Genomic DNA, 288,358 nt, shown 5'->3' with positions numbered 1-288,358 from the left:
TGGTAAATATTTAGATATATTTTGACACCTGATTAAGTTAAGGAAACTCAAAAATGATTCCGAACACAATAGTCCTCAGTCCAATAAGTAATGAAATTAATTTCCAAGTAGCAAAAAAATAAAAAAATAAAAATGAATCCATTCTCAGTGTTAGTTCAAACAGTCGACTGCTCCATGTAGGGCCTACGAAGGACAAACAGTGTCTGTGCGCACAGCCTACCTCTTCGCACACCTCCGCTCCAGGTGATGCAGTTATTTCTTTTGCTTATGGGCTTCAATGAACTATGACACATCCCTCAGTATAATAATAAGATTATGAACTTTGCACCGTAAGAATCTGCCTATTTTGCACAAACATTGGATAAATTACCTATAACAAAATTTTGGTGAATATTTCCTTTTCTCCGGACATTAATTTGCTACACTTTTTTTGATCAGATACACTGTTGGATTAATTTTTCTTTTTTGATGTGTTTTTCTACTTAGGAATTAATATTAAATACTTATGGATCTGAGGACTATCGGGTGTTTGGAATCATTGTTAAGTTTAGTCATTGATTTACTTAATCATGTCAAAATGTATCTAAATATTTATTCTATCAAGTATAAAGGAAATAGGAACTGGACCACAGAGCAATGGAAGGAGGTGCTGATCTGAAGAATCACATTTTCTTTTACATCACATGGATGTAGAACACCTGGCACCAGGATGCATCCATGGAAGCCGCACCTCGCAACTTACAGGACTTAAATGATCTGCTGCTAACGTCTTGGTGCAGATACCACAGCGCACCTTCAGAGGTCTAGTGGAGTCCATGCCTCGATGGGTCAGGGCTGTTTTGGTGGCAAAAAGGGGACCTACACAATATTAGGCAGGTGGTCATAAAGTTATGGCTGATCAGTGTATAATTAAATACTCCAATTCTGTGCACCCCTTCAATTACACACAGTACCTACACTAATTTACGGTTAGAGTAAACATTCCTACAAAGAGGATGTGTTATTAGGTCTATGATCGCCCCTCTACTCATAAGCAGTTTGTAGAAATAGGAAAATGTTTTCTTACGCTGCATTTTTTCTCAGTCCGTGTTAGGATATTCAAGCTTTTTGCCCTGTGTGAAACATGCATTCCTTCTACATCAGCTTCACATAATTTAGGAAAAGACAGCAAAACCTGAAGACCAACATTCTTAATGAATTCCATCAGCCACATACTGTAAGGTGATTAATGTCCACTTGTGTAAATGGTCTTGTCTGGCATTCATTCACATTCTGCCACTTCACTTTGCTTTTCCAGAACATTTGTTTAACTTACCAAGCTTTGACCAGACACTGGTAAGTTCGATAATAAATAAAGAGCTACTCTTATCTGTAACATAAAAATGTCTAACTAAACAGAGATGCATTTTAAATGTTAACAGTTCTGATTACAAAACTACTTTTTAATTATTATTCCACTACTGTGATATTCTGTCTCTTGTGACACTGCAGAGAGCATTGTGGACGAATGTGATGGCCATGTTTCTAGATTAAAACCTAACATAGAGGTAATACTCTTAGAGCTTAACTCTTTCAGCTAGAATAATAATAGTAATACACTTCGATAGATGTACTTTAAAGTATAACCATGTTTATCCGTGCTTAGTAAAAGCCATAATTTTTATTATTTACATGCATATTTAAGCTGAAATGAGCCGAGCACCACAATTGTTGACATCGGTGAAGATTTAGTAGGTTTGTGCTATGTGTAAAAGTGTGCACATGCTTGCTTGGGTTGTCATTCTTTTCTATATCAGTCTATTAGCATGCAACCTCAAATTCGGGCTTATATCACAACATAAGAATGCGTTTGAGGACCACATAGAGCAGTGGTTCTCAACTCATTGGTTGTGACCCAAAAGTGGGTCGTAACCCTGTCTTCAGTGGGTCGTGGAGGGTCAGGGCCGGACTGGAGGCATACCAGAAAAATTTCACTTTCTTGGGGCTGCCTTACACATTCTAGCGGCAATCCGCAAGCAGCAGGCTGTCAGGGCCACGGCTGCAACAATCAGGGCCATCAGGCAGCCTCCAGTCCGACATGTACTTTAGTATTACTCTCCGACCGCAAAGCAAGTTGCTTGATTGGTTTGCGGTCGCTGTCTGTTCCTAGTGGGAGGTGAATAAAGTTTTTCTCTGATTGCTCCTCCCCTCTTCCTGCTGCAGCCCACGGACAGCCTTTCCACTCCCTCATCTTTTCTGAGGTTATTTTTGGGTCGCGACTTAATGACCAAAGACAAATGTGGGTCCTGAGGATACACGGGTTGAGAACCACTGACATAGAGGACCCTTTAGGGGAAATCTTTACCCCATGAGCAGAACATGTGACAAGAAGCTACTCATTAAGATCTGAGGAGCCATAGATCCACAAAGCACTATATACTCTAGAAATCTCTCTTGCAGAGGTGGTAGCTCCACTGCAATCACTGTGGATTACTTTTCAGTTTATTCAGGGTTACAAATGATAATTGAAAGCTGACAAATAAATCGGCTAGTAATACATTTTAACACTGATCTAAAATAAAAGCCATGCTTACGGTATCCAGTGCCATCACAAAACCAAAGTATGGTATTCTTATTATAAAAATGCATTCCATTTAACTTTCGTGTATACCGTATAGCAGTTTTTATATATATAAAAAATATATATAAAACAATGTATTTTGTTATTTCATGTAATATGTAATAGTAAATAACATAACTTTCCTGCTCCATTGTTATTAAGAATCCTAGATTTTATTCCTGCTACAATTATTAGAAGCCTTTGATATTACATTATATTAAATAACACAAATGCAATATTTTGTAACCATTACGGGATTGCCCAGGTAGCATAAATAGAATCCACTGACACTTTTATGAACTGGATATGAATATAATGCTAATCTCTAGAGCAGTAATGGGCTCAGCTACTACTAAGATATAGTTTTGATGTATGTTGTTTTAGTGAATAACACTACAACTGCTTCCTGAGCAAAAAACAAACTCAAGTATCGCAAAGACGAAACTCTGAATTTAGTGCACAGATTGAAACACTTAATAAGATCATCACGGGGTTATGATTAGTAGACTCTGGAGTTCTGACATAAATCGGATACTGGTAGTAAAATTATTTTGCAATAAATGTAGCCTATATTGCACAGGTGACTCATTACCTTAGGTTTTGTGTATTAAATCCATCAGTTCCTATGACCTTAGGTCAAGGCTCTCAGAGCCTTAATATAAAGTATCCTTGTTTATTTTGTGAATGGAGCCATCTGTATAGCTATATCATATTAATGTAATTGATTTTCCAGAGAAGGTTAAACCTCCATAATCCAACTAATATTATATCTCTAACTTCTACACTAAAGGTAATTATTGACAAATTTGCTTATCGATGAGACAGCTTTCTATTTTTTTTTGTTCAATGTATGTTTCAGATACGTTTTCTTTGGTGGAACATGAGGGTTAGATGGTTGTATATACATTTTTAGTATGTTTTAATTTTGTGGCAGGGAACTTTACCCATCTATATTTTAATTTTGTTTTGTAGAATTCCAATTAACTGTACAAGAATTTCACAACATACTGATGGACTGACAAATATCTACTAATGTACTGCAATTAAAAAAACTGATTTAAACTTCATTACTTCCCCATTAAGTGACAAATCTACCTTAATATTGGGGTAACCCTTGACCCTCCAGATGTTATGGTACAACAACCCCCATTTGTCCACACTAGCATCAAACTTGAATGATAGATGTTGTAGGCAGACGGCAGCTGGCTGTCCAGTGGTTTGCCTGGGACATTCCTGCACCCTGTCTGGCTCACCTGTTTCTGGACAGATTGTTAATAAATGTTACCTTTAACTGATCCATTGTATCTACTAATTGGTTGACATTTCTTGCAATCTAAGCCTAACCCCCCCCCCCCCCCCATATGAAGCTGTTATAGTGTTTAATAAATTAAAACATCTGATTTACATTTTGTGATGTTGCCAGCTCAATATACATTCAGAGGATAAGATGCAATAAAAAGATTTCTGCTCCAAACTCCTGCCTGAAGGCTGGAGTGCATCACTAAAATATAAGCAATAAAAAATAAACTCATATGACCCGATCACAAATAAAGTTTGGGCCAGATTCATCTATTTTGTCTCTTCAAGGGAAGACACCTGGCAGTGTTTTGCTATTGTTTACAGAAGGTCTGTACATAGAGTAATCTTGCTTGCAGACATTATAAATGGGATACAAATCCTGGAAGAAGAAAAAGATATATCGTCCCGGGCATACTTTATTATCATTTTTCAGCCTTTATGTTTTCTTGTTCTGAGGCACAAATCATGTTTTATTACTTTTTATTCTGTTCTTATTCTTTCTTAAGTATATTACCATTTGGAAGTGTAGATCTTTAGGAATGAGTAGTGTCCGTGGCTTCCAGAACTAATTTAAAAGGATCACTCAGAGCTGAAAGTCTTCTTTTAATGGAGATGACAAATATTTGGCAGTAACAAACTCCCTGGAAATACATACTAGGTGATATTAACTATTATACATGATTTGGGTAGAGAAAGAAAACTTACAAAAGCCAACACACTCTCTTGATTTGCAAGCATTGAAAATGCCAGCTGGCTGGATAAACTCATTGGTTCCTATCTGTGAAGAGATCACTCATGAATATCACTTTAATTAAACCCAGACAGTGTCAGACATCTAAATCAAGTACGATTTTTAACCATGTGTAGACCTGTAAATAGTAAAGTTTGGAAACCCAGCTATTTTCTAATTTTTTTTCTTTTAAACTCTAGAGGAGCTAGAAGTAGCTCTACCATCTGTTCTCAAGTCAGCCAGCAGCATACTCTTTCCTTCCTCCAGGACACTATTCACTCCTGCACTAACATTATTGACTTGGCTTTTTATAAAACAGTGCGTTGCATTCCCAGTTCTCCTGCACTCATCCCCACCTGATCTCTGATATCCCAGCATATACTTACATGCCCTCCACGCCCCATCAATAGCGGGCATCTCTCCGTTACTTAAACAGCTAATGCTCCATCGCATCTAAACACTTTCTCCCTTGCTCCATATCTCTGAATTCCCTGCCACCAGTGACCTTTAACTGTCCATGACTGGCACTGTGAATTTATCCATCGCACACTTAAGGGCAACACTTTATATGTGTCAGTCAGCAACATGTCTGATTTGTATGTGTCCTGCAGAGTGACAGCCTCCTGTCTGATCCTGATGCCCTCTCTATCCTACTACTGCACTGCCGCCCCACACACTAAAAATATTTTTAGCTTACTACATAGAATGTTAGCTGGACATTTTTGCCAGTTTTTCAATAATTGGCCATCTGCAGCCCCAGTTTTAGATGGGACCCCAATATTTAATTGGTTAAGGGAAACTTTTTTTTCCTCTTCTGAGGTTCACCAACATCAGACTTAAGGAGCTCTATTGATTGCTAATTAAGTTTAATCTTATGCAGTTTTTATTGTTCTGACAAACAGAAGACTTCATTTTAGTTGCAGATTCTCATACGACAAGTTCACAAAACCCAGAATACTTGTGCCTTGCACCGAAATTCATTAAGTATTACTAAACTGCTGTCATGAGGCAACTGTCTGACACTGTGCAGGCAAGATTTGTCTTTTATTCACAGTAACCACAAAATACGTTCCATGGAACATTTATGGTTCTTTAACACATTTAGATAATATTGTTCTTCAATAATTATGGTTCATGTGTTACACTACGAAACATTTCTCTAATCCTTTTTAAATGTCCATTTATTTTGCTATTTGTTCAAAACTTTTGAATACAAATGTTATTCAGAATGCTTTACAAACAATTTCCTGTTGCATGCAACAGTGTATTGGTGATTTGCTCTTATTTTAGGGCCATGGTAGATACAGCCAATTATTTAGAACGTTATCATAGTGCTATTGAATGACTATAGCAGGGGTGTCCAAGTTTTTTCTGCAGTGGGCCACTTCATCAGAATTGTATACGTGCGCGGGCCGCACTAATTTTTCACTGTGAGAAAATATGGCCTTTAATAAAATATGCAGATTAAAATAAAGTAAATGGCACAAAACCTTTACTTTTCCTCTCACTGATTTCTGGGCCAAGAAAGTGTTGTGACTACAAATTCAGGATAATTAAAAATGAAATTTGTCTATTTATTCTAGGGATGCACCAAAATGAAACTTCTGGACCAAAACATTCACTTAGCCAAAACCGAAAATGACCCCCCACCTTTAAAAATAATAATAAAAACTCACATTTTTAATAAAAGTAGGTAACACAGCACAATTGGACAAAAAAAATTAGCAAATGACTTGGCATGATAGGAGTTGTTAACAGCAATCACACTCCTATCATACCCAGGCAACGAGTAAATGCTGGTACCTAAGCATGATGGGACTGTGCTTGCTGTTAGCAATCACACTCCTATCATGCGAAGTCAACCAGTACATGCTGGTACAGGGTGGCTGTAAGTGATGTGCAGACCCCATATTGCTGGCAGCATCAATACACAAGGGGGACAGCTAGCTAGGTTTCAGCATGTACTGGCTGACTTGGCATGATACGAGTGTGATTGCTAACAGCAATCCCAGTCCCATCATGCCTAGGTTCCAGCACTTACACATCCATGCTATCACACACACAATCATTCATATACTCATTCATTCACAGATTAATTCCCTCAATCACGCATACTCATTCAAACACCCTCCCCAAACCCTTACCTGCACTGCAGCTCCTCGATGCCGCTCACAGACTTCAACAGGGGGCGTGGCCTCCCTCTGCGTTCTCTGGTACTGCACAGAGGAAGCAGGACTGGAGCAGAGTCATGTGATGTCACGTGAACTCTGCTGGGTTCCGCTTCCTCTTTGCAGTAGAAAAGACCCTCCCACTGGTAAGTAGCAGGGCTCTTATTGTAGCAGGGCTCGAGGTACGGCCCGCGTAAGATCGGTTGCCCTGGCTGCCGATCTTATGCGGGCCGCACCTCGAGGTGTCGCGGGCCGCATTTTGGACGCCCCTGGACTATAGTGTAAGTGTTGTAGCAGATTCATTTTAATTAAACTAGCCAATAAGTTGCTCACCAGTTCTAACCCAGTTGACCACATTACGTTTCGCATAGGTTCAAAGCTGAATATTCTCATGGAGGGCCACTTCTACAATATAGACACTGAGAGGGTGGCAAAATGAGAGAGTTGCAAATGCTCTAGGTAAATAAGAAATATATATGTGGTGAAAGTCAAAATGGATTCATTTGTTCATTGTTAATTTTGAGTTTTGGGAAGTTTGTAAATAATGGTGATAATCGTGACTGCTGATAAGGAGCACAGAGAGAAACAATAAGCTGTATTGGTCCATGATTAACCTCAACTTTATTATGAGTGACAAGCAAACCATAATGACGTATCCCTGACTCTGTCAACCTAAAGAAAACTAGTGTCCCTCATTTCCCTGAGTTGTGCTCTTGAGTAGTACCTATAATGAGACCAACAGAGAGTCAGCTCAGTGAAGCATGATGCGTACTACATGAGGATCCAAAAGGGTTCTGCTCTGCGAATCATAATCAGCCTTGTTGACAAACAGGCAGGTATTTAAAAAATGTCTCTTATCCTACAGTACAAAATGATGTCTAGTACCGATACCCAAGGCTTTCTATTTTTTGTCATTATGGGAGCCAACTTTCCAGACCAGAGTTAGACTGTAGAAAACTGACATGAATATCATACTTTATGTTGCTTTCTGAAAGCAATTCCTGCTTTTTATTCTAGCTTTCATATTATGCATGAAACAAAAGTAAAACTAAAGTAGTGTTGACATGAAGATGTTCGAAGATGTAATGTTCTTTTATTTAGATAGCTGCCCATGAACGCTGGAAGATGACTACATGATTTACAGTAAGTTTCCTGCAGACTATTTTTTTATATAGAAAATATGCATTATACATGTAAGTTACTAATGCTGGAAGAATGTTTCCAAGTGATGAGGACAAATTGCTCCAAGTTGTGCTATGGACAATTATCTACAACATCTTCCAATAATGTGCACAATCCATAATATGATTCCCTGTAATCAATCCTTCGCATAAAGCTTTAAATTTGGGCCAGGAGGATGGAAATATGTATGATCTGGAGAGGGTTAAGTTAAAGGCTGCACGATTTAGGTCTTTCTGTTCCTAAATAAATATGTCTACTGTGTTATTACAAGACCCAACTTAAACCACTCAAACTCTGACACTTTGTGAAGTATATGAATGATTGTGTCCAATTTGTTTCTTCGATTGCCTTTGTATCTATTGTTTGAAAACACTTACTGACCATAGTATGGCATGCATCCAAAAAAACACAGAATTAAAATAGACCTCTTTTGTGTAATGAGAGCTACAGAAGTGATCTTGAAGTGTCTGTGGTATAGACCATGCCTGAAGTTTAATCCAGAGGTTTCCTTATGTTTGTTATCACTGTGTAGAAATTTAAACTAACTAGGACCATCTGCTAAATGCTTTAATTTTCAGTTATTTGTTGGGTAATTTGTCTGGTTGGCAAGAAGTCTGTATCATCTGAGTAGCCGAAGAGCTGTGTCGGAAACTACAGGGGTAAGGATGCCTTCCATCTGGGGTAAAGTTAAATAACATTTTAACCAATCTCTTACCTAAGACAATAAGTTATTTTGTTACAAAAAAAATGTAAGTGCTTTGAAACGTAAAAAAACACAGCTCATATGGTTTTCTGGGGGCTTTCAGATAATTATATATCAGATTCGTTAAACCTGTAACTTTAGCCCCCCTTCCCTGTTTTCCATCCCCTTTTCTTTTGTTTTATTCAGACTATGCTGTTAAATTCAAGTATGCTTTTGTATTTACTCATTTGTTATGTTACAAAAAAGTTTTTTGGAAAAAAACCTGTAACTTTGTAAAGAGGAAATCTGGATGAAGTCACAAAATGGGGATATTAAAATTGGAGATGACCACATAGTGGGCGATAGAACACTGTTATACCCTCTTAAATGCCAAAGAGGGACAGGCATGTGGGTCTAAAAAATGCACTATCCTTCCTAAATGTGGACACTTAATGATTTGTGGATATGAAATACATAAAGCACAAATAAACCATACCTGGTTAAAAATAAGATACATGTTACAGACATGGGTGGAATTCCATGTTAGAATAGAAAGGATTAAATGTGGTACAGCTCATGATACATTGGTGTCTTTAAAAATATGCTCTTCCTTAAAAAAAATACATATGCCTACCAAACCTGCAAAAGGTTAATTACCAAGATAAAACATTTAATACACTGTAAATATATAAAGTAAATAATTATGGTTGTAAATCTAGCTACAGCCTTGGCAAAAATTGTTTCCATTCATAACTAAAGCCTTAAATTTCTCTTTTTATTGAAAAGCAAAATCATGTGGGACTCATTTAAACTCTTCAGGCAGCACTGGTCTTAATAAGTCAATTTATCAAACTGTTTCTTATGGAAAGTCTCAGACATGCTGCATTTGGCGGAATGTAATTATCACACTGTGAAAAAAAAAGATAATGTTTGACATATGTAAATGATGAGATGCATCACTAAAAATCTTTTTTCTAAATTTCAGTACGCCGCTAAACCCTCAGACTACTTAATACTATACCTCGACTTCCAAAGTGATTATAAACTGAGCATGGATTGATTTAAGGCAAGTGTGACGCAATAGGTTTAAGATAATAAGTAGACGTGCAAACAGGACTAAACTATTCGGACACATTTTTTGGTTCTTTTGGCTCATTTGTTTCCGGCAACGAATCACGTTCCCTGCCCTTTCAGTTCAGATAAAAATCAGAGGCATTTTTTGTTTGGAAACGAAATTTGTCACCCTGTGCCCCCATTCACTCTTATTCGCTCTCTCACATTATTTCTTGGACATAACCTGGCGCCAACTTCTGCAAAAATGGCATCACCCTAAGATGAATTATACAAAATCTTGGCACTTTTGGTGATGTCCTCTTCCCTGATTGGAGGATTAGGGGAGACGATTTCACCAGAAGTGCCATCATTTTGCTTTAAGACAAACTTCCACCAATATTATGGGACTTTCACTGGCATCCTTCCCCTCGATTGGAGGATAGGGCAAGAGGACGTTACCAGAAGCGCTGCCATTTTGGTGGAACTTCCCGCCAGGTTATTTCCACAGAGATTTGGACGAAGATAGACGAGAGAAGGTAAGAGTAAAGATGTTGCAGAAGTGGTCAACAGAGGAGGTAGGGAAACATTAAGAGAGCTTGAGAGAGAGAGTGAACAAGAATGAGAGTGTGAGTATGAGTGAAAGGGCCTGCCGTATGGAAGTGCTGAGCTTTTTGCTTTTTTTTCTTCCGATTCATGGGGGGCCTGGCCTATTTTTCGCAGTTTCGTACAAATCACCGAATTTGCCAAATTTCTGTAAAATTGGATAGCCTATGAATCCAGATGCACAAGTCGAATAATTTGTACTGATGCATTAATTACAGAAATTCTAGAACACTTAAAAGATTTTCATCTTTGAGCCCCAACATTGGTGCCTGATTCATCTGATCTTAAAGAGACTAGGGGACAACACACAGAGACACACACATCTACAGACATAGCTGCATTGAAAATGACAAGTCTACCCATCCACACCTCATTTCAACTAATTCTCATTAAATGTGTCCATGTTAATGTCTTTTATTTAAGTTTCTTCCTAACGGTGGCCTGTGATTGTACATTCAGGATTTCCTCCAGTCTTCATTTTCTGCAGAGCAAGACACCATGCACAGTCATGGTGGAACAGGAAAGGGCCTTCTCTAAACTGTTGCCACAAAGTTGAAAGCATACATTTGTCTAAAATGTCATTGTATGCTGTAGCAATAATTACCATTTATTGGAACTGAAGAAATGCCTCGGAAAATGATCCCTCCTACAAAAAAACCTTACACTATAGGATTCCACTCTCCTGTCATTCCCTAAGCCCAGGTTCGTCCATGCAACTTCCATAAATTGAAGCGTGATTCGTTAGTCCAGAGAACACATTTGCACTGCGCAAGTGGCAGTGTGCATTACACCACTCAACCGGACACTTGGCATTGAGCATAGGTATCTTTGGCTGGTGTGCAGATGCTCACCATGGAATCCCGTTTCATGAAGCTCCCGACGCACTGTTGTGCTGATGTTGCTTCCAGAGATCGTTTGGAACTCTGTAGAGAGTGAGGCTAGAGACAGAAGATTTTTACGTGCTACGCGCACTTGGCAGCCTGCAATTTCTCCATAAGGTACAAGCTTTTTTTTCATTTTTGAAGAATGCAAATTAAAGTACTCAAGAAGTTCTTTAATATGTATCCTTTTTCCCTGTCTGGGATGCTATGCTATCACTTTTAGAGGGAAAAACATAAATTACTGCAATATAGAGCATAGTCTAATTTCTAAAATACTCACTAAAAAATGTACTAGTTAATTTTCATACTAGGTCACCCTTCAGCCAGTAAAGTACCAAGAATGTCTGTGGCAAGTGCCCTTTCACTATGTTAAACTTCTATGAGAGTAGGACCAACATTTGTTAATCAGGCATTCTGTATAAAGCAATTACCCGTTCTAAGTGTGGATGCAGGACCAGCTCCACCATGTAGAGACAGCTCTCTAGGACTCTCCACTAGCTGTCTTTCTATAATATGATGCAAGTGCATCTAGGAAAAGTGAGGTTACATGTATAATTCATCTAGGCTACTAGAAAGCACATGGCAAACCATTTGTGTATGTGATGCTTTAGACCTCAAATCATGTTTTAGACCTTTGTAGAGCGTAATACCAATAGCTAAAAGCAAATGTTTACAGCATTATTCTATAAGGCTTATACACAGGCAATATTAAACAACACCTTCAAATCACGACTTCCAAGTTTTCAAACAGAGAGGAAGGCTGCCAAATGTGGCAGGGTTGGTATTGTCCCCGGGTTACTCTGATTTACAAAATTTGGCCCACTACACGTGTAGCTTTTTCATTTCTTTTCCTTGAAATGCCACATATAGCCAACAAGGCTAACATACCATTTGCTTACTGAGTAAGTAAGTTATTTGCAAAAAAACATCAGTATTAAAACTGATAGCACATTTCGGAGGTCATATTCTCATGGAATGTATGAGACATCAAACAAACTGAGTTTGAGAAATATTTGAATGTTTCTGGTCCCTCAAGCTATACTGTGTTTCATATTGGATGATAAGACTTTTGCACACAATTGAAATCTTAAACGTGAAGAATGTTATAACACTCATGGAATTCATTATTACTATAACAAGGATATGAACAACACCAGTAAAGGTTATGTCTAGGGGACAGAGAAGCAGATTGTTGAATTTAAAAATAATCCAGCCTTTGATCGTTTTGATTTATACCTAAATTTCAGTAATCACACATTGCCAATAAACTCAGATACAGCAGAGAATACTATGAACATACTATAAGTCCATGTGTATTCGTGACCAAGGTGTAAAACTATTTATGACTGGGATGCAATAACTTTCTCCAGAATGTTAGTTCTTGAACTGAGCTTGCCTTACCTCAAATTATCTTTAATGGTATCTAAAAGAACAGTTTGTTTTTTTATGCTGGTGCTAATGGTATTGCCACAGATATAGCAAAAATAGCACATGGTAGTAAGTAGAGATCAGCCATGTTATCAGAGGAGTACTATGGTCTTGGACAGCTAGGTCCAGGAGCAGCAGTCTGTCTGTCATAAGACTAGGGCAGATTGTCCTGATGGGGTATCAGGCCCTCCAGTGTGCTGAGGCATTATTGAGGACTGTGCTGCCACCCATCTTTAAAAATTAGAGTGCCAGGATATGACATCATTTCAGCACTTAGCAGTGAGGACAGCGGCTGCAGAAGCAGGTGGCTGGGGGCACTGCTCTGGGCCAACCCTGGAGTAGCAACAGCGTAAATATGTCACCCTCCAGAATCAAATTCCATCTTCTGACCTTGACCTACTGAGCCATTAAAAACTCTGCACCCCGTAAATCTCTACCCTCGCATACAAATAGAGCCCTAACCGCCCTTTTCGTTCCATTAACGACCTGCGTCTCTCTTCTACCATCATTACCTCTTCTGCCTTATTCAGGATACAAAGTATCAGGAAAGCCTAAGGGCTCTCAATGTATAGATTGGAGACAAAAAGTCAGAGAGAGAGGGAGGATGTGGTATAAACATTTAAATGCAGAAAGAGATTTAAGAACATACAGGAGGGAAGTTTATTTCACGCCAACAGACAGAAATATTCAAAAAGTAAACCATTTAGTATCTACTTAAAATTTTAGACAAAATCTAATTTCCCATGAGAATGATGAGGCACTGAAGCAAAAATAAAAAATGTACCCAGTCATGTTGAGGGTTTTATGTATCTCTGGTGCATTCCGTGTGTGAATTATTTACTGCAGGGGTCAAGATATACTAACTTACAGTCATGTAATTCAACATTAGTTATACCCAGAAGATTATTTTTACAACACCACTTTTTCAAGAATATGTTACTTTATTACTGCCTTATTTATGCCAGCAGCTTCTCTACAGGGACAGCAAACCTTTAACGTCTGGATGATAAAAATATGAAACCTCTAAGAGACATGACCTACTTTCCCTCCAAAATATACCTTCAGCATGTTATTTGCAAAAATACCAAACAATGATTATAAAATTGAAAGAAACAAAGACAGTAAGAGATAAAATCCATTTTATGTTTTCATATGGAATGATACTATAATGTTTTAGAGTTTTCTAGTAAGTGATCTGACAAGGATAATTTTACAAAAAGTCTGTAAGCATATGCATAATATACCATAGCATATGGCTATTAATATATTTAGCACAAGGCAAATGAGACCGTTACACGAGACTGGCACACCGGTTCCTTTTAGAGACCACTGGGCAAAGGGGGCCATTGCTGGACATCAGAGTGTTTCTTTCACTACAACCAGCTGGAGATACTCTGAGTGTACCTCAGACAGGGATACAGGGAAATCTCGCTCCGTGGGCCCGCCGGCAGCAGACCAACCTTCAATGAAGTTAAAGGGGCCGGTGTGCACACACCGCGCCGTCCCCAATGGCAGTGCCTCAGCTCTTCATCCCACCCCTTTTAAGACGTGGGACGAAGAGCTGAGGCACAACCATTGGGCGATGCGTGAACACCGGCCCCTTTAATTTCATGAATGCCGGCCTCCACCCGCTGCCCACACCAGACACCAGAAGCAGTGGTAAGTCGGGGAGGGGAGTGTTATATGGGGGGCTTAAGGCTTTTCTGAAAAGAAATGCCTTTTAACCCCCTATATGCCACTCTGTCCCATGATATGCCTTTTAACCCCTAAATGCCAGAGTGGCATATAGGGGTCAAAAGGCATTTCCGGAGGCAGGGTGGCATAAAGGGGGTAAAAAGGCATATCATGGGGCAGAGTGGCATATAGGGGGTATAAGGCATTTCTGGGAGCAGAGTGGCAAGCCTGGGGGCAGATGAGCATAACTGGGGGGGCAGGTTGGCAAATGAAAGGAAATAAAAACAAAAAAAATATTTTTCTCAATCACAGTGTTTATTAAATATGAAAAAATAGTTTACATGAATTAATAAAGAAATAAGTTTCTTACAAGAATATCGTGACGAATAATGTGATCACTGTTTTGTTCCACTGAATAAAATGGAACTTTTTCATCTAAAAATGTTTGCAGTAGCAAATGTTTTGATTCCATTATTTCATTATGTGTAATGAATTTCATTTATTAGGGCCACTTTTGCTTTCTGGTATTTTAATACAAATAATGTGATAAAAAAAATGTCTTATAGTTATTTGTATGGCAAATAGTGTGACTCGGGTATGTATAAGGGGTGCGTGTGAGCAGGGGCGTAACTAGACGCCTCAGGGCCCGGGTGCGAGAGTCTGTTAAGGGCCCCCCCACCCCCTCACCCCCCCCCCAAAAAACATGATTTTTACCCAACAATTTTTTTTCAACAAATTCAATTTACATATTGAATCATATCTGTAAAAAAATCAAAGAAAAAGGGGCGCATGTACAAAGGGCATAATCCAGGGGTGTCCAAGTTTTTTCTGCAGTGGGCCACTTCATCAGAATTGTATATGTGCGCGGGCCGCACTCATTTTTCACTGTGACAAAAAATATGGCCTTTAATAAAATATGCAGATTAAAATAAAGTAAAATGACACAAAACCTTTACTCTTCCTCTCACTGATTTCTGGGCTTTGAAAGTTTTGCGACTACAAATTCAGGATTCCCTAGATTTATTCTAGGGATGAACTAAAATGAAAATTCTGGACCAAAACATTCAGGGTTCACTTAGCCAAAACCGAAAATGACCCCCACCTTTAAAAATAATAATAAAAACTCACATGTTTAATAAAAGTAGGTAACACACAATTGGACAAAATTAGCAATATGACTTGGCATGATAGGAGTGTGATTGCTAACAGCAATCACACTCCTATCATACCCAGGCAATCAGTAAATGCTGGTACCTAGGCATGATGGGACTGTGCTCGCTGTGATTGCTGTTAGCAATCACACTCCTATCATGCCAAGTCAGCCAGTACATGCTGGTACAGGGTGGCTGTAAGTGCAGACCCCATACTGCTGACAGCATCACTACACAAGGGGGGCAGCTGGCCAGGTTTCAGCATGTACTGGCTGACTTGGCATGATAGGAGTGTGATTGCTAACAGCAATCACAGTCCCATCATGCCTAGGTTCCAGCACTTACACATCCATGCTATCACACACACATCACACACACACACACACACTCATAATCATTCATTCACAGATTCATTCCCTCAATCACACACACTCATTCAAACACCCTCCCCACCCCCTTACCTGCACTGCAGCTCCTCGATGCCGCTCACAGACTTCAGCAGGGGGCGCGGCCTCCCTCTGCCTTCTCTGCTAAAGCACAGAGGAAGTAGGATGTCATGTGAACTCCGCTTCCTCTGTGCAGTCCAGAAGACCCTCCCACAAGTAAGTAGCAGGGCTTGAGGTGCGGCTCGCGTAAGATCGGTTGCCCTGGCTGCTGATCTTACGCGGGCCGCACCTCGAGGTCTCGCGGGCCGCATTTGGCCCGCGGGCCACATGTTGGACGACCCTGCCTTATTTAAAAAAAAAACGGAAAAAAGATTTCGGGCGGCCCCTTGGCTTGGGCCCCCCTGCCGCCGGGGCCCGGTCGCAGTCGCCACCCCTGCGACCCCGGTCGCAGTCGCGACCCCTGCGACCCCGGTAGTTCCGCCACTGCGTGTGAGTATAAGAGCTCGACCGCGAGATAAACTATATGGGGCTGGTCTCCAAATGTTTCCGGGCTGCTTTTCAGTCCCAGTCCGGCCCTGACCTCAGAATTTATCAGACCTTAGACTAGGTGAGATACCAATAAGTGAGCAGCAAATGAGCCTAAAGAATACTGAGTGACTGCACAATATTGGGTCACCCATCAATTGAGTAAGCAAGTTGTACATCACCACATGGGGCTGCAAGAGTTTGAAAATAAAGGAAAAATTAGGGGACTAGTAAGGCCAGGGGAATGTTTTTAAAAAAATGTGGCTGTGAATACGTGAATATACAGTATATATATATATGTCTCTATATATATATATATACACGTTGGGAACATGTGAGTTGTATAATGTGTACATTTCATACAGGTCAGTTAAGTTAAAAGGAAATAGATTAATGGCAACCCTTCTGCTCCCTGCAATACATTCCCTCTGTCAATGACCTCTACATCAGGTTCAGTTGCAGATGTATTTTGGAAAAGCCAGAACAGATCGTGGATGTCACGTACGTGTGATAGCTTCTGAAATTAAAAGCAGTTAAGCATAGGGGGGGGGACTTTTGTTGCTAGGTACCATTTTATTGGATAAATAAAGGTTGCAAATCATTTGTTCTGGCAATGTCTGCATAAGTCATCAGAGGGATAATTGCTAGGATAGATCTCTGCAAGGCTGGATATGCCACAGGCTCTCTACGTGAGCCACGAATTAAAGTCATTGCTGCCAAGGCTACTGTCAGATTACAAGATAGCTTCACGGATATTAGCATTACATCTGGTATACCATTAATAAGGGGCTTTCGATGTAGAAAACACATGTTGCTGCAGCAGTAATGTCTTGGCCTTGAATTTTCTTGAATAGAATTGCTGAATCCAACAAATATAGAAGTCTTTAAGATATTCACAGAACTATATTTTTATCAGTCTAGTAGTTATGACAGGTGAAATGTTTTGTACCTAGTAACTGGCATTTACTGAGCACACTGAATAATATTAGTACTAGACTTGCGCATTCGTCTTCGGGCAAACATGTAAACGAGCACGAAGAGGCCATTTTTTTGTTCGTGCCGAAGACACGCCGAAGAGAATACAGTGCTGGCAAAATGTAGGAGAAGACGAAGACTCACAACCACGAAGAATCGAAGATCGTCTTAGTTTTTGCCGCGCAGCCGCCAAAATTTCAAACAGGAGTGAGCTGATCCTCGTCTCTCCAATCAGCTCACTCTTGTGACGTCACGCTAAGGGTCTCGTCCAATGCCTGTGCTGCAATTTTTTTAATTCTGAAAGCGCCTTTATAAGACCAGAGCTTGCCTGAGAGATCCATTCATTTTTTGCTGTGACTGCTTTGGCAACACTGCTGTGCTGCATCCGAGCTTTACAGAGAGATTGTTCTGTTCTGTGTGAGACTGGTAAGCCTCAGCCTGCCATTTCTCACAGTGTACTCTTCCTCATTCAGTTCTACTGAATTAACAATATTTAATAATAATAATTTTATTAATTTAATATTTTTTTAATTTAATTTGTCATCAACTGTGTAGTGCTGTTGAGTTGACAGTGCACTCAGTGCCTCACTGGCACTGGGGTGCCCTTGCCCTGGGCTGGCACTAGTGCCTACTGCCTGTCCTGCTTAAATAAATTAAATAATAGAATTTATAAATTGTGAAGAATTTAATAGAATATATTATTAATAATTGAATACATATAAAATTATATATATATTTGTCAGTTATATATACTTTAGTTAGTATAGTATTAGTAATAGTATACTAGTGTAGAGTGTACTGTAGACATTCAAGACATCTACTAGTGTCTAATCTAAAATCAGTAATATTAATAATTAATAATGAATACATTATAAAATTATATATATATTTGTCAGTTATATATACTATAGTTAGTAATAGTATACTAGTGTAGAGTGTACTGTAGACATTCAAGACATCTACTAGTGTCTAATCTAAAATCATTAATATCAATAATTCTGTAATTCTTTATCTTAATAGTTAATTAAATTAGCTATAAATATAATTAATAATTACTACTAGCGTATAGTTCAGCTAATCTTATTAGTACTGGTGCTGCAGCTGTATAGTTTGTGCTTTGTTTTAGCAACAGCAAGAGACCAAGTCAATTTTTCTTAATTAATAATCTTTCATTTTATTTCATTTGTTTTGCTCACCTCAGTCCATCAGTGAAGTGAACTTGTTGGGCTAGTGAGTGCAGCCGCATAAGTGCTGTGTTCTTTTTTGATCAGCAAGCAGTGACGTTAACTGTTTTGCAAAGATTTTCTCATTTATTTAACATTTTATTTTAATTTTATTAAAAGTACCCTTAGTGTTTTGCTCACCTCAGTCCATCAGTGAAGTGAACTTGTTGGGCTAGTGAGTGCAGCCGCATAAGTGCTGTGTGTTTCAGCAAGCAGTGAAGCTAACTTTTCAAGAAAAATTGACTGTGTGACGACAACTGTACTAAGCAAAGCTTCAAGCTACTAGCTGTAGTACTAAAATCTAATCTTTAATCTTCTCAATCTATAATATATTATATAATATAATATAAATTCTAATTCATAATCTATAATATATATAAGTAATTCTTTCTAATTCATAATCTATATTCTATCTATAATCCATAATATAATTAATTCTAATCTATTAATAATAAAATATTATATATAACTTAACCTCACTTTAGTTTAGTGGGCTTGAGAGCGTCTGCCTAGAGTTAGACTAGAATACTAATATAGCTGTAGGTTTAGCATAGTAGTAGGATAGGCTCTTAGGCCCGTGTAAATTCAAAGTCTTTACTTTTTTTATCCCCCTTTTTTTTTTATTTTTTTTTTAAGTTTTTTTAAACACTACACTACACACACAACACAAAATTTGAAATGGATCCTCCTTTTGGGACTAAGGAGGGACAAGCTCCATCTACCACCACCACCACCAGCAGCACCACCACCTGTTCTAAGATGCAGCCTTTGCGTCAGTCTAGTCGGCCAAGTAGGCCAAGCTCTCGCTTATCATTTGGGGAAGCATTGCTTGAAGGATCATCAAGTAAAGGAAAGGCACCAAAAGCAGGCAGTAGTAGTGAGGCTAGGCCTACAAGCTCTATGGTTTTTTACGGAAAGCCTAAAGCACCAGAAGCACGTTCAAAGTTAAACGGTAGCACAACTAGTACTTCTACTAGCCCAGTGACTAAAAAGAAGTGCCTTTTGCCCCAAGCAGCATCTTCCCCATCCACAAGCAGCATGCAAGGTACCAAGCAGAGCCAAATTAGCAGCAAGACTCAGAGGGGTCCCAAACCAAAGCAATCTCATTCCTTTGTAGGGAAAATCACCACCACCACCACCACCCCCACCTCTACCGCCTCTACCACCACTAGTGCTGCGCCTACTGTTCCCACCGGTACCGCCACGCCATGTCCTCCTAGTACCTCTAGCAAGCCACCAAGTCCTTACAATATTTTTGTAAAGACAGTTAGAGAGAGGGCTATACATAGTGGAACTCCACCTAGCGAGGTAGCAGAGGAGCCTGAGACTGAGAGGCCAAGTGCAGAGTCTGTTCTTCCTGCTCGCATTACTACTAGTCACGAGTCTCACGATATTAGTCTTAGCTCCAGCCTAGCAGGAGTTCCATTCAATCTGGCTAATGAAGAACTAGACTATGAGCCAGAGGAAGTAGAGGAGATGAGTGGTCAGCAATCAGATTCCTCAGGGAGCAGTGTCCAAATGACTAGTGCACAATTTTCCCCTGAGCCTCCACCTTCTCCGTTACGATCATCACCATCACCACCAGCAGCAGCAAATCTAAAGTTAAAGCAATTAGCAGTCCCACTATGGCCAGTACTGTTACCACCGGTCCCATCACCACTAGTTCTGCCTCTGTTCATCCACCCCGAGCAATAGGAGCAGCACCCAAGGCACACTCCAAGGCTATGCGCGCCCCAATTTGGGAGCACTTTGAAAATGTTGAAGAAGGGCGCTATGGAAAGTGCAAACATTGTGGGAAGCTAATAAGCAGAGGGAAAGTGTCTGGCCATCTTACCAGTGCTAGCATGAAGCATCACCTCAGCACTCAACACAACGCTGTGCTATTGGGGAAAGATGCAGAAGTAAAACTTAGTCAGCATAGCTGGTGGCCGTGGAAAAACCCCAACAGCTGCTTCTGAGCCAATAGCAGCAGCAGCTAGAGCTGGCAGCCAGAGACCAAGGCAGGTTGGAGCACTGCATGTCCAGCCCACCCTGGGACAATTTGTGGCATTCCAATCCAAAAGGTCAATGCCCAATAAAGTAACGCGACTTATTGGTCAGTTCATTGCTGTTGGAGGGGCATCCTTCTCTATGATCGAAGGGGAGCCTTTCAAACAATTGATGGTGGCTGTGGCTCCACAATATACAGTTCCGTCACGTTCCACTTTCAGCAAGAACATTGTCCCCTCATTGTATCGGTCCTGTGTTGCAGCAGTGAAAGAGGAGCTTTTCAAGGCTGCTGGTCAGTCTGTTAATTTCACAACAGATTTGTGGAGTGCACCTAGTGGGCAGCATGCCTTTCTTTCTTTGACAGCACACTGGTGGCAGCCCAGTGTGCCCAAGGAAGCTGCTGCAGCAGGCTACCGATCATTCCTTCTCCATGCACTTCCCAAAATGTTCTGCATGCGAGGAGGAAAATGTTTAGCCTTTGGGTGGGAGCAGAGGCAGGCACCAATGTTGAAGTTGGTTTTGTGGTAACTGACGGAGGTGCCAATATGGTGAAAGCGCTGCGAGATGGTCATATTGTTGGTGTGTGCTGTGCAGCCCACATCATCCATCTTGTAGTGAAGGCAGCAATGTCAGAAGGAACTAATATGGCAGCAGTAGTTCTGTCCCGCTGCAGAAAGATCACTGGGCACTTTCACCATAGTGTTAAGGCTAGCCAACTTTTGAGGGAAGAGCAAGAGAGGTCAGGTCTTCCCGTACACGTCAGGATGTCAGTACACGGTGGAACTCCACGTTAGACATGCTGGAGAGGATTTTGGAGCAGCAGAGGGCAATCCATAATCTTACCTCAGAGCACAATATTGGGATTACATCTCCATTGAATAGGGAGGATTGGACAGTGATCGCCCAGCTAGTGGCAGTCCTTAAACCATTCAGGGATGCCACTGAAAATTTAAGCTCAAACACTGCCAGTCTGGCCCAGGTAATCCTAGTGTTCTCCCATCTAGGCAGCAAGATGGATGTGTTCCTTGAAAACCGTGAGGCTGTTCAAGGTGGGACTTTACATCCTGACGTAGCAGCCATAGTCAGGAAGCTGAAGGATCTGCTAAAAGTACACCTTCGCAAACGCATGGAAGAGAGTCCTGAAATGAGGCTAGCGTGCCTTTGCGATCCAAGAATTAAGGGAAAGCTAGCTTTGAAATTCAATGTTCTCAGTAGCTACCGGGAGCAATTGGTCAACAAGGTGCGTGACTGGCAGCGTAAAATGGGAATGCTGTCCAAGGAGGGAGAGGTGCAGGAGGAGGAAGAGATTATGTGGTCTGCTACTCATAGCAGCAGCATAGCAGCAGTGCCACAAGCATCACAACAACACAGCTGAGTGGAGCAGCTGCATTTTGGGAAGAGGCACTTGGGAGTATAGTTGGACCATCTGACAGAGCTAGCAGCAGAAAGGAGAGTAGTGCTGCTGAAATGGTCAAACTTTACCTCTGTGAAGTTCCTTCTGCACCTAATGTTGATCCTCTTAGCTACTGGGATGAAAAGAAGAGTGTGTGGCCTGCACTCTCATGGGTTGCGCAGCAGCTTCTATCATGTCCGCCAACCACTGTTCAAAAACATACTGAGTCCACAGCCAGGGCCGGCCCGACAATGGAGCCGAGTGGGGCAGCCGCTCCAGGCGGCACTTTTGAAGGGGAGGAAGGGTAGATAATATGGGGGGGGGGTAGATAATGGGGGGGGGCGGCAGGGACGGAGGGAGAGGAAGGGTAAAACGGGGGGGGCGGCATTTTAAAATTCGCCCCAGGCGGCATTTTGCCTTGGGCCGGCCCTGTCCACAGCGCTCACGCCTTGGCACCTAAAATGTCCAAATGCCCAAAATGTCCCTAATGGTAAGGGTAGTTTCTCCCCCTTGGCTGCGTCTGTTTGCGGTGTGGCAACGCCTGCTACCTCCGCCGGAGTAGCCAACTTACGCTAGGGCCTAGTGTCTGAGCTCTGGAAGTCCCCTGCCAAACGTCTTGGACTGACAGTTGTTTGGAAACAGGTAAGTGGGTTTTCCATTTCCTTTTTTTCCGTCTGATACACAACCTTCCAAACATAACACACACAATAACACATATAACACAGTGACATAACACATAACACACATAACACATATAACACAGTGACATAACACCTAACACACATAACACACACATGTACAATTCACAAATCACAAGGACCTTTCCTCCTGTTATTTGCCCTGGCCTTCACTTCTACACTCACTAGCATTAACGCTATAACTCACACTTCACCCTATAACATGTTTCCATCCACATAGCTGCCAACAGACCCAACTTTTTCAGGGACAGTCCTGCTTTTTTCCTGTCCCATCAAATTTAGCTAAACTAGGTATGCTAGTGCACATAGGTATAGCTGGGTAGGGTAGCACTACAACATTTAAATAAATATAGTAAAGTAAATAATAATAAATATAACTTTAAAATAAAATTCAATAAACCCATTAAAATTAAAATTAAATTATTATTTAGACATAATACATCTTTAACCAAAACAGTGCACTGCTAATAATCCTAAAAATAACCGTACATTAACCCTAAGCTATTTTTTAGTTCTTGTCCAACATTTTTCCATTCGCATACCTGCCAACACGCCCAACATTTTTGTGGACAGTCCTGCTTTTTTCCAGTCCTGTCCAGTAAAAGTTGGGTTGTTGCAAAGTATGCCATTATAAATAGGTAGCAAATGTTAGGCATGTATTACAAGTGGTCCAAAATCAATTTAAAAATGTAAAATAATCCCTATTCTTTTATTAAACATCTATGGATGTGTGACTGTGTATGATAAAAAGGAGGCCAAGTTCCTTGGAGCATTTGTCTAGGTCATTTTGTGTACAGTACACCTCGGTACGTGTGTGCAACTCTATTGGTCGTTTCGGCAGGGGGCTCGCCTGCCATCAACGAATGACGTGCATTCTGCAGTTCTGCAATTCATTTGTTGATGCCAGACCAGCCCCCTTCCGGCGACCAATAGAATCGCACACACGTACCTTCATGGCGCGAACGCATCTGCTGCTGCTGCTGCTGCTCCGATGTGTTCTTAACCCCGTATTAACCCCTGCTACGCAGCCGGGAGAAAACAAAGAAGAAACGAGCATGAAGAATGGCCACGAATATTCGCCCGAAAAGAAGACAGGAACGGGCGAATATTCGCGGAATACGAAGGTTTTTTTTTCTCCGAAGACGAGTACGAAGACGAACACGAAGAGCCCCCTGGTGCCCAAGTCTAATTAGTACAGTGGTTATTGTAATGGAAATGTTCAACTGGGTTTATTCTATACTTTGCATTAGTGCTATGAATTCAACTCACAGACTTCCCTATACGTTAAGAAGGGCCAATCCTGGTGATCTTCTGATGAAAGAGGAGCTTGGCTGGCCCTGTATAATGTATAATTAAATCAGTGAGAGTTTTTGAGAGCAAAGCTCCCTGGGGTCCATATCATGAATAATTTATTCATTTAGTTGAAACCGCAACCCTCTTAAAAATTCCCAGTTTAGTGAATTAACCTCCAGTGGATTAAACTGTATAATGTATAAAGTTGTCGGTGGCCATTTTTCTTATATATTAAACACTACACTTGGGCATTTGGATTTGTACACATTTTTGCCAACTTTGTTAATTCACATGAATGTCAGAATACTGGGAGGGACCCTTAACAAAACAAACAAAAATGAAGCAGAGAGCTCTGAATTTTGCATTTGGTTGCTCTTTCACGTTCCCTCTTACTTGGAGAAGCGGGGAAAAGGCTGTCCCCACGGTTCCAAGAGGCCAGGATAATGCAGACCCATGTAAATTATTCTGGCCTCTCCATTTTGCAGAAGCGCTCCGGGATGCCTGGTTAACGGAGCTGATACCGTGAAGAAGCAGACAAAGAAAGAACCATGAGAGAGTGTGAGTGACAGCAAATTTATTTTCCGAATGGGAAAATCCCTCCGAATTTCATCCGATTCAAAAGCAGAAAACAAAATTTGTTGCCGAAAAACAAACAGACCAAAAATGTAATAAAAAATGTGTTTGGATGGCTTTTGTCCACTTTCACAAATCTATTAAACCCCATTAAATATGTTTTATTGAGTGTACTGAATAGTTAAATAAATGATTTTGAAAATGGGCAACCACATTTTAAAGGAACCTAACAGAAAGGTCAATAGTAGCAAATTGAGTTTTTTCGCCCTGAATATTGTTTAATCACTGTTGTGTCGGATCATTTGCTCGGTAAAAATGCCAACAATAATCTTAACATTGAATACACCAATTTTTACCTGTTATTATAATCCATTGCTGCAGCTATACTGTGTACCATAAAGGGTTGATATAATAGGCACTTATGTATGAATTGCAAGCTTAATTTAGAATTCAGTTTTCATATATTTCTTCCCGTAATGGGCATGGTTTTTTATACTTGTGTGTGTAATATGCACATATTTGTAACCTTGCCCATTCCATACATGTCCATCCATTGTATCTACTCTCTGTCCATTCTTTTTGTTCCTTAATGCCTATTCTCCAGGGCAGGTTGCTACTGATCTTTGTAACTAGAGGCAGTGATGTATGTACCTAGGCCTAACCCAGGACAGCACCCTCCTCACTGCTGAGTATGATGTCATATCCCAACACTCCGTATTGAAGGCATTCGGTGCCAGGTACCACATACCATGAAGGGCTGTACCGATTAGGCTTAGTGGTCCATAGTGTAAATGGACCAGCTGGGAAGATCAGAGATCTCTTTTGTAACCAGGCTATTATGGTAATCTGCCCACTAGTTGGTGTCAGAAGGGCTGTCAACCACTATGGACCTGCCGTTCTAGGCTTAACCCTTAATACTCCACTACCTAGAGGTAGCCAGCCACTGGTTACATCTACTGAATAAAAAAGTTAGTAATTATTTATCTTCAGTTTAGTATTTTGCAAATATACTACAGTCTCCAGTGTCACCAAAATATTCACAGTCAAAGACTAAAGAATTCCTCATTTGACTTGGGAATGCGATAAAATGTATGAATGTTGGACAGGTTCTACTTCAGAGGTCTGCGTTGGCAGTAATCTGTGAACAGCTGTAAAATCCATACATTTCTGAGTCATCCACTATCATGAAATTTACTAACTTTTTTCTTGTGCGTAACTTAAATATGTTTAGAACAAATATTTGCTCTCCAGACTAAGATGTTATTCTATGTCACAGCAGGATGTAGCACATCATAATTTTGGATTAAATAGTAAGAATGTTCATGGTCTTGCAAAACAGCAGTTCTGGAATGCTGGCCGTTTGTACTGTTGTTAAGATTAACACTTGATTTTTCCATTAGCCGGAGTGCTCCAAAATGGGTTTCATTCATTTCACAGTGATGTAAACAAATTTTTAGGTCATGGGTCCTTAAATGACCTTGTTCAACAAATGAGGTTGATAAAAATATTACTACTCATGGTAGGTGACAATAACATACCTAATTAGAACAATGTCAGTAACTGTTTTTTAAAACAACAATAACCATATGTTGATCTATAGAACAACAAACCAGCCAACCATATATATTTGTACATATGTATTTTCAAACATACTTTCTAAATGCATTGCCATATCAAAAACCATCTCTACAGTCTACAAATAGATTAAAATACAGTGACAGGGTCTTTCCTTAGGTAGAGGTATAAAAACTTGACATAGTGGCGGTCTAAGCATTATATAGCCATGTAGTGTGACGTAATCCCCAATATTTATGCTTCAGAATGGTGCCATACGGGTGGCTTTAAAATAAAAGGCAGTCCAGTTTTGCTGATTCAGCCCCATTGTAAGGATTATATAGAACTGAACAATGTTGGGGTATAACAGACATAGTGGTGGAATAAGAAACATATGGCCAAACGGTGTGCCCAATATTTATGCTGTTAATCAAGCAGGACCCAAAACCTTTTATGGTGTGCTTTTTGTAATTTTTGTGTGTAATATCTTTTTACAAATCAAATAGGAAACAGTGGTAGAGTCTGTTCAATTTACGTTGCTTATATTATATTCTAGTGAGGTACAACTAGAAATTGTCATCCTAAATTTGATGTTAATTTTAAGTGGAAGGTTAATCAATATAAAATGTTGTCATCAAAACACCCTAATCAATCCTGTGTACAGTCTCATATATGGGTTCCACATGTTGAAGCAAACAGAATGAAAGCAGATAAGGATAAATTCACTATTTTTTTTCTGATCACCTATTGAGGGATAAGTAAAATAAGTGATACTGGTGCGGTTTGTAAAGTGCTCGTAGCTCTTCAGTATAAGGGGCTTATCCTACTAAGTGGACGATACTGCTGGCTGGTAATGAAAAACACAAAGTTTCATAGTGTTTGCAGCTGCATTGTGGACTTATCCAACTAGTTTCCATCTGATATGATCTAGGTTTTTTATGCAGAAATGTACCGTATTTGCTCGATTATAAGACGACCTGATTATAAGACCACCCCCCAAATCTGAATATTAATTTAGGAAAAAAGAAAAAGCCTTAATATAAGACGACCCTATAGGAAAAAAGATTTACCAGTAAATGTTAATTCATATAAACTATTTTTTTTAATAAAAGCTATGATTGAGAAAAATATTTTGGTTTTATTTCCTTCTATTTTCCAACCTGCCCCCCCAGTTATGCACATCTGCCCCAGAAATGCCTTATACCCCCTATATGCCACTGTGCCCCATGATATGCCTTTTGACCCCCTATGTGCCACTCTGGCATTAAGGGGGTTAAAAGGCATATTATGGGGCAGAGTAGCATATAGGGAGGTTTAAGGCATTTCAGGAGGCAGAGTGGCGTATAGAGCGTTAAAAAGGCATTGCTGGAGGCAGAGTGGCATTAAGGGGGTTAAAAGGCATTTCACAGAGCACTAGAAATGCCTTATGCCCCCCATTTAACACTCCCCTGCCCCCCCCCAAACTTACCGGTGCTTCTGACTCCCCTGTCATGCAGCCGGGGCAGCGTGTAGATGTCTACGGGATTCGCGTAGACAATTTACGCTGCAGCCGGAAGGAGGTGTGGCTAGCAGCGGGGGTTGTCTGCGTCCATCGCGCAGACCTTCCCCGGCTGTCAGAGAGAATTCCCTCTCTGATCTCTGACAGCCGGGAAGGTCTGCGTGATGGACGCAGACAACCCCCGCTGCTAGCCACACCTCCTTCCAGCTGCAGCGTAAGTTGTCTACGCGAATCGCGTAGACATCTACACACGGCCCCGGCTGCACACCGGGGACTCAGAAGCACCGGTAAGTGGGGCGGGGGGAGGGGGGAGACAGGAGGCTCCAGGTCCCCTGCAGCTGCAGGGCATCTGGATCTTAGTCGTCTCATAGTCAGACCTATTTTAGGTCTGATTATAAGACGACCCCGATTATAAGACGACCCCGATTATAAGACGCTCTGAAAAAAACCTTGTCTTATAATCGAGCAAATACGGTAATTGTTTTTGGTGTATATCCGTCACTCGGTTTGCATTTGAGTTGAGTGCTCGCCTGCGTGTTTCTTCTGCATTTTTGTTTTATGCTTGCCTGCATTCCTGTCCTTCACAAAAGATCATAGAGGTGAACTCGTAACTAGGTTTTAAAATATGAAAGTTCAGTAAAAGACATTTTAACGAGAGTTGTTCAACACAGGGACTGAGCAAATCACAAGAGGCTAGCACCTTATATTGGAAGAACAACGGTTCCATCTTGTAGAAATATAGAATTTGGCAGCATTTAAGAACCATTGATCCATCTAGTCTGTCCAGTTTTCTTGATGCAAAGACTCAGACAATAATCAGTCCTTGGTCTTGCCTTAGATTCAGGGTAGCTATATGCATATCTTATGTATGGTTAAATTCCCTCATTGTATTAGCCCCGACAACATCTGATGGAAGGTTGTTCCATTTATCTGACCCGCTAGTTTTAGATCATGCCCTGTTCTTCTAAAATGTCTTCTTTGAAATACTCATGTGCTTTGTTAAATCTCTCTAAGTATTCACATTTTCCTCATCTCCCCTTTTTCTTCTTCCCTCCAAGCCATACATATTGGCTCACTTAGTTTTCCTGATAGTTTTTATCCTGCAAACCACTTACCATTTTTGTAGTTCTCTCTCCAAATATGTCTATATCCTTCTAGAGATGGGGTTTCCACAACTGTACACAATACTCTAGGTGAGGTCTGACCAGAAACGAAGAACCACCTCTTTCTTTCTGCCACTAATTCCTCTCGCTCAGTGGCGACTCTAGAAACAATATATAGGGGGGGCACACAAGATACAACAGTCAAACTGGGGGGGCATTCATAATTTCCACCATTAAATCATACCACTGAAAAAACTATATATATATATATATATATATATATATATATATATATTGCCAAAAGTAATGTGCTATGGAATTATACTTTTGTTATTGGACTAAAATAATACTTGAGTGCGACTAATCCTTGAAATAAATATTATAACACAATAAATAACTTTTCCACTAAATGATTTCAGAACCTTGAACGTTTTGTCCCCTGAAGTCACTACATACGAGCCCCCTGCTGGTGAGCAATAGAGTCGCTCGTACAGACTTTAAAAAGTCTAATGAGGGAGCTTGCCCGGCAGAGACCACTGGTCTCCCTGTTCTATCAGTTAAATGTCCGTACAAGCGACTTTATTGGTCGTTCGTACGGACATTTAACTGTTGCAGCAGGGAGACCAGTGGTCTCTCCCGGCCAAGTTACGGCACCAGAAGTTTAAAAGTCTGTACGAGCGACTCTATTGGTCACCAGCAGGGGGCTCGTCTGCCATCAACCATTGGTTGCTCATACGGACATTTAAACTCCTGGCGCCAGAGCTGCTGCGGTACGCGTTAACCCCGTATTAACCCCTTATACAACCGGAAAAAACGAACACGAAGAATGTCCACAAATATTCGCCCGAAGAGAAGACGGGAACGTGCGAATATTCGCGGCATACAAAGATTTTTTTTTTGCTGAAGATGAGCACAAAGATGAACACGAAGACCCCCTGGTGCCCAAGTCTAGTTGAAATTACCTTGTTTTTTACTGCCTGAATCCAGTAATTTGGATCAACATAGATAGGGATGTCTTGGAAAGGTTGAAGTTGATGGATTTATTAACTATGTAGCTATGTTGTCCATCACCTGACGCCAGTACGTCTGTCTAATTTCTTTCTTTTTTTTGTGAGTGTACATATTCAGCCATTTCAATGCTAGTGTGTATGTGTGTTAAAAAGTAATACATTTCAGGAAAACAAAAAAAAAAGAATTGGATAGTTGCTGGCATATTTGGCAGTAGAAAAGTAGAACATCTTCTTTCTGCCCTCCAGCATTTCAAACAAATTCCAGGCCGGTTCAACTATACAAGCATGTGCTTCGCTTGGAAGTAAATGTACTCTGTAATGTGTGTTTTGTGTTTGTTGCTATTGAATTCAAACAATGAGATAGTTTAAATCTACAATAAAAAAGAGCAATGTTTATAGATTCATGGAAGAAGTGACAGTACTTGTGTTAGTGTTAGGTCTTCTGTGTGGCTCATTTGAATTCATTAACTTTGAGTGACTTAACAGCAGAGCTGGCGCCACATGGAGTCCAGAATTTTTCCTCATTTACTGAAGTATAGCAGCTCAATATGACACCATTACATTATTAACTGCTTGTGCTTGTGTGTTGGTAATTTCTGTATTCCAGGTAGGTATTGGATATATTGTACTTGCAAACAATAATCTCGATCATATAGATTTTACACTGCCTTAACCCTTTTCGGTGGGTTTACAATTTTTGTAGTATACAGATAACAATATGGCAAAAATCTGTATATGTGTTACACATTAAATGAATCATAAAATGCATAACAATCAACATAAATTGTTAGCTGTAACTTAAACATAAAACATTTTTCTTCATTACATCAAATGTTTTGGCACTGATAAGGGACGTGTTGATTACTGATAATTTCCCTTCCAGCAGAATGTGTAATGTAAGGCAGTGTCTGCAAAAGTCATAAATGTATTGGACATAAAGCCTATTAGTAATTATTCTTCTTTTATGGCATTAATGCTTCAAAGTCTTTCTTTTTCATTATACTAAAACCACTTTGCACACAGATTACATTCCCTTTTTTCCAGATGCAATTGAAGGACACATTTAGAATGCCTTTGTTTTGGAGTTCATAAATTAGTAGTGTTTACAGAGCAGACGTTTGGGTGGCTTAAACATTTTAGGGGTCCTTCTCTAATCCATTTAGTTGCCTATAACATATATGTTTAGTCTGTTAAAAATCCATTTTGGTTTTGGTACATTATAATGAATCAGTGTCATTCTTGTTAGTCCTTCCCCTCAATTATCATATGGGAGATGAATAGATAAATAGGGGCATAAGGAACTGGAATTATTGTGTAAAGGTCGTAAAAGGACCCCGTAGAACATCTTTGCATTCATAGAGGTCCAGCAAATACCATTAGCTCAACACAAAGCAACATAAGCACTTACAGACATTTACCTTATGTGGAACCTGTCTTCAGAGCTGCTTCAATGAGACCCAAGCTGCCGCACAATTACTGCAGGGTCACTTAACCTTTCGTTACATGACTGCACTGAGCTCTCAGCAGCCAGGTCCAAGTGGTTAGAATTGTTTGAAGACTTCAGACTGGCCCAGGGGGGACATTGTCCTCCTGGTCCTTGGGGCAGCCCGCTCCTTAAAAAGACATGTTACGGTCAGGTTTGAAATGTTTGGGCCATTAAACAATGTATTAGCTAAATAAAATCTCTATAATTAATATTTTTGTCTAGGCAAATATTTGAGTTTGGTGGTGATGTTAAATATTTATTTAAGATGGTATCTTCAGAATGTATAGCTCTCTGAACATACAGATCAGTGACATTTCAAGATGAATCAAGTTTTACACTGATTCGACTTTCTAATACCCGTTTCTCATAGTGGCCATGATCATTCCAACCTAGATGGTTGATATACTATAAAATTAGCCAGAATCCCAGAAGGTTTGCTGTTTGAGCTGAACCATTCACTATATTGAATATATTGGACTGCTGTATCTACAACGTCCGCTGTACACATTGGTGCTTTCTTTGGTTTACTAGCTTCAGATAAAGTGCATACTTTGCATTACTGTGGTAATACAGTTCACTGTGCTCTGATTCCACTTTGGGGTTTTCGAAACAATTTCTAAAATTCACCAAGCAAGAATGATTGAACTGAGACAAAAACAGACTCTGATTAGCACAGCCAGACTACTTACCACAAAGAGATGAATATAGAAGATAAGGCTAGCTAATAAATGCATTTTTTCTGTTACTTCTCTTTAAACTGTGTCCTTAATGCTTCTAACAACATTTTTTCTATTTTTGTAAAATTCACTATTTTATAAAGCACTGTAACAAGGATATGTTACAAAAAAATCAATTTCATATACTATTTATTTTATACTGATGCTTGAGCCACTCAACTTTTTTAATTCTCATAAAAAATATGGTGCTTTAAACTTTATAATGACATAACATATGGATAGGAAACTTTAACAGAAGCAGCTCTTTTAGTAGTTAGGCTGTGTGAAAAAAAACAGGTTCAGATAAATCGCTTATAACAAGAATGTGTAATAAAATAGGATATATTCTTGTGTGTATAGGTGACTATATGAATGAATGTATGATCTGTGTAAAAGAATGAATGAATTTTGAAAATGGCAGATGGTTTTCACATCTGTAACTAATATGTTAAATGCAAACCTAAGCTCTGCTCCTTATAAAATCTAATCATACTTTCTAAAATGCTATTCATATGCATGCCTCTGTATGAAGCTAAAGAGTGTTTTCCACCAAGCTCTTTATTATAGATCCTTCAGGTTTTTATTGTTGGCCCAGATAGTAACACATAGAAACAAAACAATAACAGACATGTCTGTGGCTGCCACTGGACCAAGATGATTTTAATCAAAGTATTAGCAGTCAGGTTTACTAACGCTAAAATCATTTATAACATGTCTTTATTATTAAGTAGGTGCATATAGGGTTCTGTAGAAATGAGATCCAATCTTTGTTTAATTAGAGGAGACGGACAGTGGAGGCCAGCAATACTTCCTGTTGAATGCTGTCATTAGAGTTTTTTTCTTCCGCAGAAATAAGCAGTGCATCCAAAAAATAAAAAGATGACATGGAGATGAAAAAAAGAAAATATAAATATATGAGTTTGATCATCTCGAGTTATGTCCTTTTTTTAAACTCTCTTAGTAATTTAATGAGCCTTCATCTATTTCAAGCAAGTTTGTTTTATTAAACCCCACTGCCAGAAAATCAACAGCTTAAACTAAAACCCTGTAAGAGAGAAGTGAACATGTGAGGAGGTGAGCTATCTCCAGCTATTATCTCATTTTATGAATGTGCACATACTGGATTAAGCCATGGAGAGTCCCGTTGCAAAAGTCCGGGTCATTAGTTACCCAACAAAACTATTGTATTGGTACAACGGAAGATAATTCTATTCATGTTTGTCATACTCTTTGGCTATCATACTCATTAAAATATGCTTTTGAAATCTTTGGGTGAGGTCTATGAGGGTCTATGAAAGTAGCGTAACAGCCCACTGCTGACCCATACTATGGTAGCCATTTGTTGCCATTATTTAACAGGACCACACATAAAATACATTTTCTATCAATTGTCATGATAGTTTCCTTGCATTTGAAAAAGCTTTGACATAATTAATGTATGATTTTTGGGAGAGGTTTTGGCATTCAGAAGTAATAAGAAATGTATTCCTAATTCTAGTTTTACTACCATAATTTACCATATCAATAGAATATCATATGTAACCACTTCATGAGAGTTTGGGAAGGCATTATTCATGTACATACGGTAAAACGTGTTCTAAGATATAAGCAAACAGGGCTCCACTGGTAATATAAACCAGCCCTGGAAATAACGGAAAACCAGCCCAACATTTCATGGGACAAACCATGCATTTATAAAGAAGATCTGAAGAGCAAATTTAGTTATAAATAAGATGTATATAAAAAAGCAGTTGATAATATCACTCTGGTCCATGGCATCATTCAAGGGGTTAGAACCATCTTTCTAGGAGAGCACTTGTAGAATTCCAAATAATGCTAAATAGTATTAACCATCTTCAAGTTTACTTAAATAGATTACTGAAAAAAGTTCTTTCCACAGAAATAACTTTTGCTGTAGATTGCAAACTGGCAAATAAACTTGTAGCTCCAATAACAAAAAATAGAGCTAAAATGTGCATTCCACATTCCAAAACAGTGGAAATTGTTCTTTAGAGGTCAACATGTGCAAAAAAATTCTTAATCAATACTTGATTTTATAACAGTCCTAATAACCCTTCAATGTTCATAATAATTGTCTAAGCTTATTTCAGCAGTCTAAAAACATTTATAGGTCAAAGTATATAAATATCTTTGGCATGTCATAATGTAGGACTCCCTAGTATCATGCAAACCATTCATTGTGTGTATACATTAAATAAGAACCACAAAGGAAAAATTTTGTGCATAGATCAAATGGGAACCACATGGAAGCATAGAGATCAACTGAATATTACAATTAAACCCTGCATTGTGTACATAGATCAAGTGAGAACCACATTATATAGATCAAATGAGAACCGCATAGAAACATAGAGATTAACTGAATATTACATGCATGTGTTTGCAACTGGTTGATACCAATGAAAGTATGAGAGTGTTCCCTAGATTTGGAGATAGTCATATGTACATATATATATATTTTATATGTACCATATAATTTGTTAGATTTTTCACAGGTGACATAGGACCATCTAATAGAGGTTTCTGTTTATCAAGAGGAATTATGACCTTTGTTCAACAGAATTTCCTTGAAAAAGGCCCAAAGATTCAGCAACAATGCGTTTTTCCGGATTATACGCAGTGACCAGAGCTAAGTGGGTTGTTGTCTTGGCTTGGTTATCTGTTTGCAATACTGTGCATGCATGTATATTTGTATTAAGTACTAACATATTACGTACACCTTTACAGTATAATAAAAGGCAGAATAAATACAATAGTTAGACATTATGAATGGGATGCTATAGGTATGAATACATTAGGAAAGGATGTCCTTGCCTTGAAGAGCTTATAGTTTAATTAATAGTCTCTCTTTTGAATGTATTCATGAAGCTTGACCCATAAGAAAAGTAGACTAACCCCATTATTTTGGAGATCACTGACATTCAGCACAATTTTAGTTTCTGAAATTCTCTTTTTCAATGCTAACTTGACATATATAAGGTCTTATATATGATATATCTATGTATATATGCCACTGCTCAAAAGTTTGGGATCACTTAGAAATGTCCTTGTTTTTGAAAAAGCAAAAAAAGCTAATTTTGTCCATTAAAATAACATCAAGTGGATCGTAAATAGGGTGTAGATGGTGTTATTGTTGTAAATCAGTATTGTTCCTGGAAAGGCTGATTTTTAATGAATTATCTTAATAGGTGTACAGAGGCCCTTTATCAGCAACCATCACTATTGTGTTGCAATGGCACGTTGCGTTCGCTAATCCAAGTTTAAGTTTAAAAGGCTAATTGATCACTAGAAAACCCTTTTGCAAATGATGTTACAGCTAGAAATGTCCTTGTTTTCCATGAAAACGGCTAAGTGACAGGTAGTATATATATATATATAAATATATATATATGTATAGGGTAGTAGAAGTATTATTAAACACTCATCTACAGACACCAGACAAGCCAGAAGGCTTGCTTTTCCCTCAGAAATCTCATGGTGCTTTCACAACCACAAGGGATTCTGGGTAAGCACATGCAAATAAGGTTAACAATTATCACCTTTGCCTCTATATCCACTTTATACATGGATCCCTTGAAAGTAATTGCCTGCTGTACAAGACAGCCTTTAGACAAAACTCAGGAAGAGGTACAATAGCCAGATCACCACTCATGGACAGCTGTTTCATCCTTCATGGGACTCGTCAGCATGAGGTTGTGATACTGGCTTAATAGTTGAGGCTTGGGGTAGCTAAGAAATATCATTACATAAGTTATGGTGGGTAAAAGGTGATGGAAACCCTTCCACTTAAATTTAAGGGGTAGTAGAACTTAAACACTCATCTACAGACACCAGACAAGCCAGAAGGCTTGCTTTTCCCTCAGAAATCTCATGGTGCTTTCACAACCACAAGGGATTCTGGGTAGGCACATGCAAATAAGGTTAACAATTATCACCTTTGCCTCTATATCCACTTATATATATATATATATATATACACACAGTGGATATAAAAAGTCTACAAACCCCTGCTAAAATGCCAGGTTCTTGTCATGTTAAAGAATAAGACATGTCAGAACTTTTCCCACCTTTAATGTGACCTATAATGTGAACAATTCAATTGCAAAACAAGCTGAAATCTTTGAGGGTAAAAAAAAAAACTGGATCTGAACATCACCTATCAAAAATGGTCCAAGGAAGGAAAGTGAACCGGCAATAGGGCCATGGGCGACCAAGGCTCATTGATGCATGTGGGGGGGCAGACCAGTCAGGGTACCCATGCTGACCCCTGTCCACTGCCAATAACTTGTAAGCATAAAAACTGGACCACGGAGGAATGATAGAAGGAGGCCAGGTCTAATGATTCATGTTTTCTTTTACATCAGGTGGATGGCCGGGGTGTGTTTGCGTCCCTTACCTGGAGAACACATGGCACCAGGATGCATCCATGGAGATCCCACCTCGCAAGGATCTGCTGCTAACATCTTGGTTCCAGATACTACAGCACACCGTCAGAGGTCTAGTGGAGTCCATGCCTTGACCATTCAGGGCTGGTTTGGCGGCAAAATGGGCAAAAAGGGGACCTACACAATATCAAGTACAATATTAGGCACCCATATTAGGCAGGTGGTCATATGATTTGTTTATGTTCTGCATGACAGATGCACTTCAAAATATCAAGCTGCAAAAGCCATCATAAGAATATTTAATCTCAAATATCTTAAATGATAATTCACTGTATTTTAAGTGGTTCCAAGCTGTGTTTTGAAATGTTTAGGAAAGCAGCCATTATATTATTGCATTACTGTAAGCGTAAAATGGTAATAGCTTTGAGAATAGTATGATTAGATTACATACTCATTGCACACACTAAATTGTCTTCCATTATAATCATTCAGTTAAGCAAAATCTGTTATTCTTAACTACCTTTATAGCTCAAATATTCATAAATAATTCTGCTTTCCTGCGCATAGAATTACTTGAAACATTAACATGGATTTTTGGTCATCAGTTATATACCTCTTTGGAAACAAGCTATAGATATCCTTAAGATACATTTTATTTATAGTGTCATCAGAATCTGTAGCACTTACAGGAGGGAGAATATAAACTAACAATAATGTCAAAATCCCCGTATATATTAAATTTATAATACCATCAACACACATTAAGATGTACTGGTACAGATGCAGAAGAGGGCCCTCCTCTTATGAGCTTACAATCTATTAGTTTGTGGGAGGATGAGACAGAATGTGAGAAACTGCTTGTGTGAGAATGACTGATGTGGAGAAGTCAATGGGGTTAAGACAGGGGCAACATCAGGGGGTATGCCCAGTATCGGGGGGCCCAACCTACCTGCTCTCACATCTGCATTACATGACCCCGTGCTAGACACTGATGTAAAGAAGGGCTCCAATTCCAGCTCCACAACCCCCCTCCCTGGACATACCGCTAGGCTGGCGCTATATGATGTCATTTCCTGTATGTATGTTAGTGTGTGTAAGTATTTTTTACTGCGTGTGTAAGTACGTATGTGTGTGTGTAGGAGACAGAGCTGTGTCCGTATGTCAGAGTGTTTGTATGTTAGTATGTTAGTGTGTGTAAGTACAAATGTTAGTTTGTGTGTTAAAGTATGTTAGTGTGTGTAAGTATTTGTGTCAAAATACCGTACATATGTGTATGTTACTGTGTGTGTAAGTAAACATAGAAACATAGAAAGTGACGGCAGATAAGAACCAGTAGGCCCATCCAGTCTGCCCAACCTCTGAGTACTTTCCTTTAGTACTTGCCCTTATCCTATATCTAGCTTGGCCTTATGCCTATCCCATGCTTGCTTAAATGACTTTACTGTATTAACATCTACCACTTCTGCTGGAAGGCTATTCCATGGGTCCACTACCCTTTCCGTAATATTTTCTGATGTTACCATTAAACCTTTGCCCCTCTAGTTTATGGTTGTGTCCTCTTGTTGTGGTAGTATTTCTCCTTTTAAATAAACTATCTTCCTTTACCTTGTTGATTCCCTTTAAGTATTTAAATGTTTCTATCATATCCCCCCTGTCACGTCTTTTTTCCAGGCTATATACGTTAAGATCCTTTAACCTGTCCTGGTAAGGTTTATCTTGTAATCCATAAACCATTTTAGTAGCCCTTCTCTGCACTTTCTCCAACATTTCTATATCCTTCCGGAGATACGGTCTCCAGTACTGTACACAATACTCCAAGTGAGGTCTCACCAGTGATCTGTACAACGGCATGAGCTCTTCTCTCTTTGTACTGCTAATACCTCTCACTATACAACCAAGCATTCTGCTAGCATTACCTGCTGCTCTACAAATGTTAGTTTATAAGGCTAAGTATGTTAGTTTGTGTAAGTATGGTACTGTGTGTAGTATTCCCAACCATGTCTCGCAGGGGGTGCACAGCGTTTTTGGTTAGTCCAATGAGCAGAGAGGCAGCGGCACCTTGCACAGATTGTACGAGGTGCATGGAAGACAGGCCTCAGAGAGCCTAACACTAACACTATATATACACACACAGACACACTCTAACACTCTATATAGTGTTAGAGTGAGTGTGTGTTAGTGTATGTTGTTAGATAGTGTATGAATGTATTGCCCCCAGGGCCGGCCCAAGGCAAAATGCCGCCTGGGGCGGATTTTAAAATGCCGCCCCCCCCTTATCTACCCTTCCTCTCCCTCCGTCCCTGCCGCCCCCACCATTATCTACCCTACCTCTCCCTCCCTCCCTATTATCTACCCTTACCCCCCCCCTTGTACTTACCTTTCAGCAGTCCTGCGGCGAGTCTCCCTGTTCGGTCTCGGTGCCGGCTTGTAATGCTGAGCGCCGGAAATGAGGTAATCTTCCGGCACTCAGCATTACAAGCCGGCACCGAGACCGAACAGGGAGACTCGCCGCAGAGGAGAGAGAGAGGGGCGCCGAGCGGGTACTGACAGCTTGGTAAGCGAAAACCACTTGGCGCCCCTTTCTCTCTCTTTCGCTTTAAAAAAAAAAAAAAAGGGGGGCTTGGGGCGGCAAAGTGCCGCCCCTTCAAAAGTGCCGCCTGGAGCGGTTGCCCCACTCGGCTCCATTGTTGGGCCGGCCCTGATTGCCCCTGTTCCCATAAGGTGTGCTTATAGGTGGAGCAATGGGTGGGGCAGTGGGATGGACATGGGGCTGGCTAAAGGAAGGGGCATATGGGCATATACTGGGCATCGAGATTTCTGATGGTGGCCCTGTGTGGAGACCATAATTGGGTGGTTTCTGTGGCTATTGGCAAGATTGAGTATATGCTTCTCAGAATAAATAGATTTTAGTAAGCTGCACCCCACTTGAAAAAAAACTGAAAAACATCTCTTCGACAAAATATATAGTATTTCTGAACAAAAATAGATAATTTTCACCAATGAATCTAAAACATGTTTGCAATACATACTGAAAACCAAAAATTTGCAATATTTGTTCTGACCAACATTTGCATAATATATACTTTTAAAGTGAATGTGTTTCTTAGCTTTTGTTAATATATATATATATATATATATATATATATATATATTTACACACACATATACATAAAGAGGCTCGATTATTTTGTGATTGTCAACTGATGGATGGTGAAGGACCTTTATCTGTAGGCATTTGCAAATGTATGAGTGAGTACTGATGGTGCAGAAAAGCATATGTACAGTAAAGCACCAAACAAACAAATAAAGCTCCATCCAGGATGGAAAATGGCAGATGGCCAACCCTACTCACAAAAGTCATAGCCACAGGAGAATGAAGATCCCCAGGTAGGAGCAGTGCTATAAAAAGATGACTTTTTATTTAGAATAAGTTTAGCCGTATTTATTTAGGTTTTTTTGTGTGTGCTAAGCTTCATCCTGGATATCAAGAGTGTATATGAGGCTTTTCTTTATTGTGCTCAGTATGTTTATACTTAGGACAACCTAAGATTTAGCACAATGTATCCCTTTAATCTCATATGCTTCGGTTATCAGGTATCAGAAGAAATGGAAGATAAAACTAGTGATATTTTACAGTTATCAGACAGTAATACAGCCCTAAATTGGAAATAAAGTTAAGTACAAATCTTGGATATTAAGAGTAATATGTTCCAATATTTGCGCACAACAGTACTTTCATAGACTTGGCATTTTTACTATGTCATGATAAATGGCGGAACTATTCTATTTTGAAAATTGGAACAAGTGTGTTGTTTCTCTTTATTTTGCCCTGGTAATCCTTGTTCCATATTTATAACTCTTTATTAGCTTTATCAATTATTTTCTTGGCATAACTTTGTTGCTAGACATAAAAATTTAATATTTCTTTTGTAAGAGAACTTAAATTATTTAACGATGGAATACTGTGTACCAGTTCCCAAAATAGTACTTAGCAAAACAGCAATGGGAACATTTAAAGATATAGGCTGTAGTTAAACTCGTAATAGAATATATATGTATGAAACTTTAAATGTTGTGTACATTTTCAGTTTTATTTTTTAAATAATATTAGTCACTTTCATATATGTTGACTTCTTTATGGCAAGTCTTTACATGTGTGAAATAATTCATTTATGATTCATTAATGATTCATTGAAAGAACACTGCAGTGCTGGAGCATAGTCTTCCATCCCTTGGGAAATGCTCTAGAGATGGGAGACTAGTTGTGTTCCCTTAGTACATAAATCATTAGCCAGAAGAAAAGTCCACATGGTAAATTATCCTACTTAGGCTAGGTTTCCACTTGGGTTTTTTTTGCTAAAAACGCCCATAATAACGCCAATTCCGCCACATGGTGTTTTATTAGTGAAAAAACGCTGCGGCCAGATGTTAGCTGTTCTTCAATAGGAAATCGCACAATGCCATATCCACTTGGCGTTTTTCTGTTTGGCGTTTTTTCAGTCCTCTTTGGCATTTTACTGCTTTTTTGGGCTCTGTGGCAGTTTTTCAAAATCGCAGCATGTTGACACTCCGGCGTTTTTTGCAAGGAAATCTTGGCGTTTTTCTCCAACAGAAGTCTATGGGAGAGAAAACACGCCATGAAAAAGCCATGTGGGTTTTGCCTTGGCGTTTTTTTTTCCACAGTTACAATGCAGAGGATGGACCCAGTATCTGTGTGTCCTACGAGAAATAGGCTGGAAACAAACAGTTTCACACAAAACAAAGTTCATATTGAATTTTACACCATTTGGAACAAACATACCATTACAAACAAACATACCCAACTGGATCCTGCGTGCCAAAAGCAACAGCAAACAATTTGCACCATCATTTGGGGACAATCTTCCTAGAGGAGCAGACATTCGGAATAAAGCACGCCTAACAAACCACAGAAAAGAGACAAAAGGGTCCGCCGGGGCGTTTAAGTAGAACTCTACCAAGGAAATGACATCAGGAGGGGGCAGATACTTGCCATTTATCCCAATCCCTTTTAGCTGGGTGAAAATTCCAACGTGTAAAGGCTGGAAAAACTGCCTAAGGTCAAAAAAGCAATTTCCACAGAAAGGCTAAAACGCCAGAAAAAACGCCAAAAAGCAAAAATGAAATAAGAGCCCCGATTATAAATCCAAGCTTACAGAAAAATGACATATTGTGCCATCAAAAGTTCTATCGTGACATGCAAGTGTAAAATTGGATCACTTCTCCTTTTCATCTCAGTGAAAGAGATCTGTGAAGCCCTCATCTGCAACCTTAATCCTTAGAGTGCCAACCCTGTATGGGATACGTGGTTGGCCAAGTGGACCCATATTTGGTAACACTCTATAACATTTCTGTACCTTATCCCTGCTCGATTCCTGTGTCTTTTAATGAATATGCAAGATTCCAGTACAGATAGAAGCCTTGCCTTTACATTTAAACAAGGTGGCTCTGATCAAGGAAGAGAGAAGCTTATCGATCCGCTGCTTCCCTTTAATGTGTAACAGAAGTGGCCAATTTATTGTTGGAGAAGCCTACCAACAGGCAGATACAATTATGTTTGTAACATAACAACTGTACAAAAGTAGATTTTTAAAACAATAAAAATGGGCAAATAAAGACTTATGAAATTAGTCATGGGAGTTTTAGTCTTCAAGAGTACAAAAGAAAATCACACCTGTGGATATGTGTATTCTATCCCTAGATTATGTTCCTTTAGTATAATTATTACATGCAATATGTTGTTAAATTTAAACAAGCTTCATGTGCAATATACGTAAATATACGTAAATCGGACTTTTAAGAAAAACATTTAATTGTTACTTTTATTATTTATTTTGAAATATAAAGAGAAAAAACATGCACCTTTATACCAAAAGAAGGCATTTCTATGGCTGGGCCATGTATTCATTAAGTTCATTAATAAGCCTAACCCACAGCCTGGCATTAGGGGCTTTCCATATAATATCCTCGATTACATTACAATCATTTATAGAGTGCCATCAGATTATGTAGCACTATTACAATAGGGGAAACAGAAATCTGTAGCACTGTTAGTAGGTATAGTGGAAATTAACAACCGCATTCAAAATGACAATACAAATTGACAATAAGGCTAACACACAATAAGATACACTTTTACGGAAGTAAAAGGCCTTACTCGTGCGAGTTCACAGACTGAAATACCAAATAGTAAATTCTCATGTTCTGGTCCCCTATCTGTTTCCATGTAATTAAAGTGAACATATACATTAGATCATTTTCCTATAGTCTAAAAAAACAAAAAAATATATAACAAACACATACTAGAGAATTCTTATAATGCACCAAAAAAAGGAAACCGCATTAAAACAGCTGTATAGCTATAAGGGGTAGAACTTTATAAGGTTACAGAAGCAATTGTGGATAGGCTTAAGACAATCTAGATTATCATTAATGTTAATATAAAAAACATCAGTATATATGACTTGTTTTGATTAACACTCAACTATAATCCAGTAGACATATTCTAGTGTGGTGAAGCATGGAACACCAATAAACGGCATGTCAGCCAGAGGAACCCCCCCGAACTTTCAGTAATTGTTATGTACTTATAAGGAACGATTAGGCTAATCATAGTTTTGTCTATAAAATCTAACCACTGACCAACTATGGAAGAAAAATTAAACATTTTGCTGTTGTTAAACCTTTGTCTACAATGTTAAACTACAGAAGCCAGAAGGTCTCTTGGAATATGTATATATGTTTGATAATTGCATTCCTGAAAGCAAACTAACCATTTAACCCATTGAATACTAGAATGGTGATCAATGCCTTGCGAGATGCTCTTGCTTCCTGTAGTGGCCAAAAGGGTTAATTGATGGGAGAAACTCCCTAGAAATACATAAACAGTGACATTTTTGGCTGAAACAGCAGTGGAAATCCAACAGTATAACACATAACTACGATGAAATACAGTCTACAAACTCATGGAAGTACGTGGTAAAAGGTTTCTTGCTTCCATGTTGCCAAAGGTTTTTTCTACATAAAATTTATTACAGAACAAATCAGACTGCATTTTTCATTCTGCTCTGTTAAATGATTTGCTGCAGCAGCAATACCAAGGCACTAAAAAAAAGACACACACAGTACAATAACTCACAATAGTGAAAGTATTGTTACCGAATATGGATGAAATAAGATAATTCAGAGTATGTTGCTTAGTAAAGGGTCGGACTCTTTAAAAGTTTTAAAAATCTGTTCTATAAAGTATTATTTAAAAAATAAAATCAATGAAATGAATCACTGAATTGAGTATTGTTTATATAAACTACCGTGTTCTTTTTTTTTTTTCAAAGTATGTATCTTTAGGTATTTTACATATATTTTTTTATGTAGTCATACATATATTTTCACTGATATTTGTCCAAAAAGGCTACCCTAAGTAGAGAAGAGACTGCATCATGTTGGTGCCAATTTTTAAACAATTTCATAAAAGGACACTAGAAAATATAAAGCAATGAAACCTTTGCAAAGACTGTGTCCAAATACTTCACATGCAGTAATAACAGATGGAGTACAACAAATAGGTCAAAAAGGTAATGGTCATACTTGGGAACTCTGTGCTTGACCCGGAGTCTCAGGTTAAAATGCTGCTTTCCCAAGGCTTTGGGTCAGTTTCTCTTTTCTCCAGACAGAGGATCGACATATAGCAACACCCATATCTTATCTACTAATCAGCCTCCCCAACAAGTGGCTAGCACCATTCATGTGTGGCTAACCCTGCCTTATGCGTAATTAACATCACCCCTACGTGACGACACCTGTCCCCAGAGGCAGCGTTAAGGTAGCTCACCCTGGGAAGTTCCCAGGTATAGTGATAGTGTGTGCTCAGGACTGGCCCCAGACATGCCTCTTTGCAGCTTTTCCTCATGTTGCTCGCAGCCACTGGATTCTGGGTGTTGGGTGACATCATCTCTTGCAAATTCTGTAAGTAAGGATAAGCACAGCGTAATGCAGCATTTAACACAGAAGTCATGTTTTCACAGGGACTAGTTAGCAGGGATCTTTGATCTCCCCAACTGGTCCTAATGCACCCAGGCATCCAGCTGTGGCCCCTGCATAAGTCACCTATATGGTGGGGCTGATTCTGTAAATGCATATAATCTGTACTTTTTCTACCTTAGATGGCAGTAAAGGAGGTTGATACTTACTGTTTGAGTGCAGCCTGTCAGTTCATAGTTGTGTAGTGGATGCAGGGAAGAGAGGAAACGGAAGGGGTGGTCCAGCAAGGTTACTGAAAATAGGAGAATGGCCCTCTGGACGCCCCTCTTTTATAGAAGACTGCAGTGCAGCTTTGTAGACAACTTTTACAGACCTTTTGGTGACATATTTGGGTCATCTTTTGTAAGGGACAGCCTTACTGATATGACAGATGAAGGGCTAAAGAGTCTGCACTCCCAGATCAGGGCCTCAGCTCTGGAGCATGGCACCCCATGGCTCAGTGATCAATTGGGGCAACTAACAGCTGGAGGCCCCAATTGAGCCCCAAAGTGGTAACGGGTGTGACCCTGAGGACTAGGTCTGGTGGACAGAGTGGGAGCGGAAGAGCGTACCGTGGTCAATGAGGCGTCTCATTGGTAGATGGGCGCGCTGTGCGGCCTAGTGAGTCTGCTCCAAATGTGATGCTTCTTTAGCTGGCCCTAGTGGGACGCAGACTGTGGCGGCACCAGTTGCAGCCAGCACAGGTGTGGGGATAGTACTGGAAATTAATAAAGATGGCCAAGGACAGGTAGTGGGTGGTGCAGGTAAACAGGCAGAAGGGCCCCTGGGAGCACAATATGAAGCAGGAAATAAATGACAAAATATAGAAAGGCGAGTACACTGAAATCTATTCCTTACTCCCTTAGAGCATTTTAATCTGAATAATATCTTAAAATATAGTAGTAAGAAGGAAAAAGGGGGGTACTGGCTGATACCCCACACTTTTCCCAATTGGCTGCAGGCATTTACTATTTTGGCAATCATTATTATTTTGTTACATATATAATATAAATGAAGTACAGTATATGGAGGGCAAGCATGGCTGCACTATGATGAGCAATTCTGTCATCATAAGGACAGTGCTCTGTGGTTAAAGGTTACGGCCTCGGTTAGAGCAGCAGGGCATCGCTTTCAGGGGGAGCCTGCGGTTCAAGTTGGGTGTCTTTGGCTACACTTAAAAAAGGATATTACTGGCAATATAATGAGGGATCGTGCAAATGGGAATCCTCCTGCAGATACAAGCATGGGTGCTCATGGTGCTCAGGATTCCACTCCAGTCACATTGCCTTAAAAACTGGTAAGGACGAGACCGGTAAGGGACAGGGAGCTTCTGGGAAAAGGGAAATGCTCCAGTAAAGATACGCACAATGGAGCCGTGGCTTAGACTTTAAAGCTTAAAGGAAATGGGCTTGTTACTTAAGCGTGGTTTTAAGGAATCTCTAATCTGCACTCCTTTATCACAATGTAGTATCCACAAAGCTGGCCAAGGAGTTTATATTGGGCAGCATGGTGGGCCTGTTCACCTCTCTGCACATGGATAATCTGAGGATATCTCCACTGGGGGTAATCCACAAGAAATAGAAGTGGAAGTTCTTTCTGATCCATCATTTGTCCTACCCAAAAGGGGGTTCTGTCAAAAATGGGGAGCACTTAACCGGGTGAGGTGTTATGGCAAAAGAGCACTGTTAGCCAAGGCCGATGTGGAGGCTGCTTTTCAGACGCTGGTGGTACATCCCGTGTGCTTTCATTTGCTGGGTTGCTTTTTTTCACGGATAAATGTTTGTCCATGGGTAGCACTATATCTTGTGCATACTTTCAGGCTTTCAGTTCCTTCCTTCATTGGGTGGTTAAAAAGGAGGCTAGGGTGCAGTCAGTTATCCATTATTTGGATCACTTTTTGTGCATAGGGCCAGCCACTTCTGAAGCGTGTGGGGTGTCGGTGACCAAGTTGAAGCATGTTTTTGCTTGATTTGTGGTTCCTCTAACAGAAAAAAGGAGGGTCCATGCACCAAGTTGAAAGAGTATTGAGACTGACACTACCAATTTAGTTTTTAGCTCCCCTTTGATAAAGTGAAATACTTGAGGCACTGGGTGGGCCTATTATGGTCTACTAAAAAGGTGACCCTGAAACAGATGCAGTATGAAAGTGAAATTTTGCCTGCCAAATTATCCTCATGGGGCGTATATTAAGCAGGCTATCATTCATTGCATGTACCTGAGAACCTGCCACACTTTTCATCTGGAATCCAAGAGGTTGCATTAATAGACATATATTTACATTTAGTTAAAATCTAAACAATGCATTGCGCATGATTGTTTGTATTCTAATAGGTATGACAAAAAAATTGGTAAAGTCTATGATGATTTTAGCTAGAATTCTCCAAAAACTTAAAATTATTTGAGCTTTGCAAAGCTTAAATTAAATGTTTTAGAGTGAAGGACAAATATATAATATTTTGCACTTGTAGAACTCTAGCTCCGCACCTGCATCTGAGAGCAAAACCACATCGGAAAGGGAAAGTATACCATATTCAGTCTACAGAACAACATTTTCTCAAAAGGAAAGGGCATAATGCTATTCTGCAGATTATTGTAGAATTGTAATTTGTAGCATACATAGAAGTATCTGTTTAGATGGTGAGATCTTTGCCTAAAAAAATAAGTAAAAATAATAAAAACTGAAAAACACAAAACAGTCAACTTCTAAGGTAAACAACGTCTGACAAATGCTAATCTAAACCCAGACAAGGAAAAGGCTTAATGACTTATGTTCAAGGTGTTGAATGACAGTTCTGAGTAAAATAAATATTAAACATTTAGTTAATGTTGATGTCTTATGGATTGATGTTGTTGGTAAAAGACCCAAACTGTCTAATTATCTTCCGTACAATATAGGATGGATATCATCTCGCTTTTAACAATACCCTATAAAGGGCCATCACAAACTTGGAGAAAATACTCGCAATATATTATTGGGAGACACTTGAGAAACAAACCAAGAAATAGAACATCTATGAAATTGACCATAACCTAATATGCAAAAGCAGGGACGTAGGAAGGGTGAGGCGAGAGAGGCACTCACCTCAGGCGCAGCTGCGAGGGGGCGCACAGCCACGCGATCAGCAGCAGCCTCCAGGACTGGTTAGGGAGATCACGACGTTCTGCATCAATAGCCGGCGCATAGTGATGAGGGAGCCCTAAAGCAGAGGCCTGGAGTGACAGACCACAGGATGGAAGATGATGGATGATAATAAAAGTAAGAGATGGGGAGAAAGGGGTGCAAAGACTGTGTATATGTGTGTGTTTGTAAGCTGGTGTGTGTGTGTTTGGGCGGTGTATGTGTATGGGCAGTGTGTGTATGGGCAGTTTATGGGTATGGGTAGTGTGTTTGTATGGGCAGTGTATGTGTATGGGTAGTGTGTGTGTGTATGGGCAGTGTACGTATTTGTGTGTTTGTAAGCTGGTGTGTGTATATGTGTGTGTAAAGGCAGGGGAGTGTGAGGGCAGTATATGTGTATACACGTGAGTATGGACAGGCTTGTATAAGGGCAGTGTATGTGTATATGTGTGTTAATGGGCAGGTGTGTGTAAAGGCAGTGTATAGGGGGTAGTCGTGTGTAAGGGCAGTGTATGTGTATATATGTGTGTGTTTGTAAGCTGGTGTGTGTATGGGCAGTGTGTGTGTAAGAGCAGTGTAGGTATTTGTATGTTTGTTAGCTGGTGTGTGTGTGTATGTGTGTAAAGGCAGTCATGTGTAAGGGCAGTGTATACGTATATGCGTGTTAATGGGCATGTGTGGGAAAGGCAGTGTGTAAGGGCAGTTTAATTAAAGTGACCTCTGTAAAAAAATAGCTAGAGGCCACAATTTTCCATTCTTGCCTCAGGCGCAAAAGGAGATAGCTACGGCTCTGTGCAAGAGACCAAAGGAAGTCACTCCTCTAGGAATAACTAACTTAAAAAGTAATTGTCAGCCCAGTTCTAATATGCATGGTTCATTCCTAAATGTCCAGCGCTTTGCTAATGCTTAACATCGATACACTTTTAGGTTTTATAATTAACATATCAAGAAAATATTATTAAAATGAATAATGAATAAATGAAAAATGAAATTTTTTTTTTCTAATGCTGTAGGTATAATGTACTCCCTACCAATACTTTTTACCGTGGTCACTCACAGAAGAAGCATTAGAAGGTTTATGGTCTTGCCCATATTTGATGTGGAAATAACTACATTTGTTGCATTTCTTACAGAACCCTGAAGCTTTAATATCTCCTAAAATGTAAATAAATCAGGAGGGACAATCACACACAATAAACTATGAATATATCAATTTTGAGGATTTTATAATGACGCATTTTTAAGACCGTTAAAAAGCAATGAGTCATTAAACCTAGCTCATTTTTCTAGCCTCTGTGTCAAAACAAAGATAATGGTTTCTGTGAAACACAAAACATATAGCTTGTTGCTAGCAGAAAATATATAGCTTGTATTATTCTTTAAACACAGCAAAAATGAATATGTACATTCCTGCCGCATAGCTTAACACAGCACGTGACTGACGGGCAAACTGTTAAACTTAGCTTTAGACAAGCACTTTTCCAGATTCAGTCAGCCTTGCAACGCATGTTTCAATTGGCTTCCAATTCTGAATAGTGGAAAGGAAATGTCAAAAGCTGGTATGTGTATATTGGAAAATAAATATGTGTGCAGAATTGCCTCCCATGAGTGTTTGCTGGCACTAAGGCAGATTGAGGCCGAATCCTAGACAAATTATAGCAACAGTAAACACATTTACACATTCCTGTACAAAACGCAAAAAGAAGGATTTACTGCGGTGTTAGCAATGTACAAACTAGGAATGAGCAAATGCATTCATCGTTTTATCTAGAGTTTTACAACCAAAGTAGTAAATAAATTATATTATAATATTTTTCTGGATATTGCCTTAAATATTCAGAGCAGGTCAAGAATCAAAAAGTAACATACTTTGTGACTTTGCATTTGTCTGAAACATGCCCATATTCACATACGTATATTTAATTTCGTTTGCTGTATAGAAGAGGTGTTGTCACTTTTGACCCAGGATTAGCATACAGAATTGTTGGGTAGATGCTGTGCATAAGTTCCCATCTTAGACATTAAAACTGTCAAAATTTTTAGTAAGATAAGATGAATTTTGGTCAAGGCCACATAGGACAGCATACCTCACATGTACAAAAAAACCAAACAAACCCGTAAGCAAATGTTTCCCTGCCTTTTGGGGAAAGCTTGGTATTTGAGGTCCCCTGGCTTGGTCCACCTGGGTGCCCATTACAGTGCTGGATACCATGTGCACTCACCATTTCATGGTACTAGTAAGCGCACTCAATCACATTTTAGACCTTTCATGCTCATTTTTTTAATTTGAATTTACCATAGTTGGTATGGTGAAGGGAAAATATCAAGACAAGGTTATGGGCAAAAATCCCCATAGAAACACTTCTTCCTTCTACCAACCCACTTAAGGCTCCCTGGGGACGGCCCTGCCCAGATGCACAGCTAGCCCCGCCTCCACTCCACTGGCTGGCCTTGTCCCCTCATGAAGCCAAGGCCACAGAATAGAGGGAGTTCAGTAGCCAGCTCTGGGAAGTTCCCATGTATGCATGCAGTTAAGGGCAGTACTTATTGATAACTCCTGATGAGACCAGCCACACAGGCCCAGTTGCCAGTGCCCATGGAGGGAAGCTGAGAGTGTCTTTATTCTCAGTCACCCCCTGCACCGTAAAGCTATTTCTTCTACCAATGTCCAGCACTGCCTGCTCCATGAAGTAACCTTCACAAGAGCACAGGATGCTCCTTAAATAATACAAATAGAGGGGCGGTTAAATAAAAGATAGTAACTGTGTTACAATTACAAAGCTCCATTGACCTTTCTTACAAGGACAGAGTTTTTCTTGTGTTTTATTACATGAAACGCCAAAGTATAGCTTTACAGTTAAGGATGGCGCATGGTTAAGATACAGAAACATCAGTTCGTTTAGGATCTATTTAATAGCAAACATGTGAAACTATTAAATGGTTGAATGTTATTAGCACTTTAGTGCCTGGGGCCAGCAACGCACAGCTGATTAAAGGGCCGCTTTTTCCTCTGATACTCGCTGAATGTTACATTTTAATACTCTGAGAAAAATGAAGAAAGTGTTCATGAGAGCAATAAAGGTCTTTTGGAAGATTGCCCCATACTGTGCTATTGATGTTTGCGTGTTTAGGATGTTTTAACACTCCTGCCAACACTATTATTCCTGGAGATGAGAGTTGCTTCCAACCAACTACCTTTCAAATAAATGTTCATTTATTCATTCTCCCATGAAAAACCTTAATGGGTGACATTTCTCAATGCGTAAGGGGATATGAATGTGATAGAAACCCTTACCTGCTGGTTTTACTGTAATAAATATGGTTTAGCTAAATAAAGATTTATAAACCGCACCCAGAAAATGATTTAAAGCCTTCCTTGTAGTCATAGGCTGGCTGAAAATCGAATGCGGCTGATAGATGGTAGACACTACCACTGCTGGATGAAGGGAAAAAATATGAAATCATAGGAGTACAAGGGAAATAAGAGAAATAAATATTAGAAAAGAAACAACATTTGCGGGAAGGAAAATTAAAGTAAATGGAATTAAATGTATGGGAAAAACAAGGAAATAGGGTAAGGAAAGGCAAGGTAGTTAAAGACTAGGAGAAAGGGAAACAGAAATGGTATTCTGCAAGAGTAAGCGATTATGTTAAAGGGACACTTTAGCTATCATATGCACTTAAATCTATATATGATGGCTTCATGGTCTCCATTTTCTCCATTTTGAAAGTTCATTGTTCAAAGTCCCTTTCCCTTTCCACACCTCAACATAAATGCTGTCAAGTATTATTATTATTATTATTATTATTATTTAAGAATTCATTAATTTCTGATGAGGATACACAGAATTCCTTGGGTAAGCCATTACACCAATACAATGTGGAAAAGGTAGCGTTGGTGGTGGGTAGTTATGGGAAGGAAAGAAAGCCAAGATTTAAAAAAGTCATTACCCAAATTGCAACATACCTTCAATGAATGTGGACTTTTCTCTTCTAGCAGGATACCTGTAAAGTTCTTAAGTACAGGAGAAACCTCACCAATACAGACAACAACATGAAGTGTAATTATGATGGTAGCCTTCCAACAACTAATGATTTCTACTATTTTAGGCATGTTTTACAATCTAAGCTTGAATAAACAATAATGTGTTAACATAAAAATATAGAAAACAAACTGAAACTGTAGACTGAAACTGTGTTATCTGCTAGATACCTTAATTGGTAAAATGTCCAAGAGTAAATACTACGGTAAGATTTTTCACGTATTGCTAAGGAAGGCCAATGAAGCAGAAGCCTCATGTTTATTATGAAAGAACTTGGTCTACTAGACCGGTGTTTAACATCAGGCAATGTTTATGGGGTATTAGATTTGTTTGAAAAAGGATTTAATTATGACTGGCATGTCTGTGTTTAGTGTATATGTACATGTATACAGTGTGTGGCAGTAAGGATTTGCTGAAGATTCCTTGAAAGAATAGCATGGACTCACGGCAGCAGGTAGCAGGTATGATAGAATCTCATTCCTTGCCATTCTCTAAAGCTGAACATTTAAGAAGCTGAATCTGTGAACATTGAACACACTGTGATTTATTTCAGTGTAATGGCACAACAAAACAGAACAAGACTATACAAAAAAACCACAAGCACCTCATTAAAATCTTTGGCCAGAAACATTTTTAGAATACGGCAGGTATTAAAATATTGCAAGTTGCTCCAGAGTTTGCCATATTGATATTAAGTTTCTTTTAATGGGTATTTTTTTTTCATAAATGCCAGTTAAAGTATACTTAGGAGAATCTTTTAGCCTTGATTTTTGTTCTAGTAAACCAGTGGTTAATGATTAAGATTTCTGATTTTATATGAAAAAAAGTAAGTGGTGTATATTGTAACGATACAAAATGCTATTTCTCCCTGCTGTGAGAAGCATTCGTTTGGAGTTTCTAACACCTGAAAGGAATGTATATTACCGACAGTATCCCATGATCACACAGGGTCAGCCAATTCCAATTAAATCCTCCCTTTTATGCTCAGTCAAAAGAGGTCACAATAATAAAATAAAAATGAGGTCATCTGCAACATTTCTGTGTTATATAATTAGTATTTTCTTCTTTTTTTCTGTTTTAACACTAACTAATCACTAACTTCTGCTGTTAATGGAGAAACATTTCCAGTGGTTTTCATGCTCCTTCTGGGACAATGCCATGTGAAAAAAGTACTTGTGTCATTTATATTATACTATTACTACTTTACGTTTGTCTGTTAACCTAGATTGTAAATTCCTGCGGGAATAGGGCCCTTCATTCTGTCAGCACTTTACAAATAAAGTATAATAATAATAGTAATAATCACCTGTCCAGTGATCCATCCTGTTAGAAGCAACAGTTAATCAGGGGCATGACGAGAAACCACAGGGACCCCCAACTTCTCCAAGCAGCATGTCCCACAGTGCCATGTTTGAATATGCCAAATTAACCTGTTAAAATGTAACAATATTAAATATTGCAGATTAAAATAAGCAATATTCTATTCTGGGACAATCTATTAGTTTAACTTCCTATCAATGAATTTAGTGACGCTCACAGTTACTGACCTTCTACCGCCTACCATATGTCCGTAATATATGCATTTTATTTGCTACAAAAGAGCAATTTATACTTGGGACAATATGTTACACTTACATTTGTAAAATTGTCATTCAGCAGGAACTTACTTTTTACAATCCATGTTTCACTATGTAAGAGACTTCATCGGCTCCCACCAAATTCAAGTTCTCATTCATTTAATTTACTTAATGGGTTGGATTAAAAAATGATAATAATTTCCCAGTCTTTGCCTTATCATAGCAGAAAATTTGTAGGATTTACTTTTTAATGCAGTCAATTTTATGAAATTCTTCTTGATAAAATGCTACTGTCCTATCAGTTTGCTTCTGAATATTTAAGCAAAAGTAATGGCCTCGTTATCTGATCGGCCACATACACATGTTTGTGGTATAAACAAGATATCACCTCACTATTATGCAGAAATTCTTAGAAAAAAATGACAGCAGAATTATTAAAACACATGTATAAACAACCTGATAACCATCAAAATATTTGAAATCTACGGTAATTATAAGACTGATTTGTAAATATGGCAGCAAAACCACTTGCAAATTAGACAAGGTTGATGGTTACATTTCCATAGTTCATAAACGCCCACAGTTCAAACATCTAAATTCACCAAGTTAGAATGGTGGACCTGAGACTCTGATTAGCACAGCCAGACCACTTACCACAAAGAGATGGATTTAGAAGATAAGGCAAGCTAATAAATGCATTTTTCTGTTACTTCGCTCTTTAAACTGTATCTTTAATGCTTCCAAAACAAAATTTCATGTATTTTTGTCAAGCCTCCAATTATACTTATAACGGTTAACAGGGATAAAACATTGGTACATTTTAAACATTGTTTCCTTTTGAACAACTAGTATAGTATACTGGCCATCAACCAACACAACATTTCTACTTCTCATAACATATACAGCTTTAAATTTTATAATGACATAACATATAGAAACATTAACATAATGGAAGCTGGGCCACGATCCCCCCAAAAGGCCCCCCTGCCAAATTGTATGAGTGGTGCATAAGTGTCCACTAGTGATTCCTCCATGGTTAGTGCGCTTCTTCTCGCCAGAATATGACATCATATACTGGCAGGGGTGCCCAGGACTCGAGGGAGGAGATGTTAAGTGTGGTCTGTGCACCCCCCCGGACTATGACAGATCTTAAGTGGGCCCAATGGACAGCTGCCCTAAACCCCTGAGATAAGCTTGGGCCTTTGATAAATTTTATATCACAACCCCATACTTAAATGTTAACTATCTAATAGCATGTTAGTATTATTTTTGTGTTATATAGCACTTTCATATTCAGTGGCGCTGTACAATGGGTAGACAGGACATAACAAGTAGTATATAACATAACAATTTGACTTACAGAAAAGACAGGTGAGGAGGGCCCTGTTCAAAAGAGTTTACAATCCACAGTGAGTTAGGGAATATTATACAAGCGGTAAAAGTGCCGTTATTAGGGATGGACAAGCCACACTAGAATACGTTTTTGAGGAGAGAGTCTAGGAAAGGTGAGCTAAAGAAAAATGTAAGGAAGGGTGTTAGGGTGTAAGTTTGTAAGTCTCTAATTCATATATATCAGATGCAGAGACTGCTGGTACCATTTCAAAATGGTGGCTTATCATGCCGACTTTGAATACAACCTTAAATGAAAAGTTGGATGACATTATTTTACAGCAGAGATTGGCACTAGTAAATAATACCAAAAATATTTTGCTGGGATACAATTTAACCAGGCAATTGTAAAATGTTTTTCCATATTGCTATCATTATAGACTTTTAACATTCCTTGAATTCTAGTTTAAATCCCTTTTTTGGAACCAACACTTGTTCCCTGAATGCCTCATTAACAATATATTTGCGAGTGAACACAGCATAAACTCTGCAAGTGACTGGTTTATGTTTCTTCTTGAGTCTGGTGTGCAGAGGATACAGCAGAAAAAATATCCTTCAGGGGAAGTTCTGTATTTAAACCAAAAGTTTAGTCACACCACAGGCAAAGCCAAACACTTATTCCTGTCCGAGCAAATATTTATGTAATGCTCGAGGTCAATTTTTGTAAGTGGATGTACAGTACTGGCTTTGGGGGGGGGGCATAGAAAAGCAATGATAATGTGCTCCTTATCATATTGCACGCCATGGTCTATTCACTAAGCCGTGCCTTGTAGGCGAAGTCTGGTGAGATAAAGAAACGTATGTCACAGCACAAAAGTTCATGGGTTGAGATGGAATTTTTATTCTCACTACAAAACACCTTTTACTGATTAATTAACACCCAGCAATGGAAACCGGGTTGCTTTTAAAAAGCATATACACAGTTCTAGAACCTGTAAAATTGTTACAGTCCAAAAACGAGAAAGACTTCAGCTGAAGATGATACCTTATATTGGGCCAATATCGAAAAAGATGTCCCATGAGCTTTTGGGAATTCAGAGGTCTTGTCTTCATTCCATTTGAAATGTAGACCTGCGATCCTAAAAGTTTAATTTACCCAATTAAAGATAACAAGTTTGGTTAAATACTTCATCTAGATCCTTAAGCTAAAGGTGTTATGTGTGAAAACAAAATGCTGATCTTTCTGTATCCAGTATTAGAAACATAGAATTTGGCGGAAGATAAGAACCTTTCGGCCCATCTAGTCTGCCCATTTTTCCTGATGTAACGACTCAGAGCTTAATCAGTCCTTGATCTTGTCTTATATTCATGATGGAGTGACCAGACATCTGTTTTCATGGGGAAGGTTTCTGCAGCTGGTTCCTGTATGTCCCCATAAATGTCTCCTTCATTTTTCTTGATCCTCAAGGGAAAGCAACTAGTTCTTAAAAACCACACATGGCAATTACACCATAGTCATTGTCTTTGTGATTGTCAGATGTGCCCTTTATAAAAACATCAGCAGCCAACTTATTACTTGATGACAGTGATGTTGAATCTTAAAAAATACCATTGAAGCATAGTCTTCAACTGTCCTGTTATGCGGCTGTCCTAAAATGTGTCCTCATATGCCACATTCTCTGCCATATGTCTTGTCGTCATGCTGGATTTTATTTAAAAATCTGCTCATTTTAGCCAGAATCCTTTTTGGACAATTGAGATGTGTACAACCTACGTCATTTGTCTTAATCAAATCACATAATATGCTTTTGGTTTGTGTTAATCAGATGCTATCTGGTATAAAACTAGAAATACAATTAAGAAACATATTTTAGTTGTTTGCAAAGAACACCTTTTTTTTAATGCCATAATCCAGGTTATACTGTAATCCAGAAAGAAGTCACCATCATGAAAATATTATTTATTACTGGTTCTATCTGCAGTTAGAGTTTACCTTCTTTATCCAAGCGACTCAATTAATAGGTTTGGTTCTGCACTAACCATGTGGCACACTCAACATGTGCTTTAATTGAACTGCCCTAAATTGTAATCTTAATGTGTCAAATAACCACTAAAGGAATGTATTTTATGAGCCATTGAAAGCTTGTATCAATGTTGTAAAATCAATCTGTCCGTTCATAGTTCTTACAATATACGACGTTGTTTCCTAGATTCTCCAACAATTAGAGGACAAGGACAGTTATATACTAGCCAGTGACCGGTCTACCACACATCAAAGCCTTTTACTTCATAGATCCAGATGTTTACAAGGGATTAAACATGACATTGTCCTAGTATTGCTCAATTTTAATATATAACAGGCTTGGCTCAAAGAGACACTTTACACAGTAAGGATTGCATGCGCAGGAACTGTTTCACTGCATACAAAGGAGTGGTGCCTCCTGATGAAGTCCATTAGTGGTAGTAGAGTACTGCATGGACAGTGCCTGACATGGATGTGCAGCATGTCATGTTTGGGATAGGTATAATTTGTATTTTGTAGCCATTCTATAATTCACGTAATTGAAGTGAAAAGTGTGACTGTCACAGCTTTTAGCAAAACTATTCATTTATTAAAACCATTTGGGATTTTTATCAATTAATGGCGTTGTTTTGGAGATGTTTTTCATTTATGGTTGACAGCGGTCTGTGGCACTTCTCCTCCCTCCATTCTTCCAAAGGCTTCCTGACCTTACCAACCACGATCAGCAATAGGAGAGAGATCCCCATAGTATACACAATTAGGTGATGTTTAACGTGTAAACCGCCACACATTTAGTGTTTAGAACTATAAAATGTATGATTTGGGTGAAGCAACCGATCAGCTTTAAGATGCAGGCTGATACAGGTACAGATTTTTAATGAGAATACATTGGTTTCTCCCATTTGTTGTATAGTTCTGTAGTTAGTTAGTAATGTGCACTTTGTAGGTATGTGTTCATTGAAGAGGTTTGCTGAAGTTTGTATATGTATTACTTATCATAATGTTTTATTAAAAATATAGATTTGTCACAGTGGTTGGAAGTCCCCTTGTGATAAAAAAAGCCAATATACTTTTCCAATGGCATCTTAACCTATGTATACCATATAATATGCTGAGTTTGACCACAATTATAAAAACTAGAAAGAAAATTAAAATTCATAAAAGCTCCTGTTTTATTTTGCAGATACCTAGGTTTTTTTTCTTAAAAATGGTGCCTGGTGGTGAAATGTAACTTGCAATCCTTTACAATATTTTCTCTCAAACATAATGAACGGAGAACAGGTGTTAGGAAACAATGTAATAAATTAGAATATAATTTACAAAAAAAAAAGTAAAAACATTTTAGTAACAGTGTACCAAATTAATACTGAATACAAAATAATAAGCGACTAGTCACAATAATACATGGGTAATTTCATTCTGTAATGTTAGTGATATCTATATGACATTCACTCGATTAATAAAAATTCGTAAAAAGAAACCGACTGTTTGAAGATCTTATGCACCAATAGTAATAATAATAATAACAAATAAGAAATAAAACAATGGCCTTAATAAGTGTTACAGATCTTTCAGCACCATAAATTTCCGACATTTCACACAAAATGATTTCTGGCCCATTAAACCATCAAAATTAGCCACATCATCTAAATTGCAAATATAAAACAAAATAACCATATTGCAGTATCACGCTGTCCTCTCCGTAGCAGCAGCAAAGTATTTTTATCACAAACAAATCTTCAGCCATGTTATAAAAAAAAGAGGCAATTCCTTATCTCCTTTGTTTTTTTCGCATATCTCAGTTCTAGATGGTTTACTTAAGAAATCCAAAGGTTTTCTGTGCTTTGTTACCAGTTAACAATTCCGTTTTATGTTGCTCTAAGGAGTTCCTTAAATTCCAACCTCTGCGTTGTTTTATTTATAACTGAAACATCTGACTCCCTATTTTCTTAACGCCAAGGAGGAAGCAGAAATATGTTTGTGAAAACAGACTTTACAATGTTACTATTCAGTTCTTTTGAGGTAAAATGATTGTTTTCACTTGAAACAGGTTAACCGGGGAAAAAAAAAAAAAGGAACGGAAAGAAGGCAGGCAATGCAAGCATTTTAACTTTGTGACATATTCTAAGAAGCAAAACGAATTAGTAGTACTTGCTGCTGTGGAGATTGGGTGCATCTACAGTAAACGGCAATAAAACCCAATTATCATAAGGATCCTAGCTCAGAGAGGTAGCATCATATTTATTTAGATTGTCACAAATTGTAGATGGAATATTTCCCGTTGTTTTCCTATGTACTTTCTGCAGAGCTGGGTTTAGATTCTAGACCTTGTGAAGCACCAAGATCAGGAGGGCCTAGAAAGCGCTCTCAAAAAGTAGAAAACTTTAAAATGCTATAGAGTCACCGTATAGATAGAATGGGTAAAATAAGCAATAAGAACAGACAGTGGCATATGTGGGGTAGGCCTTTGGCCTTTGTGACACCCCTTGGCACGTACAAGTCCACCCGCTGAAAAATCCAGCACTGCTCATCTGTCATCTTAATTTTCCTAGAGAATGTTCCTAGAAAAATGAACAATCCATCTATTTCACACGTTCATGGTTGGCGTGCAGTTTAAAACATTGGTCAATAGTGAAACCCAGAACCATTGCTTTCAGCCACTGGCCTCTTTCATAAAACCATACTCCTTTTTGTTAATGTCATATATTGTGCAAAGGAAGGCAGCTCATACATTAGATGTTACACAATGTTATCCAACAGATAGGAAGCTCTATATGGCTCTGTAAAGCTCCAGAAAAACAGGCTTTCCACATAGAATTGTTAGTCTGGAGCTTAAATTGAGAAGATGACATTGTATAATGAGTACACAAGCGAGACATTCTACACGTGTACAGTACGTAGAAAGGAATCAAGTATCTGATGGAGAATTTTTTTACTTTCAAATGAACTATAAAGTAAATGTATATATTTGCCATTCACCACTATTGGTATTCCAGTCAATCAGCCAAAAGAAACTGAATTTTCAGCATGGTCAGTGAAGGAATATGATGCTTGTTGTCCTAAGAGGACTAATTTGGGACCACGTATACAGGGTATGGCACATTGCTGTGGAAAATATCAGCATTCTCAATTTCCATTATCTAACTTTGAATCTATTTCCATGTAAATACCAAAGAAGTTTAACTTGATATGAAAGAATTATTAGCACATGGGCAGATGCTTAAAATCTTAAAATTGAAAGCCTGTATATATAATGCATGCTTATCTCCTAATTATCTTACAAAATAGGGGAACATTTTCTGTAGTTAACTGCAAAAATGCTACAAACTCCCAAAACTCAAAGGCAGTGCTTGATGTACTCCTTTGATGCATCATATTGACCCTGGCACGTATGTTACAAGCATGATTTATAATTTGCAGGATATTCACATGATCAAATGAATTATATATAAACTGTGATCGAGACTTACATACAAATCACAAATTCAAAGAGAATAAGAATTAGCCATTTGCATATCTAGTTACTAATATATATATATATATATATATATATACATATACATACATACATACAAAAAACTTCCTCCTGATAGGGTCTTTGAATTGATGCTTAAAATTGTAATGGGGGTTAGAGGGCCCCGGTACCATATTATAGTGCTTTGCATATTCTACTTGAATGGCATATTTGAATGGTTGTGGAACTTGACGTTGACAATAACTGTCCACAGTGCCCAGTGTTTTTAGCAATTATTTCATTTTCATTATGCAAAACAACAATGCGTGTATGGTGTATGTGGGTTTTTCTTTTGTCAGAGGTGCAGCAAGGAAGATCCAAGTTCAAAATGCATTCTTTGCAGACGGCAACAGGAGGATGTTTTTGCATTTTTAAATGGGATTTCATTGTACAGAAACTTAAAAAGACGTGCAAGTCCATTGAGAAAAATAGGCATCTGAACAGGTGCACTATATAAATTTTTTTCCCAATCACAACAGACCACAAAGGAAATAAAGTGCTTTTGGGCAAAGACAATTTTTGTCCCCATCACAACACATTTGAACTTCTATTTACTTTAATTACAGCCCATAGTCCGCCCATAATACTTCTTTCTGGTTTTGTGGCTAGTAAAGACGAGCGTTTTAATGTCTACCCTGCCCACATTTATATAGGCACCACCGAATTTTAAACAAGCCCCTGCCCATGATTAATCATGCACTGTCCCTTTTTGCCTATGGCCCACTTATTTCACCGACAGTGGGGGGGAAGCATCAAATTGCTGCATGTTCAGTCATTTTTGGGAATGTATTCACAAACATACTTTATGGGATGCTTGTAACTCACAAGTTTTCCAGTAGCTGGAATGCTTAGTGATTTTCTATGGGGTCAGCCAAAGTCGGAGTTAGAAGGGAAGTTTTCTTGCAAGAAGGCAGCGTAGACTATTTAAAAAAGCCTAGGGGCCCCTGGCATGTTATCCAGGCTCTGGGAATGTATGGTAGAAGATTTACTTTCATATATATGGATCCATCCCTACTAAAAACCAGTCAAGCCAATGTTCTAATGTCTGAGAACACTAACATGAATATTTCAAATTCAATTTGCCCAAATTAGGTTAACAGCAAAGGCATGAGCTTTTTTTTTAGGTATATGAATAATTAGATAATTCTAATGTCTATCACCATTTAGTAAAATTTAACTACATTTACAGACTCAATCATGAACAACTTTTAAGAACCGAATGCACCAATTGCCCTTGAAAAAAAAAATCTAATAACGGTTTTACAAAACTTTGACATTCAAGAAGGAAATATGAAACTTCTAAATGCAAATAAAAAATACTATTTGTAATTGTTAAATATCAAATTTGGTAATATTGAGAGAACAAATAAGAAGAATAAAAAATGTATGTTTCCCAAATATTTTAAATACAATACCTAATGAAAAAAGTTAGCACCAATGACAACAGTTTTTCTTTTTTTAATAATTTCACATTAGCAATATGACTAATCGCAGGCATTGTGGTTTAGGACTTTTTGTATCGATATCTGTGAAATGTCAAAGTGACGCTTGACCACCTGCATGGTCATTGTGTATAAACATACAAAGATGTGTATGTGTGTGTCTATATACCTATATGTGTACACACACATATATATTGCATATATGTATATATTTATATATATATACATACACACATATATACACACACACAATCACACACAAAAATATATCTATATATATATACACACACACACACACATATATACATACATACACACACACACACATGTTTCACAGCAGTGTTAAAGATAATCGCTGAAGAACTCAGAGGAAATAAAGCAGTATGCATTACAAATACAATAATTTTAGTTTTGATTTATATTTGCTTCTTAAATTACATTTCAAAAGCCTATTTTTTATAATTTAAATTGTGGTGCTGTAAATAGAGATAAAATAGCTATTATAGGTTTTAGCTAAGGCTAAAAAAATTTTTTTTCTCTTTTGTTGACCACGTTATAACAGCTACAACTGGAAAAAAAAGTCTTAAATAGATCGTATTCAGTGTCATTTCATGAGTCCATCATAAAAATGGTTGAAGGAGGTAAGCAAGGTGATCGGTGGACTGTGAAGAACACAAGCATAGTCCTCTTTTGTCGATGGCCTGTTTTAAAGTTTTCCAATTTGTCTTTCCTCCTTTCTGGTGTCCAGCACTTTGGATAATAAATTCACTTCACAGAAGTTAAATAATAAAGAAATCTTGTCAGCTGAAGCTGACGAGTGGTTATGTTCTACACAGGCTTTTCTTTTCAAGGACATCAGTCACACACTTCGGTATCATGCTCTTCAATAGACAAATTCCCGATGCAGTAATAATGTTCTCTCTTCCCCTGTTGGCGTGGGTCAATGCCCTTGGCAGGTCTTACAACACATCTGTCTGAAGTAGGCTCGACTGCAGAACTTGAACTTCAACACCAGTGGGCAATAAGCTACTTTGTTCACATCTTTGCACTCTAAAAACGGGAGAAAAAAATCCAAAAGAGAGAAATTGATATAGACACTCAAAAAAAAGTAGTGATAAAGTAGATTTGAACCCAAATTCCACATCACAAAATTTGTTTATATTTATATGCAAATGTATTTACTATAACTGGAAAGCTGGTTTTAGTGACATTTCTTACTAACAAAAATGGAAATTTGCTTATCATGCTACACTTGGGAGCAAGTCTATAGTTTGATTTTCATGTCATGCTGAAAGGGGCAACAAGATTAATGTGATTTGGTTCTGTTCTCAAGATAAAAACCATTCATGAGTAGAAATACCAACTATCTCCAACCACTCTATGAAATTGTTTCCCATGGTGCTGATGTTTAGTAAAGTACACTTAATTAATTGGACATTTTATGGCGAAGACCAGTAATTCTGACAAAGAAAGGTTTTTTTTCCATGACATGTTGTACAGTTTATAATTACAATCCCAAAGGAAGGTGCGCTGCATTGGACACATGAAATATTGGGGGAATCCCTTCTTTCAGGAGAAGCTCTCTGGTGTTTGAACCTTCGTTATCTAAAACAAACCTTATACCCAGCCGTTGAGTTAGAAAATGGTAGTTGTAGCAGTTCATGAAGTTTCTAAATATGATGAGCTTATAGATAAAGGGGAAAGCCTGTTTTAACCTTCCTACTTCAGCAAGTGTACCCATGTGTCTCTTAAAACAGAAGATGAGGTTCCTAGAATAGCAGGGTCATGAGCAATAAGTATAAGAAAAGGCACAGGCACTAGGAAATGTTACTGAGACCGCTGGGACCAAGAAGTTAATGGCTCGACCCATTTTGTTCTGATGAGAAGAAAGACTAACACACAGGTAGCTGGTTACCCTTCAAGTTTGCTTAACAGAAGTGGACAGATTGACTGTATGTGGCTCCAGTGTTAATGGCAAGGCTTGTGGAAGCAATTGATCCTTATGAGCCATTAAGTAAAATTTCTGGTACCAGATCAAATCCTACCTATTTCTCAAAATAAAACAGATGCTACAAAGTGAGGGTGCTGCGTAAGCCAGGCATAATGTACAATTAGGAGTGAAAGAGGAAAAGCCTAGCTGTGTGAAAGTTTTATTCTATGTGAGGAATGAGGCTGAGCTCGATGTTTTGAAATGTTAATGCCCACCCTTACAGAAAACTCCACAGAGCTTTAACATACAAATGCTTCTAAGATTATAGCTAGAAGAATAAACTTTTTAATCAAGAACAAATGTAACACTTGTGCGGGTAGTTTAAAAAAAAGGAATTTGGGGGGTTATGTGTAGAGAGCAATTCTTGTGGTAGACATGATCTCTATCTTTTACATGAATTTATAGAGCACTAGCGGATTCCTTGTGCTATTACAATGGTGTGAGGGCTTTTGTTAAACATTAACAATTACATTAATACGGATAATATGGAATATGGCGACAAGATGACCACATGTTAAGGCGCACTTTTAAAAGAGGAGAAGTGGGTCCTTTTGTGAGCTTCCTGCAAATGTTTTTCCTGCAAGAAATCAGTCAAAATCCTGCTATGATGTCCTATGTTGAACTGGTTCTATGCATGACACAGCAGGCTTCTATTTAACTAAGTTTGCTTTGAGGTTTGTCTTCATTAAATTAAAGATGAGGCTTCTTCCCACCATGCTAACATCTTGTAAACGTATTTCTTGCGGCTGCTGTAATATTCAAACTATTTGATGATGAATTGCAGTCACCATGAAATAGTTTAGTCTAATCCAGACCCCTCTTGACTCACCATTTTGAAGGGAATAGAAACCAGTGATCTCTGTGGTTTTAGTCATGTTTGAGTCTGTTTTATTAACCATTTACCCTCCCCTGCCTTCCCTTCTAGAAAACAACTTAAGAAAATTCAGGAAATTATTTTATTCTACGGGCCCAATTTACAAAGATCAATTCTGGTGCAAATTGCTAAAAGTAGCTCAAAGCCTTCTACTTGGTGCCACAGAGGTTGCTCCAGATTTCCCTGGAATAGCTCATTATAAATATGTCCCAAGGTCTTTGGAACAGACAGACTGAGTCTTTCTTTTTGTTCTAGGTGCCAGCATATGAGACACATCACACACTTACCCTCTGTGTTTGAAATGGGTGTGCTGTCACATTTACTTTCACACTGCTGCATTGATGCAGGACGAACGTTCTCCGGACAGTCACTCGATGCTTGCCCCGTATAGGAAAGACACTGTACTGTTCGCATCTGCTGTCCCAGACCACAGTGTGCAGAGCACTAATGAACAGGTTTGAAAGAAAGAAGCTTTTGTTAAAAAAAAAAAAAAGGGAAATAAATCTCCAAATTATCATTGACTTAAATCAGACTGTCAAGCCTTTGAAACTAAAAACAACTGAAGCTTACAAAAACAAGAATTCGAATCTGTGCTTCAAAATTTGGCTCAGATGAAGCTACCAATACAGATCTCTGATCCATCTAAAAGGAGTAGTAGCCGTTTTAACTCACATGGGGAAGGTGGGTCCTATGGAGCATGACGCTACTCTGAATTAGCCCACCCAACCAGGCTCCAGTGAGACTTTCTCAATTTCATGGTATCTGGTCTGCATTTACAGACCTTGGCATTAAATAATTGCCTCGTCTTCATACCAAGGTGTGCCACAAAGTTATGTTTTGTGCCAGCATGCAACCATGCACAGACTACAGATGGCTTCACAACGCACTCCATCTACAGTGCATGCTGCTTCTTCATATTGCATTGAATGTGTCTCAAAGGCAGGACACACAAAGTAATTGGCTTTTCATTACCCCTGATTATACCAATCAATTAGAGCGTAATGGCAAAATAGAACACAACATGAACATCCAATAAACTGAATTGCGGTCAGATAATATATATATATATATATATCCTTAACAATTTGTACTTTGCACCATATTTAATCATGTATGCTTTAATAAATATATTTACTAAATTGCGATTGCATCTTGAAAGAAAAAAAAACCATGGAAAAAAACTGGACAACGGTAGATTACCTGGCATAGGGTTACATTTTTAATTCCATTTTTGGCATTTTGAGATCAGTCTGTGTTCATATTGAACATATTGAACATGCCTGATTGCTGTAGCAAGGAATGAACCTTCCATTATGGAATACATTTACCGCTTTCAAAGACTTAGGCAAAAGGGTCCCGGGGAATGTAGACAGTTTTACTAGCTATTAGTAGCTTTATTGCAACCGGGATATACTTTTTACCTTCCCAGACATCTGTCAGCATTGTTACATTAATGATACAAGTACTATTCACATATATTGTTACCTATTAGTAGACCACATAGGTTTTCATAGACTACACCCAGTAAAGGGTTTTTAACCCTTTACTGGGTGTAGTCCGTGAAAACCTACGTGTGAAAGACCAATATTGCTGGCTCCAAGGGCCTTCTAACTCTATGCGAATTAGTACTGGGAAACCACTTTGTGGATACGTTGGCTGTACGTTTCCAAGCTAACTTTAAAGGCCAGTGTGATGAGTGGTGTTATAGAACAAAATATTTTTCAGATCACTAGAGCCTAAAAGTGTTACATTTTAATTTATATTTATGTATGGAAAAATTGAAATTCTGTTACATTTATAAAACTAAGTTATTCTAAATATCAGAATTAAGAATAATATTACTAGCAATACACATTTGGTCAGTAGAGCCATAGCGTTGGGTAAGGCACCGGTAATCTCATCTCTTGGGACTTAATAACAGAGCTTTTCTTGTAGCCACACAGAAATTACGTTCTTCTAGAGTTCAGCACCAGCACCAGCACCAGTACCAGCCAGTGCCAATGGTACAGAATGATTCACACACAAAAAGTTTGTAGAGCAAGGTGCTCTGTGGGGTTTTAACTGCTTTAAGGATAATTCTGGGCTCATACAGGAGACCATTTTGCATTGACTCCAATATATTTTCCTGCACACAGATCAGTGTATGAGTTCTTTTCATTGGAACTAGAAATTGAAAGTTCTATGTGATTTTCCTTCTTTCCTGCTTAAAGCATATTGCAAAATCATTTAATGGCAGGCAGGGGATGCTTAAGTTGCACTTTAATGATATAGATGTATTAGAATCATAAATGGGAACTTCCTGGCTTGGGTTACTCAGAGTGGCTTAGTGAGTTGCAAGACTACCCCCACATTTCTTAAAAATGTACAGGGGTAAAAGATGAATAGGTCAAGCAGTGGGGGGGGGGGGGTGCCTAAACGGCACTTCTGCAATCCAGAGACAGACCACAGTTACCAGGAGAACGGTTGATTTACCGGGAGTGTTCCCAGATATGATTAAAATAAAGTATTAAAAACAAGTGTAACAAGATGTGTCTGATGTTGTCCAACTTCTGCCTTAATAACACATAATACATGGCGTTTTATAAATAATTTGATAATTATGGCATTCATTTGCCACCTACCTGGCTCCATTCTCCAGTAACCCAGCGGGGAGGTGGACACCGTCCCAAACTGCACCGCATGCGGACCGGAGGTTTGTTTTCTTCTGCACAATTTGCGGGAGGAAATGTTTTGGAGAGATCACTGCTCTTGCATAGAACAATACGATGTTTAAATCCAGGACCACATTTTGGTGTACACTAAAAATAATTCCAAAAACAAACATTATTCCCCTTCCCCTAAAGATGCAGAAAAAGGTTTTCAAAATATGTATATATAAATCCTATTTTTCCCAACAAAAAAAATATTTCTATTCAACTCTTAAAATAAAGACAATTGTAATTTGGGCATAACAAGAATTTCACGCACACAATGTACATGCTATGATGTCAATGTATTTCAAAGACACTAAAAGAATGATTACATTCTAGGAAAAAAATATTTGGAAGGGGTGGACCGGCCTAGGCCAGGGCGGGGCAATTTCCACTTGGCTTCACTTGCCCCTGGGGCTAAAAGGTGCCAGGCCTCTTTGTTATTTAAGCTTTTTTGTTGATTCTATTAACATTTCTCATTACTTTTCCAACTTGTTGATGCAAAATTATGTGAAAAAAATGTGGTTTATTGGCAGAATTAGAAAAGTGTTTATATTATAACCATTTATTATAACAATTCAGTTTCTGTATCTGTTTTCTTCGTATTATCTGAAAAGTTTTTTGATATATTTTTTTTCTATGGAACTTTAATTTTATTATCTTTAATGCAAAGTGTAAATTTCCGAAAGGACAGCCATGACCACCTGTGTTTGGACAAAGCGAGAGTGTAAACTTGGCTAGAAACTAGGGCAAGACCGCAAAGAAACAAACCAATGCAGAAGGGGCAAAGACAGAATAGAAGAAAACAATAAGGGGTAGGATGGAAAAAAACAGAGATAGACTAAGACAAGAACTGGGGCAGAGAAGAGGAAACCTATATAATAAGGGGCCAGGATGGAGGAAAGGAGAAGAGAGGATGCCCAGAGGGAGACAAGTCAGGGTAGAGAAAGACAACCAAAGCCAGAATGGCACAGAGCAGAAACCAAGGCTGGCAGAGACCGTCAAATAAAAGTAGAGGAGAGAGAGAAAAGACAGACATGGATAGGTCAGAGTAAAGATATGTGAACAGAAAATGTCAGAGACAAACAAGTAACAATGGTGAAGAATTCTTAAGAGGTTGAATGAAAAAGGAAGGGCTAATATAAGCCTACGATAGATATAGGTCTTCTATACATCTTAAGTTGCCATCAAAATAGAATTCTAGTTCTTTACTAAAGCATGTTCCTCGACAGTCAAATTCACCTTTCTGGCAGTAACACACTCATATGTATTTATTTAAAGTAGAAAAGCAAGTGGGATTCTTTTTTTTATAATCCTGGAATGCCTGGATGTTTTTATTAAACATTGCCAACATGCTGGCATTTTTAATGCCTCTTTCAAGTGGCACCCACTTACCACATTTCTTAGATAACATTGTTTTATTTGAAATTGCTTTTGGCGTAAAATGACTTTCCAGTTTTTATAGCACGCATTTTGAAGAAGGAATTTTAAAACAAATTATATTCTTTTTAAGCTTGTGCAAAATGGAACCAAATAGTCAACAGCATACTGTATTTATGCTTAGTATTGCTTTGTTATTTTCATTTTTAGGAATATTTTAAGCTTGTTGTACTGAAGCAGTTAACAGGTATCTTTGGTTCCAGTTTGTTGCATTTCTAAGAAAGGCAAACCTACAGTAGCTTCTAAGAAACATGGTGAATTCTGTCCTACTGATTTCATAACCCAAGAACTGCTATACTGTGAAAATTTGCAGAGTAGTCAAGAAAGAACTTGATGATTTAAAACCATATTGTAATGATTACAATTCTGTATAGCATGGGGTCTATCCTCTGTGGTTGTTCTTATGAGAAATCTGAGGAAAATACAGTTACTGTATCTGAGATAGTCTTTTGATCATGGTGGGGTACAGCTCCAAGTCCTGACCAGTTCCACCACGCCTTGTGCCCACCTATCTCAATATGCCACTATTGGCTCATATATGAAAGATTAACATTTTAACTCTCATTATACTTTACCCTCCATGAAAAAAGGTACAAACAAATCAGCATTAGGATATGTAATAACGAATGGCAACATGTTTCCTATGTGTCATGGGACTTTCCTAGCCAAGGGCATTCTTACATTAATTCTCTGGAATTTAAGCATTGATATATTCTTAACACCTTGGGGAAGAATTAAAAGTTACATGTACAACGTTTAATTCTAAACATAAACTACAAGGGCGGCAAAAATACTCTTCCAATGTGGGATGCTGAAACTTGTTGCTATCATATAGGTTACATGATGTCAATAGTCACCATTAAGGGGGAGTTAGAGGAAAGAATAGCTGGCTGCTAAGAAAGTAAGAGCAAATTCAGATTTTAGTAATAATGCATCTTAAAACACGTGTCCTTACTTCTGACCAATCCAACGCAACCCATTGAGGCGGACAAGACTGGTTGTTACAGGCTTCCTTTTCAATAGGCCGATGTGTCAGACAGCTAACGTCATCAAGTGTCTCTTCTTCAGAAGGGCCTATCCTCCGAATGCAAAGAACTGTCCGTGTTCGCATCCCCCCGTCACAAGTCTTACTGCATTCCGACCAGTCACCTATGAACCATCTGCCAAAAAATGGAGATCCCTATAAGTCCTACATATATGCATACATTAACATACTTTCTATGTTTGCTTCGGTAATGCATGATAAAATCATTTAAAGAAATGTTCATGAACAAAATGGGTAAGAGGGCTGAAGTTTGATTTGTTTTATAAAAAAAAAGACAAAAAAAATTAATTATTATTCATTATAATAAGAGTTATCTCTCACTTTCCTTTTACAATTTACAGATATATAATTAAATCTAATGCACTTTTTTTTATCTACCATTTATTTTTTGACAAAAAAAATGTAAAATGAAAAAATAACTCCTTGCCCTAATTATTCCTATTAAATTTTGCTAGACAATAGGAACGCACATGTTACCTGAGTTGAGTGAGTAATATCCTGTATGCTCATAACAAGAACATTTTCTTGAGGAACTATTTTTCTCTAGTATATTTAATTTAATTTAATGCTGTTTTGAATACTCATAAATATGACATCATTCCAGTGTTCCCATTGCAGCACCTTAAAGGAACAGTCTAGTTCACAAAACATTTTTTTTTATTTTTTAATCCATATCAACGTCCATGGACTCCATTGCATGTTATTGGAAGCAAATCATTGTGTGCAAATTAAGTATGATTCCAGCTTACAATTCAAGATCTTAGAAGAGGAAGCTGGAGAAACCAATGATCTGTTATCTATTATTAATCTCATTCACCATACACACATCGAAATGGACTGGCAACATTCATCCAGTCTAGTGTCCTTATAGTAAATCAGCCCAAGATGCATTTGATTGACACCACAGTCACTGTCCTGTCTGACACAACTTCCGATCAAGAGCTTCATAGAAAACAGAGAAACAGAAAAGACCCAGTCGGTGTCTACCTGTAGTCATCGATACACTAGACACCCCGGGGCCACATGTGGTTTTGGACGTAAAGCACACAGAAAAGTTTCATGCAGTGTGCCATATCTTCAAATCAGAGCAACCCAGGGATTTTCCCCCTGCCAGCTCTTCTCTTAACACTTGGATTTTCATTGAGGTACCATCCTAAGAATGGTGGTATCAGCCTTCTGTATCTATCATACTGTAACACTGTCACAGAGATGGCCAACTGACCCAAGGCCAACTCTGATCATGTATCAGTGCGCAGACTTTCATTGTCAAAGACTGATATGTTTACCATACTAAATGAAAGGAATGAGTTATTGGCGTGTCTTGAACAGCATCTTCTATATCAGACTACAAAAGCATGCAAATGCAGACAGTAACAACGGTCACCAATCTGACTGCAGGCAATGAAACCCAACTATAGTCTTGCTGAGTTTTAAAAACCACCCAGTTGACATCTATTTGTTGGTTCCCAGAATACATGCCTTTTGGCTTTAGGAATCTTTTGAGTGTTGCATTTACTGTAACTGTTTAACTTCCCCTGGCACAGGGGATGGGGGTTTTAAATTAAGGAAACAACCCGTGTGTAGTAATAGGACCTGATACAAAATGGGGTCACTGAGGCACTGTCTGCTTCTGAATTGCCCAGGTTAACACTGCATGTTGGAAATATTTCAGCTTTGCAGAAGTTCAAGAGAGAGCAGAGCTCCACTAAGGTTGAAGGAAGACTGCTTCCAATAAACTCATTCCAAATGTTTCCTGAGCCACTTCATCCTTCACATATGCAAAAGGAGAAATACTGTTTAGTTGGATAGATTTATCATGTTCACGGACTGTCAAAATCCTCAGCTGTACAAATGGTAAACAGCCTTCAGCTTCAGACAGAAGCACTCCAGCAGAGACCACAATAAATCCCTACATTAACAGCAGAAACTTTCTCTGAGTCTAAAGTCAATTCCTTCTTACTAAAAAACATATTTTATCCTCAGACCCCAGGGATATCTGCCTATGCTTTGGGCATTCCCTCCCATCATACACACATACATACCGTAACATTCAGTTCCACTTCACAATCATTCACTTCAGGCATGCATATTCCTGACTAGCATCCAAGAAGCCGCCATTGTACAATACCTGGCACTTTGTTAATAAAAATGGATTTATTGCGTTCTATTAGCTATAAAGTGCCAGCATATTAAACAGTTCTGTACTATTGGGTAGTAAGCTTGTGATACATCATAAAGATAAAAAAAATAGATATTATTAAGCGCAAGAGAATAACATATTCATTGAGTATTTGAACCCGTTATCCAATGAGCGCTCTAAAGCTGGTTCCAGGACTATTGGTGCATAGTCAAACTACCCTGTTCAACCCTCCACCATCAAAATGCCACAATTAAAATGTGTGTTATGTGATATACCCGCTCCCTGCTGCTCAGTGACTAAGGCAGACACTCAGTGTAGGTTGACAAGCATTTCTCCGGGTCCTATGAAAAACCCTACATACCTCCAATGGCAGTCATTTAGGGCCATGAGCCTGAATGCCATCTGTACCTGACAGCATAGAAACTAAGACTAAAATCTTTTTGGGTATGGTATCTTCTTGCCTAAATATTCGTTGGGTTAAGAAAGATTATGTGCACTAAACAGCAACATAAATGTTTTCAGTTACAGGCACAAAATAAGTAAGCTTTTGTCCTTCTTATATATTTATATATATATAATATATCACTAAATATCTATGTGATTGGGGAGGCACTATTAAAATGTGTCTAAGGACCATTACTTAAAAGTGGTATCCTGAATTCCACTGCATTATTGTCTTTGTTCACTGTCCAGTGATTGCTATATCATATCTTATTACATATATACATAAAACAGCAGGATAAGGAAGAATATTGTCACTGTTTACCGCCTGCAATGTCTTACAGAAGCCTCCTTCTCATGAAGTGCTGAAGATGTTCTGCTATTATTTCTGCTATATAACATATAAAAAAATGCATGAAAAAGCTTTCATGCAGTTGCGATTAGAATACAATAGTAGAGCAATGCCTGCAATGCCAAACTGGAAAGACTAGATGGCTATGTTTCATTCTTCAAACCCTGCTAAAGATATTGATGTATTGATGAAATGATTTGTCTGTTCCTGGGCATGTTCTCCATACAATAACATGTGAAAGCTTGGTTTGCCAGCACTACAGGCTGGCTACACTGGAATAGTATTAACATGGGTAGCACTTACTCTGGTGGGCACAGCTCGGTGTTACAAGCCCTTTGGTTTTCCGGTGGCTTGCTATCCAGATCACAGTAATTATTTTGCACAACAGAATTGTCGTCAAGTCTTTTACACACCACTTCTTGTTTCTGGATACCTGGAAATAAATAATGATTCAATCAGTAATCAAGTGTGATGCTTTACCAGAGAGGTAGATAACCTCATCCAAAATACACACACAGGGCACCTGGGAAGCAAAATGTCTGGCTTCCGATGTAACCAACACCAGCTCTCTAGTTATGTTTTAGCAAACTTTCCTCCAATTTATAAATGTGTAATTTAGGTCTAACATTTCACTGAGCTGCAACCTTTTAAATTGTTCTAATTCACAAAATATCTTTATATATCATGCCACAACATTTGTGGTAATCTCCAGCCTTCCAAGTGTGAACAAAAATGAGAGTGTGAGAGAGTGAGTGAGTGAGAGTGTGAATGAGTGTGAGAGAGTGAGTAAGAGTAAATGAAGAACAGCAAATTTCCATTTCCGAATCTAAAAGGCCCCCTGATTTTCATCTGGAAAGAACAGGCAGAAATCAGAATTCACGGTCTGTAAAAAAATGTGCCCATGTCTAATACATTTGTACAAGGCTGGACATTTCCACTATGTCATTCACTTGTAAAAAAAACAAGAAAACTTAAAGTCCAAGTTCTGAATTTAGAGCAATATGAAGGAATAACTTATTGGACAATTATTGTATTTGGTCCTCATTATACCCCAGGATTGTTCGAATGAACCCCTTTATAAATATGGCCCTAATTCATTAGCAATCCTTATAAGGTGGAAATCAGGCTCCTGTCCTGAAGAGCTTAGACCGTAAGCCTTTCCTAATGTATTCATAATGTCTGTTTGACTACTGTAGATATTATATGACTGTTACCTCCCCTTTATCATACTGCAAACTGAAAAGCGCCAAGTACATTTCTCAGTTATCCTATGGGGAGAAGGCTCTGTCATAGACTGTAAATTAACAGTCTGTGCCATGAAGAGGAAGAAAGGTTTGCTTGTGTTCACATCACTCGTTTTCTAAGCAGCTCCACTTGTCTGGGAGCCTAACGTGCTCCCATATAATCTCAAATATCTGAAGAAAGGACTCACGTGGTCCCAAAAACATATGTAACTTTACATGTCTTTCTATGTTGGCCCAATAAAACGTATCAATTTCAACTAAAGATTCTTGGATAATCTGAAAAGTATTGCTACATAAATTGACTCAAACTCTAAGGAGAAATAATTACAAGGAGCCACACGGAAACATAGAGCTTTTAAATTGAATAGATTTACAATTTACAATAAAATACATAAACGTGGAGCGGTTTAAGGGACCATATCTCACATGGATGTGCAGATGTTCCTCAGTCCATTTGCATGACTCTTCAATTTATTTAAATGCAAAATATGGGACATATCTAAAATTGCAAACATGTTAATGCCCAACTCGCTTTAGAGGGCAACCACAAAAAAAAATTTTGGTATAAGATTACAGTACTTTATAATAACAATGCTAAAACACGGTGAATTCTGCATCAATAAAACCATAACTAGCTAACCCAGACATTCCTTCTTGCAGCCTCATCAGATCATGGGACGTTCATCACCATGCCAATGTCGCCTTAGTGGAAAAATGGATTTTCATTAAAGTATTTTTTTCCAAGTTACTAATTGCTAAACAATAAAAGCCTACGAGGGAAAATTATAAAACTAATTTTTATTATATTGGTTTTCATGCATTTTAAATTATTGTGCCAAGTGCTAACTTTAGAACAATTGAGAACATTCCAATGTTCATAACATAACTGAGCTTTGCATACAGCGCTGTGAAAAAGTACTTGCCCCTTCCTGATTTCTTCTATTTTGTCACACTTAAATGTTTCAGATCATTAAACTAAATAAATGATTTTGTGTATAGAAGGGGGAAAAAAGTTATTCAACCCTACCTGGCCTTGTGTGAAAAAGTAATTGCCCCCTTAGTTACTAAATCCACCAATTAACTAAACTGTATGTTTATAATTTGGTTCAATTTCACTAGACCCAGCTAGGCATGATTACTGCCAACCCGGCTGAATTTAAGCATCAAATAGAACCTGTCTTGCAAAGTGGAGCAGGCTAAAGGGTGCAAAAAGCAGCACATGATGCCGCGATCTAAAGAAATTCAAGAACAGATGAGAAACAAAGTCATTGACATCTATCAGTCTGAAAAGGGTTAAAAAGCCATTTCTAAGGCTCTAGGACCCCAGTGAACCTCAGTGAGGGCCATTATCTACAAATAGAAAAAAAACGCTCTGAACCTACCCAGGAGTGGCCAGCCCAGGGGTGTACCTAGAGTATATGGCACCCAGGGCAGATCCTATATTATGCCCTCCACACACACACACTATAAAATGTGAAAATATCCACGCTCACGCTCTCTCACCTCTCGCTTTTATGCTCCCTCTCATTGACTCTTACTTGCTCGTTCTCTAACATTGTAATATATAACACCCAATGTATGACGCAGCACCTGACATCAAATATGTGTTAGTTTCCTATCGTATGGTCAGTAATTCAAGTAAAATTAATGAAGTGCCATGTTCCCCATGTAATATGTATAAATCATATATACATATACGTATATGTATTATCTCCATGATTAATGCTTACGCAATGAGTATAAGCAGAGCAGATTGTAAATATTCAATGGTGAACATGAGACGACTAGCTTGTATGTGCAATCATATGTAAATTGGATAAACGGGCTGGTTTGGCTTTCATCTGATGAACATACATCACTCCGGGAGTACTATCAGATGGGATGAATATGCTTCATATAATTAATGCCAGCAGATAAGCCACAGCTGGATCCTATAGCACACGGAGGCCATAGAAAATATCAAGGAGTAAAGAGCAGTATCCTCTCACCTCATTTTTTACAGATTTGCACAATTTTTGTGTTTCAATATTGAAACTATTATTTTTTCAGTAAAAACAGATTTAGGAATATCACCACTTTCAACATTTCCAAGGGCCAAAGAAGGACACTTTTGTTTTAGAGAGTGCGGCTAGAGGAATGGGTAAGGAGAAGAGCTTTACTTGTTCCGGCGCCCCCCCTCACTACCCCCCTCTGCCCCTTCAAACTACCCCCCCCTCTGCCCCTTCAAACTACCCCCCCTCTGCCCCTTCAAACTACCCCCCACTCTGCCCCTTCAAACTACCCCCCCTCTGCCCCTTCAAACTACCCCCCCTCTACCCCTTCAAACTACCCCCCCTCTGCCACTTCAAACTACCCCCCCCTCTGCCCCTTCAAACTACCCCCCCTGCACCTTCAAACTACCCCCCTCTGCCCCTTCAAACTACCCCCCCTCTGCCCCTTCAAACTACCCCCCCTCTGCCCCTTCAAACTACCCCCCCTGCACCTTCAAACTACCCCCCCCTGCACCTTCAAACTACCCCCCTCTGCCCCTTCCTTCAAACTACCCCCCTCGGCCCCTTCCTTCAAACTAACCCCCCCTCTCCCTACTTCTCCTTATCCTAACTTACCTTGAGAAGTCCTGCCGGCATTTCATGAGATGCCGGCACCGCGACGGAGTCACGGAGAGTAAGGGGCGTAGAGCAGTTGCTGAGAACTTCACGAGCAACCGCTCGGCGCCCTTGCCCGGCACATAAGTGAAAACATTGTTGGTTTTTTTGTTGGTTTTTTTTAACTTTATTTAACATCCTCCATGTTAAATAAAGTTAAAAAAACCAACAACAAAAAACAACAACAATGTTTTAATTTAGGTGCCGGGCAGGGGCAGCAGCGGACCCCGCGGCGGCGCCCCCTGGAGTGTGGCGCCCTGTGCGGTCGCACAGGTCGCACACCCCAAAGGCCGGCCCTGACTATTATTTAGGTGATTTAACTTGTTTGCGGTCTTATATCCTCACCAATGTGACTTTTATGGTTGGAAACTCATTCCCAGCAAACATTTTGGGATACGACTAAAAGGGGGACATTGGGAGATGGAAGATGGGCTCCCACAGAAGTACATTGGGAATAGTTTTAGCATTCATGGTAAAATTATTTTGTCGCTGATTTTTTTGTATTATTCTATATTAAAACAATTGTACTTTTCAAACAATATAGTGTATCAGACAGCTGCAAATATGCATTGCCATCAAGAATCATCTGAGTGTGGAACTTGAGTGGGAAAGTCACAAAAAGTTCTGTGTCTGCTTTAGAGGGAGTATCTGGGAACTGCAGTCATAGTTATTGATGTAGTTGCAAAGGCAATATTGTTAGTCTGGTTCCTACAGAGCATCAGGGTGATCTTGTGATCAACCACATATTCTGAGATCTTAGAAAAGTGGGGCAGAAGAATGTGGCTCTCAAACCAGGATGGTAACAACAGAAATCAAGAACGTTTGGGTGGTTTGTTCTCATCTGGGGGTTTAATGAATTTGCCATGTCAACATTCATCTATACTGGAGTGTGCATGCGTCTTGATGTGAGAGAACGTCATGTTTCTGATCACGATTCCTTGACATGAAAGAAAAGAAGGTTCCATGCAATTTGCATACCGGGGACATCCAGGTATATTGGTATCTCCAATGTGGTATCACTTTGTATGCAACAGAAAGTCTGATCATTAATGTGGTAGATTGTAATCTATGCGTATATACACACATCCAAACGAGAAAAATTGCACAGTGCTGTGGAATATGATGGCGCTATATGAATCAATTAATACAAATGATGATTCCATGGGCATTTGTTGAAATGCGACATCTGGCAACCAGACGGCACTATTGCATTGGGGCCAACTATTCCTTGAGGAAAATCTATTCTTCTATTCAGAGCAAAGGGGTCTGTAGCTGATTGTGAAATTACATTGACGTATAGGTAAACTGCAGGTGAAATGTACATTTAATAGTGAATTAGATGAAAAACTCTATGCATTCAGACCAGGTGCACGAAAAAAGGCATTTTTGGCAAGTTGAGTGTGTTCTTAGGAGATAACTACCTTGAAAACTAATAACACAGATAAGAATGGGGATTAGCCAATAAGGAATTTCAACTAATAAATATGCATTTTTTATAGCACAGGGTGTAGCCCCTTATGTATATCACAGTATGCAACTACACAAAGTAATGCAGTGGTTACAATGGGGAATTCAACGTACATACAGTACCAGTGCTTCACACACTTATTATTTATTATTTATATTTATATATACTTATTACAATTATACCAGTAGAGAGATCATTTGTATTATTTCATGATTTGTATACTGCCATCAAATTCGAAGCATTGGCAGCATACTCAAGTGTACGCATGCGTCAGTAGAAGTAGATGGAGGAGAGAAATCTAATTCAACTCCAATTCAAAAAATCCTCCATGTGTTTATTTGTACGACATTGGGCATTGTACTTTTATTTACTTGTGTACTACTTTTTAACAGGTATTTACATTTGCTTATTAGATTCACTGGGGGATTTAAGAGAGTACTTTTCCTGGGGTAAAACTTGCCGAAAACCAGATGGATTGTGTACCATACCAAACACACTAAAAACAGAGACTTGTTTTTAATCCGTTCCAAGTCTCAGGTAGATAAGAAATACAGCTTCCACTAGTCTTACGCTCCAAGCATTAATAGGCTGACCTTTGTTGACCTTTCCAAGTGAAAAACCTAAGTCAGATGTCTTTTTGCCTTGCAAAAATAAACAAAGTAATGTAAAGAAACAGTAACCATTTCAGGAAAGTGGATGGATTTCAGCATCCGACGAATTATTGTTCAAAACAATTTCTAAGAGCTTCCCTGCTGCAGCTGTCCGATCGTCATAACATACGGAATGAAAACAAACCCTGCTTGGATTGTATATAGAAATGCACTAATCTGCAAAACCCCAAAGAGCCAACTCGTCTTCAGGGAAAGCATTATTCCGTCTCGGTATTTTGCCAAAGGTCATACTTACTAAACAAATAAAGAATTCCAACAAGCTGGAGTGCTTTTAAACATCTCTTGAATAAGGTTAAGGTCTGAGTGCTGGCTAGTGCCAACACTGCATGGACACATTCCATTATCTATCTCCATGGACTGAATATTATACAGAAAACCAAAGAGTGCCCAGAAAGCTAATGGACAAACGGAGAACCTAATCACACCTAGAACACATATACAGTATACAAAACTAAGAGATGGCACAGAAATCAGAGATTTCTCATTACATAACCACATAGTATAAGCAAGTCCATTGTATCCACCAACAGTGGTTCGTATTGAGTAAAAGTTTGGCAAGAATCTTACCATGACACAGATATTGTTGAGTAATGGATATGCTGGATGTCAAAGGAGTTAAGCAATACAGCCTTTCAAATCCTTCGAGAAGAAACCATGAAAGCCTGTGGCTGGACCACTGGCCTTATGAACCATTTACAGGTTCTCATTGCCAACCTTCTAGAGTGAATGTTCTAGACTGGATGTTTTATTCTTCTCGTGGGTACTTAAATATGCCTCTGTCTTTAATTGTACAGTCCTGCCATTTACGGCAATTTTATAATAAAGGTCTTGGAACAGGTACCTTCACACTCATTGTCTAAAGTATCAAGCATACTACGAATGGTTGAACATAACATGGCATATTTCAGTACTTACACTATGTTTTTAGATACTATTGATATTACTAAAAGATATTTGGACTCCTACAAAGACATCGATTAACTAAGTGGAGAGTTTGTGGGAAGTTGTGTTTCAGTTTCTTCACTTCATTATACAATATATGAAGAATCGCTGCAGGAAGAGCTTTCCTGGCCCTCTATAAAATATACTTAGATCAGGGACACTTCTTCAGTTTCCTTAAACATTAAACTATGAGTTATATATAGGGCCAACTCAACCCTTCTTGCTGGAAACTGAATTTATCCAAAATTATTCAATTTATGAAAAAAAACTAAATTTAAACCTTTCACAAAGCAGGTTCATAGGCAGATTAAAGTTTCACAGAGCCTTAAACAGGGTTTAGTTTGCATGAACTCTGTACATCTATATTGAATTCAAAGCAAGTTTGGTTCAAAAAGTAAAGGGTCAAAGTAAATATGTATGGGATGATATGACCCACCAGAGTGGCCAGATAGCTTCTGTATAATCCATGTATTTAAATCACTGTTTTAAAGCCCTTTAAATGTCCCTTTTTGAGCACTTAATTATGTTTTGTTAGGTCATATAAGACAAGAGCGTGCTGACTAAGTGTCAGGGAATAAGTTTTCATTGAATGCCTTACCTCCAGCGCATGTTGCTGAGCATTCTGACCATGGAAAGTGAAACCAAGAGAACCCGACTTCATTGTCTCCACTGCCTGTGCGTGTAATGGGGACATTAAATTTATATCGAATGCCCAAGTTCTGTTCCTGAAGAAGAATCTGTTGGATAAATCATAAAACGATTGAAAAAGATTGGGTCATAAAAACAGACATCAAAAAAATGCTTTAGATTTCTGATCCTTTAAGAAAAAAAAAAGACCAACAGACAGATACGTTTCTATAAAAAAGGTAATCTAGTTAACTATGAACACATTTTACAACTGTATTATTCAATTAGTCCCTACTCTACAATTGCTTCATCCATGAAAATTAAATTACCAAGTTAAGTCATTATTTGAAAAAAAAAAATGATTACAACTGTGCCTGCAAAGCCAAAATATCTCAGTCTTTCAGTTCGCTGAAATCTCCAGCAAGACAGAAGTTACGGCTAGCATTCACTGACCATATAAGGTCAATTGTACTACAAACTACGAACATTGGCCTAAAATATTTGTAATGTTTGCTAAGGCAACAGGGATGATTACTGGGGAAAAAAATTAGAATTGTGATGTAGTAATACCTGTAATAAGCCAATATCAGCCTAGGCTGCTGTGATCTATTCTTACAGCAATCACTTGATTCCCTTCCATGACAGTTTCTACCCTCCCCTCCAAACATCCTCATGAAAATTGAAGATCCTCACAAAGAAACTGAGGTCCTTCTTAAAAATACTGAAAGGAAGCCTTTTATTGTGTTAGCTATTTCTTTCTAGAGAATTATTATTTTGTTTTACTGAAGGGATATCATTCTATTTAGATCTTTCGCTGGCCAAAAATTACTTGGCACCCTGGTACTCTCATGCAGCTAATTGTAGGTTCTTTTTCTTAGGTACTTACCACCTTGAACTAAATAACTACAAAGTCCAAGAATGCAAGTAACATATATTGCCTTTCTATCAAATAGCTTCAATAATTAGATTTTTTAAGGAATATTAAAAAAAAAAAAAAAGCAAAAAAAAAAAAACATTTAATCTGGGTTTAAGTCACTAAACCAGTGATAAATTATCCATTAGGCTCACTGGGCATGAGTGGATAGTCTGCCAGTGCTCTGCTACTGGTCGCATACCAGCAACTGTACTGTGCAGGCTACCGTAGCTGGAAGGCGAGCATGCAGCAGGGTCACGTTATGTAAGCACGTCTGACAGGTGCGACAATGTGTGTCCGCGCAGGTCTCCCTAGGGGCCTTGGAGGGTCTTAGTCTGTTACAGCACTAAATGATATGGTATAAATCCGAATAATATCATGTAACTGTGATGTATGGCCTTCCCTACACTTGGAAGAAAAGCATGATTATTTCCTCAACCTTTAGGTTTTCCTCTTACATCGGTTAGTGGATCGTTTATCTTAATTTGCTACATTGCTTTACCATCACTATTAGACTTTCTGTGGTTGGCCCCAACGCTTCCAGAGACTCAGGCTCGTCAGTCGGACGCTTATAGTGAAATGCTGTCCCAACTACATCAAACTTCCTTGGCCAATCTATTGTCCAAGCACCATTGATAAAGTAGTCATCGCCTTCCGATTTCAAAGCTATAGAAGAGAAAAGCAAATAGTGTTACATTGTAGAAGAAAAATGCTTAAGTAATAATCGGTGCAATAAGGGCAAAAGAACAAATGGAAATAATATAACAATATTATATGAGACAAGAAAAAATCCAAAAATCTTGTAGAAGTGATGGAAAAGCCAGGCCATGGTTATATCACAGTAAGCTGACACGGAAATCAAAACCACAGGTCATACTTAAGATCTTTATAGAACAAATTCTATTAAGAAAGGTATCCATCAAGGGGATAAAATATGAATTCTCATGTATAACTGTCTCCCAAGAAATAAACAATGAAGGAATTGCACCACCATATCCATTTTTTCACTTGGGTACCTGAACGAATGTAATAACACAGCACTGAATCTAGCCATTACAAAGCCAATGTTTATGTCTGTCTAAACACAGCCATGTTTGCTTTTTAGCGTCCCCCCCCATTCTTGTCATGCCAGCAAAACACATTCCCAAAACCATTTTTAAAGCTTACCTATATAGTTCTTAGAGAGAGCAACTTCTTTAATTTCAATGTGAACTGAACCGCGTGGAATTTGAACAACTTCCATGTAGCCTAGAAGGCAAAGGTTAGCCTGTTATTACCGGCATCTGGAGCTAAAGACAGGAAACCGGTCTTCAATAAATTATTCAATATTGACACACTTTAAAGTCTGCAGAATCCAAAAGGGGTTGCCTGAACCACTGTGTTAAAATCAAACTTCAGAGCTTGAAAAAAAGAGCCCAGGCTTAATGTCAGAAGAAACTATTTTATAACCAAGACTATAGCAGTTGATATTTTACGAGGGATCATAATCACTGGACAGTCATAACGCAGCATTTGTAAAACTGTGAAGAAATCTCTTAGGGATCGGTTCTAGTGCAATCTGGATTATGTGACTAAAATACTACTTACAAAAAGGGGATAGTTAAGCCACGTTTAACTTGTGGGTAAGTGGAATCTTTCTCTTCCTAATTTCATTGTGATCTCATTCATCTATTCTTTCATTCAAGGTCACCTAATTTATTAGACTTCATAAACGGCTTACAGTTGTAAGTGCTTAGATTTCTACTTTTCCTTGTAGACCATTTAAGCATAACTTTTAAGGGAATGGGTGAACACGGGCTGTGCATAAACCCCATCTTGCCCCTTCTGATGGATGCCCACAACTATGTACTGTAGAGTCAAACGTCTCACTTTTATAGATGAGATTAGTGTATGGATTTAGAACTACATTGTAATAAAAAATTATTCCAGGGAAAGAGAGCTATGTAGTGTATGTTGTCAGAACAAAGCATTGGGCTACCTTCTGTCCCCAAATACAGACTGTTACCCTTCTTTGTTGCACGGTCTGCAGAATGCCCTATTCCGGCCCTTTAGTTTTGGCATCTCATTTAATATTTTTTTTAATTTAACACAATTTAAAGCCTTCTGCAGCTGATGGGATGACACTGATACAGTACAGATTGTACAACTATTAAAATGATGTATGGGTGTTACAGCAAAAGATCATCAAAATACAGTTTTCTAAATTTTAATGTGCCTGCAGATTCAATCTTCCAAATGAAGAACAAACGTAATGAAGCGGTATAAATTATGAAAGCAATAAATGTGTGTGTATGATTATGTGACAAAGATTCTCATGGTTCAGAAGTTGAGTGCGACCAAACAGAAAAAAATTCTCTTTACTCGTTTATCACTCAACTTGATAGATTCCCTGCCTCATAATAATTCCACAGTTACTAAATATCCCTGCTAACATCATCCTTCAAATTAGTTAATGAGCAGGGGAGTACGGTTCATTCCAGAAAACACTGACCTTAAAGAATCCTCCCTAACAAAAGGCCAACTGTAATGCTTCTAATCTAAGGCTGATGCCCAGGGTTTACAAATGTGTTCCTGGTAATGGAAGAGTGGCCATCTGATTGGAGAAGGGTATTTGTCAAATAGAATACTTTGATTCCAAGAAACTACGCCATCAGCTTTTCCTTGTATGGAATTCCACATTTGGTAACATGGGTAATTTTCTGCCAGGTCCCGAGGCGGAATTTCTATCCTGACTATATCTAGTGTATGATCGATCAATGATCTTTCTATGTAAGCCTTGTTTGTTGAGCGCTGGTATGTTCAGACCAAGGCTGACCACAAAATATTGACCTTGTTGACATAGGTGCATATTTTCCAACATTTCCAATGGCCAAAAGGGACACTTATTTTAGGGGTGTGTTGGAAACCTTTACGTAACTTTCTTCCTTTTAAGTCAGGCTCTTAGGTTTACTGAATAAAGAAACGTGAAAGGCATATAGGTTGGGTGGCACATTTTAATTCTTAGTAGTGAAGGTATTGTAGTCACAGAAGTGTCAGACTTACATGATGCCAACCTGTCAATGTACTTACCTCCTCTGGGCAACGAATCGTTGAAGAATCCCTCAATCGCTTCGCAAGTGCTTCCATCTCCTCCGCACACTCGACACCTATCTTCTTTGGCATCTGAGCCCAAAATGTTATCACAGCCTACATGCTAACCGGGACAAAATAAATGTAACAGTAAAATGAGCATTAGTGAATGGAACTTTGTAACATAAGTAACTCTTTATGTATCCCGCGTGTCCCTTTTGGTTACATTACCCCTAAAAGTATAAAACTAAAATGCAAAAAAAGGTATAAAAATAAACTCACTGTCTACATGCACAGCAATAGAATTAAAAGTAAAATCTACATTCAAAGCAAATTGCCTTGTGTTTTATCACATTTTTTCCATCATTTTTCTTATATTTAAAGTGTTTAACCAAAATGAATAGTGACAGCCAAATAACTTTTCTAATAGAACATGAGCTTCTGGAACATTTACATAAAGCCAATTACATATATTTGTGTGTGTGTACACAATTACTTTTTCCAAATTGCCCTATGATGATGCTATATGGGCATATATGTAAATATGTTTATGTAATGTTATAAATAATACTTAGTTTTAATTTGGTAAAGTTTGTTTTGTCAATAAATGTCATGCAGCATTGTAGAGCATTGACCACTTTCCTTTATTTATACCTAAAAAAAGACATAACCAAAAACCCATAATAAGCAAAGCATAAAAGGTTTCAAAAACCTCTCTTTTTACAGTGTGATTACTAGAAATATATAATTAGGCAAAACCATCAGAAAACAGAATGCAGAGCGTTTTTCCAATAAGGTACATCTGTTTCTAATGCCTAGACTTGGGTTAATTTATTTGGTGGTGGCTAGTTGCAAAATATACACTGCTGGTTAACATATGCTCATATCCGTGAATTAAATTAAATATGTTGTCAGTAACCTTGCATTCTCCATTAATGCAGATGTCCAGGGAGTCAGCGTTGCATCGAGTTCCATCAATAACAGCGGGGGCTCGCTCAGTGTAAAAATTATAGCCTTCAGCCAAACAGTTTAACGCACATGTTTTAACACCACCTATGATTACAACACAGACACAGACATTAATATTTTATAGACTGCCTGTTGCATCTCAACCCCATGAACGAAGCAAATAGAAGTCATGTATCTTTTAACTCTTTCAGAGACAAGAATGGAACAGTGTGCTTTCATATAAAATGAAGTAGGCGCTTGGCGCCCAATTAGTAAATATGACTTTCAAAGCCTCTGATTGGCTGTTCTTTGGGTTAACTACTTTTCGAAACATATTTGTCAGTCAGACAAATCCCGATGGTGATGGTTAGCTATTTTTCGAACACATCTATTCGCCACACTCATCTACAGTTCTTATATTGTCAGGTTGGCCCTCATGTAGGTTATTGCCCACATCAACAAAAGTACCCATCCACTTCCACTTCACACATTGTTTCGCTTTGCTTACACATTATTACACGCAGGTCTGGAACACTACCCATGCAGAAAAAAGTTACCCATCAAGAGAGAACATTTCACCTGTCTATGGGTCTACATTACCCATCAGGAGATAACATTTTATCTGTTTATGGTTCTACGGGTCTACGTTACCCATCAGGAGATAACATTTTATCTGTTTATGGGTCTATGGGTCTATGTTACTCATCAGGAGAGAACATTTTACTTGTCTACGGGTCTACGTTACTCATCAGGAGAGAACATTTTACTTGTCTACGGGTCTACGTTACTCATCAGGAGAGAACATTTTACTTGTCTACGGGTCTACGTTACTCATCAGGAGAGAACATTTTACTTGTCTACGGGTCTACGTTACTCATCAGGAGAGAACATTTTACCTGTTTATGAGTCTATGGGTCTACGTTACTCATCAGGAGAGAACATTTTACCTGTTTATGAGTCTATGGGTCTACGTTACTCATCAGGAGAGAACATTTTACCTTTCATGGATTTAGGTTACCCATCAGGAAAGAACATTTTACCTGTCTATGGAAAACATTTTCACCCTTGTTGCTGCAAGGGCTAACTTAGATTTCTGTATATGCAGAGAGACTCTTTCATTTATTGGACTAAAAACTGCTTGTTTGGAGTAACCAATGACATGGCTGTTTTTGTTGATAGCCAAAGAGGGGGAGACCGGAGCCGATCCATAGGACTGAGCAAATACTGTTTATTCAAGTGTATATAACATTATAAACCATATCGACCCATGCAATTCTTACGCGAGATTGACATTCTATTAAAAACACGCTACATAAATACATGAAATGTCCTCCATATTTTTATATATATATATATAATATAAATATATAATATTCTACAAAAACAGCAAATACAAGTTTATGTCCTGTCGCTTAATTAAAACTGTTTATTTTTCTTTTGATTATTTCTAATAAGGAACACAAGATATGTGTAAGTAGCTAAAATAGGGTCCCAACAAAAGGTTCCAGAATGTCTGCCCTTCTAATGAATACTAAAGAATGTCTCTGTACCAGCAGCATACCTCCTCCTGACTGTCCACCAATCCTATGGTGTACTCCCTTGTTTTTTGCAAAAAGTGAATAGTAGCATCATTATATATCTGAGGATAATATAGTCTGAAAATGTACCAACTTCTTGTAAAAAAAACCCCAAAAACCAACAACCCAAAAATAGTCCCAATTCACAGATTCCCTGCTTAATTGTGACCTGATCTGTCCCTTTTGAGCCATCTGTTCCACCTCATGTCGCCTCATCTTTAACAGGCAACAGAGACACTAAATCAATCAGTGAGTTTTTATAAAGACAATATGTCTAACCTCAGTCTAGTAGACTAAGAATGTCGCTTATGTAAACTTTACAGCTATCATGTCAAGGCTTAAAACATTTTTAACAGTACAGGCACAGCCGCCTGGTAGCCTTCTAACTCTTACTGTACGACAACTGCCATAGTGTTCAACAAGCAGTTTACACTTCCTCCCAACAATATACAGTAAATTCAATGACAACATTTAACAAATATTAGTTCGGAAAAAAAAGATATGCAGGGTTGGGTTAGACAGGTGGTGGGCAGGTGACTAATAGCCCCTTGGCAGCTTACCAAAGGCTCTAGAAAATATGCCAAAAAAATCTTTATGGGTTATCTGAATTACTTTCAAGTTCTCGGTTGCAAGACCGCTTCAGTGTTTTCTTTAGACATGCTATTATTTTAACCACAAGCACTATATTATCTTTACATGGCGTTCCATATATAATACTGAGGGCATCTGGAATAAGATACGGGGGGGGGTGGGATTCTGCCCATTGCAGGTTGATGGCAACTAGGTCTGTGTAGTGTGCCAGTGGCATATATACAGGGCCGGCGCCACCTATAGGCAAAGTAGGCGCCCGACCTATGGCGCCTTATTGGAGGGGGCACCGCGGTCACTTCATGAGAGTCTCGCGGTCACTATGGGGAGGAGTGGGAGCGAGTGGGGTACAAGTGGGTGTGGCAAACAGGGAGGGACTTGTGGGGGTGGAGCCAGGGGCGACAAAATTATGTTTTGCCTAGGATGGCAAAAATCCTTGCACCAGCAATATAGGTTGCAGGACTGAGGAGAAAGCACTGGAACTATGCAAACAATCACCCTCATAGCAAATGTGTCAGACAAGTAAAGGAGCAGCATTTCTAAATGACACATTCCTGGATAGGTTTCCTTGAAGGGCTGTCCTGTGGGGAATAATCTTGTTGAGTTCTAGTATAACTTGGTTGTATTAGGAGGCCATTTTAATTTCATTTTACATCCGTGTTGACCTTTACTAGCCTGCGCCATGGTTCTCTTGCCCTGCTATGCTGCTATCTAACAATTGTAGAGCACTTCCTCCCTCTTTAAAATTTGTAATTATAAAGAAAATATTGCAGTATTCACATCTCGACATTTTCTGATACAACTTGTCTACATGCATCGTCTTGATTAACTATATTCTCCTATTCACATATACGGCAGTATACCTCCAGTGTAGGGTTTCCAGTTGTAATATTTCCCGCGGAAAGGCATATTATCAAAGTCCGCACATTGCTTTTCTCTGAAGTCTCGGGATCCGGAGGGACAAGGCTAAAACAAAGCAAAACAAGGTTAGATTCTTCTAGCAGTATATTAATTCATCCTGTAAATGACATGTTTTGGGTACAAAAAACACACAATTCTGTGCAAGAATTAATCAAAGAACCATACTTAGCAACTCAAACTGAAGCCTGAATTATCTGCTGATGGCTTGCCAACTTATGTTCTCTTTTGCCGTATGTAAAGCATACTCGAGAGTACAATACATATAACATGTTAATTAATACTATCTCAGAAAGAGCGAGATATGAAACTCACAAAGCTTATCAAGCACTTTTTTTTTGAGGCTGGGAATATCAGAACTATAGTGAACGATTCATTCTGTTAGGACCAAAATAAAAATGAAAAGAAATGTTAAACGTTATTATATGGGAAGAGTTTTTAAACTGGTATCCAGACTAAATTGTATCCTTTGTAATATGGGGCAAGTATTATATAATAGAAGTTATATAAACAGTGCTAAGTGTTACACCAGTTCTTAACAGGTTTAATCTCCAATGCATGTCATGGATCACTTTGCAATTAATCCATCAGGTATCTCCTTATAAACACATAAAAAATAGATGAAGAATCCAGAATATAAACAGAGCTATGAAAGCGCAGTTATAGTCCTGCAGAACCAGCTGTTTTGAACGCTGAACTGAAAAATGCCATTAGCCTCCTGCTAAGGGAATCATTGGATGGCTGTGCAATATAATGAAGCCCATCTGACGAGAGCTAATATACCCATTTATATTCTTTTAACTACCAGCATAAACAATTTTATGAGGAGTGTAAAAGAAAAGAGAATGTTTCATGTCCCACGTTCCCTGCAGAGTCATATGCTCTTTTACCCTCTCCTGGAGGGATATGCCTTCATGGTAATAAAAGGCTTGATTACTTAATTCTTACATAGAATTTCTGGGTGAAAAAATGCCAGAGATAGTCAATAGGTAGTTTTCTTGGTACCTAGAAACTATACCTTCTAAGTAGACATAGGGCCATACTCACTAAGTTGATCAGAGAATACCCCTGAGGTGAAAATATTACACAAAGGGTATTCACTAAAATGTGTGAAGGACCAGCTTGGACCTTCTCTAGTTCCCAATGAAACCTGTTAAATGTTTCAGCAAGTTCTGCAATTACAAGGAAATGCAGGAACATTTACACACTGACAAATTTTGTATTCGCCAAGACCTCTCCCCTGTAGCTTCAACTAAACTCAAGGAATCCTGAAAAAATACACCACAGTCACATTTCTGTTCTTTTGGAATTCTAGCTAGGAATAATGTTTCATAACAGCCATAGAGCTACATATAAGCTATGTCACCTTGACCAAGCATCATGGAATTTGTAGAGCCACGACCATTGACATTTATAAACCTCTTGACTATCTGTTGCTATTACTTATCTGCATTTAAGAATGCTTTATACCTTATTTCTGTGTCCCTCTTTTGATAGATTCCTTAGTTCCAAGAGACGGCACACCTTCCTATTATTATGACGCTAGCTGATACTGTTATCTGCATAGTTAGCATATGATACAGTTTTCATGGAAATGATGACTGTCCAGGAATAAGGTTACCCCAATGTTCTGCTAAACATCTAGGGAACCATAGTTCAGTAGCTGGAAAGCCAAAGACTGGCCACCACTGGTTCTGCTACATGGTCCCATATCCTAACAATTGATAAGGTTAGAGTGTAGACATGTTATTCATAAATGTGGAGGCCACTCAAATGTTCTACTTCCCATCACAAGCTTAAGCTCCAGTATAACCAGCAAGTATACATCTCGATATATAATGGAAACATTTACAACAAGCTCAAAAAATGCCACAACGAGGCACATAATATCTCGGAAAGTCACATTTTAGATGTGTAGCACTAGAAATGTGTTACTGTATGTTGAAGGGTTAAGCCCTGTGGTTTTTTATTTCAGTATAGTCAAACGTCTTATAGGAGGACATGCATGAAAAATCAAACCAGGTTATGCAATCTGTTCTCGTTATCAAACATCCTGCGATAACTTAGATAGCTATGATTTAGTTATTTGAGTTTCAAAGAAACAAGTGCACATGTGTGTTAAATCAGCTTGGCACACCATACACAACAACTCACTTGTTCGTGTAATTAATGGTATTATTATTTTAAACAAGGTTTTAAGTCAACAGGGTGTTGGTAGTGATTAACATCTACTGTATACATGTTTAAAACATTAAAGTTAGTACTTTGAAAATGAAGTACTAACATTGCGTGTTTGATTGTAACACGAAGAACGTCACAGCTGAAGTATGTGTTCCGAATGCCATCTTTTTTTCCCCCTCTATTCTCTGATGGAGATATCGAGTTACAGCAATTACAGTCAGACAGACAATCGCTGAATCAGCAAACTGTGTTTTTCTTTTATTTAATGGATTCTCTTTACTTCTCTTGCTCTGCACAGTTTTACAAAGCTTTATTTAAATCAGCAATCAAAACATTTGTTTAGACGTAACAGGCATTGGTCAAGAGAGCAACATATTGATTCCATTGGCTTGATTTTAACCAGGCTGTAATATCTTAAAAATTATCAAAACCAGCCTACAAATTGTACACAGCTGTGGAACCATAGGTTTTCAAAAGTTCACGTACCATTTTTTTCTACCCTACGTAATTATTGTATATCCAATGAGATCTAAGTTACCCCGTTCACTAAACTACCACCGTGGAGCTGTCTCTGCAACGTGTCATTGGAGCTTGAACCGTGATTCACACCTCTTGTAGACAGACCCCTTGGAAACATTAATTTCCTATAAACTAAATACCCCCACATATAAACAAGCCACAAATAACATGTATGGGTTTATTCACTTAACAGTGAGCTGAAGCAAGATAAAAAACACTTATCAAATCTACTGTTTAGCGAATAAACCTCTTGTATTATTTTTGCTGGTGTTGGTTTAATTTTGTTTTAATAAGTATGATCCCAGTCTTTTTACTTTATTTTTTTACATTTAATTAGTATTTGATGACATACTTCAACAGGGGTACATGTTCCACCTAATTAATCCCCTTATGAAATATGGGGGTGTGTTATATTAGTGCAGAAGCCGAGTTACACTGTAACATTGTGTCTAGCTTTGCACTTTCATTACATGGGTAACTCGTATGCCTCACAGCTTTTAATAACTTCTCTAGATGTATCTGAATGGAACAAGACTGATAAAACAAAGCAACTCCCATGTGTGATGAGTGATCATTTTAAGGCTTCCATGTATATGAGTGTCAAACCGATCTCTATCAGGGACAAGTCTATCAAGACTAGGGTGAACCTTAATTAATCCAGCATTTTCTATTTGGATCTCCTTTAACCAGGACCACTATAATTAAATGCTACGCTGTTTACAGCAGCCACATTGGTACAGTTAAAAGAGCCATCTGGCCACCCTGAAGTATTTAAATATTTCTATAACATCCCTGCTCTTTCATTATGTCTTCAGATCTTTTAGTTTAATCCGATCATGTCATCCTGAAAACCATCCACCATTTTCCTAGCGCTTCGTTAGACTTGCTATAGGTGTCTGCTGTACTGAAGGTGAAGTGTCATACAGTTATCTATAAAATCGCACTCGTACCTCTTACTAACCAACCTAGCATTCTTCTTTCATTTGTCATCATTTTGTGATGTTGTCTACCTACCCCCAAGTGTCCTGGTTTTCAGGCTCACTATTCTGCAGAGCTGCCCTATTGTCCTGCTTTTGTGGGCAGCGATGATCACAGGCTGGTTAGGTAGATCCACTAAACTTCCCTGAGCACCAAGGGATCTGTAAAATCAAAGGAGGTCTGGGCTGTTGCTGGGCTCCATAAGGTAAGCCCTGCACACTTCTGCTCTTAACTCCACTCCATCCCTAAACACAAGTGTCCCGAATTGTTGGAGGTATGCTCATCAGAAATTACTACTCTTAGGTCCCATTCGCCAATTGTCTCTAGCAGTAGAGTTAAAAAAAATCTTGCGTCTTTCATAGACAAACACGAGAACTCCTGAAGACTGGGTTCATCCACCATATGAACACTACAACCTTTAACTTGACTTTCAGGTTAGCAGTTCCCACTGTAGCCTCACAAATAAACTAACAATTTAGAAAAAATGTATATATTATATTATAATACACTATATTTTAGAATGTCATCTATGCTCAGCTTCTCGTGAAAATGAATAGTAGTTGATGCTTAGTAAAAGAAATCAGGGCAATCGCAATAAAAAAAAAAAATCAGATTAGAGAGGATCCTACAGCATTTACAGAGACGTGGCATGCTACTTCAGTAGGCCAATGCAAAGCTTTGCTCTATACCAACATGTGACTTAAAAGAGGGGAATGTAATTTCCATTCTGCCTAACAAAGGGTTAAGAACCCAAGATCTTGCTATATAAGTTGTAATTGCCCATTCCATCTCCTGCTTTATTATTCTAGCCCTGTGTATTGGAATAACATGCCATAATAATGGTGGAAAATAACCGTACCATTCTCACTGATGGGGTAGATTTAATATCCCATATAATATCGCTATAAAGATGATTTACCAAGGCAAACAATGTTATTTATTAAAGAATGTCAACAGCATTACAAGGCCATTGTTTGCTTTTTGGTCTCCAAACTGTAATGATACGTTACTATATTCCTATCGCTATTGTAATATATGACAAATACAATATCCATTCAAATGTTTTCATAATTACAGCGTATTCTCCTTCAGTTTCCTACCACAGCACGTCAAGGCTGTAGGATTTGGAAGGTGAAGCTATTGCAAATTTTGAAAATATGCTAAATACACCAAAGTGCCAAGTCAAGCTTGAATATTTGTGAATTACACCACACGACTTGTAAAAACATTGTGTTCTCTGGGCAGTACGGTGCTGCTTTTGGTATGCGTGACTTTTTTCTTTTGTTAAACTGCTGTAGAGAAAAATGACCACAAAAAAAAATACATTGACCCTTTTGTAATTTCCATTAAATTTCAAAAGTAATTTTAAATCACAAACAGATAACTTCACGTTTCCATGACTTCCATTATATGTTTGTCTTTTATTAATGAAATGTTAAATACTCAATAGGAAAAATAGTAAATGTTGGGTAGCTCATAAAGAAAAAATGCATGACTCTAATGAACATATAAAATATAAAGTATAGAATGTAAGCATACCTATAAATTAATAAAATCTCTGTAAATTTAACCGTAAGAAGTATGGGAGGAAGGGTGTTAAGGCGTATGTTTGTAGGCATCCTTAATAAAATGAGTCTTAAGGGATTTTTTGAAGGGCCGCAGGCAGGGAAAAGATGGCTAGGCCTCATGTACAATAAGGCCTGACACATGCAGAGAGGCACAAGTGAAACCATGTCTCCCTTCAAAATATCTGTACAACCCCGCTTTAAAAAATGGCAATCCTTCATCTACATTTGGTAAGGGTATCAATAAGCATGGTGCCAGAGCCTCTTAAATCAATGATGTGGATGTGATAAAATAATAGCTAATGTATTTTTTTTTGGCAGCCATGAACAAAACAAACCAAAAAAAATGTCATGGATCTCTGGCCAGCACGTTAACTTGCATTTCTTACAAAGTGCTTATTAAAAATGAAACATATGTCAGGTGCTAATTCTGATCCTTAAACCGAGTCCTAGTAGTGGTGAATTCTAGCCATCATTGGTTGTAGGTAATGTTAAGATTCGGCAGGTTTGGCCGAGTTGCTGGAGATGGCTAGGTTACTAAACTAAAAAGAGTTTTTGGGAGAAACTCTGTAGGGCTTGTTGAGAATGATGTCCAAAAACAGCTGCGCCATGTCTAAGCTTGACCTGTATAGACAGAGAAACATCACATAGGGGAGGGGGGCACTCTTTGCCATATGGTTCATGTCAGCAAAACTTTTTCAACTATCATCTGTAGGTCCATACGATAGTAAAAAAAAAAAATAATAATAAAATTCATCAAACTAGGCTAGTGCTTCAAAGTGGTTAGAAGTGTATCAAGTGCTAAAATACTTACATGGGAGACTACAGATAGTAGGCCTGGGTGTTAAATGAAAAGTTAAGAAAGCAGCGGTTAATATCATTTTTCATTTACTTCCAAGACTGCGTTACAGGCTTTCGAAATTAATGAGGATTGCTTCACAAGAATGCATTGTGTTGCACTATTGAACGAGGGAGTGTGGTCTGTAGGAGTGGCACTAAGACAGTTTTCAAAGAAAATGAAGATATTTCAAAGAAGAAACAGGCAAAAGGAAGGTTTATCCTTGCAAGATAAATGAAGTCTGGTAGATATGTTTTTTTTTCATCTACTTTGTTTATGAAAAGCAGAATCAGCAAAGAAAAATACCCTTTAAATTATTAGGGCTGTGATGAATGCTGACAGTGCACAAGAACTCTTCCAAGAAAACAACATGTTAAAGCAACACATTTTTCAAGCACAGGCTGTCAAATTCTCAGCTGGTTAAGGCTAACATTAATCAAGCAGCGTCCTCTGAAACCCCATCTGGTTCTTCGGCCTGTCACAAGCCCTGAGTGCCTCTGCATCAACTACCTCACTCTGCGATACAAGCAGCAACATTTATGGCCATCTGACTTTGGTTCCACAGATTTAAACCATGTGCTCTAATGAGTACTGAGCAGTAAGACCAACTTGAGTGTGAAGGCACACCTTGCAGTGAATTCAGTGATGATTCCATGAAGGACTACAAAACATTCTAACTAGAGAACATGGCTTGCATAGACTGTACGTGGTTGAACTGGTAACCAATCATCGTTTAACAGACGGAATAATCTTCAGAGATATCGCAAATTTTCACAGACTTCATAAAGATAAGGCATTTTACACATTACACATTTGTTTTGACAAAGAACTTTCTCTGCCTGTCCATCTATGACTTTTTTAGGAAGTGGGAGCCCTCCAGTAGTCTAGGAAGTAAATTCAACCATGGTTAAAGGAGCCTGTGGAGGAGCCACCAATAGCGTTAAGGATAACCGAGCTGGTGTGGATTTAAACAGAATGCCTGGCTTGCCAAGAAAGGAGGGGCCAACTCAAATTCTTCCTTTAAATTAGAATTGGTATTTTGGTCCTTGAGCACATCCATATGGTTGTGAGGACTATCTTTATTCAGTGGGTGACTGACGGCTGAGCCTCATATCAGACTATGCCGTGTCTCTGGCCGCACCATCCACCTCTCATATTGCACATCCACAAATGTTAAGGTTTGAGAGAGTTACTGCACCCAAACTGTCTGCGCTAACAGAAATACACAATAACGTGTTTTGTAAAAGGCTAAACCCCAGAACCCCCCCGTGAATCCTGAAAATGCTCCAGTGTGTTCCCATATGTATTGAGGCTAAAAACAATCCAAGAAATTAAAGACCAGACCTCAAGGTCAAAATCAGCTTTGAAAAATCTCAGGAGGAGACTAAGTTTAGGTTGGTGCATCCAAGAAAGCCACTATGCTAACCAGACCGAAACTAGAGTTATGCAAATTATAACAGAATAATAAGCATTTTTAAAGGCTCGCTGAAGTATTGGCATTGATTTTGGAATAAAAATCACAAGTTGTCTATTGAAACTGGTGGAGGGCAGAGCTATTTATTAAAGAGACAGCCTTTGCAAATTTCTGGGATCCATGAAACAAACCATGTCTTACTGCCTGAGAATCCTACTTAACGGCTTATGACAGAGTACCTACAATTGTTATAGGACAGGGGTAGGCAAACTTCGGCACTCCTGATGTTGTGGACTATATCTCCCATAATGCTCTTACCGCCATAATGCTGGCAAAGCATCAAGGGAAATGTAGTTCACAACATCTGGAGTGCCGAAGTTTGCCTACACCTGTAATAGGATGCTGAGAGGGTGGTAGATAAGGGGAACAGCCTCTCCGTAGAAGTAGTAGAGAGTAGTAGTAAGAGAATTTAAGCACGCAGTGGATATAGCATGAACCTATCCTAAATCTAAGATGAGAAATCTGATTAAGGTTTAAGTTTTCACAACAGGGAAAAAGGGCAGAGTAGATGGGCTGAATGGTTTTTATCTGCCAAAACTAATTGGGGATCTCCAAACGATGGCATCTGTGTTTCTACCTGTACCCTGTCACTGAAATAAGAAAATTAAATCTGCCATTCTCCTCTAAACGGAGTGAATTAATCACATATGCCCAATGACGTATGAATTGCTTAATTAAAAAAAAAAGTTGGCATGTATCCTTAAAGGAACAGTAATCTTATTTTCATACAATGTACTTATTAAAAAACAGAACATTTTCGACACCACCAGGAGAAACGGGGATGACACACGTATTACAGCCTAAAAGAGAAAATTTAAACCAGCAAGTGATAGAGGTTATGAAGCATAATGTAAGGTCATGTGCTCCATACTATTCTAGCACTCAGAGGGTTAACCATGAAGATATCTGATGCGGATATCACAGGCCCTGTAATAAGTATAAAACGTTGCAGTTCGGTACAAGCAATGTAGCATTTCACAATTTCTACTTACATCCGTGTTGCATGAGCGGTACCGCTTCCGTTCCCCGAGGCAATACTTTCCTCCACCTGAAGGTCTGTAAAAAGGCACTGTCCTTTATTCTTGTAAACCAATTATTGTAAGGACATGTAAAACAATACCAAAATACCCACTAAAACATACTTATACTTAATTTTCTAACAATATTAGTGTTTTTATATATATTTTATGCTCAAAGTTGGGTTGTGACTTCTATACTAAAACATTTTCACTAAATGGTCTAGAATTCAACTTGTGATATTTTGTGGACATACCTGTTTCTATGTTTCTATATGAAGCATTTATGCATGCATTAAAACTGTACATTTACAAATACATATTCATGCATGCATACATTACTACTGTATTCTTATTTTATCCTCTGCTCCCGAGTTATTGTGAATTGTTTTCACCAATGGCTGGATATTTGGATACAAGTATCAGGATGTCTGCCCTGGTGTTTTCACTACTTTTTTTAAGCTACTTTTCAATAGATGATTAATATAGGTTAAATATTTTCATTTATTTTTTGTCCATAATTCCTTTGCATAAGCTTCTAGCTTCTTATGAGAATATCTGGCTACCGATTCGAGATTAGTACTTTATTTTAGCCATCTTAAAGGAATAAAAAATAAAAAAAACACAGGCCCATCCTAATTAACGATGCACGTATGCATTAACTATTCGTTCACCATTTTTTAAACATAGGAAGAACTGTCCTTAATCAGGGCAGCAAACAGAACATAGGAGCTGCGCCCTGTTACGTAAAGCAGTCTATTCTTTCTAAAATCTGCTTTGGTACACATTGTATTTATCATAATCATAGTCTGCATGAAAACAACAGTCCAATGGATGTGTTGTCCAAAAACAAAATATGTTATCAATTACAAACCCTGGATTTTCTTTTAAAAAGTACAAATCTATCAGATGTCTTTTGAAAACAGATAAGTGTACCCCTTTTATAAAAACTCATAGTATGCATATGGTTACATGTGGAATATCATGGACAGATGAGCTTGCAGCAAACATTAACATTTTGAAACCCACGATTGACCATATTCAAGTGACTACCTAGTTTAGAATCAGTGGCGACTCTAGAAACAATATATAGGGGGGGCACACAAGATATCACATTCAAACTGGGGGGGCATTCATAATTTCCAAAAATAATGTGCTATGGAATTATACTTTTGTTATTGGGCTAAAATAATACTTGATCATTCAACATGGGAAGCCTGAAGCCACAATTGAGTGCAACTAATCCTTGAAATAAATATTATAACACAATAAATAACTTTTCCACTAAATTATTTCAGGGCCTTGAACGTTTTGTCCCCTGAAGTCACTACAACTTCAGGAGGGCATTTTATCTCTGGATAAATATAAATTAAATAATTCCTACTGTAAGTTAAGTGCCAGGAACAGATGACCAAACACACACACCAACACAGGCTCTGTCACACCAACACCCAGACACACACACCAGGACAGGCTCTGTCACACCAACACCCAGACACACACACCAGGACAGGCTCTGCCACACCGACAACCAAAAACACACACACACACACACACACACACATCAGGACAGGCTCTGCCACACCCACATCCAAACACACACACACACCAGGACAGGCTCTGACACACTGACACCCAGACACACACACCAACACAGGCTCTGTCACACCAACACTCAGACACACACACCAACACAGGCTCTGTCACACCAACACTCAGACACACACATACCAGGACAGGCTCTGCGACACCGACAACCAAACATACACACACACACACACACCAGGACAGGCTCTGCCACACAGACACCCACACACATCAGGACAGGCTCTGCCACACCCACATCCAAAAACACACACACACCAGGACAGGCTCTGCCACACAGACACCCACACACATCAGGACAGGCTTTGCCACATCCAAACACACACACACACACACCAGGACAGGCTCTGCCACACAGACACCCACACACACCAGGACAGGCTCTGCCACACTGACAACTGAACACACACATCAGGGCAGGCTCTTCCACACCCACATCCAAACACACACACACACAGACAGGCTCTGACACACTGACACCCAAACACACACCCTAGGACAGGCTCTGCCACACTGACAACTAAACACACACCAGGACAGGCTCTGCCACACCAACACCTACACACACACACCCGAGGACAGGCTCTGCTACACTGATAACCAAAAACACACAAACAGCAGGACACAATCCACGTCACAGACGTCTGCATCAGGATGGATTTTTCACACTGCATTGTCGTTTATACCCCCCTTAGTGTTTTTGCCCCTGCTGCCCATATATATTAATATTAGCCCCAGTTGCCGATAGCAGGTATAGATCAACACATTAACACACAAACCAAGCTTTGCATGGATAGATCAAATGAAATTCACCTGTGATCTCAGCACTGAAGGTATATATCAAATAAACAGAATCAGACATACAAATCCTGTATTTGCAGGTATACAGTAGTATATAAAACGTAGCATTGCAGGTATAGATCAAATAAATACATGGAAACAGCATTGCAGGTATTAATCAACCGAATAAGACATACAAACACTGTATTTGCAGGTATACATAAATAATGTATGGAAATATATAGATATGGATCTACAGAATAACGCAAAAACCCACCTTTGCAGGTAAAGATCAATTGGAATTCACATAAAAACACGGCATTAAAAGGTATATTTAAAACCCCCTAAATTACATGCATAGATCACAGGTTGCGCACCCCAAAGCCGGCCCTGCCGTCCACACTGCCCACACAGCAATCACACTCCTATCATACCCAGGCAACCAGTAAATGCTGGTACCTAGGCATGATGGGACTGTGCTTGCTGTGATTGCTGTTAGCAATCACACTCCTATCATGCCAGGTCAGCCAGTACATGCTGGTACAGGGTGGCTGTAAGTGATGTGCAGACCCCATACTGCTGGCAGCATCAATACACAAGGGGGGCAGCTAGCTAGGTTTTAGCATGTACTGGCTGACTTGGCATGATAGGAGTGTGATTGCTAACAGCAATCAAAGTCCCATCATGCCTAGGTTCCAGCACTTACACATCCAACCAGTAAATGCTGAAACCTGGGCATGATGGGACTGTGATTGCTGTTAGCAATCACACTCCTATCATGCCAAGTCAGCCAGTACATGCTGGTACAGGATGGCTGTAAGTGATGTGCAGACCCCATACTGCTGGCAGCATCCATAGACAAGGGGGGCAGCTAGCTAGGTTTCAGCATGTACTGGCTGACTTGGCATGATAGGAGTTTGATTGCTAACAGCAATCAAAGTCCCATCATGCCTAGGTTCCAGCACTTACACATCCAACCAGTAAATGCTGAAACCTAGGGATGATGGGACTGTGATTGCTGTTAACAATCACACTCCTATCATGCCAAGTCAGCCAGTACATGCTGGTACAGGATGGCTGTAAGTGATGTGCAGACCCCATACTGCTGGCAGCATCCATAGACAAGGGGGGCAGCTAGCTAGGTTTCAGCATGTACTGGCTGACTTGGCATTATAGGAGTGTGATTGCTAACAGCAATCACAGTCCCATCATGCCTAGGTTCCAGCACTTACACATCCATGCTATCACACACTTCATTCACAGATTCATTCCCTCAATCATACATTCTCATTCAAACTCCCTCCCCACCCCCTTACCTGCACTGCAGCTCCTTGATGCCGCTCACAGACTTCAGCAGAGGGCGCGGCCTCCCTCTGCGTTCTCTGGTAAAGCACAGAGGAAGCGGGACTGGAGCAGAGTCATGTGATGTCACGTGAACTCTGCTAGGTTCCGCTTCCTCTTTGCAGTACAGAAGACCCTCCCACAGGTAAGTAGCCGGGCTCGAGGTGCGGCCCGCGTAAGATCGGTTGCCTTGGCTGCCGATCTTACTCGGGCCGCACCCGCTCTCTCCTCGGCGTTTAAAAATAAATTAAAAAAAAGAAAGAAAGACGGGATCCAAATTTAGCAGGGGGGCAACAGGGGGGGCAAAGATTAACCTAGGGGGGGCAATTGCCCCCCCCTTGCCCCCCTGTAGCAACGCCACTGTTTAGAATCCATATTGTGGAATTATTGGGAAACAAAGATAATTAAGATGTGTGTGGTTTGCTATATATATATATATTATATATATATATATATATAGCCTTTATTCCAAGGAAACTCTGAAATAATGCTAAACGTGGGAATGCTTAATGTGTGTTTGCGTTACCCTGAAATCTGGATGCTTAACTTGGTTAAGCTCATTTTCTAGACAGATCTGCCAAATGGTACTAGTCACTAACAAGACTTTGGTTTGATTCTGAGGATTTCTGTAAAGCTGCTCTTGGAAAATGCCACATACTGATACTTATATCACAGAATGTAAACTATTGTTAATGTTTCATGTTATGGATAAATCAATATTACTTTAGTAAAACACTTGTGCTTCAGTTACTGAGGAAAAGGCAATCACTCTGGAATACCATTGTACAATAAGATGGCGCTACACAGATCCAAAAAATATACTAATTATAGTGGGGGTTATATGTAAGTGTAACCAACGGAAAGGTTGTGTTCTCGCTGACTGAACTACAAAAGTAATAAAAAATGTTAAACTTTGTTTCAGCTTTACATTTTATACATAATGCTGAGAGTTTCATATTTTTACATATCGGCTAGTAAGTGATCTGCGGTTAATTAGTAGTATCAAGTACACAGTTCTATAAAACTAGGGGAAAAAATAATAATAATAATAAAAAGAAACAATTCTAAATAGCATCCAAATGGTTCTATTTGTTGGCGCTGGCTTACTTTAGTTACTTACGCTGGACTGTCACAATGTCTAACAGAAGACGAGACTCCCCCGCCGCAGGTCCTTGTGCATTCACCCCAAACTGACCACGGCCCCCAGTCCCCATCTATGCTCTTCGGCCACGTGCCAAAGGGTACGCATTCCCCCTGATAGCACCACTAAAAAAAAGAAGCAGACAGAACACGGGATTAGCTGAACATCAGAGAAAACAATGAACATTATGGGAGTAGCAGACATAATTCATGAAAAAGCTTGTTTCATAATGACGAACCCCCATCCGTTTCCCCCAAAATTTACAGAAAATCTCAAATTTTTTTTTTTACCATTAATCAAGGTTGTCACGGAAGCCTCCGTGCCATGGGCTCCTGGAGAGGACTGAGTGCCAGCCTCCTTCTTACAGACTATGGGCCCTGGTAAAGAGTGTCATGTTATCCTTTTGTGTGTTATTAATAAAAATGTATTTTATTGCCTTATTTCGTAACCGTTTACACACAGCACACTAAGGTCTGGGAGATAATCTAATCAAGACAATGTGTATTCCTTATTTTAGTGGCGTCTGTATCCTTTTGTATTGTTAATGCCCTGTTGTCTCTGGGAGGCAGATTAAGGAGGGCGGTTTGTACCCTAATATCTTGTTTTATGTTAATGTGTGTTTTGCTGGATATATCCAGCCGTCTGTGTCTAAAATAAATCAGTTCTCCTCTTGTACCGAAAGACTAGTCTTGCCTGGTTATTTGGGTACCGGATAGTGACATCCCTTTCCTTTGCTTGGGGATATTGCCGACGGATTGCGGGGAATTATTGTCCTGAAGGGAGAAGTCGCTCTTGGCGGAGAGGGACAACCTGAGGTCCCTGGTTGGTCCGTCACAAAGGTTTACTTTAGAATTATTTAATTAATATATAAATGAAAGCAAAGCGTTTTTAGGATGGCAGTAAGACAGGTAAGGGATTACATCTCATTTAATGTATATCGTAAAACATTCATCTATATAGATTGGAAGTCGATTGTATAATGTATGTCGAATTCACAAAAGACTGCACTGCCTGCATGCATTTTGGGAGATTACAACTTTACGATGATGACATAAAGGTGAAAAATAATAATTAAAATGTTTTTACCTATAAAATAGCTAGAAAAAGGGCAAAGACACAGTGTAGTTTAAAATCACAGCTCTCACGCAAATAAAGCATATAGAAATCTACTAAGACTACAACTTTATTACTGTGTCTATTAATTATAGAGACGGACGGTATTTTGAGATTTTAATAGGCTCTTGACTTCTATGGAAAAGCTCACTGAAGCAAAGCCATAACATCAATAACTATGCAGCAGTTCTTTTTTTACAATCTCGCAATTTGGCAAAACACACAAGCAGAAAAGAGGACAATATAAAAAAAAATAAAAAATAGTAAAACAAATATTTAAAAAAACTATTAAACTAATAAATTGCTTGTCATCAAGTATATAAATATGCAAAAGAAAACAATTGTTTCCATTTTCATGGTTGTGCCTATAAAAGGTTGTGTTTTCCATGAGAGATTTGCTAGATGTGTTTAGCATTATACTTTGAGACAAATAATCCTAATTCTTAAAGACTCTTTAGTTCACCGTCTGTTTGTTTAACCCTTGTGCCGATACGCAAGGTGTCTCCTCTTATCTCAATCTGCCAGAATTACTGCCGGCGCTCCATAATCAGAGCTGTTACAATCCATCATTGGTTTGTTTGTGAAGCCATTCTTTCGAAAAAGATAAATATATTAGATAAAGTCGTATGTCCATTAAGTGCATCTGAAAATACTCTACAAATCCCCTATTTAAAAGGCTAATGTAAAACTCTGCATTTAAGCCAATACATTTGCAGCTAGTTGTAAGCATGGAGTAATCTAACATAATCCCAAACACATGCTGACTTTGCTTAAACATAAAGCAACAGCAGCAAACAGACAACCGTCTACCCCAGTCAAGAATGTTTTACTTTAAAAGTGATTTTACTCCAAAAAACGTCACTTGCATAACAAAGCACAAGATCAGAATTGAGGCAATCGTATTAAGAGATGTCCCAAAAGCATCTTCTCGGGGCCGCTCAGAGAAACTGCCCCCCGTTTATACTTTAAATACAAATATGTGCTGGGATGCCATGGAGAAGGCAGCCTAATTAACAGGTTCTAGGTAAAATCTAATTGCTAGCTTTTCATGGACATAACATGTAAATTATATGTCTAACTTCTACCTAATATATACTACAGCATACAGTATACATCATATGTTTGCAATATATCTCATGGCACATACAGGGGGCGTTTGCAGTTTACACAGAGAAGCCCGTGCCATTGTGGCAGAGGACCGGTAATGTGAGATACATGTTCTGGCCCTAGGATGACCGCATCGGCCATGTTTTCCTGGACACGTATTTTTACATATGGCTGACCAGCCCAAATAAAGTGCTGGACTGGCACACCGGGCATTTGCCCGGTGAGCCGGGCTGGGGCAGGGCCGCGGCCGGGCCAGCCCAGGCCGCAGCAGGGCCGGATTGATTTAGGGGCTAATGGAGCTGCAGCTCTAGGCACCTACCTTAAAATAGGCCCAGTCAGGACCGGACTGACTGGGCCTATGCAGCCATCCTTAATGCAGGGCAAAAGGGGCACCTGCCCCTTAAGCCCGCAGCAACTGCGACCGGGCCCGCAACTCTAGCAGCGGGCCCGCTACTTACCTGGCAGACGCGCGTGAGCAGCGTCTCTTCTACCGCCAGGGGGGCGCAGGAATCCAACGGAACCATGTGACGTCTGCTTCCCCTGTGCAGATCTGCAGATGTCTGCGAGCGGCGCGTACATCATTAGTTCAGGTAAGGGGGTTAGTGATGGGAAGTTCGGATCACTCGTTCACTGAAATGATCCGATTCATGATCCGAATCTTCGGATCACTCAGTGTGACTCACAGGAGTTACTGTTTTCCAGTTTGGCTGGAATTGGCCCCGCCCCTTTCATTAATCAATGAATCCTCCCCTACTGCCTACTCCAGTGATGTCAATGAAAGCAAAGAGTCGTTCAAAGATTCGGATCTTACAGGTATCCGAATCTTACAGTGATCCGGATCACTGTAAGATCCGGATCTTTGAACGACTCTCTGCCTTCATTGGGATTCGAATCAGTCAGATAATATCACCATACTGTTATAAATAAATACATTAATAATCACTGCCCCCAGGATTTACATCCCCCTTTACCTGCAACTGCACCTTAAGCTAACTTTATTAAATTAATTAAATTAACCCTCACCATTAAATTAACCCTTAACACCCCATCAACCATGACTGCCCCTAAAATTAACCCTTAACACCCCATCAACCATGACTGCCCCTAAAATTAACCCTTAACACCCCATTAAGCATAACTGCCCCCAAATTAACCCTAAACACCTCATTAAGCATAACTGCTCCTAAATTAACACTAACGACCCCATTAACCACAACTGCCCCTAAATTAACCCTAAACACCCCATTAACCATAACTGCCCCTAAATTAACACTAAAGACCCCATCAACCATACCAATTTATTAGGTAATTTATCTGGAGTACATGCAATTAATTTAGGGGCAGTTATGGTTAATGGAGTATTTAGGGTTACTTTCAGGGGCCGTTATGGTTAATGGGGTCTTTAGGGTTAATTTCAGGGGCCGTTATGGTTAATGGGATCTTTACGGTTAATTTCAGGGGCAGTTATGGTTGATGGGGTATAAGGGTTCATTTTATGGTGATGACTGAGGGTTAATTTAATTAATTTAATAAAGTTAACTGTAGGTGCAGTTACAGGTAAAGGGGGGCAAACTCAGGGGAATCTAAATCCTGGGGGCAGTGTGAACATTATTAATGTATTTATTTATAAAAGTACGGTATCAGTAATATTCTCTGAATGATTCGAATCTCTGTAAGATTCGGATTCTTGTAAGATCCGGATCCCTGTAAGATTCGAATCATTTGAATCATTCGAATCTTCGGATCATTCGAATCTTTGAACGACTCTCTGACTCTATGAGTCATCGTTCCTCTGTGAATTAATGAGCTGTAACCTGACCCCAGAGTCTGTGTCTGAGTGCTCTGCAGATGACTCACAGCTCTAGGATCAGGTTACTGCTGCATGATTCACAGACTGAACCGTTACAAATTAATCGTTCAGTCTACTGAACCGATTCATGCGGATCACTAAAAAGAATCGGATCAAATGAACGATTCGTTCATGATCCGGACATCACTAAAGGGGGTGAGGGAGGCTGTATGGAGTATGTGAGATTGAATGAAAGAATGAATTAATGAGTATATGTGAAGGAGTGAGTGAATGAATGTTTGTGAATGAGTATATGTAAATAAGTATCTGAATGAGGGAATTAATGAGTATCAATGTATGAATGAATATCTGAATGAGTGAATGATTATCTGTGAATTAGTGAATAAATATTTGTGAAAGAGTGAATGAATATGTGTGTGTGATAGCATGGATGTGTAAGAGGGGGGCAAAGATGCAACAGGCAGGCTGTTTTGGTGGCAAAGTTGCCACAGGCAGGCTGTTTTGGGGGCAAAGATGCCACAGGCAGGCTGAGTGAAACCGTCAGTGGAAACCCTCCGGATGCGGGTGTCAGTGTGGCAAAGCCTGTCCAGGTGTTTGTGATTGGGTGTCAGTGTGGCAGAGCCTGTCCTGTTGTGTGTGTTTGGGTGTCGGTGTGGCAGAGCCTGTCCTGGTGTGTGTGTGGGTGTCAGTGTAGCAGAGCCTGTCCTGGTGTGTGTTTGTGTATGGGTGTTGGTGTGAAAGAGCCTGCCCGGGTGTGTGTGTTTGGGTGTCGGTGTGGCAGAGCCTGTCCTGGTGTGTGTGTGGCTGTCAGTGTAGCAGAGCCTGTCCTGGTGTGTGTTTGTGTATGGGTGTTGGTGTGACAGAGCCTGCCCTGGTGTGTGTTTGGGTGTCGGTGTGACAGAGCCTGTCCTGGTGTGTTTGAACACAGAAAAGAACCCCAGCACTCCAATCAGCTTCCAATCCTTAGGTTACTTTATTCAAAGAAAGCAAAACAAAAAAGCAACGTTTCGGCCAAACGTTGCTATTTTTGTTATGCTTTCTGTTTTTGTTTTGCCCTTTTTTCCTGCTAGCTCCCAGCTTCCTGGGAGTTGAGTGCTGAACCATTTCTTCTTTTTTTAACTGGTGTGTGTGTGTTTGGATGTCAGTGTGGCAGAGCCTGTCCTGGTGTGTGTGTGTGTGTTTTGATGTCAGTGTGGCAGAGCCTGTCCTGGTGTGTGTTTGGGTGTCGGTGTGGCAGAGCCTGTCCTGGTGTGTGTGTCTGGGTGTCGGTGTGACAGAGCCTGTGTTGGTGTGTGTGTTTGGTCATCTGTTTCCTTAATTTACAGTGGGAACTATTTCATTTTTACTTATCCAGAGATAAAATGCCCTCCTGAATTTGTGTGTTATTTACTCTAATATTTTTTTAAAGGATCAGTTGTACTAAATTGTGGCTTCAGGCTTCCCATGTTGAATGACCAAGTATTATGTATATGTATGTAGATATATGTTTTTTCATAAAAATGGGCTGCTCAGTCTGAAATGCCCGGGCCTATTTTTTGTCCCAGTCCGGGCCTGCCCTGCGGTATGGAGGATGTATAAGTAATTGGTTCCCTTCCATAAGTGTATACATCCCATATACTGCAGAGAGCATTTTATCTGGGCTGGTCAGCAATATGCAAAAATTAGAAAACTTGGCTGATGTGGCGACCCTATCTGGCCCTGCGTTCTTAGAATCTATAAAAATTATTAATCTTCTAGTAAGGCAGTCCGATGTATTTGTTCTGTAGGTGACGGGTCTTTTAAATGAACATCCTCACTTAATTTAAAAAAGAATACTATTTTTCTTCTAATAAAACAGAAATATGTTAATTGCGCTTTGATGTATTTTATAAGAGAAAATAGTCATCTCAGATCTTATCTGGGGTAGCTGTATATCTATTTAACAACTCAATAACTCATGTAATGAAAATACCACACTTGCGTCTGATCAAACCCTTTGCTCAGGTGGGTTTTTGGGTAATTTTGTGCAATTTGCATGAAAGCCAAGTGCATCAGTATTTATGAATATGCAAATTAATTTGATAATGGCATCATATAATCAAAGTGCTGTTTCTCTGTCTATTGCAAAATACTTTATACAAGCTACCCTTTCATGCTGTCCCCGGCACTTTCCACTTAAAAATGTAAAAAAGGAGCAATTCAAAAAATGCAAATCCAAAAATCGCCTTTTTTAAGGACAAATTAAGACAAATTCTGCTCAATTCTAGATGAATAAACACCTCCTGGGTGTCCTTCGAGTTTTCCGCAATTTAATACGGAATGATTAAAGAAAGGAAAGCACTTTTCATTTCTTTACAACAATCCAGCTCATAGGGTAACTCTAATTTGGGGGAAAATGGATGTCCATGGCCAGGGTTAGACTGATCCACATAATAGCCTTCGCAGGTCACATACAGTAGCACGGCTTCCATGCAAATGGTTCTGCTGGAATGAAATGAAGCCAGTCTAAAATGCACAGAGAAGGAATAGCTAGAAGACAAGTGGAGAGAGAGGGTGAAAGCCGGTCAGTGGGACCACAGCCAGATTCCCAGATGAAGCAGCTAAAAAATGCCAAGGATATAATAGCTGCTATTCACATAAGAAAGAGCTAAGTAAAGAATAGAGGAGATATACACTGGGCTAATTCAAGAGAGAGAAAACCCATTTCTACAAGCCACAGATAACTCTAAGCACATATGGCATAGTGATTTCTTTATTTTTATTTTCCTCGGATTTGAGGCATCACTAATAAAGACCAATTAGAGTACCGTGGGCAATAAGAGGAACTCTGTGTGCTGTGCGATTACAATGCCCAGTATAATGATGCAGCCCTTGGATGATGGAGTTTAAACAGAACACTGAGTATTTAATTGCTTGTCCAGTATATGGTGTTCTGTAGCTGAAGAACCATGCAAGTATTAGCTCCATTTGCTAAAAAACATACTAAAAGAGCAGGTAATAACCATCCAATAAACCACATATATGTTACTATGATTTTTTCCCCAATACCCATACAGAATCAGACAAGTTGGACTGTGTGTCCCATTGAGATACCATTCCCCTTGACATGGAGAGATTCAATAAGTGAGTTTCATTTTTTTTTCTGGGGCAAACCCAGATATGCCATTAAGCAAAGAGTTAAATTTTGAGTCCTTACAGCTCTGTAGTTAATGGACCACAGTCTGGTCTGGGTGCGCATACAGAAGCCAACTGCTTGCTGCACATATCTCAATAAAGAGGATAGCAGCATCACATCATTTGTTTACCGTTAGATACCTGTTAATTGCAAGTTTTTGGGGGCTTCTAGTGTCGGAGTACACATGTGGTATGCCACACTTAGGCTTTACAAGTCTGGTGTGCTGTCCAAGGTGCTGAGTGATGGAATAAACATGGCTGACCCCATTCTTCCCAGGGCTAATTAGATTGGTTTTTTTTTTATGTGTCATTTAGGATGTATGCAGGTTTCTGTACCAGATATCCACTTAGTGTCCACCAGTACCAGCAGAAAGTGATGTAGATGGCTTAGTATCCATTCATCACTGCTCACGCTGCCCCTATTACTTACTAATCCGTGAACAAATGCACCCCCATCCTGATATTAAGCTGCCTAGTGGGTTAGAATACCCTACGACCCAGGGCAGTATGCTACAGGACTCCCCAGATCTTCTGACCTTGCACAGGGTCGTACACTCAGTCCAGGACCGTTCTGCACCCAAACTCACTGCCTGTCTCAAATGGAAGAAAAAAAACCCTTGTATTAATAGAACCTGCCTAAGAAAAATAATATAAATTAGGTTGCATTTATGTGTGTGACAGCTGCAATTAACTTGTAACCAAACCAAACCAAATTATGTCCCCCTTGCAGAATAGCCCACTTTACAAAATAATTATGTATTTATTTTACCCCATTAAAAGGTATCACCAAATAAAAAAGTAATATCTCTCTATTATTTTACCAAATTAATCAGGTAAATTAATAATCCAGGTTACTAATAGTCTGAAAATGCCCTTTTAAGTGCAGAATGCGCACGCTCACTTAAATGGAATATTGAATCACAGAGATTATTCATCCGCACCAGCTGCAAATCTCTGAACAAACATTAAAAAAATATACATATTTCCAAAAAGCAGTAACTGAAGTTACTTTGTTATATGCGGTAGGGAAAGCGGTACCTATTATTTTCCAGTACCTGAACGTGAAAGCCTTTTCATCACCTAATTTAGAATGTAAACTGTCACGGGGAATACAAACCTGGATTACTGTCTTCCAATACTGCCAACAGTCCTTTCTTCACATAAACTGTAAATGACCCGCCGTTACCAGCAGAAACCAAAGACTGGGCTTTTCTAACTGGGCAATTCATCATCATGGTTCACGGTTCAGAACGTTTATTTGAAGCAAATCAAATGTATAACTGAATATGCTGCTTATAAAGGTCATGTCTGCTTCTGTTTACAATGCATAACTAGGGTTAGCATCGCTTCAGCCTGTGATTAGATACAACTAACATGAGAAACCCAGCCTACCTGTCAATGGATGCCAACAGCGGCTTCTTTTGGTCCAAGCCTAGGGTAGGATGGCTCTACCATATATGCAGCTGTCTAGTGCACCAAGCGAGTAGGGTGCTCTCCTACTCACAGGCTGGAAGTGTCAGGGTTGGCTGCTCCATAATGGACGATAAATTCAAACCAGATCAATTGATGCTAGTGTAAGCTCTGGCAGCATGGTGCCTTACTAATAATTCCTCCCGCAAGCTGTATAGGTTAATGTCAAGCATGAGCCTGGCTGATCCCAAAAGCCATACATCTGCCCACTCCACTTCTAGTTCCCCACTAATTGGCACTGAATTAACACCGAGTACATATTCCAGGATATTCTCCTAAATGGCTTCAACAAATCCTTCCCAACATGCCGGTGGACGTGGCAAACGGTGGTACTGGCTATCCTGATACTTGCGAGGAAAGTTGTGTTTTAGTTTGGAATTTGGAAACTTTAATTTAAAATATTATTCAATTTGTTGGCTCACGTGGCACAAAATATTTCCAATTTAGAGAGATGATATTATACAGAATAAAACAACTGAAGAAATATATAGACTGCTACCGCAAAGGTCACCTCTATCATTCTTGGTGACCGAAACATGGGGTACAGACAACACAAAAGGGGGAATGGGGATATATGTAACAGCATAACACAAGTTAATTATTGATTAACTTTGATTACACAATGAGGCACTAAGGACGATCGTGTTTCCTTTTGACTGTCTAGTTATGGAACAGTTGGATTCATGACTAAAAGTGGACAATAGTAACAATTAGGTTCTCATTACCTCCCTAATATGATTATCCAAAGACAGATGTTACTTTCTGTTTAACGGTCACCAAGGTTCATTGTTTAATGGCCAATCAATTAATTTAGCACGGTTTGCTAACATTCCCCAAGTCAGCATGAAAAAGCCATTTAAGTGGCACTAGGTCAGAGTTTCTGAATGAAGCCGTCAGCGAGGATTAATAAACAGTGACAGCTGCCCAAAAGCTTTCATTCTCTTTATTTAAACATCAGATTGCAAGTCAAAGTGCGCTGCGATCTTTGTTGAAACTAGCCCAGCTGATATAGCAGGAGTCCACACTAAGAGGAGATGACAGTAGCCATTGTTAACATAAATCCAGTCTGAACTGCTGCTTTTAACCCTTTGCGTGGCGGACGACAAGCAACTGAGTGCCCTGCAATATGTGCACATCAGCCTTTAAGAACCCCAAGCGGTTAAAGGCAAAAATAAACTGAGCGCATGTAGAGTTTGTGATAGATATGTGAAAGACTAAGGAAATTACTCATGGGAATAAGAGAAAGTTACTTCTCTGGCCAGGCTCTACCCTTTCCTGACACTTAAGCTGTGTCCACTCCTGGTTTGCACAATGCCAGATTCCCCATTAGAGAGAATACAAGTGCAAGAACACTGAGATTATTATAAAAATGTATACTTCACATGCACAAAACCACCTCTCCTTTGTTTCTGTATGTCCGAATTGTTGTGTCTTGTTTGTCTATTGTACAGTGCTGTGGTATATGATGGTGCTATGCATATCAATATAATAATAATACTAATAATAATTATTGAAGCGTGATCATCGTTCTAAGAAACCTGGAATAATGTATTCATACAGCAGTCCTAACACTAACATAGGTCCACGTGGAAATGTACTTTAAATTATTGGTCATTTGTATGGGCCACGCACACATTCCATATGCTTTTATCCAATAAAGAATTACAATAAGAAGAATAAAAGAATTCTGGTAATTAATTACAAGCAGGGTTTTCATATTAATGATTATTATGACATGTCTCACTTGATTCATTTGTAGGCCTAAGGCAGGGGCGTCCAAGTTTTTTCTGCAGTGGGCCACTTCATCAGAATTGTATACGTGCGAGGGCCGCACTAATTTTTCACTCAGAGAAAATATGGCCTTTAATAAAATATGCAGATTAAAATAAAGTAAATGAAACAAAACCTTTATTTTTCCTCTCACTGATTTCTGGGCCTAGAAAGTTTTGTCCTCTGAAGTGACTACAGATTCAGGATTCTCGATAAGTAAAAATTAATGGGTTCTATTTATTCTAGGGATGCACCAAAAAGAGAATCCTGGACCGAAACCGAAAATCTTTAGCAATCACACTCCTATCATGCCAAGTCAGCCAGTACATGCTGAAACCTGGCTGGGGCCATTGATTCATATACCAATTCATTCACAGATTCATTCCCTCAATCACGCTTACTCATTTATACACCCTCCCCACCCCATTAACTGCACGGCAGCTCCCTCGGTGTCGCGCGCAGACTTCCGCAGGGGCCGCTGCTTCCTTCTGCGTTGTTTGCATTCTGTGCGAGCAACTTCTCTTGTGCCGCACAGAGGAAGCAGGAATGAAGCAGAGTCATGTGATATGATGTAAATTCATGTGACTCTGCTGGATTCTGCTTCCCCTGTGCGGTACAAAAGACACTGTGCGCGCAACCCACAGGAAAGCAACAGGGCCCTTGCGATCCTGCAATCCCAGTTGCCTTGGCTGCAGATCTCACACGGGTCACACCTCTAGGTCCAGCGGGCCGCATTTGGCCCACGGGCTGCATGTTGAACGCCCCTGGCCTAAGGGAACCACAAGGCTGTTATCACAATGACTTGTAGCTTTCCATACACTATAGTTTGCATGCATACATACGAAGGGATAATAATGTGCTGTATGTACATAAAGTCTTTATTGTGTTATCCTATACATAACCTGTGTATGTGAGCTCAACGTATTAAAGGGGGACTCTCACCATTTTTTTTACTATTATTATATTAAAACTGAGTCTTCAAAAATATTGTGCTATTTTTAACAGTTCCAGTTTTTTTAACGGAATGTAATATTTTCAGGGAGCCGCATTTTAGTAATTTGTATATGTTTTGGCTCTGTTAACTTAGCCCATTGTACTAGACTGCCTTACTTGACACAAAAGTGGCAGCTCTGCAGCAGCAACTGCCCCTTTCCACAATAGTCTGACATATTTTACATTGAAATCATTTGAAGTGCTTCCCACACATGCGCACAGGGGTGTCAACAGACCCTGCACACAGCATTTGCCAAATCAGCCCTGGAAATGACTGAAGGCGAGTATATCACATGCAGGGAGGTGTATTTGGCTGAACGCATCGCTTTCACAACATCTAGCTGAGAGATGGGAAAAGGGCCGATGTATATGGAGAGATTCTGCTGAATCCCCCCATGAATTTGCAAAACAAAGAACAAAAATGCACCGCACATATATTAAAGTACATACGATGGCTGTAGTGTCCCTTTAAACTGCACTACTGTATACAACACCGTATTGAATGCTTAAAGGTGGCATATCTGCTCTTCTTTACAGATTTACACTTCTAAACAAAAAAAACCAATATGAACTTGCCCCTTTCTCAATGCTTCCAGTCTGGCACAGGGTTCCTTCGGCGGCAGGAATACTGTTGGTAACACAGCGGTTACTTTTACTGAGGCACCAGAGCTCTCTACACACTTCCTAGGAAAGAAGGCAGAAGCAAGTTGATCAGAATTACACATTCAAACATTCTGTTCCACACGAAACAAAGTATGGACATTCCGTTTACATTTTCTGTTTAAGCGGCTACAGAAGTAAACCACAGCTTAAAATGCTGGCACATATATCTGTTCCAACACCCAATATTAGAATGTTTTAAAAGAACGCGTTACAATGTATATTGATGATATACATCACCGCTACATATAGCAAGAACTACCTTTGTTAAATTTAAAGTACATATAGAGTACCTATTATTAGACTTAGATGTTAATAAAAGAAAAAAAGTGACATTGCAAGACTATGATGGAGTTTGCTTTTGGTGTGCTGGATGAGGTACCATTTGTGCTATGTCTACTACACTAACATAGGGGTTTAATCACTTTAGAGAGAGCTGACAGGAGGGTTTGCAGGAGAGTTGCAGTTTCATCTTCTTGACATCACTATACATTATGAAGACTCAACGCCAGTGAGCTTGACTGGCCCCGTATAATGTATACTTAAATCAGAGAGATTTCTTTAAAGTCTCTTCCCCAAAAGAATTCATGTAAGAGAAACTTGCTGGAATTGACCCTTCATAATAAATAGTGAAGTGAGAGGTAAAACCACAACTATTCTGCAAATGATCCTACCAACTCTACCTTTAGTGAATAAACCCCATCCCTACAGGACAGCAGGAGCACCATTGCTTAACGTACCATACATATTAGTAGTGGTCTTGGAGGCATCTGGGTTGATGATTCATTACAACAGCTAAAGAATATATATTTCCAATCATCGTTTTGGTTTTTGTCCCATGGCATCATCATCATGTTGCGCAATACGCACGTTAAATACCACAATGAAGAATGATCAATTAGCGTTTAGTGCCCCAAACTGGACAGAGCTACTGCAGTTATAACTTTTTCTAACTTAATTTCTAATTTGCCAGGTATTTTGCTGACAAAAAGTACAGATCATTTATCACACCCTACATTAACATTATAGAAAGGCTTTTTCAACAAAGACTGAGTAACCTACACTTTAGATTCGGTATTCATTTCTTTCTTTTCAAAACAAACATTTATTTTTTTGCCGTTCGGTTAGTTTAATAAAAGGTGTGAATAATAACTGACATTAAAACATATATGATATATTATTGTACGCAATAAATCAAGTCCCTTCCTGAAATTTACACGTTGTCTCTTTCAACTACCAGGCATGAAACTAAAACCACTTTGAACACAAATGTCTACCAGGTGTTTAAAATCGCCTTGACAAGACTAAAAGTAATTACCTACAAATAACGCAACGCGGATGAGATGGCCAATTCTACGTAATTATACATTCCACTAAAAAGGAAAATTCATGAAAAAAAAATGATTTGCAGTCTGAAAATCCTAACATTACATGAAAGTGACAATTAAGTGATGCATAAGACCGTAATCTAAGCATTTGTCAATTACAAACAAATGAAAAAGAAAGTCTACAATGACTTAATTATAATGCCTCGTATTTCTGCGCCCCGAAGCAAACACTAAACTTGCGCAGCCTTTGTTCTAAAATAGAAGATGTTTCAAGCTGGCCATATTCTAAAATACCCGATAGGTAATATCTCGTAACAGCTGTTTTCAATAAAGCCGCTTGAAGCCATCGTGCAAAGTCAACCCAACAAGAGCCAATTTTTTTTAATGTTTTATTTAGTAGTGTTTCACTTTTTTTTTTTTTTTTTTTAAATTACTAACACTAACATTTTAATCTAGTAAATGATTTTCGAACACAACACTATAATTTCTCTGCTTGTGTAACGAACATAGTTTTGCTATTACATTTTATTAATTTGCTATTTATTAATTTGAAGAAACAATAGCGATAATTATTATTATTATGAACGAACAATCTATTGGTTGCTAACATGATAAGACTACTTAACACAATTAAAAGATTAGAATATCTATTGCTGTTTAAGAAAGTGTTACTGTGAGTACATTTTTTTTTTTAAATCATTTTTAAACAAAAACTACGTATAATTAGAAAATTGGTGTATAGACATAAATGAATAATAATAATAGCATACACATAAACATGCATGTGTGCATGTATGTTTGACCTGTTAGCCGTGAAGAATTGAAGGACCCTAAGAGTAACCCATCGTGGGTACTCGCACTTTATATGTCTGCCACTGTAAAGTTAATTTTCCAATATAAATTGCCTGTGACGTGTTCAGCAAGATAAGAATGTAACTGTAATCAATAATAAATCATAATAGGTTTCCTAGAAAGCTGAATGTTGCAAAAATATTGTGGAGTGGCAACAGAGACATAAACGAGACATAATGTCAATTTTATTTCTTCTATAGAGGAAATGACTTGTGGAAACGATGACAGAGTAAACAAACCAGCCCGTAAGAAGGGTTTAAACATTACGCTGTCAGTACAGAATCACTCATCGCCCAGAGGAAGTCATGAATACACTTCACATTGCCTGGAACAAACCGGCAAATTTCACATACTCCAAAAAAATATTCTTTCTTATTTCAGTATTCTGATATTAGGAAATAATACTGCTAGGAAAATATTTTCTTTTATGATGTAATACAGGACTTACATATATGAACTCCGTAGAAAAAGTATTTTTACTCTAATGTTATGCATATGCTACTCGCAAAAGGTAGAATACACTGAGTAGTGATTACCCTGGGAGATTTCCAGACGAGATGGCCTTCCCAATTAAATGGGCCAATAAAGGGGTCTCTCCAGCCATCATATGAACTTTAATACATATCATAGCTGAGTGGTCCCTTTAAAATTGTGTGGTGACCCACTTGGGAATGCTGCAGAATTCCCCCGTATACATTTACCCCTTTCCCCCAGCCGGTATAATTACCGTCAGTGAGCTCTTGTGCTAGTTTGCCAAACGTTCCAGGGATTCTAACAAGACCCCCCCATGGGTATGCTCAGAAAGCAATCACATTACCTAAACATGCATTCTTCTTTGGTGAGGCTACCTGGCGCGTTAAACTGTCCCTGTTATCGCTTCCTGTGTTGAGTTGACCCTGTATACTTCGTTTAAGAACTTTAAGAAATGTCCCCATATTATCTATGCATAATTGGGGGGGGGGGTGACTGTTCTTGTAGTAGAAGCTGAGGTTGACCATTATACAGCAGCTATGGATTTCTCTTTTTTTTTTCCATTTAAAAAAAAATAATAATTTGCATTGATGCCAAACTTTCCACAACTTTTACACATCCACCTAAAGTATCCAGTTAAACCAACACAAGAACCATCTATATGTTTGGATGACTTCAAAATAATGTATACATATATATAAATAAAATATAATGTATATAGAAGCTTTGCACTGCTATTTACACAATCACATGACATTTAATACAATTAGGTTATGCCAAGGAGATATCCCAGGATTGAATCTAAGTTCATACGTTTCCTCAGCCATTTGTCATATAATTACATTTCTAGACACACACTGTCATAGTTTCCTTTAACCATTCAAAGCCATCTTTACATGATGTTGGGAAATCTCGTCGATTTTACAGGAAACACTTAATAAAAAGAAAATATCCTGCCTTACTTAACCACATTTGATAGGAAAGTCCAATCCTAACCCCTTCCATTATTCCAGATCAGTTTCAAATCATATTACCAATTAAGAAGCAAACCTTATCTAAACATTATGGAAACATCTGTGTAATATAAAGAGGAGGGATAGGATGCTGTTTTTTTATGGATATAGTTATCCACCCAGGGCATTGGTCATTAGGATCACTTTTTCCTTAATCCTCCCATAATTAAACTGATGGAAAGTGTTTAGATTACTCTATTACAAGATATAATCATAAAAAAAAAAAAAAAAATTGCTAGTTTTTATGGTTACTTATTGAGGTTATAAGGAATAGGGGCAAAAGTAGAGAAAAGCTAAAGAAGCTTTAAAGCGTATTTCCATTAATGGACTCAATGCTGTTGTTTCAATGGCTAGATCCAGGGCTCTTTTAAGGACAGGGCAAATGGGGCAATTACAGTAGAAGGTGACCTGATGGTAGTAGACAAAAAGGGGTGCTAAATAAGAGGAGTGCTGATGTTGGTAGGAGATCCTGTGGGGGATCCTGCAGAGGCTTGCCCAAGACCTTATTATTCATTAAAACACCCCTAATGTAGTGTTTTATTGGGATTTTTGGGTCACGTATTTCTCAGTTTCAGTTACAAACATTTCTGTGCGCTTTTTATTTATATGTATGCATTGTGAAGGAAATCAAGGAGATTATTAATTCAAAATAAAATCTGATTTTCATTGATAAAATTGGTATTACCAGTGAGTGACATGCCTGGACATTCAGAGGATCAAGTTGTATATAATTTTTTATTAAACCCCCTTTTCATTTCTACTTGGTATAGCACCAGAACAAGGAGAAAAGAAGAAAAAAAGACAAACTTTTAAGCTCCAATATTAGGCATAAATATTTTAGTTCCAATCTCATAAAAAAATCATTATGTTTGATATTAATAAATGTCAACATTAATTATGCATTGAGGTGCATTAAAAAACAGTGGGGGGTTAATGAAGATAATACTTCCTGCACCATCAGAATAATTAGCGTACCATGATCATAAGGAAAAAGAGGACAATTCATTTCCACGGCTAACAGGTCAAGGGCAAGGCAGCATTATTTCTTCAGCTGTTCATAAAATTAGAATCCCGCTGGTGAATGGTCACCAAGAGCATTAACACCACGAGTGATACATGCTGGATACCCCTTCTCATTATTTATGTTACTGTCCTAACGTTTAGTTTTGTATTTTGGTTTTCTTGCTAAGAAGCATTGTCCTTGTATTTATCTACACTAAGAAAAGACCTAAATTATTGAGGACAAACTGGTACAGATGGAAGTGCAGATGCTGGTACAACCGTGAGTATGCTTGTATAATGAGCTATACACTAGAAGGAGGGCATTTCTAGAAATTTCATACCGTATGTTGGAAGAAGTTTTGACTTGCTTTAAATAATCATGTCCTAGCAAAGCTTATCTTTAGAATGTGAGTCATTGTTGTGTTTGTTTTTAGGGATTTCACAGATCTGATGGTGTCCCTGTTGCTGTATATTCAATAATGCAGACTAGGTATGTGTCTAGAGTGGAGTTTTATCTTTTTGGTGCCAGAGGTAAAGAAGAGTCCCACCACCTCCATGCATGCCTATGGTTGCTCATTTTCAAGTTCCACCCATGCCCAGTTATCTACCGTTGCTCATTCCCCAGACATTCTGCTTCAGTCTTCCCTCGATGGCTTGGCGGACCTGGAATGCAATCTGTGGACTGGCACACACATGCACAAAAAGTACAACTTCTGAAGCCACTGGGGTTTGTGACTGACAATGGACAGTATGTTCATTGTATGTCCTTGAATGTTATTGTTACTGTCATATTCAAAGTAAAGATGACAACTTCTTACCCCATATTTACATTGGCGTGATGTCGCTCCATACTGGAAACGGCATTGCTCGTCTGCATCATACACCTGGCCTGGAGCCACAGCCGGGTAAATGAAGTCACGCTTTGGAGGTTCATTATCGAGGCACGTACCACGTCCTGAACTGGTAAACATAAAGAAAAAAGATATCTCGTGGATTAGGAATAACTCAACAGAAGAGAAATACGTATATCTCAAGGGAACAACATGGGTCTTTATGCAAGGAGGAATATAAGAAAGGAGCACAAGGTATTAACAGCAGATATTGGTGTCAGACCTTTACTTGTTTCTTTAAACAAATAGACAACGTCTACAGAAATATATTGTATTTCCATCCCTAAAACTGTGTGGTTATATGATCTTAGCTCACATGCTCTTTTCTAATATGTTCTCTGAAAAAAGAGAGTAAGACCAAACTTACATTCAATGCATCCTGAGGGGCAACCGGTGGTGAAAACCCTTCTAAAGATATCACCATTCTACAATTTATATTGATATTTTCCCTCAATCATGCAATTATTCTAAGGGGAACCCATGAACATCACAGATGCGCCTATATGTGATAATAAAGATTGTAATGCTAAGTGTTTTCATTTTTTTATTATTATTCATGAATGGACCTTGATATCCCTCAAAAAGTCTAGATCTTGAGTGACCACTGAGTGAGTAAATATTGAATGGGCATTAGTAAAGTTATATAATACCAAGATACGACCGGCCATTAGACTCTAGAAGCATAAAGAACCCAGACTCAGTGTCTAGAACCATAAAGGCAGATTCTAGAGCATTTTGATATAATCTGATACATGCTTTTACATATCGGTGTTCATAAAAATATACAGATAAAAATGTGCTTAATTGTTAAAACTAATATGAATAACAAAGTGTTAGATGTCAGAACAGTAATAATGCTCTTAGTTTTCACAATAGTTTCTCTTAAGGGTTAGCCTGTGTTCAGCCGTCTTTTTTTTTTTTTTCTTCCTTTTTTTTTGCAGGGGAGAACGAGAGCCAGACAGTGACTGTTTGTTTTGGAAGTCAGATGTAATTGTTCATTTTTATATAGTTAGCGTGCAGACCTCATGATTTTCATTTCAACTCTATGAAGTATAACAAATGGCCAAATGCTACAATAGAACAATATAGCTTATGCAACACCAAGGGAATAAACTAAAATACAATAAACCTCAAACACATGAATATTACGCACAGTGATATTTTGGAGCAAATATTAATATCTTATATATATATTTACTTGTTGGGTCTTAAAAGGCGACCCTCAATTTTCTATTACTAGTATCAAATAAAAGTATTTTTTTTAACTACGTCTATATTTCCCATAATAAAATGCTATCAGACAATTGGATTTTAGTGAATTTATGTGTTCTCGCTCTGTTATTTAAGCCCAGTCTACTAGACAAAAACCCTTAACATACTAACTATACTTATACTACATAACAGCGAAAACGCATGGCCAACAAAAATTGCAGCGGGTATTTGAAATGAAATAAAATATTTTTCTTTTCAATACACTTCTTTATACAGCACTGTATTTTATGCTTAAGGAGATTTTATTTTAGTGACTCCTGTAGTCATCATAGACTAAAAGTGCATTTAGGCAGGTAGTACCTTGGGTGATGAAGAGCAACTTCTCCCTACCTTCTGTTGTTTTGTATCTCCAGTATTGGAAGCAAAATAGAGAGAGTGTGTTCATACTGTATGATCTAATTGTAGTGTAAAAATATTAGAATTATAATAAGGAGGGTAAACTGAAAGATAAGGTCGATGATATTATAAGGAGGCAACTGAAAGGTGAAAAAAGGAAAGTGAAAAGGTAGTTAACAGTGGTTAATTTAAGATGGTTAAGAGGAAAAACAATTTAAAATGTTGGATTGTATAATGCGCTCTATTACCTATATCCACTGTACCATCCGATTGTTTATAATGGTAATGGCAACAGTAAAGGGGTGGTGTTTACATTTAGTTACAACCTACACAACTAAGTAACTAGATGGAAAGGGATGCAATATTTTTTTGTGCCCACGTTACAATGCTAACGACGATGGACAGCCCAGTGAAACACTAATCTCAACACATAATAAATCACAGACCTTTAGTACACGTCATGCAAAAATAAAATAAGTTTCCAAAAATGTTTCCACATAAATTCACGATTTCTTTGTTGTACTTGAACACATTTGCCAAAAAAATGTTACAGAACAAGCTACTTTCTACGTCTCTGGATCATCTTCCAGCATATTAATCAGGCTATGCCCTTTACAAAACTATGCTTTTTGGCAAAATAATAATTTTTCACAAAAGGCAGAAAGGTTTACCGAACCGCGTAAGTAGTTTTGTTCAGGCAGTGAACGGAACTAATGTGTGCAGTTCTGTTTGGGTGACTTAGCAAGCTGGAAATATGTATAAAGTTAAACACAGAAGCTTCTTGAAGATGAAGTTATATGGTCTAGGGATGGCATTGATTTAATGGTTGCCTTAAGCTCTATTACTGTTAAAGGAACGCTGGCGTGCTCCACCACTCAGGGACCCATAACGTACCAACAGTAACCAAGTATGATTCACGGAGCACGGAGCGGGTATGACATGTATGTTTTCATTACCTCATTAATAATACAATTTACATTATCAATTCTAGAAACCAGGGCACCTTCTGGATTAGTATATTGAAACAGTTTGTATAACCTCTTGGTATAGTGCTATGGGATAATAACTAATAAATGATGATGACATTAATATTTAATAATAATAATATAGGCTCGACTATACAGTGAGAAAACACTAGAGAAAACATAACCACTCGAAACTATGTAATTCAAGCTATGGTAATGTTATGATGTGAGGACACCTTCCAGGTATCAGGTCTTGGTTAAGTAGTTTGTTCCATTCCTTCACCCACCTTACCCAAAACTAAAGAGTACACTCAAAGTGTCGTTGTTTTAAAGACCCTTACAGAAGGTAGGAAACATCACGGTAACCCTAAACTGTAGGTGTTGCAGAGTTTTGGATTATTGTGACCTACTGACTTAAAAACTACTTACACAGGTGGCTCATATTTTCTTATTTGGGATAAATGCAAAGTCAGAGTCTTATTGTTCTTAACACAAATATTTAATGCTACTTGGCACCAGAAACCCCATAAAAATGAAATACATTAAACATATAAACAATAAAATGTAGACCATCAGAATAAGGCTCACCATGAGTACTTACTCAAGAAAGCTGGTGATGTAGTCCCGGCTACAGGCGGACCAGGAGAAGGGATTTGTGTTTGATGTAATGTGCGCTGCCATTAACTTGGCTACTTCATGACCTTTGGTGCCACAGGCATTTCCAATTCCATCATGGTTCATACCAAAGCTGGTAGAAAAAGAAAGAAGAAGAGAAAAGGGATACATTTTACACAGAAATAATATTAAGCAATAAGAAATGTGTATATAGTTCTAAGAATGCTAACAGCTTCACAAAATCTCAATCCCATTGGAATAAAAGGTACGGGAGGAATATCACTATTGGGCCTGGGGACAAGTCAAGCTACGTGGCTCAGGAATAAACATGAACATGTTTCACAGACAATACACTCAGTCCTGTCCAAGGAAGGGAATGCAAAAGCCCATAAAAAGAGCACAGAAATGATCCAATTGGGATGTAAATGTTGCCCAAAGACCTTGCTACCCTAGACATCCTTGTGGCTATGTTTGGTACTACAATTAAAACGCACAATAATGTTTCAGGTAGTGTCCCTGATAATCAGCCCATGGGACAACTGACCCTGCATGAAACAATCAAATGGAATCCCAGCGTGCACGCATGTATTAGACACAAGAATGAGATTGAGTGGGATGATTTACAAGCCTTGCGTTATAGTTATCTGTTAACAGGGTTAATTATTTTTTAAAACATTTGTCTTCTATCCTTGAATAAAGATTCTGTTTAGATGCAGAATTTCTTATAACTTTACACTGTGTACCAATTTACCAAATAAATACCATCAAGGAATCATATCCATCCATGTATTAATGCTGCACCAAAAGAGCGCTTTAACTTTTCACTATTTATACGACTTTTCACCAAAACGTACATATATTAAAAATAAGAAACCTGCCTTTGTCCCCCACTTCTGTAGATTGCCCTGGTCTTGTTAAGGTAGGCAGATGCCAACAATGCCAACAGTACCAGTAAAGTTTGGTGAATTTATATTTATGTAACAAGAGAAGATTTAGAGTCTCTTTCAGGGAATTTTAAGGAGTCTACCGTTGCGGAAGAAATATGGTTAATTTTACTGAATGCGGACTGTTCCCCATTAGATGCTGGATTGTGTGGAATGTGTCTGGGGCACCTGCAATTGGTGCGTGCCATACAGCAAACATCATGCATGTAGATAAACACGTAACTATTCCCAATCCAGAATCCACAGTGATTTGATAGTCTGGGCCTCACGAGAGGATGTGGTATACCTCTTGATAATTATATGTTTACTGTGTGAATCACTGATGTGGGTATGTAGATATAATCTGTACCACTTTTGAAACATCTATACTTTGCCTGTGTTCTTGGTGTAGCAAAGTGGTAGGATGTTATGTCTGCAGTGCTGATGTTTTGTCTGGAACTAGCGAATAATCAACCTCTTAGGTTTTAATCCCTGAAGGAGAGAAAGTCTTGGCAATCTTCTAAATTTTTTTAAGATCCTTTTTCATTTGTCACTTTTTTGGGCTATACTTGGTATATAAACTATTAATTCAAATATAGCCAAAAAGCAAACTTTTGCATTTCCAGAGACTTATTTTCCAAAAGACATAGATGTTACTATCTATGAGCGAAATGAGACATGATGAAGGCTGGACTGGCATAGAGGGAAATGCCTGGTATCATATGAACACTTGAGCACTGGTGTATACAAGGAATAAATGACACTTGTTATAATGATACCACTCAGATCAAACTATGAACATATGGATCTGGACCAACCAAGACAATAATTAAGCAGTGCTGAGTGTCTTTCTATCACAGTCCAACATAGACCAGGATAACATTCTTTCTTACTTCTGTGTATATATAAAATGGAATATGGCGGCTTTTTTATTAATGCATTTAAGTTTTTAATATCACAATGTTCTAAATTACAAGACCGCATTCTAAATACATAGACATAATATCTTGTTGCCACCCCTTCTGCATCTATAACCGCTTCCATTCTTCTGGAATGATTTTCCACAAGATTTTAGAGCCTTTCTATGAGAATTTTGCCCATTCACCCAGTAGAGCATTTGTGAGATCAGAAACTGATATTGGACAAGAAGTCCTGGCTCACAATCTCTGTTCCAGTTCATCCCAAAGGTATTCGATGGGGTTGAGGTCAGGACTATGTGCGGCCAGTCAAGTCCTTCCACATCAAACTCCCTATCTTTTTGGACCTTGCTTTGTGTTCTGGGGCAAAGTCATGCTGGAATATAAAAGGGTCTTCCCCAAACTTTTCCCACAAAATTGGAAGCAGGCATTTGTCCCCTTGAGCACACTTTGTAAAAGTTTGTCCTACAAGCAGTAGAAATGCAACAAAATAACTGGAATTGTTAATAATGTTCCACTTTTTCATGTTTATTTTTTAATCATTGTTAATGGTTGTGCTTATACACTCTGATGTAAGTTTTCTAAGTTTTCTCAGCAAACTGAGAAAACAAAGGACTGAGCAGCAAAAGCAGTAACAGCTGTAAACTGTCATGAATCCAAAACTAAAAACATGCAACATGATGCTTGTACTTTATACTAGTGGATTGTGCTATATTAATTGATTCTAGACTTATCTCTAATCAACTGGGTTTGAGAACAAGATATAAACAAAGCCAGTTGAAGGACATGAAGATTATTTTCTAGTTGAGGATCATTACTCTCAATCTTGCCCAGAGGGTCTTGTATCTGGTTGATGTAGACCAAGGAGGTCCAGCAGCAGACGTTGTGGTCAGTAGACACCAACTTTCATTAACAAAACATAACACACAAATCAGAGATGAATGAAATGCATTGGATTGGAGAGCACTGTACACTATTTGAATATGGACAAGTCTCACCAGGTTTGGCTCCCTGATTGGGCTAATGTTTCCCTAAGCAAAAGCACATGTGGTCCTCCAAAATGTATACAGTAAAATGTAGAACACGCAGTTTAGAATAAATTATTAAAGCCATAAACCATTGAGCGGTGAACTCATGGTTCATGATTATGATCTTGCTCTGGTTTTAAACAGGATATTTTTATTATTATTACTTATTGTTTTATATAGCACCATCATATTCCACAGATCTGTACAATTGAAATAAATGATGTGTGTGTGGCCCCATGCTAGGAGGCACCATTGGGCACCTTGCATGGTGTACCCAATGGCCAGTCCTGGCCTACCATCTACTAATCTCTAAAGAATGATTTCTTATAAAGAAGCTAAATTTTGAATCAATTAAAACCCTTTCACTCATAAAAAAAAACTACCACACAGTCACCCAACTGATTAGCCTGCGATGCGAAAAACATCACCCAAAGAATAAATAAGCGCACCAAATTACTTTCTCTCTCTACCCCACGTTTCCGACGATACACAGACAGTAGCTTCTGGTAACTGGAAGCAACTTGGAAAACACAAACTACAATCTCAAAATTCGAATTGTGTCTTTTTAAAGTTTATGTAACCAGATAAAACTTTAGCGCTACCAAGATGGAATATAATGCCAATTCACTATTACCAGGTTGTCAAACTCAGCTCCCACTGACTGTAGAGATTCAAGTTTTAAGGTCATCAGACGCACATCAGTGAACTCAGTCATGTCATAGTCATCACACATTTCACTAAACTGCACAATCTAAGCTGCTGTGTGGTACAACTATTGTAGTTCAGACCCGCATTGATACAAATTCACTTTAGTGACCATCTGAGTATTTACGTCAGTCAATGATCAGCAAATAGACCCCAGCAGCTGGACTTACATACCGCCTGTCACTGGCACATCTCTATCACAGTATAAACAAAATTACCTGGCCAGAGAAGAAATTAGTTGAGTCCTAACTGCTGATGAGATTAAAAACAGATGTCGTTCACTATACACTGTTAATTAGTTTTATTACACCAAGAATATGGAGAGCAATAAACATCTTGGTCAGAAGAAGACACATATTGATCCTTCCTCCACCAATAGGGTGTTTTAGCACAATGATTTAGGGTCTTGTAAACGGAGCCTTGAGAAATACATTTTCCATGCCATGCAAGGCACCGTTCTCATTTAACGCAAACTGAACCACATTACAGAAACCGACAATGTTTTTCTAAGCCTTGCATTTATGACATTTCAGCCTACAGAGCTAATAAATCATAATGGCTGAAACCCCCAAAGAAGTATTTGGTTCACATTTACAGATCTAGTATGTTTTTATAACAGAAACAGACACGAGACATAATAATCAAATTCACCACGTAAGTAGATATACAGGCAGGTTGTAATTACCCGCACAAGCAAGAAAATGAATGACTGGCCTTTTGTAAGGTGAAAATAGGACACACGTTACACATGTACCGAAATGTAAACCGGATGTTTTCACGTGGTAATTGTATATTCCTGGAGCATAAGAAATAACGGTCATGAATGTGACCACTAGTAACACTGTAATGATAGCTTCCCCAAAAAATGCTTTCTGTGGATAGATCATCCTGCTATACACATCAAACGGAAAACATTAAAAATAAACTTGGATTTAGCTATAATTCTATATTAGGACTATAATGTCTTGTAATTTAGACCTGTATTAGCCAGACTTATTATAGCTGGATAAATATTTTAAAAAATATTTTTGAAAAATGTGCTTAGTGATCCTGAATGACTCAAAGAGAGAGCCAGATACAGAGGGAAAAGAAAACATATATATATATATATATATATATATATATATATATATATATATACACACACACAGTCTGTAAAATGAATCCAGGACTGAATTCAACGTACGGATTCTAGGAAGGATGTTACATGCTCTGTTACAAGCTCTTTGTATATGCCTACTTTACCCATAGCATATGGTAAGAGTTTTCACCTACATACCGCTGCTTCAATCTTTTCAGAATAAAAAGTGACTTATATGACCATGGCCATAACAGGGATCGACTAAGCGGGCCTGTCCCTTTAAGGCCAGCAGCCTCCAAATGGTGTAGGTGTGGCCACCAGCTGTATATGCCCAGCTGCTTGTTAGGATTTATATACTTTTAGACATGTAGTTGTGATGATCCAAACTCTATCAGACATTTGCCTGTTGTGCCAGATTGCCAGACCGGACCTGAATCTCACCTTAACTGACTTTTAAAGACAAACTATTATACAAAAACATGTTTCTATTGTGGAACTGTATAAAATGCTATAATTCCAGGCCTGATGATAAGACGTAAAAACAACTGTCTACATGTTGGTTGACCTGCTCAGGCATTCCCTCGCCTGCCTTTCTATAAAACCTGCAGAAGAGCCCACATGAGAAATCTCATCTCTGTGAATATGCTTGGAATCTAAACAGGGACTGGGTACGGTTCTTTACTTGTTGGTGCACAGAATTATCAGCTGTGTCTAAATGTTGTATGCTGGTGAGATTTTTGTCTTTCTTCACTAATCTAAATTGGCTGCATATATAATATACCGTGCTTTCGGAATAGTAAGGAGAAAGAGTTTGGCTTTGTACTCATCATTTCCTGATGTACCCAACGCAACATCAAACTATGAGAGAAGAAACCATCACTTCCTCCATCCCATTCTTTCAAGATATACGTTCATTTACAGCAGAATCCAACGGAAAACTTAAGTATAAAATCCAGTAGCGTTGAAGTAATGTATCCTCAAATTGATAAAAAAAGTTCTATTTCATTTTTTTTTTTCAATAAACATGCTGTACCTGTGGACCCGAAAGGCTGCTGCCATTGCCAGTCACGTAATATTTTTGGGTGACTTTACCTCCTCAATCACCACACTGAGCTGATTCTTTATGGCAGTGGTAATGAAGTTCCCGGGGTATAAAATCTTTTCCTCCATTAGTCTGCGTCTCCGGATATTGTTTATTGTTTACAAAAATGTAGTATGGCAAGTGTTTGTCTTGTAAATTATGCTAAAATAACTAAGCTAGAACATATAGAAATGGCTAATATGCAGCTACATGGGGGGGGGGGACGATATTCCGCAAGAACTAGAATCTTTAATGTGATCCTTGTGATATAATATTTGGTGGGAGTTCTTCTTTAAGGTTTCCATAATATAATCAACTAATATGCAATAAGTATAGGGATTAATTGTGCAATTTAAGCAGTTTTCCAGGCATGTTGAATAGCTGATGTAGCAAATAAGACCTCTTATAACGCAATGGTTGGATGGGGCTTATTTGGAAAGAAGAAATAATTTTTTGCTGGAATTAACTCTTTAGCTGGATTCAACTTACTTAATAAACCAAGGTAACGGTTTATATATTTAATTTAAACATAAATATACCCTATCTTTTTATATTGAATACCTGAAAAATAAAGCTATAGGTATTTGATCTTCACTTTCTGAATGATGCATCTTTAATATATTAGAATAAAACTCATATTTTACAGGTTGATACAGCATACATAATAGTAATTAAAAAACGCATACAGCCCAGTATTTGGGAACTGCATTCAGGGGGGAAAAAAAAGGCATACATATTGTTTCTTAAAACCAAAACCCTGTAGCGTCTCGGTATTAGAATATCTGGTAATCCTACATGCACGCAGCTATTTTAATATAAATGTATTGTACCAAGGATTCTATAGAAAGTATATGACTTGAAGCGGCTTAGGAAAATATTACACCCTGCTGTGTGCCTGCGCGCTCCAGTTTTCACTGGACACCCTGTGGACCGTATAACATTAAGCACTCTCACCTTTCAGTAAACTCCTTTCTAATTGTTCTGTCTCTGCCATATGATCCCATTTAGTAACTTCTTGACAGCTTCCTGTGTGGTACTCCGCTCAGACTTCTATATAAACGTTCACAAACGGGTTTCATAATGTCCTTTTGCTCTCTCTCTCTCCCTCTTTCCTCTTTTTTTTTTTTCTTTCTAATTTTCCTATTAAGAGAGGTGTTCTCCGGGCCATTTTTTTGACACGGATTTGTTGACGTTTCTGCAGTTGTGCCAAACTAATCACAAGAACAATATCTACAACTCTTTAACGGAAGACAGCAAAATAAGAAGGAACTTGCATGTTACAGCCTGTACATCACTTGCACGTTCGGGCTCTAAACCGCCTTTTAAACATAGAACCAGATACCAGGAATCATACCGCGTGTGATCAGCAGGTCACACAAACACACACAGATATATATATTTATTATTATTATTATTATTATTATATTATTTTTTATTATTTAATTTTTTTGTTTGTTTCCTGACAAATCTATAAGCCTTTTTTTATTTACTATTAATCTGGTAATATCTAAATTGCAAGCTTGCCATCCAGATTGTAAGCAAGGCCGTTACTTAATTTATCGGTTCTTCTGTCAATTCTAGTTTTGTCTTACACTTTGAATGTACGTATTAAAAGAAGCGATGTATATACATAAAGATAATAAGAATTAAAGTCTCTGCATATACAATGTGTCCTTTTTTTTTTTTTTTTTAACACAATGATCTTTTTTAAAATAGTTAAAACTTGATTTTTTTTACAAAATTCTTTCCTTGAACAAAATGACAAGACCTCTAATCTCTCTGGAGGCAGGTAAAAGAGATGATATGGCAGACACCTCAAGGGTATGTTGCAGAAGGGAAGCATTTTCCAGGATAAAATAAATTCTTGAACAAGAGGTCATGCTCTAAAGCTGTAGGGGGTAAATGAGGAGAAATGTGAGAAAGAGCCGTCTAACAAAGAGAGTGCTCTTTTTAGGCAGTGGAATTTAGTGATGTTAAGTGCCCTGTCTACTAGTTACAATATAAAAAAACAACCTTGAAATGCGTAGTATTTTACAGTCATATCGTCACGCACACAGGAAGGAATGCGGTAGCGATGGAGGTAGGGGTTCATTTATCTTGCCTGACTTTGGGAGATAAATCGTGCTGCTATGAAGACCTGGAATCTAAAATGAAAAGAAAAATCCATTTTTGGGGACTTTTGTGAATGTTAACACAACTTTACAGGGACAACGTGGTCATTTCCAGGAACCTGATGTTTTAAATCTAAGAAGGGTTTACCATCAGCGGCCTCCTCACACCAGTAGGCAGGAGCTCGCCATTTCTGCACACAAGATCCGAGCAATACCTGCAAAGGGTGTCATCGCGGGCAAAGAGGAGGACAGAGACAGAGAGAGGTGGTGGAAAATGCTCCTACAACCAGGGCCGGCCTTAGGGGTGTGCGACCTGTGCGGCCGCACAGGGCGCCATGGCAGCAGGTGCGCCTGCCCGGGACATAAATTAAAACATTTTTTTTTTAAACTTTATTTAACATCCTTCATGTTAAATAAAGTGAAAACAAAAATAAATAAATGATCTTTTAATTTAAGTCGTAGGCAGTTGCTCGGCAAGTTTTCAGCAACCGCTATTTAAGTGACTATATATATATATATATATACATATATATATATATATATATACATATATATACACACACACACACACACACACACACACACACACACACACATTTTCTCCCGCATAAAGATATCCTAAATCTAAGAAGAATTATTAAGGTCTGAGTCCTTACATCAGGACAATTGGTCAGAAAAGATGGGCCATGTTTTATGTTTCTATATAGACTTGCTTTAAATTCAATGTACAAAGTACATCAGGGTCGAATGGACAATCACAATCCTTTTTTTTTTCTTTTTTTTAGCTTCCCCCGTTCTCAATTTCTGACGGATGTACAGAGGTTCATGGCTGTAACTACTTGTAGTTGTTAGAATGTTACTAGGATATAGGGACTAGTAACAGCCTACTCTTGTACGTCCTATTTAAAGCCGATCTGTAATTTTTACTCCTTTGTTGCCATCGAGACATTATTTGCACTCTTCTCTCTATTGGCATAAGACTACACAATAATATTTATTTTATTAATATTAATTTCAATATATTTTAGTGTAGTATAGAAAAAAAAAAAAAAACATCAAGGGACAAGTGCCACTTGTTGGGTATGAAGTTGACATTCATGGCACCGGCCGTATTAAAGCAGAAAAAGGCTTTATCGCTAAGCCAATCCATGATGGAAGGAGGACTGCTTCTGACAACAAACAGGATATTCTGAAATTTCCCAAGCTTCATATAACTACAATAGCTGTGTCTCAAATCCTAAAGTTGACTCTATTTAAATGTCACTCACGCAGGTGCGCTGGAAGCGCAGGTGATATTATGAGACTAGTACATAAACTTTGTGGCTGGAGAAACAGATCGGTGCAGCTGTAAAAACAGTGAAATAAAGTGAATATTATTTTATCAAACGTCTTGCTTGTCACTAATAATTAAAAATGAAGGAAGGAAATTGTGAGTAACAGTTCTCCTTTCATAGGCAGGTAGGGTCAGCCCAGCGACAGATAGGTAAAGGAAATGCTTTAGACATTTGTAATCCAGACATTGCATTTAAAAAGCAAAAATAATAATTAGGCAGCTTGTGATTGATCCCATCTATGTAATCACTGCTACTTAAAATGAGCTCTGTATTACGTATGAGCAGTCTCTCTGATTTACAGTAGTCGTAGTAATGAAACCTTAACTTCTTGACTGCTGGACAGTGACTAATACATTGCAATTACTTCCTCAGCAGTTTGGCAAAAAAAATGTAAATGCTCCGGCTCTTACAGGTTTTTGCATTTACTTATCCCGGGCAGATTGTTGTTTGAGAAAATAATGTTTCTTATTAACCCCAGTGGAGATCGAATAATGCGAGTACTTGAATATGCATTCTTCAAAACCTAAAATAAAAACTAACACTTGTAGAAGCTGCAGCCCATGGTCCAACTATTCTTGTTACTGATTGGCTGTTTGCCGCAGCCAATCGGTGGCAAGATATCGCCCCCGTTAAAATCAATGGAAGTGTTCAGAGAGCCAGTGCTGGAGCTGACGGGCGGTAAATATATTACGTGCAAGGAGATCTATTCAGCAAAACACATCTCCTGCACGGAAAATAGCAAGAGCAAAGAGCAAACGCACATGGGGGGATTCTGCAGAATTCTGCATGCATTTCTAAAAAGACACAATAGAAATGTAAAGGGACCTTACAGCTATCACATGCATTTAAGAACATATGATGGCTGGAACGTCTCCTTAGACTAGGAAGTGCTCATTTGTGATTCTGCGACTGGTCAAAATATTTCCAAAGCTAAAAAGGAACACAGACATCTTAATACAAAATGGTTGATTTGCTTTAAATACACCAAGTATTTATTGTCATCATCTGTGAGTACATATAGGAAGTTTGGACACTTGTCACTAAAGCTTGACCAATTTAGGGACTGAAGAGGTGCTTTGTCATTCTTATGTAGAATACATCAGCTGAAACAAGATACTTAAACACGAGAACAAGCCCCTTGAAACCTACTATTGCCACTTTCTCTATGAAACCTACAATTGCCACAAGGTTTTGCCAGCAGTCATAGTTAGCATACACACCAAGGGCTGGGGTTTAAAGGGAGTTTCACGTAACTCTGCCCACTCCCTTTATGCCACCCATTTTTGACCATTCCAAACATTTTCTACTTTTTTTTGTATTGGTTCACCCATGTACTACCTAATCCCAGCTTAAAAAGCTTTTATTTCTTTATAATGAACCTAATTTTTGTATGCATTAACATAATTTTTATAATAAGCCTGTAGCAATTTAAGTAAAATTATGATGGTGTAACATTCCAGTATCCAAACAATTACAAGTGTCTAGTGTGAAAATAAAAGCCAGTAGAAATTTTTCCAAAATATTAGACAAAAAAAAAATAAATCACAGAAAATACATACTTTCAAAAATAGAACAACAAAATTGTTTAAATATCTAAATAACAGAAATACATATTTTACACCAGTATAATTATAAATATAATACGATACGAACAAAGCTATAACAAAAACAAATGCACGTCCACGACTGGATAATGTTATGATACCGAAAGAAGCGGACAGTGAAATACAGAGAGATGAGTGTGCTGGAAATGGATGTAATTCACGGGAACAATGTAAAACAGATTGCATAATAACATATTTTGATTTTTTTTTTCCCAACTCACTTGTGACCAATCTCATGTGCAATAGTAAATGCTGAGCCTAAGCCAATGTCTTCATTAATACTGCAGCTCCTCTCTGGTTCACACATTCCAGCCACCGAGGCCAAGCCTAAATAAACAGAAGGAGACACAAAGGGTCAAGCCAAGGTGTTTCAGTCTTATAAATGCTTGGATTCTTTTTAATAACCTCTACATATAGAAGGAGCAGTTGGCAAAAGGTTAACTTTCGAGTCATTTACAAAATCACTGGGGGGAATTTGCAGGCTAGACATTAATATTTTTTGAACTGCAGTCAGTGCTGGAAAATGTCTAGACGAGGGGTTAGATTTATAAATTTTACTTCTGGTAACTTGGGACCACCAAGAAACATGAGCCAGGAGAGGGAATTCAACAAAGTATTTTTACTTTCACATTCTTGAGGCAGCAGTAAGCAAAAAAAAAAAAAAGTGTCCACGTTATTTTTCTAGAGTGCTGTTTAAGTTTAGTGGGTTCAGGAAGAAAAAAAAAAAACACATAAGCAAGTTTTTATTTGTCTAAAAAAAATCTGAATCGTTAAAAAATTCAGTTTTTTCCCCCCAACATAACAAAAGCTCCATGAACGCTTTGGTGGAAGCGGTTATATTTAAATGAAAATGTAATATCTGTCAAACTGGTAAGGTATATTTAAACCATAGCAAAACATAGTGGTGGTGTTGCTCTTGGCCAATTACCTCTACCATCCATTATTTTGTAGTGTAGCCCCCAGCAAGGCCTTGAGTTTTCTCATTTCTAGCACAGTTCTGTACTTCGCAGAACCTTGTGCTATATCCATATTCCCAGGAGATCCCTTTGCAGGCTCCTTCCCTCTCTCCCCAGAAATTTGCGTTCCTCGTTCCCCATCGGCAAGCAGAGATTTGTCCTTCCTCCCTACCACCAGGACAGCCTTGTGCTCTCAAAGCTTCTACCAAACACATTAGTAACATAGCGAAGGGATTGTTCTTAGAACTGACTGCACAATGCCACAAGCTAGAATGACATTGCGTTGGCTTTCTGATAGGTCGCAAAAGATGTCAAGAACCATCAAGCAGGGCCCTTTTGTAATAACCGATTAAGCTTGATAGCCACCGTATCTCAGAATATTGCCATTTATATTTGTATATAGGTGTGAAATACAGAAAAGCCCACTACATAATAAAAATACAGAGCTAGGAAAGCCATGGAGAGGTGTGAGCTTTGGCCAAGCTCGCAGACCTATTTGTAGTTGTTAGTTAATGATGGACTTCATTAAGGGATACTCGCCTTTGAGGTAGTTTTTTTGGGGGGGGGCATCAATAATCCCCCCCCCAATGTAGGTTGGAACTTATTAATTCATAATACTACTCAGAAAGGCCGAAGTGATGAGACAAAAAATGTCAGGCCCTAATGACCCAAGTCACGTGTGGTGGACTACTTTCATCATTGGTCATTGATTCCCAATTAATTACCAGCAAATGGACTTTGATTTTACCATAGTTTCTCAGATGACTGTGGTGACTGTTGAGTGGCCAATAGTGGCTCCATAATAATTTCCTGACATGTGCTTCCAGAGTGCTGAATATTTATATATATATATGGTACCATGGTATATAACAAGGACACAGCAAATAGTAGGGGTTAGATGAATGCCCACTATTCCCAAACCATAACCAGCTCCATAACACTTGGAAAGTTCACACTAGGGGTATTTTATTGAGAAAAGGGTTGTGCTGAAAGGACTCCGCTGAAAAAAGACCTGACAGAAGTGGAAAATGATGCTAAAAGGTGTACTTAATTGGAAAAAATCTACTAGGAATAGGTGTAGAGCAAGGTTGGGAAAAAGTCTTGCATTCTTTACAGTATGTCCACCCCAGGGAAAGAAGAAAAGAAATACTACATTGTGTATGTGTACCCCAGGGAGGAGAAAAGAAGTGATGCATAGTGCAAAGAGTGTTTTGCATTTAACAAACAGACACAGGTTAAAAACCCAATTTACAAAACTGTCGGAAAATCTCAGGCATGAAAACATTCAAGAAGACCTGGAGAGCACATACTGTGAAGGATTCAAGATGTCCATTCTACCATTTAAAGTAAACATACTACAGACAACGTCTTATGTTGATTATTGGAACAGTGAACGCATTGTTTACAGTAGATACGTAATGATACTGTAAAAAAGTACAACACAGTTCTTTAGAGCAAGATCTAGTTTTTTGCAACCTAGTTCTAAATTAAGCGTATTACATAAAAGTATGTATCATGCCCAAGATTCTACAGTATGCTCCCTTTCGGAGTACAGTATGTGCAGCTTACTGTAATTATTGATGGTACTATAATGTGTATTGATATTGACACTATTGACACTATGTACTTTATTTATATACTCTGTATATGTATGATTTGTACATATGTATGTTTATTATAGATTATATATACTTGTATTATACTACGTAAAATAATTCTTTGTATGTGAACACATATTACATTTTAACAATTAATGTCCAGTAGAAACAATAGTGAGAACTGCAGTATTAAGCCCATTGAATGCGGCCATTTTACCACAAATAACACTACTTTATGCACAATAAGATCCTAATGACAGACAGATGGACATCAGGACACTAAAACTGCCTAGTGCAATATATGGCCATGCCTCTTCCATACACACCCTATAAAGTAAACTAATATTTAAAACAGACAGAATCGTTTTTATGGCAAAATTACAAACATAAAGGACAAGGTTCTAGGAGCATGGGTGTCTTTTCAGAGCCTTTCAAGAGTAACCTAATAGCCATAGCCAGAAGTCCATAGTCACCAGAAAAGTATTGCTGATCACAATGTGTTGATGAAAGGTTAGAGAAATTCAAGTGGAGTTTGAAATGGAGCTCCAGAACAGAGAAGGTTCTGAATGGTTATTCATGTGTTATTGACCTGCTCTTCCACTTAAGCAGCCTGCAGCGACTCAATGAGTACCTGGGGCCGTCTGATTCTATGTTAGCCTTCAGTAAAGTGATTTGGCATGGTCAAGGCATATCAGACTTACTAGGGGTTACGCAGAGAGCGATTCTGAAGGAAAATGGTAAACATGGTGCAATTACCACAGCAACCAATGGCACGTTCCTGGCGGTTCTGCCACTTTGGAAGATAATTGGTATTTATATACTGCTGTTATTTTTGAAATAGTTCATCCCTGCTAATAACATAAGGTACTATATCAGCGTGAAGACTAAATCACTGTATTTCACTTTCCAAACAAAGCCCTTTTTAACGGCAGCAGTTGGATATGGGGTATTGCTTTTCAGTTTTGGGGGAAATTCTGTGTTTTCCTTCAGAGTCTGCAAGAAAATCAATTTACATGGAACTTCTACTGTATGGATGCAAATAAAAGAAATATGCAGACAACTTATCCACCCTCAATCACGTTAGTAAAAACAAGTCCCAATTCAACCGATTAACAGGCTGATTTTATACAATAAATAGAACAACTGTATTTTACTGGAAAAAAAAAATGAAAAGACCATACATTACCATTTATTGCTTCATACTTCTTGGAAAAATACACACTTGGAAGAGAGTGTACCCAAAGGAGAAGGGGGCTCCTTCATCGCAGTGAATACCCCAATACAGAATAAACCAATGCCATGTTTGTTCAGGATGCGAACGGCTTTTAAGATGTCAGGACATGATCAGATTGGCATGCATTATGTTTCCTGTTATAGGAGCCTGTGATTTGTTACAAACTGGCAGATGAACCCAAGACCATTGGAAAGCCTCGACATCCTGAAAAGGATATTTTTTTTATTTTTTTTAAATCCAAAGGCGCCTAAGATATAGCACTTTTAGTTATTGCACTGTTAGCCACTCAACTGAATCGCGTTTAATTCATTGGATTGAAATAAACTATTCTGCAAACGCACAGAAAAAAAAACAGTGTTGACAACAATAGTCATTATCTCATCGTTTTACAGTCCCGTCAACTGGACTCAAATCTCTCTGCTCCTTTTTCCGTAAAACCACGACTGATGCCATTTGGACCATTGCCTTCGTCCCCAAGAAAGCCATTGGAAAGAGGGTAGGAAAAGTTAGGAAGAGTGTCAGCCAAAGTGGGGTGGCCTTGAATTTCCCATTTATGTGGTCAATTCCTTAATTATACTACAGAGAAAATACCGATACAACCCCCTCTAGAGCAGAAAGGGGTAGAATGTTCAGCAACTCTGAAGGTTGGCTAAGTGTCTGAAGGAAGAAGGTGAGTGGAATAATGTAACTGTAGCACAATGATATGTGAGCAGCAGACAATAAAATGCAAAGTGAGGTGGGGCGGTAGAATTTGTGATTGATGGGATGAGGTCCTAGTCTAACGATAGTAAGGTCAATGAAGATGGGACTTTAAGAGTTTGGTTAAATTAATGCCTGAGGAAGAGACCTAACAACTTGGTCTCGAAAGCTCGCAATTAAACTCTCAGTTAGCCAATAAATGGTATCATTTTAACTATACTTTTCTCCTGTTTTCTCAACGGCTAACACGGTACAAAACCTTTTTATCAGTTAAATCTTTTGAGCAGAAGGGGTTCATTTTAGATGTTCCTTATCTGATAATGTGTCTGCGTTATCAACTCTTTCCTAGATTTAGGTGGTTGGCTTCTGATAGAGGGATCGTTTGATTGAGAATATATAAGCTAGAGCTTATTATATTAAGGTTGGATGTACAGGCAGAGATCCACAGGTCAAATACTCTGCACTTCTGAGCATTGAAAAGGAAGAAGAAAACTTAAGAATGAAAGAGAGGTAAGAATGCAGCCATTCGTGGTAACACTGGTGCCAAAGAAGTCAGTTTTGAGGGCTTGAGTTAAAAAGATAATTTGGTACATTGGCCACAATTAAGTAATAAACAATGGGAAACTCAAGAATTATAATATTTGCACGTGTTTTGATATCAGTTATAATGTATAGGCTAGATTTATTTTCAGAGGATGCACATGGCCCTCGAGGTAGATCCTCCACTTCACTTGCTTTCAACCAGCAAAACACAGGGATTCCACCAATACTCAACTGGAGGACCCCACGTGTTCACACCAGTTGCTGTGCTAAGTATTGTAACTGCCCTTACGTCAAATGTAACAAAACTTACTCAAATTATATACTGTAGAACAAACACTTCATAACTAGAATACGAATATTTGTCTTAAATGCAAAACTAAACAAATGCAATATAACTATTTCAAAATAGAAATTGCAGACAAATAATAAGAATGTCAACTAAGGTTGTTTATTGAGAAAAGTACATGCTGTTAATATCAAGAAGTACATGCTAGAAGTTTGCATCCCATCCCACATAAAATAACCCATTATTTGTTGGAAGCACCAATTACTTATTTTAGCTAATTTTGGTCCATTTTATTTATGCCCTGACACAAAGCGTGAGCTAACACTATATTTTTGTTCTTGGGAATGGGACTTAATCAGAATGTACAGATTAATTCACTTATTTTCATGTTCTGCTCTAGTTATGTCATCACTCAGTAAACCAGAAAGATTTTTACTTGTCTTGTACTCCAGACAAAGGTAACGTATTCAGTCCACATATGTTTCCAAACAGCCTACAGAGATCAGGAAGGTCAGAGCCTTGAAGGTGGGCCTGTCATCTAAAAAAATAACAGCTGATTTTAATTTTATTGAACCGTTTTCCTAAATAGTTCAGTACGTAACCTAAAACTTTCAATAATAACAGAGTCTATGGACACTTGTTGTGTGTCATTGGGAAATACACTTATTTATTATATATATATATATATATATAATGATTAGGACACAGCAGCAATCCTAACTTTCGACATCATTAACCTTCACTACATATTGCCTATGGCATCGCACACCTCTCTATTGCATGTTTTTTAAATATCATTCATTGGTTTCCTTAATTTGTAACATATATTTGACCCAATGTAATAATTGTGTATCTTACAGGTACCAAAAAAATTAGTTTTTTTTGTGTTTTTCTTGCTGTGTTGATGATATCTGGAAGTTATATTACCATTTATTGTTGGCTTTCTGAGTGGGATTCTGAAAGCAGGGCTCATTACAGCACCGAGCCTAAGACAATTATAATGTGATTAACAAAGGAAACAAAATAAATGGTGAGTTTTGGTGCGCAGCTTATTGTTTCAACTAACGAGCTAATAATCTTATTTGAACTAATGAGCTACTTCAACTAGTTAGGATCAGACAAGTAAAAGTCAAAAGAGTGCAACCATCCCACTGCAAAACTGCAAAGTTACTTTTAAAGTTAATTACATTTTTAAAACATTATAGATAAATAAATATATATATACATATATATACACACACACACACACAAGGCATGCATTATATATATAAATATATATATATATATATATATATGAGATCAATATTAGTAAGATCAATTTCTACATAGCGCTTATAAACTCTTGAAATGATAAAGTTCATTTAAATGAAATCCTCTTAGTTCCATATGCCTATTAAATGCTAGTATTGGAAAACAGTTGAAATTAAACGAGTATAATTGGGAAGGGTGAAACAAAGAAAAACACTAGAAAAATAACCCTTCCCACCAGGAACTCCTACTGTGTGAACAATAATCAGATGGAAAAATCACTTACAAAGGCAGCAATTTAATGCTCAGCTCTTGAGTACAAATGCAAAAATTCCCCAAAGAGGAATTGGGAGTTTTTATCCATCACTACGCCTTTTTATACAAACTACAGTCCTGGTTCATTTAAACATAAGGCTACTGAGCCTGGTGAAAGATTCCAAAGAGGAAACTTAGCTAAAAACACATTTATTTAAGGCAAACCACATGAGCCGGTTAGATAGCATAAACTGCTAGCCAGGGAGCAGTCTAACTAATAGCGCATATCAATGATTCAATACCATGCTTGCAGTTCACAAGATAATTTGTTTCAACTGACGTAACTATTAGAATTTTAACAACCAAGACCTCTTTTATACAGTAAGGTTATTTTTCCGGACACTATCGTGGACCTGAACTGGGTGGAAATAAATCAGTTTCCTACTTGCTTGGTAAATTGGAATCATCTCAGGAACATTTTTTTATCACTGATTACAGCTGTCGGAGGAGGAACGCCCTACATTAATCTACAAAATTTTCAGCGTTTAATGACTTACAAGATTGTGTTCGCCTCAAAAGATTTGTTAACCCATTGAGAGACCCAAAACTGGACAATGGTATTAGCATACTTTATTTGACATCATTAGGGAAGAATGAAATAAGTAATAAAATATTTTCTTTTTTAAACTTTGTTTTTCAATGTTTTAGTAATTTTTCAAGGGGACGGCAGACATGGCTATAAATAATGTAGTATTTTTAAAGGAAATGTCATGGAAGACCAGAGAAAAATTGTTCATGTTGCTTTCAGAATTTGTATATGGGGAAGACTAGAACCTAGTCATGCTGTCAATCCAGATCGGACCAGCACCAGTAAGAACAAAAATGTGACATTAGACCCAACTTGAGTGTTTCAGATTCAAAGGGTTTTAGCCACACACAAGGAAAAATTATTGGAGGGGCACATACATTAACTTAAAAAACAAACATTGGTTTCAGCTCAGTCCAATCGAGGGTAAAACTAAGGAAGGTATCCATGCACACTTCAGTAAGTGAAAAAAATAAAGTTTTATTTAGATGATAGCACATGCCGATATTTTGACCTCAACGAGGTCTTCTTCAGGGGAAAACAAAAGCAGGCCAACTGAGGAGGAAGAGCTGGTACATTACACACTGTGAATGGAATAACATTTTAAAGATAAATTGTAACAATTTCTGTACACTTACCCAAAGTCCCACATGGCTTATTTTTGTATGTACAGATGTCATACCTATTGAACAGATAAAGGGAAAGGGTAATTACTTAAATGGTACATGGTTGGTAACTTATCGCACAACAATAAATATAGCAGAATTTCACATTGATTCAATAATTCATACAAGAACCAATAGGACATTCCATTTTCTCCCATCACCCATGGTCGAGTAGCATCAACAAACAACATACACAAACCAAAGGAAAGCTTTTTCTGGAATTATTCTAAGGTCTCAAAGAAAAAGCAGCATAGTAGTTGTAATCTTTTGGGAAATGGTCAGCTTCGCAACTCAAGTTAATTAACATGGTGACTTTAAATGTTTCATATCGACAGAAACTGCCCATTAGTATATTCAATCCAGTGCAATGAAGTCAACGAAATCAGTGGACTACAAATTAATACGAAGAGCATAATTATTCAGAACACCAATTATAGATTTTATCTGGACATAAACATTCTCTGCAAGAATTGTACCCCAGTGTAAAACACAGTTATATGGGGACTAGTTGAGAAAATCTCATCTGGTTCATATTATACATCAGCCGTTCCAATACAAGTCTAATGGTTTCTTTTCCACTATGTCAACAAGGTACAACTCATGCAAAAGTTGTACATTATCTCGAAATTTTGATGCTTGAGGACTGCTGGATAATACATTACTCATTGTTATTCAAGGTAAACTCAAGGCTTTACTGCTCCTAGTTTTCACGATGAGAGCACTACTGTTCAATACAAAGCACCATGAATGCTTTTTCTCAACTTATCTCACCTTTTTAATTCCATCCAACCCAGAGGGATCTGTACGTTTTTTTGGCATTTGCAGGCTTTTTTAGGACACCTGAATCAGCATATCTGATCTGGCATACTGGTAAGTGGGACACTAGCGTTTGGAACCTACAAAGACAATCTGCAATCCGTTTCCTTTGCTCTCCGCACGCGAGTCTTTCGGAAACGATAGGAAAATTTTAAATATATTTAGTCTTTGTCTTTTATCTCTGCTCCAATAGTTAAACCACAAATCAGTCTAACTATCCGCCAGCAAGTAGAGTGTCGGGAACTTCAGCATAGCCAGTGTAACCACAAGCAACATAATCACAGGCTCTGGCAACAAGCCAACTGGACAATGGCCAGTTGCAGGAAAAAAGGTAAAACTGGAATCTTGGGGGATCACCTGCTTCTTAACCCTTTAGGCTCACAAGTGGAGTACAGCACAAACCTCAAGCAAATTATAAAATACATGGCTGCAGAAAAAGATGCTCTCCCTGTTTAGAAATCAGTGTATGGAAGCTGCTGCTAAGCGTAGCTGCCGGTCTCCACAATAATCTCTCAAGTGCATAGTATCCTTGAACAAGTTTAAAAGACAGATAAAGCATTGCTTATACTTTCAGTGATTTATCCTGGCTTAGGCTGACTAGGCCTGTGGTGGCAGGTCCAGGGGGTGATCCTCTTGGGTGACCAGGCCCGCTGGTGTGCTGCTGCTCAATAGGCCGTTATAGCTCTGAGGTCTGATCTTAAAGCCTGTGCACCTTTAGGAGAGGGAGCGCAGGGATATGACATCATCACTGCAGAATATTATGATGCTTTATGAAATAATAAATACATAATATAATGCTCTTGCTTGTGAAAGAAAAAAGCTAGAATATCTCTCTGCCCAGTGATCAGGGTCCCATAATACACCCACAACTTCCCCTGACCGCAGTTTTGGACTCTTCTTGGAAGACAGGGTAAATCCAATGCAGTAGTTCTGAGCAACTCCATAAGGATAAAGGAACTTTACAAACAAAGCACTTAAGAGCACCAACAATTCCCTTTGCGTCATACACATTGAAATAAGAACCTAAAATCTGTATTTTTCTACACATTTTTTGTTCACGTTAGGTCTAAGCCTGCTGTAATGGAAAGCTATTTATATTTTAATTGTTTCCACTACTAGAGGCATTGTTTTATTTGTGGCTTCACTCTCTCTCCGAGCATAGTTTGTAGCGAATCCTGTTCTCTTCCAGGGGCAAAGGCGTTAAACATACCGTATTTGCTCGATTATAAGACGACCCTGATTATAAGACGACCCCCCAAAATCTGAATATTAACTTAGGAAAAAAAGAAAAAGCCTGAATATAAGACGACCCTAAAGGAAAAAAGTTTTACCAGTAAATGTTAATTCATGTAAACTATTTTTTTTAATAAAAGCTATGATTGAGAAAAATATTTTTTTTGTTTTTATTTCTTGTATTTTCCAACCTGTCCCCCAGTTACGCACATCTGCCCCCAGGCTTGCCACTCCAATATGGCACTGTGGCCCATGATATGCCTTTTAACCCTCTATATGCCACTGTGCCCCATGGTATGCCTTTTGACCCCCTATGTGCCACTCTGCCTCCAGAAATGCCTTATACCCCTATATGCCACTCTGCCTCCAGAAATGCCTTATACCCCTATATCCCATTCTGGCATTTAGGGGGTTAAAATGCATATTATGGGGCAGAGTGGCATATAGGTGTATAAGGCATTTCAGGAGGCAGAGTGCTCTATTAAATGCCCCCTTAACGCCACTCCAGAAATGCCCTATGCCCCCATTTAACACACACACACACACACACACACACACCCTATACCCCCATTTAACTAACACACACACACACACACACTCTCCCCTCCCCTCCCCTCTCAGCCCTCTCTTACCGGTGCTTCCAGCCGGGGCAGCGGGTTGACGTCGCCTTCTGCTGCAGCCGGAAGGAGGTGGAGTTGGCAGCGGGGGTTTGTATCCGTCCGTCGCGTATACTTTCCCCGGCTGTCAGAGATCAGAGTTCCCCGCACCGGTGCGGGGAACTCTGATCTCTGACAGTCGGGGAAGGTTTGCGCGACGGACGCAGACAACCCCCGCTGCTAGCCACACCTCCTTCCGGCTGCAGCGGACGTTGTCTACGCGGATTGCGTAGACGTCAACCCGCTGACCCGGCAATACAGCAGGAAGCACCGGTAAGTAAGTGTGGGGGGGGGGAGACAGGAGGATCCAGGTCCCCTGCAGCGGTGCGGGGGATCTGGATCTTAGTCTCCTAATCAGACTCTATTTGAGGTCTGATTAGAAGACGACCCCGATTAGAAGACGAGGGGTATTTTTCAGAGCATTTGCTCTGAAAAAAACCTCGTCTTATAATCGAGCAAATACGGTATTTAACATTCTGTCAGCGGCAATATGGTGGTCATCACCACCACAACCCCTTCTTTTAATAACATACTAGGTTTTACATGCAACACAATACTTTCAACAACAAAGAAAGCAACCCCACTTTCTATACCCTGCCCAAAAATCCACTGTCTACTTGGTTTAACATAAAGTGGTATTCCACCACAGCACTCCGACCCCAAACTAAAATAATAATTCTGTTTTTATTTGCTGACCTTAAAATAGAAATTTGAAATAAAAAATGAGCAATTTTAACCAAGGGGAGGAAACGTATAATATAATGTATGTTAAAGCAAAAATAACTTTTCTATTATTAGTATTGTTTGACTTTAAAAGACTGCCACAGCTATCCAAACGTCTGGGGTGTAAATGGGATTTCAGACTGTGGCTAAAGTTAAATTGTTAGTTTCAGGAGATATACTTGCACATGCATTTGAACAAATAAAAAGCAGGTCATAAGACAGATGAACATATCATTACTATCCAGTGTAATGTGTAAATATTTGGGCAATCAATCGATTATTTTTATCTTTACTGAAATGCATAACATACTTGGCTAAAAATTATTTTAGAAAAACTTGAATCTAAAAAATTAAGTTTAATAAAGTGAAATAGGGGATTAATTTATATATACCAGTTTAATAAAGTATAGTGTTAAATTGTTAGCATTAAATTGATAACAATAACAATACATATGAACACGTAATTTACATACATGTTACCCTTTAACATACATTATTAAAGGGTAACATAGAAGGAAAGGAAAGGGTAATCTTTATTTTTAAAGCGTATTTTGGGCGAGAAGAAAATGATATCAAAGAAATGAACAAGTGCTTAGGTCGTAAAAAATGGAATATAATTGTATTTTCTTTTAATATTTCTTAACAATAGAAATAGTAAGTTGTTTAAATAAATGAAAATACATTTCAACATTGTCTGGCACTATTTTTCTATTTTCTTGTGCATTTTTGTGTCTTCTGCAATATTTTGGATCATTGTTATATATATATATATATATATATATATAACAATGCTATTGTTTTATTTTAGGTGTTTGACTTTGACATGATTCCATTTTGTGCGGTTTGTATTGTTTCATTCCATAAACAATAACTAAAAGAATAATCAAATAATCAGTAAATAAAGTAAAGATACTAAAATGCACCTCAGGAAATTAACATATGTATGAATAAAATAGTGTATTCCACATTAGTACTTGAATGCCAACAAAAAATAAAAGTAGCGTGCAACTACAAGAACACATTTACTAATCTATCCACTGGATCTGCATTACTAACTTTATGGCACAAGGCTAGTTTTCCATTAGGATTGACTAAATGTGTCTAATGCATTTCAAAAAGAATTTTCATAAAGAACACGTTAAGTGCCACAGCCTCCAAAATTTAAATTTTGGTCAATACTAGCTTTCCTGAGCCAACTTCAGCTTTAGAAACTCTGCTATATCCAATAAACCTGAATGGGCCAAAAGGTAGTCAATAGGGTCTTTTAACTAAAATGCGAGTGTATGGTTGTTGGCTAAAAATGTGAATTTGTAGCAGTAAACTCGCACAAATTGGAAAAATTGGACTTGCGCTTAGACCTCCCAAAGGATTATTTTATTACCCCACCCTAGCACACAAGGGTTCGAGGAAGAAGTGGCTGATCATGAGCTTCCCCTTGATAAATAGGGGTTTTGGGGGCTCGTTTTTTCAGATTTGTTTTTTCAATCATGTCTTAGTTTTTTAATCTTTCTTGACAAACTATTTATACTGGAGGGTGTTTTTTTACTATTTTTTTCTCCAAATTTCAGCTAAGGGCATTCGTTCAACTTGCATGCTCTCGTCCGAAATGTGCAAAATTCAAACACATTTGCAATTGTTTTGCAAGTATTACCATTCAAACCATGCAAGTTTGGTCAGTCCGTGTAACCCTTAAGTTGACTGAAAACTCAACTTACATAGAATAGTATTGACTTCACAGAAAATGTTCACTGTCCATCATGTCTTTCATGCTTGTTAAAAAAAAAAAAAAAAAAAAAAGGAATACAACTAAAAGAAGGGTATTCTTAAGACCTCTAGTCAAAAGGATTCTGTTTGACCTTTCTATTATTTCAAATATGCAGCTCCATTAACAGAGACAAGCACAAGGAAAAGAGTTAGGTGTTAAGTCCAAAAATGCGTTGAGTCCTGTTAAAGCATTCTCTGATGCTCCCATAGTCATCATCCATCTACTCAACCGTGAAATACCCTTAAATTATGGAAAAAGCCATATTGGCCTGGTAAATATACAGTTTAAGGTCCTATATTTATTTCAAAAGTAACCATTACATAGAGTAGCATCTGGTGGCTTTTCATGGAGATCTAAAAAACCACAGTTGCTCAAACTGCATACTCCATGTTACGTAATCATTGTACTTTGATGTCACTCAAAACTATATTTTGTGCATATATTGGTTAATATATCTTATTTTCTCCAGTGTCCAGAGATCTCCAGAACTTAAGATGGCACTATGACGCTGGGGTATTAAGAAACCACAATGACTACAGGTTATACCAGCTGTTATCTAATTACAGATATATTGATAAAACGAGGATTATCAATTATACACAATTTAGTGGCTCTAGCTCAAGCAGATATATAGATTTCAAGATTGTTTCATTTTACTGCTCAGTCTCCTAGCAAATTCTTACCACATCTTGACTAGCCTCATTTATTACATTTAAAAAGTCCCTGTATTTCAGTAATGGAAACACTGAAAACTTCATGTAAAAAAAACCTTAACATTTGCTTGATTTCCCAATCAAAATAGAATACTAAGGTGACTGCAATATATTCCGGCACTTACCAATACAGAAAGGCTATTGAGAACCGGGAAGTTTATTCTTGCTAAATAACTGTCCAGAAAGGTATCCCAAAAGACTCTTAGCTATAACAATGCCTCAAAATATCTAAGCAAACCCCCCCCCCCCATTAATATCCATCCTGCAGCGGACAACAAGCTGTTTTCACTGGAACTCACAAAACATTTCAGCTTCCACATTTCCGTCTCATAAATGACTCTTAGTCTTCAAAGGGCTCTGCATAATGAAATCTGATTTTTGACCTTTTACCATTATCTCATTAGTGGAATGCATGATCTCTGTCAAAAAAATAAATAATTAGCATTCCACAGGAAAAAAATTAAAATGCATGGGGTCAATGTTCTGTCTAAAATGAACTCTGGTCAAACTAGAATGCATTACTTGCTTGATCATAAAACAACTGCTAGAAATCATTGCCTTAGAAGCTGTATTAATCACTAATTAAAGCCTGTTTTTTTCTGCTCATCTCCTTTAATGCATTTTAGCCATTTAACCACTATGCGGAATAGTCGATGAGCTCCAATGATTTGTTTCAACAGGGCACTTCTCAACTTTTGTTTCCAAACTGTTCTGTGATGCAATCCATGTTGTAGAGTGCCGTGTAATATTATTATTAGCGCTTCTTACAATACATATATTCAAAGAGAATGACAAAACTAGAATTGAGACAAAGACAAGCCGATTCATTCTGTTAGCATGCTTACACTCTAGAGATGGCGCTATATAGACTGTAAGCTCGTTTGAGCAGGGCCCTCCTCACCTGTTGTCTCTGTTAGTCAATTTCTTATGTTACATACTACTTGTTATGTCCTGTCTACCCATTGTACAGCGCTACGGAATTTGATGGTGCTATATAAAACAATAAATAATAATAATAATAATAATATAAATTAATAAAAATACTATTTGGGAATGAACCAATAGAATGGAAAAAACAAATAAAATAATGCTTGTAAGTGATTAAGTATATACACTTGTCAATTTAATAAGTAGCTTTCAACTTCCTTAAATTGCAAAGGATATTTAGACAGATAGTCTTGTTGGTTTCTTACTTAGGTGAAGGGTTGCCAGCTGCAATAAGTAATATTTGTGATTACATCCGTGTTAGTTGAAGGCTGACTTATTACATTTTAACAAGCCATGTATGTGGTTTAGTAGTAAACCTGAGAGTGCCATACACAGAATACGCTGGCAGAAAAGAACCTTTCGCTCCATCTAGTCTGCTTGTGTTTCCTGCTGTAAAAGACTCACACCCTAATAAGTCCTTGGTCTTGTCTTAGATTCAAGATATCCATAGGGGCCCTAGCTTGCGTTTTCCGAACTAAGCCGAGATCTGGATGCTTTTGCACCCAGGATTTAATTTACTGCGAAAAACATGGATTATTGTTAAAACTATGTAATGATTTTCACAATTAAAATCCTGATAACTCTGAATACTAATGCGTTCTTAGACCTGCATTATCAACTTTAATGAGCTGTCAACATCCACACTTGCATTCAAGGGAAAACATAAGCAAGAAGAGATATTGTATGGTGTTTCCATTATTCCATATAGAGTTCCTTTTAGCATTTCCATGGGGATTGTACCATTAAACACAACATTTATTAATTATAATAATAATTCTACAGATTCCTACTACGGTCACAGACCCAAAGGACAATGAGTCCTGTTAACGATATCTTTTTCCTTATCAGCATTTCAACAAGCAGATAAGCAAAAAAAAAAAAAGATACTGGTAACTTTGCCACTTTCACTAGCATTCCTTTTTATATATCCCAAGCTGCTGAAACAATATTCCTACAGTTATCGAGAAGGTCAACATAACCCACGCTGACAATGAGGGTTTTTTTCTATTATTATATGAAGATCCATATCTGGCATGTATGGCTGTTGGCAATGAAACATTGTTTTCTTTTCTCTACTTGAATGCCTCTTGCTCCCTTGCACTACATGCAATTTTCGATGATCAGTTCTGATACAAAAAATGAAACGTGGTCTTATCACCCACCAACAGAATGTTGCAATGAGCAGTGATATTCCTCTGGTTGGTATGGTGATAAGACCACTTTTAAAATATTATTCAAGAGTTGATTGGTATAAATATGCTTCAGTAGATAAGTGGTGCTGCCTCCCAGCAAAAGAGTTGGATATGCATTGGACGGGCATATGGTTAACTTGAAGACGAGACCAAGGAAATAGGCATACTAGATGTCCCGAACGGTTCTTATGTGCTATCAGGTTCTATGTTCTAGTTCAGTATGAAGGTATAATAGGGCTGTACAATCTGATGTAGGAGATGAACGTATATGTAAATAATTTGGGTTCCCTTCATTTGGTATACTGTTCGCAGTGTTGTGATCACCCTGATTCTTTAAAATATTTAATGCATCCGTCAATATTCTGCTAATGAATTACACAATAGGATGGTTTTTTTTTTCTTCTCTATCTTTGTAACTGAGTAAACTAGTAGTTTAATGAACAGTGCATTCAAATCAATCCAATGGAAATTTAACCCCTTAATGACAAAGCCCGTACATGTACAGGCTCAAAATGCATTGTTTTCAATGGGTTTAGGGACCGCCCATTGTCCTTAAGGGGTTAAAGAAGAAGCAGTTTCAGAATATCAAAGCAACAACAAAATGTTTAGGAGCCTGCAGTACCTTTTAGTGAGTCGACATACATGTGGGATAAACATATACTTTCAAAACCTCAGAGCTCACATCTTCAGTAGTAAACAGCAATTAGGAAGAGTGGGAGAAAACAGGGGCATTTAGAGAATCTTTGAGAATACTTAAAGGTAAAAAGCATATTGAATATTAGACATAAACAATGGAAGAAATCCAGATTAGCTCCCAGTACTTGTTTCAAACCCAAGACAATCCATTTACTGCCTGCAAAATCTAGGCATGAAACTGCCAACGTGAATGCATTTGTTTTTTTGTTTTGCTCCACTGCATTTGTTCTGTCTTATTTTAACAACTTTCCAGTGAACCTCATAATCCATATCCTGCAGTTAATGGGCTGCTAACGTTTTCAAGCTTCTGTAGGCATACTGTAAATCCCAGATATTTTCTGGAGCATTGAAAAGTCCCAACAAAAAATGTTACCCAGGTGATGGAACATGAAACCTCACACCTTACTCATAAACCAGATGCAGCCCGAGCACAAAAAACACGTCAGTGATCTTCATGAACGCCATGTATACAATAAAGAATTGATACACAATGCTAAGGGGCTGCAAACAGACATGCATAAGTAAAGGGTTTAGAAATGGTCTCTTGGTCTTCATGGTCAGAAAGCGGTAGCAGTCTCCTAAAGTTTGTAGATGTTAAGAAACGAAGAGAAAAAAAAACCATCAAAGCATCAAAGTGATACAGACAGCCCCTGATATGCTTAACGCCCTGCTATCCATATATTCAGAACTACAAGTAGAAATAAAGTTCAGGCAGTGGGTCAAAATCTTGTAGTTGGAGACATCCAGAAGGCAATTGCCCCACCTTGCCAGCTCTCCGCTGTTCCCTAAAGCATCTTGTGGCCCAAGCCAGCTCCCCCTTGCCACGGGTTATACTGGACACATTAAGAAGATCCTCAGGAACAACACATAGTTAATGAATGTTTCTGTTACCAGCAGACAGAGCCAGCCACATGCCTGTCTGAATGTACCAAAGTCAGAAGTTCAGAGAAGGTGAAACTCCTTCAGTCAAGAGGTTAAAGCAATAGCCTCATATTAGTCACTTTCCTGAATAGTTCTCTATTTTAATTAAAAAATCACAAGTTGTCTCTTCAGAAAATATTTTCTCTTTCTCCAAACTGGATTTATTAAACATAAAATAGGTTATTTAAATACTCGGGCCGGGGGGTGAAGAACAGGTAGCTTTCCCTATGTTGGTCCACAGCCAGAGTCTGACCTAGAATTACGGGAACAGTCAAGAACTACCTTTGGGCTACTTCCGAATTAAAACAAAAGTGGGTGTCTAGTTAAAGTAACTAGTTAATACAATGCCACTAGTTATTAACAGCATGAAAAAATAGGGCATCATCAGGCAAAATGATGTAAGATGAGTTAACCACAGATGTTTGGGGAGACCTCAAAGCCAGGAGGAGACCCCCAGATAGTGCCTCATGGGGACTGTTCAGAGAAACAACAAAGCCTAAATAACAATTATTAAAAGTCCACAATTTTTAAAGGTATTTTCTTCAGAACCCCCATGAGTTCAACGTTGGCAAGAACAGCAGTTACATCAGTCGAAAATTACTCAGCCATATGACTGGAAGCTAGACTTGGCTTGAGAGTTTTATTTTTTGAGAAAATATTTGCAGATGACATTTAAAACGATTGCATGCTCCAGGGTCTGTTCTTTAACCCCTTCAGCACCGGAGTGCCAGGAAGCACACGTAAATAGTTAAGGGTGCTAGTAAAGTGCAAGGATGCTTTTGGTGGTAATTGCTCCCATGCATTTTTATTTTTTGTTTTTAAAAAAATATTAAAATAAATTAAAAAAGTATAAATAATTTCCTTTTTATTATTGCTCTTAACTATTTCAATACAGGAATGCTCAACTTAAAGGGAACACTGTCTCCTACAAGCATCCTAATGCTTCATAAACATTCAGCTTCCATGCAGCGCACTGGAAAATGTCTAAGATGAAATATCTAGCGATCCAATATATGCAGAAGAAAGGAAGAGGGACAAGAATGAAAAAGGCTTCTCATTGTCTATTATACTCCTTTCCTCGAAAACCGCTCCACCGCTCAGCACAACAGGTCACAACTGAAGTTTTCTGTCAGTTGTAATTGAGTTTCCTAAAATAAGGAAACAAGTGTTGAGTGTATTTCACTTGAGATAAGAGGATGCCAACACTCTTTTAGGATAAACCAATGAGTATGAAGATAAACAGTATTGGAACACTGAGAGGACTGTTACTTACAATGAACAATGTTTCAGGTCCTCTGAGCCAATGGCGATCGTTTCCGAGATAATGTGGGGCCAGCATCAGACTGATTTAAAGGGACAATTTCCCTCCATTCAACACGATCTGTGTCAAAATCTATTCTAATCTATTATATGTTTTGCATAGAAATGTCACAAAACATACATAAAAGGTAATACACTATGAACGATAGAATTAGAATATATTGATGATAATAAATAATAATAAATTCTTCTACTAATAAAATATAATTAGACCCAAATCTCCAATAATATTAATTAATATAACGTGACTTGTTCTTTATGAAATCTTGTTGACTACTATAAATATTATTTTGGTGTTAAATATGTATCCTTAAATATCAGCCCTAAACCGAAATCCAAATATTTCCCTGGCAGATGTCAGGCTTACAATACCCAAACTCAGATCTCTATCCATTTTGCACAGTAAATGTACTGTACCAATATTTTGGCACCATGCTAGAAAAGACAGAATCTTTCAAAATGAAAGAATTTGATTAAATTAAATTGCCAAAGCACCCATGTCTAGGTCCATAGCACTAAATTCTATTTAGAATTGTTATTTATAATGACCACATGTTAAAGGAGAGCAATGAGTAAATTATCAGAAAGTTATTTATACATTCATAGACGACAAAGGAAGGGATTCTTTACAGTGAGGACAATAAAGGTATGGAATTCACTTCCAAGGGAAGTGGTGTTATCCAATACATTAGATACCTTCAAAAGGGGCCTCGATATTTTCTTAGAAAGGCATGACATACAGGGATATAAATAGAATAACATTAATATTTAAGAGCTTCTTGATCCAAGGAGAAATCCGATTGCCTCTTCGAGTCAAGAAGGAATTTTTCCCCCTGATGGCAGAATTCGAAGTAGCTTAATTAGGGGGTTTTTTTTTGCCTTCTTTTGGATCAAGAATAGGAAGGTTAGGTAGAAGGGTTGAACTTGATGGACTTAGGTCTTTTTTCAACCTTACACACTATGTAACTATGTAACATACAGTACTGACAACTAAAATGTTCACAAATAAATATGAGAACAATGGGGTAGTTTGCTGGTAAGGTAGGGGAATCCTACTTTTTTATCCCTCCACATTTAAAAGGAGGATACAAATGGTTCTTTATTTGCTGAACAAACATACTGCTTGAAGCATAAAGAAAAGTTCTAAATTATTGTTGTGAACAAAAAAAGCAAAGGCTCTTTATTGTATACTGCTATACATTAATAAATATAAAATTCAGTCTCGAGGATCTACACGTATTCTTCATTCACTGAAGATCTTGTGAACCAGTCAGGATTGTAAGAGAAGTCCTCAGACAGCAGCATCCGCCAGTGAGCACAAACCATTAGTATCCCCAAATGCCCCTGTGAATCCAGATTAACCACGACTGTTGACTATATGTGGGTGTTAATTTTAAGAACTGATGCATAACTGAACTGAATCATTCAATTATTCCAGTAAATTGGGAAAGCATGATAAATCAGCTGAGCTCACTATTAAATTATTTAACTAGTGGTTAAAACACACATAAAACAATAAACATCATGGTTTCAGGTGAAATGCACATAACCGTATGGACCTACCAGACAAACATATTATTCCAGAAAAGGGCACTTGTTTACATAGAATCCCCACATTCAAAAAATACAGTGAAATAACCCAATACCTGCCAGACCTCCCATGAAACGGGTGAAAACAAAGCTAAAAGCTCTGAATATTTTTATCTGAAATCCTTGAGCGCTTTCACTCACACTCTCTCTGACTTTCTGATTGTCTCTCTACCTTCTCCATTTTGCCCTAAAATAATCTCATTTGAACTTCTACCAAAATGGCAGTGACTTCTGGTGACGTCCTCTCCCCTGATTGCAGTGTCAGGATAGAGGACGCCACCAGAATCTCTGGCATTTTGTCCTAAGATAACCCTATGTGAACTTTGGCCAAAATGGGGGAGCTTCCGGTAATGTTGGAATTTTACCAGAAGGTTATGTCCACAGAGATGTGGAGGACGAAAAATGAGAGAACAAGATAATGCAGAGCAGGAGAACTGGGCAGCAGAGAAAGTAGGGAGAGAGAGCATTCAGAGAGCATGAGAGAGATTGTGAGAGAGTGAGCGAAAGAGTGAGTAAGAGTAAACATGGGACAACGTATTTTGTTTCCAAATCTAAAAGGCCCCCTGATTTTCATGTGAAAATGGAAATCATTGTCTGAAAACGAATGGGCCAAAAAGTAACAAAAAAATTGTCCTTTTTTGTCCATTTTTGGCCCAATTGCATGTCAAATGATTAGTAATGACATGTTATCTGTGCGTTACAATAGACAAACCCTGCCATGTTTCTCTCCCATGCAGGACCAGATTATGCCTTGAGATAAAATGTTTCAACTCAAAGCAGCCAATCTGTTAGTGACCATCATTCCCTTAAAGTTACCACCAGCTGTCGCGGACAATGTCAATGGTCATTCAGAGCTCAGCTCTTCACATTAAGAAAAATGTTGTTGTCTCTATTCAACAATCATGACATAAACCAAGGTTACACATTTGTTACTTAAGCACCAATGGCAGGGAAATAATCATGTGCAAAGACCCCAACATATATATACAGTATTTATCAGTTTAAAAGTTTGGGGCTTGGAAAAGCAAATTCTATCCATTAAAATAACATCAAATGGATCGGACTTACAGTGTAGCCATTGTTAATGTTGTAAATGACTATTGTAGATGGAAACTGATTTTTTATGAAATACAGGCATACCACCATTAATGTACACAATGGGTCCAAAGCATGCATGTAAAATGAAAATGTACTTATCAACACATATGACATGCGTTGATAAGTAAATTTTCATTGCAACCGTCAGGTCATTTCCACCACAAAACGTGTAAACGCTCGAAAGCCGCACAAAAGACGCTGAAAAGACAATGATCGCCCTATCTCGCTAATAGACCTGGCTTCATACCAAACTTACAAAACTTCTACCATAATTACACGGAAACACAACACACTACAAAATAAAAGTTGGTCTCTCTTTTAAACTGTCTTTGTTGACCTTAATGATACATCTATCAAAAATGATTAATGTGGTATCAGTAAATATACCATGCTTTCCACATATATTTCAGTATATTCATCAAAACTACAGTAAGTTAGCTAATAAATGTGTTAATATAAACTGTTGATGAGAAATAAAATTAGAGTCGTGTGTCAAATCAGTACGGGCAGATTTACTGTTTTTTAATTACTGTCATTTTTATCTTGAAACATTTGCATTTAATGCCTTATTTTAAGCCAATATATACATTTCCCCACATTTTTGAATGCATGTTGCTAGATGCAATTGCAGCATGTTACTGCAGGGCAGTAAACATGTAATAACATCATTCTGGATCAATAGATCAGGGAGGAATTCATTAACGGCTTCATTGCCTTGTTAAAGGGCTTTACGACATGTCAGTAAATAACAGCTATTCAACAAGACTTTCATCTGCCATAAAAACCTGAGTCATCCAAGTCAGTGAATTAAGAAGGAGAATATGGTAGAAGAAAGGGGGCATTTAAAATATAAGAGCCTGCTTGACAAGTGCTTCACATTTGGGTCATCAAGCTATTTTATGTCGGCTTTCTTTTTACTAAAGCATCAGGTGGCCCAATTATTATTATTCATTCACATAGCACCATCATATTCTGAAGCGCTGTACAAGGGGTGAACAGGACATAACAAACCAGCATATACTGAAATCAACGGCAGGAAAGCTCATCCAGTGGTGTTCTGATGGGTCAAATGCATAGTCATGCATGCGAATATTCTGCTATTCATGGTGTTTTAGGCCAAATAAATAATCGTCTAGTAATTCACACTCATTTTATATTGACAGGATATTATATTCACAGGATCCAGAGGGGATCCTTACTCACCGAAATAAGCACAGATGTTCTGGAGCTAAATGAAATAAAAGGTGTAGTATGTAAAAGTTGCTGGACCCCCACAGTGGCATAATTAAAGAACTGACTTAACTTTCAAATATTCTTCTTCGTCAAGTCTAATCTAGAATGAATTTTACAGATTTCCTTTTGTTTGCATCCCTCTAACCATTGATGGGGACATGTTGGCTACATAAAGGGTAGATGTACACCATGTTGCTATTTCCAGAAATAGTATGATCCTCTACTTCATTCTGTATGTTTACAGGTTCTGAAAAAGCTGGATGATACTGTATATTACTTTAAACTTTTAATTAGTTAAGGTAATGAAGACCAAGCTTCACAGCTTTTAGCAAACAATTTAAACCAAAAGTACATGTTTTTCTAAGGAACCCAATTCACAATTCTGAACAATATCTTAAAGCTTATAAAACGTTTTTGTTATCATCCCTGCTCTGTGAATATTCCGGCAAAATCCTTAGCAAAGAAAGAAATCAAATTGCAGAAAATTGTAATTGCATTTCACTTTTACGATTTTTTTTACAGGAAATGTGCCAATCAACAAAATTTTGAACTTTTTTATAAGCAGTTAAACATTTATGGGGAAAAAAGTTAAAGGAAAACAGTTATGGATAAAGTCAGATTCAACAGTCCTCTGGCACTGTAAGAGTTAAGATAAGTAAACAGTAACAAAATAGCATTTTTTCCTAAACCCCCCCCATTAAAATAATGCAGCTTCGTTGAAACAAGCTATTGAGTCCATTAGTATATGCGGCTAGGAGGGAGGCACAGGAACTGACATTTAGGAATTCAGATACCCCGTTATCACAATCCTGAGATACATAAAAAAGGAAATATAAAGTAACGTGAAAGAAAGATAAAGACAGAATTCAGTTTTCTGTCTGCCACTTAACGAGTGGGCCTACTATACAACCACAGGGGTCTTTGGCAAACAAAAAGACTTGACCTCTGATTTTTTTTTCTCTCTTTCTTCTTTTGTTTCCCTGTTTCTCATCCCAAAATTAAATAGAGCATGAGTCTGATGTTTTTATGTGATTTACACGGCAGCTGAAAATTCTTGAAGACCTGTCTATGTTACCATGAAAGGCAAGAATGGGAATATCTGAAAAGCATTGCATGATACAATTCTGATAGCTTACAGAATAACCAGGCCTTCCTCCAGCTCCTGGAAGTAAGAGTTCAGTAAGTGCCTCCATGTGTTTAGGTTGCTAAGACTGTGCCAGAATATAGTAAGACACAACACTTGGATCGCGGTCGCATTTAGACTAAGCTTGCAGGCTGAAGGCCAAGTCAACCTGAGGAACACACATAACCTAGACAATCAATCACTAGAATATGTTTATTATGTGTCCATGAATTAAAAGGGCAGCAGGTATAACAGATACATAACATTGTAAGGTTTTTCAAAATATAAAGATGTTTATTTTCTTAATGTTTTCACCATGCATGAAGTGAGGAACCTCGGGAACATTTTGCACAATTGAGGGACAATTCCATCTAATTTGCAGTGAGTATAGGTGAACTTCTAAGAAGTTAGAACTCAAGACTTTTGTGCCTAACTGGCATCCTGCTTTCTTATGCTTTTAGTGCAATTACAGATTGTGAGTTTGTCCAATCCTTTAAGCAAGTTGCGTACTACATTGTTAATATAGTCACTGCCTTTTTAATGTGTGCGCTATAGAAATGTGAATATCCTCACATTATAAAAAATAAACAAGTTTTATTATGTTGCTGTTACATTTCTTGTCTGTCTAATTTGTTTTTGTACTAATTAAGACAGGCTTCTCATGTAATTTTTAAAGTTATATCTACACTTAAGTGTAGACATATATGTTTCAAACTGATTCCATGAGCTCATTAGAAAAAAGCGATATTATTTTTCGAGTCTGGCAGAAATATCTGATCACAATCACTTCTTTGAAATTATAATTGTTTTGAGTCCATTTATATAGAAGTGCTATATACATTTCAAAACTGGTTACCCCAGAAGGTTTTCATACTGGCAAGGAAGAGAGTGAAGAATTAAGGGTCTTTAGGCATGGTTAAGAGTTAACCGGCATCCTATAAGCAAAAACATCAAAACAAGCTGGTTTCTAGGGCTATAAAATTAAAACTTCAGAAATCAAATATTATAACAATTATTTATTTTAACATTTAAAATAATTACCATCATAAGAAAAAGGCTAAAAATAAGGGGAACATGATGGATGTCCATCAGCTCACCTAAAGCTGTCTGTTTTAACTCAGGCCACATTTAGGCATGAGCGTCATTCAGCTCTTCGGTGTGAGATGAAGCATGTGATGTACTTTGAACACTAACAAAAAGAAATGTCATCAATTTTATAGCATTGTAAAAAATAAATGTGCCTAATATAGTAAAATTACAACTAGCCTAAAAATACTATTCTGTTACTCAACATATTTCAAATAATTGTTGTCGGCTTAGTGGAAGACTAGGGTCTTACGTCTGTCTGAATACCTGTTCTACACTACAGGTGTATTTGTGTCAGGACCAGGAACAATATAGCTCTGTGGCAGGATGGCTATGTATCCCCTGCAGACCTTCAAATAAGACATCATTGCACTGCATTCTAAACTTTGAACCAAAGACAGGTCCTTTGATTTGACATATTTTTTGCTCATCAAGGACAACAAAAAGTCAACACATCCACAGTTTCCACTCTACATGTGCTCTGACAATCAGAAGCCGTGAAATTTAATGGAAACAAAGGTGGGATAGGTATGTACAACAAAAATGAAAATATCACTATTCCGTCTGACTGTTAATGTCATTATTTTAGGGTTTTAAGTATTTAAGTACTCGGGTGAAATTACACTTTTAGTAGGATAGGAAGTGATGTTTTTGCAATGAATGATACAGGCTTGTTGGAAAAGAAAATATTCTAACCTAAGCCTATTGTTTGCAACAATAACCCACAGATCCCTACCAAGTTGACCTAAAACAATTCCTTCTCTTTATCCATAAGCCATGGATGAGAAAACGTAGCATTCCAAGGTGTGGTTGGACTTTCAGAATCGGAAGAGGAAATATTCAAGGAACAACACAATAAAAATGCGCACTGGCTGCAAAAGATAAATACCGATATATCTGTCACACTTTTGCACTGAATAGCTGGAGTCAGGTGGGGGATCTACTTGTAGAGGACAGCACCGGGATCCAATGTGTCACAATACACTTTATTGTAGGCATCCTACAGACATTTGTCTTTGCACATGGACAAAGCTCTTCATATACTCTACAGGGTACTTGGCTTTAGAAGTGTCTCCGAAGACACCAGCATGGTCGCTCCAGCCTAACAAATCAGTTCCTTTTAGGAAAAGGCTTGCAAGGGATCCTGCCCCTTCCTTACTCGACAAAACCATATGCCCGGTTTACTGCCTAGATGCTTTACTTTCTGTTTATTGTTTGCCATCCAATATAGTCTATTTGCAGGGAATTAATTAAAATTGCTATAGTTATTCAACCTTCAACTCAAGTACTCAAACTGTACTTATGAGCTATACGTTTGCGTGTTTTCACAAGACACCATTGGCTTAGTCATAAGGCTTTTAAATCTTCTTATATTTTTGATGATAAACTATTTCTTATGGCTAATAATAGGACATATAAATAACCCAGTCTGCACACTGCAAGAGTAGTCACTATTAACAGTACGTACCAGGCGTGCTACTTTAGGCCATAGCCTAGGGGACCCAGAGCTCGTTCCAAAGAGGGTATATGCCTCTGATCAGAAAAGGGGCTGCCGCCAATAAAGGGGGCTGCCTCTCCTAGAACTGAAACCCTAAGCCTAAAGCCTAGTCAGTCCAGAACAGAATATACTTGTAATGGTCAAAATACATTTATAGGACCTTTAAGTAATATCTATTCATGTGTGTGTGTATATATATACACACCGTATTGGCTCGAATATAGACCGCACTTTTTCCCCCCACTCTAAGTCTTTAAAGTGGGGGTGCGGCCTATATTCGGGGTCTAGCGCCCGACGCCCGGGACATGCAGTTCCGGGCGCTGGGCAGGCAGCAGGGTTAGGATATAGATCCCCCGCAGCGGTGCAGGGGACCTGCATCCTACTCTCTGATACGCTCAGACAGCCTCCCCTGCCAGCACTTTCCACGGGGGGGGTGCCGGCACGGGAGGTTGTCTAAGTGCATCGTGCAGACATTCACCGGCAGCGGTGACCGTCCGCACGATGCGTTTTACCTCTGCCCCCAAGACTTACCAGAGCAGACTCCCGGGTGTCTTGCGGGGCCGGCGGGGGACACCTACGCAATACGCGTATACAACTTCCGGTGCCGGGACTCAGCGGATGTGCCCCGCAAGACACCCGAGAGTCTGCTCTGGTAAGTCGGGGGGGGGGGCAGAGTGGCAGCATATCTCGGGGGGGAGGAGGAGGAGGATAGTGGCAGCATATCTCGGGGGGGGACAGAGGGGCAGCATGTCTATTAAAAAAAAAATTTCTTTAAAAAAGCACCAAACTTTTAGGGTGCGGCCTATACACGGGGGCAGCCTATATCCGAGCCAATATGGTGTGTGTATATATATATATATATATATATATTAGGGCTGCAACAACTAATCGATAAAATCGATAATAATCGATAATGAAAATCGTTGCCAACGAATTTCATTATCGATTAGTTGAATCGATTTTTATCGATTATAAAATGAGGGTTTTTTCAGAGCAAACGCTCTGAAAAATACCCCTCATTATATAATGCGTTTCAGTGACTCGCAGCAGCTCCTACTTACCAGTCCCTCCCTGTAATCACTGTGACAACTGGCCCCGCCCCTCCCTTCTCCAGAACCACATGGCTGTGACACTCATCTAACAGTAAGTATAAAATTAATATTTGGGCTACTGAAAGTTAGGGGAGGTGGGGGTTAATTTAGGGGCAGTTATGGTTAATGGGGTGTTTAGGGGCAGCTATGGTTAATGGGGTGCTTAGGGGCAGCTATGGTTAATAGGGTGTTTAGGGTTAATTTAGGAGCAGCTGTGGTTAATGGGGTGTTTGGGGTTAATTTGAGGCAGTTGTGGTTAATGGTGTGTTTAGGGTTAATTTAGGGGCTGTTGTGGTTGACGGGGTCTTTAGGGTTAATTTAGGGGATGCTGTGGTTGATGGGGTCTTTGGGGTAATTTAGGGGATGCTGTGGTTAATGGGGTGTTTAGGGTTAATTTAGGGGCAGTTATGGTTAATGGGGTGTTTAGGGTTAATTTAGGGTAGTTGTTTTGATGGGGTATTTAGAGTTAATTTAGGGGTAGTTATGGTTAATGGGGTGTTTAGGGTTAATTTAATGATGAGGACTGAGAGTTAATTTGATTAAATTTAATAAAGTTAACTTAAGGTGCAGTTAGAGATAAAGGGGGGCAAACTAAGGGGAATCTAAATCCTGGGGGCAGTGAAGATTAACCCAGTACTTATTTATAAAAGTATGGTGTCGGTGTGCTGTGAACGGGTCTGTGACTCTATGAGGGCACTATGAGATATCGGGGGGGTATAAGGCATATCTGGGGAGGACGGAGTGACATATCTGGGGGTATAAGGCATATACAGTATATAAGGCATATGTGGGGAGGGCAATGTGGCATGTCTGGGGAGGACGGAGCGGTGTATCAGGGTGTATAAGGCATATCTGGGGCCACAGTGGTATATCTGGGGGTAGAGTGGAGTGGCATATGTAGGGAGGGCAGCGTGGCATGTCTGGGAGGCAGTGTGGCATGTCTGGGAGGCAGTGTGGCATGTCTGGGAGGCAGTGTGGCATGTCTGGGGGGGATGGAGTGGTGTATCAGGGGGTATAAGGCGTATCAGGCACAGTGGCATATGTGGGAGGCAGCATGGTATATGTGGGAGGCAGCGTGGAGTGGTATGTGTGGGAGGCAACGTGGCAAGCCTGGGCTCAAATGTGCATAAATTGGAGGGGCTGGTTGGGAAATAAAGACAAGTTTTTTTTATTCTGCTGTTTGTATTTAACATCATTTGTTTATTAAATTATTTTAAATAAATGAAAAATTGACATTAATTTTTTTATCCGATTAACCGATTAATCGACAAAATAATCGGCCAACTAATCAATTATGAAAATAATCGTTAGTTGCAGCCCTATATATATATATATATATATATATATATATATATATATATATATATATATATACATACATACATACACATACACACACACACGTGTCTCTCCATTTATAAAGTGTAAATTTAAGGCATTCAGCCCCAATGTATAAAATGCTTAAAATGTGTTAATATCAAGCCCAACTGCACCCCCCCCCAAAGGACTGCCACTACATATTTTTTAAATTAAAAATTTACTTGTTTTTATATCTTCGCATTTTACTATAAAAACACTCTGAAACAATATTAATCCAAAAGCTAGACTTCCATCTGAACTGGAGATTTATTCAAGTTACGCATGTTTTGCTCCTATAAAAATTTCAATAAAAAATAGCAAGCATTTTTTGAATGCACAAAAAGCAGACTGCTCAGCTGGCCTTTCTCCATCATTTGGGAAATAAATTAGTGAATGTTATAACAGACATCCTACCTTAATGCTACAAAACACATTTCCACTGCAAAATGTTTGAATGTTATGATTATATGAGTCATTCTGAGCTATAGTTTGCAGAAAGATGAGTGACAAAAACTCTGCAGACATATAATTCATTCATATTAGCCCTACAGAAGGCATCCTGCTGAACGTCAATAAAAATATAGCTAAATAATTCCATGCCAGGGTACTGTATATGGCTAAAAGTGACTGCACATTCCCTGGAGCTTAAAGGCTTCTTGTTGGATAGAACATCATATCTGATCTCATTCATAAATATATATCCAATTAAAGTTACTGTTTTGCTTTGTTTGACTCAGTAGTCATTCTGTGGCTTTAGACGTAATAAATCCCTTTTAGTGTCCATGTGATATTTATAATAAAGAAATGTGCTCCTGCTGCACTTAGGGCACGTGTATTTTAAAGTGTATGTGCCTGATCTATATTAAAATAGAATGGAATAAAGTTAAAATGTGTGGCAGGAAAATTAGAAGAGATGCAATTTTTCTGTGGTTTTTGTCTATAGAAGAACTGGCATTCAATAATCAGTTATAAATGAATCTCCAGTAACAGAATCCAGCCCTTGGAGCAGGGCTGCCATCAGAAATCTTGGGGTTCAGTACATGCTTAACGCCTGGGTGCTCATGCCCTTCCCATAATAACTACACATACAACATTCACTCACTATACCACTGTACACTCACACACATTCTTTCTCCTGCTCTCCACTCCCCCTCCCAGGCACCTAACCCTTGGCTCAATCCTGTTGGGACTGAAGAAAGCAGGGCATGCAGCCTGGGGGGAGTTGGGGAGATGGTGCTAGGGGATCCACTGTGGCCTCACTTCTTTTAGTTCCCAGCCTAGCTAGGCCTAGTACAACAGCACCGGTTGCCCCCCTCTGATGGCGGCCCTGCCTCGGAGCACCAACTTAAATCAAATAACCAAGGAGAAAGTTTTCTAAAGGGCCACCCTGTCATCACCAGCCCGGTTCCGATGCAGGTTACATTAAAGCACGGTATGACTCTTCTGCTGGAATTCTCCCCTTCACCTGTTACAGTGACAAGTTAATATTCACTGTTTGTAGTAGGCAACCCGTGAACATATAGAATTTGGATACATTGCTAATTGCACAATCAAACAAGCGAAAGCCAGAGCCGAGATGTATTCCTCATATAATGACCTGACCGCTGTTACAAATAAACTGTAACCAAATATATAATGCAGAGTTACAATCTAGCTTCCAAATGCCTTGACACATGGCAGACTTTGAGGATTGTGCCATAAATCAAATCCAAATTACAATAATTTATTATACAAAAAGAGAATTTGTAATAGACTGTTTGGGCTCTTAAGAAATACCTAGACAGTAAATTCTTGACAATTAAAGGGAAAAGAAACTGTCTGTTAATTATTCTGTCTGCGTTTTTTCAACTGAAATCTATCATAATAAAAACTGTGTACACATAATTGCCTTAAACACAGTTCTAGGTATTATGATGTCATTTTCTCCATTGCATAAATGTCAGTTTACATAAAGCTCTATGAATTCGGCTTTTATACGATTGCAATAAAGTTTTCATTGTTGCAAAGTCGACAACTTGTTTAGCGGTGCAGACACCCTTTTTTCATGGATCACTGATTTATAAATTGCTCATTTACTTTGCCAGTTGATGGTTTAAGTGTGTGCTTTTTACTTGATCCTAATGCAGTCTCCCTTAGCATCTGGGTTCGGGATTAAATCCAGCTGAGACCCATCTATACCACCGGCACTGGCAGCCTGGTAAACAGGAGTTCCAGATTCTGGATGGAAGAAGTCCCAAGAAATATTCACGTAGACACAAGATGACCTCAACTACCAGAAATGCTCATTTTTGTAGCTCAACAAATTTCTTTAGATTGGCTTCATTCTTGATATAACTAATAAGCCTCTCCTTACAATATTTCATTTGTAGCCTGTAATAATATTTTAAAACATAGTACTAAAGTAAAAATGCAAGGAATGCCAATTTTGTGACTCTCACGCATATATGTATGCAGAGGAAGAATCTACGAGGATTGCAGATGGTATTGTAGATGGAACTGAACAGGGTGAGGTGAGAAGGATGTAAGGCAGACGGGATGCAGCAAACGGGACGTGGAATCTCTGCCCTGTGATGCATTCACCCTTAGAATGTTGGAATGCAAGTTAAGACCCAATACAATCATTCATGTATAGATAGACCATAAGAGTCTGTATCTGTTTTACATCTGATTCAAATACCTTTTCACATTTTAAAATACCAATGATTAGGGGTATCAAACTCAGTCTTGAGGGCTGAAGTAGTGCCCGAGTACTACGATTACTCTAATGAGCACGTAATCAAACAATTACCATTGCGTAATAAATGAAAACACTAAAAAAAGTGCATGTGTGTGTATGTGTAGTGCTGTTAACCTGCTCTGGATGATTTCACCTGAATGCATGATAACCGCGCATGAAAACCTGTACAGACAAGGGACGTCTTGACTCATAGTCTATCGTTATGAGGCGCTTTCTAAAACACAACAGGATTAACCTATTAATACATACAGCATTAAAAATGTACATGGGTTTCGTTGTCATCATAGTTCTTCAGTTTTTTATTATATTTTTGATAAAACATTTGCGCCATTAGAGCATTGCAATTACCAGCATGTTCCTGACCTCCATTCTTGACCGGCTGTTAAGTTTGTGTCTTTTGACATTATGGCTGTTAAGTGGCACTCTACATAAAAACACCCTTTTGGGCTCTTTCTGGTTGTGCAGTTTTAATTAAAACAAAGCATTAAAACACATACATAAAAAAGCATTAGTTTGAGATTATTTACCGTTATAAGATGCTAGCGTGATGCTTCACCCAATGGATGACTGCAAATATCCCAGCATGGAATCCGTCCATCTAATCACCATTATTCGGCAAACAAAAAATACAGTACTGTGCAAAAGGTTTAGGCAGGTGTGAAAAATGCTGTAAAGGAGGAATTTTTAAAAAAATAGACATGTTAATAGTTTATTTTTACCATTTAACAAAATGAAAAGTGAGTAAGCAGAACAAATATCTAAATGTAATCAATATTTGGTGTGTCTGTCCTTTGCCTTCAACACAGCATGAATTCTTCTAGGTACACTTGCACAAAGTCAGGGGGTTTTGTGGCAACATAGTTAGTTGTATGATTTAATAATTATACAAAACATGGGCTAATGGTCACCAATTTAATATGTATGTTAAAAACACAATCATTGAAAACAGAAGCAGCTGTGTAGGAGAAATAAAACTGGGTGAGGAACAGCTAGACTCGCTAACAAGGTGAGGCTGCTGAAGACAGTTTAATGTCAAGCGGCACACGCCATGGCAAGACTGAGCACAGCAACAAGCAAGGTCTCTCACAGGCAGAAACTTCAAGGCAGACAGGGGTTTCCAGATATTATCCCCAAGTTCTTTTGAAGAAGCACAAAGAAACGAGCAATGTCAAGGCCCATAGAAGAAGCAGTCGGCCAAGGAAACTTAGTACAGCAGATGAACGGCACACCATGCGTACTCCCTTTGCAATCGGAAGATGTCCAATGCTGCCATCAGCGCAGCATTGGCAAAAAACGGTGGTACCCTGGTACACCCATCTAGGGTGCAGAAAATGGCAGCAAGTGTTCAGGACTGATCAGTACAAATTTTTACTTCAAATCTCCGTTTATTCAGGAAACACATATTAAGAAAAACATCACATATCTGACATGCATGTAAATAGGCAGAGTCACCCCTGATAATACAATAATACAGAAGGTTATCAGACACAACCTTATACAATAAGCATACCAAGGTCCGCGAGACTCCAACAGAAAGAAGAAACATTGTGTAGTAACCGAGACGGAGAGTATGCCCGTACAATGCCGTCGAGCAGAAAGCACCGCACGGCAGGCGACACCAGAAAACAACAACTCAAGAACATAAACAAGAGATACTCCAAGATGTTCACGCTAGAGGAATGTGAAAGACATGCTGACCGATGCCGTTAGCAAAAGCACATATGCAGATAAGTAAATAACCCTAGGAAACGTCAGGGAGGACAAGGAGAGGCCCCATAACTGTACCAACGACCCCCCCCGTCCTACGGACATACGGCAATAAAGCCTGATGAGGCAACCCACAAATTCCATGGGAGCCATTTAAGGGTGTTTTGGTATTCCTGACCTGTGGAGGAGGCCACCATATCCTCCAATTGTGCAACACAATTGACCCGAGACACCCACGCACCGATAGGAGGGGGACCCGCCATCTTCCAGAACCGAGGGATAACTGCCTTCGCCGCCTGGACGAGATGGATCGTCAACGACTTCCTGTAAACCCCAGGAGAGGGTTGAACCTGATGCAATAATAGGGCACCCGGAGAAGCCACGAAGCCAGGGTCCGACACCTCCCTTATCACCCGGACCACCATGTGCCAAAAACTGCGGATATCAGCACAATCCCACCATAAATGAACGTAGGAGCCCTCCGCCAGCCCACACCTCCAACACAGTGGGGAAACCTGCGGTAAGAAAATATGTAGTTCAGCAGGTACTTTATACCACCGAGAGAGCAGTTTATAAGAGCATTCCTGTAGTCTGGTGGAGACCGAACCTTTATGAACCAGGCCTATCATTGTGTCCCAATCCGACTCAGCAATAGAGGATCGGAGATCTCTCTCCCATAAGCTAAGAAAGAACGGTTTCGTAGACCCCTGGACATTCAATAAGAGTGTATAAAGTCTAGAGAGTAGGTGCGGAGGCTCGGTATCCACTATACAGAGTCGCTCAAACTCAGTCAGATCCCGACTGAGTTGTGGGTTCGGCAACAACGTCTGCACATAATGTTTTAATCGGTGATAAAGGAAAGTCAAACGAAAGGGGTGCGAGTCCTGAGGGACTAGATTACCCAGGGGTCGAAAGGAATCACCCTGTAGGATCTGACATACCCGAAGACATTTCAAGCGTTTGGGCACTAGCGAAAGTAAGAGATCCTGGCTGACGTGGAGAGATAGGGCGGGATTATGCGTAAGGGGGAACAAAGGGCCCGGGATCGAGGTCAGCACCTGCTTGGCGGCTACTCGTCGAAGGACCTTGAGGGTCGGGGATATTGTGGGGTGGCATCGCGACAGAGGTGTACCATAATTGGCCGGGAGCCAAGGCGCAGCCGAAACATGGCACCCCAGGAAGAAGCTCTCCAGCGGGATCCACTGCTTAGGTGCCCCTAAGGACCACTCAACTACCCTACGCAGGTGGGAAGCCAACCAGTAGCTCTCCAAACAGGGTAGTCCCAAACCGCCCCTGGACTTATGTCTAATGAGATGCTGGTAGGCGATTCTCGGAGCCCGTGAACCCCAAACATACCTCAAGAAAAGCCTACGACAGGAGGCGAAGTAAGACCGCGGCAAAAAGATCGGCAGGGATTGAAATAGGTACAGAAATCTCGGGAGGACGTTCATCTTCAAAACACCTATACGGCCAAACCAAGAGATATGGGGGACTGACCAACGGCGCAGATCGCCAGTCACAGACTGCAACAACGAGCCATAGTTAAGGGGAGCAAGTTTGGAGAGATCCGCGGGAATCCACAGACCGAGGTACTTGATCGCCGAAACTTGCCAACGAAACGGAAAGGCCCTAGTTATCGCAGCCCTCATACTGTCCGATATATTAACCCCCAGGATCTCCGACTTCTGCAGATTAATTTTAAAATTGGACAACGCCCCGAATGCAGACAGTTCCGCCGTAAGATACTTAAGGGAATGAAGAGGGTTGCGGGTTATGCATAATAAATCATCCGCATAAATGGCCAATTTATGAGTGACTGTAGACACTTCACACCCGACAATGTCCTTATTAGAGCGAATCGCATGCGCCAGGGGCTCCATCGCCAGAATAAATAGGAGGGGGGACAGTGGGCACCCCTGTCTGGTGCCGTTTTCAAGCCGGAATTGACGCGAGAGTACCCCATTAACCCTAATTTGGGCAGAAGGGGTGGCGTACAAGGCTTTCACCTGATTCAGGAAATGGCCTGAAATACCAACAGTCTCCAGGACCCTAAACAGAAAAGGCCAAGCCACTCTGTCGAACGCCTTTTCGGCGTCCATGGAGACGAGAGCCAAAGGGAGCTTGCGCCCTTGTGCGTACGCTAATAAATTAAGCAGCCGAATTGTGTTGTCCCTAGCCTCCCTCCCCGGAACAAAGCCCACCTGATCTTTGTGTATCAACAAGGGGATGTAAGTTTGCAGGCGCATGGCCATGACCTTAGCTAACAATTTGATGTCCGTGTTGATCAATGAAATAGGCCGGTAGCTCGGGCATTGCGCTGGATCTTTACCCGGTTTGGGGATGACAGAGATGTACGCCAAGTTAGTTTGCGGGTCCAAAGCAGCATTGGAAGCCAAGGAATTAAACAGGTTCGCCAATTGGGGGCCCAATAGGGAAGCAAAGCGTTTATAATAGCACACGGTGAAACCATCAGGGCCCGGGGATTTGCCATTAGGAGTCAACTTTAAGGCTGCCGCTACCTCCTCCTCTAATACCGGGGCATTAAGAGACTCCGTGGCCGCCGCCGGGAGACGGCATGGCAAATTCTTGGCTAGGTACGCATCAATGGAGTCAAGATAAGTGGGATCCGAACTCGCCAACGAAGACAAACTATAGAGGGACTTATAATAAGAATGGAAACACTCAGCTATCTTATTCGATTCAAAATGAGTAGCCCCCTTCTGGTCCTTGATTTTAGAAATAAAAGTGGAAGCTCTTTTAGCCCTAAGTGCCCGCGCCAGAAGTTTTCCGGGTTTGTCACCCAATTCATAAAATAGCGACCTGGTCCGCAGAAAATTACGTTTGGTCGTGGTATCTAAAAGGGAGGCGAGTTGCTCCCGAAGGGCTTGCAATTGCAGGAGCGCATTGGGGTCCAAAGTGGACTTGTGGGATTGTTCCAAACTATAAATCTGAGTCGTCAAAGAGAGGGCATGCGCCCTTTTCAAGCGTTTAAGGTGGGCACCGATTGTGATTAGATGTCCCCTAAGGACCGCCTTATGTGCTTCCCATACCACCGGGAAGGACAAGGAGTCTGAGGAATTCTCCAAAAAGTAATTACGAATATGTGAAGAGAGGTCCGACAAGAAGGTAGGGTCATTAAGAATATTCTCGTTAAGCCTCCAAGACCACGGCCGCGAAGGGAAGGAGGTAAGTTTCAAGGTAAAATGCACGGGGGCATGGTCACTTAGCGACTGGATTCCAATCGAGGACGCGTGGAGCTGAAGCAAATGCTGGTGGGAGAGGAACAGAGCGTCAATTCTAGTATACCTGTCATGCGGGTGAGAGTAGAAAGTATAATCACGGGATGTGGGGTGTTGGGACCGCCAAACATCTACCAGCTGGTTGAGCTGCAACCACTTCTTAACTTTCCGAATTTTGGAGAAAGGTATGTGAGAATTACGTGCTGAGGAGTCCCTAACCGGATCAAGCATCATGTTAAGATCCCCCCCAAAGATAGTAACGCCGTCACGGAAATCACTCAGTTTCGACAACATAGAACTGAGGAAGGAAGGCTGGTTTATATTAGGAGTATACACGTTACCAAGGGTGACCTTATGGTTGCCTATCCAACCCTTCAAAAAAATTGCTCTGCCCTCTGAGTCCCTCCAGATGTCCAGAAGCCGGAAAGGTAAGGATTTATGAAGGAGAATGGCGACTCCCTTGGTCTTAGAAACCGCGGAACTAGAAAGGTACGCAAGCGTGAAGTGCTTGTCTGTGAGTTTGAATTCTTTGGCCAACTTAAAATGTGTTTCTTGTAAAAACGCTATATGTGTTTTAGAAGACTTCAGTACGTGTAATAATTTGGACCGTTGTTGAGGTTTGTTTAAGCCCCTGACGTTCAGGGAAGTGACACGAATCAGATCAGGCGCCATTTAGTGGACATCTGGGGAAACCCATAGCTGAAGGAACAATCTCGGGGCATCTGAGTATAAAACAAAATAACAAAACCAAAGAACCATGAATAGAGTCTTAAACATAAAAACAAAACTAAAGTAAAGACTCTGGATGCTATGGCATCAAATAATGAGCCAAAGACCTCAGGAGAGGTCGAAAACTGCTGCAGCACTCCATTAGGAGCGGAGCAGAAGGGCCCTGGGGGGAACAACAGTCCCAACATACTATGCAGGAATGAGTATGGTGTAGACAATCAACCTGGAGAGCGAGCGAGGACGGCCTCCGCACCCTACCCAGGCACAATAAAGCAGGGACGGCGCCCCACACCGCACAACACAGATCCCAAACGGCTTGCAGAGAGCAAAACAGAAAAAATGAAAAGAGTAGACCATACAATAAAAAAAGAAAATTATAAAAATAAAAATATACAGAACATACAGAGATCTGCGCCATCTAAACGGGAAGCGGCCGTAGGACAATGAATCCGCAGGTAAGCAGACGATACAGGGACCACCTGTAAAAATAAGTCCAGGCACGAGATAGAAATGACCGATGGCAGAAACTCCGCGAAGCGGCAAAACCATCAAGACGCCCCAACCCCATCGTGATGCGTCTCCGATGAAAGCAGATCTAACTGTCCAGCCCCGGCGAAAAGTCCGACAACAAAAATAAAATCGTCGGACGGAAACGAACAAAAGTAAATCAAAACGTCGCAGATAAGGATACGTACGGAGGCAAAACAAAAACGAACGCGTCGAAATCAGAAGGCTGACGGACTGTTCCCGAGGACCGGACAAGTTCAAGTGCGAGTGTCATCCACCGGACGAAGTCTCTTCCTCCGTCGCGTCTTCGACGACCAGTCATCCGAGGATTCAGCCGCTGAAGGAGGTACCAGGAAAGATGGTTCCCAATCATCCACCTCGCAGGAAGGGAGGCCCAAGGCATCAACAAAGGGCTGCACATCTCCGGGGTGTCGGATCACAAAAGAGTCCGGGCCCCGTCGCACTATGAGCGCGAACGGAAAGCCCCATTGATAAGGGATGTTGGCGTCGCGGAGTGCCTGTGTAACCGGCCGTAAAAAGCGCCGAGCCCGCAAGGTCGCAGGGGAGAGATCCTGGTATATAGCGAGGGTATGGGTTTCCCACCGGATCGCCGAAGCAGCCCTGGCGCGCCTGATGATCTCCTCCTTCAAGGGGTAGTTCCGCAGACAGCACACAACATCCCGTGGCGGAGCAGTACCCGACGGCTTCTGACGTAGGGCCCTATGGGCCCTGTCAAATTCGACAGCAGAGTCCACCGGCCGCTGTAGAAGTGTGTTAAAAATCTCTCGCAGAACCGGCACAAGATCCGCATGGGAAACGGACTCTGGAAGGCCTCGGATCCGTAAGTTGTTCCGTCTGCCCCTATTATCGAGATCTTCCAGTTTTCGTGAGAGATGGGTGATAATAGTCGAGTGGTCACGCAGTTGAGCCGTGAGAGCATCCACAGATTGGCAGATTTTCGGTTGCTCGTCCTCCAGGGCAGCCACGCGGTCGCCAATATGGCGGATGTCCACCTGAATAGCCGAGAGGGTCGAACGAATTCCGTGTGTAGCACGCTCGATAATAGCAGAAATGTCTTCCTTTGTAGGTAAGGACTCCAATTTCGTCTGCCACACTCGACTCAAAGGAACCGGGTCAGAGTCAGTCGAGACCAAAGGGAGTTCTCCCGTCACATCACTACCCGGGCTGGCCGGAGCAGAGGCAGGCCTAGGAAAGGAGTCGCGGGAGTCCTGGTCCGAAGATGGCTGAAAGAACGCGCGGACCGAGGTAAGGGTCTTTTCTTTCGAACCCGCAGCTTTAGGGGTAGCAGGAACCTTATTGTGTTTGCCCATGTTGGCGGTTTGCAGCAGTACCGAAGCTTATTTTCGGGCAGGGTGCTCAGGAGCTCAACACTCACACGTCCATGCTGGTTGGAGTCCGGCCACGCCCCCCGATCAGTACAAATTTTTAAATATTTGGATGAAGCAGAAGCCAATTTATTTGCTGGAAGGCTGGAGAGTGATACAAGAATTAGTTTTTGCAGGCAACAGTGAAGTATGGTGGAGGTTCCTTGAAACTTTGGGGCTGCATTTCTGTAAATGGAGTTGGGGATTTGGCCAAAATTAATGGTCTCCTCAATGCTGAGAAGTACAGGCAGATGCCTATCTATCATACAATATTTTCAGGAAGGCCTCTGAATGGACCCAACTTTATTACGGAGCATGACCACGACCCAAAGGAGTCCTGGAAGTGATGGTATGGCCCCACAGAGGCCTGATCTCAACATCATCAATCTGGCATTACATGAATAGAGAGAAGCAACTGAGGCTGCCCAAATCCACAGAAGAACTGTGGTTTGTTCTCCTTAGTAGGTTTGGAACAACCTACCTGCAGAATTCCTTAACCTGTGTGCAAGTATACCTAGAAGAATTGATGCAGTTTTAAAAACAAAAGGGTGGTCACACCAAGTATGAATTTGATTTGGATCTTTGTTCTGTTTACTCATTTTGCACTTTGTTAAATGGTAAAAATAAACTATTCACATGTCTATTTTTTAAAGCAATTTTACTTTACAGCATTTTCTCATACCTGCTAAAACCTTTGCACGGCATTGTATATTTATATATATATATATATATATATAAATCGTCATTTCAAGGGGAAGCTACCCTCTTAGGTTACAGGAATTGCATTTTACTTTCACTAATACAAGAACAGAGAGCTTCATACCTGGTAAAGAGCACAGCGTTGTCGTGGTGTGCAATGCCATTCTCTGGAATTGTGTTCCCGTCACTCTGGTGGGAAAGGATGGACTTCTGCCACTTACAGAAGCTGTCAAGGGACTTGTCGGCGTGGTGGTTTATCTCCAAGTTTGGCTGCAATACAACACACATACCAGAAACGTTCCAAACAAATTACTAAGGTCAGTTGTTAAGCCGTTTGAAGACTAAAATGGAACTATAATTAGAAGCAGTGGTTTCTAGGAATAAGCTCTTCTTGCCAATATTTATCTCTATAAAATCTGACCCAGAGTTCAGCCAACATATTACTGAACAGACGTATATTGTGTTCCAAATGCAATAATGATTATGTCAATATAACAATTTCACATCATCAGCAAAATAAGTCATTTTCACAAATCCATAGTCCTACAAGTGTGCTACTGGAGCCTTCAGCTTTCTTTATGCTGCATTTAAAACAGCACCAACCTGTGTGATCTTAATTTAAGTTTATCTGGTTAACATTTTTTATTCTACTTCGTTTTAGTGTAAGTGAAGACCAATACTTCATCCTTCCTCAAATATCACATTCCTTGCCATTCTGACATTAACAAGGTTAAATGTATAGTGTCCACAAATGTGGAGTATTTCATATATAGTCATTTTATGGAGATTTCAGCTAAAAGTGGAGAATCTGTTGGGTCCCAATGCAAGTGCACATGTGTCGCGATGGACAAACATTCACATATACCCCCGGTTTTCGGGCTGATGTGTCAGGAAGCACCAAACAGGCAAGTGAATAAGGTGCAATTCTTTGGGAAACACTGGTCAGAATTTTCTAAAGCAGGGACCACTGAAAGAAACCCAGCGGCGTACAAATAAATTCCTCACTTATTGGAGATGGACCCCTGGAAGCAATGTTATTAAAATGGTAATGAAAGAGAAAGACAGCAATAGGTAGAAATGTTGAGATTTTCTTAATTTAATATTTTGCTGAATTCCAAGGGTTCTACTTTTTGATTTATGTTATATTTCATTAAGTTATGCCCCCGGGTCCAAATGATTTATTTTATAAAAAGTGTGCAAGGTCCCTTGTTTATATATATATATATATATATATATATACACACACATATATACACATATCATGACACTACCTTGTAACAAATGCATACACAAGGGAAGGGAGTGGCAGGACACATAATTCCAAAACATGATTAAGTACTGCTTATACTTTTAATATAATTTCCCTTTAAGTGCAACTAATTTGGATCAAAGCATGCCTCTGCAATCACCGAGTTAGGTTAAATGGTTGAATACAGGTTAACTAGACAGAGCTCTAAAGTACAACCCATTAGAGGCTATTGTGGAATATGCCAAGAAAGAGAAGGGTTAAACTCAAACATGCATGATGGGTGATTTACCTGATCTTCCGTGAGGACTATTAAACGTGTCACTATGATATTCACAACGTTTCCTAGGCTGGAATCACGGTAAAGTTTGGCAACCTGACCTCCAGAAAAGAAGAAAAGACACAAAGTCAGACAATGAAACAACCAAGTGACATGCTCAAAATATATATATAAAAAAAAAAGCATTGTGTTTTGCAAATTAATAACACTTGTCAGTGAATATGAATTGTAAAAATAAAAATGTGGGTGCCGATGCAAATCAAGTTCAAGGATTTCAATGGATTTCTGATGTCCATATGTCGATAAGTCATGTCTTGCTGTCATAATTACTATCGCTCTTACTATTATTTACCGATTAATATAGCATCATCATAACCCATCAATGGATAAACAGGACATGTGCACTTTGGGCTAAGCGTTGCGCAGGGCTCTGGCATTCGGAGAGTTCCAATGCAATGTAGAATCTGTTTTTTACATTAGGGTAGATCTATGTTAAATTATTTGCCGATTAAACGCGCGTGTGCTCCCCATGGTTTACAGTAGGTTAACTAACAGTGTGTTAGAAAAATCCCAGACAAGTAAAAGAAAAGCTGGAGGTTCAAGTGATAATATCACAGAATGCCAACCTTTGTAGATTATATCACAATCACATTCCGATTTAATGGAACATTTCTTCCGTGGTCTCTTTGGACGTTCTATGAGATAGGCATCTTAAAATCTGCATTGTTTTCTAACAGTTATCCGGTGACTTGAATGTAAAATTTTACCTTGATTTGACAGGTAAATTAAGTACAGCCTCTAGTGAAGTGGAAGGAACAGACCTCAAAAGAAACTTCAAAAGAGGGATCCAGGAACTACATCTCCTACTGAAGTCTGGATTTAGTTCTTATATAACATTTTCAAAGGGGTGCGCTGGGATGAAGATTAACCCTTAATAATGTCTAAAGTTATAGCTTTCACAATGGACATTGACTGAGTTGGAAAAGAAGTCAAAACATAAGTCACCGGCACCTTCTTCTTCTCAGAGAAACTGTCACCGGATGAATGGAGATATAGGATGCTCTGTCTAACCGAGTATCATGTAACTGGCTTTAGAGGGAAAGGTTTTCTCTCATTCCACAAGACGTGATCAATTAAACAGACGGAGAGTTATCTTTTGAAAAGGAGAAATGCATTTTCTGTATTTTGAATTGAATGAGGATGGTTACAAATGCCTTAAAATGACTACGGACGTTCATTAAAATCCAAGTCCTCTGCCGTGATGGTGCATAGTATATCAGCCTCACTGACCATGATGCTATTCAACATGGGGGAAAAGCTCGACATCACATCAATCCACCCTGACACATATGTTTTGGTTGTGTAAAATACAGGAGGAAAGAAGCGACAAAAACAGTTTTTGGTTGCGTTCCTACAGGGTGAGATGTGTTTCTCATCCCGTGTTCTTCCCTCCTTCATAGACATGTAGGGTTTTTAATTTTACAAACAGAAATGCCACAGTGGATTGTTGTAAGGTCTATCATAGAGTGTTGGCTTTTCCACCATGTTGAATTTGATTGGGTTACAGACAGAATAGAAAGATCATATACAGAAGTACTTGTTCAAAACGATGAAGGGGTCAAACTTACAATATTCATGACGCTCAGTATGTAGTGTTCGATATCTCTCCGGCCATGGTATCCAACCATCATTTTATCAGCTACAACCAATGTCTCCACAAATCGCTCCACACTGACTGATCTCCTCTGCCTGCGAGGACCATTATCTGTATCGTTGTCTGATGAGACAGTTGGCATGAAGGATGTGTGGTTCAACCACCAGGGCTTGCTGTTTCCAGTGAAGTCTTCTAGGCAAAAAAGGATGATAATTCACAGCAGATTTAGCTACTCAGAATGGCGTGAGTAGTGCTTAACACTATTAAGTACTACGAATGCATCCGCCCTCACAGACTGCAAGATGATATGATTCACGCGAATAAGAAACTTCTCATCCGTTATAATCTGAATGACCCTTCTGCAGGAATTTTGATACAATGTAATAGCAACAAGTGAATCTAATCAAAGCAGGTATAACAAAGCTGGGACAGGCGACGTGGTCTGAATCATTCCAACGACCGGTTTTGTTGACTAAACATACGCGAGGTAACAAAGGTCCATACAGTCCTGCACTATAAGTACCTACAAGCCACGATAACCTGCTCTTATAAATGGAAGACATTGCAAACGTGACGTATGGAGGTAAAAAGTTAGCAGGGAAAAAAATATACGGCAATGTAAATCAGACCTTTTTTTATTATCTGTTTAAGTGACTGATAAAATATGTTTTTCTTTTTTCATTAAATAGATTACATTTTATCTGTTTGCACTGGTCTTTTAGTTACTTTATTTTGCCTGTTTGCACTGGTCTTTTAGTTACTTTATTTTGCCTGTTTGCACTGGACTTTTAGTTACTTTATTTTGTCTGTTTGCACTGGACTTTTAGTTACTTTATTTTATCTGTTTGCACTAGACTGCACGTTTAACTTACCTTTCACACCACAATGCCCCTGTTCACTCGAATGCCGATTGTTGATGGCAGATTTTCTATAAATTACATGAGGGTGACCCCTTTCATAGTTAAAGTGGTCGGAATTATCAGTTGTGTTTTCTAAAGGTTCAATAAAATATTCTTCATCTTCTGTAGCGATGACGCCATGCTTGGAGGAGAGAGAATGAAAAGGATTTAGCAAAGAAATCAGTATAGCACTCTATAAGTTTGAATATACACATTTAATTACATTTTGCTAAGTGTGTTAAATATGAATTCATCAACCTACTTTTTAGAACTCAAATAGATACTATCATAATATCAATTATCATACTAAATACTACTTTAGTTAAAGGAGCACTCAAACCCACCCCGAAAAAATGTATTAAGATAATTACTGCACCGTTACTGCTTGCGTTTTTTTTGTAAAAGCAGGTAAAGAGAGACTCAGAAAGACACAGATTCAAAATGTATTAAAAAGCACTCTTCATGCTGACAAGCTAGCTTGACAAGCCAGTTGGAGCACAGTTTACTTCACTGATCCCTGAAACAATATATTTCTGGCATGGCTGATCATTATAACAGGAACTTTTCCCCCAAAATGATCAAGCATTTTATAAATAAAAAGAAAGCATGGCATTTGGGCACAAAAACTAATAACACCCAGGGTGAAAATCAATGTCAAAAGCCATGTCTGTTACCCCTAACAGTCACCTGCCTTCCAAAATGTTGGCAAGGCCGACATTAACGGAGCAGTATACATTTTTGCTATAAGGGCCAAGAGTCCTTAATTTTTAATCTATCAAAGCACACAGCCATGCTGTACCATTACAATCAGGAGTGCTCCAGGAAATTCCCAGACAGGCCCGAAGTAGCCACCTGGCACGCAGAACTAATCTGGCCAACATCGCTCCATACACACCCAATCTGCCGCTCCAGCTGCATAAGCGGCATAAACACAGCGTGCCGCCTTTCTATCTAGCCGTCAGCCACACTTACACCATTTGCGGCCATTGGCCTTAAACTGCCAGGGCCGCTTTGTTGACCGATTCGGCCATGTTTCATTATGTTGGGAGTGTATGGCTTATATTAATGCACATACAAATACCTGCTACTATTAACATACACTCTCACGTTACTACATGAATATTTAGCTATTTAGAATGCACACAGAGGTTCAAAAACTATTTTCATTGTTTGTTGCGTCATCTATGACTGATTTTCTTCAACTTACATATTCAGAAACCTGGCTGTAATTGTGGAAAGACGGATTAATAGGAGTTTATTCACTAAAGTGTAAGTTGGGAGGAAAGTTGTGGTTTCCCACTATACATTATAAATCTCTGTGCAAGAAGGGCAAATTTCTCAGCAAGAATGCTGCGTAGTATCGTAAGTGAAATTAATTTTAAGAAATCTCACTAAATATACATTATTGCAAGCCAATCCAAATTAGTCTTGGAGCAGAACCTCACTGAGGTTGGCTCTTCAAAACGTACAGTGAAATTAAGATGAAACAGCAACTCCCTGCAGACTTTGTCAATAATGAGATAGGGATGCCATAAAGTACATTTGTGAAGAAACGCGATAAAAAGGCACATTCTATGTATATTTTTGTCTGTTTTTTGTGACCAAAGAAACAAAACTAACCTCATATCCAATGCTGCAGCATTACAACCACAGGTGTATAAAGAATGGTAATTCCATTTATACAGGCCTGGACGGGCCACCTGGTAACCGCACTACACACTCACCGAATCTGCCGCTCCAGCAGCAGATCAGTTGCTGCAGTGTGAAGCCAGCGCCTGTATCTGCCAGGCCGCGAGCCGCGTGAGCACAAAAACGTAGCATGCGGCTCCACATATCCTGCCATCGGCTATACCATCATCATCAGGCGGCTGCTAGATATAAAGTGCCAGGGCCCGCTCAACATTGCCTGTCCGGCCCTGCATTTATACATGCTATTATGCACAAGTGCAGTTTTATGTATTGCATATATCATGAGCTGGCAGTGATTTTACACGTAAACCCCTATTAAAGTTTCTAAGAGAAAACTGATTCCGCTGTTTTTTTGTCTTTACTGAGTTAATTTGTAATATTAGAATTCATTGACCTCTTCCCCGTTAGGTGAACTGTGGGATTAATTCACAGAAATCATCAAATCATCTAACTTAATTATTTTTGATTATTCAGATTATGTTGTATGATAATTGCAACTTTTAAAAAGGATAAAGGTTGAGCGTTACTTTAGTAACCCAACCTGGGCAACTATACACAGCATTATTATTGTTTTAAGTATTAGTAGTTAACAGATCTCCCGCTCTCATCTTGTTTGTAGGAGCATTCCATGTGAGGTGTTCTGTCAACAGGGATTTAGCAAAGATCAACCAACTCGCTGTTAGCACATCAATTTACAATGTTATCACAAACAATAATAAGTGATTTACGTCTCACTTGAGATAATATTTTCCTCCTCTGAACACTGCTGAAAAGGGGGAACCCGATGCTTCTTGTAGAGCACTACAGCGAAATAATAAATATGGTAGCAGCAGGACTCTGTTATAAAATGTCATGGTTTTGCGCTTAAAGTTGCTGTTCCTCTTAGGCAAAACATTAATTGCATTCTTTAGTATGTTAAGCAAATAAACCGTAGCAGAGCTGTCATTGTATTCTTTCCTCTAAAGGTTTAATCCAGTGGCGTAACAACCGGGGTCGCAACTGCGACGGGGCCCAACTTTCCATGGGCCCCTTGCAACCACTTGTCCGTCAGTTCCTCCAGCAGCCTCGCTTTTGCCGGTTAACAGAGGGCTGGTCTGGTCAGACAGTGTGCGAGCACCAGAGAAAAAGAAGAGGGTGAATTAAGGGGATGTGAGTGGCAGGAAGGGAGTATGTATGATTGTATGTATGTATGTAAGAATGAGAATGTATGTATAAGTGTGTGTTAACTGGAACGTGTATGTATAACGTTTGTGTGAGCATGAATGCGTAAGTGTTTGTGTGTTAGCATGGATGTGTATGTTTAAGTGTTTGTGTGGGAGCATAGATATGTATGCATTTGTGTGTGAGCATAGATATGCTTGGGTAGGAGCACAGGCAAGCTGTTTGGGGGCACTGACAAGTGGTTTGGGGGCAAAGATGGCACTGATAAGCTGCTTGGAGGCAAAGCTGGCTTTTGGGGGGAAAATATGACAGTATGGGACATGTTGTTTGGTGAATTCGGGGGCCTCAGGGCAACTATTTCATACCAGGGCCCTGTTGTTTCTAGTCACATATAGACGACACAGAAGCTATTTCGGCTTCTATGGTGGCAGCCACCTGCCTTTGTGTCACATGACAAGTGTTTCCAGCAGAAATTATGAATGAGAACTATTTCTTGAAGTGTTTGGGCATTTAACAGTACTAGAAATGGTGTTCTATACATAAGTCAATGCAAAATATTAATAATAATAATAATAGTAATACTGCATTTAGTTATGAAAAGTGAGAGCAGAGTAGGTGGAACAGCACCTTGTCCCATCACACCTTCCTCCATAATCAAATTAATTCATAAAAACTACCTATAGCTTGTGATCTTTGATTGTCAATCCAGTATAAAACTTTACATCATGGAAGGGATCTATAAATTATTACATTATCTGATCTAGTTCCTGTCCTGAGGATATCACCTTCCTGGACAACAACAACATCAACAGGTATAAAATAACATAACAGGAAGGAATAATGATGCATATCCTAGGAAAAAAGTTAAAGATAACGTTCACCATGGTCTACAAATTAGGTTGGGATTTGAAACACACACAAATTGCTGTTGATCCAACGGGGAGAAGGGATCTCATCTGGGAGCCCCAAAAGTGTATGTAACTTTACATTTTTTGTCTGTGTTCTCTGCACTAACAATAAGTCATTTGTTCTGAACTCAACTTTTTACTTAAAGGAGGACCATCACAACTTTTATCATACAAAACTGATTTTGCCACAAGTGCCTATAGCTTATAAGTGGTATATTGTCCCAGGGCACTTACGTCCATAGCTGCCATGCATTTTACTGAGAGGCAAGATATGATTTTATATATATATATATATACACACACACACACACAAACACACACACAAACACCATATCCTGGCCTCAGAAGAACACAAACAGAGTACTGCGTGCTTTGGAGCTTTGGAAGCTGTGCCTGAACCAACCAAAGACAATCGGCAACTGTACAAGTGGGAAGAGATAACTTAATAGGCAGGACCAATAATTTATATCCTATGAAAAGTTAAAACGGCTGCTCCCAAGGTAGACATATGCAGGGAATATGCTAATATAGGGAATATAATACATATAAACCCTTATTATACACTATTACACTAGTTTATTTTCAGTAAAATGTAGGATATTGGATAAGTCTGCAAGAACCAATTAGCTTCAAACCCAACTGGGTTATAATAGACAAATTAAACACAATTCCATGAATTTAATACTTATTGTGAATTGTAAAATGTAGGACTGGTTCAAGTGACAGGTCCACTTTTATTTTACACAAACCCGTGAATCAGGAAGTTCTTAAAAGATAATCTTGTGTTAAAGTACAAACCGAAATTTAAAACATTAAATAAAAATACGGGTCCATTCAAGGTTGGCTGTGTGTTCTTTTTACAAATGTGAAATAACCATGTATTAACTCAATACCACAATCCCTTATATGAAAAATATACATACTGAGAAAGACTGTGTGATTCCTGAAAAAGTTAATCTGCTCACAAATCCATGTTAAGAAACTCAGGAACAATGAAACAATGAACTTCAATGTTTCCGCACTATTCACTGTCTGTAGGGACCCACTTATCCCCAATCCAAAGATTAAAACAGCGATTATGAGATGTATAAAGAATAATTACGTCAATCTAAACATTTCATCTATAATGAAGAAAAAAAAAATATGAAAAGTCACCCATGAAAGAGAAAGGATGCAAAAAATATGTGCTAAATAGGATTAGCAATGCACCAGTAAGCAATTTTAATTCAGTGCCCTATTTAATTAACTCTAAAAACACCAGATGGTGGCCCAACCGGTTACAGAAATGTGGGTATATCTAGCTCTAAAATGTGCATTCTACTAAAGTATTGGCAGTTTTCATTCAACTTACAGCGGTTTATACTTTATGTCTAAATTTTAAACCTGATCTCAAGTTACATCTAAGCAGACTCACACTTGAATCATATTTCCTTCTCATAATGATGGTTTTGGACAAGTAAATGTATTGTTGCCATATCATTCCCTTGTATTTAAACAGCCTTACTTTATTACCGATGTGCTCAGTAAAATATTCAGTTACACCATGTTTAACTATCTAATGTAAAGCAGTGTCCCTGGGTATACTATCTGTAATATTGTTCAGTGCACTGTACATTGTTTACACGGTTGACTAAACATTTGTCTGGACAATTGACTTAAACGTCGTTTATATCATGTATTTCTATTTAAAGCTCAGACTTTCCATATTTCCAGTAATGGATAAGCAAGCTAATGGCATCTATAAAAGAAGTAAAGCTTCTAACTAGATTGTAACACTATTGGTTTATTGACTAAATTGAGAGATTGCAAAAAAAAGTTAAACTCTCATCTCCCTGACATCACTTTGCATTGTGAAAGGCCAATCCCAATAATCTTCTCCTGCAAGACGGACCAAGATGGCCCCATGTATTGCATAGTTCATGAAGGAAGGTTTCTTGAAAGACCTCTCACTTATTTCATTATACATTATGCAGGAAAGCCTCACTGGGTTTGATCTTTCACAATATAGAGTGAGACATGAGACATTCAAATTTTGTAATAATTAAATACCCAAGCGTGTCTTTTTCTATACCAAACACCATTTGCACGTGCACAGCGTCTCGTGCTGTCCCTTGTGGCATCACTGCCAGGTATGCACATTCAACACACTACACCTTCTCACAATCCCAAAGTATTCCCCCTTGGACACCTTGGGAATTAACCCTACCAGCTCACGCCTTCCATGCCAATGACACGCTAGCCTGCTGAACATGCTACAAAGCCATCATCCTAAAAGGAGCTGGTCCTAGCTGGTCGGCACAATGGTCCACATAGAAAACTCTGCAGAACACAGGAAGACTGGTGGGAATTAAATACAAATATATTATAGGATGCGTGGATTGCATAAAAAGCATGCTATGGAATTGGCTGGTGAGTCATGCAATAATAATAATAATAATAATACCTAGAATATGTTTTATAGTATTTAACCCCTTAATGACAAAGCCCATACATGTACGCGCTCAAAATGCTTTGTTTTCAATGGGTTTAGGGACCGCCCATTGTCCTTAAGGGGTTAAGATAATAATCAGCAGTGTCTTCAGCAAAAAAAAAAAAACATATGCCAGCTAATGTATTCATTCCTTCTACCTTTAAGCCCGCTGAGCATTGAGTAACAATACACTAAACGTTACAGAGGATATAACCGCAAGGCTTGAATACGTCTAATACATTCCCGAGCAACAGTACAAAGGTTCAGACTTTGCAATACATGCCTTGAATCCTTGCTTCCTTGTGAAGATTCCAGTAGTGTTGCTCTAGCCTCAAGCCACCAAAAACGTGATACACGATACCCATTGTGCATGTCGTGCTCTGACAGCAGGGAAAGGGCAGTGTGTTCCTATTCATCACAGCAAGTGATTTGTTTAGAGAACGAGTGAATCATTTCAAGTCTCGAACAATGTATATCTGGAAAACACTAGCCTCAAATGTGTCTCACCAATCTGTTTGGCATGGTTTGGTAAACGTACACACCTTGCTGTGAAATAAAGATAAGATTTTCTATCGCCGTGTGAATGGTGCCAAAAGGACCAAACTAGCTGTATATAATCTTTTGTAGTACAGAGGACCAAACTGGTCAGGGTGTCCAACATTCACTCATGGGTCAATGAAACTGATGTGTCTAGCAGCCTCAGAGCCCTGTCCATCCTGCTGTTTAGATAATAAACCAAAATGTTTTAAAGGTTATTAATATACAGAGGAGGTCCTTACCAGCAGCAGCAATTTGTACCCCAATATAAGAGCCAACCACTTAACCTTTTCTCTTCTGTGTGAAATGGGAGAAGTGACCTACTAATAAAACATGACTCTTATTTCTTAAATACTAAAGAATGAGAAATTATCCCCTACTATTTAGAAACCAACCGATACTTAAACTCAGGGAAGTAGCTGTAATAAAAGTGTGGCATTAAATATCCAAAGTACTATTGGATGTACTTTGCAACTTTCTAAGAGTTACCAGCACTGCTCTGCCTTGACAAAGGGCACAGACACATGTGTATCGTCTATCCAACTCAAAGTTGAGAAGTTCTAACAAGTCAACATTTTCTCTCCTTTTTACTCTACAAAGTCACACTTGTAAAAAAAAAAAAATACTCACCAACCCATTGCAGTTACTTAGAGCCACTTTAGTTGTGGTATTTTGGTCCTGTAAATATCCCGTGTAGTGACAGTTCTCAATGTAATCATGTTTCCACTCGGGCCCATTCTTCCCCCAGTATTCTACCGTAAACTGTTTGGAGACTAAATCCGTGTTCAGGGTCAGGTTCAGATGAAAGTGCTTGCCGTAGGCAGAAATTTTAAAAAATAATTTAGAAGCTTCGTGTTCTTGGTCTTTAGGGTCCGTACTCCTCCGCCTCCTCCGCGAATGCTTTTCATTCTTCACAATAAAACCGATGAAGGCTCCACTGTGGTCAACCCTTATAGGAACCGTCAGCTGGTAGTGTTCAAGGTAAGACAGGAATTCCCCTTTGTAATCGCAAGCCAGGCCAGTCCAGAAAGGTAGCATGCAAAGGAAAAGGAGAGTAACAGGAAGTAGTACATACTAGTGCACTAAATACAGCGAACACAAGGATAGGATTACAGCTAACTATCTTGTGTCAAAAGTGGACCAGTCACCAACGCAACCCATAGCCTCATTAAATGGGTTTTTTTATTTTTTTAATCAGTGCAACTATATTTGATTTCAAAGGTAACAACTACCGTTCGTCAGCAGAGCTGAGTTTGGTATTTTTTTTTTTTATACAATAACTAACAGATTCCAGTACCAGCCTTGTCTTTCTCCTCCTCATCCCTGTTCTAAGGAACCATCTAGCTCCACAAAAGTGGGCGAAGTTACAGATGGAGTTATGTTCAATGACTATGTTACGTATGGTGCCAAATACCTTTACTTATAGCCGTTACCGCTATAGTTTGGCAGGTAGTCAATATTGTCTGCTTGTACTTCCTGCATCAGAGAGGTATCAGAGATTGTAATCATCTTATTCTGACAGCAGGGCCTCAAGCTTCTTATTAAAAAGGAAGTAGATGCACTAATTATGGTTTTTCTGCTAAATTCTGGCACTGAGCTCCCTCAGACAAATAACTTTCTTTCAACTTTAAGCTACAAAACCACCTATAAAGTGAATAAGTCTATTGCCACATTTCTTAAAAAGGTAAACAAATGTGAATGGCACAACAATCTTTGTATGTACAATCTAAAATACTATTGCATTGCCTATTTCAGGTGTGATTGTGGAACCCTACCTTGAGAACTATAGGAAAGTCTGTTGTCCCTGTGAAATTCCGATGAAGCCATGGCAAGGCCCAAAATCCAGGTCAACGTCTTCCACAAAATTTCCATAATTTGGGGGGAAAAATATTGTTTTTTTGCTGTGAAGTTCCTGATTTTACAGTTTTGGGATTAGCTTCGTGCTATAATAGTTGTTCTGTCCCAGACCTGAACCATACCAAGTCCATGAATAATGCCTATTATTCCGCACAACCCAAATGCTTGTTTTCTTATGCTTTACTTTTTTTGAGTCTTTTCTATTTGTGTTTTTTTTCTTATTATACAATATTATTTTTAACATATGATCTTCTCTTGAAGTTTGTAACTTCTTGCTTGTTCACTTTCATTTTCTCAACTTGGAGATAAAAAATATTCCCTAGCAGACGCAAAATAATCTTTTATGTAAGTGTCAAGCTTCAGACTGGAAAGCTAATAAGCGAGGGCCACTTTTGTACCTGTAAGACACAAAACAAAAACATAATAAGATAAGGAACAGACATATACTTCAACTCCTTGATTTCCAAAATCTTTTCAGGCACAATGGGTTAAATCCTAAATGGTAGGTAAAAACACTTTCAGCTGTATGACAGAACAGCCTCAGTGGTCATAGCTTAAGTTACAAAATATGAAGTAATTCAATTAAACCGGTGTTGTTATTCATAGCCTAAATAAACATTTAAAAGACTAAACATATAAGGCTAACCTAAATAATGTGTCAAAAATAGACAGCTCATTTTTCATTGGCTGCAAAGGGAAAATTAGAAAATTAATTTTCAATTCCCTTGTTCCTTCTTTTACCTCATATTTTGTAAAAAAACAACGGAATTTGGTTACATGATTAAAAAAGTAGAGTGAAATCAAAGAAAAAATGTAAAGAGCAATAAAAATGTAAAATGCTATTGCATTTGTCTGTGTAGTAGATACAGGAACCATTATTATTATTATTACTATTATTGGTATGTATTATGATAAAGCATTTCCACACGCTGAATTAAACTTGGTACACAGATGGTTAATTTTATTTAATTAATAATAGAACATAGTATAAGGAAAAACACAAACAGTCAAGCCTTTATATTACAGTAAATGCTGCCCCCCCCACCCAAGCCCTCAGCTATTCTAAGGACCCTGGGGACCCTTATCTGTTCTTTAAAATGTTGAAATAAATTATAATTGAACATTTAGATTGTAAGCTTCATAGAACAAGATGCTCCGACAGTATGTCTGTATGCTGTGCCTGTAAAAATGCATGTATTTTCAGCCAATGTGTATGTTTGGGTGATAATATATGCCAACGTTTCGACCTGAGCAAGGTCTTCATCAGAGCAAATCCAAAACAACAGGTATGCAACTCCCTCATTTTAGTTTTTGTATTTCCAGCAAGTACCGTACCTCCCGTTCAATGTAATGTAAGTGGAACATCATAAGTGCAATGGCTTTAAAGCAATGAACATATGGCTTGCTGGGGAATGCAAGATGGCTTTCAGTTTGAATTTTTAGTCATCTCTGATTCAAAGGTGGGTTTCCAATGTGAAATTTAGAATCTTGGGAATCTTTAGAATCTCATAAATCTGTAGCCCTATAGATTAGTAGATTAGCCTAAGGCCAGCACGAAAAAAAAAAAAAGAAATCTTGAATTTTAAATGCAACTCTGGGTCACATACAAATGTAATGTTTTAAGTTAAGCTTTTCATAGAAATTGTGGTTTCAACATTGAAAAAAAGACTTTTTAATAGCACTGCGCAGAAGATAATAGGTACAGGGCACAGACCACCTCCCTATTTAATAGCATTGCTTTTATTGTAACACTCCAAATGATGTGCTGATAAAAGCCAGTTGGCATAATGTAACTAAAATATTTACAGACATGTATATAGTGTTGTTGTCTACCATTGTGCTGTATGGATCCCGTTAATGTTGACACACGAAAACATTACAGATTCTATCACCCCAGTTATATTACATCTCGGCCCTTACCGGTACCTCTCGTGTTATACGGTAAACAGTATCATATTGTCCATGCCATCAAAAGTCTATTGTAATACAGACACTGTGTAAAATAGCATAAATATACTGTTCAGGGCTATACACCAGGCGAGATCCCAAAAAAGCCATAGTAATCATTTCACACTCATTCTGCTAGACTAGACCCTTTGTACAGGCAGATCCTGAATGGGACTCTCAAGCATTTCACAGCTGACCGGGCCTCCTCTATCCTTCCATCGGCTGGATGACATCATAACCTTTTAATGTAGCCTGAAGCCTTTTTGAACACCGTCTCACGACGGTAGCTTGTTTATGTGCCAGCAACACTGCAACTTTCATCCACATTTTGAAATGACTCCAGATTCCAATTAACTTACTCCCTTTATACATTTCCTTCTCCAAAAAAAAAAAAAAAATGACCAGGAATACCGTCCCTGCCGTATAGTACTCACTCCATTCATCTGATACGAGAGTGGGTCATTTCACCCATGTGTTTAAAGGTTCCTCAGTACAGATTTTACAATGGTCAGGAGATGTGTCAAGATCTGCATGAAAGGCCAATAAAGTCTAGACGGCTAAACTCTGGAATCCATACAGTTTTTCTTACTCCGCACACATCTGCAGTGGTAAATTACCTTTTAGTGCCCTCTTGTTGAGGCAAGTTTTAGTGACATCATAAGTGCATTCATTTCGGCAACTGAGAAAAAAAATACTTTCTTCTTGGAGATTCCCTGCATAGTTTACCCAGCTATTCAGTGTTTCTCAAATGTTCTAGTCCATAAACGAAATACCCATTCTACTGATTGGAACCCACTCGAGTAACATGCGCCTATATGTCAAATAGTAAGTGTAAGGGACTGACATGTGACTTTTAACTCTTAATGAACAGAGGTCACTAGATATTTATGGGTTTTTATTAATTTAAATGTGTTTGTGTGAATACAGTATATGTAACCGGTGCAATACTAGCTAGTAGCTAGGGTAGTTCTTTCTATATTCAGTATCTTTTGTTTTGTTGTGTGTACACGTTGGTCATTTCAGCAACACCCGGAATCTGAATGTGTATACTTTCTATGATTTTTATGTTGTATTAAATAATACATTTAAATAAGTATGCTTTATGTAAAGTGAAGTCAGTGAGTCTCCTGCTAAGGCCCTTTCAAGCGAATAAACCCCCATTTCTGATTGGGGTATGCTTATGAAATAATGCCTTTCCACAACAAGCTGGATACCAAGAGAGACATATACGTTCAGTTACATGCACCGGTTATGCCCAATAGCCCTGCTATACACAGCTACAAACCGCAGCTAGAACTCCGACATCCAAGGAGAAGAAGACACAGATGCCACGGCTCCGATTTATGGACACTTAGAACACAGTAGTCTGCAAAGCTAAAATGTATCATTATTACACTATTTTCCACTATAGTGTAGTTGACATATAGACACTTCAGCTGTGGTTGTACGCTCCCACGTGTAGGATAAAGTGTTCAAAAATATCATTTACAATATAAGACCAGAGTATTTTTGCATTATACCATTTCCTAAGCTTTTTAGTTTGCAGAAAATCCGTTTTTCGTTTACTGTACTTTTTCCAATGACCCCATCCACAAGATTTGTTCCAAGGGCTCGAGCCAAACTCTTGAGCTAAAATACACTGAAATTAATACAGTGTAGTAAAAATAGTGAGGTGACTATTGGAAGGAGACTTATAAAGCAGTTACATAAAGCACATCAACACACCAAACCACCAGAAATGCACTATATAACCTCATCCATTTCAAACTTCCAATACTAAACAGCACCTGACTGCACGGTATATTCAGACTGGGGCGTTTAGTTACATGGCATACACGATATGGGAGACGTGGCCATGCAATCCCCCGTTGAGTTATTGGGTTGCCAGTTATTGAAAAGTCTTTTAAGATTCTTCGTGTAAAATAGAACCGCTCCTTTTTCGTGTGTACTTGTCTGTACTTCCCTTTAAGTCTTGTACGTCTACGAGGGAAAGGGATTATCTTTGACTTTTAATTGCATGTCATCCTTTTATTTACATCTGTTGAAGAAAACCCTGAGGTTTTAAAAGTTTATGTGACTCTACATTTAATTCTATGAATACGTTCATCACCTTCCTAGAACTCTTTAGGAGAACCACATTTTTCGCAGACTGATGATGGGCAGTGCCATATAACTAAGATGTCAACTACTGATCCCAAACTTTCCACTGGATATCATGACTGTATAACCACCGATCAGGTTGGCTTTTGTATAAATTAGATGATCCCAACATCAACTGCTTATATGGCGGCAATACAACTTCTCTCCAATTAGGGCAGAGATAGCTGCGGATTATGGCATGTCATGGTGACATTGCTTGGAGTCCATCAATCTTTATTACAATATTATTATGATTGCTATATATATATATATGGGAGTTACAATGTATCCAGTGCCTTACATAATCAAGACCTTCTTTAATGTAGGGCAAAAGCTGCATTTGTTCTGTGCATTGTCCTGCATGAAAGTCCCGCGCCGACATGTTCCATAAACTTGTGCATAGAGCGGCAAGATGACAGACAATGCAGAAGTGAAGGCAAAGCGCAGCTGGGTCTGTGGGACCAGGGTCCCTCTCTGTGTTTATGTCTGGAGAACCGAGATGTTGGTGAGCCCAGGGAGGTAGGAATCAAAGCTGGGAGGAGTGGGCTTTGTGCGAGTATGAGGATTAGATGCCATCATTATTGTTGGCACTTCAAAGACCAGGTCTAGCTCACTAGGGCGATTGCCAGGAGCCCTATTATCATTAAAATCAGCCCTGTACATAATTTTACGGGATATGGCATGGTCAAATCGACAGAGACAAACAGACACATGAGATAGAGAGGTCTTTGATGAATGATTCTAGGCATAGGACCACGAGTGAAAGGGGGGATGGATGCACTAGTTCAACATTAGTTAAATAAATTGTAGGTTTGAGGTTGGGGGGGGTCTGGAAGACATTAATGAATTTGAGAGATACAAGGCTTCATAAGAGATGTTGTTTATGTGTAAAAAAAAATAGGTGATAAGAGGGGAGGAAATTAAACTGTAAATGCATGAAAGAATATTTTGTGGTGAAAGGAGAAAAGTATTGGATGCAGAGTCACGAAGGGCTATACTTCAGGACCAGCATTTTAAATGTGATTCTTTATGCCATGGGTAGCCATTGATTCTCTTCACAATGAAAAGCAGCAGATGTGGTGTGACATGTGAAAAAAATGAGATTAGCTGCAAAATGGTGGACTTTAGTCTAGTCCAACATAAGCAATAATGTCCTGTGGCATTTCTATTGTTTCCCATAGGCATCTGGCCATAACACGAAGGGTGTTTTACGTATACGCATATCATCTTTAGCTCATCATATGATGCTATATTCAAGCAGAGGCATAAGAACCCACTACATTTGATCAGTGACAAGTTAACTCTGCCAAGGAACTTTTTTTTATATATCAAAGTAATACTCGATTTTTTATTAAAGAGGTGCATTTTTATAAGGAATTCTGGGGCAGGGTTGCTAAATAAGGTGCAATCCGCAGGAACATTCAATTAGCATTAGAAGTCTGAATTGTTCCAGTTGCTTCCTATGACTACAGGACTTTTAAACTTTCCTTATACTCCTTGTCCTCAATGAAGCCTAGCATCTAAAACCATTGGTAGAAATATTTAAAAAAATAATTAACAGATAATCGCGTTACAGTGGAATCAAACCGAAATCCATAAAATACTTATACGTTTATATATTTATATAATATATTTTCTAGTCTTCTTTAAGTTTAAGTGGAAAATGTAAAGCTAATTTTAATTATGTTTTTTTTTGGGGGGGGGGTAAAACACTGTCCTTTATTTTGAAAAGAAATGTTTCAAGTATTTACAATTTCACCGTGATATGATAGAGTTATGCTCGCTTTCTAGCTCACTGTGCGGCTATAGGCAATTCTAAAAAAGCATTGTCGACTTGAGTTTTTGTGAAGCGCCTAACTAAAGTAATTAGTGGTTTTCCAAGTGAGGGAGAGAAAACCATGAAATGGAATTTGTCAGGGGTGCTGGTAGAAATTTTCTTTTGTTTGTAAAGTGAAAGGCAACTCTTATTTGCAAATGGAGACCAAACCGTGCGTTTAACAAACACCAGCGTTTGCATTTTTTAAATAGCAGCTAAGTTGTATAGGTACCGCAGGAAGGCTCAAGGTGCGTTAATAATAACCACAAAATCAGGGCATTGATACATTTGTTATTCGCTATTAGATGTGTATTTTGTTTATTATATATTATTACAATAATAACAGAGGTTAGTACCGGCAGAAGCAAAATGGATTTTATTCAGTCTCCCAAGTCCCAACTTGACAATTCAGGAGAATTTAACAGTAAAATTTAGGGCTCTCGCACTCAAAAGTGAGAACGGGTTAATGAGAATTAATGATTTATTGCCAAGACATCGTTTGCCAGGTATTCATCTCTGTTGACAATCAAGTGGAATATGTGCAGAGGTGAACAGGGGTCATGTTTGAGTCTCCCAAAAAAAAAAGAAAAGAAAAAAGTAGGATTACCTTTTAAAAAGAATGCAAGAAAGACACCACCTGTTCTCATAAAGGTTACTGTCCACATCTGTATGCATTTAGCATTTTGCCTCTAAGGTAAATATGGCTTAAGGAGCTCCACTGTATACATTCTGTACAGTATTCCCTATTGATTTGAATACCTTTTTTTTTAATCTGAGCATTCATACAGTGCCGTCCTTACTCTCCAGACACATGTCTGCTGCAAATGCTTCTGTTTTGATAAAAAGAAAAAAAAAAAAGAGAGAGAGAGAGGAGAAAATCTAAACCCAACGCACATTTTTTTTCTCTTCTCTCTTGCATAGTAAATATTGGAAACAGATTCTTGAACCAAGCTCCCCTTCCATAACTCCTGCCAAAAGGATGTCTGGGGAAGCACTCAACTAGAATGGATATTTAGAAGAAGAACACTGTTCTGGAATAGGACAGAAGCTAGAAACTTGAGTGGGCAAAGTCTACAAAATAACTGCAAAGGATAACAGTGTAACAAAAATGTGAATTTATAAACACAGTGAGCTGTTCCATAATTATTTAAAGGCATGCAGACAATAGCAAAAAAATAAATTGTATTTTCCCATTAATTATGTTTTCCAGATTATATTCCCATATGATCGCATTTATTTATATAGCGCCAGCAGATTCCAATAGGGGACAGTGAAAACATTTAACAAAGACAATTTAAAATAACAATAATAACAACACACAGTAAGACATACTGGCGCAGAATGAGAAGAGGGATCCTAAAGTCTACCGTTATTTGGTTTGATTTTTTTTAGTACTTTCTCATGCTAAATCTGGGAATCCATGGACACAAATGATACATGGCTTAGGGACAAGGGGGGGGGGCAAATAAACTGGTCTGGCACAGCTGAATCCATAGGATAGTATGAGTATAATGTCACCCAGAAAAGCAGCATTTAGAATTGGAGATCCCCGCAGAGCAAAAACAAAAAAAGCAAATAAAAAGCCATTGGTTAGATGCCAAAGCCAGTAGACAGAATCAGCGCTGACCCATATATAATATAGAATTAATGATGAGAAACCCAATATGAACTTGCAGATTTTTCTGCTGGAAACATAAAACTCAGCTATGATTGTTTTTCATCGTGCATGCCAGATAATTTATTTAAAGGTATATTCACTCTCAAACATATGCTAAAAATTACCTTTTATTACCCAGTCCCAACGTAAGTAAATGTATTTAAGTCAGGCTTTTTAACATGTCGTAAAATAAACCCTGAAGTCTCTTTTGCAAGGTTGATTCAGATGCTGTTTTGATATACGTTTGGACCCCCTTCCAACCATCAAACCAATTATACTGACAATTACAGGGAGGAAGCAAACGGGGTAGGAGGAAGCAAACGGGGTAGCCATATCGAGGTCTGAATAAATATAAAATAATTATATATTATTATTAGGATTTATTGTTTTATATGAGCCATTTTGTCTTCTGCACCTCCTTTTGCCACCAAAAAGATTAATAAGTAATAAATCTAACCAATCAATGGAATGGAATGGACTAAATATGTGTTTTAAGACATATAGAATACAAGGACTGAATGGGAGAGAGATTTGTCATATATATCATGATATCAGCAGTGATTTAGACCTGTAGTGAGCAAACTATGGGTCTCCAACAGCTCAGGACTACAACTCCCAGCATGCATGTGGCTGTCTTAGCACAACACAGGTTGAAGTCAGCAAGCAATATCAGATCTTGCCAATCGATGTTTTAGTCTTGATCCTATATCCCTTCACATAGCCAAACGTATTCGGATACTTTGCTTATTCCAATGCTTTGTTTTAATATTGTATATCACTTACAGGTATTGTCATTGTATTGAAAATTAATCTCGGCAGATTTCATTATATATATATATATATATATATATATATATAAAATCTTTAAAAAGGTGATCATCCATGATCACTTACGCATCTATGGGGGTCAACTAATAAAATAAAGCCAAGTTCAGTTTCGCATTTTATAATAGCCGACTAGTTGCAATTTATGAAAAGGTCAAGGATTTTGTCTTAATTCACCTTAACAGCTACCAAAAATCTAGAAGATGGTATCTGAATGTTCAAGGATCCTGCCCTGTCTGCTTACATATAGCCCCCTGACCTCACATCTGGTTTTGTTAATGGGAAGCAGTCGGTAATGTAAATGACATTTCCTGGCAGCGCAAATAAAAGTTAAGACATGACGTTGCACAAAGATAGGGGATGGTGATTTAAATTCCATGACAGGGTCAGGCAGGTAATTTTCAAGCCCTTCCAAATACCGTATTTGCTCGATTATAAGACAAGGTTTTTTTCAGAGCAAATGCTCTGAAAAATACCCTTCGTCTTATAATCGGGGTCGTCTTATAATCAGACCTCAAATAGGTCTGACTATGAGACGACTAAGATCCAGATCCCCCGCAGCTGCAGGGGACCTGGATCCTCCTGTCTCCCCCCCCGCCCCACTTACCGGTACTTCTGAGTCCCCGGTGTGTAGCTGGGGCAGCGTGTAGATGTCTACGCGATTCGCGTAGACAACTTCTGCTGCAGCAGGAAGGAGGTGTGGCTAGCAGCGGGGGTTGTCTGCGTCCATCGCGCAGACCTTCCCTGGCTGTCAGAGATCAGAGTTCCCCGCACTGGAACTCTGATCTCTGACAGTCGGGGAAGGTCTGCGCGATGGACGCAGACAACCCCCGCTGCTAGCCACGCCTCCTTCCGGCTGCAGCGTAAGTGCGTGGGATCTACACACTGCCCCGGCTACATGACAGGGAAGTCAGAAGCACCGGTAAGTTTGGGGGGCGGGGGAGTGTTAAATGGGGGGCATAAGGCATTTCTGGAGGCAGAGTGCTCTGTGAAATGCCTTTTAACCCCCTGAATGCCACTCTGCCTCCAGAAATGCCTTTTTAACCCTCTATACGCCACTCTGCCTCCTGAATGCCTTAAACCTCCCTATATGCCACTCTAGCCCATAATATGCCTTTTAACCCTCTAAATGCCAGAGTGGCATATAGGGGTATAAGGCATTTCTGGAGGCAGAGTGGCACATAGGGGGTCAAAAGGCATATCATGGGGCACAGTGGCATATAGGGTTAAAAGGCATATCATGGGGCACAGTGGCATTTAGAGGGTTAAAAGGCATATCATGGGGCACAGTGGCATATAGGGGGTATAAGGCATTTCTGGGGCAGATGTGCATAACTGGGGGGCAGGTTGGAAAATAGAAGGAAATAAAACCAAAATATTTTTCTCAATCATAGCTTTTATTAAAAAAAATAGTTTACATGAATTAACATTTACTGGTAAAACTTTTTTCCTATAGGGTCGTCTTATATTAAGGCTTTTTCTTTTTTCCTAAATTAATATTCAGATTTGGGGGGGTCGTCTTATAATCAGGGTCCTCTTATAATCGAGCAAATACGGTACATTTCTGCATAAAAAACTTAGATCATATCAGATGGAAACTAGTTTCCTATAGGGTCGTCTTATATTCAGGCTTTTTCTTTTTTTCCTAAATTAATATTCAGATTTGGGGGGTCATCTTATAATCAGGGTCGTCTTATAATCGAGCAAATACGGTAATAGTGAAAGTAGCATTTTGGCCCAAAACAGCATGGGAAATAATGACTAGTCCTAAAAGAAGATTAAATATCCTGTCCAGCACATTATTGCTCACCAAAAGGACTGGCCAAGTTGCAAGCCTGGCTGCAGGAACCCCTGAGAACGTGCAAAATAATTAAAGTTGCCGCTAGTGGCCCAAGTTGTTTGAACCTCAAGAACTCCATACCTACCAATTGTCCTGTTGTAAGAATGTTTCCAGCACTGTCTCACCGAGGCATTTTGTTGTTGGTAGTGGAGATCATGGACCACTGGGGAGACTAGAGGATCTCATAAGACTGTCCCATTATGAAAATAATACCCTTGGAACACAGACCTCAACCAATGCTCTCACATAACAACTTCACCTTATGATGCCACATCCTAGCGCTCTACTTAATTAGACCACAGGAAGCCAAGACCAAAGCCATACCTCTAACGATGCCCCGAGCGAACGCACCTCACATTCATCAATTGAAACGTTAAGAGGTACAGAGCTCCAGGTATTTATGATTACTAGTGCGCCCCCTATTTGGGTTTGAATTCCTACGTCCTAAATAAAATTACATCAGCTGTAACACAGAACGGTGGGAAAATGGTATAATAATAATAATATTAATCATTTTTGGGTAAACAGGGATTTCAGTTTCATGAAGGCACATACTACCTGGAACGTTGAGTGTGCCTAAGTTTTAAAAGAAATGGTCATTTTCACAACATTCTAAATATTTTTTCCTTCAATTTTATTTTGCTTGAAAGCAGTACAAATGTGGACAAATCTCAAAAGCCTAAGAACAATGGATACTAAAAATATGATCACCAATCGCTAATTTTGGGTTTCTTTTCATGTATGCTTAAGATTTACCAGATTTCCAGCTCAATACTTGATCATCTCATATTCTCTAGAGGTACAAGCAATACAAGCCTCCAAATGTATCAGCTGATCACTCTACATGACCATAAGTGATAAATAGGGGGCTTCTATTAGGGTTTCCACTGGTGGTCTCATATAATTGGTTAGACTGCTTTAGTGTTAATACTTTCTCAGTTTTCAGATTATTTAGAAGGTTGCTAAATATGCTGAAGTCCAACCCAAACTGGGAACACTGGGAAGGCCCAAAGCTATCAATGAATCAATGGAATTAGTGAGTACGGTATATTTAATAAACAAACATATGGAATTCTGTTTACATCTTGAGCAACTTATAAATAAGTGACGTCTCCTCTTTAAAGGAAACTGATTGGCTCAGACAGCAAGGTGAGTTTAGGACAGGGAATAACTTAGCTATGGAGGTTTTTATCTACATAAAACAGACAAAACTCAGCTGTTTCACATAGGTGATTATCCTCAACTTTTTCAGATGTTTATATTATGATGTTCTCCTATGGTATGCATCTTAAAGAAGTAAAACATTTCCAGTCTTCACTGCTCAGCCTGCCCATCTCTGACATAGTGAAGGTGAAGTGTTATGTTTAAGATCTTATTGTTTAAACGGACCTCATTCTCATCACATACCACTCCCATCACACCTATCACACATCACTTCCCACACACCTATCACACATCACGCCCATCACACAAAACACAATGACTGGACTCTAGTTTCTAGGCAATTGTAGTTTCGAGCACAGAGATTTAGGAGAAAAACAAAATGACAGATAGGTTTCTTTTACTTCCCTCTACATGATGCAGAACGTATCTGTCCCCTTAGGTGGAACAGCACCTTAAAATATTTTTTTTTTTCAGGGAGGGGTGAGTATTCATACATCAAAATACACTGCAGATCTATGGTGCCCCCAGCATGTACTATGGAAAAGAAAACATTTTGATCACAAGAAATTGTCTTAAAAAGGTGTAGTGAATGGTCTTTCTTATAAAACGACCCCTCCAACCTTTGGATGAATTGTCATTTATTGTGATCACTATCATTTATTTTCACAACGATCACTAGACTTGTGCATTCGGATTCGAACAAATTTCAGTTTTAACAAAATTTGAATGAAGAAAGGAGAACAAGAAGAGGCAAGAGCTGTGGAAAATTAGACAGGGACAAGTGGTTGGAGAAGAAGTTAGGGAGACATTAAGAGAGAGCATTAGACAGTGTGAGAGAGTATGTGGGAGAGTGTGAGAGGTCTCAATAAAAGATGACCTTAAATATAAGACTAGGTCATTTCTGCAGATGATTTGTTCTGGGGGAAAAAAACGTTGTCTTATAATTGAGAAAATACAGTATTATTATCACTACTTTTTCTTATAAAGTGGCAACAACTTACGCAGCACTTCTTACAGTACATACATTCAAACAGTATCACAAAACTGGAACTGACTAAGACAAACCGAGACATTAGGTAAAGGGGGCCGTGCTTGCAAGGTTCACCTTTTACGAAGACTACAAAAAAAGTGAAATACTGATAAAGTACACCATTCAACTATAAACAGACTACAACTCTCATCATCCAGCCTCCAACAGTCATGAAGACTTATAGACTGGACCATCTTGAACTAGCTCTCTATACAGAGTACCTTTTGGGGGGGGGGGTTGGTTTGCATTATCAAGGCAGGGAAATGCTAATTAAATTCCCGTGCCTTGTTCTCACCTCATTGAAGTGAGCATTTCATCTCGGTCACATGTTACAAGGCAGAAGCAATGAACAAGTGGAACGAGCGGTTACCAAGGCGACGGGAAGAGAGGCTAACATAGGGGGTACAAATAAATCAAAGCTGATCAAACCTACAGGTAGCAGGCGGGATATGGAAAGCCCATTGCCATGGATTATAAAATCCTCACCAGGATTAATAAAAAATGTAAAAAAAAACAAACCTGCGCAGGCACACTATACGGTGCAATAGCAGACACTTCCTAGGAGTGCGTAGACACATAATAGCGATACACACTCGCCATTCTCAGGGGTGTTTTTAACGGAATCTGTGAGGTCTGGAAAAGTCTTGTAAAACTTACAGGAAGTCTATTGACTGTCCCACTGGAGGCATCTCCACACATAATGAATCCGCTAGTCTCAAGAAAAAAAAGGTTTTAGCTAGAAATTGTGTACCTTGTTTATTAACCCTTTAAACCCACTTGCAGAAGGAAGGGATGGGGGTCTGCTGCCTTCCAAATAGTGCTGTAAAGGTTTAAATTAAGACAATGTGGGCAGGGATTGGGGTCTTGTCACATCCAAGTCACTTTAGCCATTGATAAAGAGCAGAAGGCGATGTAAGAGGGTCTCTCCTGCACTCAGATGCCCCTCTGGCTTCCAATGTCAAGTAATAGACACAAATTAAATATTTTAAATAACTCTTTTATAACATACGTACTGAGTACACATTCTAGGTGTACCTCCAGGTATCCCTACTACATTTGGCAATGAGGGGGTTAAAACAAATGATACATTTAAATTGTTTAAACACATTTGATTTTAGGCAGATTCTGAGAGTAAATGGCTACTTTGTTCCTCTGGCGCTGACCAGAGGCTCCTTATGATAAATCGACATTGTGTGTTCTGTGGTGATTGTGTGTATTGTGCGGCTCCCACTGTGCAGCCTTCACTTAAAATATGTCTGGATTTAAGTGCTGCTGCCAGGTGCTGTCCCTGCTTCCCCTGAGAAAGTGCTTGTTCCTATGCCCAAGTAGCAGGTAGGAGCTGCCTCTGGCACTGCAGCAGCTGTGCACTGGAACTCTCATCACACATCCAGTGTAACGCACAACAAGCAACCTTTAGAACTCAAACAACTGTGCACTCCAACTCCCATCACACTTTCAGTGTACTGCACAAGCAACCTTTAGAACTCAAACTGTGCACTGCAACTCCCATCACACTTTCAGTGTAATGCACAAGCAACCCCTAGAACTTAAATAAGTGTGCACTGCAACTCTCATCACACGTTTAGTGTAATGCACAACAAGCAACTTTTAGAACTCAAATTACTGTGCACTGCAACTCCCATCACAATTTCAGTGTAATGCACAACAAGCAGCCTTTAGAACTCAAATTACTGTGCACTGCAACACCCATCACGCTATTCTAATCTTTCACTCAGTATGCTCAAGCAGGAAGGATAGGCTACTTATAAGACAGAAGCTAGTGTTGATTACCACTCTCATCCAACCAGCCAGTAGGAGAACCTAACCACAACTCCAGCTGCTGAGAACTACAACTCCCTTTGTGCCCTGGCCCTTGTAGCTCACAGCAGCTGAGTAACCAGGGGCTGTATGTCTCTGATTGCTCAGGATGATAGGAGTTGGAATCCATGGCAGCATACAGTGGAGGAGGTCGGCTGTGCCTTGCAGCATGTGTCAGGAGTGTGTATCTTCCATCCAGCTGATCATCCCCCACACCATCCATCAGCAGCGCTAAATCTATTTGGACAGAACGCGTGTGACCCAGACAGCTGGCACCGACCCAACCTGCCTTACACCCAGCCAGCACCGTGCACACCAACGGGCAAATCAGCATTCACACTGGCATAGGGTTAATGAGCCACTTACCACTAAGCAGGGGAAGGGGTGGGGGCAGAATACTCACAAAACTCAAATTCTCAGCTCCGTAACTCTTAAAACTTAAGAATCCGAACCCGAATAAAGGTTCTCCGGCACGGATCCGAAGCTCCCCGGGTCAGGAGGTGCTCCGGCAGCCAGAGGGAGAGGGAAAGGGAAGGGGGGGGGTCCACCTCACATAACCTTTCCCTATACATTCTGCTGAACACTGCCAACAAGCCAGATCTCTCGGAAAAGTGGGGACTTTTAATAAATCGCTCTAAATACAGCGATCTGGGGAGATCAGTTGTCCAAAAGGAAACGAAGCCCACACGCTCCCATCTCTTTGATTAGCCTATTAAGAGCTTAACATATCGTACAGCATCAGACCGCGGGGACTCACTAACGCTGCCCCTCCGAGTCCAGACACAAACTATGCACTTGTCTGACTTCTTAAGCAGACTTTTTTTTTTTGCATGGAGCATAAATGCTTCTCTTCTCCGACTTGAGATTTGCTCCTGAAATGCAGGTACAGATCTCCCTTTAAACACTCGCTTGATTCACAAGCTCTGCATTTCTCTCACCTACCATTAATCAGCACTTAACACCCGGCTCATCCATTCTCAGCATTTACACAACACTATTTGGGGAGGAAAAAAAACATACACTTACACGGAACATTGGCATGAGACAGAACGCTGACATTAAAATGACAAGTGTAAAATAGAATAGATTTTTTTTTTTTTTAAATGCAAAAAATTTGGGATTTCTAAAAGTTCCAAAATCCATATACTCTGATTTATATTCAAGAAGAGCATCAGCAAGAGTCTGCAAAAAAAGGACAAAAAAGAATAGAGTGTCAGAAATGATCTCTTACCTTTCTCATCTTCACTTTGTGCTCTCAGACAATGGACTCAGACCCTGCAGACCCCCTTGCCCATTTACCCTTAATCTCCAACAGCATCCAGCCCTGTCCTGATGCCACCACCATCCCATTGGGCAGAGGAGATGTGAACTGGGATCACTGGGAGGGTGATAACACTGGCATTTTAATTCTTCATTCGTTTAGTCTGTGTGGCTTGCAGCTGCTGCTCAGTCTTTGCCTCCTATGAGCAGCTTTTCCAGTGCAAGTGCATGTGGCTGTGCAAGCAGAGTCTTTAGCTAGATCGGCCAGTCATTGCTCACTTATCGGCCCGCAGCCAAGTTTAGTCCAGAGATCTCAGTTCTTGGCACCTCCGCAAGAAGAGGTAGGGCAGGCTGACGTCACCAGGCCCCTGGCTGCGCATGCGCGCTCCGTCACGTGGAGGGGGGATGGGGATGTTGGGGTACAGGCAGGGGCATCGCTTACGTGCAGCCGCCTTCATGTATGGGTGCAGCGGGTTCGGAGTCGCTGCCTCTCCGGGCTGGGGACGCAGCGTGTGCCGGGCGTTTAAAGGGCAGCTGAGGGATTCATTCCTAGTGAGGGATCCGGTGCTGCGTCTGGTTAATGGGTGGCCGAGGTTAGAGAGCGGTACCGGAGGGATGGGTAACGCTGTTTGCCGCCCTGTACATGGGGAATCCTGCAAGGCAAAACAGCCGGTAAACTGCACACTGTCACTTACTCTTCTCGCCGCCTCTCCGGGAGGGAAGTATTGAACGTGTGTGTTTAGGCTATAGTATAATAGATCTAAATATATATATATCATAATTATGCATACATATGTATGTATATATATATATATATATATATATCTGTGTGTGTATACCGGTATACATGTGTGTGTGTGTGTATATATATATGTATGTATATATATATATACATATATATGTGTGTGAAAATGCATGGATGTATATATAAAGTATATATATCCATGCATACACACACACACACACACACACACACACACACACACACACACACACACACACACACACACACACACACACACACATGTCAAATAGCTGTTAATATAGAATGACCTATGATGGTAATGTTGGTGCAGATAGGTATATATATAGGTATTATGGTTATATGGGTCAGAAGGTGTACGTTACAGGCAGATGTGGACTGTCCAGAAGGAGTCCTGGCGACATGATTTGGAGCTGCCCTTTTATACTGACCCTGTGGGCTTTCTGGTGCAGATAAGACAGCCATGTTTGGCATCTATATTTCTATATCCACGGCCATTATGTTTAACAGTTCCCTGTGTTACAAATTGGGGAACTTTGTAACCATCATGTGTCAAAACGCATTATTAGGAGCAGAGAGGGATGTTAAATATTTGGCTGTGTTTTGTTTCCAATATCAGTAAACCCTACAAGGATCCCTGTAAGTCGGGTCATTTGCCAAATTTCATTCTGTCCACAAGACAACAGGCTACAAAAAAGCAACATCTAGAAACCACATCTTTGCTGTAATACAGGGAGCAAACATTTTGACCATTTCTGGGGAGGGCTTCAGGACAAAATGTATTCATATACTAGTTCTGCCACTGGTTCAAATCTCTAAAAGAAAAAAATAATCCTTTTACGTTTAAACCACAAATGTTAAAAAAAAATAATGATAATATTCACATATGAAAACTAACAGCACACAATATAGGTAGCTCTGTTAAATGAATTTAGTTTTGCTAAAATTTCAGCGAGTTCTATCTAATCCCAACTTGTAAAGCTGTATCGTTTACCACGGAGCTGAATCAGTGGGACTGCACTAGCTTTCAACCCACCGAGACTCTTCTGCAATTTAAAGCCCTCTCTTTAATTCCATGGGCAACGGTGGTCTCTCAAACTTAAATATCCTTTAAGCGATGTTATTGCAGGGTAGGTATATAATCCTTACCGGCCAGCGGCAAAATGTGTTCTATTCCAAGCGTGCCAATACGATGTACGTTACGTGTTCTGGAATGTATTTCTAGAAGCCGTTACGGTGCAGTTAAAAGTCCAATTTAAGCATTTGGGATAGAAGATGTATATTAGGTTAATTGGAACATTTTAAAGAATGGCAGAGGTTATCCCATTAAAGTGTCGTATCAGACTCCTACTGCTCATTACATTTTTATCATACAGCTGGTGGCTGTATATTTTCTCAAACCTCTGGCTGCTCTTTATTAACCCACGTGAGGCTTTGAGAGTCTATATATTGGGTTTCATTATATAAGACCACATGTGATCTGGCTTCTCAGTATTATATGAGATGGCAGCAGAGAGAGAGACGGTCCTGGCACTTTAAGGCTGGCAGCCGCCTAATGACATCGGTGCGACTGGATGTGACGTTACACACGTTAGGTTTTTATGCTTATGTAGGGTACAGCAGGGTGCATCAAGCCAGTGCAGGAGCGGCAGGTCGGGTGAGTATGTGGCACTGTTGGCCAGTGGCCAGCTGGGCATTTTCCGTTGTGCTGGCTAGCAGGTAACTGTATCGGGGTACAGCATGTTACATTAGAACCCATCTAAAATTGATATTTAGTCTCTGAAGGAGGTTTGATTTGCAGCTGAACATTGTAGGGTCTTCCACTTGTCGTTCTTGATGCCAAGCGGCTATTGAGTTCAGCTAAAAACAAATTCCATTTGGAATCACCAGCAACTACTTTTCTATCAGCCGAGCCCTGCCGGAGGTAGACTTTTTGTAATTCAGTAGCTAAAGCATTAGCCTGAGTGAATAAACCCTTATGACTGACTGAATTCCTTTTAAATACTTGCATTAAGGTTGACCCCTGTAATTGTAGGCCACCCTGTCAGATATATGGTTATAAAGTTGGACAACTGTCACCAGACTTCCCTTGTGGTTTTGTTTTTCTGTATTTGCTTTAGACAAACAGAACCTTTGCCAGAATAGTATACCCCTCAATAAGTGGCCTTATCCCATATTGTTTAGGCAGGGGGATAGCATCGGGGGGAGGCCAAACAGAGCTGTCCCGAGCTTCCTTTCATTCCAAGAGATAACTGAGATTTTAGATATGCAGCTTTTGTGCAAAAAAAGAGGCTTAAAATATCTCTGGCTGCTAACAACAACCAAAATTGGAAGAAGATTGATCCAGACGTGTCTTCCTTTAGTGTCGGAGTCCTGAGAATGAACAGGAACAGATGTTTAAACAACTTGTATCTGCTGTGTAGCTGGATAGTGATACAACTTATATGTCCCTCTTTCCGTATATATTTAATTTATTTATAGTTTTCATCTAAAGACTAACAATGAAGTATAATCGCGATCAATAAAAATGGCTCTTTCTAATGATGTGTCAGATTTCTATTGGCTGTGAAGAAGACTCTTGTGTGATGTTGGGTGTTACAGGAACTTTTGGAACTTAGGAGGTCTTTTGTCCGACCAAAGAAAAGTCCTTTTTTAGGTTGACCCGATAAACGTTATCGCTATGTCTCATGGCATTTTTTATATCATATATATGATGAAATATAGTGTTGCCAATATGGAGCAATCTCTGATTTTGCTTATATTTATTTATTTAAGTTACTTTACCCAGTTCCTGAGCCCCGGTTATTAGTTGGAAGTCTCAAGTCTTAGGGTCGGTGTTTGGTTAATATTTTATTGATGCTCTGTGAAGGCAAAAGGTTGTGAACATAACTTATCAAGACTGCTTTTATTTCGTTCTGAAATGGAAACGATTTTACATTTTCAGGAGTAGAATGGTGTTGTGGAATAATGAGTTTCTTGAACAATTAAAATCAAAATCTGCTATTTTGCAAAAAAAGCATAAATACATTCAGGATAATAGTTTTTATTAAATACTAAGTCTGGCTGGCAGATTTACTCTGGCTGGCCAACAACCCATCGGTGGCTTCTGTGAAACGCGTAAAACTTACATATTGTAAAAATATTGCATAAGCTTCACACAGTACCACAGAATACAGCGGAAGACAAAGCAAATCTACAGAACCTTGAGGGAAGTTGAAATAAAGCCGCTGTTTTGAACACTAAGCTTGAGTGCCATGTTTTCTCCTCTTCGACTGATGCTATTTGTGTCTGCACAAGCTAATTAGTCTCAAAGAGCACCTTTTCTGTGGGTGTTGTGACGCCATAAACCCCATGTTGTGTCTTCATTCATAAATCCAACAAACAATTAAATTAACATCGTAGTTTTGGAGTTTCCAGCTTCAGGTAGAGGTCCACGTTTTGCTCACTACAGAAGTTCCATCTTCATCATAACGATTTGCCACACATACTTTTTTTAGTGTACTCACTTCTTGGTGGGGGGCCATATTGGGGTTTTTCCCCCTCTATGAATGACAAATTGGTTGTATTCATGATAAGGGACAACCTACAGCCTCTACAGATTATCCGGACCCTATGCACTCATCCCCATCCAAGCGGTCCTCTCCTACTGTTTCGCTCCCCCCAACCACCGATTAGATTAGCAAGAGCAAATTATTCCACTAATTGTAACAGCGCTACAGAATCTGCTGGCGCTATATAAATAAATGTAATGTAAGGAAAGTCTATTCTCTCTCCCCCCGAAAGCCGGTCTTTTCCCTCTTCGTGCACTTGTACCATTTTGAAGATCCCTATTTTACTTATTATCAGGAGATTATAGCCTGAAAATACTTTCCTATCTACTCCGGGCATGTTCCCCTAGACAGCACACATGAGCTTTGTTCTTGTGAATGAATAGTGTCTATCAACATGGTGGTGGAAGGAAGGAGGGGGAAGCAGGTATTTCAAGAGGAAAATTAAAGCAGGGCTTTTTTTTCTGCAAGCAAAAGGTGATTGCTTTCACCTGGCCTTAGCTCATTCTACGGGGTTTCTGCATAGCTTGATAACTCCATTACCCTATATCAATGGAAGACCATGTTGTTGATGTGTTGGTATTATGCAAAAAAGAGTTCCTAGCCTTGAGTTTCTTTTAATGTCCCTCACTGATAAAATACAGTATCCAAAATAATCAGTATGCCCTAGGTGAAGAGGATTTAAATGTAATTCATACATGCAGAACGTGCAGAAGATGTTAAATACAAATGTAAATTAGGTGTCCCTTAATATTGGAGTGTGGGGTTGTAGCCAAGGTTGGTATTTTTCCAAAATGCCAAATAGAAGGGTTCTCATTACCACATAATTGGGCCAAACCTTATCTTCTGCTGAAAATCATTTATATATTTATAGAGCAAGAGCTAAGACTTATTCTGAGCAGTTGGTATAGGCGATATAGACTAGGATCCTGTAATACTATGATATGCGCTCCATGCGTTCGTCCATTAGTACCTATCAATTTCTTGTGATACGCCAAAACCAGTCCACTGTCTACCAAAAGGTTACTAGTATCTCATAGAACTGCAATATTATCAACCATGATGGCTTAATCTAGTGATGTTTTCACAGCAGGCATTAAAACTCGTAATCATTTGGCGACTCTAAATATAAGAGTGCAGTAGTAAAGACAAGCACATTTATGGCTGGGAGCAGGTGGCTTCTCCTTGCAAACAATACAGGCCATTAGCAGATCCCTTTACTCTGTGTCAGTCTTCTGGGCTTTGTAATCTCTGTAGAAGATGACCTATTGATAGCAGGTCTACTTCCTTTTGTGAATCACCATTATTTTGTTCTTCAACTGCCCTTATCTTCAGTGCATTGGTTCTTGTAAACAAGGCAGCCTGCTTCTTGAGAGTAAGGGGTAGCCAACAGGTAGCTTTCTAGCTATTATTGAACTATAGCGAAACCTCCATAATGCACAACTAGCCTCCTTTAATAAAAGTGAGTGTACCAATGGGTTAACATCATGGGATTTTTAATTTCACAGAAGAAAGACAACTAGTGGACCTTGGCATTTAAACATGCATGGGTGTCTATAGAGCCTAAAGTGCTAAACATACAGAAAGGGCAAGAATCCAACACAAGATTCCCAAAGGGATAGACTCGATGTATCAATCAGTTCTTATCCTCCATCCATTTTTTTTTTTAAAGAATTGGAACTATTGGAGATATTGTCTGCTAATGAATTTTACGAGAACAAAAAGTGAACACTTTAATTTAAACCTTCTTTAACCACCACCCCCATACCCTAGGGTGAGGACCTATGGAGGTATAAAGGAATGTTATTTTTGAAAATTAATTCATTCTAAATAGGACATAAACATGAAAAGATTAGCAATAGCAAATGTTGACTTGTTTGCTTTCTCTTCTTGGCTTGAATTGAATTGTATAGTAAACAATGCACGCACATATGTTTAAAGTTCATAACAAAGGGTTTGCAAGCAGATGTATGTTAGAATTTTGTGTAGTACTAATGTTGGTGAATTAAACACAGAGTTGTTTAATTGTTAAGTAATTGTTTAAATAGTATTGAAAGCATCCCGATATCTTCTTTTCTTTTAGTTCAAACACGTATATATGTGTGTGTGGATCTATATATTGTATGTATATAATATATGTATATATAGTATATGTGTATATATTATATATATATATATATTATATGTGTATTATATATATATATACATTATGTATATTATATGTGTATATAATATATATATTATATACACATATAATATATATATGTATATATATATATATATTATATGTGTATATAATATATGTATATCTATATATTATATGTATATCATATATATATATATATATATGTGTGTGTGTGTGTGTGTTATATGTATATAATACATGTGTGTATATTATATATGTATATTTATGCTATATATTTATGTGTGTGTAGGTAAATATGTATATATGTATATATAGTATATTATATGTGTATATATAATATATGTATATATATATATATATATATATTATATGTGTATATAATATATATATATATATATATTATATACACATATAATATATATATGTATATATATATATTATATGTGTATATAATATATGTATATATATATGTGTGTGTGTGTGTGTGTGTGTGTGTGTGTTATATGTATATAATACATGTGTGTATATTATATATGTATATTTATGCTATATATTTATGTGTGTGTAGGTAAATATGTATATATGTATATATAGTATATTATATGTGTATATATAATATATGTATATATATATATTATATGTGTATATAATATATATATATATTATATACACATATAATATATATATGTATATATATTATATGTGTATATAATATATGTATATATATATATGTGTGTGTGTGTGTTATATGTATATAATACATGTGTGTATATTATATATGTATATTTATGCTATATACTTATGTGTGTGTGGGTAAATTGTAAACTTTTCCTCTGTTGGTCAAAGCAATAGACTCCAATTTCTATCACTGCCAAGTCAGCCCTATTGGAGCTTACAATCAAATAACATGGTAAAGTTTGCCAGATGGGCAGTCCAGCTTTGGCACTTCACTCCTGGCATTACTCAGGACATCATGTACCTCGCCTTGGCTGGTCTGACATACTGTAAACACACTCAGTCTAGTACTTGGTTTATTTTCTTCAATTAAAGCCATTCTTTGCCATTCTTTGTCTGAAACACATACCTTTCAGTTTAACCCATTTGGATCATGATTAATTTGCTCTTTCAGCTAATTGCTAGTCTTGGAGGGCTGACTTCATCAAAGCAAGACACAGTGTTCGTTGGCAAAGACGTGTCAACATATGTAGAACTTGAAAGTTCTGAGTAATAATTTATAGTTACATAGGCTGGAATCATTTGATCTAATCAGGTTAAACTTGATATAGAATAACTGTTTTCATTACTTTTATTCTGTTATTTAATCTATCTTTAATAGCTTGTAATAGCTTTCTATTTATAACAATTTAAAGGCACAGAAACCATGAAAAGGTTTGTGGACCTTAATGTTACATTATTGAAAAAAAGTATGTTTTTGTTTATAGTGTTTTGTTCTTTTCTCCTTCCTTTCCAGCTGCTATGAAATGTAGCCACTTTTACGAAATGCAGCATGTTTTTGCTTTATGTCAAAGGCTCCCAAAAATGACAATCGTGGTAACTGGGGTATTTTCGCAGAAACACCAAGGGATGGATGGCATGCAGCATGGAGATGGGGGAAAGGCCATGGTTCTTCTGGTTCAGTTGAATGCCTATAAATCTGCATGCTAAGTCCTCTGGGGTGCTTGCTTTCCCCCCCTAGCCCATGATGTGGGTTGGTGCACAATAAAAAGGTTTATTTGGACAGAACCATTTAGTAGTCCCTGGTGATGCCGAGCTGCCCTACATAGAAATGTAAAGGTGGTCACAAATACAGGTTTATTCTATGTTGTAGTCATCACTAGGGACTTTATTTCATTTATAAAAGTAATTGGATGATGTCATATGTGTGATCACTAAGTTACATTATGATCCTGGGTTGTTGGCGCAACCTACTTTGGCAATTTAAAATATGGTAAGTGGTCCCTGAATGCAGTTTTGCTTTGGCACCCCCAGGCTCTTGCACCCAACACGGTACAGACTAAAATAAAAACACATTCTAACACATACACGAAAACACATTCACTCCAACACATACTCGCTCACTCTCACATCTCTTTCTCATTTGTTGTGTGTGCTTCACATATTGCTCTAAGCCTCAAGCAGTAAGCCAGTATCCACCCTCATGAGTCCCATTAAGGATGAAACAGCTGTCCATGAGCGGTCATCTTGGCTTTTGCACGTCTGCTTAAAGGCTGTCTAGTAAAGAGCACATTTGCTCCAAGGGATCCATGTATAAAGTGGATATAGAGACTAAGGTGATTGTTGTTAACCTAATTTGCATCCGCCTACCCAGAATCCCTTGCATTGGTGGCAGCAAGTAACTGGGCTTCTCTGATTGGTGTAGACCAGTGTTTATTAACGCCTGCTACCTCATTCATTTTAAGAAGATGGGCTTTCACCTTTACCCCACCACAACGTATATTGTGTGTGCTTTATTTACCTCTCGCAAAGCCATGTCTTCAGAGAAGCTTGCACTCTCTTACAGACAGCCGTAATACTACCACAAAGTCACCTAATGTGACCCGGCTGTGGACAGTTAATAGGACATCTGGGAGCTGTCCACCCGCTTTAGCTCAACCCTATGGTTACATCCTACCATTTATAATATTTTATGTATTTTTTATATACATATATAAATAGATATATATATACATATGTCACAAGTTAAAGGGACTCATTTAGATTTTTTTTTATTATTTTTAAATCATTTATGTGATTCTTGACGCATATATTTTACTGATTGGTTCTCAAAGTAGTTTTACAAGCTTACACGTTGTCATTGTGTGAGATGCCTGCTGACGTCAATGCCTTAACTCCAGCTTTAAGCCATTGGGCGCATGCACAGAGGGCAGTCTGGTTTTCACAGAATATAAAGAATTGAATAAAACATAAAATATTTGAAACTGAAGCTTTATAGTTTGCTTCATTTATCCACAGCTGTGTGAAGAGTAAGATAAGTGACTGTGAATTATTACTTTGTATTTTCTAGTTATTTTGTGTCATAGCTGCTAAAGTATTCCATTCTTAATACTTTTTTTGAGTTGTAGATTAAACTGCATGGATATTTTTTGTTCTTAATAGTACTATTTCTTTTGTGGATTTGACTCCAATTAATGGGCGAAATTTGGAGAAATACTCCTGCAAGATTAACTGCAGAAACCTCACGTCGTCTGCTTCCATGGTAACTCTTGATTTAAGGCACTGGGCAGAGTTTCCTGAACAGTGTATGATGAAGTCACAAGTACAATGTGACATCATCCGGACAATAGTAGAAACAAGGTTCTTCCACTGGAGTTTCCCTCAAACAGAGAGATGTGTGAGACCTCTTACCCTCCTCTATCCATGAGCAATGATAGACATTGAAACATTGATAGCGATCCCTAGAAAATTTGGTCTTGCGCAGTAATCCAGTGTTTGGAGTTCCAAACTTACATATGAGCTGAAAACTACGAAATATCACAGATCTTTTCTGAAGATATGTAACGTGAGAAACACTATCGACAAAGGGTTTAGAAGTACGTCATATAGGAGCCGGAATACTCCTACCTCTCAGAGAGATTCCACTTCAAGTATTTTCTGCATGAAACTAGAACCAGATTGGCCACTGAGTCAGACCATTTCTGAGTCTCTTTTCATCAGAACATATATAAATGCTTCTGTCGTAGAAATTTATCATTTGGGCCCATCGGGCCCATCTACTCACACAGCAGACTTTATTCAGTCATTGGTCATGACTTATAGTAAGGATCTCCTTACCGGAGCCCTGATTTATATCCTACTCTTGCCGTAAATCAGGTCACTGGTAAGACAGGGTTATATTTGGGTTGCATGTGACCACGTATGAAAGGGAGGGAGGTGGTATTTGGATAAGAAACAATTGTCAATTAAATATACATATATACACTACCATTCAAAAGTTTGGGGTCACTTAGAAATTTCCTTGTTTTTGAAAGAAAATCAAATCTTGTCCATTAAAATAACCTGAAATGGATATTGCAAATGACTATTGTATCTGGAAACGGATGATTTTTAATTGCAACATGCAACGCAGTGCAGGGACTGTCTGACGAATAAACTAATATTTTGGGGATTTCAAGGGTGAGGCACAAGCCATATGCCTAGGGGCCCCAGAGGGCCTTAATCCAGTGCTGAGCCCTTCTCTTTTCCAAGACATAACTATTAAAGGCTCAAGCCTCGATATGCACTGAAGGGCCTATATTGAATTTTCTTTACTGAATTACTTTCTGCTAAAAGTAGCTCACATGAGGTCTTACAAGGGATTGCAATATTCCTACAGTCCCTTTTCCCTATGCACTCAATTATGTGCTTAAGGCAGCCTCCCTCCACCCTTTGTCTCACCGCTTTGTTAATATATTTTTAATAAAAAAACTTTTTTTATGTATTTGGTCATTTTATGCTGATACTCAGAATATTAAAGACATGTTACAGCTTGTTCTGAGGAAAGACAGAAATACACACTGTGAAAGGCAAGCATGTACAGCTCTATCTGTGTTTAATATTATATCATAGTACAGTGGTGGAAATGGTTTAGACCAGTTGCCAGTATATTGTAAACACAAAAAATACTTTTGCTGTGTGCGGAGTTTAACAATTCTGACTATTCAAGCATTTAATGTGAATGGATGTCAACATATGCTGACTCTGCTAGAGAGGGCAATGTCTATGTAAAGGAATCACACAAAATAACTTGCTCCTAGAGCGCCACCTAGTGTCGAAGTTTTTAAATCCATCAGTACAACTCTATCCTTAATTTGATTTAAAGGGACATTCAGGTTCCTATAAATTGGTAGTTATCTTCATCTTAAACATACCTGCAAATCCCCAAATTAATAAGTAAACCACCAAGGGGAGAAAGCTTATTTAATACCTTATTGCCTCAACTGTTTGCTCTGTACTTTGCATATTCATAGCTCACTGACCCCTTATTTTGAAGGGTCTGTTTTAAAAAAACTTCCAGCCTGAACCAATTGGGACTTTAATCTGGCTTATTAACTACCAACCTACACATCTCTGTACTTACTAATGAAGGGCCATAATAACTCTTGTGAATTAGTCAAATGAGGTGTGGAAGATATAATGAGAATTGTAAAATGTATATATTTAATATTGCTTTCTTTAAGATATATATTTATTATTTTTATTTTAAAGTATCAACCTTACTTTATCAAGTGTAAAGCAATACTGAACATTCTGTCCTGTGTCTGATCTTAGAGGCAGTTTATGGGTCAAAAAAGGACCGATAAGGTACAGATGACATCAATGTAAGATGGTTGTAAATTAATTAGGCCAGCGTGAGAAAAAAAATTTGAGGTGTAAGGAGAAAGGGAAAGATAAATGGCATCGCTAAGCAATGGACGTATGCGTTGGAAAAAAGGAAACCTGGAAAAAATTGTGTCCTGTTACAAGGAACTGGAATAAAACGTATGAAATGTTATCCACGGTTTTGGTAATTTCACGGGAATCCGAGGTCTGTATCATGATCAATGTCTTTGGTACTGAAATGGTTAATCGAATTACTGTACCCCTGATGGTCATCAGAGAGACCACCAGACCTGACTAGTGCTATAATTTAAAAATGATCTCAAACAGTAGCCGTGCTTGCAGCCTAGTTTGCCTCGGATTATAAGTATAGTTCATCTGTTACTTATAATAATCTTTATGTCATCCCATCATATTTTTAGACAAGTCACATTATGAATTCAAGACTCAAATTAATGCGGGCCTCGCTCTATCAAGAAAGGTCAGACAGAGCTCACCAGACTTGTCTGTTAAAGGGACTGAAAAGTTGTCATGTTTCTCCTCCAGTTCAGTGTAATTTTAAGGCCATTAATGGTGCTTTTCCACTGAATATATTTACAATACTATTAAAAATGCTATTCTCAGCCCTGTTTTATGTCATGCCCTCATCCAGGAACAATTCATTAAATATGAATCAAAATGCCCCATTTATATTTTCTTAGGGGACAAATTGTAGTCATGTGACACCAAAAGTTGGCACCGATAGGTTATTTTTGTTGTCCTAGGAATTGAAGAGGCATGTTCAAATTTTCTGTAGTGCCTACATATGACTGGATACAGGCCCGGTTACATATTGCACATATGTGATTTTTAACCCTCCTACATGCATACAGCTGACCTCAGCATGAACATTGTTGGATGGCTTCCAAAAACCTTCATCTGGAGCACACCCTTTCCAACTTGAATCACGTCTCCAACTATGGCCACAGGATTAATTCCCCAAGTAATGACATAGGAGCCAACTTTTTGGTAGGTTGGGACAACTTAAAGTGAGCAACGGGAAACAAGATTTTGTCTTCAACCTTGTAAACTGGTGCAGGGTTCTATAGTATTTTGCTATTATGTTGGGCCTTGTGTAAGTTGTTCTCGAGTACCCTTGTAGAATGCGAGTGGAGACACCATGAACATCGATGTATCGGGCAAATCAGGAACAAAACATCCACAGTTGTCCTTAAAAGGGAAAGATTGAATGGAATAATGAGTATAGCTGCAACCGATCACCTAGTAGAGGGGAAATAGAACTCCGTTATGTATTATTCAAGGGTTTTGGTGCATTTTGTGTATCTGTTGGTGTATGGATGGAATATTAGTTTCCGGATGCCAAATTCCAGGCAGTAACCTTTCCAGAAACAAAGTATGAACTATACTCCATGGTCAGACAAAATAGCGCTTCCCACAAGGGGACGATCTTCTTGATCTTGTTTTTTTCTGGCAGAGGGTGGTAGGCAGAAAAACATGCTGTTGGAGCTCCAACCAGTGTCAAAGTTTTCAAATCATCTAGTACAATTCTGTGTTTATGGGTGTCCCTTTATTTGATGTAAAGGGACTTTGACGTTTCTATATATTGGTGCTTATCTGCATCTACAAACTCGCCTTCAAACTCACATACACCAAGGAGAGGAAGCTTAATTAAGCTTAGGCTGTGATGGATTGAATCATTTTGGAGAAGTCCTTGATAAACCAGAAGAAATCCAGGAAACTGGAAAAGTGTTGGGTACCCTTTATATAGTTTGGAGACCATTCACGAATAACAGCAACCTTTTTAGATTATATAGTAAAGCTTCCTGCAGATATTATAAAACTCAGCAGAGAAATTCTTCATGAAAACACATTTCTCTTATCTATCAGTTAGTGGTTAAAGACTTGCTTAATGTTTTTTACCGTTGTAATAAGGTTCAGTAAATCAGAAAGTTGTCTAAGTACAATGCCGTGAAGGTATCAAAGAGCCTCTAAACACATCACCTAGGAAGTACTGAAAGGTGGCTGCAGCACCGTAATAAAGGCATTTTAGAGCCAACAAGGAAGGAGGGTAGATTGCTAGTACTAATGCTAGATTTAGGATTTACAAATGGAGACTTAATTTTGGATGTCACTGTAGGAGATTGTTTGGGCTCCAGTGATCAACAAAGGTTTCAGATTTCACAAAAGCAGATTTTCCTAAGTTAGAAAGAAATGTAGACAAGTCTTTGTTGGCCTGGGCATCTTTAAATGGGAGTCCAGGACAGTGGCATACCTCGAATATTTGGCACCTGGGCCCAATCCAATATTTGCTGCCCAAATCGTCCTCTTGTCCCTGGTAACTCACAGGTGCACTGGCACACACTTTTTTTTACACACACTTTCACATTTTGTGCGGACATACACATCCACACTCATATACTCATTAACACATACTTACACCCTCATGTTAACAGTTAAATGTCCGTACAAGCGACTTTATTGGTTGTTCGTACGGACATTTAACTGATAGAACAGGGAGACCAGTGGGATCTGCAGGACGAGTTACAGCACCAGGAGCCAAAAAGTCTTTACGAGCGACCAACAGAGTCGCTCGTACAGACTTTTAAAACTCCAATGCAGCAACTTACCCGGCAGATCCCACTGGTCTCCCTGTTCTATCAGTTAATAAATGATAGAACAGGGAGACCAATGGTATCTGCCGGGTAAGTTGCTTCATTAGGGGTTAAGCGACAGAGTTGCTCGTACAGACTTTTAGGCTCCTGGTGCACTTGTTGCACCTTAAGGGGTTAAGGGGCCATGCGAGTGAGCCTATTGGTCGCTTGCACGGCCCTTTAACCTATGGATTCCCATTATCTAACGCAGCATCGAAGGGGTTAACGGGAGTGGAAATCCATAGGTTCGCTGTCAGGGGTTACAAAGGGCGTGCGAGTGAGCCTATTGGTCACCTGCAGGGTCTTCCTCTGGCATCAACCAATTGGTTGATGCCAGAGGAGGTCCCTGTAGGCGACCAATAGGCCCATTCGCACTGCCCTGTAACCCGTGACGGGGAACCTGTGGATTTCCACTTCCGTGAACTGCCGCGATGCCAAGGTAAGTTAGAAGGGGAAGGGACCGGGGAGAGTGGTAGACGAAGACGATCACGAAGATCTACGTGGTGTGTGTCTTCGTCTTCGCCTACGTTTTACTTTAAAAAGTCTGTATTGTAGGTATAGAGTTTAAGGGAACAAAGAAGCTGTCAGACAATAATGAAAGACCATTATTACCTGCCATCAGCACCGGACCTTTCATGTAGTAGAATTTGTGATTCTGTTTGAGTAGATAGATAGTTCACTGGTAGAAGCTCCTGAACTGAGGAAAATGTAGGGACAACTCATGGAGAAGAAACAGAAGCAGTAGGAGGAGGAGAAGCAGTTGGTTCTCTAGTTGCTTCAGTTCCAGGCCAGTCTATATAATAATTCTAGGTAGAAAGAAGGGTCTCTTGATACCTAAGCATCCTAAATTTAAATTTTGTCCCAAAATTACTTTTCCCTTCAGTGCAAATCTGCTTTCCTTGGCATTTAAATATTGCTCCACCTCCTGTGACCCTGTTAGGCCAGAAACATATTTGTGCTCCCACTTCTATACTGGCCACTGAAGATTAGATTGGTCATTAGTTGCTCTTGTCTTACTTCTCTACAAAAAAAACTTGATAAATACGTGGCTCCCATTTAGCAATTCACCTTCTGTACATATTCTTAAAAGAATAAATGAAAAAAATATATTAAGCATACATAAAGGATGTCATTATTCTAACAAGCTACAAGTATTTAACATTTGTTGGCTATAATGTGGATTTGGATTTATTTTATCTCTTTGTCACTTTATGCTTTAGGAATGGCAGGCCAGATGGCCTCCATACTGGGGACCTACTCTGGGTGAAGCCTAGGTCAACCCCTAAGCAAAATATTATGATGGCAATAGGGAAAATATAGGAAGGAGGAAAAATTGCAGAGAAAACAAAAGGTGAAAGAGTTGAAGGGGAAAAACAACAAGATATGCTATCTGTCATTGTAAACAATATTATACAAATAATACTGTTTTACACTTCTAATTTGTTGGGTATGTTGCTGATTAAGTAAAATCAATATGTAGGTTGGAATACTCTTTCCCTATTACTCATTATGACCTTAAAGGAAAACATAGATTCATCTGCTATTCCTAGAAACATTTAACATCTGCCTTTGAAGAGCAGTGCAGGGGAGATCTTAAGAAATAATATACGCCTTAGATCTGACATGAGCTTGGTGACATATGATTTGAGGTCATACATGTAGATAGAATATTGAGATTAACGTGGCTTGCTTTGGTGAAGTATATCAAACTGAAAGTTACGCAAGAATTCAGGAACATTCTTGCAACATTTTGTGACTACCTTCATTTACAGCACTAAACCTAATAACTGGTTGTGCCACCCTTGTCAACAGTAGCTGCAATCAAGCGTTTGTGGTAGCTGTGGAGGAATTTTGACCCATTCTTCATTGGAGGAATGGAGGGTTTTGAAACATGAACTATCTTTTTTAGGTCCTGCCACAGTATCTCAATCAGATTCAAGTCAAGACTTTGACTAGGCCACTCCATAGGTAGGGTTGGGTAGCTTTTTCCTTCTATACATGAAATCATTATTTAAAAACTGCACTTTGTGTTTACTCAGTTTATCTTTATCTACTATTAAATAAGACAAATATGCAAAAATAGAAGAAATTCCATAAGCCAGTTCTTTTGGCCTCATCCAAATGTTAGTAGAAATAAACTCTGACTGTGCCCAACTAATGCCCAAGTGACATGAATTTCTATCCCCCTATATATGTATGGATTTATCTATCATTCTCATGTAAGAAGAGGACATGTAAAAAATTATTATTTTGTGATGCATTATTATTACTTATTTTTAAATATAGTGCCATCATACTCCGCAGTGATGTACAATGAGTAATAATGACATAACAAGTAGTAAATAACATGACAATTGGACTTACAGAAACACGAGGTAAGGAGGGTCCTGCTCAAACAAACTTAGATCCATCAGCAGATTGGGGGGGGGGGGCCTTAAAGTCCCAGGACTGCTTTGTCTCCCCTGTCCAGATCTGCCTTCCATTTATCTAAATAAAGTCATTTTTGTGAAACTTTTGTGGGCGGATTAAGTGGGCCAAGTAATTCTTACCAACAATCGAATTCTGTGTTTCAGTAGTTAAAACATATTGAATGTTAGCTGTTTTTCCCTATTCTCCCCCTAATACACAACTAATGACATTTCCAAGGATTTGGGGGTTGGCCAAGAAATAAAAAAAGACAAGTGTAATTAAGTAGAATATTCCAGGCTTTGGCCTCTATAGTTCCAACTACACAGGTGTGATGAGTCATTTGCAGTAGGACTGGGACCACACAATGAGTTTCTCCAAATAGCTCTCCACACAGTTCCTAAATCTGTTCTAATGTTTGTGGTTATTGAATACAAGGTCTTTCCAGAGGTAAGGAAAAGGTGCACACAAACCTTTACAAAAAATATGTAATATAAATGTACTCTCAGATAATTGTGTTATGGGCGAGAGCCTAGCGAGGATGAGTGTTAGGCATATTAACCATTTAGCTACCAGTTGTTCAGCAATAATGTTGAAAAGGCAGTGAAAAACTAGATATTAGTACTAATTTCACTGAACACAGAGGTAAAACTCTGGGACGGCTAGCTGGTACTGTAATTTTGTGTTTTTGGCTATTTCAGTAATTTCATGGTCCATTTACTCTATTCAGACCTTCCTTCATAGTCCACCTATCATCATAGGAATATGATAAGTGGAATATTGTTTTTATTAAAGTAGACATGTGTTACGATTGTTATAAAGCTTCTGATCTTTTTACTTACACCAGAACTTTTTTCAGTTAAAAATTAATTAAACTTTCATGCAGAAGTAAAACAGACCGTTTGACACTTACATAGGAATATATATATATATATATATATATATATATATATATTGTCTGTGAGCTTATATGTACTACTATAGGAATATATATATATATATATATATATATATATATATATTCCTATAGTAGTACATATAAGCTCACAGACAAAATAGTCAACAGGGTAGAGAAGGAGAAAAACATATTGTCATAAATAGGACCAAAACAAACAAAAAAAACAATCATAATGCACAAATACACTGAACTCACGCTACAATGAGAGGTTCTCCCAAAACACTATTCTCAAAAACGTCACTGTGGAGGGCCACAACAAATGATATAAAATACAAATGCCCAATCCTTCTAAGCAGGAAAGAAGACTCCATAAAAAATAGTTTTCCCAAGGCTACCTGATCTTGGTGTGACATTGAAGGTAATCTTCAGCACGTATAGCCAAGTATATGTAGTTCCAAAACTGTTCCCACAAAGTTGGAAACATAGCATTGCCCAAAATGTACCAAGACATTTTGGACAATGCTATGCTTGAATCTTTGTGGGAATGGCCATCTTTGGGGAAGGCCATTTTCTATTCCAACATGAATGTGCCCCAGAGCACAAAGCAAGGTCCATGAAGACATGGTTGGATGAAGAGGAACTTGACTGGCTGCACAGAGCCCTGACCTCGACCCCATTGAACACCTTTAGGATGAACTGAAATGGAGGTTGCGAGCCAGACCTTCTCGTCCATCATCAGTGCCTGACCTTACACATACTCTACTGGATGAATGGGCAAATCCCGCAGGAACACTCTTTCTTGTAGAAAGCCTTCTCAGAAGAGTGGAAGCTGTTATAGCTATAAGAGGGGGCAACTACATATGAATGTCTATGTATTCAGAATACAATGTCCTAAAAGTACCTGTTGGTGGAATGGTCAAGTGTCCCAATAATTTTGCCCATATAGTGTATATATATGGTAGGAGCACACCAAGGATTTCTGCTGGAAACCCATACATATCATGATTGTAGGGGGACTTACATTGTGATGTGACATTCCAACCACTCATTGTTCACCATCATTGTTGTGACACTGGACAGGCTTTTGACCTAGTGTATTATGGTGGGGAACTCATTAAGCCCCGTTGAGTAGCCACACCAATGACTGATCACTTTGCAAATCCTAGATTTTAGTCTACTGAATTATAAGCATGTCAGAAAAACCACTTCAAAAAAATGAAGGCATATTTTCCCCCTAAATGTGGTTAAAAAGACAATTGCATGTTTTGTACAACATCTCCAAACTTTAAACATGCAGAGACTCAAAATATCTTTCATTTGTAATACAGGAGACTTTTAATTTTCTGCATTTTTATATTATCATAAATAAACAGCTTACTCTGCTATCATCAAACATCTGGAATTGTTTAGTTGGGTGTCTGGAAGCAACATCTGTTTATGATATGCTGGGTTTATTAGTAACCAAATAATTTTCCACTTTTTAGAGGTTATGCTAAAAATTAAAAATAAAGTACTACCTTAAATGGAATTTTACTTACAAAGGGAAAACTACAGTAGTTAAAACAGGCCATCCTCATTTTATATATCGGCGTAACAATGATTCATACAGCATACCCCAATTTCAAACCAGATCTCGAGTTACGCCATGGAAGACTTACATCGTATGGATTTGGTATGGTTTTTAACCACTAAAAGTTGTGCTGCCCCATGTTCTCTTATTTTTAATCTACCTTTTCACACTTTGTTATAAATGTATTCTGTAAAATATACGGTAATGCCATGTTTGTCCCTTAGTTAGGCTTAAGAGGCCAACCACTTATCTTATATCTAGTGGCACACTCTCCACCAAGACATTATGTTTGTGTAGACTCAGCAGCACCTTCCTCTTCCTCCATCTGTGGTTTAAATGTACATATAAAACTTATATTATACAGAGAAGCCTTGCCTTACATGCTCAGACTAAGAGAAAATGGTTCTGATCATCTGTGACAAGAAAAGAAAGAGATGAAGAGAAAAAAACAATGTCTGTGAGCTACATTAAACTAATCGTTCTCATACTAACAGGCCTGGCCTCTCCATCTAGAACACCAGAAAAATGCCTGATGGGCAGCCGCACAAAATCGCTCCTGCGGCAGATCGAGTGCTGCAATGTGCGGCCACTGGCTGGAGCTGGCCTTAAAGCGCCAAGGCCACCTTTTTATCCTTGGTCTGGCCCTGTGAACTAACTTTTATAAAAAGGGTGGCTGCATGCTGCCAGCTAATGTCCAATTGTTTGGTTCCTTAAAAGGCAGACTTTTAAGAAATGATTAATAACTGCTGGACTAGCAGCAAAACATACAGTTTTGATACAATAGAAATTGTCATATGTTTTACATTTCCACACCACAATTAGAGTCCAATACATTTTTCACTTTATGGTACAATGCAAACAAGGTTTGTTTTTCTTTTGAAGATGTTGAAATGAAGTGGGGTAATCAATGGTGTTGAAGGCAGCAGATAGATCAAGAAAACAGTATAGAAAAACCATCCTAAGATTGAGCAGTGAAGACGTAATCTGTCACATTCATTAGTGCTGTTTTAGTCAAGTGTTGGGGCAAAACTTGTACTATCAAACATGAGCAGAGAGGGATCAGTGGATGTTTGTGTGATGTCTAATCATGCTTATTTTAGTCTTCAAGAGGATGGTCAAGTTCTATGATGATAATTGTTTGGATGATGAGATGGAAAGGTAGGAGATAAATAAAACTTTGGTGTGAACGCACAGGTAGACCTAGGGTCTTGGAAAGAAAGGCGATTAGGTTATAGCCAGAAAATGAAATAATTAGTGAAGAAGTCTTGTGGAAGCAGCGGATGAGAGATAACTAATAGAAATGTCAAAGTCAACAAGTATGAGAGCAAGTTATGAGTGAAGAGGAAAAGCTGAGGATGCTAGTCAGCAAACATAATTTGTATCAGGACAAGAAGACACTTAAATGACAACAACATGAAGGATAGAAACAGAAGGCATGAAAAGTATAATATTCCATTAAAATACTCTTCTCATATGTCTTTAAATTATGTCACTGCAGATCATTGGCAGTGGAACTGAGCCCTATATTTGGGAATGCGGAAGCAGTTCCTAGTAAAAAAAAAAACAACATGTATAGAAAAAAAAAAAGTATAGATTTTCATGGTCAAGTTTTGACCATAAAATATACACACTGCTTTTTCTCGATGTTGCTGATTTTATAGGAATGTTGGTGGAACACTGCCATTCAGCGCAAACCTATAAAAAACATGTCTATGGTCTAGACATGTTTATTGGGCACATGTAGCCTTTATATATATGTCAGATCAATTTTATTTGCAGCAAGAAAAGATCATCTGGCACATTTGTGAGTGCTTAGCAGAGATCAGTATCAGCTGAACCAAAAACAGGCCAGACTGTGTACTGTACTTTTAAGAATGTATTATAAAATATTCCCTTGTTCTCAATATGCAGGTCTGCGATAAGAATGTGTTTCTTGAGTCATAACCACCAGTGACACCCAGCGCAAACTACATGTCCTCTATGTCCACTTTGCTCACCTAGCCACATGTAACCCTTTTAGGCCAAAATTCTTACCAGATTCTTCTGATTTTGTTTTCTGGAGCAACATTGCTAAATACCTGCATGGACCAAAAAAATGACCTTATGTGTCACACACACACACACACTACAAATTTTCAGCAACAATAGAAGGATGAGGTACACAATGGAAACAATGTAATAAACAAGCACAGAGCAGTTTTACAGAAAGCCACAGAAGAAAAGCCACATTTTCTGACTCTACTTTTTCTGCTATTCTTTTATAGAATGGCTTTCACTTCAGCCACACACCCTTGATCTGGAGACAGATGTCTTTCTTTCTTTCTTTCTTTCTTTCTTTCTTTCTTTCTTTCTTTCTTTCTTTCTTTCTGTTGACCACTCTCTTCTCCAGCAAACCTTTCATTCTTATGGCATCCATTCTTATAAGGTTCAATAAATATTGGGGTAGTTATTTGCCATTTTAGTCACTGCACCTATTGTGTGCTTCCAAGACATTCATACATAATCCTCTGAACTATTTATTCTATATAACCGTTTCACACAAACACGTGTGCAGTGACTTGGAAAGTGGGGCACGCATGGAGATCCACAATTTTACCTTTTGCAATGGAATATTTATTTATGTTACACCATAGATAATATTGACAATAAAGCTGCATTACATTTTTCTGAACTCCAGGATACAGGAACTAAGGATCAACTAACCAACAGTGGATCAGCTGCGCATGTCAGAATTATATTTTTAATGGAAGTAATCTGCCCTTTATAGAATATATGACATATTCATACAAAGTATCTAAGACAAGTAAGGGGAGGTAATGAGAGGCTTACAACTGTGCTTGTGAAAGCTTTATTTTCACTACTTATTATTGTGCTTTATTCTGATTTACACTCCTGTAAACAATTATATTTGAAACATTTTTTAAAAGGCATTCAATGCTGGAGATAAAACTATCAGAAGTAATTGAATTACAATCCTCACCCAAACTGCAATAAAAGAAAATGAGATTCAATGAATTTTATCTTACTGATTTAGAGCTATATATGTCTATTTTTATCTCATATTTTTTCTTTCCAATATGTAAAGCTTACTACTACAATTACTTGTGACTGATTTAATCTTTGACATTGAAACCAGTCCTATATATATACAAATGGGGTAAGACAATTCCCTATGATTCCCAGAATTTTTATGGAATTCCTCTAATGTAATCAAAGGATGACAAGGGATTTGTTAAGACTGATGAACAGTTTTGCTGCATCTTAACCTAGGGTTCATCCAACCATTTCTGTATCTAGATTTTGTGTAGCTTATGTTATTATTGAAAGTGTTAAAGTTACTATGGAAAGCAAGGGAAAGCTAGCATATTTTGGCCCAAAGGACAAGCAATGCTATATGGGTTCCAGTAAATGTATACACAAACGCGCATGTTGTACTATACTTCTGGCTGTCATATTGGTTGAACAATCCCTGATTGGAAGTGTAAAAGTTATCTGTATCTAGATTTTAACCAGTATTGGTAAAAAAAATCAATAAAATAGACAAAATTGGATTTTATTAGACATTTTATTGTAGTCCATGACTACTTATGCCCAAAGTAAGCCAAAAGTGACTTCAGCACACAGAAGAGGGTAATAAGACCCATGTGGAGGAAACCACTAGGAATCTATGGCTTAAAGAACCTCCCTTTCCTCTGAGCATTAAGGGCAAGTGCTGCATCCACACATCTCTGCCCCCCCCCCCTTATAACACAAGTGTGCATTTTAGATGGAGCTCTCAATATTGCAACATTGGAGTTCTCAAATGCACAGAAGCATTGGTTTGTGTATCTAAATACCCTGCAGTATGTGTTTGGTGGTGTCATTTATAACTTTCTTAATTCTTTTTGCTGAATACCACATTAAACAGTGTATTAGGGACTGAGGTTTGGATGCATTGGGATGCTACTTGTCAAAGTTTCAAAGTAAGCATATTTATAGTTCTTACCACTAGATAAAATAACATCAAAAGATGAGTTTTGAGGCAACAGGCAAGTACATTATATGGACAAAAGTATTGGGGCACCGGACCATTACATCAACTTTCATGATATTGCATTTCGGAGAGTTTCCGTGAGAATTTTTGCCCAACATCCAGTAGAGTATTTGTAAGGTCAGGCACTGATGTTGATCAAATCAAATATTGATTTAATATGGTACATGTATATGCAAACACCATATTTTACCTGTTTTGAATGGCACTATCTAGGAATATATTTTTTAAACATGGGGATTATGGGTGAAATATTATAGTTACACAGACGTGGCTCATAATCTCCATTCCAGTTCATCCCAAAGGTGTTCTTCCACATCAAACTCATTCATATGGACCTTGGGGCACAGTCATGCTGGAATAGAAAAGGGCCTTCCCCAAACTGTTCCCACAAAGTTGTAAGCATAGCATTGTCCAAAATGTTTTGGTATGCTGAAGCATTAAGATTTCCCTTCACTGCTACTAGGGGATCCAACTCATGAAAAACAGCACCATACCATTATTCCTCCTCCACCATACTGTAAAGTTGGTACAGTGCAGTCCGGCAGGTAAAGTTCTCCTGGCATCTACCAAATCCAGACAGAGAAGTGTGATTTGTCACTCCGCAGAACTCATTTCCACTACTCCAGAGTCCAGTGGCGGCTCGCTTTACACAACTCAATTAAACGTTTGGCATTGTACTTCGTGATGTGGGGCTTTCATACAGCTGCTAGGCCATGGAAACCCGTTTCATGAAGCTCCTCTGTTGTTTTTGTGCTGATATTAATTCCAGCAGAAGTTTGGAATGCTTCATTTATGGAATCAGCAGAGATTGGGGGCCGTATTTATTTCATGGGCTTACCTGGCTACCCAGCTTCATGAAGGGGTGTGGCTAGCCCCACATAAAGGTGGGGCTAGCTCCAGCAGCCATTAATGAGTGGGGAGTAGGTGTGGCCCAATAACGCTCCCTTGTCCAGGGCTTCATCCACACACTTCGGGTCAAACCTGGGGAGTTCTCAAGTATGAACACGGGTAGAGTATTCATAAGAGCAGCTCCCTGGGGTCCTGAAAGTTTATGTAACTTTGTATACTATGTATCTTTTTTCCAAACAAAATGTATCAACTTCAACTAAATTCATAATTTGTCTAGGGCTCTCTGCAGACCGGCCACCTCCTCATTTTCCACACCATCACCACCCAAAATATTAGAGAAGGAGGGATTAAAAGACAGAAAGGCGCTAATAAGCGTGTTAATAATTGTGAAAGGTTTTAGATGCGTAGACTTTATCTAAAGGAGATTGTTGGAACCTTTTTATTTGATAGTCTCATCTTTACACTGTTACAGAGATAACTGCAAAAAGAACCGGAAAATAAAATGTGAGTGAAGGAGAGAAGAGGGGGAGCTCTCTGTTCAGGTGCTTTCCGGTCTCAGCAAATCCATGAGTTTAGTCCCAAGATTCTACTGACAACAGCACCTGACCAAGAGTAATGATTCCAAGCCACATACTTGAGAATGCTTCAGGGTCCAACAGCATTTGGGAGAACAGTGAGCTTGTGAAAGTTTAAGGCTTTTTGTCCAAAAAAGGGAGGTTTTACAGATACCATATGTTACATTTGCAGCTGGCATCCCAAGGGTCGATTTTAACCCAAACAAGATCAGCTGCAGGTTAGCATATCCCTTAAATCCAATGATAAAGGGAAATGTCTAAAGCTTAATATTGGAACATCGTGTATCTGCAATTACAGTACATTGTAGTACGGAGTTCAGTCCAGCATCTTGGCAGAAAAAAGAAATAGGAATCCAAAGCAGGATACTTATTTAGGATAATTTTATGAATAATTTCGGAAGTAGCCATAAAAACTAATGCATATATGTTTTGGGTGGTCTAAATGGAATACCAACTGGCCTGCAGGGTAATCAGCTAAGCCCTCAACCCGTGCTGGCTCTGGCACCCTTGTCTGCTTAGCAAGACATCCATGTCAGTGATACAAATGTAGCAACACAAGAGTTAACTGATATACAAAAAAATGGAAGGCTTGTGTATGTGTGCAGCTGCATCTGGCGTATTTGCAGATACCCAGATCTCCTGTCTTAGTGATGTCAAGTAACCAAGCATCATTTTTCTTCCAATGATGCTCTTATTGATGGGAGACAAGGACAGTAAAGCAAACATTAGATTTCACTGATCCATGAAAAAATGGGACTGTCACTTTTTAAAACACACATAGAAAAACAAAAGAAATAAACTTAAAGGGGAGTTCCTCCTGTTTTTTTCTTTATTGGTGGTATAGCTAAATAGTAGGCTACCTAGTATTGTGTGCTTAGCAGGCAGGTGTTAGGTAAGACAATGATAATGCAGCGAATCCTGTTTTCACAGTTCTCTAGGATCACCTTTCCTTGCCAGATTCCTCCGCTTATGACAGACACCACATGTGTGAAGCATTTTGCTAAAAGTAAGGGTGCATTTTGTGTCTTGCTCAGCCTATGGGACATTGGACAGCATTTGCAGCATTCATATATATACTCAATTAGATTGCATGCTATTCTATGTATGACATAACCACCGTGATCTCCTTGAATCACCCCAATCACTAATGTAAGCATTTCTGGATGTTAAACGCAAAACACATTATGTTCTTATTTGTGGGTGTCTATTAATTAAACGATAATATTTATGGTACTCACAGAAGGACCTTCTCTACTGTCTGAAAGACATGCATGGCTGTCTTTACTGGGTGGAATGGACAGTTGCTTTGGGTCCATGGCATATGGCCACCAAAAGCTCCCTCAACAGACACCATAATCTGGAAGTGGAAGTCTGTGAAGTTACCGGCACAAACCTCTTCTAATTTCCTTCTTCGTGGCTGGTGTGTCACCTTTTTGCTGAGGAAAGACATGATATCCCGGTGCCCAGGTGGTACTTGGGTCACAAGGAGGCATTGATGGAATGGTCTGTGCTGGCCGATGCACATATGTTCACCTTGTATTAATATGTGAATGGGCTGGGGCCACGGAGGCAAACTTATCCTGGGAGAAATTAAGTATAATAACAGTACTGGAGAAATAGTGCAAGCACGTTAGTGTGATTGATGGTTTCAGACTGAAGTATTCATTAGTACAGCACGCTGGCTGTCCAAGATAGGGGATTCACTGAAACAACAGCTGCACAGGGAACTTTTTTTTTCGTCCAATCTAACTTTTTTTTTAGTGTTTGCCTGCAAATAAAAAAAAACACCACCACATTTAACACTTTTGTAATTAAATGCAGCATTAGAAATGAAATAGTACTGTTGGGTGCCCAAACGGTTCCCACAAACATTTCCCTAATCATGTAAATCTTTATTTACTGGGAGCATGTCATGTGACACAAAAGCTGGCATTTAACATAAAAATGAAAAAAGAAAAAAGTTTCTGTCTTTTTTTATATGATTAAACCTTCAGAATGAAGAATTAAGTCAGTTCTACCAAGTCTTATTTGATTCACAGACTACAGAGTGCAAATCATGCTTAAGTCGAACATCTTCATAAATGTGTCATTTTTTTTCTCCTCGTTAATATAACTGTGATTATGGTGTTGTTTGTAGCTACTAAGTCCAATGGATATTAATCTTTAATCTTTGGTTCATAAGGTGCTCTGTAAAAAAACATAACATTTAATGTGTTCCGTGTGCATAATTCAGAAGTATCTAAAACGCGTGCTGCTATTATAACATGTTTCATTCTACAAATCACGTGCACTTCTCTGCTCCCAGGGGAGGGCTGGCAGCCTAAGGCCTGGGGGGCAAGTCTAGTCAACTGGCCCATTGCACCATCAAAGCGGCTGCGAGCGACATTGAAAGCGGCCGTCGTGCGGCAGTCACACCACCAGCGCCTAATGAAATTAAAGTGGCCGGTGTGCACGCACCGCATGCCTCAGCTCTTCATCACACCCCTTTTAAGACGTGGGAAGAGGAGCTGAGGCATGGCCGTTGGGTCTGACAGCCGCATGATGCAGGGGCGTACCTAGAGTATTTGGCACCTGTGGCAGACCCTGTATGTGGCACCCCCCACACACACACTTTAAAACTGCATAGTTTCTATGGTTAGGCAAACATTGACAGGGGTACAGCATATTTGTTATCATTATATGCTTAGGGATTACGCGGTACCACTGTCAATGTGTGCCTATACATTGAGCCAGACACTGACAACCCCTATCACTATATACTAAGCCAAACATTGATGTGGTGTAGGCTTACCACTTTAGTGACTGGCATAGTATATAGTAGGGATGCACCGAAATGAAAATTCTGGACTGAAACTAAAAATTCAGCATTCACTTGGCCAAAACTGAAAAAAAACCTTTAAAATACTTTATTAAAAGTAACACCAAAATTAGACAAAAAAATCAACAACAATATTAACATATATATATATATATATATATATATATATATATATACACACACATATATAACAACAATCACAATCCTATCATGCCCAGGTTCTAGCATGTGCTGGCTGACTTAGCATGATAGGAGTGTGATTGCTGTTTGCAATTATATATATATATATATATATATATTAATACTGTCATTGAATTATTCTGTCCAATAAAAGTGTTAACACACCGAAGTTGGACCAAAAAATAATTTATAACAGCAATCACACTCCTATCATGCCTAGGCAGCCACTACATGCTGGAATCTGGGCATGAAAGGAATGTGATTACGGACTCCCTATGCCAAGCTATCCCCCAACACGTACACATCCATGCTATCTGGAACCCTCATTCACAAACATTCAGCATAACACCCATCACTCTCACACACTTACATTCAGCATAACACCCATCACTCTCACACACTTACATTCAGCATAACACCCATCACTCTCACACACTTACATTCAGCATAACACCCATCACTCTCACACACTTACATTCAGCATAACACCCATCACTCTCACACACTTACATTCAGCATAACACCCATCACTCTCACACACTTACTAATCCACTCTCTCCTACCTTTTCTTCTTTCACTCTCACTTTTCCTCCTCCTCCTCTTCTTCTTCTTCTTCTACCTCTTCTTCTTCCTGTCCTTCCGGTGTACTGAGCGCGGAAGACGGTGGGCGTGGCTTCAGTGTTGTGCGCCGGGATTTCACATCAAGTCCCGGCGCACAGCCACAGTTGCCGCGCGCATCGTTTCTGAAGGCGTGCCTGCATGGTGGCACCCCTCAGATGAGCGGCAGCCGAGGCGGACCGCCCCCCTCCCCCGCCCGCCAGGTACGCATGACGGCCGCATTCAATCCTGCTCGCGGCCGCTTAGTTTTTAACTTTGCGGCCGCAGCCGCATTGAATGCTCGTCTGCCGGTCGTCCGTCCGGCCCACCGGCCCGGATTTAGGGCGGCCTGGGGGGCAATTGCCCCCCTGCCCAGCCCGCCCCTGTCTGCTCCGTAACATATATAAAAAAGACAGTTTTTGTTTGTTTTACTTTACATTTGATAAGGTATCGCATTGATTAAGTACAAATGTATCTTTCAGCGTTCCAGTTTCTTGAGTGAAGCATCTGGACATGAGTGAAGATACAGGATTCCAGCACTGATGGTGACAGTGTCAACAGTGAAAAAACTCTGATCTAGTTTAAACCTTGGCGCGTTCCATTTCTCATTTTGAAATATAATCACAAAACTGTCCTTAATTGCAACTATCAAGAACGAATATGTCTAGTAATGTTGTCACCTATTAAAGGCGCATTTATTGCAAAACTGTATTCAATTGCAATGCCTTTCATGAAGAATAATCTATAATGCAGTTTATTACAAAAGCTAAATGTTAATACTTAGGTAGTCTGAAAGAGGAAACCAAGATTCATATTCACCTAAGAGCCCCTAATATCAACTAGCTCTCTGACTACCTTGGCAGGTAATGATTTCCTGTAAATTGCCATGGAGAACAGAGTTGTAGAATATATGTCCTCCAGGTTGGACCATGTCTTTCTTATCTCACATTGAGCTCCTTCACACAGTGCAAATTGACCTAACAGACCATACCTTTGTGGATCGCACAATATCAGTTGTGTTGAGAGGAAAACAATAATTCACTATCTCTCTTAGAAGATTCCTAATTTTATAGCAGTTTGTTGGAACCCCATATTTACCAGATTACATAAAAACTTTATATGGAAAAACTATAGCCATCAGCTACTGATCCTAATGCCAAGTGCGTGGCAGCCTGGCTCTGCTGTATCCTATTTAGTTCCTCAACAAACAGTGAGGCACTGAGTGGGAGATAACAGGAGGGTATCCTCCTATCGCAGTCTGGAGGTCATCTACATTTCCAGCTTCTGACTTTAAATTAAATATGGCTGTCCAGGACATACAGTATGTTAAGATCAGGGGATAAAAAAGTAGTTTCAGATTTCAGAACAGGTAGAAGACCTAATAGACTAGATGGTGGAATTCTACATTTTACATATAGCAATATATTACGTGGGTCTATAGGCTATCAGTTAGCAGGCATTATAATGCTCAATACAATTCTACTTTAGACTTTCAGTTAAAGTAGATAGCTGTTTTTGCATGGCTCAAAAAGTTATCAGTACCACAACTCTCTCTTCTTCAGATGGACCTCTGAGGTCCTGAAAGCTCATGTAACTTTACATCATTTTCTATGTTGAGCCAAAAAAAAGGTATCAACCTGAACTAAAGATCAGTGATTTACTACTGCCACGGGCTGCCAAGACCGGTACCTCGGCCTCCACACAGAAGACTAGAAAATCTATTGATATTTAGCAAATTATTGGCTTCAGATTAAATTTAATCCAAATTCCTGGCATTGTGTTCAAAAGCAAAACCTCAGAGAAAAACAGACATGAAAAATTGAAGAGAACTAAGTGTACGAAACGGTATTTGTGTCTAAAGGAAGCTGGATCAGAAAGCACTCATGATATGACAGTGCAGCTTGGCAATGTCTGCAGCAATCAGCGTTTTAAGGGCTCAAAGTCTTCATTACCGGTACTTAAAAGGAACAATGCTTAACTAATAAGGTTAAACGCTTTGTACAAATATTATTCTTAAGTAGGCTTCCAGTGTTGAAAAAAAGAGGGGCTACTGCTAACAACTACTTTATCTTGGTTTTCTTTGTGATGCCAGATAAAGATTTCTAACAAATGGCTGGATCCCTCAGCTGAAAGTAGAACTTGGTAAAACTGTGCCTTATACAACCAACATGGACGACTGAAAATATACTTCTTAATATACAAAATACAGATCACCATAACTGTAAAATTGCATGGTTTTCCTCCGAGTCTCGAAGCGTTCACTCCAGTCTTAGAGTCCACAGTCAAGCAGTCCTTCATATCATGCCAAGATAAATCAAAGCATCCTTTTCACGGCACATTATGGTGGAAACACCTTTACCCCCTGGCAAGTCATGGTTTTCATAAGGATCATTATTAGAACCAATTCATTAGAGTGACTACAGTAGAACTTTTTTGTGAGAGGTTCCGAAATGTGACGATCACATAAATCTAGTTAAGAGGAACAAGAGGTCTTAACAATAGTACATAAAATTGAACATTTAGGTTGCAATTGATTGAATGCAGGAAGAAACATAAAATGTAATTGCAGATAAGAACCATTTGGCCCATGTAGTCTGCCCATCTTTATCAGCTTGTCGTGATGCAAAGAGGAAAAAAAAGACTTTTACATAAAGAAAATGAGAATTTCCCTCAATGCATCTATAAGTCAAATTCACAGGACAGAATATGTTTATAGTCCTAGGGAAATTGACTTAACAATTCATATAAAGCTAGCACTTCAAACATAGATCAAAGAAATACTTTAAAGCAATAGTAATAATACTGATTATCTTTAATAAAGATATTGGGATCAAACGGATCATTAATCATGGGATTAAGTATATGTGTGCAGGTGGAGAATTAATGCTCTTTAATCGTTTTTAGTAGTACTAGCTGTGATAGCAAGTCATTTAGGTAAATTAGCCACTGAGCATTTATTTGATCTGTAATAAATGTCTAATGTGCTTTTCAAAATGTAAAAAGTACAATGTCTTACATCAAGTTAATACTAGCTTTTCTTTAAAAGCTAGGGGCTAATCCCCCATCTTGAGAATCTTCCAAACAGTTGACATATACTTTACTTTAAGAACAACAAACAGTCTGTAATACAAATGTAACAGATGTACTAGTGGCCCTTAATGTGTCATTCATTACTTCTCATCCGGATACAACATTAAGGCTTTTACTTAAGTGTTAGAAGTAGGCAGCTGGTAAGAAGTTAGTAAGTGCACAAGTGAGAGCACAAATGGCCTCTGTCAGAAGCCACAAGGGTACCTAGATTAGCAAGTGTTCTAGGAAGCTTTTATACCCTGAATCTATCCTCCTACTTCTCATATTGTGGTCTTTTATGCAGCCCCCACCATAGGATCATTTGGCCACAAGAGTTGAGGGATTCCTCACGGGCTTGTAGGACTCTTTGTCCACAGAGTCCAGGTTAGGATGGCAGGTATCAGGAACCATGTAGGTAGTACCCAAAATATATGCTGTGAGGCCGAGGTCAGAAACCAGAGAGTCACTTCATGTAGGAACACAGGATGAAAGAAGAAAATGGTGAAATGGTGCGTTTTAGTGATAAATCTGATATGGATAGAAATACAGCCTAAAGACTTTTTGTCTTTGTTTTAAGATGTTCTTTTTCAATTTTCCAAAATATATAAAAAATGGGAATAAAAACCAAATATGTTATGTAGTATTTCTAAAAGAAATTTCACTCACATTTTAGTTGGAGTGCTATAGACACTTCAAATCAATCCCCTAAGTCTCCTTTCCGCACTTTCAGGGTATCCAACATGCTCAGGAACACAGGGGCCAGCAACACTCCGCATTAAAGAGTGCAGGCGTTCCACTCTCAGTTAAGTCTAACAATTGTCCTGATTATAGAAGAGGATGCAGCCTATATTGGGAGGTGGTCTACATTACTACAGACTACTTTTAAAGTCTAAATGGTGGTATTACACGGGAAGTGTGTATTCCTTAGTAATGGAACGACCTTATGTGCATGCACACGGGGTGTCTTGTTAGACCCCCTCCGCAATGTTTGCAGATCCAGCTCAGGAGCTTCTCCTGCATGGCAAACAGCAGGGGGATGGGTCGTAAACGCATATTGATGGATTGCATTTGGAAGGTGGACACTATATAAATTTAAGGAGACCCCTCAGCTATCATATGCATTAAACTTGTGTGTGTCATTGTACAACATATTGGGTATGGTTTTTGGCCCAGCTTACTTTTAGAGTTTTAGAAGAATCTAAAGAGGGACTGTGACCCTATCAGCCTTTTACATTATTTTTATTATTGCCTTTTTTTGTCAGTGTACTTTATTACAGATATGATTATTACATATTTTTTATAGAGCACCGCCAGATTTACTAGCACTAAGGCGATACGAGGAGAATACAACATTTACAACATCATTTAAACTAACAATATCCAAAACTAGCAATACCATGAACAAACATAAGACATACTTGTACAAAAAGAGGCCCCTCCTCTTGCGCAATATCTAAGTATATGATACATAATAGAAAAGATCAACTTAAAGAAATCTAAAGAAATATTTGAATACTTACATACATACCAAGTATGAGTATAGAACAAATAGATAAAAGAACACAAAATGAGAAGAACTAAAAAAAGTAAAGCAAGCATAAAAGGAACAAACTGTGTCCACAAGTTGGCTGGGCAAGAAACAGTAAAAGCAGCTGCCGTTACTACAAGCTCACAGAATTGTACTGCATATTCTTTAGATTTAGTCAAAGCATGTTCTTATAATCTGAACAAGAATATTGAAGCCAGAATTGTCCAGGTGGAGCGCATATAGTCACCCTCATCATGTGGAGAACTGGCCCATAAGCCAAATATATCTCCAATGAATTGTGCAGACATCTGAAACAAGAGATATTGTCCAAGAGGCCCAGGGCCATGCTTTACTCCTGCACACCTGATTCCTGTAGTGTAAGATTTCCTCCAGCTCTGAGTAATGTTTGCCACCGTGGACTTTGCTGAAGATATAAAATCATACAATGTCTGAAATGGATGGTAATTACATTGTGAGACTCAGGGGCGTAACTAGACGCCTCAGGGCCCGGGTGCGAGAATCTGTTAAGGGCCCCCCCACCCCCTCACCCCCCAAAAAAACATGATTTTTACCCAACAATTTTTTTTCAACAAATTCAATTTACATATTGAATCATATCTGTAAAAAAAACAAAGAAAAAGGGGCGCATGTACAAAGGGCATAATCCAGGGGTGTCCAAGTTTTTTCTGCAGTGGGCCACTTCATCAGAATTGTATACGTGCGCGGGCCGCACTCATTTTTCACTGTGACAAAAAATATGGCCTTTAATAAAATATGCAGATTAAAATAAAGTAAAATGACACAAAACCTTTACTCTTCCTCTCACTGATTTCTGGGCCTTGAAAGTTTTGCGACTACAAATTCAGGATTCCCTAGATTTATTCTAGGGATGAACTAAAATGAAAATTCTGGACCAAAACATTCAGGGTTCACTTAGCCAAAACCGAAAATGACCCCCACCTTTAAAAATAATAATAAAAACTCACATGTTTAATAAAAGTAGGTAACACACAATTGGACAAAATTAGCAATATGACTTGGCATGATAGGAGTGTGATTGCTAACAGCAATCACACTCCTATCATACCCAGGCAACCAGTAAATGCTGGTACCTAGGCATGATGGGACTGTGCTCGCTGTGATTGCTGTTAGAAATCACACTCCTATCATGCCAAGTCAGCCAGTACATGCTGGTACAGGGTGGCTGTAAGTGATGTGCAGACCCCATACTGCTGGCAGCATCACTACACAAGGGGGGCAGCTAGCTAGGTTTCAGCATGTACTGGCTGACTTGGCATGATAGGAGTGTGATTGCTAACAGTAGTCACAGTCCCATCATGCCTAGGTTCCAGCACTTACACATCCATCCAGTAAATGCTGGAACCTAGGCATGATGGGACTGTGATTGCTGTTAGCAATCACACTCCTATCATGCCAAGTCAGCCAGTACATGCTATCCATGCTATCACACACACCACACACACACATCACACACACTCCTAATCATTCATTCACAGATTCATTCCCTCAATCACACACACTCATTCAAACACCCTCCCCACTCCCTTACCTGCACTGCAGCTCCTCGATGCCGCTAACAGACTTCAGCAGGGGGCGCGGCCTCCCTCTGCCTTCTCTGCTAAAGCACAGAGGAAGTAGGATGTCACGTGAACTCCGCTTCCTCTGTGCAGTCCAGAAGACCCTCCCACAAGTAAGTAGCAGGGCTTGAGGTGCGGCTCGCGTAAGATCGGTTGCCCTGGCTGCCGATCTTACGCGGGCCGCACCTCGAGGTCTCGCGGGCCGCATTTTGGACGCCCCTGCCTTATTTTAAAAAAAAAAAAACGGAAAAAAGATTTCGGGCGGCCCCTTGGCTTGGGCCCCCCTGCCGCCGGGGCCCGGTCGCAGTCGCGACCCCTACGACCCCGGTAGTTCCGCCATTGGTGAGACTGGTATTAAGAGCAGGACACAGAATCCAAAATCAGAATCAATAAGCGCTGAAGATTTAGAGTGACACATAGAATTAAAGTTGACATGATATAATGACAACCAGCCCAATGGATGAGACGTGGGGATAAAAAAGTAAGATGGCATGTTATATAGAATAAGCTCACAGCTGGCAGCGGCAGCATTAGAGCGCACTGAGAATTATATCTGACGTGACGAGGTTGGTGAAAGCGGTCTACATGTGAAAGCATACAAGGTCAGCTCCAAGCAAGGACTTGGTCCTCATAGGCATGAGAGGTTCTGGGGATCCATCTCAAACATATGTAATGCACTTAATATACTCAAAAATACATTGGGAAAAAAAACAGATAAAAGGAAATAATTAGTTATATACCATCAAAAAGTAACTGTGCATTAGCACTTTTTGGGTTGAGTAAAAAGTAATCTTAATATGTACTATGAGCCTGAATATGCATATAGCATTTAACAGACATATATGTTCTATGTACATCTATTGTATCACAGATAACTCACATTCTGAATGTTATCAAAGGGGCAGTATAATGTCCCTAACAGCCTCATCTTTGTGAGTACTTTAATATGCATTATTTGAAAGGTTAAAAAATTTATCACTTAGAGAGAAGTAATGGAACGACCTTAGGCGCATGCACACGGGGTGTCTTGTTAGACCCCCTCCGCAGTGTTTGCAGATCCAGCTCAGGAGCTTTTCCTGCATGGCAAACAGCAGGATTGCATTTGGAAGATGGACACTATATAAATTTAAGGAGATCCCCCAGCTATCATATGCATTAAACTTGATATGGTGGCTGGAGTAAGCTCAGGGACCACTAAAGCTGTGTTGGATTCCAAGATTCCTGATTGATTCCACGATTTTAGTCTGACAGGATTGCATTTGGGATGGGTGTTCATATGTGCGTATGACATTAGAAAGATGTGAACATTTCCCGTGGTCCGTGATTTGTTAACAGGCATCATCCCAACCTCTTGCATCATGTGAGGTAGCAGACGTAATGTAAACAGAGGCTGTTTCTACAGAACAAAGCGAAGACCTACCATTAAAATCAAGACCCTGGCTTGGCAGATCGACAGAATGTAGCTCAGATCAGTATTACAAAAATCTGGAATTTACTTATACAGCCGAAGAACCTCCATCTCAGGAGAATAAAACCCAAAATCCACAGAATGTTTTGTCTCCAACTAATAAAAGAAAACCCGGTGTTGTGAGAAATTAACTGCTCAGCTGAGGACAAGCACGTGGTGTTCCTGTCTTTGGAAAGGAAATACCTACATCTTCTCGCTCACTTTTTAATCATCTTGTGCAAGATGGTGGTTCCCCAATGTCATCGAATAAACCACAGACCTTTGGGAGAAGAGTCCGTATGCTGTACTGCTTTTGTGCGCAGCTGAAACACAAATAGGCTGGAATGCTGATTGTACTCGAGAAAGTTTGACAGGAACATGTAGCCATTGACTTGCAATACGCAAGTCTGCGGCCAACGTCTGTTCCTGATTAGGTGGCTTGAATGCTGCAGCAGTTACGCTTTGCTTAATGCAGAACACTCACAGCTTGACAGTCCCAGACAAAACAGAGCTGCGATTCTCAGGGCCAGTTTCAACAGCACTGAAATGTAACCCACCTGCAGGAGACTTTTCCGGTGTGGAGTGGTTTAGAAATCAGAGTAACTCCAGATTTATATCAATTCATAACACTTGTGTCTGGAGTATGTTTTTCTCATTACTATAAGAGGAGAACGCACAGTACGCTGTAGCAGATATCTTCCAATTAGTAATCTTGTATTACAAAAACCTAATTAAATAAAAGATAGATTGATATATTGATAGAAAAATAGATAGATAAATAGATATATAGATGGATAGAAAGATAGATAACTAGTTCACTGGATTGCAAGGCACTTAGACCAATGTTTATGTGTTGTACTGCTGTGATTAACCCTAAGTTCTCCCTTGATGGAGAAAGATAGGCATAATTGTAAGAAAGGGCAGTTTACTGAAATGTTTAAAACATCACCATATTCTTGAGTGCAAATCCCCACCAGCGATGTGTTTCCTGTTGGAGCTGTCCTAGGCTCGATGTAAGCCAGCATCCCCCAGCTGCCTTCCCCTCCATGGTCGACGTCCCAAGTTCAATAACATAAAATCCTGACGCCCTTTGCCTTCAAAGCGCAAAGCCAACACAGCTTCCGTAGCGTAAAAAGGCCAGTTGGGATGATCAAAGATCTCCCATGTAACCAGCCCGTTGTGCAGCAACACACCGGGGGGACTGCTGCCCCCGGGACATGTAGGTCTAGGCCAGGATACATCACTGGGGACTGATTATATTTGACAGTATACACAGTATATTTCCTCTGCATGTTCTTCATCATGTCTAACATTAGTAGCAAAACAGAGATGCTAGTGGAGTTTAGATCCCTGGCATGGAGCTTTTGGAAAGGACCATTATCCAACGGCCCCTCTTTACGAGTCACAGTTCCTCTTTGGAGACTAAATCTTTCGGCTATATTACAACTCTACCTTGGGGGTAGCCATCTTAAATTCCTATCCTCTGGACCTGCATGGTCTTTCTCCCCATTGTATTATGTCTCATTACGGTTTGATCATTGCTTATTAAGCTTTTGGATTTTTGCTATGATGAAGACCCAATGCAATCCAAACATTGGCCTTTGACACTGGTCATGTAACATCTTGTTTCTCTCTCCTATTGTTGACCTGCAGTATTTTGCTCTTCCATCTGCGCCTCCTTGTTCAGATCATACAAAAGGCGTGCTCCCCTACAATATTATTTTCCATCACAATGACTGCACGAAACATACCCACCAGATTCCACCAAGCAGACCATAACAAGAAAAGCCTATTAAAATGTGTAATGCAACTCACAGCTTTTGAATATATATATATATATATATATATATACTGTAGATCCATCTGCTATATTTTAATATAAATATTATTAGCAAAACTCTGGAAATGTAAAGACAAGTTAAAATAAATTGACCTGACAACAACAGAGTAATGAAGGAAAGCACAGGTACATCTGGAGTCCCACGCTTATCTTTTAACACAGTAGTGTCGCTGTTTATATGAAAGGCTTGGTAATGAATTAAAAAGGAAGCCTCTTAAAGCAATTTACATTTCTCTAGACTGCTACAATTCAAGACACATTTACAGCACCTGCGGAGAGTATGTAGCACCAGAAGGAGCTGGAATCAAGTTTCCTTTGGTAGAACACATTTTGTTAAATACAGAATTTTCAGTACAAAGATGGTTTTGTCTTTATGACTAATCATGATTAAAGGACTTTGTAAATTTTTACGTTTCTTTGAAAAGTTCACTGTATTACCTGGAAACAATTTGATACAAATCATTGTGTTGGTAGCTTGAGGAGGTATGCAACAGAATGATGCATTGGTAGCCTAATCACATGGATTTTACTCAGGGGAGTTAAAACCAAAATTTGTTAGAAGGAATAAATGGGAAACGTGTTTCATAACCAAACCTTGTGTAAATAAAAAACTCTCTTCTCTGCAGACTTTATAAGATGACTGAATATTATACCCTTCCTGTGCAGACGTTCAGGGGTCGTAAGAAGATCACTAGCGTCACTAGCTGAGCTGCAAAACACGACTGACGGGGATGGAGAATATGTTTACGACTAGGAAACCTCACTCAGATCGTGTCACAGAGCCCTCTGCTAACAAAATATTTTATGTGTTTCTACTTTCCATAAAGGTATTTGTTTAGCATTAAATTCTCTAGGACAGTAGTAAAATTGTTATACAACGATTTTGCAGTGACTGGCCAACTGTACCCTTCAACAGTCAATGGACTACAACGCCGGACGCTTTTTTCTTTTTACGTTTATTCATCTGCTAGATGCGGATCAAGTTTTCTCATTAATTATTCAATTCGCTTTTTCAGTTTCTATTTTATTAAAATTTTGTTCATGCTTTGTCCAATCTGCGTTAATTGGGTACTAGGATGAGTTTCTTATATTAAAGTTTTAAAGTCATTAAAGGGACGCTCCAGCCATCATATGCACTTTATGGCTACATGGTCCCTTTAAATTTTTGTCTTGCCAATTTTGCAAGTGCGTTTGCCCCTTTCCCCCATCTTTTAGAAAAGTGCCCTGCAGGAGATGTGTTTAATCCAGTGCTGGTGAGGGCTGAGTGCAGGGGTCTGGGGTTTAAACCCCACTGTGCATGAGTAAAGTCTTCCCATTGATTTAATCCCATTGATTAGCATCTTAAAGCTGTCAGAAAGTGACAGAAAAGTGTTTGCAGCCAACTGGGAGGACAGCTTCAAGCAGCCAATCAGAAGCAAGAAATGTCGGGTCATGGAGGAAGAAGGCAGTTTTGCAGCTGCACATTCTGTGTCCGCTAAATTCTTTATCATTTTTGTTGTTGTTGGAAGAATGTATATAAAAGTACTCACAGAGAACCATAATATGCATTCTCCTATAGTAGGAGTGTCAGAGACATCAGACAATCCCTTTAATTTTTTTTTTCACTCAATATCAAAATGTGTTATATATTCCTTTTTTGTGCCCTTACAAAGTGCTAATGAGGGACACTCCAATCAACATATGCACTTTAACGTATTCTTAGAAATCTAATTACCGTAGAACATGTAAAATTTACCAGAATCTCCCTGACATCCTCTGGGGCCCCAGGCTTTAGCTGCGTTTCTCTACGTTTATAGAAATATCTGCCCGTAATATTGAAAGAGGCCCCGTCCCTGGAAACCTTTCAAAACATAAGTTGTAAGCCTTATCTATTTACCTAGGCTTGTGATTAATGTACCACCACCAGTCAGACTTATTTTACACATCTTTCCATTCTGTACCCTATATCTTACCTACTATTAACGTCATTAGGTTACGGTTTCTTTTCTTTCTTTCTTTTTTTTTTAACTCTTAAAGCAGCAGAATGAACAACATCGTTTTATCTGACACAGACAAGTGGGTTGCTAAAGATGAAATAATAGGACTAAAACCATGTGTTTACAGTTTAGTATCACAAGGTCAAAGGCTGCCAAATACATTGCTTCTGGTGTAGAAAAATGTGATATTGGCAAAAGTGGTTGCGCATTCACTGCTGCTAAGGTTGCTGCTTGTGGCCAGCCTCACGTCTATACGCAGCTAGCTTGCCTCTTCATGAAGCTCCTCCACCAAAAGTTCTAGGTGGCGACCACATTTTATTTCTGCCATTCATGGACAGAAAATGCAGCAGATGAGATCACACACACAGGCGTATAATACCGTATTTCCGCATGTATAAGACGCACCTTTTTTAGGAAAATATGGGGTCTAAAAATCGGGTGCGTCTTATACAGTGGTGGTAGACCTTCTTACCGGTTTTGCTCAGCAGCGTCTCCTGATCCGCCACGGCTGCACAGGAACCCAGTGGAGTCACGTGAATGCACATCGCATCACATGACTCCGCTCAGTTCCTGCTCGAGCAAGGCAGAGGGGAAACAGCGGCCCCCACGGAAGTCTGCGAGCGGCAGCAGAAGAAGATCTGCAGTTCAGGAGTAAATTAATGTTTGTATGTATGTATGTATGTATGTATGTATATGTGTGTGTTAGCATGGATCAGGGGGGCTGAAAGTGATGTGCATGTACTGGCTGCCTGAGCATGATAGGAGTGCGATTGCTAACAATTGCTAGCAGCTAACATCAATCACACTCATATCATGCCCAGGCAGTCAGTACAATAACTTTTTATGCAATATATTTTTATTTTTTTTTCGGCCCCCAAAAATAGGGGTACGTCTTATGCAAGAGAGCGTCTTATACTTGGTATATGGTATACGGTATACGGTATATATTTCACATACACACAAATTCACATACGCACACACCGTCACAAACATACTATGGACGTGTTTTATATCATATATTATCATTATTATTACATTTTATATGATATAAGTTATTAGGAAGCCTTGGGAACCATGTTGGTTTCAGCTGTAATAATATATATTTGTTAAAATATACATACAGGCATTACCAGACATGAGCAGTTTCCGGTTATTAACCCATCTAAAACCAGACATGAGCAGTTTCAGAGAATTAACTCCTCCACTACCAGACATTACACACTTTGGGTTACAGATTACACTGACCTCCGTGTTAAGGAGGAACTCAATCAGGAAAGGCTTCTCAATTCTCAATGCAGTGTCCCAGATTGAGGCTGCCCGGGACACGGGACAAAGTCCCATTGCGGAAATCCGGGATATGCACTCACCCTATTTCCAGGTAGCATATTATGGGAGGTTCCCAGGTATGCGAATACATTAAATACGATCGGTCAGCCTCTTGGTTTTTAACATTGTTAAATTAGTATAGCAAAAAAAACATTTAGTTTGTGCTTTTTGTATTGCAATGAGTGTAATGAAGACATAAGGCTTACAATTAAAATGAACATTTCCCTTCTGCGTACTGCTATCTCTAACACTGCCAGAATCCATATGCTTTCAAACTTAAATAGGGAAACCTAATGGGGAAGAATAATATTTAGAGGAGGAAGTTAAGATGGCTGCTCTGTTTTTAATAAATATATATTTCTTGTTTTATTTCTGTAAGTGCCATTATATAAGTGTACTGAACAGTAAAATTTAGGAAAAAGCAACAGGGAAGCACCTTTCCTCACACAAAGCATGGTGGGCCTGAGCTTCACTCAAACAGCAGTGCAGTAGGTGGGTTCACAGGCAGCAATATTAAAAGATATACTGGAAACAATTCTCCATCAGGACATAAATCATGTTTTATATATCACATCGTATAGCAAAACAAATATCATATGGGGAAACGGAGTGAAATTTGCGTATATCATATAGTGAAAGGCATAGTTCTTGAAGGTTAACAACTGAACACCAGGTGGAAGAGGTTAGATATGTTAAGAGGTGTTTAGGATTGATCAGGTCGAGCTCTCCAGTGGGGGGAGAAGCCGGGGGGACAAAGTGTTATCTACCCCACCACTAGTGGCCCCTCTCTCTAGTTGGTACTATACAGTAATTAATACTCAAGGTATTTTTGTACACTATTTTCCCTTTTAACAAGCTGTTGAACATTTGTGCTAGAAAATGAACATACATTGCGATGTCAATTTAAAAATCTAAATGCTTTACAAGTAATGGTGATAACAATTGTGTTACTTTCTTCATTACAAACATACAGATTGCATATATATTCAGTATATAATACATATACCCTATATCACTGCCTTTTGCAGGGTTTCCTCCTATATTTAGTTACTCCTCTCTTTGCCTCCCATCACATACTCAATGCCCCTATCTTTAACTTCTTGTTAAAGTCTTTGTTCTGGATATAATCCCTTCCTCCGTTTCCACGGCTTTTTGTGTATGCTGTACAATGTTTCTTGCAAGCACTTAGATACACTGCGATAAAGAAGCCAGCGCCACCATGAAAATGTATTATGTAACAGATATAGAATTGGAATATCCTGGTCAACAAGAAAGCGTAGCAACTCTTTCACTGCGCTTAAAAGATAAACTATCGTGAAAAAGAAAACTCGGAGCATCGTTAGATGCTTAGGAGGAGAGGTTCACATAAAAATAATAAACAAATAGATCATAGCATGATATGTAAAACTGTATTTTGGATTTCCCTTAAAAGTAATAAAAAAATTCTCCTATATTTATTTTAACTTTAAGAAGAAAATCATTTAATGGTGTGAAAAGAGACGCATTTTAAATATGTTTTTTCAATTGTTCTTCTGAATTCTAACAAAAAAAAGACAACCCCGCATATTTATTTTGCCTTTACGAAGGAAGAAGAAAAGTATTTTGTGGTGTGAAGACACATTTAAAATACAATAAAATGTATTTTCCAATTTAAAGACATTGCAGCCATAACATGCACTTTGCTTGCGGTGTCTTCATTTCTAATGTATAGAGGATTCTGTAAAATATGCATTTGCCGCGTGATTTCAATTTGAGCTCTTACTACCACTGACTGGCTGCTTCAAGAGAAAAAGCCTTAGACTTCAGAGGAGGACGGGCTACAGTTTCCACGTCAGTTAAGTGGGTTTAATTTTATGGGTTTCTGAGGAATGCATATTACTCACAGAGTACTTTAATATGCATGTCAGGGACACTAAATTGTCCCTTAAAATGTTCCAAAATTGGAATGAGAAGTGCTCTAGGAAACCATATTTCATCAGTTATTCAATTTCTTGCATTCTTTTGAATTACACATTGGTCTCATTAAAAATAATTTAGAATTACGCTTGCAATACTAAGAAGCATTTCTATATATAAAAGGCACATCTATGGTCCACAAAATTTAATTAGCAAAACCTGCATCAGGTGTTAGCAGTTGCAATGAAGTGGGAGGTACATACCACAAGCATACAGGACTTTTTTGTGGCTGCCCCTTGAATATATTCTTTAAATGTGTTGGAAAATGCCATTAAAGGGGTGGCTCAACAGACGGCCCTCATAATAGAGCCTTTACTCCTGTAGTATTATTCACCTGTTACAGACCATACCAGACCAAACCTGCCAAGAGAGAGATGCCCACCAAAACTCACAGACCAGCCAAAGAGAACACAGATAATGCTGAGGAGCTGCAAAGCTTGAAGTATCTGTCCGAAGGACCGCTATAAGCTGTACACTCCACAGAGCTGAACAGTGGCCAGAAAAAAGCCATTGCTTAAAGAAAACCAAAATAAGCAAACATGTAACATTTTTGCTGTTCACCAAAAGGCATGTTGGAGATTCCCCAAATATATGGAAGAAGGTACTCTGGTCAGATGAGACTAAAATTTAGCTTTTTGGCCATCAAGGAAAATATTATGTCTGGCACAGACCCGACACCTGTAAGCACCTCGAGAACACCATCCCCATGAAGTATGGCGGTGGCAGCATCATGCTGCGGGAATGTTTTTCATCAGCAGGGACTTTAAAGCTGGTCAGGATTGAAGGAATGATGATGGCGCTAAATACAGGGACATTCTTGAGGGAAATCCATTTCAGTCAGAGATTTGAGACTGGGACAGAGGTTCTCCTTTCAGCAGGACAATGACCCAAAGCATACTGCTAAAGCTCACAGCTGTAATTGCTGCAAAAGGTGTCTCTAAGTCAGGGGTTCTCAAACTGCGGCCCTCCAGCTGCTGCAGGACTACATCTCCCATAATGCTCCTTCAGCTAAGGGGCTGGCTGAGGAGTATGGGAGATGTAGTCCTGCAGCAGCTGGAGGGCCGCAGTTTGAGAACCCCTGCTCTAAGTATTGACTTGGGGGGGGTATGCACGCTCAGGTTTTCTGGGTTTTTCTTGTTATATTTCTTGTTTGTTTCACAATACAAAACTATCTTTGAATATCTTCAAAGTGGTAGGCATGTTGTGTAAATCCAATGATACAAACCATTTTAATTCCACGAAAAATACCAAGGAGGAGGGGGCGAATACTTTTGCAAGGCACTGTACATTCACCACAAGATGTGCTGTGCATACACAAGTGTACATATGGATGAAAATATACACTAACACATTCCAATGATCATTCCAAAGAGCAGAGTGCGCATCAAAAAGCTAAATGCATATACAGCGGAACCCCTGCGGCATCTGCCTTTAGCTTTTTGTTGCATATTTAGATCTTTACGCTATACTGGGTATTGGTATGTGTTTGGGTACAAAATGGTCCTTACTAACATGGACGAAAGGGGGGGGGGGGATCACAACATGAAGTCAGATGTTTTTTGCTCTCTGGGCAGAACTTAGTTTTTACTGATTGCTTTTTAAGCCATGCCATTAGGAGTTCACTTTTAACAAGGTCCAGTCTGAGAACCCGGTCTCCTCACAGCTACTAAGTAGCGCATGCCACACAAGAAGTGTGCTGGATTTGCTCATATCGCATGAAACTCACCAGGGTTGACAAGTCATACCACGTTGTTACAACTCTTAGATAAAAGGTTTCAAGTTACTGTTTAGTTTAAGGGCCACTCCATCCATCTTATGTTTCCCCTTACATCATACCTCACTTTTGTATCCCAGTGCATAGATGGGCTCAGCAAAATCATTTCTATATATCTGGTTTTATCAGCCCCCCCAGCTCTTTGGCTTGCAGATGTGTTTGGCCAAACACATTGCCTCTTACCAGGTGGTCTGAGATCACCCCCCAATGTGCAGAATCAATACCTAAAACCTCAGTTTAGCGGCACAGAACACCTGTTTTAATACAAAGAGTTTCTGATTTCTGCTGCTCCCAGTGCACATTTTGTCAATTAATCTACAGCAGGAGGTATAATGATCCCAGTGGCCCTTTCCATTAGACTCATGAGCAGGATTGTACATGCCAAACAGAAGACTGAAGTGTTGAAAGCACTGGGACATCGTAACCCCTGCAAACACTTTCTCTCTGTCAGACTATGAGAAGTGTGCTTGTTTCAGATACACTATATGGACAAGAGTATTGGGTCACCTGACCATTACACCAAAAGGGGGCTTTTATGGCATTGTATTCTAAATATATAGACATTAAGATATAGCCCCCCTTAACAGCTTCCACTCTTTTGGGAAGGCTTTCCACAAAAATTGTTTTTTGCCCATTCATCCAGTAGAGTATTTGTGAGGTGAGGCACTGATGATGGACAAGAAGACCTGGCTCACAATCACCATTCCAGCTCATCCCAAATGTGTTCAATGGCAATGAGGTCAGGGCTCTGTGAGGCAAGGGCAAGTTCTTCCACACCAGACTCACCAAAGCATGTATCTATGGCCCTTGAATAGAAAAAGGCCCTTCTCACAAAGTTGGGAGCATAGCATTATCCAAAATGTCTTGGCATGCGGAATCTAAGATTTTCCTTCATGGTTCCTTACACCACAGAGCACATTTCCACTGCTGCAGAGTCCAGTGGCGGCTGCTTTACACCACTTGATCCGACGCTTGGCATTGTACTTGGTGATGTGAGGCTTGCATGCATTTACTCAGCCATAGAAACCCATTCCATGAAGCTCCCAATGCACAGTTTTGTGCTGATATTAATGGAAGTGGAGTTGAAGCTATTATTATTATTGTTGTTTTTAATAGTGCCATCAAATTCCATAGAGCTGTACAATGGGTAGACAGGACATAACAAGTAGTATATAACATAACAAATTGACAAACGCTTCAACTTTCCAATACCACCACTTACAGCTGGCCTTGGAATATTTGGCGAGGATGAAATTTCACAAAACTGACTTACCGCAAAGGTGGCGTCCTATCACAGTACCGCACTTAAACTTACTGAGCTCTTCAGAACAACCCATTTTTTCAGAAATGTTTGTAAATGCAGACTGCATGGCTATATGCCTGATTTTATACACCTGTGGAAAGGGATCTGGCCCCTGAATTCAATAATTAAGAGGTGTGTCCCAATAATTTTGTCCGCACAGTGTATCATTAGCTTTGCATACATAAATGTTAAAAAATAAGTTAAAACAAAGAACTAGGGCTGAAACAACTAATCGATAAAGAAAACCGTTGTCAACGATTTTCATTATCGATTAGTCGAATAGATTTTCATCGATTTTAAAAAGAGGTTTTTTTCAGAGCAAATGCTCTGAAAAACTCCTCTCCTTATATAATCCGACCTTAAACAGAGATCAGATTATAACACTAGAATCCAGATCCCCCGCAACGCTGCAGGGGACCTGGATTCCCCTCACTGTCGACCAGTGGCTGTCCGTGCGATGCGCACAGACAACTTCCGCCTCTCCCTTCCACTTCATACACCCCTCTGACTCCTCCCCCCTCCCATACACCCCTCTGACTCCTCCCCCCTCCCATACATCACTCTGCCTCTCTCCTGACTCCCTGGTGTTTTGTGAACCTCCGTTGCTGACAGGAGGCAGAGTGGAGTATGGGAGGGGGGAGGAGGCAGAGTGGAGTATGGGAGGGGGGAGGAGGCAAAGTGGAGTATGGGAGGGGGGAGGAGGCAAAGTGGTGTATGGGAGGGGGGAGGAGGCAAAGTGGTGTATGGGAGGGGGAGGAGGCAAAGTGGTGTATGGGAGGGGGGGGGAGGAGGCAGAGTGGTATATGGGAGGGGGAGGAGCCAGAGTGGTGTATGGGTGAGTTATAGTGGTGTATGGGGGGGTATTATCAATTTCAGGGCATATAGGGGGTATAAGGCATATCGATATTAGGCATATCAGGGGGCAGAAAACATCTGGGGGTAAAAGGTATATCAGGGGTCTCAGTTGCATATCACTGGCATATAAGGAGTATAAGGCATATCGGGGGCCCAGTGGCATATCAGGGGGCACAGTGGAATCTGGCATATAAGTGCTATAAGGCATATATGGGGGCAGAGTGGCAAGCTGGGGGTCAGATGTGCATAACTGGGGGCAGTTTGGTAAATAAAAGTTTTTATTAAATATGAAAAATAGTTAACATATGAATTAATATTTACTAATAACTTTGTATTAAAACCTAGTTTGAGAAACACTGTTTGGGTTCTTGTAGCTTTTATTATTATATCAGTAAAATAAGAAGGTGAATAGCGAGAGGCCATTGCAATAAAGAGATGAAAATGTAAATTGTACGTTTTTTATTACATTATTTTAAATTTTAAAAAATTGCATTTTTTTATCCGATTAATTGAAAAAATAATCGGCCAACTAATCGATTATTAAAATAATCGTTAGTTGCAGCCCTACAAAGAAGAAAGGCCACTTTATACAAAACAATGTTTTAATGGCAAAAGTAAACGGTTTCAGTCAATATTTAAAATATTTAATAGATATCAGAAAATAAAGCATGATACCCCTAAAATTATGGAAATCTAAAAATATATACCAGAATATGATGGTTTGGACAAGGAATTACATTTACTGATATGAATATGATACAATAATGTTAATAAAGTTAATTATACTGGTAATTAACTCAGACATATCCAGGGTTTATGAAAAGTTTGCTTATCTACAGCAGAACCATCTTCATATCAAGAGTAATACCTACTTCGTTGTCATTGAAGTGTAAGCTAAAGGTACACAGTTTTGCCAAATAAGTTAAGTGTCAGTAATTTGATTTTCTGTTCCCCAGTTGCCAGTTTTTCGTTTTTGCATGCTTAGCCAATCATCTCTTTAGATCCATAATTGAAGTGGGGTCGTCTTCTCCCCTTGGCCTTCTAACTTGGCGTATCTATCTTAAATTAAGTTTCGGTGTCTGATGCAGGGCTGCACAACTCCAGTCCTCGCGAGCCACAAACAAAAATCCTTGCCTGAAAACAAGTAGGTTACTGGATGAGATGCCTGTGCTTAAAATGGGATATCCCAAAAACTGTGGCCTGTTTGTGGACTTTGAGGACTCGAGTTGTGAAACCCTTGTCTGATGCTATAGGTGACTACAGAGATGTATATGTACAAGACAGACAGCCCTTGACTACTGTGAGTAATTCATTACATGGAAAGGACATTTCTCAGAGTGCATGATAACCTAAGGTACTAGTTGAGAGCAGAATAATTTTTACAGAGCGAGATTCACCTGGAAAGGATTTTAAAGCTCTGATTGGAGCTCCAGTCCTGGTGCAATATACCCCCACCAATATAAAGAACGGCTGCTTCTTACAGCTTTACAAGCGTCCACCATTATGAGACTGTGTTCTGTGCTACTTTATTAAGTAATGGCAGGTCAATGGAAATGTCCAATGTATTACGTTTAGGTCATACCTGTGATTTTACAAATGAAACCCAGAAAGCCGAGTGCACGTGGCACACATGGACAGTGACATAAGTCTAAAGAACTCTCTGAGCACAAGCCCTTATAACCATGCACTCCCACCATTCAAAAAATCAGAGAGGTATGTATTAATAAAATAATAAAAAATGTCTTGTTAAAACAGGTTTAAATCCGAGCATGCGCTCACATACCTCTCTGCGTGTCAAAATTGTGATGTGCATTCTTGACAAACTTTTTTAGCTCTTGGGAGGCTGAACATATCACAGTAAAATCTGATCTGTCTCCTTGTTCTCTCCACTGTAAGAACAATGTTGTCCACAGTCAACAGTGGGTAAGATATAGGCACTTTTATACACAAAATGTATATTAAATCTATTTGAGTAATGTAGGTATTAGTCTTAACTCATACAGATTTTTTACCCCAATTCATATTTTTTGCTTTTTTTCATGGCAATTGGACCAGAGTCATTGATGGAAGGCTTCTAATCGTAATCTGTTTGGGTCTTCAGGGTGCCGCAGTGCAATTCCATATCTCAGTATCATTTCAATGTATGGAGGCCAGTAATGCTTGTCAATTACAACATATGGGTCGTGTGGAGTTGACATCATCTTGTTTATGAGGATCTTAAAGATGGAAAATTAAAGTCAGTAGTGCTCAAAGTGATGTTTTTCACAATATATGCCAGTCAGAGCTTAAAATTATTACAGACTTCCATGGATTTCAGACTACCAGCAAATGGTTTTATTTCAACACATTTCACATTGTAATTGTAAGCAGAAAAGGAAAAAGATAAAAAAGTTAGTAAACAAGGATAGATGATGTCCCAAACAGTCTTCATGATAGGTATAATAAATAAAATGCCTGGGATACATCTATGGCCATCGCTAAGCGACAAAGAAAAGGAATGTAAAGGGGAGCTGGCTTTTTTATTATTATGATTACCATTAAAAATGAGTTTTCAAAGATACTGTATTGTTTTCTGTTTTAAAGCAGTTCTAGATTTTAGATCGCCTTATCATAGTGCAAACAATAGAATGGCTCAGTCTCAATCATACAGCCTGACACTAACTATGGAGGAACAGACTTTATGAGCAGCCATTTTCATATAGATTCAACTCAGTGTGGTGACTGAGATTGAAGAAAAGTAACGCAAAATATCACATGACTGACAACAATGGCAGCCTCTGGTTCTGCAGGAAGTTAATTAATGAAATAAAACCATGTTTTCTTCAGTACTAAAACTCATTACTGCATATAGTACTGCATTTAAAGCTCAAGCCCCCCTAAAATTTGCCCGAGACAAGTCTATCCTGAACTTATAACCAAGGATCAAATATGGTTTGATGTTTCACAGCAGGTACAAAAATGGGCATACTAGATGAGCTAAACAGGCCATATGCCAGATTCTACTTCTTTTTCTTTCTTGCAATGTAGTAATATGTGGATAAAAACATGAGAGTCTAGGCTTTATCTACTATTTTATCTGTGCTCCTTTTATTTGGTAGCCTGCCCAAGCTTTACAATGGTAAAGCACTTTTGACATGTAATATGTGCCGACTGTTGCTCTTTTTTTCCCTTTTTTTTCATATTTAAGATGTCAAATAAATTCAAATAATCAGTTACGGTGTTAATGCAAAAATGGGCTTTTGTTTCACCAGAGACAGCAATGGAAATAAATCTGTTAGTCAATTTCGCTGAAGTTACTGTCAGTTTAGATCTCTTGAAATGCCTTGAAGTGATGGATGCATCAAGTTACAATACCATAAAAAGTGCTTTCTGTTTGGATGACATTATACGATGTCATAAGAGGATATGATGTTCTCTAGATCAGGAGATTCCTCATAATAAGGAACTGGCGTATCAGCGTTGTGGCCCGTTATCTTAGCCAATGTCACAATGACCTAAGTTTTTGAAGTGCTTGAAGAACCAAATGCTGTCTACCAAGGAAACAGCGTGAAGTCTAAATTCATGCTTAATTTGCAAGAAACTGCAGTGGTTTCCTAACCCTGTAAATGCAGCACTAATATTATCGATTACATTGTATACTACTGCATACCAACTATTATACACAGACAGGGATATATGCGGCAGGTTCTACTATATTTAAAGGGACATGTCCAAGACAACCCAACTGAAATCCATACTATAGGAGAATGCACATTAAAGTGCTCTGTAAATACTTTGTTAGGCATTCTTCCAAAATGTAAAGTCTTCCCATTGATCTCAATGGGAGCACGTTCTTGCCAGTGATAGGCTTCTTAACATGTCAATCAGTGGCAGTACAGTACTTCCAATGAAATCAATGACAGTGTTTATGCCACTGATTAATAGTGCTTCCATTGCCTTAAACAGACTGCTGCGTGCAGAATTCAACAGAGCCTGTGCTGCATTGGAGGCGAGAAGGCCACGTGCAGGGAGATGCATTCGGCTGAACGCATCTCTTGCAGGCCTTTTAGCTGGTGAGGTGGGGAAGGGGCGAATGCATTTGGGGGGGGGGGGGGGGGGGAGTCTACATAATCCCCTCATGCATCTGCAAAACAGACCACGTGAAAATGTAAAGGGGGCTTGTACGTATCATATAACGGTCTAAACTTTATTTTGTTTCACCGTACTATTACTGGAGGCATACGCAATGTGGTGACAAGTCAAAATCCTACTCTAAATTCTGTTCTCGTCTTATCACAATTTTCCCAGTTTCCCTAAAAAAGAGACAGCTACAACTACATAGTTTCATCTCTTTACAAGCCCTCCCGCTACCTCCTGTCATTTTTGCCCCAATATGGCCAACGCCAGTGACATATACCCCACAGTTTACATTACCTCTAAAATTTCATGTAAAGTTATCAACTCCACCGAAGGCTCTGGAGAAAGCACCTAGAAGATAATTAGCGCAAAAACAGTTTGCTAGTTAGCAAGAAAGTTCATAGGAGTTGAACCTATCCAATATAGTACTAACTGCACAAATCAAAAGGAGGCAAAACATACCGTATTTGCTCGATTATAAGACGAGGTTTTTTTCAGAGCAAATGCTCTGAAAAATACCCCTCGTCTTCTAATCGGGGTCGTCTTCTAATCAGACCTCAAATAGAGGTCTGATTAGGAGACTAAGATCCAGATCCCCCCACCGCTGCAGGGGACCTGGATCCTCCTGTCTCACCCCCCCCCCCCATCATACACACTTACCGGTGCTTCCTGCTGTACTGCCGGGGCAGCGGGTTGACGTCTACGCGATCCGCGTAGACAACGTCCGCTGCAGCCGGAAGGAGGTGTGGCTAGCAGCGGGGGTTGTCTGCGTCCGTCGCGTAGACCTTCCCCGACTGTCAGAGATCAGAGTTCCCCGCACCGGAACCGCACCGGTGCGGGGAACTCTGATCTCTGACAGCCGGGGAAAGTATACGCGACGGACGCATACAAACCCCCCCTGCCAACTCCACCTCCTTCCGGCTGCAGCGGAAGGCGACGTCAACCTGCTGCCCCGGCTGGAAGCACCGGTAAGAGAGGGCTGAGAGGGGATAGAGGGGTGAGAGGGGTGAGAGGGGGGGGGGAGAGAGTGTGTGTGTGTGTGTGTTAGTTAAATGGGGGTATAGGGTGTGTGTGTGTGTGTGTTAAATGGGGGCATAGGGCATTTCTGGAGTGGCGTTAAGGGGGCATTTAATAGAGCACTCTGCCTCCTGAAATGCCTTATACCTCCCTATATGCCACTCTGCCCCATAATATGCCTTTTAACCCCCTAAATGCCAGAGTGGCATATAGGGGTATAAGGCATTTCTGGAGGCAGAGTGCTCTATACAATGCCTTTTAACTCCCTTAATGCCACTCTGCCTCCTGGAATGCCTTATACCTCCCTATATGCCACTCTACCCCATAATATGCATTTTAACCCCCTAAATGCCAGAATGGGATATAGGGGTATAAGGCATTTCTGGAGGCAGAGTGGCACATAGGGGGTCAAAAGGCATACCATGGGGCACAGTGGCATATAGAGGGTTAAAAGGCATATCATGGGCCACAGTGCCATATTGGTGTGGCAAGCCTGGGGGCAGATGTGCGTAACTGGGGGACAGGTTGGAAAATACAAGGAAATAAAAACAAAAAAAATATTTTTCTCAATCATAGCTTTTATTTAAAAAAATAGTTTACATGAATTAACATTTACTGGTAAAACTTTTTTCCTTTAGGGTCGTCTTATATTCAGGCTTTTTCTTTTTTTCCTAAGTTAATATTCAGATTTTGGGGGGTCGTCTTATAATCAGGGTCGTCTTATAATCGAGCAAATACGGTATATACATGTGGCAATTTTACTCCTAAGGGATCCCATGGACAGTCAGAACAAGCTCTGGTTCTACTAGAGACATTAATTATGATGTATGCCACTGAATGTCCTTTCTTGATTATTCCACAGGGTTTGCAATCTCCACCTCCATACATAGCAGTAAATGAGAGAGCTCTCCCGTAAAGAATTTCCTTGTTTAAGAGGACACCATGGCTCCTGTAATCATAATAAGCTGGCTGCTGTTGCCTGCTCTGTCAAGTGGGTTAAAATTACCCCCGCAATGGCCAAGTATTGACCTCACATATACATTATACTCTTTCCAATTAAATCACATCCTTCTCCTTTACTTGTATTGGGGCCTGAATGCAGGAGCACATAAAGGGGTTTCAAACATTTAGTGCACTACAAGTGAACAGGACAAAATATTGCTGACCAAAAATGCGGTCTTTGAGCTTGACTAAATACATTTATGTATACATTTTTTGTGAGCTGCTTTCTAACAACTAGATAGAAACCTTTTAGATAGGTGTGTGAACAATGTTATATCTTCCACTGATCACCTGAATGGAACACTCACATGAATGTGTAATGCCTTCACTCTCTCATATGTAATAATTCACACATATAGAAGGCATTTTGAATAAAAAAGCGCTACCCTATTTCAAGACATACCCTTTTCTTTTTGCTGCTCAGATCGTGTTGTTCAGGAAGAGGAAAATTATCTTCTAGAAAGGCTCCCAGCGCCGTTAAGAGTTCCTCCTTATACGCTCTTACTTTCACAAGCTTACTTGCAAGATCTTGAAACACGCTTTGAAGACGTAAGCATGTAAAAATGTTTATACAATGATTGCTAACACATCAAAAAGTTATTTATATTTATGGGGAGTTTCAGTAAGCACAGTTAAGACTTACAGAAATTGTGTCACATGCCTGTTATACCCCTGCATAACGGCGCACCATCCTACTACGTCAAAGTATCGGACATTTGCATAAAACAAATTCTAAGCTTTTAGAATCTCACTGGCATTATTAAGTTAATTCTTATCCACATATAACTGTTAATGTTTGGTAAATATTACAGAATAAAACATTCATATGGATTCAGTTGTGTGTAGCAATAGATGTGTTGATCTCTGCTGCACAGTTTTATTTTTGACATATTAGATCATTGACGTGGCAGGTGAGCTTATGTGCTTTAGCCAAAATATAGCACTATTCATAACTATTACAACTATATAACACTTGTGTTTCTCAGCCTACTAATTTGTTCTTCTAAATCATATATATAATTATATATAAAACATGACTAAAAAGGTTGTTGCTGCCACACAGCAAATTGGGACTGAGTTCAGACATAATTGTTTCTGTTTTTATAAATGTATAGTTGAGTGTAAGATCGCAGCAGCAGGGTTCCCTAACTAAATTCAGCCTTTGGCACAAACCATGACAGACTGACAATATCTGGTATTAGTAGTACAAACCTATTTGGTTAATTATATCAATCTCCAATCCATCTGGCCCACAGCCTTATAAAACTGATTTAGACACCTCTAGTATAAAGAATAAAATAAAAAAAAGGAAAGAACCCCCTGCCCCAAAAACAACACAAACATACATCAGAAAGGAAAACAATAACGTAACCAAATAGGTTTGCCTTTCTACACTTAACCTTACAGCAGAGTTACATAATAATGCAATTTAATAATAAGATATTCAGTTTACCTAGTCTCTGAAAACCCAGTGGCCTGACTTCTCAGCTCTTCAAGCCTGGCAGTGAGAGCATCCAGTAACTGCTGCTGACCATCCAACCAATACTGTTCTCTAAAACCAACAGAGAAGAAAAGAATGTCCCGTCTTATATGGACACACAGAGAAACAACAGATAAAGCTTTGAACACAAATCCCTCAAAACAAGTTACTTAATACATTAATGATATAGTATGTAGTAAAAACATTGACCAATTTCATTATTTCTTCATGGTGCCAGGATTTAAAGTCTTTAAAGACAGGGGGACATCCTGGTATAATTGAGGGTGAAATAAACTGTAGTCACAATATCCCTTTAATTAATACCTATACATGTGGACTATTTAAATGTTGATGCCATAGAAGTCTAATGCTGGTTTAAAAATGAAAATAAAAATGAACAAATTATTCCAAGAAGAACCTTCACTGCATCCACATTCTAAGTGTGTTCACCATATGTCTTGTTTCACCCAAGGGAAAATCTGCCCTTTCAAGAACCTTTTCACATACTAGACTTTTCTGTAATCAAACGTTAGAAACAGGTTAAAAGGACACACCAGTCATCATACGCACGCTAATGGCATAAAGGCCAAGTGTCTCTTTAAAATGCATTCTTTATTGGTGGTGATGAATAAAGTTTTGGCAAATTTTCCCACACAATTTTACAATTTGTCCCAAACAGATAAACTGACCCGTACAGCAATCTCTGCTGTTGAATATGCTTTACTAGTGTAAGGGGCCAGTCATTGAAATTACGTGGCCAAAAATCTTTCCGCCTTTCTATCGCTATACTTACCCCCCCCATCTCCCAAGTCTTTTATTTCATTTTCCCCTCTTTTCTTTCATTCACTTTTTTTCTCCATCTTCTCTGTATTTTTTAACAGCTCTCTAACAGAGAGAAGTGCACACTGCCTAGACATCCCCTTATGCTCTTTTATGATGCCAGAGATCTCAATTGGCACTGGGTCCCTCATCAGGGTTCCCCTGAACAGCAATCATAGGAATCCTATTGGGAACCCTCTGATTGTTGCAGAATACATACACGCATTGTGTGGTCAGCAAGGTATTATGGCTGGAGACCCAATGAGCCCCTGACACATGAAGGGAATTCCCCGGTGATTTTGAAGGGAATTCCCCAGATTTTGGCCCCAGCTGCCAAAGGGGAGACCAGGCAGTCAGCCTGATCCCCCATAAAACAGCAGACCCCTTTGGTGTAAAAATAGGGCAGGTTAGAGCAGAGGAACACTGAAGGGAGCAGGTAACAGCTGAAAAGGTAGGAAGGGGCTGGGAGGATGAGATAGGAGCACGAGGGGCCAGTGAGAGACAGCAGGGAGTGAAGAGCAGCAGATGGCCAGACAGAAACAGAATAGGAGAACTGAAATGCTGAGCTGTATGAAGACGCATGTGCACTCTGACTGGACCTTAACACCTGCCCAATGTGACAGACAACTCCCAAGGTGACAAAAGTTGTTATATATATTAGACAGGAAAACATACAATTTAAAGCAGTCAGTAAATTCACCCCTAGGTACCTTGTCAAATCTATTCACTTCCTAGCTACCTCAGGAAGATCTAGATTGATAATTACATATTTTATCATCATTATTTGAATATGAATATCATACTCTTCCAGATCTTTCTTCAATTCTTTGTTCTTTGCTTGAACTGAAGAAAGCATCATCTCAAGCTCCCGGTCTGTTTTCTTCAACTGCAAGGAAAGCGTACACATTCAGATACACAAAACACATACGAAACACAATGCAAAAATATTATAAAAATGCCAGGTGTGAAAACTACTGGAATCTATTCATAAAAAAAGATACTTATTCTATACTTTCTACACATAACAGAAACAAAACACAGTCAGTGAAGTCAGACCAAGGTTCAGCTGTTATATAGGCTTTGCTCAAACCTACAACTTATTGGTGTAAGAAGCAGAACATGACCTACAAAAGAATCTTACAACACAAAAAGAAAGATGAGAATTTAAGATGTTGTTTGATCTGTTGAGTGCATAATTGAGGACTTTGGATTGTGTGATTCCCAGTTCACAGAACATGGGGACTTCAGCTTTTTTTGATCATGGAGTGATGACAGGAGAATTCCTGGATCCTATTAATTTTTCTCAAGCACATGTCATCCCTTGGAGAACAGGACTCCAAGTAAATATCAGCCTTTCTGCAGAACAGAGGGATAATAAAAGGGTGGAAGTACACTCATGTATTTAACATGTCATAAGTACTTAATAGGGTTCTTAAAACACATCTGTTTCTCTCCTGAATACAGATTATCTGTAGTGGTTTCACGTGCGGTAGTGTGCACCATAACATAATATCGTAAATACTTCTGGAATGCAATCGTTTTGGAAAGATGGAGAGTAGAAAAATAATGTCATTAAGAGGCATTAAGACCATACAAAAGTAACATTGTACAGCAAAAATAAATTAGATTACACTGCTCTCATGTGGAAGGGTAATGATCCCTGTCTAGAAGAGCAAGATGCTTCTTCTAATCATTGGAATTATGATACGCGACTATTAACTGCCTGCCACTACATTTTTATTTGTATGCATTCTCTCTTCACATACCCCCCCTCCTTTTAATCTGCATAAGCCTTCACTAAACCTATCCTCTGCGCAACTGCATCAGCATTTGAAATTGCAGTTTCTTACAGTTAAAAAAAATATATAAAATGATCAAAATACAACTAAATCAAGAGGTTATGGGCCATTAGGACTCTTATGACATGTACTACTAATTGCCAGACAAACAGGATTATACAACATGTTGAATCCTCACTGTTCCCTTAAACATTTGTCGCATTAAACCCACACCTAAACTACCCATAAAGGTGTGATTTCAAACCCATTGATCAGTAACAATTTGGATGAGGCTGCTTCCAGCTGAATAGAGTAACTCAGACATAATAAAACAAATTCAATTTTATGAACTGTGACATGAGCTCATAAAAATAGAAAAAAAAAAATCATACTGGAGTATAGGGCTGCAACTAACGATTATTTTCATAATCGATTAGTTGGCCGATTATTTTTTCGATTAATCGGATAAAAAAATGAATGTAAATTTTTCATTTATTTAAAATAATGTAATAAACAAATTATATTAAATACAAACAGCATAATAAAAAAAAACTTTGATAAAATGCATTTCTTGCCTTTATTTCGCAACCAGCCCCCCCCAATTTATGCACATTTGAGCCCAGGCTTGCCACGCTGCCTCCCACATATACCACTCCACGCTGCCCCCCACATATACCACTCCACGCTGCCTCCCACATATACCACTCAACTCTTGCCTCCCACATATGCCACTCCACTCTTGCCTCCCACATATGCCACTCCACGCTGCCTCCCACATATGCCACTCCACGCTGCCTCCCACATATGCCACTCCACTCTGCCTCCCACATATGCCACTCCACGCTGCCTCCCACATATGCCACTCCACCTCCCACATATTCCACTCCACGCTGCCTCCCACATATACCACTCCACTCTTGCCTCCCACATATGCCACTCCACTCTTGCCTCCCACATATGCCACTCCACGCTGCCTCCCACATATGCCACTCCACTCTGCTTCCCACATATACCACTCCACGCTGCCTCCCACATATGCCACTCCACGCTGCCTCCCACATATGCCACTCCACGCTGCCTCCCACATATGCCACTCCACGCTGCCTCCCACATGTCACTCCACGCTGCCTCCAACATATGTCACTCCACTCTACCCCCACATATACCACTCCACGCTGCCTCCCACATATGCCACTGTGCCTGATACACCTTATACCCGATACACCACTCCATCCTCCCTAGACATGCCACACTGCCTCCCAGACATGCCACACTGCCCTCCCCACATATGCCACTCCACTCTACCCCCAGATATGCCACTGTGGCCCCAGATCTGCCTTATACACCCTGATACACCACTCTGTCCTCCCCAGACATGCCACACTGCCCTCCCCACATATGCCTTATATACCCTATATGCCTTATACCCCCAGATATGTCACTCCGTCCTCCCCAGATATGCCTTATACCCCCCAGATATCTCATAGTCCCCTCATAGAGTCACAGACCATACTTTTATAAATAAGTACTGGGTTAATCTTCACTGCCCCCAGGATTTAGATTCCCCTTAGTTTGCCCCCCTTTATCTCTAACTGCACCTTAAGTTAACTTTAATAAATTAATAAAATTAACCCTCAGTCCTCATCATTAAATTAACCCTAAACACCCCATTAACCATAACTGCCCCTAAATTAACCCTAAAGACCCCATCAACCACAGCAGCCCCTAAATTAACCCTAAACATACCATTAACCAAAACTGCCTCAAATTAACCCCAAACACCCCATTAACCACAGCTGCTCCTAAATTAACCCTAAACACACCATTAACCATAGCTGCCCCTAAATTAACCCTAAACACCCTATTAACCATAGCTGCCCCTAAATTAACCCGAAACACCCTATTAACCATAACTGTCCCTAAATTATCCCTAAACACCCCATTAACCATAACTGCCCCTAAATGAACCCTAAACACCCCATTAACCATAACAGCCCCTAAATTAACTCCCACCTCCCCTAACTTTCAGTAGCCCAAATATTAATTTTATACTTACAGTTAGATGAGTGTCACAGCCATGTGGTTCTGGCCTTCTGGGAGAAGGAAGGGGGCGGGGCCAGTTGTCACAGTGATTACAGGGAGGGGCTGGTAAGTAGGAGCTGCTGCTGCGAGTCACTGAAACGCATTATATAATGAGAGGTATTTTTCAGAGTGTTTGCTCTAAAAAAACCCTCATTTAATAATCGATAAAAATCGATTCAACTAATCGATAATGAAATTCGTTGGCAACGATTTTCATTATCGATTATTATCGATTTTATCGATTAGTTGTTGCAGCCCTACTGGAGTATTCTGCAGTACAAAACAGACATTCACATTGACCTGGCATGATTTGTACTGTAATATATCATAAAACCAAAAAGATAGGCCCAAAAAACCGTAAAAAAAATGATTCAATGGAAAAGAAAGCCTAATCAATAAGCATTCTAAGAGCAGTAGGACACTTCATATACTTCCTAAAGAGGCCTTGCCAAAAAATATACTACTTATGGGAAATCAAACGAGAAGGTTACCTCTTCTTTTCCAACGGCTAGAAGAACCTCCTGGTTTTTAGAGATGACTAAGAAACATAAAAAAATAGCAGTTAATATTTTATTTCTATAGCAACATATTGACAAAAGCCATCATTTTAATGTCCTCACTGACAATGAAATCAGTGAAACAGAATGTTTTGCCAAATATGACAACACAAGGCCCAACTTTGGACATGCCAAGTCAGTAAAAATTTAATTAACACGGAGCAGACATCTTCAAGTAGAAGAATTATTAGAATCAATAATATTACCGTGATTTGAGTAGAAATGATTTCTGCTATTTAACCTCTTACAACCTGGATGTCGTGATAGGGAGTTATCCATATATCCAGAATATTTCATAGTCTATAAACCCTTGCTAGACTCCTGAAGTGCTGGATGGCTTCTTGATTGTTGAGGTCATAGAATTGTGGGTAGTTTTATGAGAAACACTTAAAAACTAAAAAGCCAAGGATGAACAAAAAAACCCAAAACAGACAATTTTGGAACCACAAACCATATATGACCTCAAAGTCAGCCATATGTAATGACAATCACTGGTCAGAAATATTTTAGCGCTGTAAATTTAAGTATAACCTTAAAATATTTAATTACAGGGATTACAAGAAGACAAACCCATCAAAGTGACCATGATGCACACCCTGGCCACTTTACAATCACACGCTGCTTTTAGCACCATTAAATGTGTTTAGCTAAACGTCATACTGCTTGTGTGTATAAATATATATACCGTATTGGCTCGAATATAGGCCGCACTTTTTCCCCCCACTTTAAGTCTTTAAAGTGGGGGTGCGGCCTATATTCGGGGTCTAGCGCTCAACGCCCGGGACATGCAGTTCCGGGCGCCGGGCAGGCAGCGGGGTTAGGATACAGATCCCCCGTAGCGGTGCAGGGGACCTGCATCCTACTCTCTGATACGCTCAGACAGCCTCCCCTGCCGGCACTTTCCACGGGGGAAGTACCGGCACGGGAGGTCGTCTAAGCGCATTGCGCAGACGTTCACCGGCAATGCGAGCGTAAACAGCATCCGCTGCCGGCACATCTGCACGATCTGCTTTAACAATCTTCCTTGCCGGCACTTCCCACGGCGGAAGTGCCAGCACCGGAAGTCGAGTACGCGTACTGCGTAGCTGTCCCCCGCCGGCCCTGCAAGACCCCGGGGAGTCTGCACCGGTAAGGCTAGTCTCTTGGGGGCAGAGTGGCAGCATATCTCGGGGGTGGGGGGCACATCTCGGGGCCAGAGTGCACATCTCAGGGGGGGATAGAGTGGCAACATATCTGGGGAGGGCAGAGTGGCAGCATGTCTGGGAAGGGCAGAGAAGCAGCATATCTCGTGGGGGCAGAGTGGCAGCATATGTAAGTGGTTTTTTTTTTTTACTAAGAAATTTTTTTCTTTAAAAAAAAGCACCTAACTTTTAGGGTGCAGCCTATATTCGGGTGCGGCCTATATCCGAGCTAATACGGGGGGTATATATATATATATATATATATTATTTTTTTTTCCCGGATTCTAAAGCCTAAAGGATATATGGTAGTTCTTGGTTTCTTAAATAGTGATGATGTTCATAGAATATTTTACTCCTGCGACATGGAAATTGTGACTTGCTTTATTCTCTTTTTTAAGGATGCTTTGGATAGGTTCAAGAAACTCAACCTGTTCATTTTCAAATTGAGCCCATCAGTGAGCCATTTTCATGTTCAAAATATGTTGTTCCTTGTCATAGGCAATACATTAAATTAGACATTACCGAAAGCTGGTATATTCTTGCATGGGTATCCGCTCATGTCCTCAGATTTAACTCAGTCAAGTTTCAAATGAACCCCGTCTATAAATATCATTAAAACTTACTTTCGGGAGATCTCTTCTGCCACTGTTCATATTCTGCATTGAGGGCTCTCACTTGCAACATGAGCAAATGTAACTGAATTGAAACACAACTCACATTCAGTACTTGATAGTTTAGAAAGTACAATTTCTTTATATTTTGTAATTCAGAAACAAATCTTTTCTATTGTCTAACAAAATTTCACATATTCACTATACCATTGTCTAGAAATCAACATATGATAAAGATTTTTACAGCTCGAGAACACAAAAAGGGTGAATGACTGGGGGAGAGGGCAGTGGGAACTGCGCAAACTACAGTAAAATCCTGGACATTACCAATATTACAAGGAGTAATAAGTGCATGCACCAAAGAAAATAGCAAAGCACACACTAGTCAGGGGCACTCAGAGACACTTTAAATATTATGTTCTCTTACCCACTGAGTTATTGTACAGGGGAGAGCAGACTGCTAAACATGTGGAAATGGCTAAATGATATATTTATTGAAAGAAATGTAATTACATTAACACAGGAATATCTTCCCTGGGAGAAAAAAAAAAAAAAAAGACTAAAACACAGAGAATTTGGACCGAGAGAAAGGTTATTGAAAAGGCGTGGGGGCGAAATACAGAGAAATAACACGCAACAGCAGAGATGAGTCCATGTAATTCGGAGTGTTCATATAAAGTGTTCTCACCTGTATATCTGATTCAGGTAATGGTTCTGTACTCTGGACTGCTAAACGACTCTGGCACTGTCCACAAAAGCAAAGACATTATCCATTAACCATTTAAATGCCACATAGTAGCCAACCAAACGATCTGTTATACAGCGATCAACCCCAAACCCCAAACTCAGAGGAGTAAAAATGCAGCCAGTTGCACAGATAAACATAAAAGCAGAAGATGAAAAGCATAAAAAAAAACAAAACTACATTATCAACCATCTAATGTGATTAAACCGTAAATAGTGCAGGTTGTCCTTGTCTATACTTAAAACATTGGGAGAAAAATGATTAATATAAATACACTTTGAGGGTTTTATACTTAGAAACTTCCCATTCCCAGATACATTGCATAACTTATTTTACGACTCCTCAGAGATTAGCTCAGCCCCTTACATATTCCTAGAGGGACAGACACTACCAACATAGCCAGACATTCAAGATGGAGTCACATACCTCTTGCATTTCTTGCCATATTTCCTCGCATTGCTGTACTAACTCTTCCTTCGCATCCTCAGAGATTTGGGTGTTAGGGCTGATATCGGGTGGCAGATCATGTTGATATGCTGACATGTGCTTTGCCAAGTGCTCTGCCTAAAATAAACAAATATATACCAAAGGTTAAGATCATTGGAAAACACAGCAGAACAGGATGAATGTCTGGGCCAGCAGTACAGCAAGTATAATACATTTGCTAATATACATATTGCAATAACAGCAGGATACAGGACTAAGGGGTAAACTGTATAGGTGTATGTCCATATTAAAGATTGCAGATCTTTCTAAACAAAGTCAACATGTTGTCGTGGACATCTTCCTATTCAGCAGATAATACAACCATTTAATGTGTCACATGAATCCTTTTTTAAAATTAAAAAGTATTTTTTAAATTGTGCTTGAGCCTCCTTGGAACACATTGATAAACCCACACTATTTAATGAAACCTCCTTTTAACACCCCATATAATATCATAGCGACCAGTATGTTTCTGACCTTTTTTATAATCACTTTGGGCCGTTTTTATCTTTTACATGTGGCATCTAGGCTGTGAGATTCCATTATTGTCAGGACTCGGGTGATCAGGTCGGGTAGGAGCCCATGCGCAGGGGATACTTGGGGTTCAGTATGTAACCCACGGTGCATGATTATGCAAACAAAGACACCACAAGCAGAATTCCAGGTAATGCAGTGTATTTTATGTATATAACAGGACCAGCAAATAAGGGTAATACAGTCTAAGCAAGAAACCGGACGTATGGCAAAATAAATACCGGTAATAAGTCTTTTGACAGGGAGCCCGCTTGGAAGGGCACGAAAGGCACACAGCCCACTTGGAAGGACACAACAGCAGGGAGTCCACTTGGAAGGACACAATAGCAGGGAGTCCACGTGGAAGGACACAATAGCAGGGAGTCCACGTGGAAGGACACAAATCAGGGAACCAGGACCAGTACAGGCGCAGAGCCACAGCAGGAAGGTCCATAGACTTCAATACAAAGGCCCTGACTGCAGGGCAGGTTCATAAAGGCAGGGCAATCCAGGTAACAAGGCCCAGCTGGATGTAGACTAGGGCTCAACCCAGGGAACAAGGCACACCTGAGTTCTGAGTGCTCCAGAGGGTGGAGGGTGGCCACTAGTGGTCGCAGATGTAAACGCCACAGGTATAAAAAAGCCATGGTTCAGGCAGCGAAAAATTGGTTCCTGACAATTATTCTGTCCTGTGTCCCCAGCCATTCAGTACAGGACGGGTTGTGTAGATTGCAGGCCTTTCGTGATTCTTCACATGGTTTTTTTCCCATTCACCTGATCTTCATTATCCTGCCTACTGAACAATGAACAACTTTGCTGGAGTTCCTGTGTGATTCGGGATTCACAGACTGATTAAGTATTCCCACCTGTTATCCAAACCATACGTCCTCACAATCATATGAGCCAACGTAGTGCATCTTTTACGGAAGGCTTGCATTACAAAGAGACAGAGTTGTGAACAAGGATGAATTTTTAGAATAAAAGTTGTAACGCCTGTCTTACAGCTCCAATCTCCAACTTCAGCCATTGCTAAATTTTATATACTGTATACAATGCCAACAGGATTCAGAAGTGCTGTACAAGGAGTTATATGTAAAATGAGAGACAATAAGGAGGTCACTGGTTAGGGCAGCTTACAATCTAAAAGGGAAGGTGTTTTCATGAAATATTTGAAAGCTAGGAGTCAGAGGCATGGAAAGACCAATGCGAATACACCCCTCGGTCTCTTAGCCCAGACCTTCTCAATAGGCAATAGGGAAATATGGATAAATAGCCAAAAAAAACACTGATACAAAGATGGTCATGAAAGGGAACGCAATGAAGACTGTGTGATGGGTATCAGTTACTACAAGAAACTTTTACAATTTAAAGTTAGCTTTAGGCATGTATGTCAAAAGATTTAAAAACACTAATCTCACAATCTATTTTTTATGTTTTTATATGTTTATCAGCTTCATAGTTAAAATGAAACAGGAAGACTCTAGCTTTAGGATAACATGACCAAATACTGTTCAGCGATGGAGGACAGTCCAATGCGTGCATTCTATCTTTAACCAGAAGGAACCTTTCATGTGTTTTTTCCCCCCCACGAGGCTCTTAAACTAGAGAGATGTTTGACTGTAAGGTTTATTTGCGAATGTGAGATTTTATAAAAGGATTCTTCATATGTGATACCCCCCCAGTAGATTTAAAATGGTACACAAGTATGTCCAAAGTTGAAGACGATACGGTAAATGAGGTGCCAGAAACGTTACCCTTTCAAACCCTTCAAGTTCTATTGGGAGCCAGTTTACGCTCCAGTTCTTGGGATGTGCATTATAATTCCTTCCCATTAACACGAACACATATGATTGTCTCATAAAATAGTGCCACCGGTTTGTAAACCCAAGAGAGGAACTCTCCATGTAAAAGATGATGAATTTCACGTCATTATATTAAGTGCTCAAGTAGTTTTTCCATCAGGATTTAAATACATAATTCGGCGTGACATGAAGATTTCTCCCAATATCCCTGGAGAGAACAGTCACAGCTCCTTCAAACATGTCGGTATTACAACAGATATACTGAGCAGCAACACTTCCATGACACTCGCTAATCTAGCAGAAGGGTCATTACTATAAAATAACAAAAAAAAGTGAATAGCACATTCATGGCACATTTTAGTTTTTAAAATAACATACCGACTTGTTAGTGAGAAAAGGATATGCGTGATTTGGCTCGTTGGACCCTTAGTAGAAATTCACATTGAGTAAAACTCGGTATCTATGATATTTACTATGCCGTTGAAGCCAGAACGAGTAAAGGACCCTTCTGCAAAAAAAAAAAAACAACAACCCCAAAACGCACATATGCTGTTAATACCCATAACTGCATGTTGTGCAAACATAATTTATTACCACTTTCTGTAGTCTGTGCAATGTAGAGCGAAAACGCTAGCGTTTCAGAAAAATCCACAGTTACCAATTAAAATGCTGTTGTTTATTAGCAAAACCTCATGTCATCAACAATGTTTATATACGCATATTATAAACGTACATCCCAAGAGTCCATAAGTTATTAAAATGGCATCACATCAGGCCGCTCTCGGACAAAGTATTATTGGATATGTGTTTCTCTGTAGGTTTAATTGCATTAACTCCAGTATTAACCCAAATTCAGTATTTCTCCACAATGTCTCGTTTCACTGTATTGGAAGGCAAACACTAGAAGAGCAAAGCCAAATGACTTTCATTAAACCAGCCTTTCACAAGCCTATTAGCCAGAAGTTACAGTTTACATCTACAGGCAACTTAAATAACAATCCCAATCCAAAATGACACTGAAATGGTTGCTCTCTGACAGTATGCAGGAAATTTAACGAGGGTAAATAAATTCAATTTCTGAAGACTAGAAGACGTGATCTTGTCGCCAGTAATATATGATATGGCCAAAAAAAGATGTGGACCCCTGACCATCCCACCTATATGAGCTTGTTTGACATTCCATTCCAAAATTGTGGGTGTTAATATGTAGTTGGCCCCTCTTTATAACAGCCTCTACTCTTCTGGGAAGGCTTTCCACAGGATGAGGGAATTCATCACTCCAGAGTTCAGCGGCGGTGTTCTTTACACTACTCCAGGCGATGCTTGGCATTGTGCATAGTGGGATTCGGTTTGTGTGCGGTTGCTCAGCCATGGAAACCAACTTTCAGAGGCAGTTTGGAACGTAGTGAGTGATGCTGAAGGCAGACGATTTTCACACGCTACAGCATCAGCACTCAGCACTCAGCGTAGGCTGCCACTTTGTGGAAGCATCTAAGAGTAATAGCACTTACAGTGGACCAGTGGATGCTGAAGATGGCATCCTATGACAGAGCCACATTTGACTGAGCTCTTCAGTACGACCCATACTACTGCCAATGTTTGTCTATGGAGAACGCTGCCTTGGTGCTTGAGTTCGCAGCGTTAGCAGTGGATGTGGCTGAAACACCTAAACTCAATAATTGCAAGGGGTGTCCACATACTTTTTGTTATATGTTGTAGTTTAATTTACAACCTTTATACACCCCTGACGAGATTTTATGAACCTTAATGACAGGAGAAATCACTCCAAAACTAATCATTATGCAGCTCACTCCCTATTACATGAGAAGTTCACTGGTGGAAGGCCTTCATAAAGTATTGTGAAGTCTTCTGTCAACGCAAAGGTTAGTAAAGAAACTAGGGCTGCAACTAACGATTATTTTAATAAGCGATTAGTTGGCCAATTATTTTTTTGATTAATCAGATAAAAAAAATGCAATTTTTTTAAATTTAAAATAATGTAATAAAAAAACCTACAATTTACACTTAAATCTCTTTATTGCAATGTCCTCTCTCTCTCTCTCTCTATTCATCTTCTTATTTTACTGACATAATAAAAGCTACAAGAACCCAAACACGGTGTTTCTCAAACTAGGTTTTAATACAAAGTTATTAGTAAATATTAATTCATATGTTAACTATTTTTCATATTTAATAAAAACTATGAGAAAAAAAACCTTGTTTATATTTTCTTTTATTTACCAAACTGCCCCCAGTTATGCACATCTGACCCCCAGCTTGCCACTCTGCCCCATATATGCCTTATACCTCCTATATGCCAGAGATTCCACTGTGCCCCCTGATATGCCACTAGGCCCCTGATATGCCTTATACTCCTTATATGCCAGTGATATGCAACTGAGACCCCTGATATACCTTTTACCCCCAGATATGTTTTCTGCCCCCCTGATACGCCTAATATCGATATGCCTTATACCCCCTATATGCCCTGAAATTCATAATACCCCCCATACACCACTATAACTCACCCATACACCACTCTGGCTCCTCCCCCTCCCATACTCCACTCTGGCTCCTCCCCCCTCCCATACTCCACTCTGCCCCCTCCCATACACCACTTTGGCCCCTCCCCCTCCCATACACCACTTTGGCCCCTCCCCCTCCCATACACCACTTTGCCTCCTCCCCCCTCCCATACTCCACTTTGCCTTCTCCCCCCTCCCATACTCCACTCTGCCTCATCCCCCCTCCCATTCTCCACTCTGCCTCCTGTCAGCAACGGAGGTTCAGAAGACACCAGGGAGCCGGGTAGAGAGGCAGAGTGACGTAGGGGAGGGGGAGGAGCCAGAGTGGAGTATGGGAGGGTGGTTCCCATACACACCTCTGACTCCTCCCCCCTCCCATACACCGCTCTGCCTCTCTCCCGACTCTATTGCTGACAGGCACTTTCACTGCAGCTTCATAGAAGCCTCAGCGTAAGTGAAGGGCGGGCAGTAACGGAGGCTGTCTGTGCGATTCAGACCCCCACCGGCTGACAGAGAGGATGATTCTCTGTCAGCCGGTGGGGGTCTGCATCGCACAGACAGCCTACGTTACTGCCCTTCACTTACGCTGAGGCTTCTAAGAAGCTGCAGTGAAAGTGCTTGTCAGCAACAGAGGTTCACAAAGCACCAGGGAGTCGGGAGAGAGGCAGAGTGATGTATGGGAGGGGGGAGGAGTCAGAGGGGTGTATGGGAGGGGGGAGAGAGACGGAAGTGATAGACCGGCCGACAGTGAGGGGAATCCAGGTCCCCTGCAGCGTTGCGGGGGATCTGGATTCTAGTGTTATAATCCGATCTCTGTTTGAGGTCGGATTATATAAGGAGAGGAGTTTTTCAGAGCATTTGCTCTGAAAAAAACCTCTTTTTATAATCGATAAAAATCAATTCAACTAATCGATAATGAAAATTGTTGACAACGATTTTCATTATCGATTATTATTGATTTTATCGATTAGTTGTTTCAGCCCTAAAATAAACCCTAGGATGTTCCTGATTAAAAAGAAAAACAATGTCCCTCAGGTTTGATAAATATAGAATCATAAGACATCTGGAAGACGTTGAAAAACAAGGTTTATGCTGTAGTGTACAGCAATCAAAGCGTTAGACAATGCAATTCATGTCAGTTTGATAAACTTACCTCTTCTAGAAGTTTATCCTGCTTGTCCTGCAAACGATAAAAAGTCATAGATAAGATACTCCATTTTGACCAAACCAAAGTGTTTACCCTTGATGTTTTAAAGACGTTCTACAACTATGTACAGAGTATAATATAGTTAAATAACGGTACTCTCAAATGAAAAATAGAGTAAGCTAGGCAGGCAATGTTTATTCTATCTTTGGAGGGGATGAACATGTAGATGTGGCATCTAAAAGGGAGACAAAATGCTGATACCAGGGGGACACTACGGCTTATGCACTGCACCCAGGCTCTCACTTAGCAACGGCACGCTCATAAGATCTTCCTTCACCAGCCCACATTGCAGAAGCGCTAGTCTGTGAAGCAGCTCCTGCACGACTGTATTAGAAGCACTTGACGTGATGTCAAATCCACCGCTTCTGAAACAGCCGCATGTGACCTGCTTCCTTTTCTACACTAGGCCACAAGGGAACGGTGGTCCTTTCAGAAAAAAGGTAGCCGTGTGGGGGGGGGGGGGGATTATAGGCTGGGGGACAAAACAGAGACTGGGGGAAGACAACACAGAGGTTACTGTAATGTGATCTGGTGGAAGACAGAGATAATGTAACTTTCCATGGTTGCACCAGAAGAGATGGCGCCACCATCAGGTAGGGAACAAGATAAAAAGGTGAACCTCCCCCTTGCTCCCTAGTGTAATAGGAGCAATATAAATGCAAAAATTACCGGGAGGGAGAAAAAAAAATTGCCACTGTGGAAACGGACAAGGAAAATTAATTCCCAGGTAAGAATTCCTTGCCATTCTAGGTGGCACCAGGAGAGACTTGGAGGGAAAAAAACAGCAGCCTGAAGGACTAGACAGCCCAACTGGAATCCTGTGTAGAAAGGAGGCCTGGTCTGTAGTGTCTGCCTAACTCTTTACGGAAGCCACTTTACAGATGAGGGTCAGATTTCCAAGAGTGCCTTGAGACCAGAGGGGGGCTCTTTTCCTGACGATAGGTAACATTCTGAGATGGAAGCCTTTGGATCCATTGGCCTATGGAAGCTTTGGAAACCTTCAGTCCTTTCCCGACTCCTGCAAAAGAAATGGAGAGAGTTCCACTTGCTCCAAGATTCCGAACAAGACAGAAATAAAAAAAATACCTTCGGCAGGAACTCTAGAGGTAGCAGTGTAACAACCCTGTCATCAAGGACTCTGAAAAAGGGTTTCTAAATGGAGACTGCATGAAGCTTACAAAGTCTTCCGGCAGAATTTCCAGAGGTTCAAAAAAAAAAAATGTGCAGAGGACAATAACTGAAAAACTAGATAGAGATTCCAGGGTGACACCGATGGGACACAACGGGGACAAAGTCTGGACCCACCAATGTTCACCATGCAGGTGCTCTTTGCCCCCATCTGTACTTTGAGCATAGCAAGTTGTAGGCCAGCATCAAATCCCTTCTGTAGAAAGATGAGGGACAGGTGGATGAGAAACACTGTATACTCCAGCTGGAGAAGGATTTCTAGATCTTGCTGTATATAGCTGAAGTGACGGTTTTCCTACTGGTCTTTCTACTGAAAAAATGCATAGCCATGCCAGCAGGGGATGGATCTCTAATTAGCAACTTCATCTCAGAGACCAGACTATCAGGTGTTGTAGGTAATGATCATCAGAGGAGGAGAGATACAGAATAGTTGGGGGAGGGGGGGTGTTAAATTAATTCCAATGCATCTCATGTGATCTCCTTCCACTTGTGCAGAAAAAAAACACAGTCTGTCTCCCACTGGTGGTGATCTGGCAGTCCTTACCCGGGCCTCTTCCATTTTCAGAGCAGCCTCTGGAATTGTACGGCTTGTCTCGAAAGGATTGGTATAACACATACCCCTCTTTATCCCTTGATGAACAAAAGGAGTTGGTCATGAAGCAAAGAGGAGCCCTTCTCTGAGGAAGCCAGTTCTTATCACCCGAATAGATCTGAGTTCACTGCCAAAAAGCTCTCTCCCTTGGAAGGGAATTCCATAGAGAAGTCTTAGAGGTGTTGTCTACAGACCTGGACTTCCGTGCCCTTCTGAAAGCGCTGTCACCTGGGCTGTGTTACAGATTGGTTCAATAGCTGCCTCGGAGATTAAATTAACCGTCAAGCAGGTGTCAGAAATAATTCTAGCCACCAATCCTGCTTCTGGATAGATGCTACATCTTCAAGGGCCTGTTGAAGCCCTCACAGCACTGGAGACCAAGGCAATGGAAAGTAAATGGTGAAAATTAGTCACTGCTGCTTCAAAGGATCTTGAACCTTACCCTCAGCCTTCTTATCCACCGAATCCTTGAAGTGAGAGGTGTCTTCCAATGGTATAGTTGTCTTCGATGTAGCCTTGGCAACTAATGCATTTTATTTAGGAGCTTCCCACAAATCCGAGTACTTGGGATCAGCTTTGAGAAACAGCCTTTCAACGAGTGTTAGGTGGCACCGGAAGAGGTGCTCTGCATGCCGAAAGGTTAAGCTCAGGGCAATATGGCAGCTGGCAGTGAAACTAGCAATCCAAAAGATCTAGAGTGGGCAAGCCGGCCATGGGAATTGACGCGCGCCTTCCCAGCGGCGTTGGCCCTGGCAAGATGGCTCCCAGAAGTGAGATTTTCAGAGCTCCAGTGGAAATGCCAGACTGTCTCACAAACCTCCTCAAGGGCTACATGGGGAAAAAGTTAAGCTGGGACAACATAGAAAGTAGAAAGGGAACCAGGACCCCCCTAAGGGTTGTGGAAAAGTAAAAAGGGAGAAAAGGGGATTACCCTGCCTGAGCAGGGCAGGAAGAACACTGGGGAGGTTCATCTTTTTATCTAGTTTCTGCCCTGCCTGATAGGTGGAGCCATCTCTCCTGGTGCCACTAAGTGTTGCAAGGAAAAGATGGAGGTTGGTGATGGTTATATGGTAGAAGGGGACATGATATGGAAGTTGGAGTATGTGACGGTGAAAGGAAATATGGAGGTTGGTGCATACCAGATCGAGTGCCAGATGGCCATTGTATGTACATATGAAATGTATACATCTATCTTATCCTGAGTAACAAAGTGTTGATTTTTTAAATACATTTTTGGTAAGTCACTTGCATGGCCTTGGCCGTTGGTAGTATTGCATGGGCATATGTATAGTGTTTATTTTGTATTATTTAGTCATGGTATTTCATTGCCATTTTAGGACAGAAACTAGATGAGATATGCATTTCAGAATCTTGTCACACCTACGTAAAGTTTCCTACATTTATTAATAGCTGACTGTCATAACTGGGGACATTTTCTTCTGATCCGGCCTCGAGCATGACATTTATTTGTTTTTGAATGCTTGTGCGGGATTCTAATTCTCTTGATTAAATACATATATTTGGCACCCTCACCCTGCCTTCCAACACATTCATCTCACATGGACCTAACGAATGCATCTCCATCTTAGATTGCTTTGTCCTGAACCAGCCCTTCGTGAAGAATGTTTCACCCGCCTGGAGTGGCGGGAACACAGCGATGTGATGTGATCCTGGGGTGAAAGCGGGGCTGCTGGAATACCGCCCGAGCTGCCAGATAACAAGCTGTGGCTGCGCATGAGGTAAGGGAATGAGGTAAGGGAATGAGGTAAGGGAATGAGGTAAGGGAATGAGGTAAGGGAATGAGGGAGGGTGTATGTATGTATGCACGCAATGTGTGTTAATGTGTAAGTGTGGGTGTGTTGGCATAAATGTGTATGTGTAAGAGTATGTGTGAGGGAGTGTGTATGTGAGTAATAAGGGGAGGTCACAAGGAGCCGATGGGGTAAAAGCACTGAAGAGCCAGAAAGAAACGGTGAGGCTGCATGTGAGGCAAGGAAGTGACGGAGGGTTTATGTTGTGTGTTAGCATAAATGTATGTGTGTGTTTGTATGTTAGCATAAATCGGTATGTGTAAAAGTGCGAGGGAGTGTGTGTTAGACACTTACACATTTACACACTGGTGCTAACACACATACACATTTACACACCGGTGCTAGCACACAGACACTTACACATTTACACACTGGTGCTGTGTGCTAGCACCGGTGTGTAAATGTGTATGTGTGTTAGCACCAGTGTGTGTAAAGGTGTATGTGTAAGAGCGGGGTGTGTGTGTGTGTGTGTGTGTGTGTAATATATATATATATTTGCCAATGCATATGTGAGTTATAGGGGTGGGGCACATAGTTGAAAATGGTCGCTGGTTTTAGGAGGTGTCATCAGGGGCACAACCAGCAGCCGGACATCACAAAGAAACAATATTAGTGTATTTTGTTTATAAACACTCGTCCCTAGTTGAATTAGCTTAGAACACCGCGATACATTCACTAAACAATCCAAGATTCTATAGGAGGGACAGGAAAGGGCTTTGCTTTCCAAGGAAGGCCTGAACCTTCCAAACAGGGATACACAGACAGCATAGGATATGACCAGACACCACATCAACTTCCAAAAGAGGACACGCTGGAGGTATATACTACCCTAAAACAACAGCTGTGCCTATTACATTAGGTGTAAGGTAAGACAGTTTTACTTTCTGAGAAGGTGGTAGATGAGTGGAATAGCCTCCCAGCTGAAGTGGTAGAGGCTAAGACAGTGAGGGAATTTAAACATACATGGGATAGGCATATAGCTAGCCCGAATCTAAAACGAGGCGAAGTACTGATTCAGGTCTGAGTGTCCACATCAGGAATAAAGGGCCGACTAGACGGGGCGAATGGTTCTTATTCTATGGTTCTGTACACGGGAGACTATACTATACATACAACGCACAGGCCTGTATCGGTCCCACATAACACTTAAGTTAAAAGTGCGCGATGCTTTCCAGTCATTGCACGCATGTAGCGAACTGCAGAGGCTTCTAGGTCACCTGTGCAATACTACAAGCGAAAGAGAGACCTCTGAGGTATCGGCGACATTTGTCGAAGTTGTAACCTGTTCCATGCCGGCCCATTAAAGAGCATCATAAACAACAACAAAAAACCTCCACTGAACCAAAACCGAGCAAACGCACTGTTTGTTTACACAGGTAAACAATACAATGAATACGCGGCACATTCCGTTAATAGTCGTCCGTTTCCCGCATTTACGGCTAAATGAAGAGACGTTACCATGGCGACGGGGATCCCCGGGGTCTGGCACTACGAGAGCCGTCCGCTATCGCTCCAGGGATATCATACTTCGCCTGTCATAACTAACCACGTAGGTCACACAGAGCCAAAACGGGCGCGCCGGCCACTCATTGGCTGGCGAGACTGGTGACATCACTACACTGCGCTGGGAAGCGCGTCGCATACTAGTGACGCGGGCAAGCATGGCGGAGAGGAAGAGAAAGTCTAGACACCGGAGCAACAGCAGTAGCAGCAGTTCTAGTAGTTCCAGTAACGAGGAGGAAAGGATACCGAGGCGAGATGAGCAGCAGCAGCAGCAGCAGCAGCATCATGAGGAGGAAGAGACGGAAGAACGCTGGGTGGGACCGATGCCCACCGAGGCTTCCCAGAACAAGAAGAGGAAAGGTTATTATCGGATCCGCCGCCCGGCTTTGTTGTCACTTTGTTATCTTTTTACTGTGTAGTTAGTTGTTCTTCTGTTTAGATCGTCTTTCTGTCAGGCAAATTCCATGACGAAACCGATCATCTGTGAAAGGTTATATAATGATATTGGTGCCATGTGATGCACAGCCTCGGTAACTGCGGGAATATAGCTGTAGTTCTAGCACAAGACTTAACATTTTATTCATTATTAGTGCTGTCATAATAAGGAAATTATTAGACACAGGGTGTTGTAGACTGACTACCGGTCTACAACACCGTATAATGATGATCCGTTTATTATGTAGCTTTTACACTTGGTTAGCAGCCAAGGTAGGCTTTTACTTTGTAAAATGAGCTGCTCTGATATTGTTGTCCTAAATAACACTTAGGAACTGATTAATTTTCTCTCTTCCACCCAAGTTCTTGAGTTTGAAAAAGTCTACTTGGACAACCTTCCAAGTGCCTCGATGTACGAGCGCAGTTACATGCACAGAGATGTGATCACACACATTGTATGCACCAAGTAAGTAAAAGTTTCCTCTCCGGTTTGCCTTTCTCCGTTGTCTTGATGGATAACCCCCGCTGCCAGTTGATCCTGCATCGTTATGTCATTTTTTAACTCCTGCTTTTTGAGTTAAAGACCACATAGAACTGTGCATTTGGTTGATTGTATTTTAAAGATAACAAATCATGATTAGTACCGTTTATAATAAACCCGTTATTTTTGTCATAGATCAATTCACTTATCATTTGTTAAAAGAATATACATGCAGGACTGAAAACATGGGAAGAAGGAACTTAATTCTCTTTTATCTTCTTTTTTTTAAATTATTTTATACTATTTTTAAAGGAACACTCCAACCACCATATGCACGAGGAAATGGTGGTGGGGAGCTGCAGTTTTTCCTATAGTGCCTTTATTTTACCCTTCTTAATTAAGTAATTTTAATATACATTATTTGGTGAGGTTGTCAGGGACCTTAAATTGTTATTTTAAGCAATTTATTCTGACCAGCAACACAAATAAATCTACTGGGTAAAATATACCTGAACACAAAATTACTAGTTATTCCTCTGTTGACATCACAACAAAGGTTCGCTTTGTATATACATGTTGTGTCTTTTTAAAGTGGTACATTTATCTTAATGTGTGGTAGTGTATAAAGTGCCGTGTACACAGTTATGAAATGTTTGTATATGTAATGTTGCATATTGCATTAATGTAGTAATAATAATTCACAGGCTGTTCTGTATCATATGTAACATATTCTTGTTTGTTCTTATTTTTCTGTTTATTATGTTATTGAGAACACCTGACTAGGTCAGACTCTTTATCTATGATTTTTCTTTCTTTTTGTGTATTGATAAGTTGTTTTTTTTTATGCTTTCAGGACAGACTTTATTATAACTGCCAGCCACGATGGGCATGTGAAGTTCTGGAAGAAAGTAGAAGAAGGGATTGAATTTGTAAAGCATTTTCGGAGCCATTTAGGTACCTGTGATTTTATTTTTTACCTTTTTAAGTGACCCTATAAAAAATACCAACCCTTACCACAGTATTCAAAATGAGCCATAAATAGTAAGATCTAAAGAGCAATGTGTCTGAATTATATACTAGCATCTGAATCAGGAGTTGCAGTGTAGTCTTTACAGAAGTTTATTTTTTGATTTATTGTTTATATATCTGTAGCGCTGTACAATGGGTAGACGGGACATAACAAGTAGAATGTAACATAACAACATGACGTACAGAAACAGGTGAGGAGGGCCCTGCTCAAAGGAGCTTACAATCTAGAGGATTTTAGTGAAGACGCTGTAAATGAAGCAGTTCACATGCCAAATAAATCTGTGCCTGGGTTTAGTCTGGTATTCGAAAGCACTTTATCCAACCTGAATGAACCAAAGGGTATTCACAGAATTAGTTGATGGGAAAATTTCAGTTACTTGGAGACTTCCTCCTGATCCACGTCTTTCAGCAGTGCAGCAGTGGAACACTAACACTTATAGAAACATTCTGACTACAAGAAAGCATAGGGGTTTTAATATTTTATTAGCTTCAAAAAATACCTGTCCATATATATATATTTATTTATTTGACCTCTATTTCTCTTTCATCGTAAAATGTTTTGATTTATGAAACTTGTTACCTGTCTATTGTTGCAGGAGTGATTGAGAGTATCGCAGCCAGTGTTGAAGGAGCTCTTCTCTGTTCTGTTGGAGAAGACCAAGCAATGAAAGTATTTGATGTGGTGAACTTCGACATGATCAATATGTTGAAACTTGGGTAGGTACCAGATGTTTGGTGTGCGGGAAATGCGTTTGGCTGCCGGTCTAACAAGACCCACTGTCTGCATGCGTGGAAAGCGCTTCCATGTATTTCAGTGGGACTGTATTTCTGTCTCTGCCAATTAGTGGCAGGATCTGTCTGACTCTGGAAGGTGAGGGGGGCTGCATCTCTGGAGCTGCTGCTTCTTCCAAAGGTAATCTGCATTCTTATTTGGTGAAGCTGTATGGGACATTATACTGTCCACTTCAGGCATCCTTTTAATGAATTTGGACATACAGTGTTTGTGCCGGATAAGCATACCCTCTCAGGTCAACATTTAGCAGTCTCTGTTCAGCTGTGTGTGCATGTTATCTACTTGGGTTAACATCAGGTGTCTAAAAACCATATTCTTGTGGGTACCTTGTCATCGCAAAAAAGTAATGTGTACCACATGGTTTGCTCTGTAATACATAGGATTTATTCACTAATTGGGTTGTAGGTAACTTTTTATAGTGAGATAAAAAATATATTCTTGCATTAACTGTGGGGGCCAACAAAAGCCCCCTTCTGTCACATGAATGGCCAAGCTGGCCTTGTATAACACGTCATCCTACATAACTCACCTAAAACTCAATAATAGTTATGTGAAAAGTGAGTCAGGAATATTCTGCTGGTTGCTGTGGTGACGAGACCACTTTTCCAACTTGCTACCAGATTTTTTTTTTTAAATATCTCATGAATAAATCATTTTATTTTCTAATTGGGAGCAGATGTGTATCATATTGGTTATTTAAGGCACAGACATGTTATTTTACAAAAGATATAGAAGACAAAGTACAATAACTCTTTTCCTAACATTATAGAAACGCTGGAATTTAAACCTTTTGTAGAATGTTTCTAACCTAATTTATGGAGCACCAATGTGAAAACCGAACAGCAGCCAGGTTTTAACCCTTTCCTCCAGCTATGTACCTTCTTAACACCACTCCCCTCCGGATGACTCCTCTAACGCGCCAACATAAACCGCAGTACAGCACAAGAAATAAGACACAAGTACCTTTAGACGCGCTGGGGTTTAGGGCTTGGAGAGCCCAGCTGGATTGATCTACAAGTAAAGTTTCTAAGTAGCGTTACGATCAGAAGTGCAGTTTCTCAACACCTCCTTAGTTGAGGATCAACCAGGCCTGTGTTTGTTAAATTAAGTTAAGGAATCACTAAACTTTTTTTATGCGAAGGAAATATATGAAATTACTTTCTTATTACATAACAAATGCTAATGTTTTTTTTTTTCTTTCCCCTCTGTGATCGTTTTTTTTTTTTTTTCTTCCTTTTTGAAGCTTTCACCCTGGGCAGTCTGAGTGGATTTATTGCCCTGGAGATGCGATCTCAGCGGTGGCTTGCTCAGAAAAGAGTACCGGAAAGATCTTTGTATACGACGGCCGTGGGGACAACAAGCCGATGCATGTATTCTCCAAGCTGCACTCCTCTCCGCTAACCGCGGTCCGACTCAATCCCGTGTATAAAGTCGTCGTGTCGTCTGATAAAAGCGGGATGATAGAATACTGGACTGGCCCTCCGAAGGGATACAAATTTCCCAACAACGTCAATTGGGAGTACAAGACCGACACGGATTTGTATGAGTTTGCCAAATGTAAGGCGTATTCTACCAGTATAAGTTTTTCCCCAGATGGCCAAAAAATGGCCACCGTCGGATCTGACCGGAAAGTTCGAATATTCCGTTTTTTGACTGGAAAACTCATGCGGGTATTCGATGAGTCTTTGAGCGTAAGTAACAGCCGGACCCTTTTATTGCTATCCCTTTTCATTTATTAGAGATTATTTGTATTTAGTTAATGATGGAGTAAGGATTGTATGTTATTTTACACGCTTATATTCTCTAGAACTTTGTTTGAAGCTCTCTACTCTTCTGACAGATGTGTGGACGTACCATCCTTTTCATATTCATTTTCATAGACCATTCCGTTCGTTTTAAATTAATTTGTAGCATGTCCAGAAGCTCTTTGATAACCTCTGACGCTGTGCAGCTGACCCTGCGTTTACTGAGCAATTTATCTCCCCGTCGCGGGAGCAGAACGTTTTGCAGTGCAGTTTGCTTGCGGTTTGACCTTCTGAACAACATATTGTGTCAATGTGTCTTTCTGTAAATTGGAAAGAGTTTGAAATGATTTTGTAAGATTTTAAATCACGCGCAGGAATTGTCTCCAGTGTCTGATCTTAACCTTTTGAACAAGAGGCTGCCAATAGGTTTTCGTCCTGAACATTATCATTGGCACGGAAGGTCAGCAGCGAGCAGCTGCCTTTTCATGTTTTAGGTGTTGAAGGCCTTTTGAAAGATGTTACGTTGAGACTTTGCGGTCTCTCTGAAAGTATAGACTGAGCCAATTTGCCCTCTGATTCCAAGCAGATGGAATCCCCTTCTTGGAATGTTTTTATAATCTTGCTTACTGTTAAGTAATCCCACACGCTGTTCCTTTCCGCATTCATTGTAGGAGCAGTGTTTCTGCTTTAATGCAGCTTGTTAGTGAATTGAAGCAGTAATGCCCACGCTCTAGCTTATTCATCAGACTATATTCACTAAACGGAGAGTTGTCAACTTCAGTTGGTTTCAACTCTCGTTTACTATTCATTAAAAAGGGTCAACGTTGGCAAATTTCTCCTGCAAAAGGCTGAGCTGGCCCTGCATGATGCATAAGTCAAAGGGTGAATAAATCTTGAATGTTTAACAATACATTATTCAGGCCCAACCATGCTCTTCCCCCAGCAGAAGCTCTCCGGGGTCCTCGTAATGCATAGCGAGGAGAAGGAGCTGAAACAAACTCTCCTTTTAGTGACTAGACCCCTATGTCTGTACACGTGTTTGTGTATTTACTGAAGGGTAATTTCTTTTAAAAGTGCGATTTTCTTTTAGTTTTGGCGTAATGTTACCAGGCAGTTACATATTGGAAATTTGTATGCGTTCTCGCTCTGTTAGCTTAGCCCAATCTGCGACAAACACCGCGACTCCTTATCATGCTGCCTTGTAGTAAACAATAACATGGCTAAGCGTGACGTTCTTATAACATTCTATAGAGGAATAGACTTCATTACCGTTCCCATAGAGAATTGCCTCAGAATTAACCAAATTATCACATGACTAACAACAATGGCAGCCTCGAGGTCTTCACAAGTTTATTGGAGCAAAATGAGATTAAATCGTTGTTCGTCAATGCTAACCTACATTATACAGAACTGTATTTTATGCTCATGATATTTTTCCACAGTACTTCCCCTTTAAATATACACAGGCATATGTATCTGTCGTTAAATTACTTTTTTTTTTCTTTTAGTAGTGTCACATGTTCTTTCTTTTCTTTGTTTTTATTTAACCCTACACACACGCGCACACAACACCGTCCAGTAGACCCTCTCCTCCCTACCAGCAACACTGTTACATCTCACATCTCCTGCAGAGCCATGGTGTAAATTCTCACTCACACCTGGCATACAGCGAAGGTCCCATCATGGTGCAATGCCCACTGTGATGAGATGTGTGTGTGTGTGTGTGTATACCTATTCTACCATAAACAAGTAACCAAATTCCTGTTAAGTTATTGTAGTTGCATGTATTATGTTTACATATTTGATGCTGCCAAAATGTAATGTTATAGACAAGTAATTCACGATCTTAATTGCACGGCCAGATGTTCACAGAACTCCAGCAGATGAGGCAACAGCTTCCGGACATGGAGTTTGGACGACGCATGGCAGGGGAACGGGAGCTGGAGAAAGTAGATGCAATAAAACTTATGAATATCATTTTTGATGAGACTGGACACTTCGTATTGTATGGGACAATGCTCGGAATCAAGGTTATCAATGTTGAAACCAACAGGTGAGTGTCATTATTATTATTATTATGTTTTGTTAATAGTGCCCACAATTTACACAGCGCTTAACTCTGCATTGACTGTACAGGTTGTGCGCTGTTGATTTCCAGGAAACCAAAAACATTACACATTGGGTTGTATGAGCAATGCACCTTTTATCATGCAGCCTTTCTGTGCCAGCTTCAAAGCAGAAGGGAGGATCTGTTTTTGGTTTATGGCAACAATCATGTTAAAACGTATTTCTCCTGGCGGCAGTCAAAACCCTTTGGAACAAAAGAAAAATGTTAACATTAGCTAAAGATCCATGTGTTCTTTACAAGGACAAACACAAACGATTGCCAGAGGTCAGATATTAGGATTATCGAAAGAGTTAGTTGGAGATTATGAGTTCGACTTGTCGTGGTGCTACTGTAGTTATACAGAATTATTCGATATGGAAAACCCTTTTTTGTGGACGCTGTTTTTTTTCTTGCAGATGTGTGCGTATTCTGGGTAAGCAGGAGAACATCAGGGCGATGCAGCTCGCTCTGTTCCAAGGAGTGGCTAGGAAGCATCGCGCTGCTACCACGGTAGAGATGAAAGCCTCGGATAATCCTGTCCTCATGAGCGCCCAGGCTGACCCCACCATTGTATGCACAGCCTTCAAAAAGAATCGCTTTTACGTGGTTAGTCCAGCCTACGCAACAAATCTTATTTCTTACAATTAATAGCCCAAAATACAGTGTGTCGGGTTTACACCTAAGGTGCTTATCTCGTGCAATAGGAAGTTCACTACTAAAGAATTAATGCTGGATCGCCACCAAAGCATAAGAGTACTGATGGAATGAATCATTGCCAGGGTGATCTTGGTAATAAGAGGTGAAGCAACTTTCCAGTTCATAAGGAATCCAGAGTTTGGTAGTAAATGCTTCTTGATCTTGTAGGAACCATATACATATGCTTGAATTTTCAGAAACTTATATATATTATGTTTTTTGGTCCCCCCCCCCCCCCCCCCCTCGTTCTTCCAATCCCCTATAGCCACGTTCTGAATGAAAGCCGGGGTATCTGGTGACTCTCGCACCTCAGATGTTTTCACTTCAGATCAGTGGAGATCTTAAGTCTGTTTAACGTCAGTTTACCGGTGTAAAAATGGAGCGGCACCTCGGAGGCAGCCAAAGACCGCTGTTAACACCTTGCTTGTTCCAACTGATCTGGCTGTCAAAAGAAGGAAGAAAAGCGTCATGAACCTTTAAAAAGTACATGGAGTCCTTCCACAATTACAGCGGCGCCTTTTAGTATAATTTTGGCTTCTACAAAATAAGCCATAAATTATTTAGTGTCTACTGGCTCTTTAAAATGGATCTGCCTGTCATTATCATTTTGTATATATTTTTTTAATCAAAGCTATTATGCTGTAAATTGCAGTGTCATTAGAATAATTGTCCTAGTTAGAAGCTGTGATGGCAACAGTTGCCCTTTAAAACGATTGTTTTTGCTTTGCGTGCCGATTCACCCTCCTGAGCAAGTGCCCATATTTTTTCCAAGAAACTTACACATTCCCTGAGCCTTTTTCGAATTGAGTTGAAATGTGGATGATTTGGTACTTGCTTTGACTTTTTTACCCCATGTTCTCTGCTGTGGCCAAGAGGATTTATTACGTTCTCCCAGCTGGAAAGCTGTGACAAAGGGCCTCTTCCAGATGTATAGAAAAGCAAATTACCATTGAAGTCAGCAGTTGTGCGCTTGTTTTCTCGTACCATGGTGTGCCTGTAACAATTTTCCTTTCATTTGGATTTGGAAACTTTTGATAAATGGCCATTTTAAGTGGAACATCGCACATCCGCCGCTGATGGGAACAGTCAGAAACTCTTCTACAGATTCACAAACACTACGGTTACGGAAAGCCCGCCAGCAGCTAATCTGTCCACATGTTCTGTGTCTAATGTCTGAAAGCAAATACAAAATAGCTTACGTGAGAGAGCATCTTGTACCGCATTCATTAGTGTTGCAAACGTTCAGCTTCTGGGTAATTGTCTAGAATATTTAGTGATGTTGTTTTTATTTACAACTATTGCTTTAATGCTGGTATTGGAAGTACATTTGCCGTACATTTGCTGTATTTTCCGTACTATTTTATGAACTGAATAATGCTTTTACTTCTAAGTTGCTAAAACTTTTTTGTGTTCTAAATAAGGGTCCTCCGGTGTCCTCTACTGTATGCAAGTAATGCAGGCGATACGTTTCTTCTCTACATGGACCCTAAGTTGTCCACCCTGAATAAGCGTGATTCCATTAAATCCTTTTGTCTTCAGTCAATAACATCTACTTAGGAATATAGATTTTCTCGTGTAGAATCTTGCGGTAAATAATGTGGGGAAGCATCTTTTTTTTTCGTTTTATGTTTCTTCGTAGAGAGCCAATGGAATGAATCCTTGTTTTAGATTATCTGAAATATTACAGGTGTTCTAGTTTTTTCTTCTCCCTGCATATCCTCGTGGTATGGCATGGCCTTTGGCGTTCTGATCCTGCACCCCTCTCAAACTTCTTCGAATCTGTTTTTGGTTCAGGGGTATTCTGAAAACACATTTCAGAATAATGGGTAATGAGATCCGTCTAGACGCATAATTTCCAGACCACTCCTGGTTATCAGAAACATCCTACCATCTTCTTTGTGATTTTTTTTTTTGTTTGATTTTGTTTTGTTTTTTTGACTTGTAACTTCTAAATTATAGTTTACCAAAAGGGAACCAGAAGACACAAAAAGTGCAGACTCGGACAGAGACGTATTCAATGAAAAACCCTCAAAAGAAGAAGTAATGGCTGCCACTCAAGCAGATGGACCAAAGCGTGTTTCTGACAGCGCCATTATCCATACCAGCATGGGAGACCTTCACGTCAAGCTGTTCCCCGTGGAGTAAGTAAACAGCCCGTTTTCTTTGATATTCTGCTTCTTTAAAGTAGATGTTTATGGGAACTAAAGCATTTTGGGAAAATGATTCTTGGTTTGAATAAATTATTGGCATAAAGAGGCAAACTGTAAACTTTAAAGTAAAATAGAGTTTGCATAGATAAATCCCTTAATGTGAAGTGGTTTTGTTTTCAGATAATGAAAGCAGAGCTAGAGCAAACCTTAAGTGATATTACACATTAAAGCTTGGATGAAAATCAAGCCAGGAAAATTGCATACGTAAATACACAAGCCGTGAAAATATAATACTCTAACTGATAATTCCAGAAAGTATTGTTCTCTTCGTTGGATAACCATTTTACTAATCTAATCTAATGCATTTTTTAACGCAGGTGTCCCAAAACGGTGGAAAACTTTTGTGTGCATAGCAGAAATGGTTACTACAACAGCCATGTTTTTCACAGAATCATTAAGGTTGGTACGTGTGCTTTAGATCATTTCTGGGTGCAATTCTTTCTTCCAATTTTATCACAGGCACCTTAGCACTAATTTACCCAGTGAGTTCCATATGTGCATAAATAGTTTGTGTTCTTGACACTAAAGCAATATATCACCTTGTAATTCGCATAGGTCAAAACATATCTTACTACAGCTTTCCCCTACGCTAGTCTGTGGCTTGCACTATTTGCACTATTTGTCATTACATTCTGTGATCACCAATGTCGGAAGAACAGAGGCTGCTTCAACCTTCCTACTGAAATAACAGCATTTGTAAATCAAAGTATGCTGTAGTCGGTAGATTTGCAAGAGAACTGGCTGGTGAGATGTCCAGATCATGCAGAACAATAATAAATCGGTATTATACATCTATAACACACCCATGTTTGAGAGTCACACTCATCCATGATATCTTGAAATTAATTCTTGAGCATAAATAGCTTTTTTAAAATAAAATTAAGTATAAATTCGGGTGAACTCATAATAAGGCGTTTAGCACTACTGGTTGGCTTGAAGCAGCTACTCGGTGGTAGAATTGAAATTGGTGCGAGTGCTTACCGCACGCATACACGGTGCGGTCCTGTTAGAAGCGATAATCTTTATATTGATGCCAATTCCCCATTTCATCTCTTAGGGATTCATGATTCAAACTGGTGATCCAACCGGCACTGGAATGGGAGGTGAGAGTATATGGGGTGGAGAATTTGAGGATGAGTTCCACGCCACATTGCGGCATGACCGGCCCTACACTTTGAGCATGGCCAACGCTGGCTCCAACACCAATGGATCCCAGTTCTTCATTACCGTCGTACCAACTGTAAGGAAACAGTAATTGAATTATTATTAAATCAGCTGATCGTTATGTATAATATATATATATAATTGTAAACTGAATTTAGTGTTTGTTGTTGAACTGATTTGCATACACCTACCCAGAATCCCTTGCACTAGGATTTCTGTGGGAAAAAGTCTTTAGGTACATATGTGTATAATTTAATATTTGTGGGGCAGAGGTTGGCTCAGGAAAAAGGAAGGCTTTGGGCTGCTTATTTAAAGGCATATGAGAGCTGAGTTCCCCCTTTACATTTCCGTTGTGTTACTTTTGCTCATGCGTGGATGCAGATCCGTTCAGCTGAGCATCTCTCCCTGCTCATGATATGTTTACCACTGGTCAGCCCCAGCGTTAACCTTGTGAACAATGATGGGACAAGCGTCTTATCCTCAATTTCAGTGCCAACGATACTCCATTGGGCTGTCAGTGACTAAACTGTCCCTTTTTAAAAAGGTTACCTCACCTGACCGTAAACTGATATCATTATCTCAATATCTGCAGTAGAAAAGTCCCATTGTGATAAAATACTTCACCGAGTTCAATAAGATGATCTAAATGTTGGCAAATCATTCCAGTTGCTATCAAAGGCAGAATGTCGGAGTAATAAAAGTACAAATAGGGGTTGCTAAGTGCTACTGTATCTTTATTTGACCTGAATGAAGTCCATGACCTGCAAAATGTATCTTGTTTAGTTTAACCTCTTTGAAAGACCTCGGCATCAGCCTCTTTCTTAGTACTAATGCAGCCTTCCCAGAAACAGCCTTCACATATGTGTATACCCCGTCATACCGTGTTCAAACAGTGACGACTTACTCCGAAGAGTTATCTGCTCTCCAGGACATAAATGTGTTTCTGGTTCTTGGCTTGGTGGAGAAGGTAACGTTGCGTCTGAAAGCTAAAGCGTGTTCCCCAAGTGTCTGGGTGTGCTGAAGTGATGTATGCTGTCTCTCTTGGGATTAAGTAACTGTCTGCTTCTTTCTCTCTCTCTCGCAGCCTTGGCTCGACAACAAACACACTGTATTTGGGCGAGTTACTAAAGGAATGGAAGTTGTGCAAAGAATTTCAAACATCAAGGTTAACCCGAAAACAGACAAACCGTATGAAGACATCACCATAATCAGCATTACTGTCAAATAAGCTCATGTTTTTAAACCGTAATGAGAATGTACATAAGTCTTTTTTGTTTTTCTTTTTATAAAATGCTTGGGATGGAGGAGAATATTTTGCAAATTGAAAATGTTCCTCAATAATTAAAATCTACGGAACTGATTTGTTTTTTATGTAGCTTTTGATTCATGTTGACATTTTCATCACCATCTGTCTGTACATCAACATAAACAGGAGGCCATAATCCAAACCTAGAGGGTCAGAAGCTTTGATGTCAGGGAAGTTTTAGTTTACTGAGAGTCTGGTAGATAAGAAGTGGTAGAGCTCATGCAGTGATGGGATTTAAACATGCATTGGACAGGCATATGGCTTCTGAATCTCTGACAAACCAAGGATTGATTACCAAGTCTTTACATCAGAAGAACCAGCAGACCAGATGAGCCGAATGGTTCTTTTCTGACGTCAATTTCTGTTTCGTGGTGCAGTTTGTGCTTCTCCAAGAAGGGCTGAGCTGCTCCTGCATAACACACAGCTCCGCTGGAGAGGTGGTCTCCCCGTTTTACAGGGATAATCAAGCCCTTCTTTGGAGGAAGCTCGGTGGGGTTGGCTGCTTTATCTCTATAACAAGAAAGATTTGGGTAACTAAGTGCGCAGGGCAGTAAGTCATCGTGTTGGTTTAAAATGGAAGAACTGGGCCTATGGTGAGAGACAGCATTTGGGAGTTGTATGATTGCAGGTGGTCGGTCCCATATATCTATGATTTACCACAGAGATGGTGAGAAGGGGGAATAAATTCTTGTCTGCGGTACACTGGGCTTTATTATCTACTAATGCATAAAGCCAGCAAGTTGAAACTGTAGCCCTCCAAATTGTATACTGCCTTGGTCAATGTGAACATACTCTATATACGACCAAAAGTATGTAGACACCCATTGCTAACAGGTGTATAAAATCAAGCATGTAGCCAGCCATCTCTATAGGCCAGGGGTGGGAAACCTGCAGCCCTCCAGCTGCTGCAGGACTACATCTCCCATACTCCTCAGCCAGCCCCTTAGCTGAAAGAGCATTATGGGAGATGTAGTCCTGCAGCAGCTGGAGGGCTGCAGG

General features: G+C 39.3%; 3 protein-coding genes across 4 annotated transcripts; 1 reads left to right on the top strand and 2 right to left on the bottom strand.

The window, feature by feature from the left end:
- Nucleotides 1-62,301: 62,301 nt before the first annotated feature.
- LOC149285512 (A disintegrin and metalloproteinase with thrombospondin motifs 6-like) lies at nt 62,302-185,875 on the bottom strand. 2 transcript variants are annotated; one of them, XM_089495249.1, is made up of 24 exons: nt 185,779-185,875; nt 184,634-185,001; nt 177,212-177,380; nt 176,314-176,531; nt 174,698-174,781; nt 173,284-173,429; nt 141,029-141,072; nt 133,207-133,312; nt 122,188-122,334; nt 118,942-119,083; nt 113,374-113,481; nt 101,361-101,506; nt 96,491-96,554; nt 87,889-87,991; nt 84,832-84,965; nt 83,913-84,036; nt 82,011-82,091; nt 81,346-81,509; nt 79,902-80,040; nt 72,637-72,766; nt 69,311-69,515; nt 66,847-67,023; nt 64,513-64,669; nt 62,302-62,411 (listed from the first exon to the last, which is right to left on the bottom strand). In XM_089495249.1, the coding sequence occupies exons 1-24, from the start codon at nt 185,873-185,875 to the stop codon at nt 62,302-62,304; spliced, it is 3,363 nt and encodes a 1,120-aa protein (XP_089351375.1). The 2 variants fall into 2 exon arrangements, with proteins under 2 accessions (XP_089351375.1, XP_089351376.1); XM_089495250.1 differs by having other exon boundaries at nt 176,314-176,528.
- A 64,560-nt stretch (nt 185,876-250,435) lies between these two features.
- LOC149285511 (centromere protein K-like) lies at nt 250,436-270,266 on the bottom strand. Its single transcript, XM_089495300.1, has 10 exons — nt 270,246-270,266; nt 264,193-264,330; nt 263,710-263,766; nt 263,034-263,106; nt 261,164-261,210; nt 257,616-257,698; nt 255,967-256,065; nt 254,917-255,052; nt 252,792-252,845; nt 250,436-250,594 (listed from the first exon to the last, which is right to left on the bottom strand). Exons 2-10 carry the CDS (start codon nt 264,307-264,309, stop codon nt 250,436-250,438), a joined length of 825 nt encoding a protein of 274 aa, XP_089351426.1. The 5' UTR covers nt 264,310-264,330; nt 270,246-270,266.
- Nucleotides 270,267-277,987: 7,721 nt separating this feature from the next.
- On the top strand, nt 277,988-287,281 carry LOC149285510 (peptidylprolyl isomerase domain and WD repeat-containing protein 1-like). Its single transcript, XM_089495243.1, has 8 exons — nt 277,988-278,055; nt 279,375-279,822; nt 281,739-281,929; nt 282,400-282,589; nt 284,639-284,820; nt 285,207-285,288; nt 285,947-286,129; nt 287,138-287,281. The coding sequence occupies exons 1-8, from the start codon at nt 278,003-278,005 to the stop codon at nt 287,279-287,281; spliced, it is 1,473 nt and encodes a 490-aa protein (XP_089351369.1). The 5' UTR covers nt 277,988-278,002.
- The last annotated feature ends 1,077 nt before the right edge of the window (nt 287,282-288,358 follow it).

The sequence above is a fragment of the Sceloporus occidentalis genome, unplaced genomic scaffold, assembly GCF_023333645.1.
Source record: "Sceloporus occidentalis isolate IW3139 unplaced genomic scaffold, rSceOcc1.0.p SCAF_78, whole genome shotgun sequence".
Taxonomy (NCBI): domain Eukaryota; kingdom Metazoa; phylum Chordata; class Lepidosauria; order Squamata; family Phrynosomatidae; genus Sceloporus; species Sceloporus occidentalis.
This window is presented reverse-complemented; position numbering and strand designations above follow the sequence as displayed.

What these genes read in the sequence shown, in the direction of transcription:
- LOC149285512 (XM_089495249.1), bottom strand. Translation starts at nt 185,875, where the DNA reads ATGGAAATTTTGTGGAAGACGTTGACCTGGATTTTGGGCCTTGCCATG. An exon ending in ACTTTCCTATAGTTCTCAAG is followed by an intron (nt 185,002 to 185,778) that starts GTAGGGTTCCAC and finishes GCGATTACAAAG; the next exon opens with GGGAATTCCTGTCTTACCTT. An exon ending in ACCGAGCTGTGCCCACCAGA is followed by an intron (nt 69,516 to 72,636) that starts GTAAGTGCTACC and finishes ATTTTTTGGCAG; the next exon opens with ATGGTTCATAGGTGACTGGT.
- LOC149285511 (XM_089495300.1), bottom strand. Translation starts at nt 264,309, where the DNA reads ATGTCAGCATATCAACATGATCTGCCACCCGATATCAGCCCTAACACC. An exon ending in TATGGCAAGAAATGCAAGAG is followed by an intron (nt 263,767 to 264,192) that starts GTATGTGACTCC and finishes TTTTGTGGACAG; the next exon opens with TGCCAGAGTCGTTTAGCAGT. An exon ending in TACCTGAATCAGATATACAG is followed by an intron (nt 263,107 to 263,709) that starts GTGAGAACACTT and finishes GTTTCAATTCAG; the next exon opens with TTACATTTGCTCATGTTGCA.
- LOC149285510 (XM_089495243.1), top strand. Translation starts at nt 278,003, where the DNA reads ATGAAAGTATTTGATGTGGTGAACTTCGACATGATCAATATGTTGAAA. An exon ending in TATTCGATGAGTCTTTGAGC is followed by an intron (nt 279,823 to 281,738) that starts GTAAGTAACAGC and finishes TTGCACGGCCAG; the next exon opens with ATGTTCACAGAACTCCAGCA. An exon ending in TCATTACCGTCGTACCAACT is followed by an intron (nt 286,130 to 287,137) that starts GTAAGGAAACAG and finishes TCTCTCTCGCAG; the next exon opens with CCTTGGCTCGACAACAAACA.